This window comes from Notechis scutatus, chromosome 2 (assembly GCF_049901735.1).
Source record: "Notechis scutatus isolate UNSWTSFEM ecotype Mainland chromosome 2, rNotScu1.2, whole genome shotgun sequence".
Lineage (NCBI taxonomy): Eukaryota > Metazoa > Chordata > Lepidosauria > Squamata > Elapidae > Notechis > Notechis scutatus.
The window spans coordinates 250,858,989-251,090,721 of record NC_142010.1 but is presented as its reverse complement, the minus strand read 5'-3'; the positions used below and the strand labels follow the sequence as shown (position 1 = coordinate 251,090,721).

Genomic DNA, 231,733 nt, shown 5'->3' with positions numbered 1-231,733 from the left:
AAAGCTGGAGTTAAAAATAGAATCATGATCGACATAGTCTTTCATTCACATATTCTTTTCTGAATTCGGAAAATATATGCCAATAGCATCCATGTTAAGAGGAAACAATGGATATCAGTTTTAACCAGCCGCATCACAGTTGCACAATGCAAGCCTTGCTTTTTTCCCCTATATGTGCCACAATATTGCATGCATGTCCCAGATGGATAGAGTTTGCAATACAGCATTAGGTAAAGGTTCCCCTTGCACATATGTGCTAATAGTTTCCAGCTCTAGGGGGTGGTGCTCATCTCCGTTATAAAGCCAAAGAGCCAGCGCTGTCCGAAGATGTCTCCGTGGTCATGTGGCCGGCATGACTAAATGCCAAAGGCGCACAGAACGCTGTTCCCTTCCCGCCAAAGTGGTCCCTATTTTTCTACTTGCATTTTTATGTGCTTTCAAACTGCTAACTTAGCAGAAGCTGGGACAAGTAACGGGAGCTCACTCCGTTATGTGGCGCTAGGGATTCGAACTGCCAAACTGCCGACCTTTTTGATCGACAGGCTCAGCATCTTAGCCACTGAGTTACTGGTTTTTGTTACAATGCCAAAAGAAGCAAGATCCTATGGATGCTTTTAACTTAAGCAAACATCGCCATTCTGTGTTCCTGCAAGTTTCTCATGCAGCAGTTATTAACCACAATGCAAATGGGCTACTGAAATAATCCAGAGTTTCTACCCACAGTCTTGCCAGATTCATGGTGTTGATCTTTCGTCCTAAGATTCCCTGGACCTATTTTTAGATTGCAAAACTTAACCTGTCAAACCTGCTCTTTGTAAAGAGCTCTGCGCACAGATGGTGTGTGTAAATAAGTCACTATTATTCATCATCCACATGATTTTTCTCTGCTGGGTAACTAACTGGAGAAAAAGGGCAGATTGCTTTGAGAAATAAAAATAAGCTTCCCAGGAGGGTAAGCTTGAATCCTTAGAAGTCGAATCCTTAAAGGCATTTTAAACATCAGAATATCAAGTTCCAGTGGCTTCGTCTCCTAGAAGCCTGGCTGAACTGGACCACCTTTGATTTTCCATTGTTGGAAGATGCGAAAACTGCCCCTATTCCTTGACTTAGCCAGGAAGGGAGTGAAGAGGAAGGGAGGAAGGAAAAGAAGGTAGGGAAAAAAGGAAGGAAGGGAAAGGGAGGGAGGAGCGGGAGGGAAGGAAGAAGGAAGAAAGAAGGAGGGAGGGAGGGAGGGAAGGGAAGGAAGGAAGGAAGAAAGGAAAAGAAGATAGGTAAAGAAGGAAGGAAGGGGAGAGGGAGGGAGGGAGGGAGGGAAGGAGGAAGGAAGAAAGAAGGAGGGAGGGAAGGGAGGGAAGGAAGGAAGGAAGGAAGGAAGGAAGGAAGGAAGGAAGGAAGGAAGGAAGGAAGGAAGGAAGGAAGGAAGGAGAGAGATTTTATCAGGGCTGTACAAACCTTGTGGGGACAGCCAGTGAAAGAACCTGATGATTTATCATATATCCCGAAATCACTGCTGCAATTATAATTTCATTTACAGATAGTCCTCGACTTACAACAGTTCCTTTAGTGACCGTTCAAAATTACTACGGCACTGAAAAAAGCAGCTTTCAACCATTGCAGCCTCCTCCGTGGCCACATGATTAAAATTCACATGTTCGACAACTGGTCTATATTTATGACGCTTGTATTGTCCCGGGGTCACGTGATCACCTGTTGTGACCTTCTGCGAAGCAAAGTCCATGGGGAAGCCAGATTCACTTAACAACCATGTAACTAACTTAAAAACTGCAGTGATTTGTTTAACAACGATGGCAAGAAAGGTTGTACAATGGGGCAAAACTCACTTAACCAATGTCTCGCTTAACAAACAGACATTTTGGGCTCAATTGTGGTTGTAAGTTGAGGACTATGTGTCATTGGAGAATCCATGCTACACATTTGACAGTATCTCTGTCTTTGTCTTGTGGGGAATCTTCTCCTAAAAGACCATATGGATTTATGGATATCTGGGTATATTTATAGGAATTATTCATGACAAAATGAAACTGTCTGTGCAAAGTGATGCTTTGATAGCTTCTGAAAAATGATGCTTATTTCTCAATCAATCTGGCTTCTCTTGACCTTCCCCAGCATAATGGACCATGAATTCAGAGTGCAAGAATACAAGCAATCATAGCGGATGGGATGAAGCACAATGCCATCATAGAAACTGGGTCCTCATTGCACAAATTACATAAGGACAGTTTTTTCTCGAACGCCATCACTCTGCTAAACAAATAATTCCCTCAACATTGTCAAACTGTTTACTAAGTCTGCATTACTATTACTATTAATCCTCCCTTCCTTTCACCCTTATCCTCCCACTTATGACTATATGACCATAACTTTTTTACTTATATCCTAATTATTTTTATTGACTGTTTCCTAGTATGATTCGACTGTTTATTGTACCCTATGACTATTATTAAGTGTTGTACCTGATGATTCTTGACTCTTGACGAATATATCTTTTCTTTTATGTACACTGAGAGCATTTGCACCAAGACAAATTCCTTGTGTGTCCAATCACACTTGGCCAATAAAGAATTCTATTCTATTCTAGAAAAAAAAATTACAGAGGTGTATCATTTGTGCTGGTATCACGATGCACACAATGTCTCTGCCCCACAGCAGACATTTAGGCAGGCAATGGGTTTCCTCATTTTATTTGCATTCTTATTTGTCTTGGTGCAAAATAAATCAAAGGTGCTTATTTCCTTCCCTTTCCCTTTTGCTTCCCCCCACCCCTTCGCTTTCTCCACTGAGCTCAAACAAGAAACCAAAGGTCCATCCCATAAGGAATTAATGGAGAGAGACAGCAGCTGTTCCCAGGAAAGCAATTCATCCCAACCAATTGGCTAACCCAAATAATAGGAGAGTTTCGATGGCTCTGAGAAGCGGTTCACCAGTTTCAGTAGAGATTGTTACCTTCCAGATTTGTGACAAAGGGAAATCCGACACGATGTGATATTTATCAATGCAGTAATAGTATGAGATCCTTAGCTAAGTACTCTTTCTTGGACTCTGGTTGGGGGGGGGCAGGTGGGCAAAAGTTTGACAGCACAGGACCCTGAACCCACACACTGGATGGGGTACATTTTCTTGCAAGTTGAAGGCTGAGGTTCAAAGCCGGAGAAGCCAAAGCTTCAAAGTTGGAGAAGAGTTCCAATAGAAAAATATATATATTTGTAGCTCAAGGTTGAACTGTGAAGTCCTTGGTGCTTTCGGAGCTTGGCGGTTTGCTTGGAGATGTTTGATTACCCAACTAGGTAACATCATCAGTGGTAGTGAGTGTGGAGTTTCCTCCTGGTTTATATACAGTAGTTTGCTCTTCTAGTATTGGTGAGGATGTGATTTTCTCCTTAGTGGTTCCTTGATTAGCATATTGTTTTCTGCTTGTTCATTTGTCTGGTGTTAATCCCAGTTTATAGGCTGCTGGACAGGATGTGTTCTGATCTTTTTTGTTCTCTGCAAAAATCTGGCTGACCCTTTGATGGCAACAAAGAGTTGTAGAAAACATTCCACATTCTGTATCTAGTGAGCACCTGGAATTTTGCACCTTTGATCTGGTAGGCTAAACATTTGTCTCCCTGTGGTTACAGAAACTGAATTTTTCACAATAGAATAGAATAGATAGAATAGAGTCTTTTATTGGCCAAGTGGGATTGGACACACAAGGAATTTGTCTTTGGTGCATAAGCTCTCAGTGTACATAAAAAGAAAAGATACATTCATCAAGACTCATAAGGTACCAACACTTAATGATAGTCATAGAGTACAAGTAAGCAATCAAATGATACTAGGAAACAATCAATATAAAGCATAAGGATACAAGCAATGAAGCTATAGTCATACAGTCACAAGTGGGAGGAAATGGGTGATAGGAATGATGAGAAGATTAATAGTAACAGTAATGCAGATTTAGTAAATAGTTGGACAGTGTTGAGGGAATTATTTGTTTAGCAGAGTGATGTTGTTCGGGAAAAAACTGTCCTTGAGTCTGGTTATTCTGGTGTGCAGTCAGAGGTGGTATTCAGCAAGTTCAAGTGACCAGTTTTGGAGAACCAGTAGCAGAAATTTTAAGTAGTTTGGAGAACTGGCAAATACCACCTCTGACTGGAGATTTTACAGTATCCTTTCCCTGCCACATCCACCAAACCACGCCCACAGAACCGGTAGTAAAAAAAAAATGAATCCCACCACTGTGTGCAGTGCTCTATAGTGTCATTTTGAGGGTAGGAGTTGAAACTTATGTCAGATGTGAGGGGCCTGTAAATATTTTACAGATGAATCATTGTCCTCTCTTCTCTTTTCAGGTTTTGAAAATTTTCAGGAGCTTCAAAAATGGAGGGAGAGAGAGGGAATCCCTTTTCATGAGGGATAGCCCAGAAATGAAAAGAATGCAGTAATGTTTCTGTCAGGATTCCGGCAGTTACTCCAATTAAATCATGAGTCTCGAGCCAAACTTCAAAAACTTCAAAGGATTTATTAGGAGTTAACATTTCGGCATGACCTGGATAAAGCCAATTCTGAGACATGTAATTCTCTGTCACTTGGTTTCCCACCCCACCCCTCTGGGTGTATCATACATCATGTTCTCCAACAAAACACCTTCATAGCCAAAGAGTCATCAATCATGTTCTCCAGATGGAGATTTGCACGGCAGAAACTTCAGTTGCTTAGTTATAATCTTTGCAAGGTAATAATGGCCTTAAATGCAAGCTACTCAATGCAAGAAGCCTTGTGAATAAAATACCTGAATTTCTCCTCTTACTAAATATGGCTAAATTCAACATCCTATTTGTCTGTGAAACATGGCTCAATGCATCTCTCCCTGACTCCATTACCACAGTAAGAGACTATCATGTTTACTGATCAGATCGTGAAATTCGTAGAGGAGGAGGTGTTGCTATCTTCTATAAAAAGTCCTTACATCTAAAAAACATCCAAGTTACCCAGGAGCTTGCTCTTCCTGAGACCATCATCTGTGAACTATCCTTAAATACCACATTTCTATTCTTACTATGTTACAGAGCACCTGATTATGACATTGAACATGCAAACAAGCTAAATTCACGACTAACATGGGCAACATTCTGCCCACACACTTTTATCTTTCTCGGTGACTTCAATCTACCTCATATTAACTGGACCCTAAACAAATGTACAACTGAACCCATACATGCAACCTTCTACAATGCTGTTACAAATCTGGGACTGGAACAGCTAGTAACCAACAATACTAGACTTAACAACTTCTCAACTTCTCAACTTCTGCAATAGTTTGAATTTAATTTACGGAATACAAACTAAAGAACCCTTTTCCAACAGTGACCACAATATGATTGACTTTTGTCTCAACATACGCCCACACAAAAATAATCACAATGACGTAATCCCCAATTATAGCTTCAAAAAAGGCAACTATGATCTTATAGGCAATGATCTCTTATCCCTTGATTGGCAATCTCTATTCACTGGATGCAATACTGTTGAAGACCATTACAACATATTTTTACTTGAAGTCAAAAGAGTCATCAAACTATATGTACCAATAACAACTCCCAAAACAAAAACAAAAACAGATTACCCATAACAATAAGGAAACTTCAATCCAAAAAGAGATCACTCTGATGGAAAAACAAATCTGGTCACGTCGCCAACTTCAAAAGCCAATACAAAAATTTATGCCACCAAATAAAGACTGAATGCACCAATTATCACATCAAACAAGAGGAAAACCTTCTACGCACCAATTCCACCCACGCTTTTTTACAATTTTGTAAACAACAAACTAAAAGACTCAAGGTCCATCCCACCCCTGATAGGAACTAATGGTAAAGACTGCAATGACGACACCATTAAAGCCAACCTCTTTAACACATTCTTTGGCTCAGTATTTGTAAACAGCAATGGATCATGCCCAGTATTTCCTAGCCGAACCACAGAAAACTACAATGATCTAATACATATCGATTTTACAGAAGACAATGTTGAAAAAGCACTACACAATCTAAAACCATCTCTATCTATTGGACCGGATGGAATATGTGGCTACTTCTTAAAAAAGCTATCCACTGCCATAGCAGAACCTCTAAGCATAATCTTTGAAAAATCTTTCAGGACCAGCTCCTTGCCTAACCTATGGTCACAAGCCACGGTCATCCCCATCTTCAAAAAGGGAGACCCTAGCCTAGTTGAAAATTATAAACCAATCTCCTTATGCTGCGTCACCTGTAAAGTCATGGAATCAATTATTAACCAATCCATTATCCTCCACTTAGAGACAAACAACCTACCCTCTAATAAACAATTTGGTTTCAGAAAAAAACTATCCTGTAATCTGCAACTCTTACACTGCAAAAACAGATGGACTACACAACTCAATCAGGGCAAAACAATAGACGCAATCTACATAGACTTCTGTAAAGCCCTTGATTCAGTGGTACATGACAAACTACTCCTAAAATTAAAATCTTATAGTATCTCTTGACACCTGCATAACTGGATAGAAGCATTCCTATCAAACAGACAACAAATGGTCAAAATTGGGAGTGTCCTATCAAATTCTGTACCTGTCAATAGTGGTGTCCCCCAAGGCAGTGTTCTAGGACCAACTCTCTTCATACTCTACATAAATGACCTCTGTGATCATATTAAGAGCAACTGTGTTCTCTTTGCTGATGATGTAAAGCTGTTCAATACCACAGACAATACTGCTACCCTTCAAAAAGACCTTGAGTATGTATCAGAGTGGTCAAACAAATGGCAACTTCAAATCTCAACAAATAAATGCTCTGTCTTACATATTGGCAAAAAAGCCCAGAAAATAAAATACAAGCTGAATAGTCAAGACCTTGTTGATGATCCAAGCTCTGTAAAGGACCTTGGAATACTCATCTCTAATGATCTAAGTGCTAGAGCCCACTGTAACTACATAGCCAAAAAGGCATTAAGAGTTGTTAACCTAATCCTACATAGCTACATAGTAACTAGAGCATACAAAACATTTGCCAGACCAGTACTCGAATACAGCTCATCAGTCTGGAACCCACATTACGTATCTAATATTAGCACAGTTGAGAAAGTCCAGAAATATTTCACAAGAAGAGTTCTCCACTCCTCTACTCGTTATAGAATACCTTATGCCATCAGACTTGAAATTCTAGACCTAGAAAACCTTGAATTACGCCATCTTCGGTCTGATCTAAGTATGGCATATAAAATCATACATTGCAATGTCCTACCAATCAATGAATACTTCAGCTTCAACCATAACAACACAAGAGCACACAATAGATACAAACTCAAGGTTAATAGCACCAAACTTGATTGCAGGAAATACGACTTCAGCAACAAAGTGGTCAATGTCTGGAATACTCTACCTGACTCTGTGGTTCCTTCCCCAAACCCCAAAAACTTTAACCTTAGACTGTCTACTATTGACCTCACCCCTTTCCTAAGAGTTCTGCAGGGGGCGTGCATAAGCGCACCAACGTGCCTACCGTCCTGTCCTATTGTTTCTTTTATTTTTCTTATATGTACCCATTTCATGTATTCATATCTATGTATATACTTATACCTATTATCTTGTAAGCAATTGACAAATAAAAATAAATAAATAAATAAAAATAAAAGGAATACACTTTTGGTTCCAAACTGCTGCACTGCTCTTTCAAATTCCTTTCTCTCTCTCCCCTCCCTTTCTGTTTCTGGCAACTCTAAAACAGGCATATAAATGTTTTATGAGTTGACAGTTTTTTAATGGCTAGGTTCACGTTATAACAAGTGATTATATATTTTAATTGCAAGTGGCTGGCTTTGTATATCATGATACGGTATAAGACACGATTCATAAATCCTAAAATGGCTTGGTTCACATTCACACAATCTACCATGTCTCAGTCAAACAATTCACATTATGGCCTGGATTCAGTGGTGTTCTGGAGGGAAGGGTGTCCAACATTCACACTGGGGTTGGGATGTTATTGCCAGTGTGCAAATAACAGGGCTTATGTACTTGTGTCAGACATCAAGCTGCAATGACATCATTGTATCATTGGTGCCACAATATCACCACACAGATGCCATTTGGATGTCTTTGTGGCTTCTAAGAGTTGCTCTTTCTACAATTCTGCCAATTATTCCATTTTTTAAAAAAGATACAAGAAATCACCTCCTTACTATAGCTTGTAGCAAAAGGACTCATATAGACTGGGTGAAACCAGGCTCAATAGCAGTAACTGTGAGAGGGATCTTCGAGTCTTAGTGGACAACCAGCGAAATATGAGCCAGCAGTGTGCAGCGGCAGCCAAAAAAGCTAATGCAATCCTAAGTTGCATTAACAGAGGGATACAATCAAGATCAAGTGGGGTACTAATACCACTCTATAAAGCCATAGTAAGACCACACCTAGACTACTGCATCCAGTTTTGGTCCCCACATTATAAAAAAAAGATGTTGAGACTCTAGAAAAAGTACAGAGAAGAGCAACCAGGATGATTAGGAGACTAAAACAGGAACTGGGTTTGGCTAGTCTAGTAAAGAGAAGGACCAGGAGAGACAGGATAGCGGTCTTCCAATATTTGAGGGGCTGCCACAGGGAGGAAGGGGTCAAGCTATTTTCTAAAGCGCCTGTAGGCCAGACAAGGAATAATGGATAGAAACTGAACAAGGAGATATTTAACCTGGAAACAAGGAGAAACTTTCTGACAGTGAGAACAATCAACCAATGGAACAGCTTGCCCTCAGAAGTTGTGGGAGCGCCATCACTTGAGACTTTCAAGAAGAGATTGGACTCCCATCTGTCAGAAAATGGTGTAGGGTCTCCCGCTTGGGCGGGAGGTTGGACTAGATGACCTATAAGGTCCCTTCCAACTCTGATTATCTGTTATCTGTTATCTGATGGGCAGAAGAAAATGAGATGTCTCAGCATTTTGGTGAAAATAAACATTTCCTGTAGCTGGGTTGCTAATATCTCCTTTTCCCGCATACAATGCTTAGCATATCGGCATAAGATGCTCTCAGTGCCAGTTGCAGCTGCGAAAGTAGGTGAAGTCGAAGATGCTCCTAGATTAATTCTGTAATTCTTGCACAGAAATAACTCTTAAATAAAATGTTTCATTGCAGAGAATGTGAGTTGTGCAGGCCTGATCCAGTTTGATTGTTGAGGTTCTTTGTCTGCTGCTTGCTTTGTATTTCAGAGTTCTCCCTCACCCATTTCTCCTCTCCCTCACCCATTTTTCTCTATGGCCTACTTGTGTTCTGCCGAGACCTCATTTTTACGCAACGGTTCCCTGCCAGACTCCAATATATAACCCTTTGGGACGGTTGAGCCTCAGATCATGACAAGCTATCAGCAATTATTGAAAACCACTTTCCCTTTTTGGCTGCTTCTGGTAAGAAACTAGGCTGGGGTAATCCAGTACCTCCCTCTCTCTCCTCTCCTTCCCCCTCCCCCGGTCTCCTTCACCTTCTCTCCCTCTCTCTCTCCTTCTCCCTCTCTCTGTCTTTCTCCCTCTCCTTCTCTCTCCTTCTCTCTCCTTCTCCTCCCTTTCCTTCCCCCTCCCTCTCTCCTTCTCCCTTTCTCCCTCTCCCTCTCCTTCTCCCTCTCTCTCCCTCTCCTTCTCCCTCTCCCTCTCTCCTTCTCCTTCTTTCCATCTCTCTCTCCCTCTCCTCCCTCTCCTTCTCTCTCCCTCTCTCTTCTCTCCTTCTCTCTCTTCCTCTCTCCTTCTCCTTCTCTCTCTCCCTCTCTCCTTCTCTCTCTCTCTCCTCCCTCTCCTTCTCTCTCTCCCTCTCTCCTTCTCCCTCTCTCTCCCTCTCCTTCTCTCCTCTCTCCCTCTCCTCTCCTTCTCTCCTCTCCTTCTCCCCCTCTCTCTCCTTATCTCTCTCTCCTTCTCCCCTCTCTCTCCTTCTCTCTCCCTCTCCTTCTCCCTCTCTCCTCTCTCTCTCCCTCTCCTTCTCTCCTTCTCCCTCTCTCCGTCTTTCTCCCTCTCCTTCTCTCTCCTTCTCTCTCCTTCTCTCCTCTTCTCCTCCCTTTCCTTCCCCCTCCCTCTCTCCTTCTCCCTCTCCCTCTCTCCTTCTCCCTCTTTCCATCTCTCTCTCCCTCTCCTCCCTCTCCTTCTCTCTCCCTCTCCTTCTTTCTCTCCCTCTCTCCTTCTCTCTCTCCCTCTCTCTCTCTCTCTCCCTCTCTCCTTTCTCCCCCTCTCCCTCTCTTACTCCCTCTCCTTCTCTCTCCCTCTCCTCTCCTTCTCTCCCTCTCCTTCTCTCCCCCCTCTCTCCTTATCTCTCTCTCTCTTCTCCCCTCTCTCTCCCTCTCTCTCCTCTCCTCTTCTCCCCCTCTCTCTCTCTCTCTCCCTCTCCTTCCCCCTTCTCCTTCTCTCTCTCCTCTCCTTCTCCCTCTCTCTCTCCCTCTCCTTCTCTCCCTCTCCCTCTCTCCGTCTTTCTCCCTCCTTCTCTCTCCTTCTCTCTCCTTCTCCTCCCTTCCTTCCCCCTCCCTCTCTCCTTCTCCCTCTCCCTCTCTCCTTCTCCCTCTTTCCATCTCTCTCTCCTCTCCTCCTCTCCTTCTCTCTCCCGCTCCTTCTCTCTCTCCCTCTCTCCTTCTCCTTCTCTCTCTCCCTCTCTCCTTCTCTCTCTCCCTCTCTCTTTCTCCCCCTCTCCCTCTCTTACTCCTCTCCTTCTCTCTCCCTCTCCCTCTCCTTCTCTCCCTCTCCTTCTCCCCCTCTCTCCTTATCTCCCTCTCCTTCTCCCCCTCTCTCCTTCTCTCTCTCCCTCTCCTTCTCTCCCCTCTCCTTTTCTCTCTCCCTCTCCCTCCCTCTCTCCCTCCCTCTCTCCCTCTCCTTCTCCCTCCTTCTCTCTCCCTCTCTCCCTCTCTCCTTTTACTTCTCTCCTTCTCCCTCTCTCCTTCTCTCTCCTCTCCTTCTCTCTCCCTCTCTCCCTCTCTCCCTCCTTCTCCCTCTCTCTCTCATTCTCTCTCCCTCTCCTTCTCTCTCCCTCTCCTTCTCTCTCCCTCTCTCCTTCTCCCTCTCTCCCTCTCTTACTCCCTCTCCCTTCTCTCTCCCTCCTTCCTCTCCCTCTCTCCTCTCTCTCTCTCCCTCTCTCCTTCTCCCTCTCTCCCTCTCTTACTCCCTCTCCTCTCTCCTTCTCTTTCTCTCTCTCATCTCTCCTCCTCCCTCTCTCCCTCTGCCTCTCCCTCCCTCTCCTTCTCTCTCTCTCCTCTCTCCTTCTCCCTCTCTCCTTCTCCTCTCTCCCTCTCCTTCTCTCTCCTCTCCTCTCTCCTCTCCTCTCTCTCTCTCTCTCTCTCTCTCTCTCTCTCTCTCTCCTCTCTCTCCTTCTCCCTCTCTCCCTCTCTTACTCCCTCTCCTTCTCTCTCTCTCTCTCTCTCTCCTTCTCTCCTCTCTCTCTCTCTCTCTCTCTCTCTCTCCCTCTCTTACTCCCTCTCCTCTCTCCCTCTCTTTCTCTCTCTCATCTCTTCTCCTCCCTCTCTCCCTCCCTCTCCTTCTCTCTCTCTCCTCTTTCCTTCTCCCTCTCTCCTTCTCCCTCTCTCTCTCTTCTCTCTCCCTCTCTCTCTCCTTCTCTCTCCCTCTCTCCCTCTCCCTCTTACTCCCTCTCCTTCTCTCTCTCTCTCTCTCTCCTTCTCTCTCTCTCCCTCTCTCCTTTTCCCTCTGTCCTTCTCCCTCTCTCTCCCTCTCTCCCTCTCTCCATCTCTTACTCCCTCTCCTTCTCCCTCTCTCCTTCTCCCTCTCTCTCCCTCTCCTTCTCTCCCTCTCCTTCTCCTTCTCCCTCTCCTTCTCCCTTTCGCTCTCCTCATCCCTCTCTCTCCGTGTGTGTGTGGGGGGTATGCTATATGTCACCTGCACAGCTGGCATCTGTTTGAATAGTTTTGTTTGAATAGCTTTGTCACAGAGGTCTGGAGTCCGATGGCCGAATGGTCAGAATAGCTGGTCATCCTTTCTTTCTTTTTCTTTCTTCTTTCTTTTGGGAGCCAGCATCTGTCCCCTTTGCTATCAGTTGCAAACAAACAAAAGAGCTCTTTCCTTATCTAGTTCAACATAGAGCCTTGGCGCATTTGGAAAAGTTTTGCAACGATGCGCTCCTGGAATGCAGCAGGGGTCCTGTGGGTCCCTGAACCTTTTCCTGCTTTGATGCTTCACTTTGCAGAGTCTTCTGAGGCATCAGCAGATGGCGGGGCCTACATATGGCGTCCAAACAAAAAGCATCTGAATAATCACAACTTATGTATTAGACTCTGACATCTCTGGGAAGTCTGCTGTGTGCACATCTGCAGAGAGAACACAACCTGGTGCCCTCCAGATCCGTTGGGTTGGGATTTTCTGAATCCCTGAGGTTGCCCATCCTGGCTTGCTTCTGCTGAACTATATGTTGTGCTATATAGGCCGGAGTCTGATTCCCCATGTTGAAAAGCAGGACACAGCGTTCAATAGGAACAACGTAAGACTCATTCATTCATTCATTCATTCAGTCAGTCAGTCAGTCAGTCAGTCAGTCAGTCAGTCATTCCAGAAGAGAATATAAAACATAGAATAAGAGAATTGCAAGGGACTTGGAGGTCTTCTAAACTAGTGGTGGGTTTCAATTTTTTTTTACTCCTGGTTCTGTGGGCGTGGCTTGGTGGGCGTGGCAGGGGAAGGATACTGTAAAATCTCCAGTCAGAGGTGGGATTTGCTGGTTCTCTGAACTACTCAAAATTTCCACTACCAGTTCTCTAGCACTGGTCAGAACCTGCTGAAGACCACCTCTGTTCTAGACCAACCCCCATGCTCGAGCAGCCATTTCACATAAATGATTGTCCAGCCTCTTTTTGAAAGGCTCCAGTGATGGAGCACCCACAATTTCTGAAGGCAAATTGTTCCATTGGTTTCACTGTTAGCAATTTTCTCCTTAGTTCTAGATTGCTTCTCTCCTTGGTTAGTTTCCATCCATGGTTTCTCATCTTGCCTTGTGGTGCTTTGGAAAACAGTTTGATCCCCTTGTCTTTGTAAGAGCTGCTCAAATATTGGAACACTGCTGTCATGTCTCTTTTATCCCAAAGGTGCTTTTTCCAAGAGGCAACTGGATTTTCTGGATTTTCTTTGAAGATGTTTTGCGTCTCATCCAAGAAGGTTCTTCAGCTCTGACTGGATGGTGGGGAATGGAATGGAATGGAGGTGAAGAATCTTCTGGGATGAGAAGCGAAACTTCAAAGAAAATGCAGAAAATCCAGTTGCCTCTTGGAAAAAGCACCTTTGGGACAACCATGAGCTGGATGACTGAGAATCTCCAAAGACATGTCTCTTCTAGTCCTTCTTTTCATTAGGCACTAGACATACCTAATTCCTGCTACTGTTCTTCATATGTTTTAGCCTACAGTCCTCTAGTCCAGTGATCCCCAACCTTTTTGACGCCGCGGCCCGGTACCGGCATCAGCTGGGCGCCGCGGCCCGGTACGGCATCAACTGGGCGCCGCCATCTTTTTGACGAAAAAGTGCTTCCGGTGACCTCACCAGAAGCACTTTTTCGCCAAAAGATGGCGGCGCAGCGCTCCGGTGAGCTTTTTCAGGTAGAAATGGCTTTCTACCCGGAAAAGCTCACCGAGGCGCTGGCGCTGCCATCTTTTTGATGAAAAGTGCTTCCGTGAGCTTTCTACCCGGAAAAGCTCACCGGAAGCACTTTTTACCAAAAAGATGGCGGCGCCCAGCAACCAGCGGCCCGGTAAGACTTGTTCCGCGGACCGGTACCAGTCCGCGGACCGGCGGTTGGGGACCCCTGCTCTAGTCATTTTTGTTGCTCTTCTCTGAACTCTTTCCAAAGTCTCAATATCTTTTTTATATTGTGGTGACCAAGAACAGTCTTCCTTCCTCTCCATCCTCCTCTTATTTTGCTCTACAGAGAATTTAAACAATTGTTAGGTCACTTAATGAAAGAGGAACTAGGAAGATAGGAAGAAAGAATAAAAAAAGAGGAAATGAGAAGGAAATTGAAGAAAGAAACATGCCACCAATTCTTTGTGGGAGGAGCCATAAACTGGTTTGGAGGGTCCACAGATCTAATTTAGTAGAAGAGTTCTTAGTTATGGACCCCATTTAAGGGTTACTTCACCTCTAGTTTTTTTGAAATCAGGAGAGGTCCAAGTCCAGAAGTCTCACTTGAATGCCCTCCACCAATAATCTACATCGGTAAGATTTTTTTTTCTCCATTGTTTTTGCCCAATTGTCCAGCAACTAGGAATCCATTCTTAAAACTCTGAAATATGGAAGTGTGTGACAGAGCCCAGTTAATGAATGGCAACATACAACAAATCTGTTTTCTGCATTGGATAAAGCTGTTTACAAAAGCTTATGCCCTTATAAAGAGTTAGTTTTTGAAGGTGATATCTGATTTCACATCTGTTCTGCGATATGAAAACAATGGTTGCTATTTTCTGCCTTGGGGGAAAAAATGACTACTTGAGATTTCACATAAAGTACTAAATTAGATTTCAGACAGGGTCCTCTCTGCATATGATAAAGGTTCCCCATTTCCCCCCGAAAATAAGAGTGTATCTACCATATCTCCATTGAAATCCCCATGGTAGTCTTTCACTAGTAATAAGAAGGGAACTACCGTATATGCCGGCGTATAAGACGACCCGGCGTATAAGACGACCCCCAACATTTCCACTCAAAATATAGTTTGTTATATACTCGCCCTCTTCCGCACGCCTTCCACTTTTGCACTTTTTTTTTTTTGAGGCACTTTTGTCTACCGTGGAAACGAATCCCGTGAAGCCGAAAGGAGCAGCCAGCCTTCTCCAAGCTCCCAAGGAAACGAGGCTCGCACCGCCCGGGCTCCACTGAGGTATCCGGCTGGGGCTGTCAGGAGTTGTTACCGCTGGCGCGGCTCCACGCGGCTCCAGTCCGCGTTGCTCTCGGGAAGGAAAGGCAAAAGGAAGAGCGCTGGCGGCGCTTGCAATGGCAGCAGAGGCTCCTGGTTTTGCCTTTCCCTTCCCGAGGCAACGCGGGACTGGAGCTGCGCGAGCCGCGCCAGTGGTAACAACTCCTGACAGCCCCAGCCGGATACCTCAGCGGAGCTTGGGCGGTGCGAGCCTCGTTCCTTGGGAGCTGGGAGAAGGCTGGCTGCTCCTTTTGGCTTCACGGGATTCATTTCCACGGTGCGCAAAGTGCCTCAGCCGCGGGCAGCCGCAGTGCTTCCCAATTACTATTTGCCGGCGTATAAGACGACCCGGCATATAAGACGACCCCCAATTGGAGGCATCTTTTTCAGGGCAAAAAAGTCGTCTTATACGCCGGCAAATACGGTAAACATATTGAGTCTAATTGGACTGGCCAAAGTTCTACCAAAGGAAGTTTTTGAGATGCCAACTTTGGTAGTGGCGGTTGTTATTTTTTTCTCATGTAAAATATCAGGAGAAGGGGACACAAAGAATGAGATGAGATAGAAAAAGTCCCATTCTTTCTCTGTCCTCAAGATGTCCTTCTTTAAGGATGAAGGAAGTTCTTTAAGGAAATCATCTTACCACAACTACCACCAATACCAAAACAAACATTTCTGCTGGAATGGTTGCTTTTCATGGGTTCTTCTTGTAGACCAACTTTCCTTGTATTTCTGATCCTGGTTGTTCATCCTTGCCAACTTTTGCAATTGATCCTTTCTATAAATAAACCATGATGTACTCTCAATATTCCTGATTTTATTCCTGGCCACAGAAGTGGCCTATTCACATAAACCCACAGATACACAACATATTTATTTATTTATCTGTTAGATCCCCATCCCAGAAAGTCTCTAGGAACTCAAGGCTGCATACATGTCCTTCCCTCCTCCAGTTTTCCCCAACAACAATTACCTCAATATTACTTCCATACCCTGACAGTCTTCCATCTCGTCATCCAACAGAACTTTAATGTGACTATTGCTGCATAACATGGTGTAATTTCCCTTGGCCGACAGTTTTAATATTCAGCAATAGGCCTGGATTTCAACCATCCAGATGTGCTGATGCTCCAGTTCCCTTTATCTCCAATATAACCAGCTCAGGATTCCAAAATATGTATTGAGAGCTTGTCCAAATTGCTCCATTTTTAAATGGAAATATATTTAGATAGGTCTTTAAATAAATAAATATTGCATATGGATTTCTATGGTTGAAAAAAAAAAATCACTGATTGAAAAGGTACAGCAGTGACGTTTAGGGGAAAACATGACAAATTGGAATGTGGAAGAAAATAACCAAGATGGCAACATGCCATTCATGATAAGTTGGGGAGATTGAACCTGGAGAAGATATGAGTTTAAATTACTAGGGGGAAAAAATGATTGGACATCAGGAAGCATTTGTAATGGTAAGAGCTTTTCAACAATGGAGCGGAGTGTCTTGAGAGGTGAGGGACTCTTCTGATCAAGGTATTTAAAGAGAGGCTGGAGGGACATCTGTAATGAAAGCTGTAGAAATGAATTCCTGCAGCTGGCAGGGGGTTAAAGTGGATGGTCTCTACTATGATGATGAAACGTGCAACCAAATTGCCAAGCTTTGAGCTCAGACCAGCAGCCTAAATATTTTCCAACCTTTACATTCTGTGGTTCCAACTGACGTGTATAATTCTTCCTCTTCCTTACAGTGGTTTCTCTTGTTGCTAAGATTAATCCTCCCAGTCAGGAAAATTACCCCTCACAAGCCAGAAACATCAGAGAAAAATGGGGAAGAAAAATTAGAGTGGGAGAGAGTTTGGTGTAGTGTAGAATTCTCTAAAATTCATGTAGTGTAGTGTAGAATTCTATAAAGAATTCTAGTGGTTAAAGCATCTGGCTAGAAACTGGAAGACTGTGAGTTCAAGTCTTGCCCTAGGCATGAAGACAGCTGGGTGACTTTATACCAGTCACTTTCTCCCAACCCCAGGAAAAAGGCAAGGACAAACTACTTCTCAAAATGTTGCCAAGAAAACGGCAGAGACATGTCCAGGCACTTGCCAGGTATCCACAATGACTCAAAGATAACAAAGCAAATACCCCCTCACCCAATATTACCGACACTTCAAAGTTCTAGAACTAAAATACAATTTTCTAATAACAAGCCTGGGTTGTTGGGTTGATTCCATCCTGAGATGCTAACGCAGTGGTTCATTTAATATAGTGTGGTCATACTTCACAAGGCCAAAGAGATCATATAGAAAAACAATTAAAAATCCACATTGTATCCCTTGTCAAGGCAGAAAATATTGCCTCTCATCTATGTTTAATTCTCGTGTAGTTGCCATCCAGGACACCCAGATGCTTCCCAATGCTTCCACTGAGGTATTGGTCCAAGACACTTAAAACCAGTAGGCCTCCTCTCTTAGGGCTCATTTACACATTCTTCTCCTCCTGGCTTGTCAAAGATGCTTTGCTCACCATTCTTTATTATCTCAACTTTGGCAACTTGAAGTTGAGTGAACTTTAAGTTGCAAAGTTGAGAAACAGTGCTTTAAGGACGTGTCCTCAGGAGGCTACCTTCAGCTGATCCCCAGTGCATACCTGGGGCAGTGTAACTTCATTTTTAGTTAATGTCATATTGATCAGATACTTTCTGTCTCCCAATCCCAACTTGCTGAGTGCACAATTTCTAGCATTTTGGCAGCAATGATGGTTGTGACATAGCAACTGCCCAGTTCCTATTGGCTGCTGCGAACACCTCCTCCTGTCTGTTTGTTGGGGCCTACTTTCTGATGACTGAGTTGGGCAAGATCTTTATTAATATTTATTCCTCGTCCTAGTGGAACAATGCTAAACCTTTTTTAAAACTGGCATTCAGTACTCTTGTGAGAGACCATTTAGAGCAGGGGTCGCCAAACTTTTGGACCTCAGGGACCACCAAACTCATAATTTTATATCCCGCGGACCAGAGACCCTGGGAAAATCCCAAAAAAAGTCTGCGGGAAAATTCCCCACCCCATTTTCCTACCAATCGATCATTCTTTATTTGGGATTGCAAGATACCAGCTCCAGCTCTGTTCTCAGGGGGAGAGAGAGAGAAAGACTTTTAGCTTAATGCAAGGAAAGCAGCAGAAACAGCAGAAGTCTTTCTTTCTCTCCCCCAAACTCTGCCAGAAATGAGTCTTTGTGAGACTTGTCATGCCGGCGCAGTCTCTTGGAGCAGGATGCCTTGCAGGGTCCCAAAGACTCATTTCTGGTGGAGTTTGGGGGAAGAGAAAGACTTTTGCTGGTTTCCTTGCATGCAGCCAAAAGCAGAAGAAAGAAGCAGAAAGAAGCAGCCCAGTGGCCAGGTCAGGCACATGGGGCGAGTTCCCCCACTCTACCCTTTCCCCCCCCACAACCTCATGCTGTTCGCAATGCAAGCGATGCAAGCCTTGTGTTCCCACAGGCCATGAGGGTGGCACAGCCTTGTGTTCCCGTGCTGCCTGAATTAATTGCTTTGTGGGGTGCTTTGGGGGTGACATTTCTCTGCGGACCACCAAATTTTTCTCGTGGACCACCAGTGGTCCCCAGCCCAGTGGTGACCACTGACTTAGTGGCCCAATTCTAAATAGGCCACCGGGCCATGGCCTATTTAGAATTGGGCCACGCAAGTGGCTGGCCAGAGTGCACGCACACACAGCTCAACTTGCACAAGCAGAGGGCCAGTGGGCACTCACATGTGTGCATGCTGGTCTGCCACTTGTGCAAATCGAGCTGCACACATGGGTGCTGGCCCATGTACTTGTACAAGGAGTGCGTGAGTACCGGCCCGCCGCTCCCTCTCCAGCTGGACTGCCAAGCCACAAAGGTTGGAGGCGGCTGGTTTAATGAGAGAACTAGATTTCTCTTTAAAAAAAAACAAAAAACAGGAATGGCAGAGAATAGCGGCAAGACTGCTGTGCATTTTAACAAGTCAACTATTAAGATTGCTGTTCCTTGTTGTTTGCATTGTTTTCTGTAAGAGTTGCATGGGATATCTCAGCAATCTTGTTGACCTTTATGGTGACCTGTGGGTCTATATACAGGTAGTCCTTGACTTTCAACCATTCATTTAGTGACTGTTCAAAGTTACAAGGGTACTGAAAAATGGGACTTATGACTATTTTTCCCACTTATGACCATTGCATTCCCATGGTCACTCAAAATTCGGGACTTGGCAACTGGAGTGAATTTATGACAGTTGCATTGTCCTGGGGTCATGTGATCACCCTTTCTAACTTTCCCATCTGGTTTCCAATAAGCAAAGTCAATGGGAGAAGCCACATTTGTTTAATGACTGCATGATTCACTTAATGACTGCATGAGTCACTTAACAACTGTAACAAAAATGTCATAAAGTAAAACTAGAATGGAAACTATGAGAAATAATTCTAAGAGGAGGACTAGACCTAACAATGATTTACATCTGGATATTTTTTTAAAAATGCTTTATGTATAGTCTATATTTTTTTTCAGCAAGTGGAATAAGAATAATAAGGCCCCTTTCTACTGTCAGCGAAAAGGTTGCCAGAATGGCTAGAAGTAAAATTTGTGCTCTAATGCACCTGATGTCAGGATTTCGGCATTTACCCCAATTAAATCATGAGGCTCGAGCCACACTCCCAAAACCTGAAAGGATTTATTAGAAGTTAACATGCCGTCATTAGCCTGGGCCTAGTCAACTCATAAAACATTTTGTATACACCTTTTATAGTTGTCACCTGAAGGATTCCACTAATCTTCTCGGCTTCCATCTCAGAACATGAAACACCTGCAATTGTTATCTTTTACCTGTACATATTTTATGTACAGGTATTTGAAGACTCAGCTTACCTTCCTTGGAAGTACTTCTGTATTGCCTCACTTTATCTTTTATTTTTTTTATTTCTTCCCTCAAGTTATTCTAAAACTGTCCTAAGCAAAGAGTGGGAATATTATTGTCACTGTTGTTGCTATTGCTTGTGTGTCTGTCCATATGTCTAACTAGCAGCCCTCATTTATGTACAGGGCTGAGAACCATCCCACAAGGATCAATATTTTAATGTGACTTATCAGAGCGGTTTGTTTATTTAAAAGTCCTGGATCCCATAAAGGCCAGGCAGAGCTGAGTTTTTCGAAACAGACACTTTGAACTCCTGCCGTAATACTGTAAATGTACAGCCACCTATATGAGAGACAGACGACACTCACTTGTTTTTGGAGAGAAAATGTGTTAAGGCCATAAACCTTTAACAGTGGATGAAAATCATAGGATCGTACAGCGTTATGTGGAATGGTGAGTGATTTCAATGGGTTTGTTTCCTTCAAAAGGACTTGCAGGCTAAACAATTTGCTCTCCTCTGTTAGTGAAGAGTAGCAAAATAATATTGAGATATTTATCGAATTGTCCTATATGGTTTTATAGGGTTGCTTATTGTCCTGATACTAATTGCTTTAGGGGGTTACACAAACAAGCAGTAGAGGAAGGAAGGAAGGAAGGAAGGAAGGAAGGAAGGAAGGAAGGAAGGAAGGAAGGAAGGAAGGAAGGAAGGAAGGAAGGAAGGAAATATTCTCAGCCCAATTTCTCAGTGGACCTTTTGTCAATAAAAACGTGATTAAAGAGAGAAACAAAATTAATTCCATAGACCAGATACCAGGGAGGTGAACTCTTGCAAGATCACAAATTTTCCTCCATAGATGAAAAATCTCAAATTGGAATTTCCCATGTATGAAAGAAAAAGGAGGAATTTGTATGAAGTCCCAGCAACTGTTCCCTCCCTTCCTGCTGGCTGCCAATGTTATGGTAGAACTAAACCCTGATTGCCTCATTTCTCGCTATAGAAAAAACAAACAGTTGTGCTATTAACAAGCAATTTAACTGATTAGTCATTGTCAGAATTAAAGGGATGATTATAATAGGCATATTTTGATATTTTCATTGCAGGCTACAGTATAAATGATAACAAGAAGCTTTTTCATATATTTCTTTCTGTGCAGTCCAAAGATAGCAATGTATTTCATTGGTATTTTGTCTCCAATGGATTGAGCAGAAAATTTTATTCTGCATTCACATCATTCTTTCAACCAAAATTCCACCAGAGGGAAATCAAGAACCTGATGAAAAGATTCTTTTGATGTCCAGAAATGACCAGCAATAATTTGCAGACTTCTACTCTAAACTTATATATAACCCTTTCTTTCTCCAGCTGCACATCTTGCAACCACACAATTCTGAAATAACGATAAATCAACAAAACATGTTTTTAATCCTTCATTTATTGCTTGCTTTCCTTTGAATAACCGATTTCCACACTAGGGGAAAGAATTGAGAAAATCTCATATTTTTTTTTTAAAAAAAGCTTAGTTTCATTGCTGGTTCGGCCTTCTGCCCCCTCCTTCCCAAACATTTTAATATTTTCATTGAGATAATTTACTATGATATAGCAGCAACAAGGTGTAGTTTCATTTAGTTCATTTTATCAATTTAACAGAGGAACAAATAATATATTTTCTCACTGCACTATGGCTGATTAATGTACATTCTTCCTATTTTCCATAATCCAAGATATCTGGGGACAGCAGGCTCCAGCAAATGGATCTAATCCCTGCTGATCTCTAAAGTGGATTCTGTAATTCTTGTCCTTAATTTGTACCTTTCTTTAGACCTCTATTTAATATCTCTGTGCATCCACTTTGTCGCTTATTGATAGACATTTAATTGGTTCTTTTTTTTCTTAAAATCTCAAAAAAGAATTAAACGGCTAACAGAAAATACTTCTTCAATAAGTGACAAAGTGGATACACAGCGATATTAAATAGAGCCGATACATTTCACTTTAGCTATCCTCTATCTAAATTTGCTTGTCCAGCCTTTTCTACTTTCATATTTCACAGGTTCTGTTTATGTATTTTTAGAACACAATGGCTTCTGAGATGGCATCACACTACAAATGATAACATCGGCCATTCTTGGAGAATCTGCAGGATAGTTTATTAGCTATTATTCAGCTGGACTTCTCCCACACATTTTCTAATGAAACATTTTTGAGGTCCCACTTTAATCTTCTGTCTTAAGACCTCTGGGAAATTTAAGAGGTACCCAATTTTGGGAATAGTTCTTGTGAACATAAAATGAGTAATTCTGTTTATCTCTTGCATTCATCTCATAAGAACATAAGGAAAGTGCTATGAGATCTGGCAAATGGCCAATCCACAGTGCCAGACAATGGCCAACCAGATGTGTCCAGGGGAGACATCTTCCAATATTTGAGGGGCTGCAACAGAGAGGAAGAGGTCACGCTATTTTCTAAAGCAGCAGCAGTAGGCCAGACAAGGAATAATGGATGGAAACTAAACAAGGAGAGATTCAACCTGGAAATAAGGAGAAATTTTCTGACAGTGAGAACAATCAACCATTTGAACAGCTTGCCCTTGGAAGTTGTGGGAGCGCCATCATTTGAGACTTTCAAGAAGAGATTGGACTCCCATCTGTCAGAAATGGTGTAGGGTCTCTTATTGGGTGGGAGTTGGACTAGATGACCTACAAGGTATCTTCCAACTCTGATTATCTGTTATCTATTATCAGCCTTATTTTGAAAATGCCATAAATAAACAGCATCACTTCCTCTGGTAACAGGTTAGGTCTATGACGTTTTTCCCCGTTATTCCTGTGCTTCATCTTATTCAGACGGCCAAGCTAGAACCTCTACATGTGCTCACATACAAGCACACACATACATGATTCAAGTGCACAGATCTTTGTGTTTGGCTTCTCCTTGACTCCAAAAGAACTACAGATATTGTGCCAGTTCAGAGAAATGTAACAAATGACCCAGGTGGAAAAGATTCATATAGTGCTGAACCTGGATTTGGTGACTGCCTATATAAAAGTCAGCTTAACACCCATACTCTCAAAAGCTAAACTATACTTGCTATGACTTTCTACCAGCTCATACGGTCCTTTTTATGGTCTAGGATCCTAAAGGAGAAAAAGGAGACTTAATTTCTTTCTAAATAATTATTGAGACTTGGGCTATCTGCAGCAATAACTGCCTAATTCTAACTTGTCTGTTCCAAAGAGAACTTCCTTTCCCAAACTTACTTATCTACCTCTTTTTTTATGTGAAGAAACTAGACGTGTGCATTGGGCAACATGTCTAAAAACCAGGCAGATTTTTATCACGTGGTTGATTTTTATCACATCTTGGCTTTTTTTGACCCTGAGGCTCCATGGACACTCCTGCTTGTGTACACAGTGTACCCTACTTTCCACAGGTGGGTTATAAAAGATCTGCTGCCTAGCTCAGCACTACTCATATCTTTCAAGCATGGTGATTTACTACTTATCCTCCTTGCTGACTAGACTGGCTGGTAAGATAGATTATCTTTTCTTGTACGGGAGGTGAATGGGTGGGTTTTAGGATATGGTGGGAATGCTGATTGGTTGATCTCCTACCCAACACATCTCCATTCAATGTAATAATGAGTGATCAAAATTGCAGAGGCCACATGAACACCATTTTCCCAGAAAGGGGAAAGAATAATGAAGTTTATATAATACATGGTTTGGTGTTGAATGAAGCTGTTGCTTTTCCACAACATGAAACATTGACACAAGCCTATTTAGAACACAAAACTGGATAAGTCCTGTGTCATGTGATTGAGGGGGGACTGTAGTAATGCTGTAAATTGGAAATGAGAAAAAGAGCCTCATTCCTTATTTTTGTAAATACATTTTGGCCATTGGGAATAAGTAAGAAAGAGGCTCCAAGTACTGTCAGTCCAAAGGCACTGAACAGGTTTTCCATCAGATCCTCCTTTTAGATTAGATTAACAGAGTTAGAAGGGACTTTGTAGGCAATCTAGTCCAACTCCCCTCCCACCCAAGCAGGAGACCCTACACCATTTCTGACAGATGGCAGTCCAGTCTGTTCTTGAAAGCCTCCAGTGATGACTCTCTCACAACTTCCAAGGGCAAGCTGTTCAACTGGTTGATTGTTATCACTGTCAGAAAATTTCTTCTTATTTCTAGGTTGAATCTCTCCAGTTTCCATCCATTATTCCTTGTCTGGCCTTCAGGTGCCTTGGAAAATAGCTTGACCCCTTCCTCTCTGTGGCATCCCCTCAAATATTGGAACACTGCTATCATGTCTCCCCTGGTCGTTCTCTTCCCGAGACTAGCCATGCCTAATTCCTGTAACCGTTTTTCATAGGTTTTAGTCTCCAGTCCCCTAATCATCCTGGTTGCTCTTCTCTGCACCTTTTTCTAGAGTCTCAACATCTTTTTTATAATGTGATGACCAAAACTGGATGCAGTATTCTAGGCTGGTCTTATTAAGGCTTTATAGAATGATTCTTACTAGAAAGAAAAGTGCTGAGAAAAAAAAATGGGAGAAAAATTGGAAAATCTTGAATACGGCTGGAGGATTGCACCTTCTTAACTGGAAGCTGATTCTGACTGAAAACTGATTTTTTTCCCCTGTTAATTAATTAGTACAGCCCCCTTGGATGCTATGTTCTTTAAATGCTTTGCGCATAAATTCCAGGAAGCAAGGATCTTGTTGATTGGGAATTATGGAGATTGACCGAACTCAACGGAAGGTACTAAGTAGGGGAGGTAGAGAAGGCTGGATTGATACACCTTGCTTTCCCATTTTTGACTCCAGGTTTTAAATGCCAGCCAGGGGCTAAAAAAAAAAAAAAAAAAGCCAGGAACGTGACTAGTTCTTCACCAGAACACACACACAAAACACCTGGCTGAACATTACACCAGATTTTTCACTGAATCTAACATTACATGTTAGTGGTGGCTCTTCAAGTTGTTTGCAACTCATTTCTTTTTACCTGGATATCCTGGGAATTTAATCTGGTACCTTCAGCATTCAGAGTAAATGTTCTTTTTTTTACTGAGTTTTGTCAGTAATTTCACTATAAGTTATTGCTAAGTTTGCAGACAAAAGCTCGTATGCATACATGCAAACCAATGGTTGTTTGGGGTGAAACATTATTAGGGCATTCTCCTCTGAGTCAGTTGAATGTCTTTATTAATTCAGTCTTTGATTCTCAACCAAACTATCTTCAATTATCTTGATTTTTCTTTCAGAAGCATTCAATCAAACGTGGCAGGCAGGGAGAAGAAAGACTTTCCACTTTATTGAAAGCCAAGCTTTCAACAATAGCGAGATAACATTACCTTTCAGTTCCCTGATAAATTCCCTATTTTATTTCTCAAAAGATTAACAAAACATCTCCTGGGTTTTCTTCCTGAAGAAAAGGATAAAAAGTGGACCTTTACTAAAAGGAAATGCCGATTCCTAGTGAAAACTAATTATTTTCGAAATGGCCTCTCCTCACAATAGCGCTTTAATCAGCCTGGTTAAAGACTGTTCTATATTTTATTTTATTTTCCAAAGGACTATTGAAATTCGAATGAAAAGCAAAATAAGTGTTGCAGATGGAAAAAGCAAAAAGAAAACTGCTCCATCTTCAAGTGGGATTTTTTAAAAAGAAAGTAAAAGTAAAAAGGATACTAAAGATTTTATCTTCAGTTTTTTAAAAAACCCTTTCTTCTTCTGTTTGCAGAGCATGTGGGTCAAGAGAATTGAGGATTACCCATTCAAAGCAAAAATCCTGGAAGTTTCCTTAAATGCACCTTCGCTTTTATTGATTATATATGCTTACTGGGTTGATATTAAGGTCGGAGACTAAACAAAACTCCAAAACAATAATGAAAGAGAGAAAGAAGGTAATGCTCATTAATTAAGTTGTGTGTGTGTGTGTGTGTGTGTGTGTGTGTGTGTGTGTGTCTTTGAGTTCAGTATTTTCACAAGTGGCTTCACAATGCCTGCTTTCTAGGGCTAAGAGAGCACCTGGCCCAAGTTCACCAACTGATTTCTCGTTCCTACCCAAAGTGGGACTAGAATTCACAGACTCCTAGTTTCTACTCCAGTGCCATAGCCATTACACCAAACTGGTTCTCTAGGTAGTAAATATATACCTTTAAACTTATACTGTAATTCTGTTTCCAAAAGCTATACTCCCTGGTATTACACTTCTCTTCAAACCCAAAATAGTAGTTAGACTGGACGTTGTTACTCTTGTTTCTCAACCTTGACAATATTAAGAGGTGTGAACTTCAACTCCCAGAATCCCCCAGCCAGCTATGCATGTCTTAAAGTTCCAAAGATTGAGAGATAGTTGTTCAAGCATCATCCAATCATCATTAGGTTGCTATATAATAACTCGGTGATGGCTAGCGATTGGGAAGGAAAAAATAACTATTTTTATAAGAGACTTAAAAGTCTTTATAGACTGTTATTTTGCTGAAAATGGACACAAATGAATTGGTGCTTTCAGAATGTACTGATTAAAAAAAGTTACTTGTGGGAAGAAGGTATGTAATTTGGGAGGGTGGAAAGGGTAATAACCATTTTTTTTGTAACAGCTGCAAAGATCAGAAGTCACTTCTTTATTTTTCTTTGTCTTTTTTTCCCCCTTTCTTTGACTTTGACTTTTCCATTTTTCCCTTTTTATTCTTTTTCTAATTTCCAATTATCTCTTGATGTTACCACTAAAAGCTATAGTATAAAAATCTCTGTCAATAAAAATTGAATGCCCCTAGGAGATCCAGTTTTAGTAATAGCCAAGATTCTACTTCTCTGACTTCTTAAATGTAGTTGAATCTGATTATAGGCACTCCTGCTGAAACACTATTAAGCCACCTCTATTTCATGAGATTTCCCTTTTGTTCTGCAGTAGAGTCATTTCTGCACCAGCAATTTACAGAGATTTTTTAGTGCTATTGTTATAACAAAATAATGCTGGGATGATGCTAGGAACATACTACAGGTAGTCCTTAACTTACCACTGCAGTTCAAGCCAAAATTTCCATTGTTAAACAAGACAGTTGTTAAAGTGAATTGCACCCCATTTAATGAGTATACGCTTATACTTATTATCTTGTAAACAATTGACAAATCAAATAAATAAAAATAAATAAATAAAATAAATGAGCCTGCAATATAATCCATGTGACTCTGAAGGACTGCATTAATTTAAATTAGTTGAGTTCACTCTTACCCTCTCCTTGTCTATCCTAAATTGTAGTTCCACCATGGCCGACTCCATTTTTCTTCCAAGAAATGAAAGTCTCAGAAGTTCTCACCATTGCCAGTTTCTCCTCCCAGGGCTACTCTGATACAGATAATCAGAGTTGGAAGGGACCTTGTAGGTCATCTAGTCCAACCCCCCACCCAAGTGGGAGACCCTACACCATTTCTGACAAATGGAAGTCCAAACTCTTTTTGAAAGTCTCAACTGATGACGCTCCCACAACTTCCGAGGGCAATTTCTGTTCCATTGGTTGATTATTCTCACTGCCAGAAAGTTCCTCCTTATTTCCAGGTTGAATCTCTCCTTGATCAGTTTCCATCCATTATTCCTTGTCTGGCCTTTGGGTGCTTTAGAAAATAGCTTGACCCCTTCCTCTCTGTGGCAGCCCCTCAAATATTGGAACACTGCTATCATGTCTCCCCTGGTCCTTCTCTTTACTAGACTAGCCAAGCCTAGTTCCTGAAACCGTTTGTTGTATGTTTTAGCCTCCAGTCCCCTAATCATCCTGGTTGCTCTTCTCTGTACTTCTCTGTATCTTTTTTATAATGTGGTGACCGAAACTGGAGGCAGTACTCTAGGTGTGGTCTTACTAAGTCTTTATAGAGTGATATTAGTACTTCCCTTGATCTTGACTGTATCCCTCTGTTAATACAACTTAGGATTGCATTAGCTTTTTTGGCTGCTGCTGCATTCTGCTGGCTCATATTTAGCTGGTTGTCCACTAAGACTCCAAGTTCCCTCTCACAGTTATTGCTATTGAGCCTGATTTCACCCAGTCTATATGTGTACTTTTGGTTTTTCTTGCCTAAGTGTAGGACTTTACTTTTCTCTATATTGAATTTCATTTTATTAGATATGCCCAGTGTTCTAGTCTGTCAAGATCCATCTGGATCTTGAGCCTATCTTCTTGGGTGTTAGCTATTCCTACCAGCTTAATATCATCTGCAAATTTGGTAAGTTCCCCTTCTATTCCCTCATCTAAGTCGTTAATGAAGATATTGAAGAGTACTGGGCCTAAGACGGAACCTTGTGGCACCCCACTGCTTACTTCCCACCATGTAGACTTAGACCCATTAAGGACTACTCATTGAATACGGTTTGCCAGCCAGTTGCGAATCCATCTAGTGGTATATGCAATCACTTTGGTTCCCCTTTTGTTTCTAACATAGCCAAAGAACTCGTTTGTAGTTTTTCTAGGTACCTCTTGCAAGCTTCAAATCATTCAGAATACTTGGCCTTCTATCATTGTCCTTACTGTTTCTGGAGTCTGCCTCAAATTCCTCTTTGGTTATGTTTTTGTCCTTCCATTTCTTATATGTGTCCCTTTTCCACAACAACATTTAGGGAGCTCTCCATGTATCAATAAATTTCTTCCATTTTTTCCCTTTTTGTTGGAATTATTTATAATAGCCTCCTCAACATCGCATTTCACGGGACCTCGGATTTCTCCTTCAAGATTTAAAGACCTTGCATAGACTTCTTTTCCATCAGGGTTCTTCAAAATCTCTTGTTCTGAGGTCTAGCATGTAGCTCCAAAACTTCTTAGAATATAGTGAGTTTTAAGTTGCTATGTTCTAGTGATTTAATGAGTAAGTTGAAAAGTGCAATAGAAAAGTTGACAAAGAAAGTTGACTAAGCAGAAATTTTGACAAGCATACCATAATTTTTTTCTTCAACAGCTACAAAGTGACTTTGATCAGAACAGACACAGAAGCCCATTCAGTACCAGGCAAATCTTAAGTCATTGAAGAGTTTGTTTGTTTATTTGTTTGTTTGTTAAATGTATTTGCTGCCTATCTTGCTGTGGGTCTATTCTAGGTGGCTTTACAACAATAAAAAGGAAGAAATGAAAAGAGTGTAAACAAAAACAGAAGTAAAATAATTTACCAACATTGCCACTGATGTTAAGTTTATAATTTATTCCAAACCGCTCTCTTTTAAAAATTGGTGTTGTTTCTGTTGATAATATTTTTCCCCACTTGTCTTTATTCCATTTTTGATCATTGGCCCTTTTTCTTTTCATTACAGGTCCTTTTGACTGTTATGAATATTTCATTCCTCTGAGATTTCTCTCCTGCTGGAGCTTTGGAGTGTGACAATGGTGTTTGTATTCAATCTGTCAAACGCCATTATCACACTAAATAGCTACTGTTAGATAAATCATCAGGTGCAGGAAAAAAGGAGGAGGAGGAGGAGGTGTTGATGGTAACAGAGGAAGATAAGAATATTTGAGAAATGCATTATCTGAGAGAATACCACAATAGCATGTCAAGACAACTCTGCTTTTCATTGCCAAAATGTCAAGGGATAAATACATACCACTGTCTCTCTTTTTCTTCCCTCCCTCTCCAATCCAAATGACATTATTAAGTATTTATTCCATTTATTAATAAGTTAATAGTTATGGTCATTTTAGCCTGAAGCAGTACCTCTATTGTTGCATTTATCTTAGATAAATAAGCAGGATCATGGAAGCATAATTCTTTTGGGGACTCAACTGCAAGCAGCTCAGCTGTGAATACATTAATCATTTCGCCAAATGTTAAAGAAAATAGCAGCCAACTTCTCACATTGTCTGAAATTAGGCAGAAAAGTAGCCAAGATCTATTGCCATAACTGCAAAATAAACATTCCACAATCTTGTGGCCTATTTCTTTGAAATAAAATTTGGGCTGCAACTGGGCATGTTAATATTCAATCTCTAATTAAATCACTGTTGACTGTACTGTTCCAATCTGATTTGGAAATTTCATCAAAAGCATCACTGACATCACCACCTCATATAAAGGCAAAATGTTTACTAAATCTCTAACAATAGATCACTGTACTTTTTTATCAGTTGGTTGCACTCTATGTAATCAAGTTTACTCTATGTAATCAAGTTTATGTATGTATTTACTAGGTTTTTATGCTGGTATAATCATAGCTGTCTCTGAACAATGCTATCAAAACCAGTTTTTCTATTAATCTATTCTTCTGCTCAAGGGGGAACCCAGTTCTGGCTTACCAATTCATTTGGTATAATAAAAGTGTTTATAAATATGTGTGTTCCATATTTACAGCTTCTACTTTTAAAGAAGTTCTTCAAGCGTCTTAGGCTTGCATTTAAAAATCTATTGTGTAACCCGAACTTCAGATATATATCCATTCATTCATTCCAAAATACCTCTCAAGTCTTTCAATTACCCTGCTCAAATATATCATCCTGTACTTTATAGCAAGAACCATTTGGTAACCACAGGTACATGACAGAAACCATTTTAATGCAAAGGATCGTGATATAGACAACTAACAAGCATCTAGACAATTATATGCAAGTTCTCTGTTGGAAGAAGAATCTTTCATTTCTATCTGAGCAAATAATTAAAACATCTCTGTGAATCAGCAAGGGTTTTTTGTCTCTTCCTGCCTCTCTGATCTAGGTTAAACCTCTGGATTTCTAAAAAGAATCATATTAGGAGATTACTCATTACCTAGTTCTCAGGACCAGGAAATCCCAAACTTCTTAATCATTAAAAAACAACAATGAAAACAGTAAAAAATGCAAAAAATCCTGGTGCTCCTCAATATAACAATCACTGCATATCCACAACTATATTGGGTTCAGCCACATGCTACCCAACTCCTGGAGGAAAAGCCAAGTCTTCTTGACTTTTTGGAAAGCTAGAAGATTAGGAACTGGCTGGATCTCAGGGAAGAACAAGGCCAGTTACTGAGAAGATTTTGAATCAACCTTTCTGAGTTGTCTCAAAGATGCTTTTATTTAAAAAGCAATTGGATTTTCCAGTTTTTCTTTGAAGACCTTTCACTTGTCATCCAAGAAGCTTCTTCAACCTCAAATCTTTGGGACAACCATGATCTGCATGACTGAGAATCTCCATAGACAACTATTCTGAGATCAATACATCTTTGGGCTATTCCACAAAATGGCTGCTTTGAGAGCTCATCCAACCATTCATAAAATGGCTGCCATGGAATCAGCATGCTTATCTGCCTTCTGTCTCCAGTCCCTTTTCCATCCTATAGGATGCTCCCTATCTAAAGGATCTAGCTAAATATCCTTTAAATAAAGGATTAATAGAAGGATAAAGAATATCTAGCCAGATTCTTCTGAAGTAGATAGAAGTAGATTCTATAGAATATATTGGGTTGGAGCTGCCAATCCTTTATTTTTATTTTATTTTTTAAAAGAAAGCTCAGGGGGTTTATGTGGGAGGAGAGATTGGAGATTTGAATTCAATATAAGCCCTTGTTAGAGGATAAGTGTAAGCAGACTACCCAAAGCTCTCTGAGCAATTAAATAGCAGAACATCCCATTAAAAAGAAACTCTGCTTATGTTTGAGGTTTTAGGATTTAGTTAGTTATCAATGAATGAATGAATGCTAATTTTATAATGCTAATATAATAAAAGATTGTGAAGTTTTTGCTATAAAAGCTGAAGAGGACAAAAGAGCCTTACTTATAATTGAACTATACATTATCTTGGAGAGAGGTAAGTAAAAGGGAAGAATAGAATAGAATAGAATAGAATAGAATAGAATAGAATAGAATAGAATAGAATAGAATAGAATAGAATAGAATAGAATAGAATAGAATAGAATAGAATAGAATAGAGAGACTTGGAAGGGACCTTAGTGGTCTTCTAGTCCAACCCCCTTCTCAGACAGGAAACCCTATATTATTTCAGACGAATGGTTGTCTAATCTCTTCTTAAAAACTTCCAGTGTTGGAGAATTCATAACTTCTGAAGGCAGTTATGAATTTTCCAACACTGGAAGTTTTTAAGAAGTGCCATTCTACTGATTAATTGTTCTGTAAGGAAATTCCTCCTCAGTTCTAGGTTGCTCCTCTCCTGGATTAGTTTCCACCCATTGCTTCTTGTCCTGCCCTCAGGTGCTTTGGAGAATAGCTTGACTCCCTCTTCTTTGTGGCAGCCCCTCAGATATTGGAACACTGCTATCATTTCTCCCCTGGTCCTTCTTTTCATCAAACTAGACATACCTAATTCCAGCAACCATTCTTTATATGTTTTAGCTTCTTTGTCTTTATATGTTTTAGAGTTCTTTGTCTTTTACACATAGTAAAATGTTTTGTCAATGAAAAGGCAGGAGAGGCAGACATAGGAACAGCACATAGGAGCCCTTCCCCTCATCTATTTTTTGCTATTTGTTTCAGTGGTTCTGGCATCCCAGAGATGCATCAAGAAGCTGCCATCTCTGGACAGAGGAATTCTAGGAAATAAAGCTAAGGTCCATGAATGGTGCTTCACTTTAGATTGCATCAGATTCCTCTTTTTATTGACTTCTTTTTAATTTAAAGGACAGGTGGTGAACCTGGTGGGTACTAAGGTGGGAGGTTTGTCTTTGTGACAAATCAGCCATACAACAGGTGCATCGAGATGAATCCCATCTACAGGTAGGTCTCGATCTGTAACAATTCATTTAGTGACCATTCGAAGTCGCAATGGCACTGAAAAAAGCAACTTATGACCATTTTTCATACTTGTGACCATTGTGGCATCCCCGTGGTCATGTGATCCAAATTCGGATGCTTGGCAACTGGCATGTATTTATGACGGTTGCAGTTTCCCAAGGTCACATGATCACCTTTTGACAAGCAAAGTCAATGGGGAAGCCAGATTCATTTAATAACCGTGGAAAGAAAGGTTGTAAAATGGGGTTAAACTCACTTAACAACTGTCTTGCTTAGCAATGGAAATTCTGGGCTCAGAAATGGTTGTAAATGAAGGGGTACCTGTAACTATTTAGAACGGGGGTCTCCAACCTTGGCCACTTTAAGCCTGGAGGACTTCAACTCCCAGAATGGCTAGCTGGCTGGGGAATTCTGGGAGTTGAAGTCCTCCAGGCTTAAAGTGGCCAAGGTTGGAGACCCCTGATTTAAAAGATACAAGCAAACGCCTAAGATGGAAACAGACCAAAACAATCCCCTCCAGCAGACTTTGCTAAGGACCCCAATTAGGATAGCCGTATGAGCCTTTGTAGGGGCTCCTCAAATGACGCCCAGTTAGATATGATTCTTGACTTCTTGACGAATGTCTCTTTTCTTTTATGTACACGGAGAGCGTTTGCACCGAGACAAATTCCTTGTGTGTCCGATCCCACTTGGCCAATAAAGAATTCTATCTGTCTATCTTCTAGACCATCCCTTCTCTATGACATTGTGGGAAGTCACCACCCCCTTCCGAGAAAAATGAAATATTTTGAGGAATATTTTTAAAAAGGAAAGATAAAATATTTCCCCTAAAAGAGAAATAAAAAAATCTTAAGGAAGACAGAAACTCAGAGCTTCAGCTCCCAGCCCCCAGCAGATATTTTGTGCCCATTAAAAAAAAACTGGAGCAGCCTATCTACAAAACAAAAGACCTTCAGCTCCAAGATGATGGACATAATAGGATTATCCTTCAGGACATAATAGGATTAACCCAATGCCATTTAGCAGAAGGCACATTGCTCACTACATTGCACAATCTCCTAAGGGTATTTCAGACATTGCATCACCCCAGAGCAGACCAAACTTCAACGAAACTTAGCTCAGACAAATTTCTAGGATGTGTACTTCGCCTATAAATCCAGCTATGACCCCTGGATAACTCCTACACGGCCCCATGGGAGTCTAACAGCTGCCAATAGAATACATGTTCTTGCACAGGAAGCTCAAGTGCAAAGCCCAAGAGAAGGTATAAACTCCTCCCACTCTCAACTCCATGTGGTCAGCTGCACCAGAATTCATGTGGTTCTGCTTCATCATTAAACCATCTTTTCCAAGCAGTCTCCATGTTTCCAGTGTCTTTCTCCCAGATTGGCAGACTGCCACGCCCACCAAGCCACGCCTACAGAACAGGTAGTAAAAACATTTGAATTCCGCCACTGGTTTGAAGTCTTGAGAAGTGGAGTAGTATATAAACCAAAATAATAATAATAAAAATAATACATGGACAATACCGAGTTGTATATTGTCAAATCAAGTCAGACAAGAAATGCCATTCAAGTCTTGAACCAAGGCCAGGAAGTTGTGAGAGACAGGCTAGGGGAAAACAAGCTCAGAGAGCTTCTAGCAAGACAGACAGGTCTTTGGTTCCAGATAAGGTTACACTCCTATGAAATGACAGGTCTCTGAGTTGGAAATCCTCCCAGATTTGCAACTTCTGTGGAAAATGAAGTGAGGACTGTGATCTAGGGAGGTTATTGTTCTGCATCTGTTGGTATGCCAAATATGGTATGCCTGGTGTAGGAAGAATAGTGAAGCACACTATTTCCACACAGTTACATTACAAAGCATTCTGTCTTCGTTTTTTTTTTAAATTTAAGATAACTGTCATGCCCCTGGTGGAGACTGACTCTGAGGGAGAGGAGGAATAGCCGACAGGGAGTGGAAGTGTGGCTCCAGAGGTTGTGGAGGAGGCTGGGTGTTAGATCTGGAGGAGTGGGCGCAATAACGGAGACGAGGCATCTATAGTGACTCAACTCAACTCTTTAATAGTGACTTCAGAACAGAACAACAACTTGGGCAGCAGCAGCTCTTTTATAGAGCTGGCTGCTGTCACAACAACCAATGAAATTGAATTAACCGCTCTAAAAGCGTCCAATCAGAGACGGCCCGCTGTCAACCAATCAGGTCAGCCAGAGGCGGCCAATCATGATTCGCTTATCCGCGGGCCCATCAGAAGTGCAGGATTACGAGCCTGCTGCTGAAGTAAAGCTAGTATGGTTATTGATGAATGAGTTTGCTTAGTTCGTAACACCCCTCCCCCCTAGGTTCCATCTGAGGGGTGGGGTGACGTATTCTCACAAGTAGGCAGGCCGTTTCACCTGTCTATTCGATTTTCACTGTTCCACCGGTTTCTGCTCTGACGCTGGCTCCGGTGGGCTGTTTGTAGAACCGGGTGGCGAAGACGGTTCCACTACTCCGCTCGGGGACTCAGGGCTGTCCTCTCTGCTGTCATCCAAGTTCCCTGGACTTGCTTCTATGGCCGGGCTGTTTTGTGGCGAAGCAATCACCCGGCTCGGTCCTCCTCCAGAAGGTGAGTATCCCATGGTTGGTTGTACAGACTGCTGTGCTTCAATTATTGGGTCATCTGCTATTTCTATTTCGGCCCCCTTGATTTCCCTCCCCCCAGTTTGAGATTCAGGGGTTGAGATAGGGTTAGGTGCCAATCGGGAACGAAGTTGGTCTATATGGCGCTTCCATAATTTCCCATCGCTAGTTTGTAGACGGTAAGATCTAGGGCCCGTAAGTTGAGTTATAGTAGCGGGGACCCACAATGGATCACCCGAGAAGTTTTTCGCAAAGACTAAGTCGCCTACCTTGAATGCACGACACTTGCTGCTGGAACCGCAAGGTTTTTCTGGCGTGTAGGTTGGGTGTAGGCGATCGAGGTGTGAGCGAAGTTTCCGGCCCATCAGAAGTTCGGCCGGGTTCTGTTTGTGATGTTGTGCGGGGTGATGTGTTGGAGGAGAAGCATTCTGGTTACTTTGTCGTCAATGTCTCCATGTTCCATCTTGTGCAAGGTCTTTTTATGAATTGGACCATTCGCTCAGCCCTGCCATTGGCCGCAGGGTGAGCCAGCGGTTAAGGCATGGCGGATGCCCCGGTCGGCTAGGTACTGTTCAAATGCTAGGGCAGTGAATTGGGGACCGTTATCCGAGACTAAAACGTCAGGCAATCCGTGCGTAGCGAATAGTCTATTTAATTTTTTAACGACGGCTTCTGTGGTGGTGCTCTTCATTTTGTGGACCTCGAGCCAGTTGGAATAGGCATCCACAGTTATGAGAAAAGTGTGTCCCTTGGTGGGTCCCGCAAAGTCAATGTGGATGCGGGACCAGGGACCACGAGGTGCATCCCATTCAGTTGGAGGTGCCTTCGGTGGGGCAGCGCGGATCTCCTGGCACTTGTTGCATGTGGCCACCCAGGCTTCTATCTGTTTATCAATACCTGGCCACCACGCCTAACTTCTTGCCAATGCCTTCATTCGCACGATGCCTGGATGACCATCGTGCAACAGTTTTAGAACTGTATGTTGTAATTTTTCTGGGATGACGACTCTGTCTCCCCACAAGATGCAGCCCTTCTGGGAGAACAGTTCTGTCTGTCGGTGTTTGAAAGGCGCGAAGTTGTCATTGGGTTCGTTGTCAGGCCAACCTCGTTCCACCCAGCTGAGGACTCGAGCGAATACAGGATCCTTTTTTGTTTCCGCGGCGATGTCTCATGCAGTCAGGGGTGGTGCAGGGAGAGTTTCGATTTGGAGTGCAGTTAAAGTTGGAGCTGGATTGTCGATGGCTTCCGGTAGCGGAGAACGACTCAAGGCGTCAGCGTGGGGAATGGCATTCCCCGGGCGGTGTTGCAGTTGATAATCGTATGTGGCTAGAAACTCTGACCAACGGGTCATTCTGGGTGATAAGATGTGGGGAGTTGGTTTGTCTCCCGCTAAAATGCCAAGCAATGGCTTGTGATCGGTTATTATGGTAAACGGTCTGCCATATACATATTCATGGAAACGTTTAATAGCGGATACAATAGCAAGAGCCTCTTTATCGAGTTGGCTATAGTTTCTTTCAGTCTTTGATAAAGTTCGTGAAAAGAAAGCAATAGGTGCCTCATTACCGTTTGGTAGGACATGGCTTAAGATGGCTCCCACCCCAAACGGTGAAGCATCGCAGGTGACAGTTAACGGCAAAGTCTCGTTATACTGCATTAATACAGCATCTGAGGTTAAGAGATCTTTTACTTGCTGGAATGCTCATTCTTTCCGATGTCCCCAGACCCAGGAAGCCTTCTTGTCGAGTAGTCTATGTAGGGGCTCAGCTACAGTCGGCTTCTGGGGCAAGAAGATGTTATAAAAGTTAATGAGTCTCAGGAAGGCTTGGAGATCTGTTTTATTCCTGGGTCTTGGGGCATTTTTTATTGCAGTTACTTTTTTTCAGTAGGATGGATTCCCTTTTTGTCAAGAAGGTACCCCAGGAATTCAACCCTCTCAGTACAAAGTTGACACTTGTCTTTTTTTACTTTCAACCCGGCATTTTTGAATTTCTGGAGAACCGTTCTGAGTCGTTTCTCTAATACGTCTCTAGTGGGGGCAGCTATCAATACGTCATCGAAATAAGGCACGACTCCTTTTATGCCTTGTAGCAGTCTCTCCATCAGGCTTTGGAAAATGCCTGGTGCTACACTCACTCCGAACTGGAGTCTATTACATTTAAACGCACCTCTGTGCGTGACTATAGTCTGGGCCTCAGCAGTTTCTGCATCTACGGGTAGTTGCTGGTATGCCTGGGCGAGGTCCAATTTTGCAAATATTTTTCCGCCGCCCAGGGAGTGAAGAAGATGTTGGACCACAGGTACCGGGTAAGCGCTCTGCTGAAGCGTGTGATTTAGGGTGGCCCGGTAATCCCCACAAATTCTTATCGATCCATCAGGCTTTATGGGTGTTACAATCGGGGTTTCCCAACGGGCGTGATCGATCGGTTCCAACACCCCCTGAGCTATTAATTTGTCCAATTGTTCATCAATCTTTGGCTTGAGTGCAAAAGGCACTCGATGAGGCTTAAGGCGGATGGGCGCAACATCGGGGCTGAGGCTAAACGATATGGGGGATCACTTGTACTTGCCTAGCTTCTCGGTGAACACGTCCTGGAACTCCTGGACGAGGGCCGCTTCCCAGTTGCTGCTTCCGGTCTGGTGAATGCCAGCTAGTTCAATTCCCAGTGGAGTGAACCACTGTAACCCCAACAAGCTGGGCCGGTCTCGATCGACGATGGTAATAGACAGAGTTGCGGTGTGGTCCTTGAAGGACACCTGGACATGGCGGGAACCGGCAACGGGAATCCTGTTTCCCTGGTAGTCCCTTAATATGATTTTTTGGGTGCTGAGGTCCTGGCGACGGATGTCAGGGATCAGCTGTTTGAAGGTTTTCCATGAGACCATTGATAGGGACGATCCCGAGTCTACTTCCATTACGCATGGACGATTCTCAATGGCGACCTTCACTCGGATCTTTCTTGCATCCAAGGATGATGCGTGACCAATGGTAATGGTTTGATGTGCCTCTTCCCGCCTAGCTGATGCAGCAGGCGCTCGATTTCTGTAGTGATAGTGGTTCCATTGGTGATTCAGACGGTCCCGATTTACAGGTGGGCTGCCCGTTGTTCTTCGGATTGGACTTGACCCTCGCTTGCTTCTGCAGACCTTTGCGATGTGGCCCCTCTTTCCACAGGAACGGCAGAGTGCGTCGAGGAATTTGCAGTCAGATCGCGGGTGATTGGCCCCGCAAGCGGCGCATTGACGCGCAGGTTTCTGGCTCTTCTGGTCTTGCTGGTCGCGCTCTGACCTGAGTCGGTTGACCTCCTCTTTCTCACTATCAGACGAGGATTCGAGGTCTTCATGGTGAGTCGTTGTTGAGTGCCTCTCGGAAAAAAGCGTAGTGTCACTGGCGAGTTGGCGGAGCGGTGCGTTGGTGCGGCGCATTCGAGCAGCCGACTTCCTGGTTGCTTCTGCTGCAGTAGCGTCGGCGATGACATCTGCGAGGTCGATGTCCCCTTTAGCCATGATCTTGCTCTGTGCCGCGTGGTCATCTAATCCCAGAACTATTCGGTCTTTCATGGCTTCCTCGAGGTTTGCAAAACCACAGAGGCCTCCCAGGTTCCGGAGGTCCGTGATGAAGTCTCCAACGCTCTCGTTTTTCCGTTGGTCCCTCTGGTAAAATTCGTGTCTTCGGATAAGTGTTGGCACCGCGGGTGCATAATGGGCCCGGAGGATCGGTGCGAGGGTATCCCAATCCATTGTCTTAACTTCCGCTGTTTTAGCAAGTGCCTTAGCCATTTTAAAAACAGCAGGCCCACAATGGGTCAGGAAGACCGCTCGTTTCTTGCCAGGCGCAGCGTCCTTCAGATTGTTGGTCTCCAGGAACATCTGGAACCTGTCTATATACGAGTCCCAGTCTTCGTTAGCCGGGTCAAATGGAGCGGGTGGTATGGCGCCGCTGGTCATCTTGCCGTTGTTGGCGTGCTCTTAGCCACGAGCACTCAGCGAGTGCTCAGTCAGCTCTATCGTCTCTGCATCCCATCCTCGTCGCCAGTGTTAGATCTGGAGGAGTGGGCGCAATAACGGAGACAAGGCATCTATAGTGACTCAACTCAACTCTTTAATAGTGACTTCAGAACAGAACAACAACTTGGGCAGCAGCAGCTCTTTTATAGAGCTGGCTGTTGTTACAACAACCAATGAAATTGAATTAACCGCTCTAAAAGCGTCCAATCAGAGACAGCCCGCTGTCAGCCAATCAGGTCAGCCAGAGGCGGCCAATCACGATTCGCTTATCCGCGGGCCCATCAGAAGTGCAGGATTACGAGCCTGCTGCTGAAGTAAAGCTAGTATGGTTATTGATGAATGAGTTTGCTTAGTTCGTAACACTGGGGAAGGGCAGAGGCCGGCTGAGCAGTCAGAGGAGGACCCAGGCCTATCCCCTATGCATCCTAGTGCACGCAGGGAGGAGAGGATAAGGGAGAGACGTGGTCTACTTGGGAGGAGAGGGCCTTGATCCTCTTTATGGGCTGAAGCTATGACAACTGAATAAGAGTTTGGACCTGCGTACTGGCAAATGTTGGAAATAAAGCATGTAAATATCTCTAGTTTATAGTTCCTCTCTGAGTTTGGTGTCCTTCCCAGTGTGTGTTATCTGTGGACATCTTCCAGCCTTTATCTTGCCTGGTTTGTGTTGCTTTTTTCCTTCATGTAACTGTTTGTGTGGGAGTGTTTTTATCTTCTGTCAAAGATATTCGGAGCTTGGAAGCAAAGTGAAGGAATAAAAGGGGCTTCACCAGTTTTCTGTGACTGTGTTTGTTTTGTATCCCACCCTGGGTCATCACAATAACTCAGAAACCAAAGGTGGCACAAAGTTTAGTGGGAAGATCAGATTGCTACCAGAGCAAACCTTCCAGGCCGGAGTAACATCAATCACTGATTGTCCCTAAGGTTCCAAGTTCAATTCAATGTGTTATCACAATTCTTACAAAATATGGTGCACCATTAATTTATTATATCAGAGCTGGCCCTGTCTGACAAGATTTTGCAAGAACTCTATGAACATCTAAGAAGGTCTCCTGAAGTTCCTGCTGCCATGAAAGTGAACCAGGCCTGGTCCAGGAGGCAGTACTGAGTGAGGACCCCACTTAAGAGAATATATGCATTCATCCCCTGTACTTTAACCAGGATCAGATCTGGTCAGCATATGGACAAAAAAACCAACAGGAAGTTCTAGGCCCTACAATGCAATAGAAAGTTAGGGGAAAATACAGGGGTGGGGGGCATATCATTGAAGTTTCAGTTTTTGGAAGCTGGTTTCAACCATTCTTGCTTAATATTTGTTTAAAAACAACTGTACCCTTGACAGTTTTACAGTGAATTTTTAAATTATTTTGTGTTGTTGTTATTATTGCTATTCAGTTGTCCCAAAGGACAGCATTATGCCAAGTTTACTTCCAGGAGCAAAAGATACCACTGAATTCAAGCATCCTATCCTATTGTTGCTCTTCTCCTCTTCAAGAACTACAAAGCAAGTTCCAGCCAGTCCTCTGTGAGTCACTGAAATTCAAGAATGCATCTCTCTGCTTTACTTCTTACTTGTTTAGAATGGCTAGATGATTGACATTCATCCCCAGCTACAGTACTATCTACAAAGAAGTGAGTCCACAATAAATTATTAATTCAGCAGGTAACAGGCAGATTCACTTAGGTAAAGGTTTCCCCTGTCCAGTCAGATCCAACTCTAGGGAGTAGTCTCATCTCCGTTTCTGTGATGACCTGGGGCGTGGCACAAAGGTAACACAGCCAGATAACAGGTATGAGTCCCTTTATTTGCCCCAACGTCCCATTTACTCTCCGGCCTGGAGAAAAGCTCTCCCACGAACCTGCAGCAACCTCTGGCTGTAGATACTCCAGTCCAAACGCTGTAAGCAGACTGACTGCAATCAATCACTCCAGCAGGGCAAGATAAAGAGTCCAAGAAGAATCATGGCAATAATTCCAGCAAGGCAAGATAAGCGCACAGAAGCACGGCAATAATTCAAACAGTCAGGAGGAAGCCAGGAATGCAGGTCCCAGCTCTCAACACTAGATGAATTCAGCAAACACCCCTCCCAACTGCCTCTCCTTTAAACGCCCTCCCCAGGTGTGCCTTGTGAAGGGAATTGGGGCCCTTTCCTTCCTCATAAGCCATGCCATCCACGTTGCTCTCTTCTGCGTTCTTCCCTGAGCGCTCTAGGATGAGGAAGGGTGGGCCTTGGTCTTCCTCTGAACTCCCTCTCCCTTGTTCTCCCTCTTCCCTGCTCTGCCCAGCCTGACTTTGCCCTTCCCCAGTTTCCTCCACAGCAATGGAGCCACTCTCCCGCTCCCTGTCAGGTGTTTGTCTTCCCCCTCAGATTCAAACTCCAGCAGGACCATGACAATTTCCTAGCCATGAGAGCCAGTTGTCAGAAGACACTTCTGTGGCCATCACTATACGCTGAGGTGCATGGAACATTATTAGCAACAGCACCTAGACTTATATACCACTTCACAGTGCTTTACGAACCTCTCTAAGTGGTTTACAGGTGTTATATTCTGGGCATGGGCGCAAGGAACGGAGACGAGGCAGTGAACGGTGAACTTCAACTCTTTATTAACGATCAGGAACAGAGCAAAAACCCTGGGCAGCAGCAGCTCTTTTATAGGGCTGGCTGTTGTCCCATTAACCAATGACTTACGTTAAAATGTTTAAATTGTACCCAATGAGAGACGTTCCGCTAATAGCCAATCAGGTTGCTCCGTAAGGACCAATCCCAGCTCGCTATTCACGGGCCAATCAAAAGTGCAGGATTACGAACCTGCTTTTCTAGCAAGGTTGTCAAGCTTTATTAAATACGTTTATGTTAGTTCATAACACCCCTCCCCCTTAGGTTCCGTTTGAGGGGTGTGGTGATATAATCGCGTAGATATGCAGGTCGTTTCACCTGCCTGTTTGATTTTCGCTGTTCCACCGGTTTCTGTCTGCAGTCTGATTCCGGTGGAGCGCTTCTAAGGTTTTCTGGTACGGTTGGTTCCGTTTCGGTGCAGGAGGACTCGGCGCAGCTGCCATTGTTGTTATCCCAGTCTCCTAGGGTTACTTCTGGGTTCCGTGGGCTTGCCTCCCTCGTGGTATTTCCCCACGGCGAGGCTACCCCGCTTCCTGATTCTTCTTCAGTTGGCGCGCTTCTTTGGGTTGGTTGCTCGGTTTCCCTGATTACATCATCATCTATTTCATTTTTGGCCCCCTCGATATCCCCTCCCCCCTCAGTTTGCGAATTAGGGGAGTCGCGGGAAATGGGTGGCAATCTGGATCGAAGCTGATCTATATGGCGTTTCCATACTCTCCCGTCATTAGTCTGTAGGTGGTAGGATCTGGGGCCAGTGGGTTGGGTAATGGTTGCAGGGACCCACAATGGGTCGCTGGAAAAGTTCTTAGCAAACACCGAGTTGCCTACCTTGAATTCGCGGCACTTCCCGCTAGACCCGAAGGCTTTTTCTGGTGAATAAGAAGGATGTAGACGGTCGAGGTGGGAGCGAAGTTTCCGCCCCATTAACAGTTCGGCAGGAGTTTTATTCGTGACTCTGTGTGGGGTGATGTGTTGAAGAAGCAGGATTCAGTTCAGCTTGTCGTCGATGTCCCCATAATCCATTTTTTGTAGTGTTTTTTTGACAAATTGGACCATTCGCTCCGCCCTTCCGTTAGCCGCAGGGTGTGCCGGCGAGGTTAGCGCATGGCAGATGCCCCGGTCTGCTAGGTACTGTTCAAATGCCAGGGCAGTGAACTGGGGCCCGTTATCAGAAACTAAAACGTCTGGTAACCCATGCGTTGCGAATAATTTGTTCAGTTTGTTAATGACTGACTCAGTTGTGGTTGTCTTCATTTTATGTATTTCTAGCCAGTTGGAATAGGCATCCACTGTTAGTAGAAAAGTGTGTCCTTTGGTGGGTCCCGCAAAATCAATGTGGATGCAGGACCACGGACCCCGAGGGTTTCCCACTTGGTTGGCGTCGCTTTAGGTGGGGCGTTGCTGACGTCTTGGCACTTCCGACACGTAGTTACCCAGGCTTCGATCTGTTTGTCGATGCCCGGCCACCACGCGTAGCTCCGTGCGAGCGCCTTCATGCGCACGATGCCGGATGTCCATCGTGCAGTACTTCTAAAACTGTCTGTTGTAGCCTCTCTGGGACGACGACTCTATCTCCCCAGAGAATGCAGCCCTTCTGAGAGAAAAGTTCTGTCTGCCGGTTTTGAACGGCGCGAAGTTGTCGTGGAGTTGGTCGACTGGCCACCCTCGTTCGACCCAGCTGAGAACTCGTGCTAGGACAGGATCCTGTTTTGTCTCGATGGCGATGTCTCTCACCGTTAGCGGCGGCGAGTGCAGCGTTTCAATTTGGAGCGTCGTGAGGGTTGGAGCTGGGTCGTCGGCGGCTTCCGGAAGTGGGAACGGCTTAAAGCGTCAGCGTGGGGAATGGCTTTCCCGGGCGATGTTGCAGTAGATAATTGTAGGCAGCTAGGAACTCTGACCAGCGAGTCATTCTTGGCGATAATATATAGGGGATTGGCTTGTCTCCGCTATAATACCAAGCAATGGCTTGTGATCCGTAATTATAGTAAATGCTCGTCCATACACGTATTCATGAAAACGCTTCACAGACGATACAACAGCAAGAGCCTCTTTATCGAGTTGGCTATAGTTCCTTTCGCCCTTGATAATGTTCGTGAGAAAAACACAATAGGTGCTTCCTTTCCGTTTGGTAATACATGACTTAAAACTGCTCCTACTCCAAAGCGGTGAAGCGTCGCATGTAATAGTCAAAGGTAAAGTCTCGTTATACTGCATCAATACAGCGTCGGAGGTTAGTAAGTCTTTCACTTGTCGGAAAGCGCGTTCCTCTCGATGTCCCCAGACCCAGGTTGCTCTTTTGTCGAGAAGTCTGTGTAGGGGCTCAGCTACGGTCGCCTTCTGGGGCAAGATGTTGTAAAAGTTAATGAGCCCCAGAAAGGCTTGGAGGTCTGTTCTATTCTTAGGTGTTGGGGCATTTTTAATTGCTTTTAGCTTGTTATCAGAGGGATGGATTCCTTGACTATCGAGAAGGTATCCAAGGAATTCCACCCTCTCAGTACACAGTTGACATTTATTTTTTTAACCTTCAGGCCGGCGTCTTTGAATTTCTGGAGAACCATTCTGAGATGCTTTTCTAAAACTTCCCTATTCGGGCGACAATTAAAACATCATCAAAATATGGCACGACTCCTTTTATGCCTTGTAAAAGTCTCTCCATCAGACTTTGAAAAATTCCCGGGCTCACGCTCACTCCGAATTGGAGTCTATTGCACTTAAAGGCGCCTCTGTGCGTAATGATAGTTTGTGCTTCCGCAGTTTCCGCATCTACGGGTAACTGTTGGTATGCCTGCGCTAAATCCAATTTTGCGAATATTTTCCCGCCACCCAGAGAGTGGAGAAGGTGTTGAACCACCGGCACTGGGTAAGCACTCTGCTGAAGTGTGTGGTTCAGGGTGGCCCGATAATCCCCACAAATTCTTAACGATCCATCCGGTTTGATGGGTGTTACTATTGGGGTTTCCCAATGGGCATGGTCGGTTGGTTCTAAAACACCCTGGGCTATTAATTTATCGAGCTGCTCGTCGATCTTTGGTTTGAGTGTAAAAGGCACCCGACGAGGCTTAAGGCGGATGGGAGCTACTTCAGGATTAAGGCTAAGCGATATTGGGGTCCCCTTGTACTTGCCTAGCTCTTCTGAAAAAACGTCCTGGAATTCTCGGACGAGAGACTCCTCCCAGTCGTCGCTCTCGGCTCAGTGAACGCCGGCTACCTCGATCCCGGCGGGTGAACCATTGTAGGCCTAACAAACTAGGCGGTCATGATCGGCGACGGTCAGCGGTAGTGATGCGGTACAATTTTGAAGGAGACTTGGACTTGGCTGGAGCCAACGACTGGGATTCTGTTGCCCTGGTAATCTTTGAGTATGATTCTTTGGGGCTGAGATCCTGACGACGGATGGCGAATTAGTTGTTGGAGGGTCTTCCAGGATACTATTGAGAGAGACGACCCTGAGTCGACTTCCATTATGCAAGGTTGGTTCTCAATGGCGACCCTTACTCGGATCTAACTCGCATCTAGGGACGATGCGTGGCCGATGGTAATAGTCTGGTGTGTTTCTTCCCGTCTAGTTGAAGTGGCAAGTGCTTTATTTCTGTAGTAGTGGTTGTTCCATTAGTGGTTCTGGTGATCTCGGCTCACAGGAGGATTTCCTGTAGACTGGCGGTAGTTATTTTCCCTCCGATTGGGCTGGAACCTCGCTTGCTTCTACAGACCTTTGCGATGTGGCCTCTCTTTCCACAGGAACGGCAGAGTGCGTCGAGGAATTTGCAATCAGATCGTGGGTGGTTTGCCCCACAACCCGCGCATTGACACGGGAATCGTTGGTTTCGTTGGTCTCGTTCTGACCGGAGTCGGTTGACCTCTTCCTCATCACTTTCTGATGGGGATTCTAGGTCCTCATGGTGCGCCGTTGTTGAGTGCCTCTCTGGATGAGGCGAGGTATCATTTGCGAGTTGACGGAGCGGTGCGTTGGTGCGGCGCATTCGAGCGGCCAACTTCCTGGTTGCTTCTGCTGCAGTAGCGTCTGCGATGGCATCTGCAAGATCAATGTCCCCTTTGGCCATGATCTTGCTCTGCGTCGTGTGGTCATCTAATCCCAGAACTATGCGGTCTCGCAAGGCTTCTTCAAGGTTTGAAAACCCACAGAGGCCACCCAAGTTCCGGACGTCAGCGATGAAGTCTGCAAGGCTTTCGCTTTCCGTTGGTCCCTCTGGTAAAACTCATGTCTACGGACAAGCATTGGCACTGCGGGTGCATAGTGGGCGCAGGGTGTCCCAATCCATCGTTTTCACCTCAGCCGGTTTTGCAAGTGCTTTCGCCATCTTAAAGGCGGCAGGCCCGCAATGGGTCAGGAACACTGCTCGCTTTTGCCGGTCGTAGCGTCCTTTAAGTTGTTGGTCTCCAGTAACATCTGGAACCTGTCCATATACGAGTCCCAGTCTTCGTTTGCCGGGTCAAATGGAGCGGGTGGTATGGCACCGCTGGACATATTGCCGTTGTAGGTGCGCCTTCAGCCACGTGCTCTGTTTGTTGCTCTGTAAGTGTTCAGTCAGCTCTGATGTCTCCAAATCCCATCCTCGCCAGTGTTATATTCTGGGCATGGGCACAGGAACGGAGGCGAGGCAGTGAACGGTGAACTTCAACTCTTTATTAACGATCAGGAACAGAGCAAAAACCTGGGCAGCAGCAGCTCTTTTATAGGGCTGGCTGCTGTCCCATTAACCAATGACTTACGTTAAAAGCGTTTAAATTGTACCCAATGAGAGACGTTCCGCTAATAGCCAATCAGGTTGCTCCGTAAGGACCAATCCCAGCTCGCTATTCACGGGCCAATCAAAAGTGCAGGATTACGAGCCTGCTTTTCTAGCAAGGTTGTCAAGCTTTATTAAATACGTTTATGTTAGTTCATAACAACAGGGTTAGTATATTGTCCCCAACAATCTGGATCCTCATTTTACCAACCTCAGAAGGATGCAAAAAGATGGAAGGCTAAGTCAACCTTGAGCTGGTGAGAATAGAAATGCTGAATTGTTGGCAGCTGGCAGTCAGCAAAAGTAGCCTGCAGTACTGCCTTCTAACTATTGCACCACAAGGCTCTTCTCAACAATGTGACACCTATTTATCTACATGCATTTGCATACTTTCACACTGCTAGGGAGGCAGGAGCTGGAGCAAGGAACAGGAGCTCCCCCCGTTGTGTGGCACTTGGGACTTGAACCCGGGTTGTCAACTTTCCAGCTAACAAGCCTTTAACCCCCTGAGCCATTGCACCCAGGGATTGATTTACCAATGCCTAACATGGGTTTAGGGTTTTTTTTTTTTATCAAGAGCTGTAAGTCTCTCTAATTGCAAGAAGTTACATAACTCTGATAGTGTACGGAGAAGGGTGAACTCTCTAAAACCTTAAATCACTCTAGCTCAGGAAAATTTAGAGTGGTTTTTTTCCCCCTTTCAATAGGCTTTTCAAGCAAAGCTAATAAGATACTTCAAGAATATATTGCCCTAGCAACCAAATAAAGCATGGTGAATCTATTAAAAAGCTGAAAAAGAAAAGGAAAAGGAAAGCTGGTTTTGCTGATATATGCTCTCAAATATCTGTACCACTACAACTACCCAAGAATTCTCCTCCTGTCCTAAATCTCTGTTTTTGAATCAAAGCTAGGCATTAATCTCTGTGCTTGAAAAATCAATTCCAGACAACCTTTGCAATGCAAGCTTCGGAATTCCACCAAGAGTCTAGGGGATTCAATTTCAACCGCATGAATGATTTGAAAGAGACAAAGTCTACATCTACTCATAAACTCATAACTATAATTCTGCACATATCTGTACATGCAAGCCACTATGTTGCAGTGCTGGAAAGTGCTGGAGTAGGAGCAAAAAGGTTCTAGCCCTCCCATTAGGAACCAAAGAAGCCTGAGTAACTTTGCGCCAGCCACTCTCTTTCAACTCAGACTGGAAAGTCCATCGACATCTACATTTTGACTACATCTACCTCCATAGTCTCATATCCACATATACATATACATTTATCTAGCACCTGTATTGGACCAGAAGATTAAAATCCATGACCTTCAGTGGATTGATTTAGGCTGACTGTAGTAATAACAACAATTTAAAAGGGAAAACGTTTCCCTTGTCCAGTCATGTCTGATTCTAGGGGTTGGTGCTCATTTCGATTTCTTAAGTAAGGGAACCAACATTGTCTGAAGATGCTTCTGTGGTCATGTGGCCAGCATGACTATATGTCAAAGGCACACAGAATGCTGTTACTTTCCTACTGAAGTTGTACCTACTTGCATTTTCATGCTTTCAAACTGCTAGGTGGGCAGGAGCTGGAGCAGGAACAGGAGCTCCCTCCATTGCATGGTGCTGGGGTTTCAAACTGCCGACCTTCTGGTAAACAAGTCCAGCATCTTAACTGCTATGTCATCAGACCCGTTTAGGCCACTACACCCCCTTGATTTGATTGATCTTAATTTGATTCATTGAATATCCACAACATATAATCACAAATAGTTGATTGATTGAATAACAACAATATGTAACCACAAATAGTTGATTGATTGAATAACAACAATAGATAACCTTCATCTCCATTCACAAATAGGGAAGCCCCATTCAAACTAATGGAAGTTGTTTCTAGATGACAGTGATATTTAGTTTGGCCCATATAGCCTGTATTCACGTTACATGAAGTTAAAATAGATTTGAAATATCTCATCTGGTGGCCATTTTGGATTAGGACATAATAAACCATAAACCTTGAGCAAAGGCAACATAAGGTGAAATAATGACTTGTACAAAAACTAGCCTTTGCAATTGTACAAATCCAACCATCAGTTTCACACCAAACAGATGAGCCTAGGTCTTAGTTACAAAAGATTAATTTGAAACAAGCTAAACTCACTTGAAACCCAATCACACTGTGGTTTTAGTGAGTTTGCAACACCAAAAACTGAATGACAAATTTTAAGCCAACATGTAAAAGTGAGGAAGGCCCTGAGAAACGGCTGCTCCTACTTCAAAAATCAAAGGAAGCTCTTTTGAGAAATTCTCCACTCAGGTGAAAAGAATAGTAAGCAGAGCTGGTTTGCTTTCTTTTGCTAATTGTCCCTCAAGAGAGTCCTTTGCTCTGACAGTATTGCTCTTAAGACATTTCCATGGGGGATCAAAAGCAAAAAGAATGGGAAAAAAACATTTTGCATGGCATTCTAAAAGGGATAATTGGTCTTAGTGAACATCCAGCAGAGAGTATAATAAGAATGGCGCACAGAAGCAAATACTATATTTAAGCATTTAAATATGCTTAAATACCTTATGGGAACATTTGCTAGTTGATTTTTTTTTTTTTTTTTTTAGAATTTGGAATTTGAGCTTGCCTGAAATATGCAGGTGAACCAATTTATGGGGTTTGCAGCCCATCTCGGTATATCAGGGGTGTCAAACTCGTGTCATCACGGTGTCGTTAAGTGATGTATTATGACTTTTTTCCCCTTTGCTAAACCGGGCGTGGGCATGGCCAGCACGTGAGGCATCTGGCCTGCGGCCCACGAGTTTGACAGCCCTGCTGTAGATGAAAACAAATAGTAAAGTTGGTGTTTGATTTACAACTCTTCGTGTAGTGACCAGCTAAAGCAGGAGTGTCCAACTCACGGCATCATCACGTGACGTATCGTGACTTTCTCCCACTCTGCTAAAATGGGTGTGAGTGTGGCCAATGCATGCCACATCCAGCCTGTGAGATGCAAGTTTGACACCCCTGATCTAAAGTTACAACACTGGGAGGAGTGACTAATGAGCAGTCCTCAACTTACAATCCTCTCAGCATCCTCGTGGATATGTGATCAAAATTTAGATGCTTGGCAACTGGAATGTATTTACATTGATTGGAGCATCCAGGGGTCATGTGATCAAAATTTGCAACACCATTTGCAACTGCCAGGGCTCATGGAGTTATAGGATCCTAACATTCAATACTGATAGCCCTCGACTTACAACAGTTCATTTAGTGACCGTTCAAAGTCACAGTAGCACTGACAAAAACGTGACTGTTGCTTCACAGTTGCTGCATCCCCATGGTCACATGATCATTGCAGTGTCCTGTGGTCACGTGATCTCCTTTTAGCACCTTCTGACAAGCAAAGTCAATGTGGATGCCAGATTCAGGGAGTTCACAGGGGTTCAGGAGAGCCCCTAGCTAAAATTCTGTGCAGTTTGTGGGAACCCCCAAATCCCACTCTTGCCTGGCCCTGCTCTGCTCTGCCCTGCCCACCCCTCCATGCCCCTCCCAGGAATCCCCATGCAGTCTGTTTTGGATGTAGGTAAGTGCAGGGGGCGCACGGAGGCTCGGGGAAGGTGACCAACAGGCCTCCCGGAAGTTGAGGAAAGGTGGAAATGAGCCCATTTCCAACTTCCAGAGAGCCTCCGGAGACCAGGGAAGCTGTTTTCACCCTCCCAGAGGCTCGAGGAAAGCCTCCGGAGCCTGGGGAGGGCAAAAACTCCCCACCACCACCACCATGGTGCAGGAGGCTGACTAGGCCACACCCACCATGGCCACGCCCATCCAGCAACCAGGCAGAGAACCCATTGCTAAAATTTTTGAAGCCTACTCCTGGTCAGATTTACTTAGCAACCTTGTTACTAACTTATCATCTGCAGTGATTCACTTAGCAACTGTGGCAAGAAAAGGTCATAAAAAGGGGCAAAACTTAATTACACAAATATCTCACTGAACAATAGAAATTTTGAACTCGATTGTGGTCATAAGTCGAGGTCTACCTGTGCTACAAAAATCCATTTTAATCAATCGCCAGATGAAAAAAAATATATAGCTGAAAGTATTTCGCATTTTATATGTCAGAAGTAAAATGGTAGGATGTAAATGCATTTAGGATCAGGGGGTCCTGCTGGAGGGGGGGGTGAAAACACTAAATATTAGTATTTTCAGTTGCATAGACTGGTAGTCAGTGCAGTTTCTGCAAACAAAGGGGTAACACGACAGTAACAAGACTATTTTATAAGCATGCAGGCCTCTGAGCTTTGCATAAATTGACATTTCCAGATAGTTATCAAGGCCTGCCCCAGGTAGATGAAATTACAGTAATTCATGTCAAACAGGGTTTCTCAACCTTAGCAACTTTAAGATGGATGGACTTCAACTCCCAGAATCCCCCAGCCAGCCATGGGGGATTCTGGGACTTGAAGTCCATACATCTTAAAGTTGCCCAAGGTTGAGAAAAACTGACATAGGAGATGACAAGAATCTGAGGGAATGAACCGAAACAGAGATGAAATGCTTTACAGAAGAGGTATCAAACAGGCGGCCTGTGGGGCGGAAATGCTTCAGGCGCAGGCCACACCCACCCCAGCTCCGCGAAGGAAAAAACGTGATATGTCACATGATGGCAACATGACGCCATGATTTTGACACCTGTGTTTTACAGGCTTTTGAGGAGTTAATACATCCAAGCACTTTGTTAAAAGCATGAAACATGTTTTAGTACTTGTGGTAAAAAACCATCTTAACATTTAACCATTGTTTAAAAGCAAATGGGTTTTTTCCCCTGAAAGCAAAATACTGCCCTGCCCCAGAATGTCACAGCATTCCTTCAAACAGCCATCTCAAATCTGTCTTGTTGAACTCAAATAACACCCAAAGTTGACATTTATTAAAAGTTCCTGGCAGCTGCAAGGGGTTTTGGATTAAAGCTGCAATTTAGACTTCTTTGTTCTTTTTAGTTGCATTTCCAATCAGCCAAGCTCATATTTCAAAGGCTAAATGCATTTTCTTATTACTGTTCTTGCACTTGTTGAAAGGTGTCAAAATGCCTTTCTTCCGAGGATTCGATTTTCCCGCTGGGAGAGCTCCGGCGCAAGGATACGGACAACTGCTTAAAAGCTGGATCTTTTTATTTTTCAGGAAGGCGAGAGATAGCGAGAAGTCTGCGTTCCTGGGCTAGCTACCTTCGTATGGTAAGTCCCTGGTTTTTATACCCTTTTCTCCTTTTTGTGTGTGAGTGCTTGTATTTGTATTTTAATATTTCAAATCCTGTCGGGGTTTGTCTTTATTCCCGCCGGAGGGCAAACTCCGTGGGGTGCGGAAGGCGAACTTTGCGGGGTGGTTTGATTGTATTATCGGTTTCTTCCTAATCTCTTTTAGCTTTACAATGGTTTCTTATATTTGTTTTGTGGCAATCTCCTGTCTGTCTCCTTTGTAATTTATATATATTTTTGTGTCTTTTGTCTGTTTGTTTTGCTGATTTGGCATGTCCTGTGTTTGTAAGGGTTTTCTTTTCTTATTTGTCTAGTTTTCTTAATTACTTGGGCTTTTGTCTAAAGGGCTTCTTTAATACCTTTTATTTGATTCCTTTTCCTATGTAAGTTTGTTTTATAGCTGGCCTGATGTTCCCTTTGGGCTTTTCCTGCTTGAGTGACACCACTGTCTTCGTGAAGTTCCCTTTCCACACACTATTGAAAACCACGCTGAAATTACATTTTGTGTTTATGTGTGCAATAGGCATCCGCATACCATTTTCTACTGTGAACATGGAGCATGCCAAACTATTAAAATGATAAAATAGGGAATAATACAAAGCAATTATTGCATAAAATATATCAAAGCTAAATTAAAAATCCAGTTTCACCAAAATTAAAGCAGTTTGAAAACAGACAAGATATCTCAAGAAAAGGAAGGAAGGAAGGAAGGAAGGAAGGAAGGAAGGAAGGAAGGAAGGAAGGAAGGAAGGAAGGAAGAAATCTTTGCAGGACTGTTTGGTGCCAAAGCTCCAGTAAGTTGCTTTAAATTTAACTTACCACTTCATGGCTCAAGAATTTATTGCTTCTACAATTTTTCTTTATTATTATTTAATGCAAGGGTCTTCAAACTTGGCAAGTTTAAGACTTGTGGACTTCAACTCCCAGAATTCCTGAGCTAACATGACTGGAGGAGGAATTCTGGGAGTTGAAGTCCACAAGTCTGAAAGCTGTCAAGTTTGAAGATCCCCCGCGCGCGCGTGCGCGTGCGCGCACACACACACACACACACACACACACACATTAGGACAGTGTTTCTCAAAATTGGCAGTGTTAAGGTGTGTTGACTTCAACTCTTAGAGTTCCCAGCTGAAAAAGTCTGCATTAGAATTAGTCTACTCAGAATTTAAGAAATTGTTAGCCAACTGCTCCTCTGGTGAAGCATAATAATGGCCCATTCAGGAAAAACGTCTCACTAAATGTTCCTAAGAAAATCTCACATCTGCAGTCTGGAGCCAAGGCTGTCTAACTGAATTTAGCTGATCTTTTTTTAAAGTAGATCTTAGACAACATTTATTAATGAATGTAAAAGTAGTCTTTAAATTACAGCCATAATGGAGTCTGTCCTTTTCAGTCATAATTTGTAACAATCATAAAATAAAACAGTTATGTGACTGACCTGATTTTACAATCTTTTTTTCAGTGGTTGTTAAGTAAACCCATGGTTTGCTATGGGTGCAATTTTGCACCGAAAACCAGAAGCAACCACCAATTTTCTGCAAAATATTCATAAAATGTGGTCATGTCCCTGCGGAATGCTGCAAATGGTTGTAAATGAAGTCCATTTGCTATGGTGCCCGAAGTGAGTCACTTGATTGCAAGGGGGCGCCCCAACCATCAGAAGTTCAGATCTACTGTAACTCATAATCCCCTTTTTTGGATTGGTAATAAGTACGATTCAGCAACTGGTTGTAAGTTGACAGCAAACTGGTCGTAGGCCAACTTAAGACCAGCAACTGGTCATAAATCAATCAATCCTTCCTTCCTTCCTTCCTTCCTTCCTTCCTTCCTTCCTTCCTTCCTACCTTCCAAGAGTGGGATGCAAATATTTTTACTACCAGTTCTGTGGGCATGGCTAAGTGGGCATGACCATGTGACTGGGTGGGCATGGCTTTTTTTGCAGCACACACACACGCACCCCGCGCTCCATTTTTTTTTTTTACCTCCTAGACCTCAGGGAAGCCTTGTGGGTGAGGCAGTAAGACAGTAAGAAGGATCCTGGCACAGCTGATCATTGGAACAGCTGATTGTCGGGAGGGGGAAAAAAAGAAATATCAGTTTGGCTGAACCTGTAGCTGTTTTTTTTACTATTGGTTCGGGCGAACTGTAACATCTTTTTACTACCGGTTCGCTTGAACCGGGCCAAACTGGTAGAATACGACCACTGCTACTTTCCTACATTTATGTATTTATAAGTACTCTATCAGTGTTTTCATAACTCTCAGTATCAAAACTCTGAGCCATGTACTAAAACTCAAATCTCAAACTTACAGTATGAACAAGGACATCAATAAGAAGTCATAATAATAAACAACAATAAGCGGAAGTCATAATAAAGCATAATTATCCTAAAGCATAGTTTTCCTTTCTAAAAATGGTTAATGGCTGGGAGACTGAGCGATCAAACATGTCTCCAGGGATGCCATCTTCCACAGAGCCACAAATGAGGTGAGTTGCATTCGGCCCCATGCCGCTCCTGCGTTCACACAGGGATGATGACCTCTCTTGAAGACCTTGTAAGATCAGCTCTCTCATCTTGGAAAAGGCCATCTCTAGGGTAACCTGGCACTGTACCATGTAAAGCTTTAGAGGTAATAAACAGAACTCTAAAGAGGGCCTGGAAGTCCAGTGTGATGATCAAGAACAGGTGTTTTTCTGCAGTGATGGGATCCACCTACCTGCCAGCCTACTGTTGCATTCTGAACCAGTTGTATCTTCTGAGTTATTTGACGTATTTCAGCACAGGTAGTCCTCGGCATACAAACACAATTGAGCCCAACATTTCTATTGCTAAGTGAGACATTTGTTAAGTGACATTTGGATGATTTTTCAACCTTTCTTGCTACAGTTAAGAGCATCACTGCAGTTGTTAAGTTAGCAACGGGTTTGTTAAGGGAATCTGGCTTCTCCATTGTTTGTCACAAAGTCACAAAAAGGGATTACATGACCCTGGGATACCGCAACTGTCATATATATGAACCAGTTGCCAAGGGTCATCAGTACTATGGTCATCGGTACGCGGTCGTAAGTTCACTTTTTTCATTGCTGTTGTAACTTCAGTCACTAAATGAACTGTTGTAAGTTGAGGACTACCTGAAGTCCAGCAGAGTAGTGATTAAGGATGTGACTCTCTGTGGCCAGCCCTTCTGGAAGTAAAAAATAGAAGTGTTGATCCATGCATAGACCCAATTTGTATAAAATGTTATATTTGCATTAAATGTTACAGTTTAATAAATAAATATTCTTATATTATTTTGTTCAAAAAGAATATGACTTTTCCTATAGCACTAAGATTGCAGTTTTAAATAACTATCCTTAATTCTCGGTAAACATCCAAACTTACAAGAAACATCCAAACCTACAAGAAACTTTTTGGTATGGTACATAAAGAGCAAATCTTTCCCAGATACTTTTCAAAGCAGCAAGCAGACCACAAAAGAGTTTTAAACCAGAATCTTTTTTTAAAAAAAAATCATGACTCTTTCTGATATGTCATGATGTACTTATGAGACTGATGAGCTCCTGAACAGTTTTTTTTTCATTATTATTCCATTTAAATAATGGATGCAATGCTGCCAATTGTCATGGCAACTGATTGCAGCACTTGCTGATAATGACACTTGTTCAACATTTGATTAATGAATCAAATGTAGTGAGAGCCCATGTTCTGCAAATGATCTTTTTCCAAAGGAAACTTTCCTTAGATTTTGGCATCACCAAAGGATCTCGATAAATTCAGGCAGTTACACCGTGAGCGCTGGATCCACAACATGGTGTCTACAGGTACTACCATGCCCAATATTATTTTCCATGCTCTAGGACAGTGGTGACTAACCTTTTTTGGGCTCCCGTGCCAATAATTGCATGCACGCTTGTCTGCTCGTGCTCACGTGCCATCACCCATAAGGCAATATGCGCAGCCCCCCCATGTATCCTGCGCATGCACGTGCAACCCGTGCAACTCGCGCTACGTGCTTCTGTGCATGCACAACCTCCCTGCATGCATGACCCACTCTGTGTGCATGCATGTGTACGTGACCCCCCACACACATGCTGCACACTTCTATGCATGCACATCTCCTGTGCGCTGCCGCACCCCCACGCATGCGCACCAGGTACCCGACAATCAGTGGGCAGGTGGGCAGGTGGGCGGGTGGCACACGCGCATGCACAGTAGACCTTTTCTGGGCAAGCGCTCACGTGCTGGCAGTAATAGCTCTGCATGCTACTTCCGGCATGTGTGCCATAGGTTCGCTGCCATGGCTCTAGGAGATTTTATTTGAATTAAATTGATTCCTTTGAGTCATGCTCAATTCTTGGCAGGTCACTGGACATATTTGTTACTTTCTTTGGCAACAATTCAGAAGTAGTTTGTCATTGTCTTCTTCCAAGCTGTTCCTGATCTAGTCTACAGCCCAATTATCATCCAGGCCTGACCTGTTTAGCTTCCAGCTCAAACAAGACCAACCAGATATTGATATTTGCTGTGAATTTTAATGAAGAAGCCATAAATGGAAAGTTAGTGTCCTTCAAAGCAAAGTGTTGTAATGGTATGTGCAAAAGACCTTGGGAGACAAGATGAAGAGGTGGTGTCTAGGGAACAATCAGTTAAGAGACAATGTCGCCAACAGCTGGGTACTGGATAAGGCAAAAGTCTGAGAAGAAATTCTCCCTAGTTTCTTGAGCTGTAAAGGAGATGGTAGGAGAATTGCATTTTCAGCCTTACAAGATTCTGTTAATGTGGCTTTTACATTAAAATAGAGATCATGTTTCCTGTCTGGTCTACCTGATAAGGCTGACAGTTATTCTCAGGGTCAATGCTACCTTCAAAAAAAAGTGCCTAGGGGATTATTTTTCACCGAAAGTAAACTGAAAATGGCTAAGGATAAGTTGTAGATGTTATCTAAGGGAAAGACATATATGTCATAATGCTTTACTTAGAATTGTGCACCATCTTTCCAAGAAAAAAAGACAAAACTAAGATTGTATTTTGGGATTCTGGGATAGAGGTGGTAACTTCATGTCTTGTGAATAGATAGGGGAAGAAAGCGAGAATAAAACTTAAACTGTTACAAGATACAAGAATAAGAGGAGGATTTGCTTTGCTCAATTGGGAATTATATTACCAGGCGACGAGTTTGATGTGGGTAAAGGAGTGGATATCACTAAGGAATACTAGACTTTTGAATTTAGAAGGACATGACTTGCTGTTAGGGTGGCATGCCTTCCTCTGTTATAAGGGAACTAAAACGTAGGGGTATTTTAGAAGACATTATATTCGAGAAGCATTGTTTTTAAACTGGGAGAAGATAAAAAAGCAATAGTATCTAAAAATTCCACTGTGGTTATCTACTATTGAAGTTTTTTCCTATCCAATAATATATAAAAAGGAACAAACAGTTAGATATGGTGAGATATTAAATGAAAAGGGTGAACTTAAATCTATGCAAGCATTGGAAGAACAAAGTGTAAAAATGAATTGGTTTTGATATTTGCAAATACAATCTAGATTTGATAAAGATGTTAAAACAAAAGGTATCTATGATAAGTTGACTGACTTAGATAAAATTTTGACAGATACTGATGAAAAAGTAATTTAAAAACTTTATGGACATTTGCTGGAGTTTAAATTAGAGGAAGAACAAGTTAAAGAAACAATGATTGCGTGGGGGAAAAATTTTGGTCTCAAAATTATAAAATGACAATGCAAACTGCATATAAAGAAAATTTGTATAAGATGTTTTACAGGTGGCACTTACCCCCAACGAAAATTGCGAGAATGTTCAAGAATAAATCGGATAAATATTGGAAATGTCATCAGATACCTGGTTCATATTACCATATGTGGTGGACATGCTCAGATGCAAAAAGATATTGGACTATAATCCACACAAGGTTGGAAAAAATGATAAAACAACACATAGACTTTAAACCTGAGATATTCTTATTGGGAATTATACTGGAAATATACAGTAAAGAATTGAAATATTTGATTGTAAATGTTTTAACAGCAGCTAGAATTGTATTTGCTAAGAATTGGAAAAATGAAAAAATACCTATGCAGGAGGAAATTATTAAGAAAATCATGGACTGTGCCGAAATGAGTAAATTGACATTTGAAATTAGAGAACAAGAAGACAAACAATTTAATATGATATGGGATTTATTTTATCAATGGTTAGATAAAAAGACATGGTAAAGAAATAGATTAGGAAGCTTCACAATAAAAGTTAATAGATTGATATAGAATACAATATAAAATATATAACCATTGGATGAATGTATAAGATTAAACTATAATGAAATTTAGAATATCTCGTATAGAATGATGGAAAAATAGTTTAGTCAAATTAATGATTAATAATTGATATTACATAAGCACGTTAGATTGATAAGGTGAGAATTTATACAACTTGTGAGTAATGGTAAAAAAAAGGATAGCACAAAAGATTGTAACCAACTGACACACTGTATGTATATAATTGAAAGATGGTGTTATGTTTTTATGTTTTGTTTGTATGTTTGTCGTAAAAAATAAAAACTTTACAAAAAAAAAATGAATTGTGCACCATCTTTCCAAGAAAAAAAGACAAAACTAAGATGGTATTTTGGAATTCTGGGATAGAGGTGGTAACTTCATGTCTTGTGAATAGATAGAATCATAAACATGGCAATGGCTTTGTAAGAATTTCATGTCCACATTCTCCAGCTTCTAGTGTGCCCTCTTACAAAGTTGGGAACTCTTGGTATACGTGATACCTAGAATATTGAATGCATTTTTGTGCAAATAGCAGTGAATGTTGTGAATGTCATTTAATTAATTGGTAGGGAAGAGATAACAACACTGAGTGGAACTGTGAATATTTTTGAGACACAACAACACAGAGTTGCACCAATGGGACACAATCCAGAAATCTCAGGAGGGTAGTGTAGATTGGAAAACCAAATAAAAATACATCAAGAAGGAGAATATTTCATAACTTTTATATGTTAACAAGAAGAGTACACAGATACAGACATGTAAGTATCAGGAGTCAAGCTCGACTTGAGAAAGTCACTATAATTTAATGGATATTTTTGATACTATGGAGAACTTTCTTAGTGTGGATGTGTCTGGTTCATGTACCTCAATCATTCATCAAATGGAGCAACATTTTAAATACCTGGTTCAAGATTAATCATTACTGGAAATTAAATAGTGAGCAATATACAAAGTATCACCATTCACATTTTTGAAAAGGGTTTGAATTGCTTAGAGTGATTTGAATCAGAAATCTGTCCATTTAGGCACTCTGCAAAAGGCATCAGTTGCAGTCAGGAATTATTGTAGATCCAGAGACAATTTCTTTGTCAGTATTGTAAATTTCTCCATATAACATAATTGACATCCCTATTTTAACTGAATCATTTTACTGCAGGCACATTTTCACTCAATCATAACTAGGATCTGTGCTTCAGTTGCTTTGAGGAAAGATTTCTTCTTATTTCCACATTTTTGTATGATTATAAGAAGAAATCATGCATCGTGCCTCTTAATATAAGATTTTGCAAGTCAAGTTCCCTTATATGATGCATTTTGAGCACCTTAGTTTTTAATATATACATTTTAATTTGTACATTTTTAAGACTGCCCATTGCAACACAGCATTCAAAAATTATAGGCATGTATTATATAATCATGTCCCAACTAGCTAATTATTTTCTTGCATCTTTTAAATTACTCATAATTGCAGTCCTCAGACTCGTTATATTTTGTGACTTACTTAGCTATTCAAAACCAAAAGGAGGAAAAAGCCCACAAAAACAAACATTTCATGTATTAATAAAATCTAGTCTTACATACATATACTTTTTATAATTGTATAATGACATTATCAACATTTAAATATTTTAACAATAGAAAAATAGTTAATTAAACATATAACTTATAAAGGCAGTCTACATTTCTAAGATTATTCCAGTCCGATTGCTGGTTATACAGCCTTTGTTCAGGTTTAGAAACATAAAGGAATTTGTTAGGCCACTGATGGGGAGGGAACCAAAAGAATCAAGATGGCAGCTAAATCTCTCCAGTTAAAGCCCTGCCCCTTTTTTTATCTGTGATGCATATAAAAAAAGGGGGGGCTGTAATTACCCAGTCATGGATGCCATTTTAACTTTTTTGATCTCCATCTACAGATATTCTGAGACATTGCGGTGCCTTTCCCGCAATGTTAAGATATGGGGAGTTCAACTCCCAGAATTCCTTAGCCCACACGAAATAACACATTTTAAAGTTGTTGAGACTGAGAAACATGGAGCCATTGTATAATTACCGGGAAGGGGTATTTTTCTAACCTTCTTGCATCAACCATTTTGTGTTCATCAAAGCAAGCGATGTCCATTGTGGTTCACCTCCTGTTAATTGAAAAGTACATAAGCATCTACAAAAGCCAATCAACCATCCAATAGAAAATTAAAAGGTGCTTTAGATATCTTTTAGTGTGTGCTTTATAGTACCACAAATCAAATGAATCAGTGTTGCTTTTAGAATACCATTATATTCAACAATTACTTGAATTCATCTGTTTTGTCCTGCACGCATACTTGTTCAATGTTGAAATAATTATCATTTTAAACCTGCAGACATACAGATATTAAAACAGCTTTCCATTGACATGTGTTTCTCTGCACATCTTTATACTTCTGAATAGCTGATTTAGTACATTCTAATAATTGTTATAGCTACAGTTGTAGCTACAGCTACAGTTGATAAGTTCAGATAGGTTTATTACCCTACATTCACAAATGAAATATTTTACTATGTCTTACTTAAGACTTTTCTGAAACTAATCAATATGATGATTGAATCTAGTTTAATATTTCTTTTACAAAAAACAACTGCTTTAAATATCAGAATGACTGATTGAATTTAATAATGAATTCGTTATCAAAGGCCATTAAATTAATGTATGCAGAGGAAACAGAAAATATTGGTAGTCTTGCCTCATATAAAGTGAAATCCTAATTAATTGGACGAAAGAATTTACAGTAACAAGTATTACTGTGCAAACCATTAAGAAAGAACAAAAACAGAGATGGTTAATATCAAAGATATACTGTATTTAACAGATGTAGTAAAATGATTTAGTCTCTTTTGAAAACAATTTAGTCTCTTTTGAGATCTGGGAAGAGTCAAAATGATGCGATATTTCTACGCTGATGTAGAAATTTTCTTTGAACTAGGAATCTCCTTCTCATCCTGAAATATGGAAACTCCATGTTTTACAGCATGTCTAGCAAGGCAAGGAGGATGTTGGTTTCATATGTTGGTTGTCAGCATCTTAGAAGTTTCTGGTTTATGACACAAAACAGGATATCAGATTGAATGGAATTTCTGTTGGGTCTAATGGGATCTCAAAGTAGTTGTTTTTTTCTAAATGGCAATTGAATTTTCTTGGTGTTTTCTTTGAAAACATTTCACTTCTCATCCAAGAAGCTTCTTCAGTTCAGAGAACTGAAATTTCAAGATTTCAAAAGAAAATATTAAGAAAGCCCAGCTGCCTTTTGGGGAAAAAAATACCCTTGGGACAACCATGATCTGGATGATTGAGAATCTCCATAGTCAGATCTAATGGGATTTACAGTATAGTTACTGCAGACATACTTTCTTCTGTGCAGCTGTTCCTACAGCTGTTGTTCTTTTTCTCTTTTCTTCATTTACATACTTGCCAGCAATGAGACAGGACGTGTCTGGACCTACTAAGTCTTACTATGCTACATTAAAGCTAGTCACAGCATCTGCAGGCACCAGGACTTGTATCCTAGGAAGTCAGGGATATGAAGTTACAAATGACAGATCCTGGAAGGTTACTCTAGCTGCCATCTGAGGTCACTGCCAATACTAGGACTCTATAAAATAACATGATCGTGGTCATGAGTTCCATGCAGCTCTCAGATCACCTGAAGATTACCACTCTGTGTTTTATAAATACAATAATTACATATTTGACATAGCTCTCAATTCCAAGTAGTGCAAAAATCAAACAAAATGCATATGAACTCCAGAGTTGTATTCCTCTTCTACATACATTTTCTTGCAATCTTTTATGTTACTCAGTGAGGCAAGCATTTAGAAAAAGCAGTAGCCGAAGATACAGCAAATCTACAAGAAGAAAAACGTGGAATATATTTATCACAAGTGTTCTGGAACACACTACATGTATGTCTCTGGTTTCGTAGCAGCTGACTTATATGGAAGGAATCCATTAAATTCAATTTTCCCCAAGTTTAGCACCTCCACCAAGAGAGGTGGTGTAAATCTTCTCTGGTCTATTTATGCAATCCACCCACATGCTGCAAAGGTTGCTTGGAAGAAGGGCCATCGTTGGCACATTGCAGAAAAATAACAAAACAAAATCAAAATAGATTTCCAAAGATGTCCTGTGGCAAAGATAAAAGTCATAAATATTTCCTTGGGGAAAAACTACAATCTCATGTTTTTTTGGAAGTCTGCGCATTGACCAATCTTTTCTTTGCCATAGTTGGATTGGATTGCACCTTGATTCGGGAGACTGCAGGCTTCTTCTGTTTCAGACCACTGTTTTGAAGGGGTTTCAGTCCTAACATCTCACAGTATTTGTTGCACAGGTGGAGAGCCTTAAACTGATCGATAAATGAGATGGAGCAATTGCCTTTGAAACCTTTGTACCTGCAAAAGGAGAGACAAGAATAAATGGATTTAAATCCTCTAGCTTCTTGTATTTTTTAAATAAATAATTCCCACTAAAATGCTTAATCTTCCTAGATTGAAATGACAAAAATGTGTGTTCTCTGTATTCGTCCACATAAGCCATTGCTGGTATCACCCTAGTGGAAAAGAATGCCATCAACTTTATCCTCAAGAAAATGGTGTTGTGTCATTGCAAGTACAATGAGTGTTGTCCTCTTATTGGGGCTACAACAGAGGTGGGCAATTACTTTTCCTAAGGGGGGGGTGTCACATGAGAAGCTTGGACTGTTGTGGGGAGCCAAACCAATAGGGTGGTGAAGTTGCAGAGGCCTCCACGAATACACGTACATACATTGGGGGGAAAATAGCACCCACCTTCAAAATAAAAAACAATTACTACCAACCTGCCTTTCATCGATAATGCACGAGTCAAAAAGAGGGCTGTGAAAATATTTACAGATCTCTCACATCCCGGACATAAACTGTTTCAACTCCTACCCTCAAAACGACGCTATAGAGCACTGCACACAGAACAACTAGACATAGGGACAGTTTTTCCCCAAACGCCATCACTCTGCTAAACAAATAATTCCCTCAACACTGTCCAACTATTTACAAAGTCTGCACTACTATTACTATTGACCTTCTCATCACTCCTTATCACCCATCCCCTCCCACTTGTGACTGTATGACTGTAATTTTGTCACTTGTATCCTTACAATCTATATTGACTGTTTCCTAGTATGATTTGATTGCTTATTGTACCCCATGACTATCATTAAGTGTTGTACCTTATGATTCTTGACTCTTCATGAATGTATCTTTTCTTTTATGTATACTGAGAGCATTTGCACCAAGACAATTTCTTTGTGTATCTAATCACACTTGGCCAATAAAGAATTCTATTCTATTCTATTCTATTCTATTCTATTCTATTCTATTCTATTCTATTCTATTCTATTCTATTCTATTCTATTCTATTCTATTCTATTCTATTCTATTCTATTCTATTCTATTCTATTCTATTCTAAAATCAATTCACACGGGCAAAACAGGACAGCCAAAGGGCTGAATGTAAAAGAAAAAATCAGCAATACATTTGACAAAGCGACTAACCAAAGGCAGTTGTTTCCTATTTTATCATTGTCTACAGTAAATGATGATGTGTCTAAAATCTGGTTGCAGAGAAACCAATCATTGCTAATATGGTGGGCTTTTTAGGGTGTATGTGTGCGTATGGTGTGTTTGTGTGTTATAAGGCCTGCTTTTCATTTCCTTCTTATCCTTGAGTTTCCTTAAGTTTCCTTGCTTTTATGTACGGCTGCATATAAGCTGGTTGTTCGAAGTTGGTCTGTAATTCATAAAAATATAAATATTGAAAATATGCCACTCTTTAAAAATGCAACATCAACCTTTTGGGAGTATTGTTTTTCAGTACAAGTAGTCCAGAGGTGATATTCAGCAGGTTCTAACCAGTTCTGGAGAACCGGTAGCGGAAATTTTGAGTAGTTTGGAGAACTGGCAAATACCACTTCTGACTGGAGATTTTACAATATCCTTCCCCACCACGACCACCAAGCCACGTCCACAGAACCAGTAATAAAAAAATTTGAATCCCACCACTGAAGTAGTCCCCAACTTACAACAGTTCATTTAGTGACCATTCAAAGTTACAACGCCCCTGAAAAAAATGACTTATGACCAGGGGTGGGATTCAAAAATCCTAGCAACCGGTTTGTTGGGTGGGCGTGGCCTACCGGAATGTCCTGTTTTCAGTTTCTGGGGCTCCAGATCCTGGGGGATGCCATTTTCACCCTCCCAAGGGTCCAGAGGCTTCCCGTGGGCCTCTGGGAGGGCAAAAACAGCATCTCCTGGGCTCTGGAGGCCCACTGGAAGCCGGAAACAGGCCCATTTCACGACTTCCGGTTTTCCTGGGAGGGCCATTTTTCGCCTTCCCAAGGGTCCAGAGAACTCCCCTGGGCTCTGGAGGCCCTCTGGAAGCTGGAAACAGGACTGCTTCTGGACTTCCAGAAATCTCTTTTTCCCCCACCTTCCAGAGCTTCCGCGCAGACCCTGCACTTACCTCCATCGAAAACAGGCCACATGGAGACTCCTGGGAGAAGTGGGGTGGGATGGGTAGGGCCAGCCGGTCGGTTGAAATAGTGGTTCGGCAAATGAGATGTAACTTTAACATCTGGTTCGCCTGAACCAGTCCAAACCGGTAGAATCCCATCCCTGCTTATGACCATTTTTCACACTTATGACCATTGCAGCATCCCTATGACCATGTGATCAAAATTCAGATGCTTGGCAGCTTTTTCATATTCATGATGGTTGCAGTATCCCAAGGTTGTGTGTGTGATCACCCTTTTGTGACTTTCTGACAAGTAAAGTCAGTGGCGAAGCCAGATTCATTTAACAACTATATTACTAATTTAAGAACTTCAGTGATTTACTTACTTAACAACTGTGGCAAGAAAAGTCATAAAAAGGGGCAAAACTCACTTAACAAATGTCTCGTTTGGCAACAGAAATTTTGGGCTCAATTTGGTGGTACCTGTATTGGTGTAAAATTCCAGAGTTCAGCATTATTCTTCCAAGCCACACTAACCAACTTACATATATAACTAACAGTGGCATCTCATTTTTATCTTGGTTAATTTTTCACTCAACCATTTCCCTTTTCCAAAAGAAGAAGTCTTTATTCAAGTATTGTGGTGAATGTTGTAAAAAACAAAAACAATAACCCTAAACCATCCAGGATTTGTGAAGAAAAAATATGGCCACTCACGTTTTTCCAAGATGAAGCTAAATCGTACTGAAATTGGGAAATCTTTTTTTGTTTGCTCTTTCCCCCCCCTTTTTCGCACACCTTCCAGGAGTGGACTTCAAAAATTTTAGCAAAGGGTTCTCTGCCCGCTTGCTGGGTGGGCGTGGCCATGGTGGGTGTGGCCTAGTCAGCCTCCTGCACCATGGTGGGGGGGGCGTTTTTGCCCTCCCCGGGCTCCGGAGGCTTTCCTCGAGCCTCTGTGAGGGTGAAAACAGCTTTCCTGGTCTCCGGAGGCTCTCTGGAAGTCGGAAACAGGCTCATTTCTGTCCTTCCCAAACTTCCGGGAGGCTTGTTTGTCACCCACTCCGAGCCTCTATGCGTGCCCTGCCCTTGCCCTGCATCCAAAATGGGCCATGTGGGGACTCCTGGGCGGGGCAGGGCGGGGCGGAGTGGGTGGGGCCAGCCAGGAGTGGGATTTGGGGGTTCTCCAAACTGCACAAAAACCTGGTTTTTGAAGCATGTGTAGTAAAAAGAAGATAAAGGGTCAAGAATATTAAGATTAAAGAATGTGAATTGAACTTCAAAGTGATTGACTGACCACCAACATAAAAGAAATGGCTTGAGGTAGTTTGGAGAGAATGAAGGAGGTTGAAACGAAGGGGAAGATGGAAAGAGATGATGAAATTTTGGAAAAAAGAGACGTGAGAAATTTGAAGAACAAAAGACAGTGTGAAGTAGTTGGTCATCTATGGAGATGGCTGAAGCAAGGCTTGCTATAATAGACCATTATGAAGAAGTATATTAACTAATTGACACACATTTGAGGACTCGTTCCAGAATACAACATAAAGAATAAATTACAGGAAAGCAGATTCTCAATGAGCATTAAGAAAAAACCTTCCAAATGGTAAATAATTCAATATTGGAACCAGTACTACAGAGAAATGGTAGCCTTCCCTTCACTTGATGTGTTGGACATTCATCAGTCAAGAGCTTCCTAGTTTTCTGCACTAAGCAGTGAGTTAGATACGGTGATCTACATGAGCTATTTTGAAATGACCTGTCTCTTACATAACTTTCACATCTGGCCTGTTTTCAGTTGGCCCTTGCAAAGAATCCATCTGTTTAGACTTAGCAGAGTGAACTTCATTGGTTATTCGGTTAACATTTCCCAACACTTGGGAAGACTCGGTGCTCAGTGTTTTAACTACTTTTTGTTGAAAAGGGGAGAACGTATGCCCTCTGCTGGAAAGAAACTTCTGTTTGGCAAGCTGTTAATTTTTCCTGCTACAAAGAGAAAAGATGCTTTAATTCACTGTTCATCAGTATTGAATTATTTCCAATTGAATTAAACCTTTAACTTCCAGGATCTTCAGCAATGGCCAATTCTGAAAGCCGAAGTCCTCAGATCGGAAAGCTGGGAAATACACTTCTACTAAATCCATTTGAGTTCAAAAGATAACATTCGAACGAGGCATTTCCATTTATATTAGAAACATTCCAATAAACTATACCAGTCCTCAAAGCAATTTAAAAAGCACCCACAGATAACAGGTGAAATAGACTAAATCTAAATTTAAATTAACAAAAGCAAATATTTTACTCCTGCAAATGAATTGCAGGAGTCTATGTCTGTTGGCCCAGGAGGAAAGGAAAAAAATATGTACATCAATGGCATAAAAATATTTGCATTCAACAACCACCAACAAAGAATTGACAGCTGGCAGTCAATGAACTGTTAATAAGAACACTTCCAAACACATCTTTCTTTATAACAGTAGGCATTGATTGCATGGAGAAGATACCTATAATGCTTCCAGTTCAGGGCTTTCAAACTTGCAGCCCGTGGGTCGGAAGCGTCACATGCTGGCCACACCCATGCCCAGTTTAGCAAAAGGGGGAGAAATCCAAATGCATCACGTGACCCCATCGTAACAATGTGAGTTTGACACCCCTGTTCTAGTTCATTAGCTGGAATGCTTTGATTCTCTGAGGTAGCCTTCTAAATGTGTTAACTACAACTCCGAATATACCTCACAATTAGCAATGCTAATGGTCTCTGACTGCTTGATTTGTAGGTCAACAATGGACATAGGTTTCCCAACAATATTTTAGATCGGGGTCCCCAACTCCCTGTCTGTGGACCAGAACTGGGCCGGGGCATGCCAGAAATAGGGCCATGCAAACAAGTTAAGCCAACCTGTGGGATGCAGGCAGCACACAAAACCAGGCCCACCTCTTTCCACGGAAGGTTGAGGGCCACTGCTCTAGATAGTTCTAAAAGTAAAGTCCAAATCCTTTTACGTAAGTAACAACCGTTGCTTGATTAGCACAACATACAAAACAAAGACACATCTAAACTCTATTTCCACACCTTGCTTAAATGTATTAATAAGCTCAATGTCTATGGAGATTCTCAGTCATCCAGGTCATAGTTGTCCCAAAGATGCTTTTTCAAGAGGCCACTGGACTTTTCTTGTTCTGTCAGATCTGAAGAAGTGTCTTGGATGAGAAACAAAATGTCTTCAAAGAAAAACAAGAAAGTCCAGTTGCCTCTTTAAAAAAGCACTTTTGGGACTATTAATGAGCTCAAAAAGATGCCACAACAGTCATAAGTGTGAAAAATGGTTATAAGTCACTTTTTTCAGTGCCACTGTAACTTTGAATGGCTACTAAATGAACTATTTTAAGTTGAGAGCTAAATGCATAGACAGATAGATTATACAGAATAGATGAAAGATAGACAGACACACACACAGACAGACAAGTAGATGATAGATAGATAGATAGATAGATAGATAGATAGATAGATAGATAGATAGATAGATAGATAGATAGATAGATAGATAGATAGATAGATGGATGGATGGATGGATGGATGACGAAGGGATGGATGATGGATGGATGGATGGACGGATGGATGATAGGTAGGTAGATAGGCAGACAGATAATAGGTGTTTGTGTGTGAGAGAGAGAGAAAGAGAGAGAGGGAGAGAGAAAGAGAGAGAGAGAGATTTGAGAGGAAAAAAATGAGCCAACAAAAGTTTGCTTCTACAATCATTTTCTGCATTCCCAGAATACTCCTGTTTGTTTAGGAAGAGATTAATAGCCTCTGGTTAATGCTGGGAATGACATACAGAATATTAATTAGAGTAATTTTCTATGATATGCTTATTGGAAATGTATAACATCAGAGAAAGGAAAATAAATATTCATGCATTATTCATAATGCCTTTGGTATGTCTGTGAATAATATGGTAAGATATTATATATAGTTCTTTAAAGATACCAGCATGGAAATGAGTCAAGGCATTTCCAGGTATCCATGGTGAAACAGCACGTTCTATGGGTTTCAGAGCTGTGTCATATGTTTCACTTTGTCATTGTGGCTTTCTGAACTCCATCAAGGACACCGGTGATTTATCAGTGCTGCTATGGTTAAGATGATGAACTAGGAATGGAGAAGTCATAAAATTGTAAGGTTGGAAGGGACCATGGAGGTCTTCTAATCCAACCCACTGCCCAAGGCAGGAATTCTTGTACCGTCTTGGACAAATGGTTGTCCAATCTTTTCTTGAAAACCTCCAATAATGGAGCATCCACAAAGCTGCTCCACTGCTTGACTGGACCTGATTTTTTGGGGGGCAATTTTTGCAGCAGCTGTTAAACAAATACTACGGTTGTTACCTAAGCACAGTGGTCATTAAGCAAATGTGGTGGTTGTTAAATAAATCAAGTTTCCTCAATGGGAATGGCTTTCTTTTTAAATTTTGCCAGAAACTGGAAGTAAATTGTAGAAACCAACCAACCAAAAATAAAAATCACACATTACAGTCCTGTGACCTCTAAAGGTGAGCCAGTTGCCAAGTGCCCAAAATATGATCATGTGACCACGGGTGTGTGTGGCCATTGTAACTTTGAAATGGGTCAGCAGTAGCTCTTGGAGGTGAGGGTCTTCAAAGGACCATTAAGCGTGTTCTTTCAGTTTCCATCCAGCAAGGATGAGTTTCTTGTGACTTCTCTACAACATCCTTTGAACCTTCCTTCTGGTTGTTTGAAAGGCAATATTACTGCCATTGCATATCGTTTAAAAAAATATTCCTATCTTCTATGTCCTGAAATTAGTTTTGTCCTTTAAATCAGTGATCCCCAACCTTTTTTACGCCGCGGCCCGGTATCCCCAACCTTTTTTATGGCGCGGCCCAGTACCGACATCAGCTGGGCACCGCCATCTTGTTTTGATGAAAAAGTGCTTCCGGTGAGCTTTCTACCCGGAAAAGCTCACCGGAAGCACTTTTTCATCAAAACAAGATGGCGGCGCCCAGCAAGCCAGCGGCCCGGTAGGACTTGTTCCACGGACCGGTACCGTTTCGCGGACCGCTGGTTGGGGACCCCTGCTTTAAATCTTCCCTGTTTTCTTATCACAGTTTGTAAGGCTGCTGCTCAGTGGTGGGATTCATTTTTTTTTTTACTGCTGGTTCTGTGGGTGTGGCTTGGTGGGCGTGGCAGGGGAAGGATACTGTAAAATCTCCAGTCAGAGGTGGCATTTGCCGGTTAAACGAATTATTCAAAATTTCCACTACTGGTTCTCCAGAACTGGTCAGAACCTGCTGAATACCACCTCTGCTGCTACTGAATCTACAATTATACAGTAATGGCAGAGACCTCGATGTAAGTTTCCATTTGATAAAATAGTTGATGAAATTGTTTAGCAAGTACACAAAACAATCTTTACAGTCAGAGGGAAAAAAATCAACTATTTTTTCCCTTGAACATTTCTGACTATCAAAATTGATCAAGAAGCCTGCTTTAATACCCCAATTTTCAAAAAAATATCTGTTTTTCATTACAATTATCATTTATCAACTAATTAAAACAAATCTGAACAGCTGTGTAGATGTGAAATGTTATTCACTCTGTAAATTTACCCCCAAAATAATGTATAATAAATATAAGACTTCAGAAACTATGATTAAATTGAAGGTTGAATGCATTTTCCCACATCCCCATCATGGTGTGTGTTCAGATTTTCAATGCACCAAGAAAACATTGCCACAATTTAAGTTTAGCCATGATTTAGGCCTATATTGATCAAGTGCTGGATATGTAAGGAACCCATAATCTGATGGTCAGAAAGATATTCGCTTATTTTCAATGAATTCAAAAAGTGTTTTGGTGGATTTAAGTTCAGACTGTTTTGTACATTCATCCCATTACAGCTTATGACCAGAGGTGGTATTCAGCGGGTTCTGACCAGTTCTGGAGAACTGGTAGCAGAAAATTTGAGTAGTTCGGAGAACCAGCAAATACTACCTCTGACTGGCCATCTATTCTCTGCCTCCCATGTCCCAGCTGATCGGCTCGGTCTTCTTTTGTTGCCCTGCACAGGAGAACGGAGCTGGGAAGCAGATTAGTGGAGTGGGGAGGAGATTTTGCAATATTCTTCCCCGCCACAAGGCCACACCCACCAAGCCACACCACGCCCACCAAGCCACGCCCACAGAACCGGTAGTAAAAAAAAAAATGAATCCCACCACTGCTTATGACCAAGTGTTTGGGTCTGTGCTGGGCTTCACATTATACATATGTTCTTGATTTTTGCATGCTTCTAAGCATTGTAGAATTCATTCTTGGATTATGAATTGAGTCGAATAATAAAACGAATTATTTTGGTTCTCTTTTTCATTGTCTTCCAAGGAAGCCTGCCAATTAAGTTACTTATCATTTCAATTAGCAGAAACATGAATCTATAAGAGAAATACAAACTCTCTTTGTGATGTGTGTATCATTACCCCCTTCCAGAAGATTTAACTTTCACCATCCATCCCATTGCCATTTTATCAACTGGTAGTTGATAGGAAAAGCTGGCTGAGATTTTGCCTGCTATTAAGAGCTGGGATAAGAAATGGATGCTGTAACCTTTCATTTTGCAGTCTGCACACCATCACAAGACTGATGCCCAACTCACAAAGCAGACCTGGGAGAAATGTGCTTTTTTTTTTTCACTCACCCTTTGGCCGGTGTTGCTATGCCAACGTCAGTTAGTTTCATTCCTACACCTGAAAAAAACAAATAGCAAGCCAGCATTACCACAAAGTAGATCAGGTAAAGAAACATTTAATACATCAATGTCATTTTAGTGGTTTTGCTACTGAACACAGATGCTATCCATCTCTTTTTATATATGATATATCAGTTGTCTAAAATATTTAATTTCTCCAGGGCAAGCAATTTGTTTTGCTCTCAGTTTAGTGCTTGGCAGAAAAAAAAAAAGCATGGAAGATGCATTACTTGGGGCGAAAAACAGAAGCCATATAAGTTATAGTTTTGGAGACTGGTGTACATCTACCTTGTTCTATACGTCCTGTCCTGGATTTTATAGAGGTGTTTTATGATTTGTGATGGCTGGATGCACTGAATAGTTTCCTTGCAATCTTATTTATAACTTTGGGAGCAAATCCATGTCTATTTGAAGACTACTGTCATGTTTTATTTACTCAATATCTTTTATTTAAGGTCCTACTGTCTAGAGCTGCTACTGAACCCAGTTTCCATGCAGTGTTGGCACTTCTCCTACAGCTTTGGCCTCCAACCTTTGCTGCTTCTGGGATCCAAGCAGGTCCTTGACTAACTTATTTTTGCCAAAACTGTATGATAGCTATCTCCATTGCCCTTATCTTTATGTTCATGCATATATTGGTTTTTCAATATGTGCTCAAAGTAGTGTCAGCTTTGGAAGGCATATTTTATTTAGAAGCTCAAAGCTGCCACATTTTAGTGCCTGGGAATTTGAGAGGGGGGATTTCATAGAGTGGTAGAAAGTTAGACTCAACAACATTCTTCTCATAAAGTTAAGGATAAGTTAACCTGCACCTGGGAAGGAGTGTCTGAAGGAATGTTGGGATGATGGTTGGTTGGGCCATGTGATGTATTGATGGGTGCAGGGGATGGGTTTGTGAATTTCAATTGGGAAGGGAAAACCAGGTACTCTCAGATTTGGGTTTTCCTAGATGTGCCAATATGACTTTTTCAATAAATCCTTACTTTGTTTCGAGTGCTGAATGAAAAGGGGAGTTTTATTGGAACGCTGACAAGTAGCTTAAGACAAGAAAATGATGAAGTGGTTAGTCTCAAAAGCATAGCCCTCTCACAGTGCCATGACTATGTCCTAAAGTCTCCAAAATACCAGAATGAAGGACAGAAAGTATGAGACCACTGCAGACAAGAGAGGCAAGGTGGAGAAGCAAGGAATGGATAAGCAGAAGAAAAAACTAGGGCAGGTTGGTTCCACAGCCCACCAACAAGACATAGCAGTCGCGCTACCGCTTGTTTCACAATAGGTAAGAAAGGAATTAACAAAGGACTATCTTGAATTTAATGCGTTATATTAAGCCACTCTAGGAATCTATCCCAAACTCATTCGCAGAATTTATTTCCATGTAAGCATGTATAACACTCCAGTGTGGTTTATTGCACACTATTTACAAGCTGCCCTGAGGAAACAGTTTGGAAGTGCAGGATCCCATTTCTAACAAACAAACAAACAATTGGCACATTTAAACTTGTTAGGTTCTTGGTTAGGTTCTTAGGTATTCTTGAAGACATTTCATTACCAGGCTAGGAAACATTATCAGTGGGTGGAAGAGAGGAATTTACTGGTTGTTTAAGTAGCCCTGCCGGTTTCAGTTGGGATGTATGTTTTTTTTTCTTGGTGATTTTATGATCACAACATTGATTCCTCTCCAATTCTTTATCTGATTCTTTGGGTTTTAGTTGCTAAAGAGGATGCATTCTAGATTTATTTGTGAGAAATATCTGCAAGAAAACAACTGTCTGGCATAAGGAAACCAAAAACAACATGATGAATTACTCAAATTACTTTCTTTATTGCTGTTTGCCTGTAGACAGGAATCTTGCCAGACTGTGTAATATATATATATATATATATATATATATATATATATATATATATATATATATATATATATATATATATATATATATATATATATATATATATATATATATATATATATATATATATATTTGTTTTCTGAGGTTCTCGCGGTATTTGTATGTGGATCTTTGTTATTCGGGTTTTCTCGCGTAAGATTCAAAGTATCTCATACGCGTTTCGATGAAGTCTCATTCATCATCTTCAGGCTTGTTTCTTGGCTCTGTGCTTCTCACTCTGAGAAGCAGAGCAAGCGAACAAGCCTGAAGATGATGAATGAGACTTCATCAGCGTTGCCTCAGATACTTTGAATCTTACGTGAGAAACCCGAATAACAAAGATCCATATATATATATATATATATATGGTGTTCGGCTTGGTTCGGGTATTTTCCCACGTCATTGTAGTTCTTTTAAAGTTGTAGCAACGTTTCAGCAGAATCTCATCTGCCATCATCAGGCTTCTGTATTGTGTCCGTCTGTGGGTCAGACTTTTACAGTGGTTTCAGATTTAAATTTGGGGCAGCCTATTGCTGTGCCAGAATGGTTTTTCTTCATCCTGATTGGTTGGGAGTCTTGGTCTGTGTTTATTGGTCTCGGAGTTTGCTGTGTTCTGCTTGATGGGTGTCTCTGATATCTTCTGTTGTTTTTGGCTCTTTTTGTATCTTGATTGGCTGGCAGCATTGTGTTACTTTAATGGAGGCCTTTAGTGCAGCTTTGGCTTCGGGTAAATGGACGGCTATCATTAGTTAGGAAGCTGGGTTTCATCTGGGTGCCTGGTTGGGGTGTGTTTGAGCTGGAGGTATCAGGGGGATCTGTTTGTGCCCAGGTGTTTGCCTGGCTTGTGCTGTGGATATTTTTTGTTTGTGAGTGCAGGCTTCCAAATGATTGACAGCCTGGTGGAATCATCTCTTCTGTTCATGCTTTCTGGTTTTTTTCAATCTCTATGGCTTCTCTGATGACTCTGTGGCTAGGGTTTTCCATAGTGGCCAGGGTTTTGGTGCCATTGAAGTTGATGCTATGACCTGTAGCTTCCATGTGTTGGACTAGTGAGGAAGTGTGTTCCAGCTTTTTGACTGCATTTTTGTGTTCATCCAGGCGGGTGCTTATTCTTCTATTGGTCTGTCCAATGTATGTGGCCGGGCATGATGCACAGGGGACTTCGTATATGCCTTGGTTTTCCAGGTCAATTTTATCTTTGGGGTTGCTAAGGATGGCTGCTATTTTTCTGTCTGTTTTGAAGGCAGTCCTGATGTGATGTCTGTGTAGTACCTTACTAATTTTGTCTGTAGTACCTCTTATGTAGGGCAGGACAGCTGTTCCATAGGTCTGTTCATCTTCTGGGTCTCTATTATGTTTCAGTGTGTTTTTGTGGATCAAGCTGGTGATTTTGCTTTTGTGGAAGCCGCTTGGCTGTCAGTACTTTAGTCAGGGTGCATAGTTCAGCCTTAATGTGTGTCTTGTCTGCCAGGCGTTTGGTTCTGGTAATTAGTGTTTTAGCCACGGAGTTTATCTGTGCTGGGTGGTGGTGGGGATTGGGGCGTTGAGGTAGCGGTTGGTGTGTGTTTTCTTCTGGTATATGGTGTGTCCTAGTGTGCCATCTGTTTTTGTAGATTAGTACATCTAGGAATGGTAGTTGTTTGTTTGTTTCTGTTTCCATGGTGAACTTGATTTTGGGGTGTGCGCTGTTTAGGTGTGTTAGGAAATTGTTTAGGTTTTCTTGTCCATGGGGCCAAATCACGAATGTGTCATCGATGTATCTTAACCATAGTTTGGGTTTGAGGATGGCATTGGCCAGGGCTCTGGATTCGAATTCTTCCATGAACAGGTTAGCAATGACAGGTGACAGTGGTGATCCCATGGGGGCTCCTTCTATTTGTTTGTATCTTTGTCCTTTGTATATGAAATATGTGTTGGTTAAGCAGTGTTCTGTTAGTTCCATGAGGTGTTTGGCTGGTTGGTATTTATTTTTGATGATTTCAAGGGTCTCTTTTATCGGGACTTGAGTGAATAGGGAAACCACGTCAAAACTTACAAGCAGATCTTCTTGCTCCACGTGTAGATCTTTGATCATTTCCAAGAAGTGGTATGAGTTTTGTACATGTGAAGCTGCTGTTTCAGCATGGGGCTGTAGCTGCTTTGCTAGGTATTTGGCTAGGTTTTGTAGTGGTGCTCCTCTGGAGCTGACTATGGGTCTGAGAGGTATGCCTTCTTTGTGTATTTTTGGGAGGCCGTATAGTTTGGGGCATCTGGAAGATTTCTCTCTGGGTATAATCGTGTGTTGGATCTCTTTGCTTATGTGGCTGGTTATAATTTAATCTGAAACCACTGTAAAAGTCTGACCCACAGACGGACACAATACAGAAGCCTGATGATGGCAGATGAGATTCTGCTGAAACGTTGCTACAACTTTAAAAGAACTACAATGACGTGGGAAAATACCCGAACCAAGCCGAACACCATACATGTAAGTACCACTGAAAACTTAAGAATATATATATATATATATATATATATATATATATATATATATATATATATATATATATATATATATATATATATAGCAAAAGACCACTCATGCATCATCACAAAATCTCCAGAACTATAAAGCCTACAAACTTGAAATTTGGCACTCCTCAGCATCAGAGTGTGTTAATAATAATATACAAAATACTAATGCTCTGATGGTCGTTTTGAAAAATTCTTTCTTAGTGATCATCAGAGCATTAGTATTTTGTATATTATTATTAACACGCTCTGATGCTGAGGAGTTCTACTCCCCCACCTGAAAAGAAATCTGTTCCAAATGCAAAACACAAGCAGAGGAGAGGAGTTTCAGTTTCATAGCAGCAACCAGCTTTAGTCCAGAACAGTTGAGCTAAGCCACGCCCAGGCTCCTTGCTGTCTCCTTCTTGCTCACACAGTAAATACTGCTTCACTTTCCAAACAGCCCTCAACTCTCTCACACACGGACAGGATGCTAGCCCGGTGAATACCAATGAATGCTGATAGGCAGAGGCAGAATTTTTTTCTTTATTTCCTTCCCCCAAAACTAAGCCCGATCACATAGTTTTGTAGCAAAGCGCGGGTGTCCAGCTAGTTATCCAATAAATGCTGTGAAGAATTAGAGAGCATATTTTCCGGGTCTTTTTCTGCATAACAATAACTCAACGTTGATTTGTCTCTTCACTCCTTCATCCTACAACTCAGCACCAGATTCCACGACAAAATAACCCAGCTCCGAGGAGACTAAGAACTTGACATTCAACTCTGAGCTACACATCTTCTCTGCCACTGAAAACATTTAAACCTCTTGATAGACTTCCACCTTCATGATAAGTGATGCTAGAGTAAACAGAAGACTCATTCCCACATCTCCTAAACCAGGATCATCCAAAGCACAGAGAATGGTGGATGCTGTATCTCTCCCACTTCAATATATTGGTTACACATAACTGTTCTGACCCATGCCCCTTTCCAACAAATCAAACACAATCCAAAGGGAACAGAAACCTTGTAATGCTTTTACAAAACAATTAGCTGTGATAAACACAAGCCTTGCCAAACTGTACGAAACTTGTCAAAAGATAACAGACAAGAAATAATCTGAAAAATAAGAATCTTCAAATACAAACTCAGGATACTGAAATGTCCATGAGGCTGTAGTTTCAAAACGTCTTTGCCTTCTGCAAAGAAGGTTAGTTTCATAGCTGGCTTTTATCTTCTTGAAGGGGGGGGCATTCCCTTGCAGCCTTACTCCCGAGTTGCCCGTGCTGTTGTAACTGCTCTTTCCTATGAGCAATCCTGCGTGCATGCACACTTGGCACAGGCTCCTCGGGAACCTCCTCATCACTGCTGCCAGCCCCCACAATCTCTGAAGGCAGATGGTCCTGGCCCCTCATCTGAGTCCTCACTCTCCTCAGCTGCCCGCACCTGCAGCCAGCTAACCACAACAATAACAATAACACTTATGCACACCCCCTACAGACCTCTTAGGAAAGGGGTGAGGTCAATAGTAGACAGTCTAAGGTTAAAGTTTTTGGGGTTTGGGGAAGAAACTACAGAGTCGGGTAGAGTATTCCAGACATTGACCACCATCTTAATTAGAAATGGCCGGTGGAAAGTCGTATATATTTCCTGCTAAAATCATGAGTAAAACTAATATTCCATGACAGTGTTCAAGGTTAACTAAATTGAGTTCACAATGCTATCATATTAGTGTTTGATCCTTTGTGGATGTTGAATGGCCGCATTTGTTATATTGGTTTGCACTAACACATCAGAGCAGTCCAAATGAGCTTCATGACTATAAAAAATGTTTTTTGGCCTAATAGCATCTATTTATTTATTTTTTATTTATTTATTTTTGTCAATTGCTTACAATAGGTATAAGTAAAAACATAGTTATTAATACATGGATTCATATAAGAAAAATAAAAATATATAAAAGAAACAATAGGACAGGGACGGTAGGCACGTTGGTGCATTGCACGCCTACAGACCTCTTAGGAAAGGGGTGAGGTCAATAGTAGACAGTCTAAGGTTAAAGTTTTTGGGGTTTGGGAAAAAACCACAGAGTCAGGTAGAGCATTTCAGACATTGACCACTCTGTTGCTGAAGTCGTATTTCCTGCAATCAAGTTTGGTGCAGTTAACCTTGAGTTTGTATCTATTGTTTGCTCTTTTGTTTTTATGGTTGAAGCTGAAGTATTCATTGATTGGTAGGACATTGCAATGTATGATTTTATATACTATACTTAGATCGGACCGAAGGCGGTGTAGTTCTAGGTTTTCTAGGTCTAGAATTTCGAGTCTGGTGGCATAAGGTATTCTGCAACGAGTAGAGGAGTGGAGAACTCTTCTTGTGAAATATTTCTGTACTTTCTCAACTGTGCTAATATCAGATACGTAATGTGGGTTCCAGACTGATGAGCTGTATTTGAGTATTGGTCTAGCAAATGTTTTGTATGCTCTAGTTATTAGTGTAATATTATCAGAGAAAAAGCTACGTAAGATTAGGTTAACAACTCTTAACGATTTTTTGGCTATGTAGTTACAGTGGGCTCTATTTCCCCATGTTTTCACAAAACTCCATCTCTTGTGACCTGGTAAGGTTGTGTGTGTGCGGGTGTGTGTGTGTGTTCACAGCTTATGTTACCATGGGCTGCTTTTGTCCCACTACAGACCACCAACCATTTCTGAAGGGCAAATAGAATATGGGATGAGATCTTCTACTGGTACTTAGTGCATCAAGAAGACAGGCCCTAACCTGTCTTTTCCTGCTATATCAAAACAAATGTTTTCTGATTTGTTGGCTCAGTGGGTGTTATCCAGTTTGGCCCTGTCCTAACTTTCATTGTAACCAAGACCTCCATGCCAGCTGGTTACTATGCTTAGAGCAGGGGTCCCCCACCCCTGGGCCACATGAGTGGTGGGGAAGCACATGCCTGCATGAAGCTTCACTTGCGTGAGTGGAGGGTACACATACCTGCCGCTCGAACAAATGGAGTTGTACACATGCACATGCACCTGCCTCCCTCCCCACTCCTCTCTTTCTCTCTCACACACACACACCCAACCCCAGGCCACCAAGTGTTCTGTCCCAAACCCTTTTCCAATAAGACAAACAATAACCAAAGGGAACAGAAACCTTTTAATGAGTCTTACGAATCCCCAGTTAAAAGGCTGCTGCAAACTAATTAACTTTGATAACAAAAACCTTGCCAAAACTGTGCAAGACTGCTAAGAATCACAGATAAGAAATATTTTACAACACAAGAGTCTTCAAATACCAAATTAAGATACTGGAATGTCCACGAGGCTGAGTTTCAAAACGTCTTTGCTTTCTGCAAAGAACGTTCGCTTCACAGCTGGCTTTTATCTTCTTGAAGGAGGGGTCATTCCCTTGCAGCCTTACTTCCGAGTTGCCTGTGCTGTTGTAGCTGCTCTTTCCTGCGAGCAATCCTGCACGCATGCGCACTTGGCACAGGCTCCTTGGGACCTCTTCATCGCTGCTGCCATCCCCCACAATCTCTGAAGGCAGCGTCCACTCCCTAATGGTCCTGGCCCCTCATCTGAGTCCTCGCTCTCCTCAGCCATCCGCACCTGCTGCCAGCTAACCACAACACCAAGTTAGAAAAGTTGGGGATTGCTGCTTTAAAGGAACTCCCTGTCCTGCCCTCTATGGCTCCTTTTTCTCCCACCAGTTCATCACTGGAACAGTTGAAAACTATTTTTAAGAGGTTCTCTGATGAAATAGGTAAAGAATTCTGCCACTTTCCCTTTATCGGGAGGAAAACTGGTAACCTCTGCTATTGTCTATATTTCCTGACCAGTAGAGCCAGGAATTCACCAATCAGGACTGTGGTAAATGTGGTCCAACAAACAACCTGACATTCAGAAAGGGATTTCCAGGTGATTTATATATAGGAGACGAGCAGCTTAAGGGTACATGAAGAAGTCAAATGTCTCATTAGGTGGGAGAACTTGGCTGACCTTGTCTGAGCTGTGAAGCTAAGCAGGTCAATTATGGATACTACTTGGATGGGTTTTCCATGTTTGTAAGCTAAGAATGTACTATTGATAACCTCTCTCCATACAATTGTCAAGAAAAGGTCAAGGAGGTGTCCCTGGGGTCACTGGGAATGAAATTCAATGCAAAAGAGTGTTCTTACATGTTATTAAATTGTTGATAGCACCTATGTTGCTCACAAGAGCTGTTGTTGTTATTAATAATATTATTAATATTTTTGTTGTTATTACTATTATTGCTATCAAATATTTTGCTCTTTATACATATGTTCAGCTTCAAAATGTAAAACAAATATATCATTATTTTTTGTAAAGAAGACTTCAGACATTCACAAAAAACCTGACTCTGTCTTAGACTTGTGAACGGGATCCTCAAGCCTGACAATCATGGGACATATTTATAATAAAACCTGAATCCAAAAAATGAAGATTAAGAGAAGTGGCAATTTTAATAGATGTACTGAAGATGTTCACAATCATGCATACCAGTTTGAAGGACTATGGAAAATAGTGGGAACTGCTAATTCATGGAGGGTCAATATGGCAACCTTGACCACTCTGTGTATATGAAGCCACAGGTGAAGCCTTCAATCGTATAATTGTGGCTGCCATGTTGACTGTTTTTACTTCTACAGCCAATTGGTGAATGGCCCTGGTAGGAACTGAATGCCAACTGTCCAGGTTCCATTATGGCAGTCTTTCTCCAACTTGGCAGTTTTAAGACATCTGGACTTCAACTCCCAGATCTGCAATCATCAGTTGAGAATCTGGGTACAGCCAGACACTCACTATTTTTCTGTGGGCCTGTTTGTGGATACATCCAGGGGTGGGATTCTGCTGGTTCGGACCAGTTTGGGCAAACCCCTAGCTCAGATGATCAGCTGGCTCTGAACCAGTTCGCTCCAACGATCTTGTGGGCCTGCCTGCCTGCCTGCCTCTTTGGGGAACTCCCTCCATTTTATTTTCGGGCTTAGTGACTGCCTTAAATGCTGACATCATCATTTGGCTCTTCTGTCGGGTGTTTGTTTCCCCAAATAGATTAGGACTTTATGAAAGGTTGTTTTGTACCATGTAGGAGTTCATATTTCTGGCAGGTCATATACCTGGCAATGTCAAGGCTGTGACAAATCCACCCCCATTCAAATCATAAGTCTCTAGCCACATCTCTCAGAGTAAAAAAAATTGATTTATTAGGAGTGACCATGTTGGCGTTACTTGGATGCAGCTGACTCTAAGACACATCATTCATTTCACCCTTGACCCTGGTCTTCCTCCCACCCCCTGGTTGTATATTCTCCAATGGGACACATCCATAGACAAGAGTCATCAATCATGCTCTCCAGTAATAATCTTGAGCGCCAACAGCTTCGGCTGCCTAGCAATTATCTGAAGCATTTAAGGAATGCACTACTTTCCCCACTCTCTTTCTGCTGGCAACTAAAAAAACAAAGAAGTATTTTTTAGTTAACAGGTAAGACACACTGCAGTATATCTGCTCAGCTGATTCACATGGCAGAGCGGATTGCCATGCCTCAGCTGTGTTCCTTCCCCGAAGTAACATCAAAGGTAAGTAATTTTGAAATCTGTGCATGCAAAGTGCGTGATTAGCGAACCGGCTGTTATATCAGCAGCATCCCACCACTGGATATACCAGCCATAATACTACATTTACCACTAACCACAATATAACAGCAAGATTCTCACCTTGCATATCTGTTACAAGCAAGCTGCCACTGGTTTTTTCGTACACCCAGTGCTGAAACGTGCAACATTTCTGGCCAGCTTCTGAGTCTTTTCTCATGAAATTTATTTCTTTCCCATCCTTAACAGAATATTTCACGAATTCTCCAATGAGTTCCTCTTCCACTGTTGCATAAGGGATGTTATTCTGGGGCCGATGAATAAGGAAAATAGGAATGATTCTGAAAGCAGAACCAGTAAAAAAGAAACATACAGAGTGAAAACTTACAGTCTCAGGAAGAATTTTAGAAAATGTATTTTGAGGACTTACTAAGTTAAAATGTGGGGTATATTCAGTGCTTTAATGGAGAAAACATGCTTCCTTGACTTCATGTGCCCTATCTGACATAGCCAGTAATCAGCATAAAACATCTGTATAGTGAACACCCCTTTATACCAAATGCTTGGCTATTAAGCAGGGAAGGAGGTATTGAGTAGAACAGGGCATACAAAGAGGAGAGGGAGGAGGAGGCAAGAGGGAAGGGAAAGGGGAGGGGAAATGGGAGGAAAAAGGGGAGGGGAGGGAAAGGGGAGGGGAGAGGAAAGGAGAGGAAGGGAAGGGAAGGGAATGGGAGGGAATTAGAAACTGTCTCCTGACACTGAATCATGTATGTTTTCACCTCGCTATACATCATTGGTTTCTTCTGGATGGTTTGAGATGTTGAACATTAGGATCTTGGCAAGCAGTACCTTATATTTGAAAGGTATTAATTCATTTATGAGAAAAGTGGAAAAGGGTCATAGCACTGGTAAGCCTGGGACATCAAGGAGCCAATACTGTAAAAACTGTTTATCAGTAGCAAATTTCGTTAGCCCTTGTATGTTGTGTGTACATATAGCAAATACTTCAAATGTATAAATGTAGTTACAGTGATGTGTACACACTGTAAGACCCCCTAAGACAATTCTATCATTAGTCCCCAGTTCAAGCACAATGTGTTTTGATGAGCTGCTTACATTTTTCTTTTAATTTTTCCCGATATACAGTATTAATTCTGTTTTTAACTCCACATTTTCAGTTTGTTTGAACTATTTTTTAAAAAACTGCAGCTTTACAGAGCAAAGACACTTGATCAATCGAAGTAGTCTGGATTATAAAAGGATCAAATATTTTTTTTTAAGTATGCTTGGGATTTTAAAATAAAACAGCCTAATTTGCAATAATTGAACTAACATACAAATCAAAACACAATTATCCTTTAGCTCTCCATCATCTTATAGATTTCTGTGTGTGGGATGATGATAAATTGAAAGAAAGAGTATACATTAAAAAAAATAGATATCCCAAAAGGCCTATATTAAAACAAACTACTTCTAAAATGTACACATTGGAAAAAATATGTATGTGTGTATGTTTTCAATCATTTGTGTATGTTTTCAATCATTTAAAAACGTAGAGAAATGCACTTGGCAGATTTTTTAGTACTGTCAAAGAAGATTGAGATTTGTAAAAAGTTATTTTTAGATTTATTTGTATTTTAATGTTTCAAATTTCAATAAAGGTTTAAAAAATTAAAAAAAAACTTAAGATAGATACACTTGGCTTTTTTTTTTTATCAAATGGCCAAGAAATAAACCTGTCTGTTAAAAACTGTGGATGCTAATGGAAACGAATGAGGAAGCTTAATCATCCCCAAGGTTTCTCTTTTTTTAAAGTAGTGTTTTATGGAACAGAGCAGTCAAAGTGAAAGGCATGGGAATAATTATAGAGGAATAACAGAGTGAATGGCATGTCTGCAGCTGTCCTTGAATCTCAGAAGGATCTGGAAAACCTCTACTCACCATCCAGTCAGAGCTGAAGAAGCTTCTTGGATGAGAAGCAAAATGTCTTCAAAGATAAACCAAAAAGTCCAGTTGCTGCTTTTGGGACAACCATGTCCTGGATAACTGAGAATCTCCATAGACTAGTATTTTTTTTTTACCAAATGTTCTAAAAATTCCATTTCTTGATTAAAGTTGCAGGGCTTAATAATTGGGAAGTTTAGGAAGTTAAAGGCCTCCTACATTTTCTGAATTCACCAAACATGAACACGCCACCAACAAAACAAAACAAAACCAATTTGTTCAGTCAAGGCTGTTGAGGGAGGGAGGAATAAATTGTGCGTGTATAAATTTTCCCAACTTTTATCAATAAATTCTCCAAAATAACTGCTTAAGAATAAACACAGGATCTTTGTGGAGAGCAGCTAAAGTGTTAATTTCAGCATCCTCCCTTATCTAACACCAAAGCGTCTTCTAAATGACATCCATCATGCAATGACTCTATTTATTTTTTCCAGGAAGTTGTAAAAGTCAACTCACTCAGGTACTTCTCCAAAGCCTTCAAGAGGTTGTGTTTCGGCAGCATAGATTTTGGCATATTCTCTTGCTGTGTTCTGAACATAACATTCCTAGGTGGAAGAAAATCCATTGAAAGAAAGACTTTATTTTTATTATATTTTTTTAAATTTGTATGCCACCCATTTCTCTATCAAGTGACTTGAGTGGCTTACTATACCATAAATAACAGAATAGGATTAAAACGTTAAAACATCAAACATTTAAAGCTAAAACATTACAATTACTATTAAAACAGATAACAGTTAACATTTAGAATTGGAAGGATCTTGTAGGTCCAATCCTTCACCCAAGCAGGAGACCCTACACCATTTCTGACAGATGGCAGTCCAGTCTCTTCTTGAAAGCTTCCAGTCATGAAGTTCCCACAATTCTGAAGGCAACTTCTGTTCCATCGGTTGATTGTTCTCACTGTCAGAAAAATCTCTCCTTATTTCTAGGTTGAATCTCCCTTTGATCAGTTTCCATTCATTACTCCTTGTCTGGCCTTCAGGTGTCTTGGAAAATAGCTTGACCCTCTCTTCTCTGTGACAGCCCCTCAAATATTGCAACAGTGTTATCACGTCTCTCGTGGTCCTTCTCTTCACTAAACTAGTCATGCCCAGTTCCTGCAATCGTTCATTGTATGTTTTAGCCTCCAGTCCCCTAATCATCGGTTGTTCTTCTCTGCACACTTTCTAGAGTCTCAAGATCTAATACATAAAAAAGACAATGCATAGACAAGGTGGAGGTGAGATCTTTACAGCCACCTCCAAAATCTTAAAGGAAGTCAACCCTGACTGCTCTTTGGAAGGGTAGATACTGAAGCTGAAGCTCCAGTACTTTGGCCACTTAATGAGAAGAGAGTACTCATTCAATGGGAGAAGGAGATGGCAGAGGATGGGATGGTTAAATATCCCAAAGGTGCTTTTTTTTTTTTCCCCAAGACGCAATTGGATTTTCTGGTTTGTCTTTGAAAATTTTTCACTTCTCATCCAAGAAGCTTCTTTAACTCTAACTGGAAGAAGCCAGAGCAGAAGAAGCTTCTTGGATGAGAAGCGAAACATCTTCAAAGATAAATCAGAAAGTCCAGTTGCCTTTTGAAAAAAAAAAAACACCTTTGGGACAACCATGACCTGGATGACTGAGAATCTCTATAGACCAGGGGTCCCCAAACTTTGCAACTTTCAGACTTGTGGACTTCAACTCCCATAATTCCTCAGCCAGCTGGGGAATTATGGGAGTTGAAGTCCACAAGTCTGAAAGTTGTCAAGTTTGGAGACCTCTGCTGCAGACAGATGGTTAGATAGTATTATCAAGGCAGTAAGCATGGATTTGGAGGCAGTGGAGAATGGGGGAAAGGGCTGTGCCATAGTCCATGAGGTCCTGAAGAGTCAGACATGACTTTGCGACTGAACAACACCACCTCTAAAATTGGACGCCTCCATTGGGCCCCCAGCTAAGAGCAAAGAGTTAATTAGTTTCATGTATATTTGAACACCCGCTTGTTTATGGAGTAGTGCTATCCACAGAGAGTCAAAACAGGCAAGATGGAGGTCCCAGCATAAGTGAATCACCACCTCTTTGTACATATATGAGAGGAATATGTACAAAGGACATGTACAAATAGTTTTTCCCCCATGCCATCACTCTGCTAAACAACTAATTCCCACAACACTGTCGAACTATTTAGTAAAACTGTATTAATATTCTTCTTCTCATTTTTCCTGTTACCTATCTCCTTTTCTACTTATGACTATCATTTTGTATCTTTATGATTTATATTGTTTTATTTAGTTTCCTAGTATGATTTGATTGCTTATTTAGTATCCTATGATTATCACTAAGTATTGTACCTGACGATTTATGATGAATGTATTTTTATGATGACTATGATCATGATTTTTCACTTATAGCTTTTATGGACGAGAGCTTATGCACCAAAGGCAAATTCCTTGTGTGTCCAATCACACTTGGCCAATAAAGAATTCTATTCTATTCTATTCTATTCTATTCTATTCTGTTCTGTTCTGTTCTGTTCTATTCTATTCTATTCTATTCTATTCTATTCTATTCTATTCTATTCTATTCTATTCTAAAAGGGGCTCAGTTACTATCACAATGTTGTGACCACCCATCTTGCTTGTTTTGACCTCTCTCCCCCAGGGATATCAATATTGTGATCATCTCAATTATAAGAGGCTCCTGCCTGCACTTACCTGTAGTGCCAATTTGTAATTCTTTTCCACAAGTTCATCGTTATTCTTGGTCCCATACACAATGGCATTGTGCACTTTCAAAACACAGGGGTGACCTGGGCTGAGTGGAGGCACCAAGCCTTGCAACACCTTGCTTCGGAAAGCTTTTCGATGCACCCCTTCCCCGAAATGTAATTCTTCTGTGGTAATCCTTCCGTGCAGACTTTTACTCAAGTAGCTGTCACAGATGAAGTCTTCTTTGAACATCAACTGTAAGAATTCTATTTCTTCCAGGCCTGTGAAATGAGTAAGTACGTGTATGAATCCAAAGAAAGGAAAGGTAGTGTGTTTGTATTGATGGAAGGCAAATGAAGGAGGAAAAAAGATTGTCATACAGCCTTTCTATTATGGGTCTACATTTTTATTTATTTTTTGTATTAGCACTAAAGCATAATTACAACAAACTAGAATGATCTGTATTGGCTTTGTTGCTATCACTAAACCTTCTGCTTCATCTCTGTCTGAATGCAGAATAACAGAGTAAGGACCTTGGAGGTCTACTAATCGAATCCCCTACTCAGGCAGGAAACCCTATATCATTTCAAACAAATGGATATCCAATCTCTTCTTTTTTAATATAAATTTTATTTGCGTTTTCACAAAAACATAATACAAATAAAACATCTTTTTTTGAGAATACCATGATCCCGGGTTATTACTTCATACAGACACAAACTCAATAACATATTCATTTTTGTGTTCTATTCCATATCTTATTACTGTTTTAACATTTTCTCCATAATTTTTCCCCTCCCTTGGTTTTCTCAACTTTATTTTTAATTATCTCATATTTAAATTCAATTATATATCTTTTTCTAAATTTCAATGTCTTTCCAATCATTATATTTATACTTTTGTCTGTCCTGTTTCAATTTCATATTATCTTTTCTCATTAAACAAAATTTCCCTTGTAGTTACTAATTGGAGTATGACATCTTTATGTCTTTTAATTTTATCCATTCAACTCTTTTTTAAACTTCAATTTATGCCTTTAAAATTATAACATTCAATATAGTATATAACTTCCAATTGGATTCTGCTTGGTACATTCTTAAAATACACACTATGTTCTTAAAAAATTATATATATATATGACAATAGTAAATAAAAAACTAATTGCATTCCAATTCAATTCTATCGTTACTATTAGTTAGAATCTTAACATCTTTAACATTTCTTTTCAATTGAATATCATACTTCCTTGTGAACACTTATAAACTTTCCATAATTAATTCTTTTTTTCCCATATTTCTTTTCACTTATATTTTTATAAATTAATAATAATTAAAATGTTCCCATCCTTTCCTAATTTCATTCTCTCATTCACTTTATTTCATTTATTTGTTAACAAACATTCCACTGCATTACAATAAGTATTTTATCCATCATTTTAATCATACATTGTTTCATATTTTCTAAAATTATTTTTATTTCTAATATAATCTTATGTACCTTTGCAGAATCCCTTTTTCAATTAAATTTTCACCCATTATCTCTAAATAGGCTTATACTTTCAATCCTTATACCTTTTCCCTGTTTCTCTATATCTTGTTTCTGTCTTTTATAACTTCTTTTCCTTTCCTTCTTCCCCCTCTTCTTCTCCCCCCCCTTTTGCCCCCTTGTCTCTCTACTTCTAATTCTCTCTTCTGTGATCCTCCATCTTCTGTTGCTTCCTAATATTGTAATTATTTTTCAAACTATTCTTTTTTTGGTTGTTTTTTCAAATCTTTTCACTCTCTTTCCCCCCTTTCCTTCCCCCCCCCCCCCACATAAAATTACTTGATCGTTAAAGATGGCTTCTTCTTTGTCCCAACCTTCACGTTCTACAAACGTTTCTTGTTGTTTCTCATAGTTCCAGATCTCCATTTCTAAAAATTGAAATACGAAGCCAAAAGAATCTCTTCCTTCTTGTGCATCTTCTTTCTGTTTTTTAAGTTCCATTTTCAGTTATTCTGAAAGTGATGCCATTTTAAACACTTTTAAACAACCAACCGATTAAATCCAATAGCCAAAATTCCAAAAATCACCAAGTAATCCAAATAATCCAAAGCTGTTTCTTCTTGCTTCTTTTTTCCACTTTCTCTTCCTGGGGTTCTATTATTTTGTTACAAAGTTTCAGTTAGAATGTATCTTTTAGGAATCTTGTTAAAGTTTCACTGTAAGTTCCTTTTAGTTCCAGGCAGTTTCTTCCATTTTTCCAGATCCCGCCCTTTTATTCTTTTTCTCTCCTTTCCTGCTTTTAAAGGTTTTTGAGTATCTTTATTATCCCTTTGACATTTTATTTTCAGCTCAAATGCCTATTGATGTCAAAGTGGACTTTTGTCAATTTCTTACTTAAATCTCTTAGCTGTCAGTATAAGGAAGGGAAGAAAAAAAAGTCAAATCCTTTCCCTTCCCTCTCTCCTTTGCTGCTTCAAACTCTTCTTTGGGAACAATGTTATTTTTTATAGTTCAAATTCCAGGGTACCTTACATTGTTGCTTTTTCAGTTTAACCTGGTCAACCAAAACTTTCTCTTCTTATCTTCCTCCTGCACATTCTTTTCTGGTCGAGTTCTTCTTTGAGGTGGCCATTTCTGACCACCGCTGCAACCGCCTTTGGGAAAGGGAGTAATGGCCAGCTGAGAAGGAGAGATGCGGCTCTTCTCAACCCTGCTGGTGGTCTCCCCCCTCTTCACCACTTCTATGGGATGGCTTAGCCCCAAATCCAGCTGGCTCGGGGTACTCCAGTGGCGAGCACGGATCAAAATCCACGATCGCGGATTTCAGTCCATCGCCGAAGGAGCTCAAACCGAAGTCGGATATCCAATCTCTTCTTAAAAACTTCCAGTGTTGGAACACCAACAACTTCTGGAGGCAAGTTGTTCCACTGATTAATTGTTCTAACTGTCAGGAAATTTCTCCTTGTTTCTCTCCTTGAATAGTCTCCATCCATTGCTTCTTGCCCTGCCTTTAACTGCTTTAGAGAAGAGCTTGACTCCCTCTTCTTTGTGGCAACCCTTTAGATGTTGGAACACTGCTATCATGTCAACCCTAGTCCTTCTTTTCATTTCTTCTCTCCCTCCCTCTCTCTCTCTCACACACACATGTTCCTTTAATATTGCAATGTAGGTCAGAGCTACCCATCTTTTTTTTCCCTGGCACCAGAGGTGGTATTCAGCATGTTCTGACCATTTCTGGAGAACCAATAGAAGAAATTTTGAGTAGTTTGGAGAACTGGCAAATACCATCTCTGACTGGAGATTTTACAGTATCCTTCCCCTGCCATGCCCACCAAGCCATGCCCACCCAGTAGTAAAAAAAAAATTAATCCCATCACTGCCTGGCACTACGTATATAGAGATAGTACTCATGTAGTGACTGCTTTCTTTAGCAATCATTCACAGTTGCGATGTTGGTGAAAAGGTAACTTTAAGACCACTCCTTGTATTTATGACTGTCACAGGTCAATGAAGTAAATCAGGGCTGTCAAACTCCTGGCCCATGGGCCAGATGCATCATGTGCTGGCCACACCCATGCCCTGTTTAGCAAAGGGGGGAAAGTCCCGATATGTCACGTGATGCCACCATGATGACGTGTTTGACATCCCTGAAGTAAATGAAAGATCCAGCAAGATCGTAAGCACAGTTGCAGTTACACTTAGCAACTAGGCTTAATTGCGAAATGGCCAGTCACAATTGTGGTCACTAAACAAGTACTACCTGTATAAATAAATCTGTCCCTCTGTTAGATGGGCAAAGATTCTAACCTTCCCTATAGCTGTCTTTCCATGCAGTTCTTCCTTCTCAGTCTTTTCTTCCTTCTCAGTCTCCCCTGCCCTCTAGAGTTCAGAATAAACTGGACCCTGTATTATTAGGCTTCGATTAACAGCTTAAGGACCAAACACCATAAAGTGTCAAAGCAACCAATCCAGAAGAAAAAATCAAAGGGAAAATACATTGAAAGGGAACTTCAACAAGCTAATATGAGTTTTCAAATTGTTCTTCCTGTTGCTGATTCTCATGCTTCTTGAAAATGCATAGTTGAAGCTTGAAACATTTGTGGTTTCTGATAACTGAAAAAGGTCTAAAAAAAAACTCCTAATAACTAGAGCCCACCCTTAAGGATTGTTCATATGATTTTGTTATTAGTTTTCTATTGTGGCAGCATATTCTTCTTCTTGTACTTCTGTTGCTTAGCTGACTATATGTACCAATAGAAATAGGTATGTTATTCAGGCTGAATCTAATACAGAAGACCACTGAAATTGATGGAACTTATTTCTGAATTGGGATGCACTGTGATTAGCAGGAATATATGGGCATGGAAACTATCTGTAAACATGTTGACAATTATGTAGAAAGGAAATCTGTTAAGCTTTTCATTTTCAATGTCAAAACAAAACTTGATGGATAGATAATTATAACATACAAAAATTGATAACTACAATTTACAATATAATTAATTAGCTGAAATGAACTGAGATTGACCTATGGAGTCCTTAATAAATTAGTCTACCATAAAATTTGTTCTGGGATTAGGGTAGTTCTTACTTCTCCTTATCATTTTATGTTGCATTATTCCAACAGAATAAGTCACACCACAAATCTCACAATAAAGTAATAGAAATAATGAAGCCTTCCATCAGGTGAGTTAAAGAAAAAACTGTCTATTTCACTCATATTATCCCCAAGATGAGAAAAAAAATACAATAGATTTCTTATTATATTTCCTAGATCTATTTATTATATATATTTTATCCATAGCTCTTTTCAATACTCTTTTGATTTAATTTGCAATAAGTTAACTTTTCAGAGGTATCTCTGGAGTGTCAAAAAAAACCAAACACGATAGCAGTACAGCCATGGAATCAAAGCTCCACTATTTTATTATATGCCATATGTGTGCAACACATGTTTTAAAAAGGGTTGGGGCTTTGATTGCATGGTCATAGTCATCAAGTTGACTTTTTGACCTCTCATAGGGACATCCCTTACCCTTCTCCAACCTGGATGTTGGATTTCAACTCCTTTATCTCCAAGTATCCATGGTCAATACTGGAGAAATTGAAGAGAATTGTAATCCACTCTATCAGAAGGACATGTGGGTGGGATGCAGACATGGAGAGATCATCAGAAGAACTTGGTTTCTATTTCTATTCCTGTAGGAGAATCACGTCTTTCATGCATCCTAAGAAACTAGCTATGCATTAATTACATTGCTGTTCTGGTCAACAGATATAGCTTTCTGGACAGTTTGTAGATAAATGAATTCACCAGATAAGTGTGTGGAAACATTTACTATGTTAAGAAGAATACCAATTTCTAGTTTCTCATATGTTATGATACCACCTCTTATGTATACATGGGTGGCAACCTGCATAGTTCTTTTTGGAAGGACCCAAGAATCGTCTCTGAACATCCCTCTGAAATGTGATAGAGCACTGGCCAAAATTCCTCATATTTTGAATCAAGGATGACTAGAAAGTTGTAGACTAAGTCTTCTCCAAAAGACATATAATTTCTACTCCCTATGACTCCTTGCTTCCGAGAACTTAAAAGGGACCATAATCAACAGTGATTATTACTTGCAACTATCTCGTTGTGCTAGAAGAGTTATCTTCTCTTTAACTTACATACTATTGCTACACCAAATTCCCTTTTAAGAGCACTCAACATGGATCACATCTCAAGACTGAAAGTACACGAGGAAACATTTGCAGTTAGTAAATGAAAAGCCATGCACCTGTTTTAAAAGGAATGGAACAATTAATCCTGCTTCTTAAGGAGTCAGGACAAGTCACCATTCGGTTGATTGAATGAGCAAAAGTTGAGTAACACGTTATGTACGGCATTGACAAAATTTGTTGGCCAAAGCGTTATCTATGTTTAGCACAGACACTGCAGTCCACATACTGATGTGATTAAAGAATCAGGAACATATGAGGAAAACTTTTCATAAGGTAATTCTTTGCTTTTTTCTTCGGACAGACAGAAAGTCTGTAGAGATTCTCAGTCATCCAGATCATGATTGTACCAAAGGTGTTTTTTCAGGAGGCAACTGGACTTTCTCATTTTTCCTTTTGAAGACATTTCACTTCTCATCCAATAAGCTTCTTCAGTTCTGGCAGGATAGTGGAGAAGGGAAGGATTTATATCCCTTGCAGAAAGCCGGTCATTTGCATCCTTTTAGGGGGTAGTTGAAGCACTAGGAGGTTTATCTGTGTCCTCGGGGTCAACAGAGTCATGCTCGTGGTTCCTGTACCCTGCCATTTTTTTCTTTGGAAATCCATTCCTACTCCTACACCATTCAAAGGATGTTCATCCCAAATTGTATAGCTAAAAGTCTATACAGGTTCTCAGTCATCCAAGTCACGGTTGTCCCAAAGGTGCTTTTTCAGGAGGCAACTGGACTTTCTTGTTTTTTCTTTGAAGACATTTCACTTCTCATCGAAGAAACTTCTTCAGCTCTGACAGGATAGTGGGAAACCTCCCAGTGCTCCAATGACCCTCCAAAAGGATGCAAATGACCAGCTGTCTGCAAGGAATATAAATCCTTCCACCCCCTACTATCCTGTCAGAACTGAAGAAGCTTCTTGGATAAGAAGTGAAATGTCTTCAAAAGAAAAAAATAAGAAAGTCCAGTTGCCTCCTGAAAAAGCACCTTTGGGACAGACAGAAAGATTAAAATGCAATCCATCCGTTTTTGAACTATTGGTACATTTTAACCATATTTTGTGGAAACCCACCCCCCAGGACTCAAAAGTTGGTGGGCAAAGAGCTATCTTTCTCACCCCTGCTATTGTAGAAAGTCATGGTTGTTTGCTCACCAGAGGATCAAGCCAACCTCAAGGATCAAGCCAAAATGTGTACATGTAAAGTAACTAGACTCAACATAGAACCTGAGTCGCAAGCCTTAATTCATGTTCATTCAGGGCCATCTCCTCCTCCTTGTCCTTCTCTTCCTCCTTCAAAAGGCAAGTTTGCTGTTTTAAGTTGGTAAATATTTTATATCTCACATTGCTGGAAAACCCATAATTTAGTTTGGGAGAGAGCCACTATACGCAAATCAATGATTATAAAATTTTTCTCTTCAATTTCAGGAGGAGCCTGAAGTTCAGGTTTCCTTTTTTTCAGTGAAGTGTCTAAAAGGCTCTTCATTCATGGTCATAGTAAAAAGGGTTTTCTGATGTTGTAAGCTAAACTAACAGCTGATTTCAGGTGAATGTGGCATTATCCTTTAGTCTTAATCAGGGGTCTCCAAACTTGGCAACTTTAAGACTTGTGGACTGCAACTCCCAGAATTTTCTAGCTGGTTAGAGAATTCTGGGAGTTGAAGTCCACAAGTCTTAAAGTTGCCAAGTTTGAGACCTCTGGTCTTAATTACGAAAAAACTCTTTTCATAAAATGCTCTTTTTCTTTTTAAGAATGAAGCCAAACAGTACAATTAGAGATCTCATCTTTAGAATCAATTGGCTCAGTGTTGACAGGCAGATCCTCAGCAAATGCCCACATGGATCTTAACTTATTCCATACCATTTTTCTTGTTCCAGAAATAATTATCATATATTTTGGAGTGAAACATTGAAGCATCCCAGGTTCAATTTGTCAAGAATCACACAAAACAAACAATTTGAATATAATTTAGCATAATTCTGCAAGAGTTTGTACAGAAAATCAAACAAACACAGTTTTACCTTCAGCATCCTGAAGACTGGACAGATGTTCCAAAACTGTAGAAAGATGAAAAGAAAGATATTCAGAATGTAGGCTATACGTTGTTAATTGCAGTTGTGTTTTATGTCTTCTAAGGAAGAATTCATCATATGTTACCTTCAGAGGTCAGGTTAAATTCTGAAATGGCTTTTCCATGTATATTCTTCAGGCAGCAATGATACAGGCCTTGGTCTTTTTTCCCAGCTTGAACTATTGCCAGAGACACTGGAAGGTCATCTCTTGCACTAGAAAATACGTCAACGTTTGAAAATTCATATTTTCAAAAAGCCAAAACACCACTTCCTTAATTTTTCAGAGGTGCATGTGTTTTAGGTCGGCGGTCCCCAATCTTTGAAGCTTGGCAGCTCAGCTGGGGGGGAGGGGAACTGGGCCATGTGAGCATTGGCGTAGCTTGTCAACTTGTAAAGCATTCCTATGCCTATTTCCGAATTGCCATAAGCAGTGGGGGAGACATGAAGGAGCAATTAAAACCAGACGTGCATTCCACACTTATCTTACAAAGATTGTTAGCCTAAGCTACCGGATCTTCTGCCCATGAAAATCCTTCATTGGGGAATGTGATTGATGACACACAGCCCATGAAGAATCTGATTTATGACACGCCCAGGGGGAGGGTGGAAACAGGGTCACAGGTGACTGTAAATTACGTGTGGCAGAGTTGGCTTCATATGGATCAGTGACAACATGTTACTCCTAATAAATCTTTTGGATTCTTTTGTAGCTTGGCTCGAGGTTCATCATTTAATTAGGGCAATCGCCAGAACCCTGACACAGTGTTTGTGTGAGTGGTGGGCTAGGGCACACACACACAGCGCTTGCACAAGCAGTGGACTGGTGTGAGCAGCGGGCCAGTGCACAAGAATACCTGCTGGTCCTCTGCTCCTGCAAGTTGAGCTGCGCGTATGCGCTTGTGCACTTCAGCCAGCCACTCACACGGCCCAATTCCAAATAGGCCATAGCCTGGTAGTGGTCAAATGGCCCTGGGGTTGGGAATCCCTGTTTTAAATCATTAAAAGTGTCTTCCTTCCCCTTTATTTGATTAATAGGTAGTCCTTGACTTCCGACTAGTCGTTTAGCAACTGTTCAAAGTTATGATGGACTGTGAAAAAGGAACCGTATGACCTGGATTTGAAGCTCTGACATCTGCCAACACCCCTGCTGTCATTTTACCACATGTTGGGTGCTCCATAACCAGCCTGCATTTATGGTTGTTTGCACTGCCCCAAGTCATGTGATCACAATTTATGATTTTTGCCAAAAAACTGGTATTTACCAAACCCCAATAGTTCCACATTTAATTTGAATACGGCCAGCTTAACACACCAGTTAGTTCTCTAAAAACCACTCTATTAACTGTATTTTTTCTATTTTTGTACAAATCAGGTATTCTATGAAGAACGGTTGCAGGAACTGGCTATGTCTAGTTTGATGAAAAGATAACATAACATTACAAGAGCACACAATAGATACAAACTCAAGGTAAACCACACCAAACTTGATTGCAGGAAATACGACTTCAGCAACAGAGTGGTCAATGTCTGGAATACTCTACCTGACTCTATGGTTTCTTCCCCAAACCCCCAAAACTTTAACCTTAGACTGTCTACTATTGACCTCATCCCTTTCCTAAGAGGTCTGTAGGGGGTGTGCATAAGTGCACCAACGTGCCTACCGTCCCTGTCCTATTGTTTCTTTTTATTTTTCTTATATGTATCCATTTCATGTATTCATAACTATGTTTATACTTATACCTGTTATCTTATAATCACTTGACAAAATAAATAAAAAATAAATAAGGACTAGGGGTGACATGATAGCAGTCTTCTAATATCTCAGGGGCTGCCACAAAGAAGAGGGAGTCAAGCTATTCTCTAAAGTGCCTGAGGGCAGGACAAGAAGCAATGGGTGGAAACTAATCAAGGAGAGAAGCAACCTAGAACTAAGGAGACATTTCCTGACAGGAAGAACAATTAATCAGTGGAACAACTTGCCTCCAGAAGTTGTGTGGGCTCCATCAGTGGAGGTTTTTAAAAAGAGACTGGACAGCCATTTCTCCAGAATGGTCTCCTATTTGAGAAGGAGGTTGGACTAGATAGAAGATTTTCAAGGTCCCTTACAACTCTATTATTCTATTCTGTTCTATAAACCATAACATGATTATTAACTTCTTTTGGATTAAATGTTATCTGCCTATGGAGAACCAGTCTGAGACTTAAAAATGACGTATGGATGAACAGATACGGTAATATGGTTGGCATTAGAATTTGTAAACCAGGTATATTTAGGTTAATAAATATTGAAAATATAAGGCAGTGTGCCTTATATCTTCTTGTCCTAACCACTACCAGGAGCCTCAGTGGCGCAGTGGTTAGAGTGCAGTACTGCAAGCTACTCCTACTGCAATTTGGCAGATCAAGTCCCACTGGCTCAAGGTTGACTCAGCCTTCCATCCTTCTGAGGTGGGTAAAATGAGGACCCAAATTGTTGGGGGCAATATGCTGACCCTGTAAATGGCTTTGAGAGGGCTGTAAAGCACTATAAAGCAGTATATAAATCTAAGTACAATTGCAATTCTGCAATTTATAATCTGTAACCACAGATGTCCCTATCCACTAGTGGTTTCACAAGAGAAAAACAACTATCTTTACAACCTCAACATGCATAAGAACTATAAGTAAAACATATACCCCTCCCACATCCTTCCTTTCCCAAAAGCTTTGCAAAGCATGTTAATATGTCTTACCTTCTGTGAACTCGAGCAAGAAGCTTAGAATCTTTTGTCCAGGTAATGGTGGAATCTGAATGAATTTCTCCAAACTGGCAACATAATTTGATATTTCCAGAGAAATCAGGAAATAAATCTGCATGGATTTTCCTCAGTAGTTTGGGTGCTGAATATTTTTTTAAAAAATGATGAGTTATTTGGGATGAACATATGTACAGTAGCATTTTAGTGTTAATTTGCATATTATATATAGATCAGTCCTTGAGTCATTTCAGTTGACTATATTGCTTTGGGTATATATATTTATTCCTTAACAATATATTGAATCTAGAGAAAACATTAATATTTTAGAGCAGGGGTATCAAACTCGCGTCATCATGGCAGCATCACGTGATGTATCGGGACATTTTCCTCTTCATTAATCCGGGTGTAGGCGTTGCCAGCGTGTGACACATCCGGCCTGCGGGCTGTGAGTTTGACAACCCTGTTTTAGAGTGTTCTCTTTAATTCAGAAAAAATAAAATCTGGCATGTCACCCTTCAGCAACCTTGTCTACTCTCTTGCTGCCCAAACTATAACTTGTGAAGTATGACAGGAACTGTGTCCAACACAGCTAGAGGATACCACAATGTGAAGAAAATTGACCTAGATCAGTGTTTCTCAAATTGTGAACTTTAAGGGGTTTGGACTTCAACTGCCAGAATTCTGGGAGGTTGGCTGCCATGGCTGGCTGGGGAATTTGGGAGTTGAAGTCCACACATCATAAAGTTCATAAGGTTGGGAAACACTGACCTAGGATATAGATAAGACTGCTAAAATTGTTCCCTTTAAGACTATTAAGGTTCACAGACAGAAGAATAAGTTCAAAATGCAATGAAGCTGTGGTCTCTGCAGACTAAGGAACCTAACACTGTCATTAAATCAATTTAAATCTCATTTAAATCTGAGCCCCATACTTGTATTTTTTAATCAAAAAAGAACATGTTTATACAACTAGGTGGAGATTCTAGTTACTGCATAACTGATCTGTGGAGAACTGTTTTGCTGCGATAATGAAAGCATACAGTACGTGGGATAGTTGATCAACCAATGGCAACTCCTACATCAAAGGTGACCCATAGATTTTTAAGGATAAATCCTAGAGTTCCTCCACAAATAGCCACTGAGTTGTAATTTTAACATGACAAATGGAAGGAGGCACTTAATACAAAGGAACAAAAGGGTATACATGTGTTCTGAATTCCAAGTTTCTAATTTAAAATGCCCATTATGAGTTTAGATTAGTCCTCCACATGCTCAACAGCTATTTTAATTATTTGGGGAGTATTTTGATCTCGAAGCAAAGTATTCCAAACTAGGGGAGGAAAGCTATTTTAAATTCAAGTCACTTCCACAACAAGGCTGTTTTGCCCTTGAAACAACTTTTTTCAAATTTCAGACAAGGTGTGCTGAATTTAAAATGCTTTGCATTTCGCTAATGAGGACAAATCATATTAACTGAGGTAATAAATTCAAGTTAATTAGTTAAAAAAAACAGCTCATTTTGGAGTGCAGCTTATGCTCCACTGCTAAAGGGCCCTTGGTGCCCCAAAAATTGCATCTCAGTGTTTCACTGATTAAATAATTTGGGATTTGGAACAGTTCATACCTTAGAGAGTAGAGTATAGAATATCAAGGAGACAAACTCAGAATTTGTATTTGGCATCTTTACTTACAAACATTTTCAGGAAGCAACAACGTCTGCCAGATATCTAGGGGAATTGTCACAGGGAACTACTGTTGATAAAAAGAATACTGACAAAAAAAACCCCACATCTCATTTTCTAGACATACCTTTGTTGTCCGTTTTGCATAGCATTTTCTGTTCTTCTCTCTTCTCCTCCCTTGAAGTTAAACTGACCTCTGTTCTCCAGCTAGCATCATTACAGATATTTTCCTTTGGTTCAAGACATGGTTTCTTGGGCACCTTAGACATCATGTTGTTTGTTGTTTCATGCCCGTTCTTCATGGTATCCGCACTTTTGTGAGGTGACAATGGCTTGGAGACTTCAGAAGCTTCTAGTGATATTGCCCTCTCATTTTCTAATGCAGAGTTACCTCCTTCATTTGTTCCTAATGTGCATGGCTGAGTTTGGATCAGGGGTAGTGCTTTTTCAGAATGACAGTGGTCCTCAGAAGCACAAGGCAAGGGCCTCTCTGAAATCCGCATTCCACGCTCAGATGAATTTTGTCTCTCACCATCTGTGAAGGTTCTGCTTTGATTGGGGTCAGTGGTTGTAACTGTACATCCGCTCTCTAATCTTCCAACCAGAACAACAGCTTGCTCATTGCAAAATTCCATGAATGGAGGCATACAGTCTGAGTATTCATGCCAAGAGCACATTGATTCTGAATCAAGGAGTGCCCTCATGTAAGGCTCCACTTCGACTTCCTCCAGGTCATCTTCAACCAGCTTTTCAGTTTCCTTGGTGTCCATTTCATCTGGCATAATTTTGCTCTGACTTTGTCTTTCCATTTTTTGATACTCACCCTGACTCACCATAAGAGGATGCCCCTGTTCTGAATCAAGCAGAACTCTCACATAAGGCTCTATTTCAGCCTCCTCAACATCAGGTGCCACAAGCTTGTCCTTTTCTTTCTTGGACTGTATTACTTCTTCATTTTGGTTTTCTTCTGTCCCTTTGTACTTATCTTTCCGTGATGTCATTGCCTTTGCATCCATGCTGCTGTCTATTTGAGACTGGATGGATTCAGTTTGCCCAACATGTTCAGATAACGCCAGTATATCTGCATTGCAACTTTCTGATGCTCTTTTTAGGTTACTTATATCCTGACCCTGCAATGTTAAATTCCCTATCCCATCATTCTGGGTCTTTTGGCGTATGCCATAATCCTCACTGCTGGTAATTGTTGAAGACTGCACAGTGTTTGAACCTGCTGATGCATTCATTTCAAATGGAGAGCACGCCAGATCCAAGCCCAAGCTTTTCATGCTGTCATCCAAATGTTTTGCAGGAGCAGAATTCTTCTCCGATACTAATTGTTGGGAATTGTGTGGTGGCAACTTTGAGACATGTAGGGACTCCAGGGGAGTTGGTTTCAGACTTGCAACACAGTCTGTGTGGTTTTGGCTCACATTGGTTTTAACATTTTTGTTAATTTCTAACAGTACCTCAGTGAAAAATCTAACTTTGTATGATGCTGTGAATATTGGCCTCAATGCATCTCTCTCTTCGTTTTCTTGGCTTGTTGTCTCTAATGCTTGCCAATCATTTTTAGGCTCAGTAGCTATGAGTGAATTAGACTCTGGAATGTGGTAGATGTAATTCTCTGCATCAGGTACAGCCTTAAAATCTCTATTGTTACTCTTATTGTGATAAATACCAAAACTCCTGTCTCTTTTTGCATTCATTTCTGACCTACTTTCTTTTCCCTGATTTTCTTGCTTGGCACTTCTATTGATTGCCGTAACAGAAATTTGTTTTCTACTTAATAATGGAGCCATAATTTTCCCACAGAAATTTTGAGATGAATCCTCTTTCAATGGACAATCATTTATTCTTGACTGAATTACAGGACTTTGATGTTCTTTCAAAGGTACCTCATTAGCTTGCTTTACTATGTGGCCACTTTCCCAATTAACCTTCTGTTCAGTATAAGAGAGCTGGCCAAAATTATTAGGAAGCTGTTTTAATAAAAATTCTTGGCTTGGTTCTAAAGGGTCGTCTGGAGCGTCTATAAATCTATATGTAGGTTCTTGTTCACAGCACTGGAAAGCCTTTTCAGTCAAAACTGTGTCTTCATGATAAACAGACTTCTGGATGGATCCATGGTTAACATGCTGGGCTTCACACTGCTTATCTGGGTATTTTCTCTTTTGGAGTTCGCTCCTTATAAAGTAAACAGATGGCTTTTCTCTTTTATGTTGAAAAACGGAGCATAGATCTATGGAATCTGGTTCCACAGGTAGCGTCATGGAATTGACCTTGGATGTATGGCTATATGCTCCATCTGTTTTTAGTAAGCTAAAATCAGTAAGGCCTTTCATCTCTGTTGTCAATTCTGAGACATGCTGATTATCTTCGGTTAAATTTTCTGGCACATGCTGCCTACCACTTACATCTGCAGTAATGTTCAGTCCTCTGACCCCCTTGGCACTAGCAGTCTCAGCTGCTACCCTCTTAACCTCCCTGCTGGTGCAACTGAAATCATCATCCCAGTCATCATTCTCATACAGAAGTCTCTTGGAGAGCTCACACATTGTTGATACACCAGCATCTCGGTCCTTAAGTTCTGTAGATTCCAGGATGCTCTGGAAATTTTCTTTGGATGGATGTCGAGTCCTAGGAATGTCATGGAGTATTTTTATTCTGTTGAGCTCAAGGGGTTTTCCTGCACGTGCCTCTTCCATTTGTACATCAAGCATGGACACCGGAATATCACATAAGGCATCAAGGCAATCATAGCTTGCCCTGTTATCCACCATTGGGAGATGAGGAATTTGATTCCAGCCTGGCTTCTGCTCTTCAACCTCATGAGTTTCACCCTTTCCATCAAGAGCTACAGAGTTTTCCAAAGTCGTGTTATCCGTCTGAAACCCAGTTTTCCCGTGGATCTTTGGCAAAGCAGAATTTTTAGCAGCCCCATGAGAAGGTGTAAGAATAAGTATCTCATCCACTGTAGGATCTGTTATAAATAGTTCTTCATCATTGCTGATTGACGCTGATGTTTCAGCATCGATTTCTTGCTGCTCTGTCTAGAAAAAACAGAATAAAAACAAAGAATGAAGGAGGCACATAAAAAATTCAGCATTAGGCTAACTGACAAGAAAGCCAATAACAGAAAAAAAAAATTATAATGCTGAATCATAAAGGTACATTGCTCTACTTACCTTCAGGAATGACCCATGAGTTTATTGTATAAGAAAATTCTTGAAGTTAGGTAAGGCATTAAAGGCTTGGTGCAAAACCTATCAAAATTTAGCAGTGTTTATCTTATACCCTGTTGTATTGAAACTCTGCAACTTTTTAGTACATTCAAACAAAAGTTAAGCACTTTAGCAATCTTTTCCAAATAGAATAAATTTAACCCTGTGAAGAAGCTTTTCTTTATAATCAATAGGACTATGAGCATGTTTAACTCTGACTAACTCTTTCCCAGACTTTTATTATTTTAGTCCAAGCCATGCTGAATGTAAGAAATATTTTGAATATACAGTAATATTGAAGCAAATATTTGAGTGAATCTTTTTTGAATAATTGTCGCATCTACATGCACATAAGAACCCGTGGAGCAGTAAATAGATTCATTCAATCTAGTCTAGCCAGCCTTGGCTGATCTTGAAAAAATAAGTGAAGTTGGACTCAATGCGCAATTCATCAAGAAGTATTAGGGCTTAGATTAAAATTCAAAAGTTGAGGAACCATCTCAAGAGAAGAGAATCGCAAACCATGCAATTGTTGCTAAGAAAACTACATGAACGTGTTTATGAACTCAATGGGCCACTTGAATTCCACTCAAAGAAGTCTTCTTGACCAGAAGTTGGTCACGAACAACAGGATATTTTATTTAATTATCATTTCATTTTCAAGGACAACCTACTCCAGAGCAACTCTAGGCTGCCTTCAGATAATAAAAGATATAAAGTAAACCAAAGGAACTCAACTACCATTCTAGCTTAAGGTATGGGAGGATAACTAGGTCTCAGTTTAGAAAAAGTCAAAAGAGTGGGAGCAGTATAAATTTCTAGGGGTATATTATTCTATGGGGCAGGAGATCTCACTGAAATGGTACACTTCCGAGGTCCCACAAGATGCTTAATTGATAGGATCTGGTATGATCTGCTTAATTGATAGGATCTGGTATGTGTCTACTCTAGCTGATCTCACCTGATAGGCCTAAAGGCAGGGAGACAGGTGGTCCCTCGTGAATACAGTCCTGTGCCATGAAGGTCTTTAGATGCCAACATTTTGAAAGCCCGTTGGCAACCGATGCAGCTCATAAAACAGTGAGGACACAGACATACCATGATGCACCCATCAATGCCTATGGCACTTCATTCTAAGACAGCTGTGGCTTTTCAATAGTCTCTAGAGCAGGGCTGTCAAACTCGCAGCATCATGGTGGCATCACATGATGTATCGGGACTTTCCCCCCTTCACAAAACTGGCTGTGGGCGTGGCCAATGCATGATGCATCCAGCCTGGGGGCCACGAGTTTGATAGCTCTGCTCTACAGTAATTCAACATAGAGCACATTTTAGTAATCCATTTGAGAGGGAGCTCACCATGAGTGATGTCTGAAGATTTTCCCAGATTCCAGAAATAAAATGGTTAGCCTAGTTAATCAAAATAGTCCTCATGTTCTTTCTGTGTGCCATAGATTTATTCATACCCAGCTTAATCCTGGTTGCTTTCATTCTGGCCATCAAGAAAACCTTAAACCTTTCCAGCAAATTTTCAGGGAAAGAAGAGTTCTATGCTATGCGCATCATGTTCTATTTTCTATATTTTATTTTGTTTCACATAGGCTAAGTTTGAAATCTATCAGTACAAACTGATTAGACTTTGATTAAAATAAAGAGGATTCTTAATTTCCTATTTACTTCTGAAAACATTTCTCTAATTTAGAAATACATTCCAAAAACAGAAGGTGTAGCCTCAGGTTATTTATTCAATTATATTTCATTAAATGATGATGCCCTCATTTAAAAATTATTTAATTTAGTGCAGTTTATTAAGTACATAGTCTAATAGATTTTATCTTCCTTTATCTTTTATTTGTATCTCTTCCTCTCTCACACACACAAACACATAATCACCATTTCAATTTTACTTAATGCAAAAGTTTTTATGTGAAAGTCTATGGAGATTCTCTCAGAGTATATTCATGAACTGGAATAGAGCATGGTAACAAAGTCAGCCAATGAACAGGCATAGCAACTAAATCAGCCAATGAGAACAGTTTGGAAACTGAAACTAGAAGTAGCCTAGGCGTGGCTCTATAGTAAGCTCTGCAACTCTGCAGCTATGTTAAGCTCTGAGTCTGTCTATTGAAATGAAACTGCTTCTCTCCTCTGCTTGCTTGCTGAACTAAAGTGAAACTGATGTCTGTTTCTGAGCTACTGAAGTTATTTGTAACTGCTTCTGTTTGAGTTTGCTCCATGTTGGAGAAATCTACAACTGGTTTGTAAAATCTACTTATTATGTTTATAAAGACGTTAAATGAAGCATCAGCCATCTGTGTTTATTTTTCTGGCGCTGAATTAATGCTGCAAAGCTCTGAATAGATTCTCAATCATCCAGGTCATGATTGTCCCAAAGTTGATTTTTCAAAAGTGCTCAGAGCTGAAGAAGCTTCTCAGATGAGGAGCAAAATGTCTTCAAAGAAAAAAACAGAAACCCCAGTTGCCTCTTGAAAAAGCACTTTGGGGATTTTTATGTGAAAAAGCTATGTGCTGTATATATAATGATCTTCTCTCAAGACAACATATTTTGACAACATATTCTCTTCACTTTATAATCCACAAAATAGTACGCCATAATAAAAACTTTCTTTAAGATGCCGCACGATTCTTATTTTTTTGCAACAACACAGGTTAATTAGCTCTCTACAGTCAAAGTTCAACGTTAACTTTCTGCAAAAGTCACCTTCATTTCTGGTTGCTTAATGAGACGTCTACTTAAATTTTGCTTAACCTTTTAGTAAATATTTGGAATCTTGCTAACATCATCTGATCAGTCTGCCTACTCTGCTGGGGGTGGCAGAGTGAGAAACAAAAATGGGCAGCTGACCCTTGTACAAACTCAATTCCCCACTGAGCACCGAGCATGCTTGATACGATTTGCAAGCATATTGTACAGGGGCACATTTATATTTCACCCCTTCACTCTGGGTCAATCTTTTCTAATCCAGCAATTTCCTTTATTTTCCTTTATGTAGGTTGTACATTATTTCAAGTTCTCTGAACTACGACATAAAAGCATCTATTTGCAAAGTAGCCTCTGCAAGACATTATGGCAAAAAGTTGGCCAGGTTAAAATTGGCTTTGACTTACTGTAAAATTAAATGCCTTCAAAATTACGCTGCACCGATCAGTGGTGTGTTTCAAATATTTTTTACCACCGGTTTGGTGGGCGTGGCTTGGTAGGCGCGCTTTGCACACGCGGACACACTTTGCACGCCTGCGCGTGCCAAACACGCACTTTGCGCAGGCGCAGAGGCGTTTTGAGTCGCCTCCTGCAATCCTGCAACTCTTCCCTGATGCTTCAGCAGCTGCCGTGCAGCGATTGCTTGTGCCGTGCAAAGTAGCTGCGCTTCAAAAGCAGGACATAAAGGTTGATATGGGAGCCCAGGTAGGCGGATGTGCCAAACACACAGAGTCGGAGAGAACTGTTTCGGCTGCTCTGCTTTCTCATCGCCGCTACCAGCTTGGCTGAACCGGGCCAAACCGGTAGAAATACCACCACTGGCACCGATCATATTTAGTTACCAAGATTAATTCAAATATATGTAATCATTTTCTACTTAATCAAAAATTACAATTGTCAGGCTCTTTGACATCTGCCTGAACCAAAACTAACACTTTTCCATACATGACTCTTAAGAATCTCTTATATCAAGAAAAAGAGATAGAGCTGCAAGAATTCCAGCAACTTAATTATTTCTCATCTGAAAATCAATATATGCCTACACAGGTACTCTTCCACTTATGACCACAATTAACAGATAACAGATAATCAGAGTTGGAAGGGACCTTGTAGGTCATCTAGTCCAACCCCCCCACCCAAGTGGGAGACCCTACACCATTTCTGACAAATGGCAGTCCAATCTCTTCTTGAAAGTCTCAAATGAGCCCAACATTTCTGTTGCTAAGTGAGAAAAGTTGTTAAGTGAATTTTGGCCCATTTTACGACCTTTCTTACCACATTTGTTAAGTGAATCATAGCAGTTGTTAAGTGAGGCACAGGGTTGTTAAGGGAATCCTTGGCTTCTCCATTGACTTTGCATGTCCAAAGGTCGCCAAATGGCGATCACATGATCCTGGGACACGGCAACCATCATAAATGTGAGTCAGTTGTCAAGCATCTGAATTTTGATGCTGCAGTGGTCTTAAGTGTGAAAAATTGCATTTTTTTCAGTGTCGTTCTTTCTGCTGACAACTCTAAAAGATGAGAGTAATATTTTTAAGTTGACACTAACTTTGAACAGTCACTAAACAAACTGTGGTAAGTCAAGGACTACCTGTACAGATTTCTTTGAATCCCTAAAATGCATTGTGCTTTTTAAAGGAATATGTACAGTTCACTTGAAAAAGAACTAAGTAGAACTTATCTCTGATTTATTCCTTTTTTCCAATTCCGTCCACATTTCTATGCTGCTACAGCTTTATAAATAAAACACTAGCAACTCATCTGCAATTCCTCTTCTGGCTAGCTATTTCTGTGTGATTACAAAAAAAAAAAAAAAGGAATCAAAAGACCTTTATACTTCGGCATAGTCAGAGTCCAGGAGAAAAACAGCCTATCCCGTTACCTCTTAATCATGTTTGAAACCTGCCCTTGTGAATGTTTGTGACGTGACCTTCATCATCCTTGAAACTCGTTGAAAACTCAACAGTGCTCATCCTGAGTTAATTTTGGAGAGCTATCTATCGGGAACTTGAATTGCTCACTGTAACAACTTCTTCTCGTCAGAGCAATAAAAAAAAAAGAAGCGCAGAGAAGAATCTGTAGGGCAGGGGTGTCCAACCTTGGCAATTTTAAGACTGAACTTGTAGGTTCTCCCAGGCTTGTGGACTTCAACTCCCAGAGTTCCTCAGCCAGCTTTGCTGGCTGAGGAACTCTGGGAGTTGAAGTCCACAAGTCTTAAAATTGCCAAGGTTGGACACCCCTGCTGTAGGGCTTGTTGAAAGTGTGGGAAACCCAGCCCTACCCCATCTCTGAAGAATGAAATATTTTGAGGAATATATTTTTTTTTAAAAAAAGGCAGGATAAAATATTTCCCTTAAAAGAGAAATAAAAAATGTTAAGGGAGACTCAGAGCTCCAACTCCCTGCTCCCAAGTAGATACTGAGCTGGGCTAGCTTTTAGAAATGCAGATTTGGTAATCCATTACTCCCCGCAGCAAAGTCTGAACAAAAGCAGAGGTGTGATAGGATTAGCCCTCACTCAAGATCCAAACTAGGACAAAGCCATTAAGCCATAATATGGATTGCCCCTTTCAGAACGCAAGCCTCTTCAGTGGACCATCTCAGTTGCACCACCCCTAGCAAACTTCAACCAAATTTAGCTCAGACAAACACCTAGGATTTGTACTTTAGAGCCGGCTATGACCCCTGTTAGGGATAACATTGGTTACCTAACTTAGTTTGGGTAAAATAATATATACAAACTATGTTAGTGAGTTTAAGTGTATGTATCACTTTAAACTGTAAACCAAGTATTTTGGGTGTGGTTGTAAAATCACCATAAGAGGGAGCAAGAGAGCTCACTGTTTCCCGGCTTTTACTGGAATGCTGACAATGATGGATTGATGGTGATAACTGCGTGTTTGCTGAGAGAAGAAAAGGGGTTTGATTTTTCTTCATATCTCTGACTGCAAAAGAGATATATCACTGGACTGATTGATTATAAGTTTAATGAACTCTTTTTCAACACTGGACTTTGCAAACTGATTAACCCTTGGACTGACTGAACTTAGTGTATGACATATGGACCGTTTGACTATGCTATAACTCTTGCTGGAATAAAAACTATTTAACTTGCACAGTGTATCTGTCTTACTGAGTGTAAGCTACTACAACGTTTTGTCTCACATATCTGCCTGCCTGCTAGACTGCCGTTGCACGTTCTGCTAGGGTGTATATCCCTAACAACCCCTGCATAACCCCTACATGGCCCCATGGGAATCTGACAACAGCCAATAGAATGCATGTTCTTGCACAGGAACAGGAAGCTCAAGTGCAAATCCCAAGAGAGGGTATAGATACCCCTGACTCTCCATTCTATGTGGCCAGCTATCCAGAATCACACTTGCTTGGTGGTTCTGCTTCATCCATAAATGGACCCTCTTTCCAATCAGCCTCCAGCCTCCATGTTGTCTTCAGTGCCTTTCTCCTGGCTTGGAACTGGACTTGGATATTTCTTCCAACAAAAGAATGCTAAAACATGACGGGTAGCCCTCGACTTACAACAGCTAGTTTAGTGACCATTTAAAGTTGCAGCGGCATTGAAAAATATGACTTATGACCGCTTTTCACAGTTATGATCTTTGCAGCATCCCCGTGGTCACGTCATCAAAATTCAGACAGTTAACAACTGGTTCATATTTATGACGGTGACAGTGTCCTGGGGTTATGGGATCACACTTGTATGACCTTCTGAGGAGCAAGGTCAATAGGGAAGCCGGATTCACTTAACAACTGGGTTACTAACTGATCAACGATTCTCGGAACAACTGTGGCAAGATAGGTCGTAAAATGGAGCAAAACTCACTTAACAAATGTCTTAACCATAGAAATATTTTGGGCTCAATTGTGGTTGTAAGTTGAGGATTTCCTGTATTGTGGAAGGTTTTTTTAATGTCCTTGGAACATGAGGCCAAGTTCATTTTCCTGCCCTTTGTCCCATTTTATTTTCTCTAATATTATAGTGCAACAATCAGCTTTGCAATATAATCTGATTAAATACGGTGGGGACAAGTGGAGGCCATGGAGAGGGAAGGCAAAGATTGGGGTGGGGTGGAACGGAACAGAACAGAATAAAGCTTTAAATGTATACTCATCCGCATACATTGAAATGAAATCCCATTGCATTCAGCTCTCAAAGGATATCCATTATGGATATACCCACATATGACACAGAGAAACATCACAGTCCAGTTCGAATGTATACATAAGTACTCTACTCCCATTGTATTCAACTTATTACATCCATATATTAATTAGCAGTTCGAAAGTATGCAAATGTGAGTAGATAAATAGGAACCACTTTGATGGGAAGGTAACAGCGTTCCATGCACCTGTGGTGTATAGCCATGATGGCCATGTGACCGGGAAAATGTCTTTGGACCACAACCTTGGCTAAGAAACAGAGATGAACACCGTGCCTTACAGTCGGACACGACTAGACAGGGTCACCTTTAGCTTTATTAACTGGTTCTAACTCTGATCAGCCAATTCTTCAAGATCACCTAAAGTCTTAGCTTCTCTTTTCTGAAATGTTGAAGTTTCTGTGGGTCTCCTATCCTCAGTGGTGCGATTCAACCGGTGTAACTCTGCATTTTAAAAAGCCCATTTTAAAGTCTTATACTTACCTTCTACTGCAGGACAAAGTGACTAAAATAGATGAGGTACGGCAAACCGCTCTGCGCGTGAATCAGTTGTGCTAAAAAACCAAAAAATAAAGCACAGGAAAGAGCAGGAGCAGGTGGGTGTGGCCAAACGTTCATCACAACTACCGGTTCACTTGAACCAGTCCAAACCGGTAGAATCCCACCACTGCCTATCCTCCATGCCTAATCAGAACCATTTCTATTTATTTTATGAACATTAAGGGAGGCTTTAGTTTAGCTTTACTGAAAAGCAGATTCCAACACCCTCCATAAAATTTGATTGTGAGCATGTGTGAAGTCTTAATAAAATTTGGATTAGTTTTCATTTTCTCATTTATTTTTCCAATTAGAACGAATTACCTGGAATCTAAGATGATACACAGTGCAGTATTTTTTTAATTCTTTCCATTTTCACTAGTATCCATTTCCACTGGATCTGATATTTCCATGGGTGGGTTTATTGTTGTATTTATTTATATTTAATTTATATGTATACTTGTTCATTTATTAATATATTGTTAATTTATTATTTATTTATGTATTAAAACATTTATTTGCACATTGCAATGCATTTATTAGGAGATGAGTTTTCTTGGGTTTAGAAATTGGTTAGATCATTGTATTTGTTTCTATTTAAAATATTTCCCTTCAATAGTTTAAAGCACCAGCTGTAATATCCAAATATAAATACAGCATGATGGCTGAAATTCAAGAATGACATTAATAGGAGTATCTGATACCAGCTGGTAGGTCAACATACATTGGTGTAGTTAACTTACTAAGGGTGTAGAAGGGCAGCAGGTTGAAAAAGGTAAGCAGCCATATAAAGTGAAGGCACTATAACTAGAATTAATTTCTGATGACGTTGACTCGTAGAAATTCTTATTTCCTAAGCTGGAAGGAATTCATATTAGAGAACAGCTGGTTCCACAGCTGGCAAAATCGAAGAGACTAAAGGAAGGGGGAGGGGAAGGAAGGAAAGGGACCATGCAGCCCTCCAAAGCTCTGTTTTTGCTGGCAGAGGGTTGCAGGAGGCCATCGCAGCCAAAAACAGAGTTTGGGAGACCATTTTTACTGGCAGAGTGCTCAGGCCACCACAGGCATCCCTGACATGAGTGACGTCAAGCTGACCACACCTGCCACGCCACGCCCACCCCTGCCCCCTGAGGTCAAACACAACCATGATGTGGCCTTCAATGAAATCAAATTTGACACCCCTGATCTATATCCATCTCCATCCATCCATCTATCCATCCATCCATCCATGTTTGTCTGTCTGTCTCTGTCTGTCTGTCTGTCTATCTATGCGTACCTACCTACCTACCTATGTACCTACTACTATCTACCTATCTTCTGAAGATAAGACTGCCTTTTCAATGAGTTCACAAGTACCCAAATTCTTTCTGGCACAAGGAGGCCAGATTATTTGTCAGAGTACCTCTCTCTGAATATATCAACCTGTGGCATGGGATAGGTGGGTGCCTCACGTTCTTTCCTTTATGTACTGTCATCCATTGGGACTTTGGGCCCACCCTTTCTCTGTAGAATCCCCTACCCTGGGAAATGCCGTTCCCCCTGAGACCTGGCAGGCCCCCAGCCTTCTAGTCTTGTGGAAGGTCTTCCCACAAGCATTGGGAAGAGTAAGGCTAAACCCCAGTAAGGTGGAATGTTAACGTGCAGGGCTGTTTTTCTCAACCTCAGCAACTTTGAGCCGGTCAGGACTGAACTTCTGGCTGTGGTCACAGCTTACTTGCAATGCTGCATTTTAACCGCTGTGCCATCACGGATCTTAAAATTTTTCTGACAGTGAGAATTTTTGTAGTTGAACTCCACACAGTTTAAAGATGCTAGAGTTACGTAACACTGATGTAGAGGCATGATATTGTTAAGTCACCTGGAGTTTTGATTGTGGTTTAATAACTTTTTAATGTTTGTATTATTTCCTCGTGAAGGAAGATTGTGGTACGCAAGATGGATATCTGTAAACGTCTTTTAAAAAAATAAATAAAATCATTTTTAAAAATGTATCATTTTTATTTGAAATAAACGGTGATTAAGTCTATCATGGGTCGTAAGGAAACCCAAGACTTTTATGTAGAAAAACAATTAGATGATCATCCTTGACAATTTCTCTTAACAGCATGAGGGTTTCTTATTAGTATCTATTTAGGAAATCCATCCATGTCATTAATCTTACAAATAATGTCTAAACGCAGACTCACAGTAGGTTGCTGTGAGACTGTAAATTAAAGGGAATATTCTTTCACTTCTGGTATGAATGTGATAAAGTTTTAAATTTTGGGAAGAAGTTTTTTAATAAAAGGTCATACGTAACTGAACAAAAAACTGAATTCGCTTCAAAATTAGGGTTGCTACTCTGAACAAAAAACTGATGGTCTAACAAAAAAAAAAAACCCACCACCTTACTAAATTCCTATTTTCTGCGTGTATATTACTTATCTCAATAGCAGAAGCATCTATATAATACCTGAATGGATTAATGGTGTGATGATGTCTGGTATAAAGCTTTGTTTTAGAAAAACACTGGGGGGAAAAGCCATTGTACAACAAAGCAAAGTAGTGAATACTTGTTATGACTTATAAGTTTTGTGGGCAAACTGGCTGTGGGTGGGCATGACTCATCAGAAGAAGAGAAAAAGATGCAGATGGACAGATGACTGTTGACTGAAGGGAGAAGATGGAGGCAGCAGTCTCATTGGCCAAGCCTAATCTACAGGGCCTAAAGCAGGGGTCTCCAAACTTGAGTTGACACTTGTGGACTTCAACTCCCAGAATTCCTCAGCCAGCCATGTTGAGAATTGAAGTCCACAAGTCTTAAAGTTGCCAAGTCTGCTCTAAAACCAGGGGTGGAGGGAGAGGACCCACCTCCTCACTTGCTGTGGGAGATGCTGCCAGTTTGATCTAAAAAGAAAAAAGAGAAAAAATATGGAGAGACCACAAGTCTGTAGAGATTTTCAGTCATCCAAGTCATGGTTGTCCCAAAGGTGCTTTTTCAGGAAGCAACTGGACTTTCTTGTTTTTTTCTTTTGAAGACATTTCGCTTCTCATCCAAGAAGCTTCTTCAGCTCTGACAGGATGGTGGAGAATGGACAACCATGACCTGGATAACTGAGAATCTCTACAGACTTTTAGCTATACAACTTGGGATTAACACCCTTTGGATGGTGTGGAAGAGGGAATGGGTTTCCAGAGAAAAATGGCAGGCTACAGGAACCAGGAGCATGACTCAGGTGGCCCTGAGGACACAGATAAACCTCCCAGTGCTTCAACGACCCTCTAAAGGATGCAAATGACCAGCTGTCTGCAAGGAATATAAATCTTTCCATTCCCCACTATCCTGTCAGAGCTGAAGAAGCTTCTTGGATGAGAAGCAAAACGTCTTCACAAGAAAAAACAAGGAAGTCCAGTTGCCTCCTGAAAAAGCACCTTTGGGACTAGGGAGAGACACATTTCTACACTTGACGCCGGGCCAAACCTTTGAAGAGACTGTGCAGGAATTTGGCGTGTGGAGAGAGACATCATTGTGAAGTGTTGGGCCATTGGAGCGGGCAATAACATTTTCCTGACCCCAGAGGGAGAAGAGAGGTGAAGGCATCTGCCGGAGGCTTCCTCGGGAGAGGAGAAGAGAAGCAAAGGCACAAATGTGCTTCAGCCTAAAGCAAACAGGGTCAGAAAGAGGCAGCAACCTGCAGGGGGATGTCTGAAGACCCTTAAGGAAGCCTCACTCTGGGAAGGTGGAGCAGAAGACCCAGTGGGAGATGCAACATTTGAGGTCTATGCAGAGGGACAATCCTCAAGTCCCCCCCACACACACAAAAAACCCCATACCATGATGAAGAAAAATTGTAAGTGCACACCAAAGTAACTCAGCCAATTCCCTTCGTATCTCTTTCCTAGTGAAATGCTGAGGAGGAACAGAATCTGGGGAAGTTAGTAAGTAATGGAGTGGATGGTTGCTAAAAAAAACAGCTCTTGGGGGAAAAAACTAGAGAAATTAAGTTTCAAGACACAGGAGGGAACCTAGACAATTGAATCATCGGGCTGGAAGAAGACCTTGAAGATCTAGTCCAAACCCCAACAGTTCCAACAATTTCAGTATAATTATTGTCCAATCCATGTATGAAAAGCTATTTATGAAAAGCTATTTCACTGATTAATTGTTTTCACTGTCAGAAGGTTTTCGGAGCCATGGTGGTGGCAACGGTTAAAATGCAACACTGCAGGCAAACTCTGCCCACAGCCAGGAATACGATCCTGACAGGCTCAAGGTTGACTCAGCCTTCCATCTTTTTGACGTCAATCAAATCATGTCCCAGATTGTTGGGAACAATATACTGACATTGTGAACTGCTCAGAGAGTGCTGCAAAGCGCTACAGAGAGGAATGTAAGTCTAAGTGCTATTGCTATTTCTCCTTACTTCTAGGCTGGTTTTTTTGTTAACAAGCATCCACTCATTAGTTCTTGTCTTGCTTATTCGGTTGCTTTGTAGCAGGGGTCACCAACCATGGCAATTTTAAGACTTGTGGACTTCAACTCCCAGAGTTCCTCAGCCAGCAAAGCTGGCTGAGGAACTCTGGGAATTAAAGTCCACAAATCTTAAAGTTGCCAAGGTTGGAGACCCCTGCTTTGGAGAGTAAATCAATGCCCTCGTCCCTGTGACAGCCACTGGAGGAAGAAACTTTCTACTCAGATGTTTGGGACATATCGTTCTGTTTTTAATTCCTGTAGATATTCTTGTACACGGTAACAGAAACAAAATGTCCGCCAGAGCTGGACCACCAATACAGGAAGACAAATGACATCACCCAAAGGCAGGACAAGAAGCAAAGGATAGAAATTAACCAAGGAGAGACCCAACCTAGCACTAAGGAAAAAATTCCTGAAGAGAGAAAAATTAATCTGTGGAATGTTCTGCCTCCAGAAGTTGTGGATGCTCCAGTATTGGAGGTTTTAAAACAGATTGAACAACCATTTGACTGAAATGGTGTAGGGTTTCCTGCTTGAGCAGAAGGTTGGACTAGAAGATCTCCAAGGTCTCTTCCAACTCCGTTATTCCAACCTGCTTGATTCTGTCCATCTGTCTAATACAATCAGACATACTGTACATAATTCTCCCCGCATCTGTGACTATGGAAAAAGTGCCAAGTTTTGAACTACCTCACCAACAATGGACAATCCTGAATAGGATTTGCACCTCACACAGCATCTGCCGGCATTCTCTGTATAAATGGGTCATAGTATCCTCCCCTCAGTGTCCCACATCAAACTGAGATCTCATCATGATTGGCTGTAAGCTGAAGGCATATATCGGTCCAGGGTCTGGTTTATTTTCACATAAATGCTGCTGCAGTTCAATGGAGTTGTGGTTCGCCGGCAGCAGGTGCGGACGGCTGAGGTCTCGGAGATCGAGGTGTCAGGTGAGGGGCCTGCGTGTGAGGCAGGGATGGGGCTAGGACCATCAGGGAGTGGAATGCTGCCTTCGGCGATTGTGGAGGCTGGCAGCAGTGATGAAGAGGTCCCCGAGAAGCCTGTGCCCAGTGTGCGTGCATGCAGGCTGCTCGAAGGAAAGAGCAGCTGCAGCTGCAGCAGCACGGGTGACTCGGGAGTAAGGCCGCAAGGTAATGGCCCCTCCCTTAAGAGATAAAAGCCAGCTGAGAAACCAGAGTTCTTTGCAGGAAGCAAATAAGTTTTTGCACTCACGCCTTGTGGACGTTCGGATTATCTCGGTTGGTGTTTGGAGACTCTTTGTGTTTGAAATATTTCTTAGTAACTTTATCTAGTGTTCTTGGCAGTCTTGCACAACCTTGGCAAGGCTTGTTCTTATCAGAGATAATTAATTTGAAACAGCCTTTTAACCGTGAAGGAATGAAATTAGTAAAGAATCATTAATGTTACCTCTGTTTCGTGTTTGTTTCCTTGGAACAAGGTTTGGGTCAGAACAAATGTTTGGATGGCATAGACTGGGGTGTCAAACTCGATTTCATTGAGGGCCACATCAGGTTTGTGTTTGACTTTGGGGGCCAGAGTGGGCCAGCTCGATGTCACTCATGTTGGGGGCACCAAGAGCTCTGCCAGCAAAAACGGGCTCCCAAGCTCCGTTTTTGGATGTGACGCAGGGGTGAAATTCAACCACCTCGCACCATCTCAGGAGAGGTGTTAGGGATGGTTTGAATCGGTTGCCCCCCCCCCCCCACGCATGCCTGCCTTCTTCCTTTTAGAGACTGAGTCCCACCAAGCCACACCCACCAAACCACACCCACAGAGCCAGTAGGGAAAAAAATTGAATTTCACCCCTGATGTGATGCCTCCTGCAACCATCTGCCAACAAAAATGCTCCATTTTCGCTGGCAGAAACACCACAGGCCGATCCTTCACTGTTTCCAGGTGGCCCCGTGGGCCAGATCTAAGCACCCTGTGTGCAGAATCTGGCCCCCAAGCCTTGAGTTTGACACCCCTGGCGTAGACATTGATATCTGAATACCGATCTTTTCAACATTCATATTTCATAGTGTTTTTAACCTTAGTGAAATGCTCATATATATTGCAAGTCCATGTATGATATGCAGGAGTGGGATTCAATTTTTTTAACAACCGGTTCTGTGGACGTGGCTTAGTTGGTGGGCGTGGCTTGATGGTCATGTGACTGGCTGGGCATGGCCAACTCAACATCACTCACATCAAGGCACGCATCTCCTCACCTGGCCTCTTGTGACTGTGGGGATGCTGCAACAGTCGTAAGTGTGAAAAATGGTCATAAGTCACTTTTTTCAATACCACTGTAACTTTGAATGGTCACTCCACACAAGCAAAGTACCAGCAAAGGAGGGGAAAATAACTCCAGAGAGGTTCCTGGGACAGGAAGTCTAGTCCTGCCAAGAATGTAATAAGGGTTAACGGAGAGGCAGTTTCTGTAAGCAACACCAGAATGTTTCCTTCCTGCCTTCCTTACAGGATTAGGCCAGTAATTTCTTCTAACAATTGGTTCTCCAAACTGCTTAAAATGTTAACAACCATTCTAGCGAATAGGTGTGAACTGGTAGAATCCCACCCCTGATGATATGCCATATCCTGAATAAATAAATAAACCAATGCATTTAAATAAATAAAGCCTCTATGGCCCCTGTCCCTATGAAAACAACCGTTATGCTTAAAGACACACACACACATGGCTGGAAAAAGTGCCATTCTGACATATTGTGACAACTGTTCTGCAAGAAATGGTGGCAGTTTTGTAGTTTATATGAGAAAAAAGCATACTGAAATAAAAAATTATGAGCAAATTAAAATGTCCCAACATTTTTAATTAAAAATGAAATCATGTTTGGTAAAAAATAAATAAAACCAAACTGGTTATTACTCCATAAACAACTATCTTACACACGTACCAATTAAATTATTGTTAAGGGAAGCAGAAGTTCAGAAATATATGTATTTTTTCAGTGAAAGTTAAATAGGCTGCAAGCTTGCACACATTTTCATATTTTTATTATTTGAAGCTCCAGGATTGTGAGACCAGCTGCTGCCTGCAGTGACTGGACTCTTCTGACATATCAAAGGATATCTGGGGATGTCTCTGAAATGAGCTTACAAAAAGATTCAGGAACAGAGCAAAGATAGCTTGCCAAGAACAAATGGCTTGTTTTATTTTAAAAGTGGAGTAAAAATAAATGTCATTGATTTGCCTGGCAATATTCTTCATCAAAGTTGGTCATTCATAAAGCAAAACAAACGCTTTATGGATTTTCCATTTGGCAGCTGTTTGTTCAGCTGGTAAAAAGGATTAATTAGCTTCATTTTATTTCTTGTAGATAGGGGTCCTGGCATTTGGCCCAAGAAATATCTTATTCGCTCTTCTTTTCTTTTTATAACCCACATTCTCCATCTCTTTGACCTTCAGCTACGTCTCTTCCCATTCCATTCTTCATACAGCCCTAGGATATTGATTATCTACAGTACTTGACTATCTGAAAAATTCTGATTGAGTAATTAATTCTCCAGTTTCCCACCTTTGCAGCATTAACTGAGAAAATCAAAGCTACCTCACACAGAATTATTGCTAGTCAATCACGGTTTAGGATCATGGGCAAACTCTGGGTTTAATGGGTCATGAGAACCAAGGCAATTGGGTGAGCCAGTTTGGTGTTGTAAGGAAGATGTGGTGAAGAAACCAGGAGAGTGAGTTTTAGAGGAAGAGTGGCTTTGTGCCTTTCAGAAGGGTTGTTATTGTGGGGGAAATAGAAGAAAGGAGTATTAAGTATTTCGCTGCCTTGAGCTAACATCTATCTATTATCCATCTATCCATCCACCCACCCACCCATCATCCATCCATCATCTATCTTCTCTCTGTCTCTCTCTATATGTATCTCTATCTCTTTCTCTCTCCCTCCCTCCCTCCCTCCACCTACCTACCTACATACCTACATACCTACCTATCATCTATCTTCTCTCTCTCTCTCTCCCTCTCTCCCTCCCTCCCCTTGACTCCTGGCAACTGCCTGGATAAATCAATTCTTGGCAACATTTTCAGAAGTGGTTTCTCATTATTTGCTTTCTAGAAGACAGATGGCCTTTTATTATTTATTCTCAAATGAACATTAATTTATTTACTGCATTTGCCGTGTCTTGAGAGATCAAGACAGCATGCCTATGGGACTCACTCTAATTTTATGCCCAGAAGAACTAGCTTGTATGGTAGATAAAGCTGAAAGTGATTCGTCCAGAGTCATTCAATAAACCGTCTGGACTATGCTAATATAGTTATGATGGGAGATTTTAATGGAATTGTAGACAATAAATTGGACTATACAGCACAGAAAATAACAAAGCAAAACAGAAAGACTCTCCCTAAATCTTTTTTCACAATGATAGATGAAATAAATTTAAAAGATACGTGGAGAGAAAGAAATGCTAAGACTAAACAATACACCTTCTACTCAAACAGACATTTATCATGGTCCAGAATAGATATGATATGGATGTCAACAGAATTGTTAGCTAATATCCAAGAATATTGAAACAAGTACTTGGGCAGACCACAATCCAATGACAATTAAATGGAAAGGACAAAGAAGAAGATCTAGATGGACGTTAAATAATACTATATTAAAGGAAAAAGACTTCATACAGAGGATGGAGAAAGAACTGGCTTTTTTCTTTAGAGAAAATAAAAAAGAAGACACATCAATGCAGAATGTATGGGATACAATGAAGGCATATGCCAGAGGCTTGATAATAGACTATACAAGGAAAAGAAATACACAAAAAGACTAGCCTCTAAGACATTAGAGGATGAGTATAAAGGACTTGAAAAAGAGCTACAGAAAATGCCACAGAAAAATGACATCAGGTTAAAAATGGATATAATTAAACATAAAATGGGACTAATGGAAAAAGAAGAACTAGCACAGAAAATCAGAGGTGCAAAACTGGACTATTTTGAAGATGCAAATAAACCAGGTAGATGGTTAGCATATAAATTGAGAAAGGAGAAAGAATCAAGGAAAATACTGCAATTAATAGATGATCAAGGCCAAGTTTGCTATGGAAGTAAAGAGAAGAAGGAAATTATACAAGACTATTATGGGAAACTATACACACAAGAGAATATTGATGAGGATAGAGTTAAACAGTACTTACAGAATGCTAATCTACCCCAGATACCAAAAGAGATTGAAACAATGTTAGAAAGCAATATAACAATGATGGAGTTAACTGAAGCACTTAAGAAGCAAAATAATGGAAAGGCACCAGGCCCAGATGGACTTCCAGCAGAATTTTATAAAACACTACAAAAATTGTTGAACCTTCCATTGCTAGAAGTTATGAATGAAGTTATGTTAAAGAAGAAGATACCTAAATCATGGTTAGAAGCTTATATTACACTTATCCCAAAAGAGGAGGCCGATCCATTACAAATCAAGAACTATAGACCTATTTCCTTACTAAACACAGATTATAAAATTTTTGCTTCAATATTGGCAGAAAGACTTAAAAAATACCTAAATAATTTTATCCATTCTGATCAAAATGGATTTCTGCCAAAGAGACAAATAAAAGACAATATGAGAGTAATCTTGGACACTTTGGAATATTACGAGGCACACCCTGAAAAACAAATGGCTTTGATATTTTTAGATGCACAGAAGACATTTAATAATGTGAATTGGCGATTCATGTTATTACAGCTGGAAGAGATGGGCTTTGGTAAAAAATTTATTCAAGCAATAGAAGCTATATATCATAACCAAACGGCAAAGGTAATGATAGAGGGAGAACTGACAGACTCTATTGATATAAGAAAAGGAACAAGACAAGGGTGCCCACTGTCATCATTGTTGTTTGTGTTAACCTTGGAAGTGTTAAACAGAAATATTAGAGAAGAAAAGGATATAAAAGGGATGCAAATCAAAAGGAAGAATTTAAGTTGCAAGCATTCACAGATGATCTGGTTTTCATTTTAGAAGACTCACTAGAAACAGCATCAAAATTGATAGAAAAGATAGAGGTATATGGAAAGTTGGCTGGTTTGAAAATGAATAAAGACAAAACAAAGATTTTGACAAAGAATATGCTATCAAGACAAAAGGAAGAACTGGCGAATGTATTGAAAATTCAGGTCACGAATAAGATCAAGTACTTGGGGATACATTTGACAGCAAGATGTAGAACACTAAAAGAAAACAACTATATTAAACTTAAGCAGCAGATAGCACTAGATTTGGCGAAATGGCAAAACTTACAACTGTCATTAATAGGGAGAATATCAATAATCAAGATGAATATATTACCCAGAATTTTATATTTGTTCCAAACAATTCCAGTTAGGCTTGAAAAGGATTATTTTGAAGATTTAAATAAAATTGTGTTGAAATATATATGGCAAGGTAAGAAAGCGAGAATAAAGTTAAAACTTTTGCAAGATGCCAGAATAAGAGGAGGATTTGGTTTGCCTAATTGGGAGTTGCATTACCAAGCTACAAATTTGATGTGGGTTAAGGAATGGATAACATTAAGAAATACTAGATTGTTGACATTAGAAGGACATGACCTGTTGTTGGGGTGGCATGCTTTTTTATGGTATAAAGGAATTAAAACACAGGGGTACTTTAGAACAGTGATCCCCAACCTTTCTTATGCCGCGGCCCGGTATCCCCAACCTTTTTTATGGCGCGGCCCGGTACCGGCATTAGCTGGGCGCCGCCATCTTTTTTTGATGAAAAAGTGCTTCCAGTGAGCTTTTCCAGGTAGAAAGCTCACCGGAAGCACTTTTTCATCAAAAAGATGGCGGTGAACTTCCGTGTGCTTTTCGGGTAGAAATGGCTTTCTACCGGAAAAGCTCACCGAGCGTAGCGCCGCCATCTTTTGATGAAAAAAGCTTCCCGGTGAGCTTTCTACCTGGAAAAGCTCACTGAAAGCACTTTTTCATCAAAAAAAGATGGCGGCGCCCAGCAAACCAGTGACCCGGTAGGACTTGTTCCACGGACCGGTACCGGTCCGCGGACCGGTGGTTGGGGACCCCTGCTTTAGAAGACATTATATATGGGAGTCTCTGTGGTTAAATTGGGAGAAGACTAAAAGGCAATGTTATTTGAAAATTCCAGTCTGGTTATCGACTATTGAAGCATTTTCCTACCCCATAATATATAAAAAGGAACAAACAGTTAGATATGGTGAAATATTGAATGAAAAGGGTGAATTTACATCTATGCAAAAAATAGAGGAACAAGGTATAAAGATGAATTGGTTTTCATATGCGCAAATACATTCAAGGTATGACAAAGATTCTAAAACAGAAGGTTTCTATGATAAACTGACTGATTTAGATAAGATTTTGACAGGTACTGATGAAAAGGTGATTTAAAAATTGTATGGATATTTATTAGAAATTAAACTAGAAGAAGAACAAGTTAAAGAAACTATGATTGCTTGGGGGAAGAATTTTGGATATGGGATTGATCTAGAGAAATTGTGGTCTCAAAATTCTAAAATGACAATGTCAACAGCATATAAAGAAAATTTGTATAAGATGTTTTACAGGTGGCATTTTCCCGCAACAAGAATAGCAAGAATGTTCAAGAACAAATCTGAAAAATGTTGGAAATGTCATCAGATACCTGGCTCATATTACCATATGTGGTGGACTTGTGCAGATGCCAAAAAATATTGGACTAAAATCCACACGTGGTTGGAAAAAATGACAAAAAAGCATATAGACTTGAAACCAGAGATATTTCTATTTTTTACCTGAAATATATAGTAAAGAATTGAAATATCTGATTGTAAATGTATTAACAGCAGCTAGGATTGTATTTGCCAAAAACTGGAAAAATGAGAAAATACCATCACAGGAAGAAATTATTAAGAAAATATTGGAATGTGCTGAAAAGAGTAGATTGACATTTGAAATCAGAGAACAAGATGATAAATAATTTTATAAAATTTGGGATCTACTCTATCAATGGTTAGACAATAAAACATGGTAATGAAATATGTAGATCTTTAGAAAATAATAAATATATAGAGATGTATTTTTTCTTATTATATCTACAAAATGATTGTAGGATAGATTTGACATGATAATATGAATTGTCATAAAACAAATTAAGTAAAATATGGATTATCTCGCAAAACATGAATGAATAATAGTATAGTCAAATGATTGATTAACAATGATATTAATGTATTTAATATTTGATTGACAATATGAGAATATATACAATGTAATTGTAATTGAAGACTACGAAATGGAAGCACAAAAAATTTGTAAACCAACCGACACACTGTATGTATATATACGGAAGATGGCTTGATGTTTTTATGTTTTGTTTGTCTATGTTTGTCTTAAAAAACAATATTTTTTTTTTAAAAAAGGTATGTGGGACTTCAACTCCCAGAATTCTCCATCCAGAAGACCTGACTATGCCTCTCTTTTTGCCTGCAAAGAGTTTGCAACTGTTTGCAGGCAAGCTGTTTAGGTTATTGCGATTTTGTTGCTCTGTGCCAATGCCTGGTTGCCTGTCTTGGCTTGTAAACTGCAAAAACCCGAAGTAAAGTCTCGGAACTGAATTCCTTGCTTTGTGTGCCTGTTTGACTTGAGACAATGCAATATTACACATTCAGAACATCTGCACCATCTTCTGTTACTTGGAAAATGCAGCTGCCCTCCTATTCATCAAGAGGTTGTTACCAAGAGAAGGAAGAAAGTCGGAGAGACAAATTGGCTCCTAAAAGTGAAATAATGCAGTTGCTGAGATTTATGTCACCTAATCCCTTCTCCTTTTCAAAACTGTGATTAGAGAAGCTTCTGTGAAAATTTAGGAATGCTCAGTTGTCACGATGTTGACATCTGGCTTGTCAGGAAATGAGATGATTTCAGCCCTAAAGGGCTGGGAGGCTGGGGAAAATGAGAAATTAGGTTGAACTCAGTCTAGGGAGCCACACATTGGCTGTTACTTGTTTCTTGTTACTTTGCCACCAGAAGGCATCTCTTGTCTTCAATAGATTCTAGCAGGATACGTAATCTGACTGAATAATCCACTACAATATGCCCCCTGCAGTCTGTCTACCCTGTTCTTATAAAACAGCACAGAGAATATTAAAAGAATACTAGAATTACAGAATTGAAAGGGACCATGGAGGTCTTCTAGTCCAACCTGCTTCTCAAGCTGGAAACCCTGTCCCATTTCAGACAAATGGTTGTCCATTCTCTTCTTAAAAATCTCCAGAGTTGGAGCGGCCACAACTTTTAGAGGAGAAGTCATTCCACTGATTAATTATTTTAACTGTCAGGAAATTTCTCCTTAGTTCTAGGTTGCTTCTCTCTTTGATTAGTTTCCACCCATTGTTTTGTGTTTGGCGCACAAACACAAAGAAATGAGGCGGAGGCGAAAATAAAGCCAAGAGGCTTTATTGTTAAATTATATCTCAGCCACGGCTTGCCACAAGCTTGCGGCAGTGGCTGAGAGAGAGAGACAGCTGATTCCGTTTGATAGCTGCTTTTATACGGAGCTGTCAAACGGCTCAGCCAATCAGCGGCTTCTCCGGCTCCTGCTTAAACGTCAGATCGGAGTGAAGACTTGCTGGTTGTAACACATCGCTTCTTGTTCTGCCTTCAGCTGCTTTGGAGAATAGCTTGACTCCCTCTTCTTTGTGGCAGCCCCTGAGATATCGAAAGACTGCTATTATTTAGACCAGAGGTGTCAAACTCGATTTCACTGAGGGCCGCCACTGTTTGACCTTGGGAGGGAGGGCAGGGGGTGTGTGGCCAAGGGGGCAGGGCCAGCTCAACATCATTCGTATCAGGGGTGCCCGTGGCAGCCTGAGCATTCTGCCAGCGAAAACAGACTCCCAAGCTCCGTTTTCGGCTGATATGGCGTCCTGCAGACCTCTGCCAGCGAAAACGGAGCTCCGTTTTCGCTGGCAGAGGCACCGCAGGCTGCTCCTTCACTGTTTCCAGGGTGGCTCCATGGGCCAGATCCAAGCACCCCGGGGGGATGGATTTGGCTCACAGGCCTTGAGTTTGACACCTCTACTGTAAAAGAATACAAATGACCAGCTATCTGCAAGGAATATAAATCCTTCCATTCCCCATCATCCAGCCAGAGCTGAAGAAACTTCTTGGATGAGAAGCGACACATCTTCAAATCCAGATGCCTTTTGAAAAAGCACCATTGGGCCCATCCTGTTCATCTCCTGTACATTCTTTTGCCTCTTTGTTGCACCGTCTGTGGCCTCTGATTTCACCTTGGGAATTGTGCTTTTTATCCGCTCCAGGTATCTAGGCAACAGCCTCCCCTGTGAATTCTTTAACAACTGCCAGCAGCCTCCCCTCAAAAAAAAGATGACATTTTTAACAAGGATTTATTTTTTTTTTTTTGCCATTAAGGAAGCCTTTCAGATCTGACACTTTCCGCATTAAGGTGGATACACTCAATTTCAGTGACAACAGATGAACGATTGGCAGGTTGGTTGAATTCCAGATATATCCTGGGGAAGATGTTTCTATGTGGTTTCTAAATACTGACACTCGTTTGTCAGCACATACATTCCAAACATGCAAAACAATCAACCCCATATTTTTCATCCTACACTCTTGCCTCCATTTTTCACTCAGAAATCTGAAGAACCATGTGGTCACTGAACAAGGACCATGTGTAAGCAACATATTGTTGTATTCTTGTTCCTTTGCAATTATATTGAGAGCAGACTGACTTTTTGATTTGTTGGGAGTTAAAACCCACCCCTCTCCTAGAGGAGTGAAATATTTTAGAATATATTGAAAAGGTAGAATATTTCCCCTAAAAGAGAAGTAGAAACTCAGTGAGGCAGAAATTCACCTTTGTTAATAGGCCATTAACCAAGGGAAGTACTAATACCACTCTATAAAGCCTTAGTAAGACCACACCTAGAGTACTGCATCCAGTTTTGGTCACCACATTATAAAAAAGATGTTGAGACTCTAGAAAAAGTTCAGAGAAGAGCAATGAGGATGATTAGGGGATTGGAGGCTAAAACATACAACGAACGGTTGCAGGAACTGGGCTTGGCTAGTCTAGTAAAGAGAAGGACCAGGGGAGACATGATAGCAGTCTTCCAATATTTGAGGGGCTGCCACAGGGAGGAAGGGGTCAAGCTATTTTCTAAAGCGCCTGTAGGCCAGACAAGGAATAATGGATAGAAACTGAACAAGGAGATATTTAACCTGGAAACAAGGAGAAACTTTCTGACAGTGGGAACAATCAACCAATGGAACACTTTGCTCTCGGAAATTGTGGGAACGCCATCACTTGAGACTTTCAAGAAGAGATTGGACTGCCATTTGTCAGAAATGGTGTAGGGCAGGGGTGGGCAAACTTTTTGGCTTGGGGGCCGCATTGACTTTTAAAATTTGACAGACGGGCGGGTCAGCACAAGATTTTTGGGAATCACCCCCCACCCTTTCCCCCTTCTCCTCCTTCCCCTCCCCGGAGGCCCCTGAGTCAGGAGTTGCTACCGCCGGCGCGCTCTGCGCGGCTCCAGTCCCGCGTTGCCTCGGGAAGGAAAGGCAAAAAGGAAGAGCCGCGGCGGTGCTTTGCAACAGCAGCAAGCGGCACCGGAGGCTCAGGCTCAGCGGCTCCTGGTTTTGCCTTTTCCTTCCCAAGGCAACGCGGACTGGAGCCGCGCGAGCTGCGCCGGCGGTAGCAACTCCTGAGCGGAGCCCGGGCGGAACTGCCTGTTGCTGCTGCCGGAGCACCGCTGGGTCGCCTCCTCAAGCAGCCCGCCCGCCCGCCCGCCGGGCTTCCCCTCCGCCGTGCGGCTCGGGCCAGGCGCGAGCGCCCACGAGTTAAAAGGAAGCCGAAAGTTGCTGGGAAGTTGCTCGGATTTCCGGGGCTTCAGGCTTAAACTTTGCACAGGCAAAGTTTGCAGGCGGGAGCGTATTCCCGCCGAGGAGCGGGAAGGGTTCCGCCCGGCGGGCGGGCGGGCGGGCTGCTTGGAGGAGGCGACCCGGCGGTGCTCCAGGTTTCCCTCCACCGCGCGGCTCGGGCCAGGCGCGAGCGCCCACGAGGAAAAAGGAAGCCGCAAGTTGCTGGGAAGTTGCTCGGGTGCTGGGAACAGGCTTTTAAAGTGCCGCCGAGCAGGACCGCCGAGCCGGGAAACGGGGCACCAAGACAGGGCAAGGCTCCACCAGCAGCGGCCTAGCTTTAGGTGGCTCCAAGCAGCCCGCTCCAAGCAGCCTGCCCACCTCGGCCGGAAGACGCTCCCGCCTGCAAACTTTGCCTTTGCAAAGTTTAAGCCTGGAAGCCCCGGAAAAAAAAGGGGATCAGCGGGGACTCACCTTCGGAGAGGTCGCACTCGAAGGTGATTTCGAACTCCCAGCCGAGGCCTTTGCAAAGTTCTTTTCTTTCCTACCCCGAGAGCGTTCCCGCACTGTTTTGCAGCTTTGGGGGCCACGCGGCGCAAGGCAATACGCCACGCCCAGCGATTTTTTTTCAGGGGCGGGCCGGATTGGACAAACCAACGGGCCGGATGTGGCCCGCGGGGCATAGTTTGCCCACCCCTGGTGTAGGGTCTCCCGCTTGGGTGGAGGGGTTGGACTAGATGACCTACAAGGTACCTTCCAACTCTGATTATCTGTTATTCTACATAACAAAGATCTACCTCCTTCAAGAAGAGCCATAATAGAAACTGCCCAAAGCCCTTTCATTACATCATCATCCAGCAAGCCTGGGACTCAAAAGACAACCTACCAAGTTACTCCTGCATGGCCCCATGGGAGTCTGACAACCAATCAAAACACAAGCTGAAATTCAAATCCCAACAGAGGGCATAAAACCCAGGGACTCTCAGCATCCCTTCCCTCTCCCAGGAGCTCCAAGGCATGTGATCCTGTTCATCAATAAACCTTCTTTCCAACCAACTTCCATGATTCCAGTGTCTTTTTCCCCACTTGGAATTGAACCCAGAAGAATATTTCTTCCAACATATTTCATTTTCCAAAGATTGGGACGTAGGGTGGGATGAAAATAAACAGGAGTTAAAGATATGAAAATACAGTTAAATGATATCCTACCAATTTGGAAATTATGGACCTTAAAACTTGTCATATATAGGAAAGCAGCCAAAAAGTTGTTTGTGGATAGAAGATATTATCTATGCCTTTTAAATATGATCTAATTTCTAAAACATGGCTCAGTCAGCTGGTGGCAGCAACAGCAGCTGGAAGCTCACTTCAGCCATAGCGGGGGAACCATTTTCTGCTTTTATTCTCGCTACGCTTGTGTGTTAACTGCAAATTGGATTGCAAAAATGTAGACGACCAGTAGATGGCACCAAAGAGATACAGATAGTCCCAAAGATGCTTTTTCAAGAGGCAACTGGTATTTCTATTTTTTCTTAAAGATTTTCACTTCTCATCCAAGATGCTTCTTCAACTCTTCTTCATCTGAAGAACCTTCTTGGATGAGAAGCGAAATGTCTTCAAAAGAAAAAAGAAGAAAGTCCAGTTGCCTCTTGGAAAAGCACCTTTGGGATAACCATGGCCCGAATGACTGAGAATCTCCATAGACAAAGAGATACAGAAAACTTTAATTATCTTGTTTGTTAATTGTTTATATTAATTGACCATTTCTCAAAGATTGTCCTCAACCTGCAGTAGGTCACTTAGCAACCATTCAAAGATACATGGATCCTCCAAAAAGGATTTTATGATCCAGTTACGAAGTTCTGCCATCTCCCCACAGGTCACATGACCACATTTTATCCATTTAGTAACCAGCCTGCATTTATGGTCCTTTGCAGTTCACTGGAGTCACATGACCATGATTTAGGACAGTTGTGACCGAAGCCGTGTGTACTTTTGGTTTCCAGAAAAAAACAGCCAATACCCATCAATGGATTTGCGTAACAACTACCACAAAAACGGTCGTAAAAACAGCCCTCTTGACTGCATGGTGACCTTCTTTATGACTGTCACGACTTATTACTGTAATTGCCAGGCCAAGTTACAGTCATAACTTAAGGTCTACCTGTATGGCTAGCATGCTGTCCTAATAGGAATGGAGAAATAATGAGGAGGACGTTCAGATGGATTTATCAAAAACATTACAACATCATTCTGTAATATAGCAATAGCACTTAGACTTATATACCGCTTCACAGTGCTTTTACAGCCCTCTCTAAACGATTTTACAGAGTCAGCCTATTGCCCCCAACAATCTGGGTCCTCCTTTTACCCACCTCGGAAGGATGGAAGGCTGAGTCAACCTTGAGCCTGGTGGGATTTGAACTGCCAAATTGTAGGTAGCTGGCAGTCAGCAGAAGTAGCCTGCAGTACTGCACTCTAACCACTGCGCCACCAAGGCTCTTTATACACTTGGTCTATCTTTGTCTTGTTTTTGAAATGTATTGGGTCAAAGTTACACAAACTTTGGCTCAGCCTTTGTTCAGGATTGCTTAGCAAAGTGTCAAACCTTTTCTAGGACCCCTGTATATAACGTTTATTGATTGCATACTAAATAAAATTGAAAGTGACTTGGTTGCTTTAAGTGAGCTGGTTTTGGGTGTAACAAGTAAGAGTAGAAGAGGAAACAGGAAAGAGGAGAATTTTGAAAACTCCTTTAATGCTGCATATGTAATAAACAGATTGTATCTTTCTTCTAAATGTGGTGGCAGTGTTACAAAGCTGAAATGCAATAGAAAATAATTTATTATAGATGCAACAAATGTTGAAATTCTAATCCAATTTCATTCTGAAATTTTATATGTAACTTCACCAAACCATACATTCCTCCAAAATATTGGTAAGGTTTTGGGTTTTTGTTTGTTTTTGTTTTTTTTTTTTTTTTTTTTTGTATGGGGAATTAGTTAATTTGGGTGGGGGGGTTGGGTTTGGTGATATAAATTTTTTTTTTTTAAGAGTTTTGTGGGGGTTTGGTTTTTCAGACTACAATTTCATACATGGACTGTACTATGTCCAAAATTTGGATTTTAGAGTTTATAATTTAATTTGACATATAATATACATTTTACTTACATTATTTTATTAATGTATCATTTTCTGTCAATAGTTTTTCACTTTTCCTCTTATTGATCCCCAACTGTGTTAATCGGTATTTCTAAAGTTCCACAGAGACATGTTTTGATTAGAAATTAGGTAAGAAATGTCCTGTAGCATTTTAAGCTTCTAATGATGCAACAGAATATATGTATTTTAAATTTGTTGATTCTATTGCTTATAGCAATAGCGCTAGATTTACTGTATATACCACTTTACAGTGCTTTACAGCCCTCTCTAAGCGGTTTAAAGAGTCAGCCTATTGTCCCCAACCATCTGGGTCCTCATTGTACCTACCTCGGAAGGATGGAAGGATGAGTCAACCTTGAGTCTGGTGAGATTTGAACTGCCAAATTACAGGCAGCCGACAATCAGCAGAAGTAGCCTGCAGTACTGCATTCTAACCACTGAGCCACCATGGCTCTTATATTAGGTTTTTTATTCTCTAGACTAGACGAATTGTTTTTTTTTTTTTTTACTTGTATTCATATTATCCTTTTTTAAATAAAAAATACAACATAGAACAAATGTAACACAGAACATGGAAAATAAGGGGGAAAGCCACTACTTCACAGTGGCTTTTCAAATATTAATTTCTGGATTTTTTTTGTGTTGAAACTTTTGCCCACGATACTTAGGAAATAAAGTTCCTTATTTGTTTGTTTATTCAGTTTCTGTAGCTACCCTTCTCAGTCAATGACCTTGGACGGCTTACAGTTCAAAAGGTTATAATTCATAACTTTAAAAAGTTATGAATTAATAGTAAGAATATATAAATGTATATAAACCAATGCACCCCACTTTTTACTCTTGCAAATGGATGGTTCAAATCTGAGTATTTAATTTTAGTATTCTCCTATGACATGAGGAGGAACTCTGAGAGATGATTTTCACCACATGCTATATGCATATGACAAAATGACTTGGTCCAGATCTGAAAATAACTTGTGCCAAACACTAACCATTTTTAAAATAACTACAAGGGTACATCAAATTACACAGCTATCAAAAGGCCAATTAAAATTCCATTCCGTTCAAATTAAACCTTCAGTTCTCCCATTGGAAATGGATAACGATAAGCCTGGCTGGATATAAAAGCAGTTTCACATCATGCATGACTCAGATGTACAACTGTTAACCAGAGGAAAGGGTGTTTTGGTTTTCCCTCTCTCTTTTTCATTGCAGCCAGAGGGAAATTTCACAGTATGAATTTGCAGGTAATTCTGATAATCACAATACCGTCTCCAGCTTCTTTGATCAGTTGTTCCTAAAGTAAAAGCACATCTGCTTTTGAAGTAAAGCCCTGGAATGTCTCCCAAGACAAATATATAAAGAAGAACAAGAAATAGGTTTTGGATTTAGAGCAAGCAAAGCTGGAGAAAGATGAAACTGCTTGCAACACCAAAAAAAAAAAAAAATCCCATATTGATCCTTGTTGGTTTTCTGTTTGGTGCTTTTTTTAAAGTTTATCTATTTGCAGCTTTACAATGAGAAACTGCTGGAGATTGCTTATTGAAAAATCTTCCACTGTTGTGGTCCTTTGCTTTCTGAAGACAGACAACCTCATGTGTGGGGAAAATGTAGTGTGGACTTAGCTTGGTGCAAATACAATCAAGATATGAGAAAGATAGTAAGGCATATGGCTTTTATAAGGAATGAACAGCATTTGACCCAATGTTATTAGCAACAGATGAAAAGTTAATAAAGAAAATATATAGCTTTTTCTTAAGTCTAAAAATGGAAGATGAACAGGTGAAAGAAACAATGATAGTATGGGCAAAAAAAACGTTGGATGTACTATAGAATTAGACAAATGGCAAAAATTTTGGAACAGAAATTATAAATTGACAATGGCAACTGCATATAAGGAAAATTTATATAAAAGGTTTTATCGGTGGCATTTACCACTGGCCAGACTGGCAAAGATGTTTAAAAACAGGTCCACCAAATGTTGGAAATGTAACCAGGGCATATATTATCATACGTGGTAGACATGTGCAAAGGCAAAAAAATATTGGACGAAAATACATACGTGGTTAGAAAAAATGTTAAAGCAACACGTAGACTATAAGCCAGAAATATTTCTGTTAGGCATAATACCAGAAGAATATGATAAAGGGGATATATATTTAATATTACACGTCTTGACAGTAGCAAGAATTGTATATGTACAACCCTGGAAAAACAAGGAAATACCCATAGAAGAAGATGTAATTAAAAAAAAATACTAGATTGTGCAGAAATGGATAGGTTGACATTAAATGAGACACTGGTGGAGATTGCTTATTGAAAAACCTTCCATTGTTGTGGTCCTTTGCTTTCTGAACACAGGTAACCTCATGTGTTGGGCAAACTCTTCGAACTGATGCAATGGAAGAGAACAAACAAGTTTCCATTATGGTACATAAAAACCTTACTTGGTTGTTTTCTCCTTCTTCTGCCTTGAAATTCTGCCTGCTGACAGATTGCATCAACCTTTCACCAACACCACTGACCTTTTGGCAAGTAGAAGAAATGTCAATTTATCATAGTAGGCCTGTCACCAAAATGACTCTGAACTGGTGACGTGGAAGGGTTTGTATGCTTTCTACTCACCCTCTGAGCAATGGAAAAAGGTTGTGATTCTGAAGCATGCTGGTTTCAAAAGGACTATCCAATGACCTGGCTTCTAGGGCCCGTGAGCAACTGATGTGCTTTTAAAGAGTCCAAAACATTTCTGTTTTTAGAAATAGAGGGATAAAGTTGGGCGTTGGATAGCTTATGTAATATTTCTGGATTTAGCGTAGGATTAACGTAGAATCAACAATGGTTGACAACAAATATGCCATTGTTATTTAAGCATATGCTCAAATCTGAAGAGCTGCAGAAAGTGACAGCATCTGGTTGACCTTATCTAGGTTCAAAAGTGAAACCTGGGCCACACTGGATGGGAGGCCATCAGGAAATGTCAGGGATGTAGGCTAGGTTGGGAATAGAAGTAGGCAACACAAATCACTTCTACATGCTGGGAAGCTATCCTTGATGTCACTGGGACTCAGCCTGAAAATTTCACCCATACCTAAACATGTTAAAGATGGAGAGACAATATATCAAGAAAGCTAAAAGTTCAGTTTGTTGTTTTTTTCCAACAGAAGTTGGTTTTATTTATTCCATTCTAATTTTTTCAGTGTTAGTTACTGAAAGATGTTCCACTATAGGAGTGTCATTTATTCAGGCAATAGAATAAGGCATATACACACACACCTAAAGACAGTCTTAAAGAGGAAATGTATTTTTTAAAATTTAATTTAATTTAAAAGTTTAATTTAAAACAGAGAACCTGTTTGGTGTAGTGGTTAAGGTACTAATCTAGAAACCAGGAGACTATAAATTCTAGTTCTGTTTTAGGCATGAAAGCTGACTAATGACTTTGGGCTAGTCCCTCTTTCTTAGCCAAGCTCACCTTACAGTTTTGGGGAAAAACTGGGGAAAATAGGAAATAGGAGTATTACGTATGTTCACTGTCTTTGGACAAAATCACCATCAGTTAATTGCAAAGGGCAGCTTTGCTTGAAACATCTTACATACTGCAATGATGCCTCTAACACCCTCAAACAACATTTGCCTATCGACTCGATATTGTCTATCATAATAATTATAAAACAATAGAGGCAGAGGCTAATCTCAAGTCAAACAAACTGTCAAAGAAGAAACGGATGCATGGACTGATTATATAAAAGATAGTCAAGAACAAGTACTGAAGTTAAGGTTAAAGATTAGAACTTACTGAAGGTGCAGGTAACAAAAGATAAATATCAAAATAATGTAATAAAAACACAAACAGAATGCTGGCAAGGAGAAGTTTTACATGGTCAAGTTCTACAAAAATATGGAGAAACTGGATAAAAATAAAACCTGGCAATGGCTTAGAACTGGAATATTAAAAAAAGAAAAGGAAGGCTTAATTTTTCCTGTTCTGTTCATGAGCAATCTATTTGAACTAATCAGCACCAGAACTGAAAAAAATCATCAAATGAATCAAAGTGCAAATTGTAGAAAGAAGCAGAAGAAACAGTAGATCATATATTAAGCTCATGCAAGAAGATCACACAAACTGATTATAAACAATGCCATAACACAGTCACAAAAATGAGTCTGGAAACATCTCTAAAAATTAGCTTGTGCTACCGTAGTAATGAAAAAATTGGTTGGAACATATTGTTGAAAAAGTAGTTGAAAATGAGCAGATTAAAATATTCTGGGTTTTCCAAAGACAAATAGGAAAAAAAGAAAGTGTGGATAACTGATGTGGCAGCACCAGGGGATAGTACTGTAGAAAAGAAAAGAAAGAATTTGAGAAGGTCACAAATTATTAAGATCTGAAAATTAAAATCAAAATATTATGGTATAAATTAGCAATGGTGGTCCTAATAATTTATGGTGTAATTTTTGGGATCTGCAGATATACTACATTAATATACTATCACATCCTAGGTTTTTGGGAAGAAGTCAATGCGAAAGAAGGTCAACACCAGCTAAAGAACTAACAGTTGTGATTTTACATTCTTGTGTATAATAATAATGATTTCCAGGGTCTTTTCATATCAACTTTTCTTGTACAGTCACAACATTTCAAACAAAGTGTATGCAAGATCCAAATGTCAAAATTTTCCAGATCAATTATAATTTCATGGCGGACTTAATTCTCTTGTTCTCACTCTCCCGTCACCTTAAAAAAAAAGAGTAGCAAGGAATGTAGAAAGTAAAGTTTGTTAAGTTGAAGCAGACTTGGCACTCTGGCTGGTCCAAATGTGAGAGTGGAAAAAAACAGATGGAAGAATGTGTGCTACCAGATGGAAAGAGAAGGTGGAAACTGTTCAACACCACCACTCTTCACGCACCCTCCCAATACACTCTTGTTCCTGTTTTTGTACGATTTCTCTTTCATTTTCCGTCTCTCTGCCTTTAAAAAAACCCACCATGAATGAAGTTGAAGAGGATATTTTTCTGGTTGTTTTTTTTTTTTTGCTGAGCTTGCAAAAACAACAACAACAACAGCAACAACAACAACAACAACAACAACAACATGCATGTAGAATATGATTGCTGGTCCCAGCTACTATTTACCTTATTTCTTTCATTGCTAAATTGCAATAACACCTTTCTGTGCATGGCAATATTATACTTAAGATAGATCAGTAGCCTAAAAAGCCTTAGCTTAGCTAAGTCATTCAAGAATTGCTTAAAGGCACAAGAAAACTTAGGAATGAGAAATCATAGTTCTGAGAATCAGAATGAAGCTGGAAGGGACCTTGGAGATCTTCTAGTCCATCCCCCTTCTCAAGCAGGAGATCCTACTACAATTCTAAAATTCTTGAGAAAGAAGTAAAATATATAATCCAGGTAATCCCAAAACTGCAAGCAACCTCTTTTCTCTAAACTCTCCCTAATTCCAAAGCAATAAGGAGTTCATTCTGTCCAGAGTTGAGAAGCTGCCCAGTAGGAAAAAAAACACTGCTTCAATAAAGGACATTGAATAGATTCAATATCAGATTTCTCTTTCCAGCTGTCTACTGGTCCCCTTAGTACCACTTGCTATTATCCGGACCTTCCCTGCCTGCCTTCTTTCTATAATTAGGACAGCAGCTATGGTTTATCTGGGCCATTTTTCAAAACCAGATTTCCTCAACAGCAGTAGCCGTCAATCAGCAACTTGAATGGCTCGCATTCTTTCAGGACATGTCGGAATCAAGTACATTGAAGTCACTGGAGTTGCATCTTCTCATAAAGATAGGTTACAGAAATTAACATTTTCTTACCTTTGGCGTAGCCTTTTCCTCTGCTGCTTGGCTTCCTTTTGACGGACCAGTAATCCATTTGCCTAGCAATCGGTCCCTTTGTTGGCTTCCTTGACCATGAAATAAAGCATCTTTGTTTGCAACATTGGTTAACCCCAAGGTGGTCTTTCTTTGTCTGTGAAGCGACGTGGCTGAACCTAGATGATTTGTGTCCATCTGAGTTGTATGAAGTTTGGAGTTGCGAAGGGGATTCAGAGGTAGCGCCTTTAAAGGATCTTCTGAAGAACGGGGCATACTGGGCTTCCCTCGTATCGTTTTCTTTCCCACCTGAATTACTCGCTGAGACTTGATTTCCCCCAAGGAGTTTTTGCATTTTGCTGTATCTTCTTTACCTGCCGCTGCTGAAGAAACATCTAAGTGGCGTGAAGGTGATTTCATTGCTGAAGTTCCATCTTCTATGCCTTGTGATCTGAGAGAAGCAACGTGACAACCTGAGCAACTGTGGCTACAGTTTTCTTCTCCTGTTCTGGAGTAATTATTTTTGATCACCGGTTGTTTCTGCTTTTCTTTCTTTTTCATACCGGGATCCAGACTCTGCTGTTGTCCAACGGTAAGAGTCATTCCTGTTTGCAAAGTTGATGGTCTGCACGTCGTCACATTGCTCCTGACAGCTACCTCTTTGGACTTTGATGGATGTCTACTGAAGCCAATGGTGGTCTCCATAGGCATAGTGTTATCTGATACTTGAAACAGGCGAGGCATTTCATTGAGGAAGTAAGAACACCCATCACAATCGGTACTCGGAATTACCTCATCCACCTCGTCATCACTTTCCAACAGAAACTTCAGCTTTGCTTCCCAGTCCTCATAGATCTCCTCCGTGATCACATCAGAAGATTCAGTATCTTCAAGGAAATCATTCTGAAAACCCTCAGTGGCTTCAACAAACTTTCCATCCAGGTGAGGCTGAGTGCCACTATCCACAGTAAAAAAGGAATTATCTGCTAACTTATCTTCTAGAGGAACCCTGGTTTGACTCTCAGACGGTGTGTCCTTTTCCAAAACTTTGCTGAGGCTATTCTTCACACATGTCTTGGCATATTCGGTTGTTTGACAAGCAGTTAAGACTTTAGCATTAAAGCAACAGCTGTCCGTGCACTCAGAAATCTGACTTGCTAGGGTGGAATCTACTTGTGAGCTGTCAAATCCATCTACCTTGCCTTCAACAGAATCCCAACATTCTTCACCAGCATCATAAATAAAAAGACCAGAGACACTTTGGATTGTGCTCAGAATAAAATTGTCATTTCTCTTCAGAAGCGGTCCATTGTTAATTTCCATTTTTTTTCCTTCCTTCAAGCAATTAGCATTTTTTGTAGTGGTTTTCTATTGTAGGAAAAATCTCACGTTTACAGAAGACAGTTGTTCCTATGATTTTCTTCATTCACAGTCCAATGGATTCTGGTTCTGGGAAATTTAATCAGAAGAATCATGGGTTAATCACGAGCGTTTGATAAGAACTAAAGCTTTTATAATTTTTTGCACCTTTATTTCAGTTTTCTATATGATGACTATTGCCAAGCTAGATTTGATATTCTTTAGATTCTCTTGAAGTCAGTTTAGGAAAGCTGAAGAACCGTTTCTTTTTTTAGCCAAACACACAAGCTCGATGCTTGCAAACGTCTAGATTTTAAAACACCATAGAACATTAAAGGTTAACCTTTACTATTAAATTTAAAGGCCCTCCAACTCCATCTATGTAATACTAATATCAAACACTTAATATACATTCATTTAACAGAGGCATATTTTAACGTAGGACTGAAGTGTTCTAAATAAGAAGCATTAAATGCCTATCAAATGACAGAAGTTCGACCATTTAATATAAAACAGTATTCTGAGATCTAGAATTTAATTTATGACGTAAATCGAATACCAAAGGAGGGAGAATAAATCAAGTAAGCCTGATGTTCTTTAGAGCAGAGATGACTCCAGGATTACCTGCAGAGGTTTCATGTGGTTATAAAAGTGAAGACCAGGCCTGGTGGTTCTTCCCAAGGCTTAGGCCAGTATTTTGTTTCACAGGGCAGCTGACCAAAAATCTCTGGACAACTCACAAGCAGGAGATAGATAGAGGCATACCCCTTTTCTGCCATGATTGCCCTGCGGCTACTATTTGAAGGCCAGTTTTCTCTAATACAGGAGTAGCATTGCATCTTTAAGACCAATAATGAATGAATGAATGAATTCTTTATTGGCCATGTGTGATTAGACACCCAAGGAATTTGTCTTTGGTGCATATGCTCTCTGTGTACATAAAAAGAAAAGATACATTCATCAGGAATCATAAAGTACAACACTTTATGATAGTCACAGGGTGCAAATAAGTTTACAATGTCCGCCTATTGCCCCCAACAATCTGGGTCCTTGTGTGATGATCTGGAGTGTATCAAAAATATAACCAAAACCAAAACATAAATAAAGGTCCTTTAATGCCTTCAACTTGGCTTCACTGTTCAATTGTTCACGGTTGGAGATTAAACTATTTTCAAAATAACATTCCAATCGAAAGAAATACAGTTCAAATTCAAAGAGCAGATAACGAAGCAAAAACCAAAAACAAACCGCACTGAAGAAAAGTTCCACGACAGACCCAAGATAATTAATTACAAACTTGAAGAAGATAACCAGGTACAGTCCGCTGGAAGAACGCCAACCAAGATAAACCTCATCCAGGAAAAAACACTTTGTGTCTTAGTTTGCTAGCACGCAGGTCCCAACTCTTATGTAGTTCTCACACCTGCAACCCATGAAGAGATCATGGCCCTCTCCTCTTGAGTAGACCACATTTTTCCCTGATCCTCTCGTCCCTGCGTGCCCTAGGAGGGATAGGGGATGGGCCTGGGTCGTCCTCTGACTGCTCAGCTGGCCTCTGCCCTTCCCCAACCTCCTCCACAACCTCTGGAGCCACACTTCCACTCCCTGTTGGCCGTCCCTCCTCTCCCTCAGAGTCAGTCTCCACCAGGGGCATGACACCTCATTTTACTGACCTCGGAAGAATGGAAGTCTGAGTCAACCTTGAGCCCCATCAGGATCAAACTCGAGGCTGTGGCCAGTTCTAGAGAACCGGTAGCAGAAATTTTGAGTAGTTCAGAGAACCGGCAAATCCCACCTCTGACTGGAGATTTTACACTATCCTTCCCCTGCCACGCCCACCAAGCCAAGCCCACAGAACCAGTAGTAAAAAAATTTGAATCCCACCCCTGGCTCCAGTGGTCAGTTAGACTGCTGTCCTAATGCACAATTTGTTGGAATAAATACCACTGAAAGACTTGAAGAACTAGAAAAATACAGTGAGGAGTTAACAAAGATATTGAGGAGTTTGGAGATTAAATTCTATGAACAATGGGTACAGGAACTGGCTATATTTAGCCTAAAGGAGAAATGGGGGAGGGGAGACATGTTAATCGGTCTTCAGATAACTGAATGGGAAGAATAAAGTTATGGAAAAGCTCCTGAGGATAGAACAGCAGGTAAAACCTTTACTAAGGGAGATCCAAATAAGGAGAATTTTCTGACTGTGTAAGCTATTAAAACTGTGGAATGGCCTGCTTCCTGGAGTCATGGATACTCTGTCTCTGGAAGTTTTCAAGCCAAAGTTGGACAGCTATTTGACTGGGATGATAAGAGGAGTTCTCCTTGGGCAGGAGATTGGACTAGAACCACGATGGTGAACCTATGGAATGCATGCCAGAGGTGGCATGTAGAGCCCTCTCTGTGGGCATATGTCCCGTCGCCAGCTGTTCTTCTGGTTTCTGGAACGCACATGCGCACCAGTCAGCTGGTCTTTTGCTGGTGACGGAGCACCGGAAAAAGGCCAAAAAACAGGCCCCTTTTGGGGCTGTTTTCAGGCCTTTTTCCAGGCCGTTTCCAGCAGAGGTGATATTCAGCAGGTTCTGGCCAGTTCTAGAGAACCGGTAGCAGAAATTTTGAGTAGTTCAGAGAACTGGCAAATCCCACCTCTGACTGGAGATTTTACACTATCCTTCCCCTGCCACGCCCACAAGCCACGCCCACAGAACCAGTAGTAAAAAAAAATTGAATCCCACCACTGGTTTCCAGGCCATTTTTCGGGCTGAAAAACGGCCTGAAAATGGCCCTGAAAACAGCCACAAAGCAGCTGGAAAACAGCCAAAAACGACCCCCAAAATAACCTGAAAACAGCCGCCAAAATGGCCAAAAAACAGGCATGCATGCACCAGCCAGCTAGTTTTTGGGTTTCTGGTGCTCGGAATTCACACATGCCCACATGTTCTGGTTTGGGCCGTCGGTTCTAAAAAGGTTCGCCATCACTGGACTAGAAGATTTCCAAGGTTTCTTCCAACCCTATGTTCTAGGGAGGATTGCTTCAGAATAAACTTCAGATTTATAGGATCATATTGTCAATATTGGTGTTTTATAGACAAGTTTCCAGTTTTAGGTTCATTTCTTAGAAATGCTCGAAAAACATAGAAAGTGGCAATAAGATACTTAGGTCATAAACTGATTATCTCCTTGAATTTCATATATGGAAATATCTTCCTGGGGTATTTTTTAAACTGATCCCTTGCTTATTCTTAAATTAAATTATCCGTGGTTTCAATTTGCCTGGGAACACAAGAAAAGAGAAAAACTGCTTTTCCATATTTACAGGGAAACATTTTTAAACATTAGCTTTTTCCTGAGCAACAACACAATTCAATTCAAGTTTTATTACCTGAGGATATCAGAGAATGGGTTTTATATTCAGGCTGTCCTCAGCTGGAAATAAAGAACAGAAAATGATCAGAGCAGTTGCAAATCTACACATTCCATTGTGAATAAATCTGGGACATTTAATGTATATTTGAATAATCACCACCTATCCATAGATGTGGGAAGCATTCACAAGTTATGCTGACCTACTGAATGTTCACTAATGAGTGTGCTAAAAGTCCTGTCTATGGTCTATTTCCCAGGTGATATGACAGTTATAGAAAATAAGGAAGTTTATATTGGTGGAGATATGCAGAAACTACACGTAGGATTTGTTTAAACAAAACAACACTATTGGGACTAGCAGCTCTATCGTTAGCCAAAGTAGTCACTAAGTGGAAAATCACCTGGCCATGATTGTGCTTTTCTCTCCCCCCACTCCCCTCTGGAATGGTCACTCCAGTGCTGAGGTAATTAGCAAGAAGGGAATTAATGTTTATATTTACTTTCATTGGAGAGAAAGGGATTTTTAAGAGAGTAAGCAGACACTCAATGGGAATACACATTGGAAAGAATGCAGTGGCATAATTTCAAACAGTTGCTGAATGAGTGATCATTAACCAAGGACTTATGTCAGAGGAAATCAAAATCAAGTTGAATGCAATAGGGATGGCTGTTTAAGAAGACTGCCTGGTTAAATGACAAGAAGGTCAAGAATGAATGTGTATTGAAATATGGGTGGCCTGTATGAAATACAGTACTTACTGTATATATTTATCTAAAAACTGATACGGCCATAACTCTAACACATGAACTCTGGATGGATGGGTAAACATATGAGTTGAGGGAACTCATCTTTATACTTGTAAAGTGTAGTGCTCTACAAATTGTACAAATCCAAATAACTATGCTGTAATCTATACATATAAAAACAAAATACCACTCACACATCATCACAAAATCTCCAGAACCGTAAAGCCTACAAACTTGAAATTTGGCACATATGTTTCTCTTGGCTTCTAGGGGCTCACTAAGAAAGGATTTTTCAAAATGACCATCAGAGCATTAGTATTTCATATATTGTTATTAACACGCTCTGATGCTAAGGAGTTCTACTCCCCCTCCCCACCTGAAAAGAAATCTGTTCCAAATGCAAAACAGAAGCAGAGGAGAGGAGTTTCAGTTTTAGTTTCACAGCACCAAGCAGCTTTAGTACAGAACAGATGAGCTAAGCCACGCCCAGGCTCCTTGCTGTCTCCTTCTTGCTCACACAGCAAATACTGCCTCAGTTTCCAAATATCCTTCCTCTCTCACACACTGATAGGACACTAGCCGGATGGATGCTGGTAGGCAGAGGCAGAATTTTTTTCTCCTTATTTTCCTCCCCAAAAACTAAGGCCAACCACATGGTTTCGTAGTGAAGCATGGGTATCGAGCTAGTTTATTTTATAAACTACAGTGTATAAGGGTTTAGCATAATATTTGGACTCAGTCTGTTTATAAGCATTGGGTTTAGACATTGAACTAAGCCATGATTTATGGTTTAGTTGGCATACAATGCTAAACCACAAAGCATTGTTTAAAAACTAAGTCTAGAATTTTGGTTAGAATTTTATGTGAACCCAGCTGAAGTAAAAGAGGGAAAGAAAATCTATGGGATCGGCAGTATTAAAAAATAGTGTCGATTTACCAGACTTGAATACAAAATAGTTGCAAGCACGTGTAAAACTGCCACAGTGGGTGGCAGCGCCAATCCAAACTTAAGTGACCTCAAAAAATGCTCAGTAGAGTTATAGGCTAGACTAGTAAAAACAATTTAAAATTCAAGAGAAGGAAATATAAATTACTTCCAAACCATTAGCAGCAAAAATATGGAGGTGTCTATTTATTAATTCACAGGAGTGCAATGCAATTCAATGGCGATTCTGCTTCTTTTATGAACATTCATGATAAAACTATTTCTTAGGGCCATTATGTTATATACATTCCAAAATTCTTCTGCAAAGTCTTCAAGTCATTAATTCTACAAAAGTCTTTTGATTAAAGAACTCAAATAAGTCTTTGAACATGACCCGAGAGACCCTTGCCAGCTACCTCAGTACAGAGCATAACATGTCCATCTTTTGACAAAGACAAAGAGGCATAATGACTAAACAAGGAGTTATCCTCATGGGAAGATGCATGGCCCTCTCATCATCCTATGTCACAGCAATCTTAACCCCCCCATGAAACTTTTTTTGCTGTCTCTTGTTAGCCAGGAAATAAAATGAGAATGGGAAAGAACCTAGACTTCTCTAAAATCTTAATAAAGTTATTTCATCTGCCTAGACTACCCTGCAAGTAGCACAGGACTAATAATTCACTAGCCAAGCAATTTTATATTTAAATTTTACATATTTCACTTGGGACGAACACAAGCGGTAGTAAAAGTCGGTTTCTTGCACAGCTTAACCTTCAATAAGGGAAGAGCGGTGGCTCAGTGGCTAAGATGCTGAGCTTGTCAATCAGGAAAGGTCGGCAGTTCGGCGGTTCGAATCCCCAGCACCGCATAACGGAGTGAGCTCCCGTTACTTGTCCCAGCTTCTGCCAACCTAGCAGTTCGAAAGCATGTAAAAAATGTGTGGAAAAATAGGGACCCCTTTGGTGGGAAGGTAACAGCGTTCCGTGCACCTTCGGCGTTTAGTCATGCTGGCCACATGACCACGGAGACTTCTTCGGACAGTGCTGGCTCTTCCGCTTTAAAAATGGAGATGAGCACTGCCCCCTAGAGCTGGAAATGACTAGCACGTATGTACGGGGGGAACCTTTACCTAACCTTCAATCAATCGATCAATCATTCAATCTGGACACAATTCTAAGTCAAACTATTTCTCTTTCTATTGCACCGAGACATCGCTTGTTTGGTTGCAGATGAATTGACTTTGATGGCAGGGATCAGATCTTTCGCCTTGCTTCAGTGCCAGCCTGCCATTGAGTCTGGGTGGGGAGGGAAGCCATTTGGGAGGGGGAAAGAGGGAATTCCAAAATACAGGTAGTTCGTTTAGTGACCGCTTGAAGTTACGGCGGCACTGAAAAAAAGTGACTTAGGACTGTTTTCATACTTATGACCATTGCAGCATCTCCATGGTCACATGATCAAAATTCAGATGCTTGGCCAATGACTCATATTTATGACTCTTGCAGTGTCCCGGTGTCGTGCGATCAGCTTTTGTGACCTTCTGACAAGCAAAATCAACGGGGAAGCCAGATTCAACTTAACAACGTTATTACTAATTTAACAACCAGTCATTCACTTAACAACTGTGTCAAGAAAGGTCATAAAACAGGGCAAAACACACTTAACAAACGTCTCATTTAACAACATAAATTTGGGGCTCAATTGTGGTCATAAGTCAAGGACTATCTGAAGTTTTTGCCGGCCAGAAACAACATCTCAAGAACACTTGGCCAGAGAGAAGAATGCAGCTGCATTGCAAGGACTACTGTTCCGAAAATATCTGGTTTGAATATGATTGGATACAGGGGAACCAATGGGAGGGCAGATGTGGGAAACAGGGGTATTTCACTGGGGAATTTTTGTGGGAACCTCAGAGTTGGCTTTGCTTCATTGTACATACCTTGACTTTACTAAAACTATATCTCACTCTTAACAGATAATCAGAGTTGGAAGGGACCTTGAAGATCATCTAGTCCAACCCCCCGCCCAAGCGGGAGATCCAACACCATTTCTGACAGATGGGAGTCCAATCTCTTCTTGAAAGTCTCAAGTGATGGTGCTCCCACAACTTCCGAGGGCAACTTCTGTTTCATTGGTTGATTGTTCTCCCTGTCAGAAAGTTCCCACTTATTTCTAGGTTAAATCTCTCCTTGTTCAGTTTCCATCCATTATTCCTTGTCTGGCCCACAGGTGCTTTGGAAAATAGCTTGACCCCTTCCTCTCTGTGGCAGCCCCTCAAATATTGGAAAACCACTATCATGTCTCCCCTGGTCCTTCTCTTCACTAGACTAGCCAAGCCCAGTTCCTGTAACCGTTCATTGTATGTTTTAGCCTACAGTCCCCTAATCATCCTGGTTGCTCTTCTCTGTACTTTGAGTCTCAACATCTTTTTTATAATGTGGTGAACAAAACTGGATGCATTAAAATGGAGTCCTGGGTCATTCTTGCCTAGGGTTCAAGTCGAGGCAGGACTGATAATTATCCCTTAAACTGGTAATTATCCCTTAAAATAGTATTTGACATGTATAATTTAAACCCAGCAGAGCTTCAAACACAATGGCCCAGCCATCATCTGAACATTTTGTGGACGTGCTCAGGAGGGCAAACTGCTGCTTTGTAAACAAAAGTGAGTGATACAACAATGATCCTAAAATAAAGAGAAAAGCAACCTAGAACTAAGAAGAAATTTCCTGACAGCAAGAACAATTAATCAGTGGAACAACTTGCCTCCAGAAGTTGTGAATTTTCCAACATTGGAGGTTCATAAGAAGATATTGAACAACCATTTGACTGAAATGGTATAGGGTTTCCTAGCTAAGCAGAGGGTTGGACTAAAAGACCTCCAAGGTTCCTTCCAACTCTTCTCTTCTCTTCACAAGGGGATGTTAATGTGTCCGTCATGCCCCATTGGAGTCTGAATCCGAGGAGGAAGGTGAGCAGCTAACAGGGACCGGGGGGGGGGGGAGTGGCTCTGTTGCCTGTGAAGAAGGGCAAAATCAGGCTGGGCAGAGCAGGAAAGAGGTAGAACAGTGGAGAAGGGGTTCAGAGGAAGACTAAGGCCCACCCCCTCTTCATCCTAGGGCATGCAGGGAAGAACAGAGAAGAGAGCAACATAGGTTGCATGGCTTATGAGGGAGGAAAGGGCCTTGATTCCCTTCACAAGGCACACCTGGGAATGGAGTTTAAAGGAGAGGCAGATGGGAGGGATGGTTGTCGGGAACAAACATTGAATTTATCATGTGTTGGCTGTTGTTATCCGAATTCCTGGCATCCTCCCAACTGGTTTGATTTACTGCCTTGTTATTTCATTTCTGGAACTCTGCCAGATTTATTACCTTATTTTGCCTTGTTGGATTTATAGTTTAAAGTTTTCAGTTTACTGCATTTGGACTGGAATATCTGCAGCCAAAGGCTGGTGCAGGTTCGTGGGAGAGTTTTTCTCCAGACCGGAAGGTAACCAGGTCATTGTGGGGAAAGTTGGAGCTAATAAAGGAACTCATTTTTATTCTCTGGCTATGTTGCCTTTATGCCATGCTCTGGGGTCATCACAGTGTCAGTCCTTAATTTATTTCCCTTGAAACTCAGTCCCATTGAGCAAAATCATTAAAGGTAGTTAATCATATTGGAGTTAACCTCATATTGGAAGTTGTTCTTGACTTCACATGAGTGGTTTCCAAATTTACAGGGTGGTGTAATCATGGTTCTGGAACATAAGAGAGGAAATCCCCCTTGAAAGCAATAGAAAGCAATGTGGAACACGATACTGCATGTATACTACACTACGCTATATATAGAACATAATAGAAAACAGGTCATCCATTAATTTTAAAAGGATGGGTGTGTTCTCTTTCAGTCTTACTGTGTGGTGTTTCCCCAGCTCTCTGACTTCTGTATTAATACTTTGCAATTTTTTAAAGTATTTTGATGACAAAGTACTTAATCCTTGGAATATTGGGGGTGGATCCCTGTAGGAGTGGATTGATGGGAAATAGGGTTTAAAGCAGAGGTGGTATTCAGCAGATTCTCACCAGTTCTGGAGAACCAGTAGTAGAAATGTTGAGTAGTTCGGAGAACCGGCAAATAACATCTCTGACTGGCCCCGCCCCCATCTATTCTCTGCCTCCCATTGAGTCCCAGCTGATTGGCTGGGTCTTCTTTGGTTGCCCTGCACAGGAGAACGGAGCTGGAAAGCAGGTTAGTGGGGTGGGGAGGGAATGGGGATTTTGCAGTATCCTTTCCCTGCCACCCAGCCACACCATGCCCACCAAGCCATGCCCTACAGAACCAGTAGTTTAAAATTTTTGAATCCCACCACTGGTTTAAAGGGAGGGAGGGGAGAATCAGTCTCATAACCCTGCCCCAAATCCTAGCTCTAAAGATTGCAACTAATTTTCCCTATCTGTTGACCACAGCTGTTTGGAGAAAGGCAACTTCACAACCTTACCATTCTTGGTGGTTATTAGCTAGTTGGCTAAGATTAGGTTTTGCAGCTATTAGGCTGGTTGTCAATGCATGGAATTGAAATTCAAGACTGATATTACACCAGACTTATTGTCTAACCAATAATACAGGTGACTTATATTAGTGACCATCCGAAGTTACAACAGCACTGAAAAAAGGGACTTATGATCATTTTTCACACTTGTGACCGCGGCAGCATCCCCATGGGTCATGCGATCAAAATTCAGATGCTTGGCAACTGACTCGCATTTATGACCCTTGCAGTATCCTGGAATCATGTGATCTGCTTCTGCAACCTTCTGACAAGCGAAGTCAATATGGGGAAACCAGCTTCACTTAACAACCGAGTTCTTTACTTATCCACTGCAGTGATTCAGTTAAGCAACGTGGTGAGAAAAGTCATAAAATGGGGCAAAACTCACTAGTTGTTTTTTGGGGGAGAGGGGAAAGCACCTTTGAGATGGGCCACAAATGTCATCCAGAACACTGACAGCATTTCAAGAAATAGATAAAGCTGGTACTAGTTGTGTTCATCTGCTGATTTGCACGTTTTGCTGAAAAGAACTATTGCAAACTGTATTGTGCGAGAATAAATAATTATTATGCAAACAATATTGGAAAGGATAACTCCATTCCTTTTTATTCCTTGCCTTTTGTTTACTCCATTTGCTCCACCGTTATCTTCTTAGAGATGAACCAATGGGTAAATTATGGGCACACATGTAATTATTCCACTTTGAATGAAACAAGCTTTTATATATTTGATTGCCAAAGTGTTTCCTTCCCTTTCTTCCCCTGCCACGGAGAAACGGCAGTCAAAACATCTGCTCACTTAAATTGCAAGTATTTTCCTTTGAAGAGGCATTTGTTATTGATGCTTTTCGAATTCCTGTAAGTACATTTGCAATGCTAAGGCTCCCACAAATGTTTCCCCAGTGTTACTTGTTGAATGTATCTACCCTGTACATGGGTTTGTTCTTTTTTAACTGCTAGGGAACAAGTTGTTCCAATAGAAGAGAACATAGCTAGCTCGGGGTTAAACTGTTGATGTTTGCTGAGCTTGGTTGTTTGCCTGTAGCTATTTCATTACCCAACTAGGTAACATCATGGAAGTGTATGAGTGTGGGGTTTATATGTAGTAGCTAGGTGGTTTTGCCATTTTGGTGGATTCCTCCTTGGTGGTTCTTTGATTATAGTTTTCTGCCTGATGGTTCATCTGGTGTTAATCCCTGCTTATCTAAATATTGTTCACTGGAGTAGATCTTGACTCTTGATGAATGTATCTTTTTTTTTATGCACACTGAGAGCATTTACACCAAGACAAATTCCTCGTGTGTCCAATCACACTTGGCCAATAAAAGAATTCTAATTCTAATCTGTTGTATAGGTCTCGAATTATGACCACAATTGAGCCCAAATTTTATGTTGCTAAGACAGACGGTTTTTAAGTGCCTTTCACCCCATTTTACAACCTATCTTGCCACAGTTGTTAACTGAATTGCAGTTGTTAAACGGGTTGTCAAGCCCGAAATTGACATATGTGTAGCCATTTTAGTTAGGCTTAGTATATATCCTTTTTCTTACTTTCTCTGTGGCAGTCATGGGGGGAAGGGTTTTGGGCTTGCCACAATCCTAAGGGGGGGAAGAGTGGAGATAGAGAGAGTTGTTTAGGCTAGGTGATTCTTCTTCCCGTGGGAAAACGAGATGTCCGTGCTTAGGCCCCTTAAGGTGGAGATTTATGACATCAAGCAACGTTGGATTACTTCTATTAGAGAATGTGACTTTTGGGGGTTGTTTCTAACTTGTAAACTTGTGGGGTAATTCCGGGTTGTGTCAGATCAAGAATTACCATGGACTTTGCCAATTTGATGCTTTCCTAAATAAAAGAATTGGCTTTGGAAGATGGACTTTGTTCTTTTCTTTTTAAATGGATTTCATCACTTGGAATCCTGACACAGGCTGTTGTAAGTCGAGGAATATCTGTAGACTTTTTGTTTCCCTAGTAGGTTTTTTTTAAATTGAATTGTTGGAAGTTAAAACCCATCTCTCTCCTAGGAAATTGAAATATTTTAGGATATACTAAAAAGGCAGAATATTTCCCCTAAAAAAAAAAAAGTAGAAACTCAGAGAGGCCCCCCTTTGCTAATGGGCCATTACTCTGGCCTAGGCCAGTCTATTTTACATAACGAAGATCTACTCCAGGTAGAGCTATAATAGGAATTGCCTAAAGCCTTTTCATTACATCATCATCCTGCAAGGCTCAACCAAGCCTCGAACTCAGGACAGCCTACAGAGTTGCCCCTGCATGGCCCCATGGGAGTCTGACAACCAATCAGGATAGAAGCTCAAATTCAAATCCCAACAGAGGGCATAAAACCCAGGGATTCTCAGCATCTTGGCCCTTCTCTTTTTTCTTCACCCAACATCTTGAAGCATGTGGTCGTCCTTTTCACTTTGGAGCTCCAAGCCATGCGGCCCTGCTGTCCACCATTTAACCATCTTTCCAAACAGCCTCCACGTTGCCAGTGTCTTTTTCCCCACTTGGAACTGAACCCAGAAGGATATTTCTTCCAACCGAATAATGTATAAGGGTAGTTTATCTCTACGTTACCTAGTTGTGTAATGAAGTATCTGCAAGCAAACATCCAAACTCAGAGAGCATCAAGAACCCTTCAGAATAAGTTGCATTAGATATCATCTATTTTGGACCATTACAAGATACTCTGTGAGTACTTGACAACTGAGTCATACCATTCTGCTTGATTCACTGCTATTCAAGCTTATTCTGGACTCAAAATGTTCTCTTAAAGCTTTTCTATAGATTCCATCTTTCTAAGAAAGAAAGTTTGGAAATGCAGCAGATTTCCTTGCTTCCAATAGGATGCAAATTAATGTTTCCTAATGGGTGGGTTTTGTTAAAGCTTTTTGCTATAGCCTGCCTGTCTATTAGCCTTTTGCATTAAGCTTATTGTACTTTGACATCCATTGGGGTTAAAAGGAAAAGCTTTCCCTTCAAGGAACAAATGGCTAAAGCAGGCTTGTCCAACCCGCCTCGTAATGCGGCCCAACGCCCACCCCAACCTTCATGAAAGATCCAGCGAGGAGCAGGAGAGGCAGGCGCGAGGCGGGGCGAGGTGAGCAACAGAAAAGGCGGGCAGCCGCAGCCCAAAAGTCCCGCCCCGCCACCTCCTGCTGTTGCCGCCGCTGCCACCACTGCTGCTTCTGCCCCCGCCGCCGCCGCTGCTTCTGCCCCCGCCGCCGCCACCGCCGCTGCTGCTTCTGCCGCCGCTGCTGCTTCTGCCCCCGCCGCTGCTGCTGCATTTGCAGGAGGAGAGGTAGACATGAGGTGGGGCGAGGTGAGCAACAGAAAAGGCGGGCAGCCGCAGCCCAAAAGTCCCGCCCCGCCACCTCCTGCTGTTGCCGCCGCTGCCGCCACCGCTGCTGCTTCTGCCCCCGCCGCCGGTGCTTCTGCCCCCGCCGCCACTGCTGCCGCTGCTTCTGCCCCAGCCGCCACCGCTGCTGCTTCTGCCCCCGCCGCCGCTGCCGCCGCTGCATTTGCAGGAGGAGAGGTAGGCGCGAGGCGGCGAGCTTTCTTCCCCCGCAAAATTTGGCCGGAAAATTAATAAAAATAAATAATTTGCAGGAGGAGAGGTAGGCACGAGGCAGGCGAGCTTTCTTCCCCCCCCCCCCGCAAAATTTGGCCGGAAAATTATAAAATAAAAATAAATAATTTTTAATAAATAATTAATAATAAATAATAAAAATAATTTTATTTTATTTTATTTTATGTGCGGCCTAAACCAAATTTTCATCTTCTAATGTGGCCCAGGGAAGGTAAAAGGTTGGACACCCCTGGGCTAAAGCAACCTGGGCTTTTATGGGTAGAAAACAGAAGATCTATATTAAAGATTATAGGTAATTATTATCTAACCCATAATGGAATTTGTTTGGACTCACTATGCTGGGTTAATCCAATTATCGTGATTGACCCATAATGGGAACAATGGCTAGTTCACATAACATGCTTAATCAAGTCACTTTAACACCAAGTATTTACATTTTTATGAGATACAACAGGTAGTTCTCGACTTACGCCCGCAATTGAGCCCAAAATTTATGTTGCTAAGTGAGACAGTATTAAGTGAATTTTGCCTGATTTTATGACCTTTCTTGCCACAGTTGTTGAGTGGATCATTGCAGTTAAGTTAGTAAGATGGTTGTTAAATGAATCTGGCTTCCCCATTGACTTTGCTTGTCAGAAGGTCGCAAAAGTTGTTCACATTCATTCAGATTCAGAGTAACAGAGTTGGAAGGGACCTTGTAGGTCATCTAGTCCAACCCCCCACCCAAGCGGGAGATCCAACACCATTTCTGACAGATGGCAGTCCAGTCTCTTCTTGAAAGAGTCCAGGGATGAAGCTCCCACAACTTCCAAAGGCAATTCTGTTCCATTGGTTGACTGTTCTCACTGTCAGAAAATTTCTCCTTATTTCCAGGTTGAATCTCTCCTTGAACAGTTTCCATCCATTATTTCTTGTCTGGCTTACAGGCGCTTTAGACAATAGCTTGACCCCTTCCTCTCTGTGGCAGCCCCTCAAATATTGGCAGACTGCTATCATGTCTCCCCTGGTCCTTCTCTTCACTAGACTAGCCATGCCCAGTTCTGTAACTGTTCTTCATATGTTTCAACCCCCTAATCATCTTGGTTGTTCTTCTCTGCACTCTTTCTAGAGTCTCAGCATCTTTTTTAATAGTGTGCTGCTGACCAAAACATGACCCTGGGAAGCTGCAACCATTATAAATGTGAGTCAGTTGCCAAGCATCTCAATTTTGATCACGTGACTATGGGGATATTGCAATAATCCCAAGTGTGAAAAAGTCCCTTTTTTCAGTACCATTGTAACTCTGAATGGTCACTAGATGAATTGTCACGTGATCAACATTCAGATGCTTGGCAATGAGCTCATTTTTAGGACAGATGCAGTGTCATATAATCCCCTTTTGCGACCTCCTGACAAGCAATGGGGAAGCCAAGAGCCAGAATCACTTCACAACCGTGTTACTAACTTAACAACTGTAATGATTCACTTAACAACTATGGCAAGAAAGGTCATAAAATGGGGCAAAGCTCACTTAACAGCTGTCCCATGTAGCAACAGAAATGTTGGGCTGTAAGTTGAGTCTTACAGTGTGACAGTCTATGTCACGTCGTAAGAAGAAAGGGAAGGGGTGAGCAGCTTTAGAAGGCTGGACCTTGGTCACATGATAATGATTTTCTGACTGCCCCAATGCAGACAACCTTGCCAGCCAATCAGAAGGCATGGCCAAAAAGACAAGCTAGTGAGGATGCTCTCAAATATCCTATGAGGCATTTTGGAAACCAAAGGTACTTTTGCCTTTTTCACTGGGCAAGTAAGCCCTCTGTTGTGTGCGATTGTGAGTGTGCAGGTTTAGGAATATCCTAAGGCAGTAGTTATGGCATCATCTTTTAAAAGGTCAAGGTTCAGCGGTTAAGATGCTGAGCTTGTTGATCAGAAAGGTTGGCAGTTCGGCGGTTCGAATCCCTAGCACCGTGTCACGGAGTGAGCTCCCATTATTTGTCCGAGCTTCTGCCAACCTAGCAGTTTGAAAGCATGTAAAAAATGCAAGTAGAAAAATAGGGACCACTTTGGTGGGAAGGTAACAGTGTTCCATATGCCTTCGGCGTTCAGTCATGCCGGCCACATGACCACAGAGACGTCTTTGGACAGCGCTGGCTCTTCGGCTTTGTAACAGAGATAAGCACCGTCCCCTAGAGCTGGAAATGATGAGCATGTATGTGCAAGGGGAACCTTTATCTTTTTAAATAGGGTCTAGGACAGGGGTGTTAAATGCAAGGCCTATGGGCCGGATCTGGCCCACAGGGTGCTTAGATCTGGCCCGTGGAGTCACCCTGGAAACAGCAGAGGACCGACACACAGTGCCTCTGCCAGTGAAAATGGAGCTCGTGTGGGCCACCCATGGCCCTCCCGAGCTCCATTTACCCTGGCAAAGAGTTTCAGGAGGCCTTTGCAGCCGAAATTGAGCTTGGGAGCCTGTTTTCACTGGCAGAGCACTTGGGCCACCACAGGTGCCCCGACACGAGTGATGTCAAGATGGCCACGCCCACCCCAACCCCCCAAAGTCAAACCCAGCCCTGATGTGGCCCTCAATGAAATCAAATTTGACATCCCTGGTCTAAGATAACTCACCATGGCTAGCTTGCCAAGGCTATCTCGCCATAGCCAACTTGCCACAGATTAAGAGTTTATACTAATATCAACAAAGGGTGGAATAGAATCATTAAAGAAATGATGCCAAAGGAGGGACAAAATGAAATGTGAGTGACAAAAATTAAAATATTTTTTACTTATTTTAAATAATTAAATAGAATTGTTGAATTGTCCCACAGTGAATTGTCCCATGGGGAGTTGGCCATCGTAACTTGGCCACGGCAAGTTAGGTCAATGTTTGGTCAATGTTTGGAATACTCTACCTGACTCTGTGGTTTCTTCCCCAAACCCCAAAAACTTTAACCTTAGACTGTCTTCTATTGACCTCACCCACTTCCTAAGAGGCCTGTAGGGGGCGTGCATAAGTGCACCAATGTGCCTACCGTTCCTGTCCTATTGTTTTTTTTTATTTTTCTTATAAGTATCTATCTCATGTATTCAAAACTATATTTATTCTTATACCTGTATCTTGTAAGCGACTGACAAATCAAATAAACACTAAAAATACTAAAATACTAGGTGCGTCGAATTGTCCCATTCTGTCCTAAATAGAATCTAGAAACTTTCCTGTGAATCTTGCTAGAGATCAGCACTGTACTTTGCAGCACTTAATTTTAAACCTTCCCATTAATTTTCATGGTTTTTTTTTTTAAAAAAAATTAAAAGTCTGATAAAGCAGAGGGCCCAAAAGGAAGGTTATCTGAGGGACCGTCTCTTGCCAGTCACATCTACCTGACCCATCAGAGCAGGGAGGCAGGGAATACTGTGGGTGCCATCCCTGAGGGAGGTACACGTGGTGGGACCCAGAAGAACGGCCTTCTCCATGGTGGCTCCCTCTCTCTGGAACATCATCCCCATAGAGATTAGAATGGCCCCCACTCTAACACTCTTACGGAAGACGCTGAAGACGTGGTTCTGTCATTGGACCTGGGGAACCCAGAGTGGGATGGAGCCCATTAAATCGCTCGTGTGATCTGCTGCTGCTGGGGTGGAGGGGGTGGGAGTTGGGGGGTGATTTTATTTATTTATTTCCAGATTTTGTACTTTGTTAATTTATTTTATTTATTTTAGTTAATTTATTTGATTCTTTTTGTTAGTTTTTATTGTTTTTTTATTTATTTTAAATATGGTTTTACATTCTGTCAGCCGCCTCGAGTCGCCATGGGTGAATAGGCGGCAATATAAATTCAATAAACAAGTAAATAATAAATAAATATGTGTGCACCACGTTATTGACTTCCAATATAACATGTAGCTAGGCTGAAAGCTAAATCAAACTCATGCGATGTGGAATTTAAACAGGTACAGGAAAAGTTTTTTTTAAAAATGCATGGAGAAGACAACGCTAAAGATGACGAATGCCCTGCGACCACATCACCATGGGAGGGGTCTTCTAAAGCGAGGCTATTTTCTTCCCTTCTTTCAAAATGCAAATACTGTTACCCAAAGAACGCCAAATTTCTCTGCTCGGTTCTTTTTAAACAAGAGAATGACTAACAGCCTGGTTAAAAGGGTAGGGTGGGGTAGGGTGAATAATAGTAACCAAGAACTGGGGTCGGATGTAAAAAGACCGAAGGGCTGTAATAACACAGCCATGTAAATGTAATGGCTTTGATCCGTGGAGGTAGCGCAGAGGGAAGTTAAAGTCTCCTGTGCTTTCTGAAACCTGGGAAACTCAAAAGAGAAGAGCATTAAAAGCAGGCCTGCTGGTTGGGTTTTGCAGCCACCTGTTATTTTAATCAAGGCCTGGCAGCTGCAACCAATCATTCAAGCCTTCTTTATGTGCTCATTCACACTGGTGGGGGTTAGTTTGTGTGTGTGTGTGTGTGTTCTTTATCTTTTCACTCTGGTGTGTTTAAAGAAAGGAAGGGAGGGGAGCCTTTTCTGCTTCAAATGCCCTTGCACAGCTATTCAAAAGGACAGGCATCCATTGTTCTTTGAATGCCCTTTGGACATGGCTCGGTCATTCTTTTAGCAGCCTGCAAAATAAGGTAACATTATATGAGCGTATACACACCTCCTATGACAGATGTTTCTGTAATATTATCTGCAATGTGTGGAGAAGCCGGCGTCACCGAGCAGCGCCATCTAGTGGATGGATCCACAGATCACACACAGCTGTCACAGCTTGTAAGCTCAGCGGGAGGTGTGAATTCAATCAACCATAGTTTGTTCAACTACTAACATGATTAAGCAAAGCATGATTTACTGTGATGTACAAGCCCAGCCCAGCCCATAACACCTGTGGTGAGATTTGACCCTCAAATGCTTTGGCAGATTGTTTAGTTTTTCAAAAATTATATTCTCAGATCCAAGGTTACGGCTTCTAATGTAACTAAAAAATAAAATTAAATGATCGTTGGACAGTTAAGAATCAATTAGCTGCAATTAATATTTGTTCGGAATAGAAATGGATTCATCAGCCTTTCTGAAATGTCTGAATGGAGAATTATATAGGGAAGTCATTTGTCCCATTTCTGGAAATTAAGGGAAATTATTTATCTTTGAAGATACATGAATGCATGCATGTATTGCTGTACTGCTATTACAAGAACCGTGATGGCACAGTGGATAGAATGCAGTAACACTGCTCATTGCCAGGAGTTCGATTCTGACAGGCTCAAGGCTGACTCAGTCTTCCATCCTTCTGAGGTTGGTAAAATGAGGGCCCAGATTGTTGGGGGCAATATACTGACTCTGTAAACTGCTTAGAGAGGGCTGCAAAGCACTGTGAAGGGTATATAAGTCTAAATGCTATTGCTATTGTTATTGCAAGGGTGCCTGATGGTTTAGAAAAGCTGAACGTGAAATCAGGAGGAGTGGGGTCAAAAGATCAAAATGGCACCCACAACTGTTGGAATGAAGCCCCGCCCCCTTTCTACATGTCTGTCATGCCCTTGTTGGAGTCTGACTCTGAGGGGGAGATTGAGGAGCTGACAAGGAGTGAAAGTGTGGCTCTGTGAAAGAAGTGGGGGAAGGGCACAGTCCAGCTGGCCATTCAGAGGAATACCCAGGGCCACCCCCTCTTCATTCTAGGGCACGCAGGGAGGAACGGAGAAGGGAGCAACCTGGCTTATGGGAGAGAAAAAGGCCCTGATCCCTTTCATTAGTTGCAGCTGGCAGAACAGGATATAAGTGGGGCATTTTAAAAGCTCTTTGCTGGAAGCAAAGTGTGCTTTATCTTGGTCAAGGCTTATCTGGGTTTTGGCATCTTCCCAACTGTGGTTGCTGCGTTATTTTGTGGAAGTCTGCAATTTATCATCCTGGCCTGCCGTGTTAATGACTCCAGTGTGGTTTGTGTTGGTTTTTTTTAAATTTCTATTTATTTTTACTTTTGGTTCGGATTGAATTTAGTCTCTTCGTAGACTGCTTTTGGAAAAGTTTGATGTCGAGAATAATTGGACATTGAGGCCAAGTTGGAGGCATTAAAGGGAATTTATTCTACTTTTGTGACTGTGTTATTGTTTTGTCACGCCCCAGGTCATCACAATGTCTCATGTGTAGGATGCACATAAAAAGGGACGAGACTTTTGATCACAGCTATTACAGTATCTTGGCTTCCTTGAGCCTTTGCTGACACCTTTGCATAAAACCATTAAAGCAAACCTCACCTCCCCATAAATCCATCTCTCCTCACTCTTCATTACAGCAGTGTAATTAAAAGCTCAGCAGGACAGTTCTGTTTTCACAGCCTTTTGATAAATTGTTATTGAGGATGCTAGTCAAATCTCTGGAGGTAAGATATTCCCTTGGTGGTGGTGGTGGTGGATTTTCAGCATCCCCATTCTGGCTGAATAGTCCAGATGGGTCAGTTCCCCTTGAAGTAGCCAGTTTTAAAAGTGTTTGACAAGTTTTAGGAAAATCAGGATTCCATCCAGGGGTGGGCTTCAAAAATTTTTTTAGCAGAGGGTTCTCTGCCTGGTTGCTGGGTGAGCGTAGCCATGGTGGGCGTGGCCTAGTTGGCCTCCTGCATCATGGCGCGGGGGGTGCCTTTCCTGGGCTCCGGTGGCTTTCTTCAAGTCTCTGGGAGGGCGAAAACAGCCTCCCCGGGCTCCAGAGGCTCTCTGGAAGCCGGAAATAGGCCCATTTCCGGCCTTCCCAAACTTCTGGGAGGCCTGTTTTTCACCCTCCCCGAGCCTCTGTGCACACTCTGCACTTATCTGCATCCAAAACAGGCCCCGTGGGGACTCCTGGGAGTGGCTGGGTGGGCGGGGCAGGGCCAACCAGGAGTGGGATTTGGGGGTTCTCCGAACTGTGCAAAATCTTAGCTTGGGGTTCTCCCGAACCCCTGCAAACCTCCAGCATCCCACCCCTGATCCCTTCCCTCACTTAACGGCTCATGACATTTTCCAACATCACCAGGCATATTGAATTAAAGCATGCTATCTTATTACTCAATCCTAAAGGAAATCAACGCTGGAGGACAGGGGTTCACTATGGTCCATGGGGGGGGGGGGAGATGTCGCAAAGAGCTGGAGACGACTGAGCAACTGAGGTGGGGATCCATACCACGTCAGGAAAACGGAGATCTAATCTAATCTTGGAAGGAAAAGATCGAAGGGACAGCTTGAGTAACTGAAGAATAAGAGGGAAGTTTATTACAGAACACATCGAACCAATAAATGATATATAGAAACTGTTGGTGACAGTTGAAGAACCTAGAGTCCTGATGCAAAAAAAAAAACCTTAAATAAATAAACCAAGCACATATTTAAATGCTGCTTTCTGAAAGAAGGATGGTACTATCCTAACTGTACTTTTTAAAGTTATTAAACTTTAAAAGCATTACAATAAATATTTTTGAAAAGCATTGGTTATTTGCAACTATACACACACAGACACACACACAGTTGCAAATACCAACATATATTATATAGGGGGAGGGAGAGGGACAGAGAGACAGACATATAGATAAGATAGACAGACAGACAGACAGACAGACAGATAGATAGATAGATCTGTACACACACAAACACAAACACATGTACAGAGACACCACATATATACTTATAGATAACATATACGAGAGCCAGTTTATTATAGTGGTTAAAGTTAGAAACTGTGAGAACAATAGTTCTAATCTTGCCTTGGGTGACCTGGGGCCTCTTTGTCTCAGACCTAGGAAGGAAGCGGTGGCAAACCACCCCTGAAACTCTTGCCAAGAATACTGCAAGCATTAGTCCAGGCAGGCACCATGAGTCAACACTGAGTGGAAGGCAGAGAATAACTTAAATAGAAGAAATACTGGATGTGTGTAATTTAATTTAAGGGGAGCTAATGAAATCTCAGTCAGGCACAGAGACATGCTGATCCCATCCTAGTCTATTTTTAAATCTGCATCTTGTAACTATATACGATACATTCGACATGTGCGGATTCTTTTCAGCCTACATTTTTCATAGATGCAATGTATATCCAGAAATATATTAACAAAATCTCGTTAAATCTAGGTATCTTACATGATGACACATACAAAAGGCGAAGGATGTTTTCAAGGTTATTAATACATGGCGATAGTTATTGAAATTGTAACTGTTTCCATAAGGTCAAAAGAGGACATTGATTTTGGTTTTGTCCCCCTAAATTACTTTCATCTGGCATTTGAGGAAAGATTTGTACTGATACTGTTTTTGGATATTTTGGAACGTCCTGAAACACTCTGAAGATATTTCAAAACCCCAAAGGAAAACCTAAGATCATTTACTATAGATTATATAATTAATAACAAGGGTGATTAACTATAGTATAGTTTAACATGAGAGAAGAAGGGGGGGGGGAAACCCAGCCCTTCAAACTTCATTGTAACTAAACAGAGAATCCCATTCAGCTATACAACAAACCCACAACCTTTCTACTAAACGAAATGGTAAATGAACGCACAAGCTTACTTTGGAACGTTGTTGGTAGAAGGGCATCTGTGGCTCGTTCTTTTGCTGTAGTACTCCTGTTTGACAAGTTGTAAATAATTCTCACTTGTAGCCAAGAAGGCTGAAAGTATCAGTGTTGTTTTGCTGGGTAGGATCATATCACTCTGTATGTCCGTAGACTATTTAATCACAACACAACAGGTGATCCATCCCAAGGATCTTGGGACCTTGATAGGATTCGTTTAAGTCCAACACCTTTTGTTATTCAATTTGATTTGATTTTTAAAAAAAAAAAACATTGTTGTTTTTTTAAAAGAAGAAAGTCTGTTAGGCTTTATTAATTTTTTGACTCAAGTAATAATAATCTATCTATATAAAAGCAAAATACCACTCATGCATCATCACAAAATCTCCAGAACCGTAAAACCTATAAAGTTGAAATTTGCCATGTATGTTCCTCTTGGCTTCTAAGTGCTAAGAAAGGATTTTTTGAAATGACCATCAGAGCATTAGTGTTTCATACATTATAATTAACACGCTCTGATGCTAAGGAGTTCTACTCCTTCTCCCCAACTGAAATCTGTTCCAAATGCAAAACACAAGCAGAGGAGTTTCAGTTTCAGAGCAGCAACCAGCTTTAGTACAGAACAGTTGAGCTAAGCCATGCCCAGGATCCTTGCTGTCTCCTTCTTGCTCACACAGCAAATACTGCTTCAGTTTCCAAACAGCCCTCAACTGTCTCACACACTGACAGGACACTTGCCAAATGCATACTGATGGATGCTGGTAGGCAGAGGCAGAATTTTTCCCCTTATTTTCCTCCCCAAAAACTAAGCCCAACCACATACGACCTTTGTAGTATCCTCATGATCATGTGATCAAAATTCAGATGTTTGGCAATTGGTTCAAACTTATGACCATTGATGTGTTCCCAAGCTCATGTCATCACCTTTTGCAACCTTCTGACAAGCAAAGGCAATGGGGAAGCCAGGTTTACTAAACAACCGGGTTTATCAGCTAATTTATCAGCTGCATTGATTCACTTAATAACTATGGCAAGAAAGGTTGTAAAATGGGGCAAAACTCACTTAACAAATATCTCACTTAATAACAGAAATTTTGGGTTCAATTGTGGTCATAAGTAGAGGACTATCTGTCCTTTGGGGAAGTTTGACCTTGAAATGGAGTGTTTGTTTTTCCACAATAAGAAAATGGTGTCTTGAGGTTCTGTAACCTTTTCTCCCAATCTTTCTCCCTGATGCTGTTATTAGCTTTCTTGGAACACGGCTGAAGGAATTCCTTCTACCTCATTCAATAAGGATACCTAGAAGGGCCTATTTTACGAGAAGGAATGTTTAAAATTAATTCTGAAACACATTGGCTTAGTTATTCAGGAGAAATGAAAATAGCCTGCTACAATCAAGCAACACTTTTTATATGAATGCGTAATCGATAGAACAGCCTCGCCAAAGGCCTACATATTTAAAAATCAGATTTTAATAGCCTACAGATTTCTAGAACTAGTATAAACAATATGTAAACATTTATTGCCCAACCAATCTTGCAATGAAGTTACATAAACGATTTTCAAGTTATGGAAACTTCAGTGGGTTCGCTGCAAAGCTAATTTGAGCTTCTAACCGAGATGGCTATTGTGCAATTTTCCTCATTAAAAGAACTTTAAAGGTATATATGAACCAGCTGATACTGTCTTCCATTCGCATCCTTTCCCTAAGCTCCCCCTTGGTTCTTCAGACTTTACTCTTAACATGTAGACAGGAAAAAAAATCCATTAAAAAGAGAAAACTAGAAAAAGCGTGCTATGCCTTTTATCTGTGGAAATGGGAATTGTCCATCTGGAGTTACTCTGAGTGCCATTTTCCAAAAGATACCTTGCTGTGCAGAAAAAGAGCTCTTTTATACAAAAAAAAAGCTCCATCAATCGATACAATCACATTTAAAAGATTTTATTTTCTGCCTCAGCTTAAATATAACAAAGGAATATATCATTGGTCTAAGAACAATAAGTCATGCACTGGTAAAGAATAGAATGGGAAAAGAAAAGAGAAGAGAAGAGAAGAGAAGAGAAGAGAAGAGAAGACAGAATAGTGAATAGAGAAGAGAATAGAGAATAGAATAGAATAGAATAGAATAGAATAGAATAGAATAGAATAGAATAAGAAGACAAGAGAGAAGAGAGAAGAGAAGAGAGAATAGTGAATATAGAAGAGAAGAGAAGAGAAGAAGAGAAGAGAAGAGAAGAGAAGAGAAGAGAAGAGAATAAAATAGAATAGACTGGAATGGAATGGAATAGGAATAGGAATAGGAATAGGAATAGGAATAGGAATAGGAATAGAATAGAAGGGACCTTGGAGATCTTCTAGTCCAGGGGTGTCAAACTCGATTTCATTGAGGGCCGCATCAGGGTTGTGTTTGACCTCGGGGGGCCAAGGTGAGTGTGGTCAGCTCAACGTCACTCATTTTAAGGGCGCCTGTGGTGACCCCAGCATTCTGCCAGCAAAAACGGGCTCCCAAGCTCTGTTTTCGGCTGCAATGGCCTTCTGCAACCCTCTTCCAGTGAAAACAGAGCTCAGGAGGGTCTTGCACATGGCCTTCCCAAGCTCCATTTTTACTGGCAGAGACACCGCGTGCCAGTCCCTCGCTGTTTCCAGGGTGTCCCTGCGGAGCAGTGGAGCAAAGCACCCTGCCAGCTGGATCTGCCCCCCGGGGCCTTGAGTTTGACACCCCTGTTCTAGTTCAACCCTCTACTCAGGCAGGAAACCTTATATCATTTCAGACAAATTGTTGTCCGAACTCTTCTTAAAAAGCACCCGAGGACAGGACAAGAAGCAATGGGTGGAAATGAATCAAGGAGAGAGGCAACCTAGAACTAAAAAGAAATTTCCTGACAGTTAACAGGTAACAGATCATCAGAGTTGGAAGGGACCTTGTAGGTCATCTAGTCCAACCCCCCTGCCCAAGCAGGAGACCCTACACCATTTCTGACAAATGGCAGCCCATTCTCTTCTTGAAGGTCTCAAGTGATGAAGCTCCCACAACTTCCGAGGGCAATTTCTGTTCCATTGGTTGATTATTTTCACTGCCAGAAAGTTTCTCCTTATTTCCAGGTTGAATGTCTCCTTGATCAGTTTCCATCCATTATTCCTTGTCTGGCCTTTGGGTGCTTTAGAAAATAGCTTGACCCCTTCCTCTCTCTGGCAACCCCTCAGGTATTGGAAGACCGCTATCATGTCTCCCCTGGTCCTTCTGTTCACTGGACTAGCCATGCCCAGTTCCTGTTCTTCATATATAGTTAGAACAATTAGTCAGTGGAACGACTTGCCTCCAGAAGTTGTAAATGCTCCAGCACTGGAAGTTTTTAAGAAGAGATTGGATTGCCCACAGAAGACTGAGAACAGCAGATTGGAAAAGGGAGAAACGAAAAAGATCACAGAATGGAACATTCTTGAAATGGGATGGCTCAGGCTAAAGATTCCAGGTTCTGTCCAAACTGAAAAAAAAAACATGTTGCAAGTTCCACTTTAAAGAAATAATTACAAAAACAGTCTCTGAGCAAGTCCATCTTGGAGAACAAAAATATATCCAGACTCAAAAGATATGGTCTCCCTCAACTTCGGGTTCATTCCTAGCAATTATCTGCCCGTCCTTGTATTGCTTTCTTAGCGGTAGTCCCAAAGTTCATGAACCACTTCATAAATGCATGGCCCAATATAGGAGAACAAAGCCGGACTAGATTCAGCAGTCCATCTGCATTTAAAAGAGAATGGTCATTCTTCTGAAGGCAGCAAAGTCCACATTTTGGACAGAAAGGACCTCTGGTTTGAAAGAAGGGTCAAAGAGGCCATCTTTGTCAATATTGAACAGCCCTCTCTCAACAGAGGAGGAGGAATACAACATCATCTACCTCCAATCTACAACACAGTCTTTTCAACAGTTCCAAGAAGGCTCCACACCCATTTGCACCACTTAGGGCAGTGATCCCCAACCTTTTTTATGCCGCGGCCCAGTACCGGCATCAGCTGGGCGCCGCGGCCTGGTACCGGCATCAGCTGGGCGCCGCCATCTTTTTTTGATGAAAAGTGCTTCCGGTGACCTCACGGAAGCACTTTTCATCAAAAGATGGCGGCTAGCGCTTCGATGAGCTTTTCCGGGTAGAAATGGCTTTCTACCTGGAAAAGCTCACCGGAAGCGCTAACGCCGCCATCTTTTTTATGAAAAAGTGCTTCGGTGAGCTTTCTACCGGAAAAGCTCACCGGAAGCACTTTCATCAAAAAGATGGCGGCGCCCAGCAACCAGCGGCCCGGTAGGACTTGTTCCGTGGACCGGTACCGGTCCGCGGACCGGTGGTTGGGGACCCCTGACTTAGGGGACCCTGAGGACACAGATAAACCTCCAGATGGCCTTAAAAGAATGCAAATGACCAGCTGCCGGTAAAACCTTCCATTCCTCACCATCTAGTCAGAGCTGAAGAAACTTCTTGGATGAGGATGAGAAGTGAAATGTCTTCAAAGAAAAACAAGGAAGTCCAGTTAAATATTATTTAACATGGGACCTACTGTACAAATGACTAGAAAACAGATGCAGTGATTAGTAACTCTATAATGGAAAAAGATTAACAAAATAGTACATCCATCCATCCATCCATACCTGCTATAAGTAATATTACCAATGGATTGTACTTGACTACAGATTAAATTCTATAGTGATTAGAGATGAAGACTACATGGTATAACTATGTGAATACTGTGGGATCTATGATTCTTTGTTCTTTGTGTACGTGCTAGGACAACGGAACCTTGCGGAGGTTGGCTGGAACACGGAGCAAGGAACAAGGACAAATTGTTGTCATTTCTAAACCAGAACTGTAACAAGCTTGAACTTTGCAGCCTTGTACGCTTTATGTGAATAATTAGTGCATGTTGTGTGGTGTAATGTGTTCGTGATAGGACGTTAACAAAAATTGCTTCTAATAAAAGAGGGCTTCGAAGTTCGCTCTGGGCTCTCATCCCGGGACAACCTTGCGTTGTGTCTTCTTTCCATGAGAGACCACCACAAATACGGTTATAATTATGATGTAAAATAATATGTATATTCAAAAGAAATTACATTGTATAATTATGAGAAAAATCAGGATGTATAAAACTATGTATAGTTAAATGAGATTTGAAACAGTAGTACACTGGCGTTGCAGAAATGGAAACTTGATGTATAATAAATGAAAATGTATAATAATACTTTAAAATGAAATAGAAGGAAATAGAAGCTACATTACGGGCTTCTTGGATATTAGTAAACTTTTGGTGTCCTTCTGCATGTAATGATTTCAAAAATAGTACTTAAGGTCTGGGAAATCACTCAGAGGTCTCCAGGATTGGGGAGGTGATGTGTCCTATAAAACTTATTAAATAATACATATAGTAAAATATAAAATACAGTTAAGCCATTAAAAAAAAAAGTCCAGCTGCCTCTTGAAAAAGCACCTTTGGGACAACCATGTCTTGGAGGACTGAGAATCTCCAAGCCATTTCTTAGTGGTAGTAAAGAAATGGCTTTCCACTTCCCTATTCCCAGTGTAATTTATGACTAATTTATTCCTTTTAGGGGATTCAGCAAAGGTTCCCCCTGCCATCACCAGTAAAAGCTTCCTTCTAGGCTACCGTGACTCCCAGCTATCTCCCAGTCTACCTGGATGGTCAAAGGACAAAGTGATCTGGTCTTGCTGAGAGCTTAATGACAGTTTAAAAATACAAAAGAAGAATATAAAATAATAGAATCCTTAAAACAGGGAAAGTCCTCTTTTAATTCCTAGAGGGACCAACAACAAAGGCAGTAAGTTCTACAGGAAAGTTCATAAGAAAAGGCCCAAGATAATGTTTTTGACACCAGGTCAGCCAGAAATTCATCAAATTATGTAGAAATAAGCCACCCAAGAGGGGACACGGCGGCTCAGTGGCTAAGATGCTGAGCTTGTCGATCAGAAAGGTCGCCAGTTTGGCAGTTCGAATCCCTAGTGCCACATAATGGAGTGAGCTCCTGTCACCTGTCTCAGCTTCTGCCAACCTAGCAATTTGAAAGCATGTAAACATGCAAGTAGGAAAATAGGGACCACTTTGGTGGGAAGGTAACAGCGTTTTGTGTGCCTTTGGCATTTAGTCATGCAGCCACATGACCAAAGAGACGTCTTCACACAGCGCTGGCTCTCCGGCTTTGTAATGGAGATGAGCACCACCCCCTAGAGTCATAAACGACCAGCACATGTAGGTGCGAGAGGAACTTTTACCTTTACCTTTAAGCCACCCAAAGTACCTACTGTACTGTCTAAGCCCCTTCTCTCTTTAACAGCTTCCTTGCTAAATGGACAAACTGCAGATATTGCATCGGGAAACTCCAGACAATAATAGGATTAAGAAGGTTTTTGCTATCTTGTACTAAATGCAACAAAAGTAATCTATCCAAAAGGACAAATGTAATCAACCCAATGTAAACTAACTAACGTTTTGAAAGAAGTCACATAGTTTTGACATATTGTAAACAACCAAGAAACCTTCTGTATAAACGTCTAACTTTGATTTTCAGGGTTCCTGATCTGGACCTCTGTCCCAAGCCTGAAGAAGTTCTCTATTTCTGCAGAAATAAACAGCTGGAATTTCCCTTCCCTCCTCCTCCCAGAGGGATTTATTGGCCACTCAGGCCAGAAAACAGAAGCCAGTTGTGGCTCCGGCACTGCCTTCACCTGGGAGGCTTCCCAGCGTGGTCTGCAACCTTGGTGATTTCCGAGTGGTCTCCCATCCAAGTAATAATAACCAAGCCTAGCTTCGGAAAAGGGAAAAGGTCGCCTGTCCCCCCAACTTTCCAGTTTCTTCTGAGGCGCGGCGGGGCTCCCACGCAACCCCAGGGCACCCCCCGCCGCCGCCGCCGCCCTTGGGCTTCCTGCTACCAGGGAGATTCCCCGCCTGCGCCTCTTCCTCCGCCTCGCCTCCGACCCCGCCTCTGAAGCGGCGACGGCCCTTCCCCCTTTCCTTTCGCTTTCCCTGCCTGCCAGAGCCGTCCGGGTGTGTGCCGGACCTCGGCCGCCGGGCTTCGCTCCTGCCGGGATGGCGATGGCGGCGGCGGCAGCACCGCCGACTGTCCCGGTGCTCATCCACCGGCTGGCGGAGCGCCTGCTGAGGAGTCTCAGCCACCTATTGGATCGCGCACCTCCGGGCAAGGGCTGGCGGGATTTGGCGCAGCTCGCGGGGAGCCGCGTCGGGCTCCGGCTGAGGTGAGAGAGCTCGGCAGGGAGAGGGAGGAAGGGCGGATTGCCCGGGAGGCGGACGGAAAGAGGGATCCCCGAAGCCGCCGTGAAGGGAGACCGGATCCTTCGAGGATCTCAGGGCTTTCCTTTCTCGCTGAGGGGAGCGCGTCGTCTGGCCGCTGGGAGGCAAAAAGGAGGCGCGCCTGGACACAGGTGATCCTCGACTTACAACAGTTCGTTTAGGGACCGTTCAAAGTTCCAAAACCAGTAACTCAGGACCCAGTTTTCACACTTAAGGACCACTGTAGCATTCCCAATGTTATGAGTTAGGTCAGGTGATCAAAATTCAGCCGCTTGGCAACTGACCTCATAGTTATGATGGTTGCAGTGCCCCGGGGGGCTCACGTGATCCCCCCTTTTGTGACCTCCTGACAAGCAGGTTCAGTGGGGAAGCTAGATTCACTTAGCGACGGTTTGATTTAATTTAACAGCTGCGGCGAGAAAAGTCACGGAATGGAATAAATGTTTCACTTAAATGTTTCGCTTAACAAATGTTTCGCTTCACGACAGAAATTTTGGGCTTGATTGCAGTCGTAAGTCGAGGACTGCCTGCATTCGGGTCATGGCCGCAGGATGGCGCCACTGTCAAATTCAGAGGCTTCCGAAGATCCTGGAATAAAGACCAAAGCAGCTAGTTCTCCTGGCTGTGTCTTGTCTCCTGGGTCTGGATGGAAGGCCACTCAGACAGCCAGGGGCTAGAAACAGAAGCGCCAGGCTCCATCTGTGTTGAGGGCCTCCTACAGAGAACTTCTGATGGTCCCAAAGATAATGATTTCCACATCCTTGTTCTGTATAGGCTTCAAGTTAACTTTGACACGACTTCCTCTTCCTTGGTGAGAAGTCAAGGAGTCACTGTAGGCGGTTTCCAAAACAGTCAACAAGCGCAGTCCAGGAAAGAATCAATCATGGGTGCTCAGACTAGGACTAGGGGTGACATGATAGCAGTATTCTAATACTTGAGGGGCTGCCACAAAGAAGAGGGGATCGATTTATTTTCCAAAGCACCAGAAGGCAGGACAAGAAACGATGGATGGAAACTAATCAAGGAGAGAAGCAACCTGAAATTAATGAGAAACTTCCTAACAGTGAGAATAATCAACCAGTGGAACAGCTTTGCCTTCAGAAGTTGTGGGTACTTCATCACGGGAGGCTTTTAAAAAGAGTCTGGACAGCTACTTAATGTGTAGGATCTCCTGCTCAAGCAAGGGGTTGGACTAGAAGATCTCCAAGGTCCCTTCCAGCTCTATTCTGATTGAACTGAGACTTGCCTGTATGCAAGACAGTTTGGTTTATATATTGGTCAGTTTGATTAACATGCTAGTCTAAGAGCCAAGAGATCAAGTTCTAGTTCCACCTTAGGCATGAAAGCTGACTGGGTGACTTTTGTGCCCGTCTTGCACTCTCAGTCCAGACCACCTCACAGGGTTGTTGTTGTGGGGAAAGTAGTAGGAGGAAGATGTATGTTCACCGATGCGGGTTACTTATAAAGTAATAAAGGCAGGATAGGTAAAGGTAAAGGTTTACCTCACAAATACATGCTGGTCATTTCTGGTTCTAGGTGGCGGTGCTCATCTCTGTTACACAAAGCCGAAGAACCAGCACTGTCCGAAGACGTCTCCGTGGTCATGTAGCCGGCATGACTAAACGCCGAAGGCGCACGGAACGTTTGTTACCTTCCCATCAAAGTGGTCCCTATTTTTCTACTTGCATTTTTACGTGCTTTTGAACTGCTAGGTTGGCAGAAGCTGGGACAAGTAACGGGAGCTCACTCCGTTACACGGTGCTAGGGATTCAAACTGCTGACCTTTCTGATCAAGAAGCTCAGCATCTTAGCCCCTGAACCTTGACCTTTTAAAAGATGATGCCATAACTACTGCCTTACATTCTGTAGCGAGCCATCTGGAGAACCCCGGAAACTATATCAGGATGCTTTTTATTAATACTATTCTGCCGAGCATCCTTATCGAAAAGCTGACTGACTTGGATTTTCCCTCTTCCATCTGCAACTGGATCAAAGACTTCCTGAGGGAAACAGCCGCAAACAGTGAGGGTTGGGTCTGTCACATCCACCTCCCTGAAGCTTAGCACTGGCTCCCCACAGGGCTGTGTGCTCAGTCCCTGTACACACATGTACACACATGATTGTGTATTGTCTGACCCATCCACTGTGATCATTAAGTTTGCAGATGATACCACCATATTGGATCTCATCACAGGTGGAGACGAAATAGCATACAGGGGGAAGGTTCAGAAATTATCCTCATGGTGCCTAGAAAACAACCTGCATCTGAACATCAGCAAGACAAAGGAGATAGTGTTAGACTTCCGGAAAAAGAGAAAGGAACCTGCTCCACTTTACATCAAGCAGGGCAGTGTGGAGAGAGTTTCCTCCTTTAAATTCCTTCAGTGAAGATCTTACCTGGAAAATCAACACAACTCAGGTAGCCAGAAAGGCCCAATAGGGACTCCATTTCCTTAGGGTCTTGTGAAAGAACAAAATGGAACAATGACTGATGATCTCCTTTTACCGGTCCACTATAGAATGCATCCTCTCACGTTGCATTATGGTGTGGTATGCTGGCTCGACAGCTGGCTCGACAGATAGAAAGACACTACAGAGGGTGATGAGCACAGCACAAAACATCGTGGGCTGTCCCCTGATACCACTAAATCAGGGGTCTCCAACCTTGGCAACTTTAAGCTTGGAGGACTTCAACTCCCAGAATTCTACAGGCAGCAAAGTTGGCTGGGGAATTCTGGGAGTTGAAATCCACCAGGCTTAAAGTTGCTAAGGTTGAAGACCCCTGCACTAGATGACATCGCTAGGGCTCGCTGCCTTAGAAGAGTGAGGAAAATCCTCAGGGACGACTCACACCCTACTCAGCCCTTCTTCACTCTCCTATCATCAGGTAGGAGATATAGAAGCATAGCCAGCCACACCAACAGGCTGAAGAACAGTTTCAACCTGTGGGCTGTCAGACTTCTGAATGGAAAATAACCTCATGTCAACATAGTATGATAGACTTGTGGGGACGGCGCATTGTGCAATAAGTTCACATGGTGAAATAAGATTGTGTGTTTGTCAGTAAGATTCACTGGGTTGGGGATTTTTTTTTTTTTTTTTTTGTCTTCAGTGTGAGTTGTGTTGGGGAAGGGTGCACAAAGGAAGGCTCAGCCAATCTCATTGTACATATGTTGTATTCTGACAATAAAGGTTGATTTGATTTGATTAAAGACAAAAATAATCTAAGATCATTTCCCAATGGGATCGCCTGAGATCCCTTGTTTGGAGGACATGGCTACTATTGAAAGAGTTTTTCAAGTGATAGCCTAAAAACTGTCTACCTATTTAAACCATCATTTAGCTATTGCTTCCAGTTTTATTCTGTGTTTGCTTTTATTTATGTGTTTATCACACTAATTGATGATATAGTATTACACTTTATGTTCGCTATTGCCCAGAGATCCTTGTCTATTGAAATGCAATGAGAGAAATCATTCACTTGAGGATTTTCAAATTTTGCACCTAACCTCCTAAATTAACATGCCTGTGTGATCTAATGGGTTTTTTTAAGAATAGCATAGCATAGCATGGCATGGCAGAGCATGGCAGAGCATGGCATAGAATTCTTTATTGGCAAGTGTGATTGGACACACAAGGAATTTGTCTTTGGTGGATATTCTCTCAATGTACGTAAGAAAAAATAAAATACATTCATCAAGAATCATAAGATACAACACTTAGTGATTTTCCTGGTGTTTTTTTTCTAGCCTCCCTTAGATCATTGCAGGAAATTTTGCCTTAGCACTGGATTCATCATTTGGAGGAGTTAATTGGGTTGGGCAAGGAGAGGAGGAAGCAACTCCCTATAGATTTGTTCCCTGAGTATTATGTAAGGCCAACTTGATCTTTCTTGCCTAGGGTATTCTCTCAGGGAGCTAGCGTTGCAATTTTACTCTAGACCAGTCTTTTCTCAAATTTAGGCAACTTTAAGATGTGTGGAGTTCAACTTCCAGAATTCCCCAGCCAGAATTCTGAGAGTTGAAGTTCATACATCTTACAATTGCCAAGTCTGAGAAACGCTGATCTAGATCTCACGCTTATTTAACTGTATGTACAGAAAGACTTATTATTGCTCTTGTTGTTTGTTGTCATTCTTTGCAGTTCTCTTGAGTTGGAGCATTGTTCTCTGCAAGTTCTGGCTCCTGAAGGAAGTCCCAGCTGGAGTCTCCTTCAGCTAATGGGTGAAAGAGGCTGTACTGTTTCGGAGTTGACAGAATTGCTGCAGTCCTTGCAACACACCGAGGCGCTTCAGTTGCTCAATCCAAGTGGGTTTTAAGTTCTCAGCCTAGGCCACCTCTTAATAATCATATTACTACAAGTTGCATCTTGCACTTAAAACATGAAATTATATTGGCTTCCATCAGCGGTGGGAATAAGTTTTTTTTACTACCAGTTCTGTGGGCATGGCTTGGTGGGCATAGTGTGGCTTGGTGGGTGTGGCTTGATGGGCGTGGCAGGGGAAAAATCTCAACCCCACCAACCTGCTTCCCAGCTCTGTTCTCCTGTGCAGGGCAACAAAAGAAGGCCCAGCCGATCAGCTGGGACTTGGGAGGCAGAGAATAGATGGGGACGGGGCCAGTCAGAGGTGGTATTTACTGGTTCTCTGAACTACTCAAAACTTCCTCTAACAGTCCTCCAGAACTGGTCAGAACCTGCTGAATACCACCTCTGGCTTTCATCTAACAACTAAGCGAACCCAAATGACTTTGCAGCCTATCAGGGAAGGAAGAAATGATGACAACCTTTCTGTTACTTGGACAGGCAGTGGTCAACTTATGACCAGTCAGTGAGGAACAAGTCAGAATTACAATGGACCCCCCAAAAAAGGACTTATGATGTGGATTCAAAGTTCTGACATGCAACCACTCACTCCTGCAGTCACATGACTGCATTTTGGACACTTGGCAACCAGTGTACCCTTATAGCTGTTTGCAGGGTCCTGCAATCCATGACTGTGATAATTTTTTCCCCTGAAACCAGCACTTATTTCCAATTTCCAGAAAAAAATGCCCCATGGCAAACAGTGAATTCGCCTAACTACCACTGCATTTGATTTATGACTGCCACAATAAAAGTGATAAAAGTGGGGATACTTCATGATCGTCATGACTTGTGACCAAAATTGCAGACTGAATTACGGTCATAAGTTGAGGACATCTTCCAGTTTAGGGTACAGCTGTTTAAGCCTTGCCTCCCTGTTAGAAAGAGCCTTCGGGATACTTCCAATGAAGAGTCAAATTGCTTTTTGTGAGTTAAATGTCACATGCATGTAACGTGATGTACTAGAACCTCTGGTCATGACCATAATTCATTGCATAAATTTAGTCACAACCCGATTTGGTCATGACCCGAACCTAATTTTGGAAATTTGGCGCTTACCAAAAAAAATGGCGCAGAAGGGGAAATCGGCCGCGAAACAAAAAATAATTTGTGAATATTTTGGTCAGAACCCGATTTGGTCATGATCAGAAGCATTCATGATCAGAAGTTCTACTGTAATCCACAGTGAATCTACATAGACAAGTGGTTCATTTATAAGTTGCTAATAACATCAATTCTGAAGACCATAGATTGTAAAAAAATTTAAAAGTTCATTTTATTTATCATGCTAAATAATGGAGCACCTACTTTATCCCACAGTCAATTTCCAAATGATATAAATATAGTTCAAAAGAATGGAAACGTCAATAAATGCATAGTTGAGTAGATGCACGTAGTACAGGGGTGTCAAGCTCGCGATGGCTTCACGTAACATATCACAATGTTTTTTCCCCTTCACTAAACTGGGCATGGGTGTGGCCAGCATGTGACGTATCCGGCCCGTGGGCCTAGAGTTTGACAACTTCCTTTCCAAATGTAACAATTACAGAACACTATATGAACATACATTTCAATGAAGTGTTCTTCTCATTGCATCTCAAACAATATGATGCTTTTTCTATATAAACACGGTGGAGTCTAATGTGTCTAATGAAATATTATTTGTATTGAATGAAATGTTATCTAAGATACCTGGAGTTTTTGATAATGATGTTAACACCACTTGCATTGTTGCTTGATTATCTTTTCTAGGATTTTCCCAGCTATTGATGTTAAGCTGTAGTTTCCTGGATCCACTTTCCCCCACCTTTTTGAAGACTGGAATGACATCAATTCTTTTCCAGTACTCTTACAGTTCCCCTCTGCTCCAGGATCTCTGAAAGATTTTGTTCCGTGGTTCTGACATCACATCTTCCATCTCTTTCAGATTTTCTTATCCCTTTACTGTTATAGTGTGTTTTCAATTTGTTCTGTATTCTGTCTTGATTTTTTTTTTTTTTTGGATGATTAGACAGCCTTACAAACCCAACAAACAAGTAAATAAGCAGGCAAGCAAACTTCAGTGTGTTTATATAATTAGCATCCTTTGTGTTAAATATAGATTACTCTTATTTTTCCGTAGCTATAAAGATCGTCGTAGAACCAGAATCCCAAGCTGTTTTCTCTGGCCAGATGGTGAAACTAAACTGCTGGGCAACAGGATATCCTCTCCTATATTATCAGTGGTTTAAAGAGAAAAAAATGGTAAATAAATGTACTAGAATGTAACTGGTAGCTTCTAAAATGTAGAAAATTTTGGATCGTATTGAATGCAATGTTCTTTTTAAAATGCTTTTATTAAGACTTTTCGGTAGAATAAAAGTATGGAAAGTATTAAAAAGTATAGAAAATTAAACATAAAAGAAAAAGAAAAAAGAAGACAAGGAAAAGAAAAAAGGAAAAAAAAAGAAAGCATAGAATTGTGATTTTTTTAAACCTTCTTTTCAACAAGTATTTGCCATTTTAATTTTTCCCTCCCTTTTTAAGCCTTTTTTGTTCCCAAACCTGGGAACAAAATTGCAGTGGAATTGCAAGCGGGCCTTGTCTTGCGTCAGGTTTGAACCTTCTCAAGTTATAAGTCCTTGAGGCTAAAGCGAGGTACAATTCTACTTGTCTCTCCCTCAAGTTATCCCTTGGTGAATTGTCCCGCAGAGAGTTGACTGCGGCAAGTTGGCCATGGTGAGTTGGCCATGGAGAGTTGGCCATGGAGATTTGTCCCATTCTGGGTGTGGTGGGAGGCTTGGCCTCTCTCTCCCTCATCCAGGCCCTCTCTACAATGGTCCACTTAACGATCACAACTGGGAGAGCCTGGATTGCACTTTTCGAGCAAAGTAGCCCCATGGTGTCTTGCTTAATGACTGCTTCACTCAGTGACTTGAGATTTCAGGCCCAGTTGTGGTTGTAAGTAGAGGACTCTGTATCTTATTTATTATTTGGGCGGGATGGATGGCAAACTAACGAATAAGAAAATTTTAAAAAATATTTTTTATTCTATTTATATTGTTTATCCCACCTCTGTTTTCTGAGGGGAATGGTTCATACCGTATGCAGAAGTGTTTCCGGATTTTAACTTCATGATCACATCTCCATTGTGCACTGGGCAGAATTGTAACTTGAGAAAAACACCTCAGCTTCCCTAGGTGTCATGAGGATAAAGGGAGAGGGAGGATGAAAGCATATTGAGACCTGCTACAGGTAGTCCTCAACTTACAACAGTTCATTTAGTGACCGTTCAAAGTTACAACAGCTGTGGAAAAAAAGTGACTTACGGCCGTTTTTCACAGTTACAACCTTTCCAGCATCCCCATGATCATGGGATCAACATTCAGATGATTGGCATCTGATTCATATTTATGACTGTTGCTATGTCCCAAGGTCATGTGATCACCTGTTGCGACTTTCTGATGAGCAGTCAGTGGAAAAGCCAGAGTCACTTAACAGCTGGGTTACTAACTTATCAATTGCAGTGATTCACTTAACAACTGAGGCAAAGAAGGTCATAAAATGGGGTAAAATTCACTTAACAAATGCCTCACTTCACAACAGAAATTTTGGGCTCAATTGCAGTCGTAAGTCGAGGACTACCTGCACTATATTTACATCAATAAAAATAATACTGCATGACTTTAGTCTCCTGGTCTATATGAAGGGGTTTATTTTATTTAAACCAATTTATTCGGCCATCCATCTCACACAAGGTGTCAAGGGTTGACATCATGATATTGTGCTGGCCACCAGCCTACTTCCCAAGGTCTTATTTTTAAGTTATTTTGAAAACTTAAGTGGGATAAAATGTATGGTAAAACCACCCAATTTCTTACAGCCAACGTACCATTTTTTCAGTGCCTATGATTTTTAAAAGAAATGTGTTTTTCATATTTGAGGAATAGTAATCTCATAGGGAAAATCAGCATATGGCAGGGATCTTGGCAGCACTCATACAAATGTTGAATGGGTGTTTATAGTGTGCAACTAAAATATGAATATAACTGGTTTCTTTTTGGACAAAACATTTCTATGACATTAAGCAGTGTTGAATGAAGACCTGTGGATACTTAAATGATTTCATTACTGGTAAACCCTGGCATTTGGTAGAACTTGAAATTTCACTATTGTTGACGTTTAAGTACCCTTCGTGTAATACTTTGATTTTATTTTTATCTGGGTGAATATAGTATGAAATTTTCCCATTCTCAACAGTACACTTCACATCCAAAGTAGTTATTGAATTAATTGAATTAACAGTATGTGGTGTGCATGGAAATATATTAGGTTGCAGTTCTAAGTATTCAATCTATGTAGGTGGTAGTTTGACTTGCAACCAATCAAAGTTCCAACAGGCCTACCTGAGTGTTAGTTCCAACTCAGATTTGAAGTTCCAATAATCAGCAGCTCCCTCCCCACTGTCTCATGACCTTACTGTGGGTGCTTGGAAATGGGCTGGAAAAAAAATTAATTAATTTTTTTTAATTTTTAATATAATAATTCCATCTTTAATTGAACAGGAAATGGGCTGAATTTATGGCTGTTTGCAGTGTCCCATTGTCATGTCAGGTCTGGCTTTTTCTGCAGAGAATTTGTGGCCTCACTTGTTAATCTATGTCTTTTGGTGTATAACTGGTTTTGTTGATTTTAGCGGTCTTACTGTTATTTGCTTGATTTCTTTTGCCTTACATTGCCCTACAAATTATTTATGCTTTGTAAACTGCCTAGAGTTGCTGTTGCGACTTCTAAACTGCTTAGAGTTACTGTTGTAACTGTTGTAAAGTAGTGGAATGAATGAATGAATGAATGAATGAATGAATGAATGAATGAGTCAATCAATCAGTCGGTCAATCAATGAATCAATCAATGAAAAATCAACACAATCTCAATAATGCCTTAGAATAGGGGTCTTCAAACTTGATAGCTTTAAGACTTGTAGACTTCAACTCCCAGAATTTCTCTTCCAGTCATGTTTGCTCAGGAATTCTGGGAGTTGAAGCCCACAATTTTTAAACTTGCCAAATTTGAAGACCCTTGCTTTAGAAGCTCCTCTTTGTGTTCTTAGTCTTGGTCCTAAATTGGAGAGACCATCAATTAACTCCCTGCTCATCTACAAGTTTATCAGGCAGCCTTTGCCTCACTTCTTAATCCAGTTTAACGATATTGTTGTATTGATAATATTTATGCTGACTTTCTTGCAGAAAGATTATTAGATAACATAACAATATAATTGTTAGATAAGATAGAATAAGAGTACGTTGGATTGAGATAGATGGGTGTAGAAATTGAATCAATCAATCAATAAAATTTTAAAATCTTGAGGATTTGACATTTCATTTTTCTTAGTTAATGTTTCAGACAGCGAATGAATATGCCTGATCTCCAAACTGATCTTTGATGAAACACTATTCTATTGGTTTAAAATAATGCTCAACATAGAACAATGGCTGAATTCACCAATCACTCTAAGTTTAAACCAACAATTAGCAAAACCAGTTTTTGTGTGTAATATAGCTAAACACTATTTTATTATACCTTCCAATAGCTTCCCTATTGTGGCAATGTATGCAATATGTTTTAATTTTTAATTTAATTTAATTTTAATTCAGGTTCCAAATGGGAATTCTCCAGAACTGATATTCAGTCAAGTGACTGCAGAAGATGCGGGATTATACATATGTCGAGTGAACAGCGATTCCTCCTATGAATTCAGCCAATGGGCACAGCTGGATGTTTGTGATAGCCAAAGAGATTCTGATGGTGGGTTAGAAACTTTTTACATGATAGAAATGGCAAGAAGGTGTAAATAGGAGGCGTACTGATTTTCTACTTCCATTTTAAAGTTGTAACAATGATGTTTTTAGATCTCTGCAGTTCTTTCTCTTGGCATAGGGATGATTTTGAAGTCATAGAATCTCTGATTATGGAATGTTCTCCTTTGTCTGTGGCTGCAGCTTCAGGAAACGCAATTCTTAAATCTCTGTCATGTTAGGTTCCAACTGCAATAGATTTCTAAAAACTTTTAATGAGTCCATGCTGGTGTATTTTACCATAACAGTGGAGTTAAAGGCATTTGTCATCTGTCCTGGAGATAATGCTTTACAGCTTTTATGTACTTTTAGCAGGGGCACAAGTTCATGAAAGACTTGCTAAAGCCTAAAATGTATTATTTCTTGGTATTTACCTGGAAATCTTTCATTGCTTGTTTCCTAGGGACTTTTAAAGTATTCCTAGACTACATTTTATTAAGAAGTATCTTAACGCAGTATAAACATGCACATTAAAGCAATTTAGTTAATTATGGATTTAACTTTCTGAAAAAACACATGTTTTAGATCATATTAAAAACCATTTAATGCTGAATGAAGCAGGAAAGTCTTTATCTCTCACTGGAAATTGAGAAATAAATGGCTTCTCTGTTGGCTTCAAGAAAGCATTTAAATCCATTTAAAACTTTGTTGATAAGATCTACATCCTGAATTGAGCCCAATAACACTTGGAGCCACTCCAAAAGGTATAATATGTTTATTGCTTTCCAATAAAAGAGAATATTTACATTTATAAATGTAGAATATTTACATTTAGGCAAGAAAAATCAAATGCACAGGTACAGTGTATTTGGTACCTTGCTCAATAGTAGTAATTGTGAGAGGGATCTCGGAGTCCTAGTAGAGAACCATTTAAATATGAGCCAGCAGTGTGCAGCAGCTGCCAAAAAAAGCCAACATAGTTCTAGGCTGCATAAACAGAGGGACAGAATCAAGATCGCTGAAGTGTTAATACTCCTTTATAATGCCTTGGTAAGGCCACGCTTGGAATACTGCATTCAGTTTTGGTCACCACAATTTTAAAAAGATGTTGAGACTCTAGAAAGAGTGCAGAGAAGAGCAACAAAGATGATTAGGAGACTGGAGGCTAAAACAAGAAGAGGGAGTCAAGCTATTCTCCAAAGCACCTGAGGGCAGGACAAGAAGCAATTGACGGAAACTAATCAAGGAGAGAAGCAACTTAGAACTAAGGAGAATTTTTTTTACAGAACAATTAATCAGTGGAACAACTTGCCTCCAGCATTTGTGAATGATCCAACACTGGAAGTTTTTCAAAAGATGCTGGATAACCATTTGTCTGAAGTGGTGTAGGGTTTCCTGCGTTCCTTGGATAGATGACCTCCAAGGTCCCTTCCAACTCTTTTATTCTGTTGTTTGTAGCTCAGGATTGAATTGTGGAGTCCTTGGCACTCTCTGAACTTGCTTGTTTGCTTGAAGATGTTATTTTACTCAGATAGGTAACATCTTACCTAGAAAATGAGCATATCCCTGTTTATACAGGTAGTCCTCAACTTATGGTCACAAGTGAGCCCAAAATGTATGTTGCTTAGTGAGAAATTTGTTAGTGAGCTTTGCCCCATTTTATGACTTTCTTGCCACATTTGTTAAGTGAATCACTGCAGTTGTTGAATTAATAACACCGTTGTTAAGTGAATCTGGCTTCCCCATTGCCTTTACTTGCCAGGTGGTCACAAAAGGGGATCATGTGACCACAGGACACTGCAACCATCATATATATGAAACAGTTATCAAGCATCTGAATGTATGGTCATAAGTGTGAAAAACAGTCGTAAGTTACTTTTTTCAATGCCGTTGTAACTTCGGAGGTCCTTTAAATGAACTGTTGTAAGTTGAGGACTATCTGTCCTGCCTGTGTTGTTGGGGGTTGGTTTTTTTCTCTTTGGTAAGTCCTCAATTAGGATTTTGTTTTCTGCTTGATCTGTTTTTTTTCTCTTAACCATCTACTCTAGCTATACTTTCTAGATTAAATGCAATTTCTGATCACTCTTGCAAGACAATATCATTTGATTGCTAATCGTAATATTAAAATGATACATCACTAAAATATTATCCTCAGATACTGTATATCTTGGTGGACAATCACTTAAGTAATTGCTTGTCCAAAAAAATAATATACTTCAGCTCTTTTTACAGTACTTTACCACTCTAGTAAGGTTATTTCTCATTAAAAAGGGATATTTAATTAAGTATGGCAGTAGTTACTATCAGGTTTATATGTAAGTTTTATGGTGCATGAAATGGGAGCGAAGCCGTATTTATAATTTATTTGTATCATACATAATATACTATTTCTGCAATGAATTAGCATCTACCCATTAATATGGGTAGATGGTAATATTCCTACAGGAATATTTGTTGCTTTAATACATGAAAACATATTTACTACTGAGAAGTTCTCAGAACACGAACATGGCAAATAGCAATAGCACTCAGACTTATATACCACTTCACGGTGCTTTACAATCTTCCCTAAGTGGTTTACAGAGTCAGCCTCTTGCCCCCAACAATCTGGGTCCTCATTTTACCCACCTTCGGAAGGATGGAAGGCTGAGTCAACCTTGAGCCTGGTGAGATTCGAATTGCCAAATTGCAGGCAGCTGGCAATTAGTAGAAGTAGCTGCAGAACTGCACTCTAACCACTGCGCCACCGTGGCTCTTAATTTAATATGGCTCTTAATTTAATATGAATTAAAAAAACACCTAAGCAACTACTATATTGAGTTATAACTGTAATTTAGCGCACAATTGTAAAGCAGGTCATCATTAACTGGACCCCAATTTTACTATCTTCTTTTGCGGTAGATTCTAAGCAAATATGGCAAGGAACGCAGTTGCTCACGTGGTTAGGATGCTGGGCTGATGATTGGCAAGCTCACATTTGAGACCCAGTCACTCCCACGTGGCGGGGTGAGCTCCCATCACTGGGTCCATCTGCTGACCCAGAAGTTTGAAAGCGGGAGACTGTGAGTAGATAGATAGGTACCACTTTGGTGGGACATGAAAGGAGCCTTCTATTGGGCACCCCCTGGTCAATGATGATGTCATTGGCGAATCCCTTCAACCCGGAAGTGCTTCGGTGCTCCTGACATAACTGTAGTAGTACTAGCAAATGTGACAGTCATAAAGTGAACGTAGCTTTGTTAAGCAAAGCCATTGTTCACTGTAGGGTGTTTTTTTGCTGGAAATTGGAAGTAAATGCCTGTTTCTGGCAAAAACACCATAAAATCAGGGTGCCAAAAACAGCTGTGAACATAAGGTGGTTACCAAACGTCCAAAATGTAGTCATGTGACCATGGGAAAGAAGACATCCACATCTCAAAACCAGGTTGTAATTACTTCTTGGGAGGAACCGTACTAACTTTGAATAGTCATTAAGCAACCAGTTATAAGTTGAGGACTATCTGTAGCAACTTTTTAAACTTAGTATTTTGAATTTTCTCTCTAAAGTAGGGGTGGGGAACGATGCCCCCTTGACCAGGGGTCTCCAATCTTGGGCCCTTGAAGCCTGGCGGACTTCGACTCCCAGAATTCCCCAGCCAGGCTTCAAGGGCCCAAGGTTGGAGACCCCTGCCCTTGACGACCTGTGGACTTTGACTCCCAAAATTCGTTGGCTGGCTCAGGAATTCTGGGAGTCGAGTCCGCCAGGCTTCAAGGGCCCAAGGTTGGAGACCCCTGCCCTTGATGACCTGTGGACTTTGACTCCCAAAATTCGTTGGCTGGCTCAGGAATTCTGAGAGTCGAAGTCCAGAGGTCATCAAGAGGCCATTGTTCCCCCCTGCCACCCACCCTGAAAGAACAAACCCAAACTGTTTATTGCTTTCTTCTCAAAACCATCCACTTCCTTGAAATTAGTTGCAGCAAATAAATGAGGAAGTCACTGGGGAGGGCCCAGTTGCGGGCAAAGAAATTACCGTTCTTGGCTGACTTGCTTCTGCTCTGCAAATCTGGCCTCATCTCTGTGGCTTTGCTGAAAAGATTTTTTTTTATCTCACAAATGTTTAAACAATCTTCAATTCAAGGGAGCTACCTCAAGTCGCCCGAAAAGAAAATACACATCTACCTGCATCCACAGTCTCAGAACTTGACGGTTGGACAAACGTTAATTCTTCAGTGTGAAGCCACGGGAGATCCCCCGCCACAGTACCAGTGGTGCAAAGAAGAATTCCCACTTCCCAATGGAGAGGAAAAGGCCTACGTGGTGAGTCTTTTTCAGAGGTGATATTCAGCACGTTCTGACCAGCTCTGGAGAACCGGTAGCGGAAATGTTGAGAAGTTGGGAGAACCGGAAAATCCCACCTCTGACTGCCCCCCCCCGCCCCCATCTATTCTCTGCCTCCCGAGTCCCAGCTGATTGGCTGGGTCTTCTTTTGAGAATGTAGCTGGAAAGCGGGTTAGTGGGGGTGGGGAGGGAATGGGGATTTTGCAGTATCCTACCCCTGTCACACCCACCAAGCCACGCCCACCAAGCCACACCTACAGAACCGGTAGTAAAAAAATTGAATCCCACCACTGGACTCTTCCCCCGCCAGCTAGACTGATGAGGAATTGATGACACGTTTTACATTCAAAGCCTCCTTGGAATAAACTCTTCGAGAGTAACTCTGAAATTCAGTAAATAAAATAACATGTTCATTAACCCCCTAACGTTTTGCCATCAGCATGCTGATAATAGGTGCGTGGTTCTTGGTGGAATATTGCACTCTGAAGTGAGTTTAATTGCTTGTATCCTGTATCCCAAAGTATTTACTGGCTGAGAGGCTAAACCCAAGGCTTTTTAATTATTTAGCCTGACTGCAAAGTTGATGCAGGACTAGGCATGAGCCTTAATGCAATGACCTCCATTAAGTTAGTATTAGTTTTATGAAATGCTTAGAATAGAATAGAATAGAATAGAATAGAATAGAATAGAATAGAATAGAATAGAATAGAACAGAACAGAACAGAACAGAACAGAACAGAACAGAACAGAATAGAATAGAATAGAAAAATGCTGCAGAATTTGGTAGATTTCCCAGTTATAAAAGATCTTTGGTGCTCTCTGAGTACAATACATTACAACACAACACAACACAATACAACACAATACAATACAATTCTTTATTGGCCAAGTGTGAGGAGACACACAAGGAATTTGTCTCCGGTGCATAAGCTCACAGTGTATATATAAATTGCAAGTAATAGGTCATAGGTCGTAATCATAATTACAATCATTAATCATGTTACAAACAATTGAATAGCTTTATTCTTGGACATTAATTAATTAATCTATTCTTTATTATATATTGTATTGTATTGTATTGTATTGCATTGCATTGCATTGCATTGCATTGCATTGCATTGCATTGCATTGCATTGTATTGTATTGTAATGTATTACTCTGGACCACTTCAAGCAATTTCAACCAAACTTGGTACACAGATGACTTACTCTCTGGAAACAAATACTGCAGGGGTAAGATACCCCTAACACCCCTCGGGGGGGGGGGGGTGTGCCTTAAAATGGCTTCTACTGTACAGCACAGTGGATTTGCCATGGTAATAGTTTCACAGTACTCCACAAGGGGCTCCCTCTTGTGGAGGAATAGAAGAATTGCGATGCTGCATGAGAGACAGTACAACAGCATGAGTCCCAACTACAGGATTTTCCTATCTAATACTGGATTGGGATAAATAAATACCTGGGCAATGCTGGGTTATTGGCTAGTGCTGACTATAGAAGGTTATTACAGGCAATCCTTGACTTACTGCCGTTTTTTTTAGTGACCATTCTAAGTTACAATGGCATTTAAAGTGACTTATGACCATTTTTCACACTTATGACCGTTGCAGCATTCCCATGGTCTTGTGATTAAAATTCAGACACTTGGCAATTGACTCATATTTGGTTGCAGTCTCTTCGGGTCAAAATCAGATTCACTTAACAACTGTGATAAAAAGTTGTAAAATGAAGCACAATTCACTTAACAATTGTCTTGGTTAGCAATAGAAATTTTGGGCTCAGTTCTGGTTATATATCGAGGGCTACCTGTAAGAACTTTTTTTTCTTTGTGAGGAAGGGTTTTTTAAAATTAGCCTTTTGTCTGCTGTTTGAAAGGTTTCTCGTCTCAGTGAATTAGGCTGCAGAATTTAACAGATTTAACAGATAATCAGAGTTGGAAGGGACCTTGTAGGTCATCTAGTCCAACCCCCCGCCCAAGCAGGAGACCCTACACCATTTCTGACAAATGGCAGTCCAATCTCTTCTTGAAAGTCTCAAGTAATGTCGCTCCCACAACTTCTGAGGGCAAGCTGTTCCATTGGTTGATTGTTCTCACTGTCAGAAAGTTCCTCCTTATTTCCAGGTTGAATCTCTCCTTGTTCAGTTTCCATCCATTATTCCTTGTCTGGTGCTTTAGAAAATAGCTTGACCCCTTCCTCCCTGTGGCAGCCCCTCAAATATTGGAAGACTGCTATCATGTCTCCCCTGGTCCTTCTCTTTACTAGACTAGCCAAGCCCAGTTCCTGCAACCGTTCTTCATTGTATGTTTTAGCCTCCAGTCCCCTAATCATCCTGGTTGCTCTTCTCTGCACTTTTTCTAGAGTCTCAACATCTTTTTTATAATGTAGTGACCAAAACTGGATGCAGGTTTGGTCTTACTAAGGCTTTATAGAGTGGTATTAGTACTTCCCTTGGTTAATGGCCTATTAACAAAGGTGAATTTCTGCCTCACTGAGTTTCTACTTCTGCTTTAGAAAATAGCTTGACCCCTTTGTAGCTTCAGATTCAGGCTGCCGGAATGCAAACTTTATTGAAATGTATTTGATAGTATTACTGGAATAAAAAGAATGAACTTTGGTGAATGCCTTACTGGTAAATGTGTGGTACTCTTGAAGGTATCCTGCGTGGACATTGAACATCAAGGAACATATTGGTGTCGAGTATACAATAATCAAGAAAATGAAGAAAGCAGAAAAGTGAAAGTAACTATAGGTAAGAAGTCTAATAGTAAATTTAATGAAGCAGTAAAGTGGCATGTAGTTCAGTTTGGAATATCAACACAAGAAATTGCTAATGGGATCGGTTATAATTAACATGGCAGTATTACAGGACTTGTTTTCTGTAGATCTTAAAAAAATATTCCATAAAATAATTAAAGTCTGAGCTTGGTTATGTTCTTAGTTGTTGATGCTGGACACCAATACTGTTGCCATTCTTGTAACAGTCATACTTATTTTACGGAGGTTTTTTTCACCTTCAGAAAATCTTGTTCAAACTATGTGTTCCTCTGAATGTCATTTCTAGAAGAGATAAGATTGCCACCATCATAGGATAAACTTTATGCCCCAGGGAGGGAAATGATAAGATTTCTGTGCTGTTTATCAAATTTCTAAGCCTGTTACCATATTCACTTGATTTCCTGATGTTTATTCATGCTGCGTGGGAAAGGGATATCTAGATATATATAAAAGTGAAATACCATTCACGCATCATTACAAAATCTCCAGAATCGTAAAGCCTACAAACTTGAAATTTGGCATGTATTTTCCTCTTGGCTTCTAGGTGCTCACTAAGAAAGGATTTTTCAAAATGACCATCAGAGCATTAGTATTTCATATATTATTATTAAGACGCTCTGATGCTAAGGAGTTCTACTCCCCCTCCCCACCTGAAAAGAAATCTGTTCCAAATGCAAAACACAAGCAGAGGAGAGGAGTTTCACAGCAGCAACCACCTTTAGTACAGAACAGTTGAGTTAAGCCATGCGGACCTCCTTGCTGTCCCCTTCTTGCTCACGCAGCAAATACTGCTTCAGTTTCCAAACAGCCCTCAACTCTCTCACACACTGTCAGGACGCTAGCCAGATGAATACTGATGGATGCTGGTAGGCAGAGGCAGAATTTTTTTTTCTTATTTTCCTCCCCAAAACCTAAGCCCGATCACATAGTATCTTAGTGAAGCACGGGTATAGAGCTAGTATACCAAATATATAATGTTATTTACTATTTGCATTCTGCTGGGGTATATAACTAGGATACACATAACGTTTGAAGATTCTCAATTATCCAGGTCACAGTTGTTCCAATGGTGCTTTTCCAAAAGGCAACTTGGTTTCACTTCTCATCCAAGAAGCTTGGATGAGAACAGAACTGAAAAAGCTTCTTGGATGAGAAGCGAAAAGTTTTCAAGGAAAAACCAAGACAGTCCAGCTGTCTTTTGGAAAAGCACCTTTGGGACAGGATACCCATACATTTTCATTTTAATATTTTTTTTTTTACTTTTTAATGTGTATTATGCACCATGAAGCAAAATACTGTGTGTAGTATAACACATATGTATATAATGTGTATATTAAATGTATATGATTAATTTTAAGACAGGCTACGACAGGTTCATTTCCATTTTTAGTTTCTAATTGTATGAGACTGGATTTCTAGTAGGCAGACAATCAAAACCTGCTATAGAATTGAGATTATATTGTCCTTCTGTAAAACCCTGCATGTAGTTTGCATTATGAACAGTTTACTGTTCTGTTAAGACCCTTTAAGTTTATAATATGCTGTGGTCACTATTGGTTGAAAGCCTCAATAGTCTGTGTCCAGTGTTGATCGCTCTTCAAGGTGTATCAGCTCTTCAAGGTATACCAGACTAGGAAACCAATGCCATGTAGATTGGTTCTAATTTTATTGTAAAGCTATAGTAATAGAATCTTGCAAGTCTGAATACATTTCCCCTTCTCTCCCTTCTTCATGTGAATTAGGGAGGAGCCTTTGTGAAATATTTACTCATTATTTTCTTGATCCTGGCTGATGCCTTCTTATCTGCCTGTTGCACTGATAGCAATTCTTCCTCCTGTTATTATACTCCACATGCCCTCTACAATATCTATCTCAGGCGTGTCAAACTTACGGTGTCACTGTGTCATCATGTGACCTTTAGTGACTTTTTCCCCCTTCGCTAAACCGGGGGTGGGCATGGCCAGACAGTGATGCATCCGGCCCGCGGGGCGTGAATTTTACACTCATGTTCTATGTGATTTGCAGAGAAAGTGATTTGCTTAAGCTCCCTTTAGATCCCTGAACAGTGAGTGGCAGAAGAATAACTGACTTTGCCTCCCATTATAAATATGAGGTTGGCTCCATGATTTTAGAAAAATAAAAATATACAGTAAAGAAGATATTTTAAATGCCTCCAATGTTTCATTATGTATGCCCTTTATGAATTCGTTGCAAAAAAAACCACCCCTCCAAGTTTGGAATTTTAAATATCCTCATAAGAATAATGCACCTGTCTTTATTAGATCCTCAGGCAAAAAAAAATAGACCCAGTTTTCTCTCAGTTTGACAGACACACATTTAAGTATGAATTATGCAGTAATTCTGAACTTGTTAGAAATGCAAATATAACTTACCTCCTATGTGTATTCTTGCCTGTCACGAATAAAATCAGAAGCTTCACTGTAGCATTCTTTTCTCTTGAAACTCAAGGTGGAAAATCTATTGCAGTAGAATGCACGGAAGGTAATGTTAATCAAATACCATACAGCTTTCTGATAAAACCTAAAATACTGACAATTGGGTGATTCTGGGATCTGTAACTAGAATGGAATGTTGTGCTGTATTAGTCTATGAATGCCAGTGTGATGCCATATACTTGCATGAGTTGTTCAATCCTTCTTTACATCTTTTACTAATTATACCAAGTTAGTCCTTTTCTTTGTCACTAACTTTGTAAGCATTGAAGAGAGCAATAGTTTAATGTTTTCTTTCTGCTTTTAATTTTAATTTTTGGTTAACTCATAAATCCCTTTTCATATACTTATTTAAACTGTATGTTCATTTGTCTTTGTTCCCTTTCAGAAGAATTAAATGACCTGGTAAGACCTGGTAAGCATATTATATGGGATAACATAAAAACTGCAGATCTTTCTTCATGTATGCTCATGTACTGTATATTGCATTGGATAATATATATAAAATCTTTAGGATCTTTGCTCATTAATAGAAATTTGCTTCTATTAATACTGTTACCAATGGTGCTCATTGTTTTTTTCAACTTTTAAACATATCATTGAATTTATAATCAACGTTTACAGGATATGTCTTTATTCAGGCTGTGCAATAGTTTTAAATGTTTCCTTGACCTGCTATAAAAACTAAAAGTAGATACTGGGTGGAAAGCCCATGCTACAAGATTAGTTTAATAAGTTGGTTTATTCATGTGGTAGACTGAATCATATCTATTTTGACCTCCTAAGCTTATTGTGAGAATGCTCCTCCAGTAGCTAAAGACTTGAATTGTTGAGTGGCTATGCTTAGGTGGATACCTGTTCGTTCTTTAACCATGGGGCATCAGAAATATGTATCAGCTATTAATGTATATCAGCTATTGTATTATTCAGGGGTCCCCAACCACCGGTCTCCGGACCGGTACCGGTCCGTGGATCATTTTTTACCGGGCCGCAAAGCTTGGGCGCCGCCATCTTGTTTCGACAGTGCTTCCGGGTTTTCGGTTGCTTCCGGGTTTTCAGTTGGAAAGCGGCGTTTGGGTGCTCGCGCCTTAGTTTCATCGAAGGGGGGGGCGGCTTCGAACGAAGAGCCGTCCTGATGGCGGTGGAGTCTCACGTTACTCAGGTACCGGTCCGTGGAAGAATAAATAATCATGAAACCGGTCCCTGGTTCGAAAAAGGTTGGGGGCCACTGGTATTATTTATATATGATAAGATAATCCAGATACTAAGTGAAGATAGTATGAAATGAATCACGTGATTGAGATGCTAAAACTAGCACAGATATATAATCAAGTGCTTGCTAAATCCAAGGAATTATCAAATGATACTTCCTTTAAGAATTATGCTAAGCACTTTGTTCCCTCTCTAAAAATCATGTCAGCTCTCTTACATATTTGAATTTTGACAAGTATTGCTATGGGTTCTGAACCACTTTCTTTGCATCATATGTCTTTGTGAGTGTGTATTTGTCATTAACATTGTAAGTTGCACAGTAATAATAATAGAACAACGAAAAACAAAAACGTGTATCCGGCAAAGAAGCTGATTTTCAGTTTCCAGTGGCCAAGAATCTTTTACTAGCTCAAAAGCAGGAATTAAAATCCCTGAAAGCTACATTAGGTTTATATAATGAGCTTAGAAAGCTATTTCTGATTTATATACTGAGTTCTCTTTGGGTAGCACTGTTGGAATATTTTCATAACTGAAAAGATGAAAGTAAATGATCTTGCAAGGAGTTTCCTTAGTTTAGCAACACTTGGGAACAGTAGGGCTGTAGTGTCCAATTTTTAATTCCTTGAAGCATAATTCTGCTTTCATCATTCTAGAAATAGAAGTGTAAAAAATTCCAAGATTTTGAAATTATTGGGAATATTTCTTTCCACCATTAAATAAAAATATCAAAAGAGGGCTTCACAAATTATGTTGGAAACAGATTGTGGCTAGAATGCAGTATTGCAAGCTAACTCTGCCCACAGCCAGGAGTTCGATTCTCACCATTTGAAGCCTTCCCTCCTTCCGAGGTGGGTAAAATGAGGACCCAGATTGTTGGGGGACAATAGGCTGACTCTAAACCGCTTAGAGAGGGCTGTAAAGCACTGTGAAGCAGTAATATCAGTAAGTGCTATTGCTATTATGGGGCCTTTATTTGACTGTTTGCATTGAATGGCCTGATAAATGGAACATTTATGGTTTTTCTGAACAGATTTTATTTTACCCACGTTTCATGAAATTCCCAAAATTATTCAATTATTTAATATAATGGATTAATTACATTAAAATATAATTCTAGAAGATCGCTAAAAAAAAAACCAGACAGCTACTTCTAACAAGCCCAGAAAATTATAATTACTTCAGTAGGGAAGATTGGAATTTTATTTTTGTAACCTGCATTCAGGTAATCCTCGACTTACAACCATTTGTTTAACAACCATTCAAAGTTACAACAGCACCCCCCCAAAAAAAATTTCTTATGAGTGATCGTCGTATTTATGATCATCGCAGCATCTCCATGGTCACATGATCAAAATGTGAGTGCTTGGCAACCAGCCTGTATTTACAATACTTGCAGCATCCAAGAATCATGTGATTGCCATTTACAATCTTCACAGCTGGCTTTTGGCAAGCAAAATCAATGGGGGAAGCCAGATTTGCTTACGAATCATGTGATTCACTTAATTAATGAAGCATTTTTCTTTAAAAAGACTGGCAAAAAAGGACGTGTAATGGGGCATGACCAGAGGTGGTTTTTCAGCAGGTTCTGACCGGTAGCGGAAGAGAACCGGTAGTGGAAATTTTGAGTAGTTTGGAATACCACCTCTGACTGGCCCCACCCCCATCTATTCTCTGCCTCTCGAGTCCCAGCTGATTAGCTGGGTCTTCTTTTGTTGCCCTGCACAGGAGAATGGAGCTGGAAAGCAGGTTAGTGGGATGGGGAGAGAATGGAGATTTTACAGTATCCTTCCCCTACCATGCCGACCATGCCACGCCCACCACTGGGCATGACTCACTTAAAAATCACCCAGCTTAGCAACAGAAATTCTGGTCCCAATTTTGATTTTGTAAGTTGTGGACTGCCTGTAATCCATATCCAATAATCTTATGAATTTTACAACACAGATCAGTCTAGTAGTGCTCAGTTTTAAAAGTCACCTAAGTGGAATTCCAACAGGAAATAAAACTGGATAACTCCAGGGAATAGGATGTAAAAAATTAAAAACACGAAACATTTCCCTTGTTAAGTGTTAAGAGCTGAGGAACATTTGAGGACCCAGATTCTTGGGGGGCAATATGCTGACTCTATAAACCGCTTAGAGAGTGCTGTAAAGCATTGTGAAGCGGTATGTAAGTCTAAGCGCTATTGCTATTATTTGTAAATTTTATTGACATTAGCAAGTCCAAAACTTTTTTTTCATTCTTTCTTTACAAAACAGATCTTGAACAACCACCTGAAAGACAGTTTGGTAAGTAGTATTATATATTTTTTTCCAGCCAGGCAAATATTTATTTATTTTATTAAAATACCACCTATCACACTAATACAGCAGCTCCAAGCCGCTATTATACAGAGATGATGCATATCTAAGGTAGTGTTTCCCAACCCTAGCAATTTTAAGATATGAATGGCTATGAATTCTGGGAGTTGAAGTTCACATATTTTAAAGATGCCATGGTTGAGAAACACTGATTCAAGACAAAAGTCTTCCTCAGCCTGTTTTTGATATACAGAAGTTCTCCCGTTCTCTAACAAATTCACTTCTCAATACCAGATTACTCATTTATCCAAGAAAAAAAAAACACCAAAAAAACAACAACAACAGAGCAATATGGTTCTGGCCAAGTTTACAAAAAGAAAAATCAGTATTTTCAATATTTAACCATTAATTAAATGAATTCTGTAAATTAAAAAAAGAAAATCCTGCATTTGTAGTTTGTGATTGATGTCTGATGGAATCTGTATATTCTACTCATGTTATATATTATCTAATCCAAATCACCTTATTTCATGTTTTATGGTACCATAGTAATCTTCATAATTCCATGATTTGGACTCTTACCTCCCAGTTTTATCTCTGCTTAGCTGTAAGCAGATAAGGAAACAAATTCTATTCTAGGTATACAAATTTAGATATGTAGATTTATACTTCCTTATTATTTATTTAGATTTAGATTCTGTCTTTCTTCCAGGAATTTAAGATAGCTTACAGGAGTGTTATGTCTCACCTGTGCCAACGAGGTGAGAAGTCCAAATTTCCAAATGAATATAAACAAGCAAACAAGTCCAGTAATGACAGGGTTAAATTCCTTGAGCCGGGAAAGTTCTTGGCAGTCTCACACAAGCTGTCTGCCAAGTCCGATAATAAAGCAAGAACATAAATCACAAGCTATTGCCACACACAGAATCTTTCGAAGCTTCTCTCACAAATTAACACGTTGTCCCGAACAAGTTCTCAGAGCAAACACATCCACTTTTATTCTCTGTGGGGGGTGTCAGTCCCTCATCTCAGTCTCTGATTCGTCCTTTCTTTTTACGTTGCAACTTGCACTTTTGCCTGCACCGTTGCCTCGCATCAAGCCAGCATTCCTCAGCTTGATCCTCAGTCAGAGGCTCTGATACGCTCTCCTGATTATCTGCCGACACCTGAGGCACAATCAGGGAGGAAGGTCCTGCCGAGGAGGAAAGTCCTGGGGAAGAAGGCAATTCCAAATCCTCTAACAAAGCAGGCTCAAACCTCAGAGCCAAATCCTCCTCTTCCTCATTGTCCAAGTTCTCGACCTCTGACAAAGCAGGCTCAAACCTCCGAGCCACAACACAGGAGTATCTCTCCATAGCAGCATAATGGAAGAACTCTCATGCAAGTTAAATTTTCTTTACACAAAGTTGACAGATCCAGAAGGATATACTGTGGGAGAAAGACTGATGGTACAAATTCTAAATTTGCAGGAGCAAATACCATCACTGACTACATTGGTTTAATAATAATTGCAGCAGCCCATTAAATTAAAACTTTTATTTTAATTTAACTTAAATTTCAAAAATCACATTAAAATCTAAACCATACATGTTCCTTTATAGGTAATACCTTCATCATTGCTGAAGAATTATTAAAGTCTAAAAATAGTTCATTTTTTTTTAAAAAATGCTTTCTTTTAACTTCAGAACTCCTAATAGTTAAATTAAGTAATTAATTCAGACAAGCTTAATTTCTTGCTTTATTCTTTGTTTGAAATTTGGCCTTCCAGAGAAGGTGTTTAAGCTCATTCTGGGAAAGGTTCCATTAGAATTTGATTCTTTGCTTGGCAAAGAACATTGTTTATACAAGGGATTTATTTAAGTATAGACATGAACAACAAAAGGTCAGTGTATTTCCTTAGCACAATAAAATGCAAAGTATTTGTATGGTGCTACATAGAGATCCTCAGTGCAATGGAAACTAGCTGGGCTATTGCAATTATATGAAACAAATGCAATGATGGAATTTGCTTCTGCAAATTCAGAATTTGTACCATCAGTCTTTCTTCTACTGTTGTACCAATTTGTATGTGTCAAGTTTGTGTAAAGAAAAATTAAGTCAAATGAGAGTTCTTTCATTGTGCTGCTTTGGAGAGATATCCCTGTAAGCTACTTTAAATTCCTGAAAGAAAGGAGGATTATAAATCTAAATAAATAATAAGGAAGGATTAAAATCTACATATTTTAATAGCACATGTGATTTAAAAGTGATGTTCCCACCATTACTATAAAAACTGTTCAAGAAAGCTGAGATTATTCAAAGATGAGTCAAGAATCTGGAATTCCTATTCACAATTTTCATGAATAAAGAGATTGCAAAGCAAGATGCAAAATTCCCAACCGGAAGTACAATTCATGTTGTTTGTTGTTTGTATTACATCTGGCAGTTTACAACCTGTTTTGCTAATGTATGCTTTCTCTTTGGATGAAATCCAAAATAGGTCCGTATTAATTCCCTCTCTGTTGTATTAACCGCCCCAAACAATTGAACTCTTGAGAGTGTGCAGTCATTTCTAACTCTGTCTCCATGAAACGCCTGCCATTGAAATAAACCTTGATAGATTGTGTTTCATCTATAAACTATGTGTTCAATCACTACAGCTGCAAAGATAAACAGTAAATATAAGTCCAAGGGAAAGAAATTGGTTTGCAATGGTTTCAGAAAAACGATTAATTTTTATTATATCAAAATCACTTTTTAATGCTTTGGTAAGGCCACACTAGGAATTCTTCAGCCAGTTTTGGTCACTCAATATAAAAAAAAAAGATGTTGAGATTCTAGAAAGAGTACAGACAAGAGCAACAAAGATGATTAGGAGACTAAAACATAAAAATGGTTGCTGGAATTGAGTATGTCTAGTTTAATGAAAAGAAGGACTAGGGGTGACATGATAGCAGTCTTCCAATATCTCAGGGGCTGCCACAAAAAAGAGGGAGTCAAACTATTCTCCAAAGCACCCGAAGGCAGGACAACAAGAAGCAATGGATGGAAACTAATTAAGGAGAGAACCAAACTAGAACTAAGGAGAAAATTTTCCTGATAGTTAGAATAATTAATCAGTGGAATGACTTGCCTCCAGAAGTTGTAAATGCTCCATCACTGGAAGTTTTTAAGAAGAGATTGGATAACCATTTGTCTGAAATGGGATAGGGTTTCCTGCCTGAGTAGGGGGTTGGACTGGAAGACCTCTAAGGTCCCTTTCAACTCTGTTGTTCTGTTAAAACAAGGCAGGAAGTTGAACTTGAATCAAACCTTGGACTAATGTTTGCCCTTGCTTCTGCAGTTGATATTAACTTGCTTTGCCTCCTTCTCCCTAAGTAGGCTTCATTACACATTTTTTAATGAGGAGTTACTTATATATAAGATACCATGAAGTCTGCCTATGAGTTGTCATGCATGTTAATTTCCTTGCATGCATAACGATGGAAAAACTATTTAGAAACTTGCTTTGTTTTCTCCCTTTGTAGCAGTAGATAAAGTGGCACTACTGATGGGGAACATGAGCTACTATAACCATCCCAAGCTCAAGGCTCCATTAGTTGACGTTTATGAGCTGACCAACTTGCTGAGGCAGTTGGACTTCAAAGTGGTCTCCTTGCTGGATCTGACGGAACCTGAGATGAGGAATGCAGTGGATGAATTCTTACTGCTCCTGGACAAAGGTGTCTATGGTAAGAGTTTGTGATTTGGTGGCCAGTCAAGACAAGCTTCACTTTGATTGCCAGAATGTATCTTTCACAGTTACCTTATTTGGTTGAATCTGAATTTCTGCAGTGAGGAGGGAATTGGACTGGATAGCATAAACAGCTTTTTCTAGCACGGTGATACTCTGATTCTAATAAAGTAAACAAAAAACATCACTTTATAAAATACATAAGAAATTTATGTTACATTGGTTGTAAGTCCAGGACTACCCGAAACATACAGGTAGCCCTCGACTTATGATCATAATGGAGCCCAGAATTTCTGTGGCAAGTCATGATGTTGTAAGTCAAGGAAATTGTGTGACCAGTTTTAATTTTATGACTTTTTTATGGTAGATGCTAATGCCATGGTTCTTAAGTAAATAAAGTGGCCATTAACCACACATGGTTGTTGTTAATCGAATCATAATGGAGCCCAGAATTGTCCCAGGGGTGTTTTTGGGGGGGAGAAACCAACCAAAAATATCATAAATCACAGTCACATGGCCATGGAATGGTGCAAATTTTTTAATAATCAGTTCTCTGGGTAGGCATGGCCAGTTGGTCATGTGACTGGATGGATAATGTCACTCATCACACCCAGCCCTGCCTCCTGGCCATTTGCCTCAAAGGAACAGGTAGGATTCAGCTGGTTGGGGCTAATCCAATCACTGGCTAGTCCCACCCCTGCCCATTTTTGGCCTGTTTTTCCCAAAAAACAGTCGATAATGGCCTGAAAAACAGGGGGGAGGGGCCAGCCAGTGGTCCAATTTGCCAGTTATCCGAACCCCGCAGAATCAGAACAAGGGGTTCGGGCGAACCGGTCTGAACCTGCAGCAGCCCACCTCTGGTGGAACCAGCTATTGGAACCAGTTGTCAAACCCCCAAAATGAGGTCATGTGACCATGGGGTTGTGTGCAGCCATTGGAACTCAAGAACCAGGTTGACAGTAATATTTGGGAGGATCTGTCACAACTTGGAACAGTTGCCAAGTGACTGATTGTTAAATGAGGTCTACCTGTATACAGTAGAGAATCTGTAGATAATGCCACCTTCATTAAATTGGCACTGAATATGGCTGAAGTTCAACGTGTGAAACTTCCATTCAGCAAGTGGCTTGGACAATCCTCTTATTGCATATTCCAGGAATATTCCTGTCCAAAATTTATAGCAAGGATGTATCCCGGGCCTTCCTCTAGGCACAAATGCAGACTGCGGCTACATTCCCTGTACAGATGAGAGGCCATTTAATCTGTGTCTCTATCTGGTTGATGAATTATAAATGAAGGCAAATATATGTGTCCCTGGATAATGTTCCAGGATCCAATCTGGGTTGGTCACTGAGGTTTAGTCTTCCGAGCTTTCAGGCTTTGTGCCGGAGTCCATCCTCAGGGAGCTTAATGAGCCTGAAAGCTTGGAAGACTAAACCTCTGGTCTCAGTGACTGACCCAGATTGGATCCTGGTTTATAATTTTTTTCTGACCTGACCCTTTTATTGTGAGCCTGTCTCTTAACTTTTAATCATAATGAGCCATGGTGGCACAGCGGTTAAGAGTGCTGCTCTGCAGGTTACCTCTGCTGACTGCCGGCTGACTGCAATTTGATAGTTCGAATCCCACCAGGCTCAAGGTTGACTCAGCCTTCCATCCTTCCGAGGTGGGTGAAATGAGGAGCCAGATTGTTGGGGGCAATAGGTTGAGTCTGTAAAACTGCTTAGAGAGGGCTGTAAAGCACTGTGAAGTGGTATATATAAGTCCAGGCGCTATTGCTAAATAGCATGAAGCTTTATTATTGTTTACTTTCTTAAATTACTTCTTTTTTAAAGTAACTATTATCTTCAATTTATATTTTAGTATTTGCAAAGTCCTTCTTACATTGATTTTATGTGATGGTGTGGCCATTACATTTTGTCCGGATCCTTTCTGAAGCCCCCAAGACTCTTTCAGTCAGTGTTAACTTTTTTGATCATTTCCAAAGTAGATCTGCCACATTGGGCGCCTCGGTGTTCACTGAATTTCAAGTAGTCCTTTAGATCTTGTCAAGATGCTTGCTCTTCATCTTAAGTAACTATGCTTGGGCACTGAATTTTAAACTGATTCATGCTTAGAATCTAAATAATGCTACTAGGAAGCACCTAAGAAATCTGCCTTAAAACATGACAATGGAGTTCAACATATTTATCAGTTATAAACTTTGAAAAGCCCATTTATAAATAAATACATTTTATTCATAATGCCTTGGTAAGGCCAGACTTGGAATACTGGATCCAGTTTTGGTCGCCACACTGTAAAAAAGATGTTGAGCCTCTAGAAAGACTGCAGAGAAGAGCAACAAAGATGATTAGAGGACTGGAGGCTAAAACATATAAAGAACAGTTGCTGGAACTGAGTATGTCTACTCTAGTCTGATGGGGAAAAAAAGACTAGGGGTGACGTGATAGCAGTCTTCCAATATCTCAGGGGCTGCCACAAAGAAGAGGGAGTCAAGCTATTCTCCAAAGCACCTGAGGGCAGGACAAGAAGCAATGGGTGGAAACTAATCAAGGACAGAAGCAATTTAGAGCTAAGGAGAAATTTCCTGACAGAACAATTAACCAGTGGAACAATTTGTCTCCAGAGGTTGTGACAGTCCCAACCCTGGAAGTTTTAAAGAAGAGATTGGATAACCATTTGTCTGAAGTGGTGTAGGGTTTCCTGCCTAAGCACTTTAGATTAGCGACTACAACTCCCAGAACTCCGGGAATGAAGTCCGCTAGTCAAGTTGCCAAGGGACTCTGGTAGGTCCTGTTAAGGGGTTAGATTGCCCCAGTCCTTCCAACTCTTATCCAATGTGTTTCTAATTAAATACATTTTGATTTGACTTTGATCTTCCCACCATGCGGTCTAGTGTTTTCAAGTTGGAATGCGGCCTTCAGGCTGTACATTTTTTCCTATTCATTTTGAGTATGCATGTGAAAACGTCTTTTGCTGAATCTGTTTAATTAAGCATGGTGTCCTCTACCCAGTGCGCCTCTCTCTCATGTTCTTTTTGTCATCGCTCCATCTTTTAAATGAAGAGGCTGTGGGCAAATCACCTCTTACGGGCCTACTACTTTTTCGAACTGATTGAAAAATGCCCGTCTCTGAAATCTCACCAGTGTTTTATTTTTCACAGTTGTCATGACAAATGCTCTTCACCAGGCCAGGATAGGAAGAGCCCAGCTCCTAATAGTATACAAATATAGTCATGCGTTGATTCATGTTGGACGTGTCTCCACAATGGATGCTAGCACACAATGTGGAGAGGTTATATACGCAGCTTTCCCATAGATCAGATGCTTAATGCTTGATTCACTTAGTTCCTCCCGATCAGACGTTCAGAATGCCTTTCGCTCTTCATGTGGCTGAGCCAACAATCGCTCTGACAAGAAGATTTATTGTAATAGCACTCACAGCGTTTCAGACCATAGCATTCTTGGACAATCCTTTTTAGCCGTGGCTTGTCAGGAACATTCAGATCCCTTGCGGCTCTCAATGGGATGTTGCAGTTGCTTGGACGATCAGGCTCATGCATGCTTGTTGTTGTGCTTTGTTGGCAGCAGGTGCGGATGACTGAGGTCTCTGAGAGTGAGGACTCGGATGAGAGGCCTGCGTGTGATGTAGGGATGGGGCCAGGGCTATCGGAGAGCAGGGTGCTACCTTCGGAGCTTGTGGAGTCTGGTAGCAGTGATGAAGAGAACCCCGGGGTGCCTGTGCTCAGTGCACATGCGCGCAGGGCTGCTCGAAGGAAAGAGCAGCTGAAGCAGCACGGGAGACTCGGGAGTAAGGCTGGAAGGTGATGGCCCCTCCCATAAGGGATAAAAGCCAGCCTTCGGGGTTGGCTTCTTTGCAGGAAGCAAAGAAGTTCTTTCAACTTCAAGTTCTCATGGAAATCCTGTCTGTTCTGGTTCGTGTTTGAAGATTTTTGGTTTGGAATATTTCTCTGCAGTTAATCTTGTATTCTTGGCAGCCTTTCATAACCTTGAAACCTTGCTCTTATCTGGGACAATTAGTTTTAATTACTCTTTGCTGTGAATGAACAGAATTCACAGAGATACATTTAAAAGGTTTGCTTTTTGTGTTTATTTGCTTTGAATGAGGCTTGGGTCAGAACACTTGAATCCATTAACTTGGTGTCCCTGGTGTGTTTTTATTTATTTATTTTTAGATCGAATTTGTATACCCACCCAACTCACACATAGGTAACTACAGATGGCTTACAAAATTTTTTAAAATCCATGGCATAATAACATTCATTTTAAAAAATCCATCCCCCACTTCCTGTGACAGCAACAACACAATGAAATCAGCCACTTGATCAGGTCCCTCTCCATTCGTAGGCCCCAGGCCCTTTTTAAGACTTTTCAGAAAAGCAATAGGATAGGGGCCAACCATACCTCAGGGGGAATGAAGCTCCATAAAGAAGGGGCCACCACCGAGAAGGTCCATTTTCATGGCCCCACTAGATGGCAATCCCTAATCAATGAAACCCATAGCACGCCCTGTCTTCCTGTCCTGGTGGGCCAGGTAGATGTAAGACAATATTTTAATATTGTAATCAAATATTTTGAAAGTTCTAGGTCACAACCTAGGAAAATCCAAACCCGGCAGAAAGAGAAACATATTTGTTATCATGGGCTCTTCAGAGGCCATATCATGATGTTATCTAGAGATTATTTAACAAAAAATGTTTTGCACAACCGAATATTAAGTAAACTTCTCCAAAACCCATGAAATTTTATACAGGTTATAGCTATATATATATATATATATATATATATATATATATATATATATATATATATATATATATATATATATATATATATATATATATATATATATATAATATATATAAAAATACTATTTTTATATAAAATAGTAAAATAGTACTATTTTTATATAAAATAGTAAAAATACTATTTTTATATATATATATATAAAAATATAAAAATATATATATATATAAAAATATATATATATATATATATAAAAATATATATATATAAAAATACTTTATATATATATAAAAGACTCAGTAGCTTTCTCTTCCATTTATTCAAGTTACATTGTTTAGGAAAAAAAAGTAAAAATACAACACCGCTTCCTTTCGAGAAGCATTTTTGTCAAAATAAGTTTGACTCTTGGGCACTTAACAGATATTTGCAGGCAGATTTCTTAACCACAATACGGAAGTGATTTGCTTCCGCATTGTATTTTTCTGTATTTTTCTGACTTATTATTTGTTTAATTGAGTGTCTCAAAGGTGCTTTTTCAGGAGGCAACTGGACTTCCTTGTTTTTTCGCCTCTCATCCAAGAAGCTTCTTCAGCTCTGACAGGATAGTGGGGAATGGAAGGATTTATATTCCTTGCAGACAGCTGGTCATTTGCATCCTTTTAGAGGGTCGTAGGAGCACTACTCAGGTGACCCTGAGAACACAGATAAACCTGCAAATGCTTCAAGGACCCTCTAAAAGAATGCAAATGACCAGCTGTCTGCAAGGAATATAAATCCTTCCATTCCCCACTATCCTGTTAGAGCTGAAGAATCTTCTTGGATGAGAGGCGAAAAAACAAGGAAGTCCAGTTGCCTTCTGAAAAAGCACCTTTGGGACAACCATGGCCTGGATGACTGAGAACCTCTACAGACTTTTGTTTAATTGAATGAATATTCCTTGCGCTCTGAAAGGAATCAAGGGAAAATAGCAATAGCACTTAGACTTATATACCGCTTTACAGTGCTTTACAGCCCTCTCTAAGCCGTTTATAGAGTCAGTCTATTGCCCCCAACAGTCTGGTTCCTCATTTTACTCACCTCGGAAGGATGGAAGGCTGAGTCAACCTTAAGCCTGGTGGGATTTGAACTGCCAAATTGTAGGCAGCTGGCAGCCAGCAGAAGTAGCCTGCTATACTGCACTCTCACATATGTGCCACAGAGGCTCCCTATGATGGTGTTAGAGCAGCAGTGATATCTGGGCATTATGGGCACTGAGGTTCAATGCAAAACATCCTTAAACTCATGCAACCCTATGTTGGGGTATGAAGGCTGCATTAAATTTCCTTTATAACCAGTTGAAATAGGTCCTTATCCTAATATCTCAACCTAGATTCCTTGTTTGTTAGCAGGGAAATTAAATAAATTGTGTTGCTTAGCAATCTTGCTTAGTACAATTCTTAAATGTGTTTTGGTTTTCTCCCGCCAGGTCTATTATATTATGCTGGGCATGGCTATGAAAATTATGGTAATAGTTTTATGGTTCCTATTGATGCTCCAAATCCCTATCGAGCTGCAAACTGTCTATGTGTACAAAACATCCTCAAACTGATGCAAGAAAAAGATACTGGCCTCAATGTATTTTTACTGGATATGTGCAGAAAGCGGTATGATATTGCTTTCATCCATTAAGAATTCAATCCCGATAATTCAGGGCCCAAGATACATAGCTGTATGAATGCTACAGAAAGAAGCCTGTTAAATCAGCTAGCTAAATACGTGTTTCACAATTTTCCAATTCTTGGGAAATTATTTTTTTTTAACTTTGTTTTCAAAACAAATACAGAATAATACAGAATAAAAAGAAGGGGGCCTTGATGCACTCTGCACTTGACACAAGGACCTCTTCATTTCAACCCTGAGCTACAAATAGTCTCCTTTAAAGAAATATTTCCTGGGCAGTTTTCAAGAAGAGATTGGACAAGTATTTATCTGGAATGGTACAAGTCTTCTGCTCAAGCAAGGAGTTGGACTAGAAGACCTCCAAGTTCCCTTCTAACCCAGTTATTCTATGTTAAGTTCTGAAGACCAGTGCTGTTCAGTCAACTATACAGAGAGCAGTCAGATCAAGGATAATATGACTCCACCTATGAATGCCACAATAACAGTGGCATTCCAAATTAGTTGAAGTTTCTGAACCGTGCCTTCAAGGACATTGTGGATACTGTGGTAAACTAGACATGAGTGGTTGCACCAAGCTGTCTAGGACACCAGTTCAATAAAAATAGATTGTAGCAGTATTTTAACCAGACAATGAAATGGTGAGGTAGCTGGCTATTCAACCAGCTGCTGTCTGATATATAGAAGAATGATAAATGCATAATGGAAAAGGATTTATAAGGGTGTAGAAGTGAAGCAAGCACTAAGTGAGACGAAAATCTCTTTCTTAAATAAAATTGGAATTATCCTATTGCTTCCAAAAGCCAGTCTTCTAGTATTTTCAGCATAGTATAACTAATCCGGAGGCATTTTTGTTTAATTATGTGATTGTCCAAGATATTTGTAAATCTCTTTTCTTCATTGGCTCAAAGAGAGTTTTGGGTCTTTGCTATATATATATCAACACATCCAAAGATTGTAGCATATATCAAATGGCTTAAAAGACTGAATTTTAGATTCCAGTCCTGTTCTTCAAGACTTGCCTTCATTTTCTCCTTTAATTAAAAAAAACCAGCATGAATTGTTTACCAAGCTGATAGAAGCACTTCACACTTTTGCCTAAGTATCCATTGGCAGATTCTTCCAAGGGAGTGAAAGAAAAAGATTTAGAAAAAAAAAATAACAATATGCAGGAGTCATAAAAAACATTAATTGTTCTATTCTTGTTGGAATATTCTATTCTGATTCTATTCTTTTTTGATCATTCTGATTCTTGTGTTTATTGAAGGAACGAATATGACAATACCGTTCTCGTCTTGGATGCCCTGAAAGTTACAGCTAACATTGTTTTTGGATATGCCACGTAAGAATAGCTATTAAAGTATTTATTTTTTAGAAGTATGGTAACTTATTTTAATTTCTAACTAATAATAATCTCTATTATTTTGAGTGTTATATGGATAAGATTCTGACCATGTTAGAGGTTAAAATCTGTTTTATTCATTTATTCATTTATTTAAGCCAGAGGTCTACAAACTTTCACTGTTTAAATCAGAGGTCTCCAAACTTGTGGACTTTCACAGTTTAAATCAGAGGTCTCCAAACTTGTGGACTTCAACTCCCAGAATTCTCCAGCCAGCATAGCTGGCATAGCTGGCTGGAGAATTCTGGGAGTGGAAGTCCACAAGTCTTAAAGTTGCCAGGTTTGGAGACCTCTGACTTAAACTGTGAATGGGCATCAAGAGATGTTTTATTCCTCTGTTACTGAGTCATGGACATGATTTTCAATATTATAAAATATTGAAATATTAAACCCATAAGTCTCATCTCTTCCTTGCAAAAGAAAAAACTGGCTATACTTGTTGATCTGAATGTTAGCATCTTCTTAGCCACATGATGAAAAACTTGCTTTTAAGACTGAGGAGACTGCATTTAGTTCAGTGTGAGACATCTTACTACCTAAATTGTTTTCCCCCTGTGGTGAAGAAAAGAACACAATAAGTCTCGGCTACGCTGAGAAATCCCCTGAATTCTAAATAGCAGCTATTATTCTTCTCTGAGGGAAGAAAAATGGAGGGACATTTCTTAAGGCCACATAATGTATCCATGACAAGAGCTGGGCTTGAATCCAGATGAGGTCCTGTTTATAGAAATTGTTGGTTCTCAGAACCTGGAGGACTGTTTTTTTCAGACTTGGCTGCTATGTCCTCTGACACCATGGTTGCTCATTTGTCTTATGAGCCAATATATAGGTGGGAAGGGCCATCATTGGCTTCCACCTCAGGAAGAAATACTGTTATCTGTAGATAGGTTTTTGCAGAGACTTTTTCCCAGTGTGCCAAATGGTCACTGTGAAGAATGAAGCTGGCCTGCACAGTCTGTCCATCTGTCCATTCATCCATCCATCCATCCTGTTCTGACCAAGGCTTCCTGAGACATAAACAAACACGTGTTAGTCCCAAAAACCTTTTGTTTTATTTCAACGGCTGTGAATTATAGTCATTCACAGCACGTAATGAGTCTCAAACAGTTTGTAAATAGTCCCACAGAAGTCTGCCAAAGTCCTTTGGGATAAGTCTGATAAGTACACACCTTATCTTTCTTGAAATGCTGCCAACGACTAAATTGCCAATTAGTTGTACAAACAGAGCACAAATTCAACATGGAGCTTCAGGCTTCAAACTGACTAGTACAAACAAAGCTGCTTCCTGAAAAGGTTCATGTCCCTTTGCTCCTCCTTTATGTCTTATAGGAAGGCCAATCACCTCCAAGCCTTACTCCCGAGTCGCCCTTTTTGTCTTAACTGTTCTTGTCTTCTTGCAGCTCTGTGCATGCGCTCAGGCTTCCCCTGTTCCTCTGCCTCGCTGCTGTCAGATTCTAGAGGCTCTGGAGTCAGCACATAACTCCCAGATGGCCCGGGCCCCATCTCTGTATTGGATGCAGAGCCCTCATCCAAGTCCTCCCCAGACTTTTGGGCTGGCCCATGTTCCTCCCCACTGTCAAACTCTGCTACCAGCTCTGCAGGCTGCTGGTGGATCACAACACATCCATTGAAAGAGTCCATTTGATGCCCTGTGGCTTGTTGACACATTAAATTCTTTTCACTCTGTCTGATCAATTTGAACAATTAGAAATATTCCTGCTGCACCATCCAAAGCAACTCTACCTCAGAAGTTTAACCTTAGTAGTTTAGATGCTGCATGATACAGATGCCTGTCCATCTACGGTGCTAACATACTGTCTACATATTGTCAAGGTGCCAAGGGGCAGAAGCTTTTGAAATTCAGCAGTCTGGATTGGCCAATGGGATTTTCATGAAGTTTTTGAAGGAACGCTTATTGGAGGACAAGAAAATTACTGTGCTGCTGGATGGTGTGGCGGAAGGTGAGAAAAACCTACCAGAAATAAAGAGGGATGTTGATGGATTAATTGTACAATAGTCCTTGCTTAACAATTGCATGTCCAGTGACAATTTTAAAGACATGACAGCCCTGAGCTGTAACTTATGACCTGTTCTATTATTGTAGCTGTTGCAGTGGTCATGGGGTTACAATTCAGGTGTGTGGCAACTGGATTGCAATTATGACATCACATCATCCCATGGTCACGTGATTGCCATTTGCAAACTTCACCGCTGACTTCGGACATGCTAAGTCAATGGGGAAGCTGGTGAAAAGTCTTAAATACTAACCATATGACAGGGATGTCAAACTCAAGGCCTGCGGGGTGCTTAGATCTGGCCCGTGGGCTGCCTTGGAAACAGTGAAGGTGTGGCCCAGGTGCCTCTGCCAGTGAAAATGGAGCTGGCCATGACAGCCGCCTGTGCACGGTTGAGCTCCGTTTTCGCTGGCAGAGGGCTGCAGGAGGCCTCCCCAAGCTCTGTTTTCTCTGGCAGAGAGCTATACAAGGCCGCCACGGCCGACAACGGAGCCTTGATGAGTGACACATCTCCCTGGCCACACCTCCCCGCCCCCCCCGAAGTCAAACACAACCCTGATGTAGCCCTCAAATGAAACCGAGTTTGACACCCCTGCCATATGACATGTTTAACAACCATATGAGATTCACCTCACCAGTCAGAAATACCAAAAATGCCATTGTAAGATGGCGCAGTCATATGACATCATACTTTATGATGTCACTTAGTGACTTGAGTTGTCTGTCGTTAAGTGAGGACTACCCATATTTTATATACTCTACTTACAAGGAAAATTATAAGCAAGGGTTTTATTGGCAATGTTTTGTGGACCAGAAACAAACCCACTATTGATGTACAAGAGTGCACTCCAGGAAATTACTGTATATTTCAGTTTTGATCAGTTCATAAATTCTTCCCTATATCTGAATTACTAGTTACAATTGTCACACATAAGAGCAATTCTTTCGCATAGCTTAGCTTGATGTTTCATTATTTGGTTCTACAACAAGAGATTAAGTTTGGGAAAAGCTAGGGAATCAGCAGGTATGCCTCATTTATATAAGTTTACTTGTTTCTTTATCAACCTGGAGGGTTGTCGATCAAATGGATTTTTGCCATATTGGAATACAGATACACATTTTAAACAAGCATTTGGAAGCCTTTGAGTAAAACAGCCTGGGGGAACGGTGCAATTTCGGTGGAAACATTATTGGCAGAGAAAGAATTAGTGAAGCGTGCATCTGTCATTTTTCTATTCAAAACCATCCCTTTTTGCAGCTTTTGTAAACAAAAATGAAGCCTGTTGGAGAATTTGCTGCCAGCATTATGAAAAATGTTTAATGTGCCTTCATTTATTTGAAGTTGATTTTTTTTTGGCAGAGTAAGAGAGGATTGGAGAAGGAAATACCTCTAACTTTGCTCTTTTATATAGTTTCTGCAGCTGGTCACAACTATTGTTTTATAGTCTGCTGTATTTTGGTGCCATTTTTTTACTAGAATTAATTTCTCTGATAATCCCAGAAAATTAAGGAGTTGGGTACTAAATGTATTGGTACTAGATAGGGGATTAAATAGGAAGCTATGCAGCTGTCAGTTATTCCTTTGACAATTAATTTCCTGGGAACTCCAAACCTGCCTACTAAACAGATAATAGAAAAAAGAATACCAGAACAAGGCAACATGACACATTCACAAACACAGGCATCAGAAATTATCAGTTCAGTGTTTACCATTATAAAGAGAAAAGCTGCCTTCAACGCATACCCCAGTCTTAGAAAAGCCCTGCCATTCAGAATAGAATAGAATAGAATAGAATAGAATAGAATAGAATAGAATAGAATAGAATAGAATAGAATAGAATAGAATAGAATTCTTTATTGGCCAAGTATGATTGGACACACAAGGAATTTGTCTTTGGTGTATATGCTCTCAGTGTACATAAGAAAACATAAAATACATTCATCAAGAATCATCAGATACAACACTTAGTAATAGTCAGGTTACTAAAAGAAATCAAATCATACATAGCTTACTAACATACAATCAAAATATACTAGGAAAACAAATAAAACAATATAAATTGTAAAGATATAAGCAACACAGTTATAGTCATAAGTGGGAAGAGATAGGTAGTAGGAAGGATGAGAATAATAATAATACAGTCTTACTAAGTAATTTGACAGTGTTGTGGGAATTAGTTGATTAGCAGAGTGGTGGCATTCAGGGAAAAACTGTCCTTGTGTCTAGTTGTTCTGGTGTGCAGTGCCCTATAGCATTGTTTTGAAGGTATAAGTTGAAACAATTTATGTCCAGGATGTGAGGGGTCTGTAGATATTTTCACAGCCCTCTTTTGATTCGTGCAGTATACCAGTCCTCAATGGAAGGCAGGTTGGTAGCAACTGTTTTTTTTTATCTTGCAGGCCTAATTACTCTCTGAAGTCTGTGTCTGTCTTGTTTGGTTGCAGAGCCAAACCAGACAGTTATAGAGGTGCAGATGACAGACTCAATAATTCCTTTGTAGAACTGAATCAATAGAAAAGAAAGGGCTCAGCCATGAGTAGACAAAATGGCAATGAAGTTCAGTTGAGGTTCCTTGAGACTTTCTGAACTTGGTTGTTTTCTATGAAACATTTCATTACCCAAACTAGGTAGCATCATCAGCAACATGAAGATGTCACCTCGTTTGGGTAATGAAATATCTGCAAAAAAAACCCAACCAAGCTCAGAGAGCACCAAGGACCCCTCATTTCAACCCTGAGCTACAAATATTCTCCTTTAGAATAGAATAGAATAGAATAGAATAGAATAGAATAGAATAGAATAGAATTCTTTATTGGCCAAGTGTGATTGGACACACAAAGAATTTGTCTTGGTGCATATGATCTCAGTGTACATAAAAGAAAAGATACATTCATCAAGAGTCAAGAATCATAAGGTACAACACTTAATAATGGTCATAGGGTACAATAAGCAATCAAATCATACTAGGAAACAGTCAATATAGATCATAAGGATACAAGCAACAAAGTTACAGCCATACAGTCACAAGTGGGAGGGGATGGGTGATAAGGAGTGATGAGAAGGTTAATAGTAATAGTAGTCCAGACTTTGTAAATAAGTGCAGATGAGTTCGCAGCCCTGCTGAATCCAAACACCATCCAGTGGGGTATCTCTGTCTCTTTCTTTCTTAGCAGCTTTTGGATTCAGAGGGTTGGAAATTATTGAGAATTATCCTCCACTGGGCCTAATGTTAGGCCCACAGAGTGGGTCTCTTTCCTAATCTGGTTGGACTTTGGATCTTATGTAAATTTCTTCCACCGGATTCTTGGGAATTTCTCTTTGCAGAAATGCCTCGTGGCTCATCCTTTATATCTAAATCATAAAGCAAATATTTTAATGAATCCAATGTGCTTATAAGAGGCTGCTTTGATCCAGTCTCCGGTCATATTCAAAGTCCTATCCTGGAACAGAAAGAAGGACTTCCTTTGGTAGTCTCCACATTGTATGGAGATACAGGTAGTCCTCAACTTGCAAGCAGTGACTGTTTGAAGTTACAACAGCACTGAAAAAAGTGACTTATGACCAATTTCTGCACTTAACAACCAACCATTGCAGCATCCCCATCAGAGGTGGTGTTCAGCAGATTCTGATCAGTCCTGGAGAACCGGTAGCTGAAATTTTGAGTAGTTCAGAGAACCAGCAAATCCCACCTCTGACTGGCCCTGCCTTCATCCCTTCTCTGCCTCCCAAGTCCCAGCTGATCGGCTGGGTCTTCTTTTGTTGCCCTGCACAGGAGAACAGAGCTGGAAAGCAGGTTAGTGGGGTGGGGAGGGAATGAGGATTTTGCAGTAACCTTCCCCTGCCACGCCCACCAAGCCACCACCCCCAGAACTGGTAGTAAAAATGTTGAATCCCACCACTGATCCCCATGACCATGTAAAATTTGGGTGCTTGGCAACAATTTATTGCACAAGATTATGGGATCCCCATTTGTGAGCTTCCAGCAAGCAAAGTCAGTGGGGAGAGCCAGATTCACTTCATGACAGAATGATTCACTTTACAGCTGTGGCAAGAAAAGTTGCAAAATGGGACAAAACTCACTGAACAACTGCCTTGCTTAGCAGCAGAAATATTGGGCTTAATTGTGGTCGTAAGTTGAGGATGACTGGTATGTCTAGCTCTCTTCTGACCTTCAAGAAAAAGTTGGAAAGTCCATTTTAAACAGGGATTTGATGTCTTAAGCTGTATGCTGGGACCCTCATCTATTTGATTTGATTGCTTATTATACGCTATGACTATTATTAAGTGTTGTACCTTATGATTCTTTTTTTTTTTTGAAACAAATTGTATTAATTTTCAAAAGACCAACAAAACATAAAACATAGAAACATAAAACCTCCTTTCTGAAAGCTACTTATAGGTTTTGAGAAAGCAACTAAACATTGTTTTATACAAGATAGTTCCAAATTATCATTTAAGCACATACATATCTTTTCCAAATTTCTCGTTGTACCTTATGATTCTTGATGAATGTGTCTTTTCTTTTATGTACACAGAGAGCCTATGCACCAAGACAAATTCCTTGTGTGTCCAATCCCACTTAGCCAATAAAAAAGAATTCTACTTCTATTAAATTGTCTGAACTGAGGCAACTGGGATACCTATTTCATATTGTTTCATTATAATGTGTATTACCTAGAATCTTAAGGTTAGCAGTATAGAAATTAATTAGCAGTTTATGAAAATTATTGTACCAAATAAATATTTTTCAGAGGGAAGAAAGAGCATGATAATTATTAATCAAAATAAGCATGTGGGGTTTTTTTTTCTTTTATTTTTAGATATGGGAAAGTGTCATCTTACCAAAGGCAAGCAAGCTTTGGAGATTCGCAGCAGCTTATCTGAAAAAAGAGCGTTAACTGATCCTATTCAGCAAACTGTAACCTCAGCAGAAGCTTTGGCACGGAATCTACAGTGGGCGAAAGCGCATGGTACAGTACATGAGAAAGCCATGACCTTGGACCAGTCTCTCTCAGTCCAACTCACCTCACAGGGTTGTTGTTGTTGTTGGGAAAATGAGACAATGGTTTATTAGATACGTTTGCTGCCACGAGTTATTTGTAAGCATAATAAAAGCAGGATACAAATTAAGTAACTAACTCTGTAGCCCTTATGTCCCTGAAATACATACTTTAAGAATTAGGTTATTTGTTTCAAATTTGTTTCAAAGCTTCTCACAGTACAGAGGTCAGAACAGATAGAGGAAAAGAGCAAAGGAAATGAAATATACTGTATGTCACTATTTCCTTGCTTAATTTACTTTGCCAGTATTATCCCGTAACTAAGGAGCTGGCAATTGTTTTATTGCCTCCATCCACCCAAACTTTCTTGGTTATACCCAGTCCTCCCCCGTGTACACCTCTGAATTTTGGCTTCCTGTCCATTTGGGATGGAAAAACTGCAACAAAGTTTTTATTAATCTTTAATAAAGATTTTATAAAAATAATCCCCCACCTCTGCGATACTTGTATTTAAGTCCTTGACTTAAGGCCACAAGGGAGCCTGCCCCTTATAGCTGCAAGTCATCACGGTCGTAAAGCAGGTCACCCATTGACCAGCCTGATTTATGACCTTTTTTGCAGAGACCATTAAGCAAATCACCACAGTTGTTAAACAAAACCATTCTCTATGGGGCATTTTACCAAAACCTGGAATTAAATGCCAATTTTCAGCAAAAATGTAAATCATGATTACATCACCGCAGGATGCTGCAGTTGGCCCTAAATACAGGCCAAGCTCCTGAAATGCAGTCATGTGACTGCAGGGGGAGGGGGGAGCATTGGAACTTTGGACCCTGGGCACAAAATGGGGAAGTTTGTCATACTTTCAAATGGTTGCTAAGAGACCAATTGTAAGTTGAGTACTACCTGTATTTGGTCCCTCTCCAATGTTACACCTGCCCTAAACTATTAAATATAGTTCCTAGCTATGGTTTTCCCACTTTTCTTAATTATTTTCAGATTTGCTAATTATCACTTGTTATTCCTACAAGGCAACACTTAACAGATAACAGATAATCAGAGTTGGAAGGGATCTTGTAGGCCATCTAGTCCAACCCCCTACCCAAGCGGGGGACCCTACACCATTTCTGACAAATGGCAGCCCAATCTCTTCTTGAAAGTCTCAAGTGATGGCACTCCCACAACTTCCGAGGGCAACTTCTGTTCCATGGGTTGATTGTTCTCACGGTCAGAAAGTTTCTCCTTATTTCCAGGTTAAATCTCTCTTGTTCAGTTTCCATCCATTATTCCATGTCTGGCCTTCGGGTGCTTTAGAGACCCTCAAGGGCAGGGATTGAGCAACTATGGCCTCTTCACAGTCTGTGGACTTCAACTCCCAGAATTGCTGGCTCAGGAATTCTGGGAGTTGAAGTCCACAGGTCATAAAGGCGCCATAGTTGTTCATTTCTGCTGAAGGGAATGACAGGTTGATTTAGGATGCTGTTAAGTAAACGAAAAACAAGGTGGGTTTTTTTTCAATATGGGCCCATATTTTAGGAGGAAAAAAGAACAGTGGATTACAGGGCAAGGTACAAAAATAGCATCTTCCAGCGGTTGGAAACCACTTCCCTATATCTGCAACTGTGGAACTACTAAAATAAACTTCTGAAATTCTGGGAAGATCATGTTTGCAGAGCTGTTTCTGAAGAGAAACAGGTATGGATCACCGCCTTCCAAAATGTGCTTATTTCCAGAACTTTCTGAAAGTATGTACCTTCAGTTTCAATGCGGGGTTCGGATTCAGCTTGGTTTTGCTGCAGAATTCTCCAACGTCATGATCATCTACACCAGAATCGTAAAGAAGCCGCCTGAAATAACCGTTTGCAACGCTTACGTCACTGATTTTCCTCTTGTAAGTTAGTCTCAGAAGATGGCACATTTATTGCTTGGAAGGCTATGTGTACAAAACAGAAACAGCATGCTTTAAACGTGAAACACAACTTGGCATGATATAAAGCGGGGCTCTCCAAATTTGGCAACTTTAAGGCTTGCGGACTTCGACTCCCAGAATTCCACAGCCAGCCATGCTGTGAAGTCTTAAAGTTGCCAAGTTTGTTGAGCCCTGATATATAGGATAGAAATGGAGGGGGGGAGTTCAAAAATCTAACCACCTCCTCATTATCATTTTATTGTTTTAAATGTTCACAGGAATTGGATGTGGATCCTAAAGAGGCCAATAAAGGAACTCCTGAGGAAACTGGCAGCTATTTGCTTTCAAAAGATTTGCCGAAGCACTGCCTCTACACTAGAATAAGTTCACTACAGAAGCTAAAGGTAATTACTTGCATGCAAATTTGGTTTGCTTTCTTATATTTCTACATTCTCTGAGTAGCAGCAATGCCATTCAATTACTGTTTAGAGTTTACACCCACAAAGATTATCCTATGCTTGCAACTTTAAAAGCAGAGTATGTATGTTGAAGGAGTGGCAGGGTGGCCTAGAGGTGAAGATGCTTACCTACCACTCAGAAGATTGAGAGTTCAATCCTAGGCAGTGACAGATGTTTCTCTATCAGGGTGCAAAGAGAAAATAGTTGCTGTGAAGTCCGCATAGGTGTCATGAAGGGCATCCATCCAGTAAATGCTCAGTTCCATTCTGTCATCCCAACTCCATACCAATAACAGGGATTATAGATCATGAAATGAAAAAAAGGTGGGGTATTGAAGGCTACCAAACTGCAAATGTTTCATGTTTCATTCATTGAATGTGGGTCAATGGTCCCTAGAAAAGTAAAACAAATGGTACAGGGAAGTTGCTGGAAAAAAAATAGTAGGAGATACTGGCATCTGTAACAAGTCTTAAATAGGGCTTGAGAAATGATTTGGGAATGAAGTATAATTTGAGAAACAGGTAGTCCTCAGCGTAGAACCATTAGCTTAGCACCATTCAAAGTTACAATAGCACTTTAAAATATTATTTATGATGGTCCGTGTACTGAAACTGTTGCAGTCCCCACAATCACATGGTCATGATTCAGGCACTTGACAACCAACAGATATTTACTATAGTTGTAGTGTCCTGGTTGCCTTTCTCAACCTTTCTAACCAGCTTCCAACAAAATCAGTAGGGAAAGCTGGTTTCGCTTAACAATTGTGGCAAATAAGTTTCACCTAACAATTGTGGCAAAGAAGTCATAAAATCAGGTGTGGTCATGTAATGACTCACTTAATGACTTCTTTGCCTAAGGACAGAAGTTCTTATTGCAGTTGTGGTCATAAGTCAAGAACTCCCTGTACTATTTTGAATAAAGAAATTGACCACTGAAACTGCAGTGTGAATTTAGCAGAAAAAAAGAATGTAATTTGATTTGCAAATCACCCGAATGGCTGGTGGTCCAGCACAAATTTCCCTGTATGAGACTACTGGAGTTTGAAATTGTGTACTCCAAAGGGGCCTCATTTTGGAGAAAACTGATCTACCTTGAGTCACACTGGATGGGGAAAAATATATTTAGCTCTTGCTTTGATTTTCCATGGAATGTCTACCTCTCAAGCCAAATTATTTCTGTGAAATTCCTTTGTATGGTTAATTCCTTCATTCTCTAGTGGAGAGCAAGCCAGGATAAGACCTTCATATCTATCTCTGATAACTAGCGCAGGGCTTTCCAAACCTGGCAACTTTAAGACTTGTGGACTTTTAACCCCCAGAGTTGAGGAATTCTGGGAGTCGAAGTCCACAAGTCTTAAAAGTTGCAAGGTTTGGAGACCCCTGATCTAGCATAACATGGTGATGGCAGAACATTAGAAGTTAGTGTCAGAGTTCCAAGTAATACACCCAAACAGAACTCTGAGGCAATCAGTTTCCTCCAAAAATACATTTATTGGATATATCATATTGGCACAAGCTGGTGAAAACCGACTCTAAAGGTTCCTGTGGTTTTCACCTAATTAAAAGTAAAAGTTTTCCCCCTTTCCCAAGCAATCTGTCACATGGTCCAATCAAGGTGCTGTCCGGTTGCTTGGAAACGTCACTCCTCCTCTCTTCAGCTACCTGTGGGAATGTCCTTAGTTCACAAGGGAAACTATTTCGCTTTGACTACTACCCCCGCTATCTCTATTCCCCCCTCCCTATCCCTCAGCACCATTATGATAGCACTAAAGCCTCCAAGTTGGCCTCGCTCAGGCTAGCTTCAGGGTTGACAGTTAGATGACCAGTATCCTTTTTTAAATGTCTCCATCTTGTGAATTTCATGATAGGAATACAGGGATCGTTTGGTTGCAACCGTTACCGTTGGGTTGAATGCCTGGCAGTAAAAGGCTATCATTATTATATTTACTTATGATTTATATTGACTGTTTCCTAGTATGTTTTGATTGCTTATTGTACCCTATGACTATCATTAAGTGTCGTACCTTATGATTCTCGGTTCTTGACGGATGTATCTTTTCTTTTACGTATACTGAGAGTATTTACACCAAGACACATTCCTTGTGTGTCCAATCACACTTGGCCAATAAAGTATTCTATCTATCTATCTTATTAATGTCTCTCTTTTTAATTAATTTTTTTTAATATAATAATTCCATCTTCAATTAAACAGTGTGTCGTCCGAGTACAATATCTTTGTAAAGTAATAATCAAAATTTGCAACAATATTCATTACATTAGCATTAATTCTCTCTTTCAATCACAGGAAGATTTAACATTCACCGTTTGCCTGCATTATGAATACATGGGACTGGAGGACCCGGTGGATGAAAGAAAGGAGGTTAACATCGGCAAGCCACTGGTTGCCAGATTGCGCATTTACCAAGGATTTGGAAAGTGCAGCTGCTTCCAGAACTGTTCTTTGCCTAACAGCGCTTCTTCCACCCAGTCACTGGCCCCAGAAGCATCTGGATTCTGCCCATCTCACCTGAATCAGCCGCATTCTTACACAGGCTTTGTCCAGTCAAGTCCTCTCATAGAAAGCCTGAGGCAGCCGCCAAGATGCCACTGCAGGATGGTGCCAGACAGATTAGTTGCATGGCAATCAAAATGGCCGCATTCATACGATTCAGACCTGAGCAATATTCCTGTGGAGACCACAGATGAACTGGAATCTGACTTCTCTGGAAGTTTAAAACTATCTCATGAGCCTTAGCCAACTTTATATTGTAGGTGGGAACAGCATTTTCAATGGCCTTGCCCTGGGATGAAATTCTGAGGCCTGGTGACATCTTGGTCTGGATCCATGCGTAAGGCTTACAGTAGTTGGCTGAGGGAGAAAAAGGTTTAGAAATGTCTTCAGACAACTGGAAATAAAAGTTGCAACATTCCCAGATGTTATCCCTTGTGAGGGGAAAGACGAAAAAGAATTTGGTAAAGGCAAACTAGGTTTCTGTGGAAAAGGACTCCCTAATAACCCAGCATGTTGATTGTCAGAATAAGCAGAAGTCTTTAAGATACAGAAATTTTAATGTGCTGACTGAGAGACTTAACGGGAGTTATGATACGAGGCTTCCACTTCACCAGGCAACGAGGAGGAGAATAGCAAATAGGCCAGAAAATCAGGCGATCCCGATGGACAGAACAGGCATACGTGTAAGCAACGTTTTGGGAGGAAGAAGACAACCTGGCTTGTTGTGGAGTCTGAAAAGGAGCCATCGCAGAATGATCTTATAATACAAAAAAGTGTTTATTAAAGGAAGTTAAGGGATACCGAGCACCAACTTCCTTTGCTCTCGATTCTGGCTAAGGCAGTCAGACTGTGCAGGCCACTGAAATGGTGGCGGCAGTTGAGTAAGAAAATTGGTAAGATAAGATGTGCCGCCACGCTTCTACCCTTCTGCAAGAGCCAGAAGACCTTGCTCTGCTGGTGGGCCTGGGGTCCAAATGGCGGCTGCTGGATTGGTGGCAGACTCCCCCTCCCTCCCCCCTGCCTTTGTTCTCTGCTATCTACCTATCCATCTTTCTTTTTTGATAATCTTATAGTTGTACAGGTGTCAGGGCTCCAGCTGTTACCCCCACATAAATTATGAGTCTCTAGACGAACTTCCAAAACTTAAAGAAGATTTAACATGGCGGCGCTGCCTGGGTGTAGCTGACTCTGAGAAACATCATTCATCGTCACCCTTGACCCTGGTTTTCCCCCCACCCCCCTGGGTGTATCATAATTCATATTCTCCAATGGGACACATCCATAGCCAAGAGTCATCAGTCATGCCCTCCAGTTAGAATATTGCGTGGCAGAAACTTCAGTCACCTAGAAACTCTTTGAAAACATGTATGGAATGCAAGCTGCTGCGTTGCTCTGCCCTCCCTTTCTGTTGGCAACTCTAAAAAGACCATAGAAATATTTTATGAGTTGACAACAGGTAGTTCTCAACTTCCGACCACAATTGAGGCCAAAATTTCTGTTGCTAAGTAAGACAGTTGTTAAGTGGATTTTACCACCTTTCTTGGCACACTTGGTTAAGTGATTCATTGCAGTTTGTAAGTTAGCAACAGTTGTTAAGTGAATCTGGCTTCCCCATTGAGTTTGCCGATCAGAAGGTTGCAAAAGGTGATCACATGACCCCAAGACACAGCAACCGTCATAAATATGAGCCAGTTGCCAAGCATCTGAATTTTGGTCACGTGACTATGGGGATGCTACAATGGTTGTGTGAAAAACAGTCATAAGTCACTTTTTTTCAGTGCCATAATAGCTTCGAACATTCACTGAAAGAACTACCAAAAAGTCACCTGTAGGCTACTTGTATTTATCGTGGTGTTCTCTTTCATTGTTTATTTTATTGTTTCAATATCTTCTGTTCACACTCTACATTTCTTCTTTTTTATTGTTGTAAGCCTTTTAGAATAGGCCAGGGGTGGGATTCAAATTATTTAACAATTGGTTCTGTAGGTGTGGCTTAGGTGGTGGGCGTGGCTTGGTGGTCATGTGACTGGGCAGACATGGCTTGGTGGTCATGTTATTGGCTGGGTGTGGCCAACTCAATATCACTCACATCGAGGCACGCATCTCCTCGCCTGGCCTCTCATGACTGTGGGAGTACTGCAACAGTCGTTGTAAGTGTGAAAAATGATCATAAGTCACTTCTTTCAGTGCCATTGTAACTTTGAATGGTCACTCCACACAAGCAAAGTACCAGCAAAGGAGGGGGGAAAAACTCCAGAGACGTTCCTGAGACAGGAAGTCTAGTGCTGTCAAGAATGTAATAAGGGTTAACGGAGAGGCAGTTTCTATAAGCAGCACCAGAATGTTTCCTTCCTGCCTTCCTTACAGGATTAGGCCAGTAATTTCTTCTAACAACCAGTTCTCCAAACTGCTTAAACTGGTTAACTGGTTCTAGAGAATATGTGCGAACTGGTAGAATCCCACCCTGGAATAGGCCCATGGTCAAATAGGCAGCATATAAATTTAACAAATAAGTAAATACATAGGCTACTGGTGCAATGAGATAGGCTAACTCGCAATTGTAGAAAGGTAGAAGAAGCAATGTGCATCTGGCTTGCTCTTTTTTTAAAAAAAAAGGTGCATCATCAAGTCAGTGTCAAATGTTATTAGATTTACACCCCGCCTTTCATTCAGAAACTAAGGTGACATACAGACCATTTTCCTGCAACAGCCCTGTGAGGTAGGCCCGGCTGAGAGAGAGGAAAGCTAGTTCCACGTCCCTGAGTGAGTTTCCATGGCTGAACCCTGACAATATCTTAACCCTTTATACCATATTGGCTGTACCCCAAAAGAAAATGGTATAATCATCTAAACACCGATTCTTTCATTTCCTGGGTGTACCTCATTGCGCTAAGCCATTGTTTGTTTTAAACATGGTCTGTTCAATAAAGTCACAATGGCCATTAGGCAGGGGTGGGATTCAAAAATCCTAGCAACCGGCTCGCTGCTGGGTGGGTGTGGCCAAGACAGGCATGGCCTCTCGGAACTTCTGGGAGGGCCGTTTTTCACCTTCCCCAAGGTCCGGAGGCTTCCCTCAGGCCTCTGGGAGAGCAAAAATGGCCTCCCCCAGGCTCAGGAGGCCCTCTGGAAGCCAGAAACAGGCCCGTTTTTCACCCTGCCAGAGCTTCCGCACGGACCCTGCACTTACCTACATCCAAAATGGGCCGTGTGGGGACTCCTGGGAGGGGAAAGGTGGTCAGTTCAGCTACCAGTTTGGCGAACCAGATGTAAATTTAACATCCACTTCATCTGAATCCCACCCCTGACATTAGGGTTTATAATCATGGCTTACAAAACCCATTTTGAGCTTGTGCATTTATGTTTATCCCAAAGGTGTTTTTTCATAAGGCAACTGGACTTTGTTTTCCTTGAAGACGTTTCACTTCTCATTCAAAAAGCTTCTTCAGTTCTGAGTGCCTCCCAGTTCTGAAAGGAACACCTTTGGGACAACCGTGACCTGGATGACTGATAATCTCCATAGACATGTAGCTATGATTGTGTGTATCAAGTTGGTGCCGCCACATAGTGATAACGTAGTTGGATCTATTCCTAGCAGTGCAGCCATCCCTTACTCCTTCCAGCTGGCTGCTGATTATGGTCTTCTTTCTTTCCTTCCTTCCTTCCTTTCCACCTTTCTCAGCATTATAGATTTCTTAAGAGAACTCGGTCTTTGCATAATGTATCTGAAGTATGGATAATTTGAACCTGGTCATTTCTGCCTTTGGTGAGAATTCTGAATTAGTTGATGAGCCATTTGTTTGTTTTCTTGGCTGGCCACAGTATTTCAAGGCATCTTCTCCAAAGTCTTCCCATGATTGCTCCAGAACTAGTTCTTCCAGTATCCCAAACAACCAAAATATTCTAGGTTTTGTTTCTGCTGTACCCCGTGTCTCCCAAAATTGTTCACCAAAAATTCCAGAACATATGGCCTCTCCCAGGACAAAGCAAATATTCCATGCTTAATCTTAATTCTATTTCAGATATCAGGTCAACTTCAGTTATTTAAGCAGCTTCATCCATATCTCATTTATAGTATTTACTAATAATTATTGGCCTGTCCCCCAAAAAGATTTGGAAATATCCAGTAAAGAAATGAATTTTTGTTCAGGCTTTTTCTTGTGTTTTCTTAACATTCTTAATTTAAGATATTCCCCAAAATCCAAATATAACAATTTCGAAGAATTTCTTGACTTGGGTTTTGATTTCCTCTCCATGCACACATTTATCCTTTCCAAGACAATAGAATGTTGCAAAGAAATTGTGTAAAGGTTTTTGAGATTCTTTCTGTGCTTTTATCTGTTCAAAAACAGGTTGAAACGAGACTAAATTTTGTCTGGCAGAATAAACTAGCAAAATAAAGATCAAGCTAAAAAATTAAATTAGATCTGGTTGCGGGTTGCAGAACGGAATCTTCTGTGGGTGGGTGGGGAGATGGAATCTTTTTGCATCTTAATGGGAGAAGCAGATGGGGAGCAGTTTGAAATGTTGCCAAGATCCAGAATGGAGTATGCACACATGGAGATAATCACAAACACAACACCAGGAGAGAGCAGAAACACACAGAAGCAACACATGCATCTACACGGGCAAGTCCCTCAAATCAGAGGTGGTATTCAGCAGGTTCTGACCAGTTTAGTGGGAATTTTGAGTAAAATTAGGAGAACTGGCAAATACCACCTCTGACTGGCCCCGCTTCCATCTCTTCTCTGCCTCCCAAGTCCCAGCTGATCGGCTGGGCCTTCTTTTGTTTCAAAATGCGCACTCACCTGGTTTAGTCATGCTGGCCACATGACCACAGAGATGTCTTCGGACAGCGCTGGCTTTGTAATACAGATGAGCACCCGCCCCCCCAGAACCAGAAATGACCAAGCATGTATGTGCAAGGGGAACCTTTACCTTATAATACCATTATACTGGAAGTTGTCAGTTTAGGAACATCTTCCAGTCATCTATTACTTCTCCATTTTTTTAGTGTGCGTAATTCCTTGATCTTTGAAATACAATCCTGTTTTCTAAAATCTTCGTGATGCTCCCTGTGGAGTTGTAATGAGTAGAAAAATTTTGCAAAATTTATAACGAAGCTCAGCTTCAGTCCACAAGGCCATCTGCTGATTGTGATGTGCTTCATCAGGCCAATGTCCTCTGGTGCGATATTTTGTGCCACAGAGGAGCCAATTAGATGCATGCAGAAGCTCACAGCCACGGCCAGACCAAAACACTGATGGTCATTTATCTGAAGCAGAGATTGTGCCAGAACAACTGAATTGCCAGCATCTGGCATTCTTCATTTGAATTTGGCATATGATTGCCACCAACTTAAGGTATTTATTTATTAAATTTATGTAGCTACCCATTTCACATATATGAGACTGAGTGACATACACAATTAAAATAACAACAACAAAACCATTAAAAACAAAAATCATTAAAATATAGTTAAAACAGCTGAAGTGTAATAAAACAATACTGTGATGACCCGGGGCATGGCACAGAAGCAACGAAGTCACAAAAGTAAGTAAAGTCCCTTTAATACCTCTAACTTGGCCCCCAATGTCCAGTTATCTTCGGCTGGAGAAAAAACTCTCCTAAGAACAATCTTTAAAAGGAAGAAATTCAGTCCGAACCCAAAGTACATATAAATTATAAATAAAAAACCCCACAAACCATGCTGCAGCAATTAACGAGATGGCAGGATAAGGAATTGCAGACTTCCAAAAGATAACGAAACACACACAGTTGGGAGGATGCCAGAACCCAGATAAGCCTTGACAAACAAAGATAATGCATGCTTTGCTTCCAGCAACTTTGCTGTGCGTAGTTTGCCTTTTTAAACAGTTTTCCCAGCTGCAGCTAATGAAGGGGATCAGGGCCCTTTCCTCCCCCATAAACCATGTAACTCACGTTCCCTTCTCCGTTCCTCCCTGTGGGCCCTAGGACGAAGAGGGGGTGGCCCTGGATGGCTTCCTCTGAATGCCCAGCCAGACCGTGCCCTTCCCCAGTTTCTTCCACAGCCACCGGAGCCACACTCCCACTCCCTGTCAGCTGCTCGACCTCCCCTCCAGAATCAGATTCCAACAGGGGCATGACAAATACAGGAAGGTGCCTTTCATAACCTATAGATTGGATGTCTATTTTGCAGGCTCCATATTCCATGTGATCCCCAGGCCCAATGACAAAACCAGGTTTTGAGGGCCTTCAAGAAAGTCATTGGAGTCGGAGCCAATCCCCCTTTGGAGGGATGAAATTCCAAAGACTGTGCCAAGTAGAAAAGGTTCTCTTCCTGCATCCTGCTAGACCAAGTACCCCCTCCTGCTGGGTCTCATGGGATATAATGGGAAGTAGATATAACTGAGAAGAAGCAGTCCCTCAAACAACCTGGCCCCCATTAGCACCTTAATGGCCATAACCAGCACCAATAATTAATTCTGGAACCAGACTGGGAACCAGTGCAGCTTGCTGAGCAGAGGTGTAACATGCAGTTCAAGGGGCACGCATAACTGCCTGGGCCACCACATTTTGCACTGACGCTTCCAGAAACTTCTCAATGGCAGCCCCATGTAGAGCACATCACAGTGGTCCATTTGAGAGATGACCTAGACATGAGTGACTGAGAATAGAGCTTGCCAATCCAGGAACAGGCATCACTGGCACACAACACAAAAGTGACCTAATTTGTCCTAGTCATGATTACCATTGGCTCCTTGTGCCCAGGAAGACCCATGGATCATACACAGGGTCTTTTGGGAGCAATGCCATCCCATAAAGCACTAAAAATGGTATATATTCCTAGATCCAGAAGATGCTCCAAACCCTAAGCCTCTTAAATCTGGCCAGGGCTGAACAGCTAAAAGTGACTGAAGGTAATATGAGCTTCCAACTATCATAGAGGACAAGTTGAGAACACTTGTGACGCAGCATCACACAAAAATAGAGACCCTGTCTTTCTAGCATAAAGTTCATAAGCATTAGCATGAGATCAGCTGAATCTAATTCCAATATGTGATCTGCTGTGAAATTTCCAAGAACTTTCAGTTTTCTACATTTAATTTTAAATCAGGTATCCAACCTTGGCAACTTTAAGACTTGTGGACTTCCAACTCCCAAAATTCCCCATGGCTGGTTGGAGAATTCTGGGAGTTGAAATCTACAAGTCTTAAAGTTGCCAAGGTTCGACACCCCTGATTTTAAATGCCCTCTATCTTTTTTATGATCTTGTGGGACTAAGTCGCTATTGCTTTTGAAGTCTGGGTATATTTTGATTAGTTCATCATATGCTATCAAGTCAGTATTGACTCTTAGTGACCATGTCAAAGATTCTACTTAAGAATGAGTTAATACGTGAATGTTATTTTACATAACTCACATTAGACAAATATAGAAAATGACAGTGCACTGGTTTTTGACACAACACTGACTCCCTTTTTCATGAAATTTAATTTTTCCTACTGTATTAACACAGCAAAAAGGCTAGGGTGCTCTAAACATTTCTTTAGAAAGATAAGAAAATTTGAAATAGATGTTAAATCTTACCATTTCTCTTCCCCTTGGGAAAATTTGTAAGCTATAAGGATTTTAGTTTTAAAATTAAAAATGTATTTTTAATACATCCAAGTTGGATGTATTTAATCTGTAGAAGAATATCACCACTACTTGAACTGATCTTGCTATGGGTAGATTCACTTAATTATTTCACATGTATGCCCTGCCTTTCTACCCATAGGGAACTCAAAACAGCTAATATCAAAACAGAAAAGGAATTGCTGAAGTGTGAGGAAGAGGGGAAAGTTTCAAGATCTTAAAAATAGTCTTCTTGGCTGCTCCTGTAATTTTCTTGCTGTTCCCATCACAGTAAAAGCTTGGTAAGTGTTTGAGGTGATCGCATAACAACATGCTTGCAGCGAGGAGGTCAGTCTGGGTCATTGATGATTTTGAAGTAAAACCGAGACAGAACATTTCCCCTGCAGCTTTTTCTTACTGGTTTTCAATCTGATGAAGGGAATATGTTTTTCCATTTTCTTGCAAAAGAGAAAAGCCATTTTGGTGAAATTCCCTTAGGGTGGGAAATTGGAGCTTTCTTTTAGTTGTGAAGTGGTGGATATGAATTCAGGTAGTCCTCGACTTACAATCATAACTGAGCTTGCAATTACGGTTGTAAGCAGGGGTGGGATTCAACAACCGGTTCTGTGGGCATGGCTTAGTTGGTGGGCGTGGCTTGGTGGTCATATTATTGGCTGGGCGTGGCCAACTCAATATCACTCACGTTGAGGCACGCATCTCCACCCCTGGCCTCTCATGACTGTGGGGATGCTGCAACAGTTGTAAGTGTGAAAAAGAGTCATAAGTCATTTTTTTCAGTACCAAACTTTGAATGGTCACTCCACACAAGCAAAGTACCAGCAAAGGAGGAAAAAAAACTCCAGAGAAGTTCCTGAGACAGGAAGTCTAGTCCTGCCAAGAATGTTATAAGGGTTAACAGAGAGGCAGTTTCTGTAAGCAACACCAGAATGTTTCCTTTCTGCCTTCCTTACAGGATTAGGCCAGTAATTTCTTCTAACAACCGGTTCTCCAAGCTGCTTAGAATGTTAACAACTGGTTCTAGCGAATAGGTGCAAACCTGTAGAATCCCACCCTTAGTTGTAAGAGGTAACAGTCATTAAGCGGGTTGCCACATGACCACACACGATTTTATGACTTCGTTTGTTTGCCAGATGATGGTTATAAAGCAAATACCATGATCATTAAGCAAACCCATTGTTTGCTATGGACCATTTTTTGGGTCAGAAATCAGAAGTAAATGTCAAGTTCCAGCAAAAACAGTCATCTATTAGTGCACTGCAAACAGTCTTAAATGTGACTGCAGGGGGTGGAAGCACCGTTGCAATTTCAGTTCCAGATCCTAAGTTCCTTTTCCAGGGTCTATCATGACTTCAAATGGTTGCTAAATAAACAAACATGTCAAGGAATTTATGTATCCTGTTTTTCCTCTCTGTATCAGTCTCCATCCTCTCTGGCTTCACGCAATTCCATTAAATCCCAAGGAAACTCTCGAAACTCCAGGGGAAAAAAATGTCTCCCCATGGATACGTTTTGCAATGAAGTTCTCAGACTTATAGGAGTCCTGCCTTTTGGAATGTGGCACTTTTGCCCTCTCAACAGATTGAATCACTGGGACTCAACTTCGAAGGACTATGTTAGAGATATTAAATTTAGTAGCTTGAACAGTAAAATGTACAATGGGTCAGAACACGGAGTTGACGTTGATTGGTTTCAGGGGTGGGATTCAAATTTCTTGACAACCGGTTCTGTGGGCATGGCCTAATTTGTGGGTGTGGCTTGATGGTCATGTGACTGGGTAGGTGTGGCTTGCTAACTGGGGGTGGCTTGGTGGTCACATGACTGGCTGGGCATGGCTTGTATGTAAACATTGTAAATATTTATGTAAATATTGATTTTTTTATTTAAAAAAAAGAACAACTTTTACCTAAAATCAGGCAAAGCCCATTGAGTTGCTTGCAAAATCACAGATTCACTCATAGATCTACCTTTCTACTATCTGCTGCCTGAGTCGGCACTGAAAAATAGAAGCTTCAGTCCTAAGGAAGGTTCAGCTCTACTCTCAGGCCACTTGTACCCCAGCCCCAACCCCCTGAATACCACCCCTGACTGGGCCTCAGGGAAGCCTCCTGGGTGAAGGCAAAGCAGTACAACAACGATTCAGATTAGCTAGAAAGCAAGAAATCCGATAGGAGGGAAGGGGAGAGGCCAGCCAGTGGCGTGATTTTCCGGTTCTCCGAACTGCACAGAATCGTAACAACTGGTTCTATAGAACTAGTCTGAACTGGTAGAATCCTACTGCTGATTGGTTTGGCAGTGCTGGCTCGTGCATGAGGCAATCTATGCTATGATGGGTTGCTATAAAGGGAGAGTTTTCCCTTTTTTTCACGCCTTTTTCTTCTGTGTCTTCTGTGTGCTGTTTTAAAAATTACTCCTATGATGTAACTATGTAGCTGACTTTCTCGTCTGCTGTAAATATTAATGTAAAATATATTTATTTATATAAAAATACAAGTTCCTGTCAGTGTTTCTGACTTCATGTGGACAGCTGCTATGCAATTCCCTGACAGACTATTTGGGTCCACAATTGATTCTGGTACCACTATTGTTCTAGCCTTCTGTAGACTTCTTGGCCCTAACAATACTTTCTAATACTTTCTGTTAATAGCAATAGCACTTTTATATACCGCTCCATAGTGTTTGACAGCACTCTCTGAGCCATTTCCAATGCCAGCCTATTGCCCCCAACAATCTGGGCCCTCATTTTACCGACCTAGGAAGGAGGGAAGGCTGAGTCAACCTTGAGCCCATCAGGATCAAACTACAGGCTGTGGACAGAGTTAGCCTGCAGTACTGCATTCTAGCCACTGCACTGCCAGGGCTGTTTAATTTAATCCCAATAGTCTTGATTAACCAATGAAGTGTTTTAAAGAAAAATTAAGGTGTGCGTGTTGCACTCTTCTTTGGTTTATCTGCTAATCTCAGTCAACAGTCCTGACTCCCTGACCTCTTGCAACTGTACTCCAGGAACACCACTGTCTCCTTTCTCTTTATTTTTAAAAATGTAATATTCCTGAAGTATTATTCTTTACATGACTGATACATTCAGTCACATTTCAGAAAGCCCCGAGGGAGCCATACTGGTGGGAATGCTGCTAAGGGCTATTTACCTGCTAAATTGTCATTATCTAATCCTAGAAAGGTAAACTTGTGACTGGATGCCTCCCCAGAATAGTATAAAGATGTGGTTGATTGGCAGTTTTGCATTCTACGGGTGACTGGTAGGGCACTGAGAAGGTTGTCTAACATTTCTAGTTCTCCATCCACCTATGTAGAATTTAATCTTTCGATATCCCATTGATTTCAGTGAGGTGTGTGCTGAAGTATCAGAAAACTGTGTGGTTTTTCCCCCAAACCCCAAAAACTTTAACCTTAGACTGCCCACTATTGACCTCACCCCCTTTCCTAAAAGGCCTGTAGGGGGCGTGCATAAGCGCACCAACGTGCCTACCGTCCCTGTCCTATTGTTTCTTTTATAATTATTTTTTTTCTTATATGTATCCATGTATTCATAACTATGTTTTTACTTATACCTATTATCTTGTAAGCGACTGACAAATAAAAAGGGAAAAAATAAATAAATAAAACAAAACAAGCCTAATGCTTGTTATCAAGTCTCTAGATTTGATATTTGCAGGAATTAAATATTTGCATTGAAAGTCTGAAATGTTTACAATCCTTAATTAAGGGAGCAAAGTTTAAATAACTGTAACTTTCGATATTTTGGGCAAGTTTATCAGTATCTATGAATGAGAATAATAGAAGGAGAATGGACACATTTCAGTTTTGGAAGCATGACGTCATTCCTGTAATTTCAGTTCCATTAGGTGATGAATGCATTCCCAAACTATTCCACTAGAGGTCACACATTTCACATCAGTTATACCAGAAAGCACATTCCTGTTCAACTTATCTTAGCCCTATACTATTGAGTTGTTCCAACACTTATGACAGGGGGGGAAATGAAGATAGGTATTGGATCCAGAATCCAAGAGCAATTAAGAATGGAACAAAACTGTAGGAAGTTAGCACCCATCCCTCTCCTAGAAAATTGAAATATCCTAGGAAATATTAAAAAGGCAGAATATTTCCTCTAAAAAGAGTAAAAACTCAGAAGCAGAAACTTACCTCAGAAGCAGAAACTCACCCCCACCTTTGATAATGGGGTGGGCCATTAAGGCCTGGGCCAGAATACTTTACATAACAAAGATCTCCAGGTAAAATTATAGCAATTGCCCAAAGCCCTTTCAGCGCATCATCATCCAGCAAGGCTCAACCAAGCCTGGAACTCAGGACAACCTACAAGAGTTGCCCTTGCATGGCCACATGGGAGTCTGACAACCAATCAGAATATAAGCTCCAATCCAAATCCTAACAAAGGTTATAAAACCCAGGCACTCTCAGCATCTCAGCCCTTCTTGACCTTCTCTTCTCACCTTGAAGCATATGATCATCCTTTTCACTTTGGAGCTTCAAGCCATGTGGTCCTGTCTATCACTAAACCATCTTTCCAAATAGCCTCCATGTTTCCAGTGTCTTTTTCCCCACTTGAAACAGAACCCAGAAGGATATTTCTTCCAACATAGCTTAATACATTTTGTCCTCCTTGGTAATAGTTCTTAATGGTTTATATGATCAAATCTACTCCAAATTATGCTTTAAGGGAAAATTGGTTTTACAGGTATATAACACTGTCAATAATTACCCAGATGAACCAATTGCCTGACAATGAACATTAGAAATTCTATAACAAAATGACTATTTTAATATACTGCTCAAAAAAATAAAGGGAACACAAAAATAAGACATCCTAGATCTGAATGAATGAAATATTCTGTTAAATACTTTGTTCATTACATAGTTGAACAACACAAAATCACACAAAAATTATCAATGGCAACCCATGGAGGTCTGGATTTGGTTACACTCAAAATTAAAGTGGAAAAAACACTACAGGCTGATCCAACTTTGATGTAATGTCCTTCAAACAAGTTAAATGAGGCTCAGTAGTGTGTGTGCCTCCACGTGCCTGTATGACCTCCCTACAATGCCTGGGCATGCTCCTGATGAGGTGGCGGGTGGTCTCCTGAGGGATCTCCTCCCACACCTGGACTAAAGCATCCCCCAACTCCTGGACAGTCTGTGCACGTGGCGTTGGTGAATGGAGCAAGACATGATGTCCCAGATGTGCCAGATCCATCCATAGCATCAATGCCTTCGTCTTGCAGGAACTGCTGACACACTCCAGCCACATGAGGTCTAGCATTGTCATGCATTAGGAGGAACCCAGGGCCAACCGCACCAGCATATGGTCTCACAAGGGGTTTGAGGATCTCATCTCGGTACCTAATGGCAGTCAGGCTACCTCTGGCAAGCACATGGAAGGCTGTGCGGGCCCCTAAAGAAATGCCACCACACACCATTCCTGACCCACTGCCAAACCAGCCATGCTGGAGGATGTTGCAGGCAGCAGAACGTTCTCCACGGCGTCTCCAGACCCTGTCACGTCTGTCACATTTGCTCAGTGTGAACCTGCTTTCATCTGTGAAGAGCACAGGGTGCCAGTGGCGAATTTGCCAATCTCGGTATTATCTGGCAAATGCCAAACATCCTGCACGGTGTTGGGCTGTAAGCACAACCCCCACCTGTGGATGTCGGGCCCTCATACCACCCTCATGGAGTCTGTTTCTGACCGTTTGAGCAGCCACATGCACATTTGTGGCCCGCTGGAGGTCATTTTGCAGGGCTCTGGCAGTGCTCCTCCTGTCCTTCCTTGCACAAAGGCGGAAATAGTGGTCCTGATGCTGGGTTGTTGCCCTCCTACGGCCTCCTCCACGTCTCCTGATGTACTGGCCTATCTCCTGGTAGCACCTCCATGCTCTGGACACTACGCTGACAGACACAGCAAACCTTCTTGCCACAGCTCGCATTGATGTGCCATCCTGGATGAGCTGCACTACCTGAGCCACTTGTGTGGGTTGTAGACTCCATCTCATGCTACCACTAGAGTGAAAGCACCACCAGCATTCAAAAGTGACCAAACCATCAGCCAGAAAGCATAGGAACGGAGAAGTGGTCTGTGGTCACCACCTGCAGAACCACTCCTTTATTGGGGATGTCTTGCTACCTGCCTATGCTTTCCACCTGTTGTCTATTCCATTTGCACAACACCATGTGAAATTGATTGTCAATCAGTGTTGCTACCTAAGTGGACAGTTTGATTTCACAGAAGTGTGATTGACTTGGAGTTCCATTGTGTTGTTTAAGTGTTCCCTTTATTTTTTTGAGCAGTGTATATGTAAAAAGACTCAACAGCACAAGAAAGAAATGCATGAAAATATTCATAAAATCCTAAAAATAAAATCTGAACAGACATCTCAATTTTTGGGGGAGCCATGGTGGCATAATGGTTAGAATGTAGTATTGCAGGCTAATTCTGCAGTTTGATTCTCACCGGCTCAAGGTTGATTCAGCCTTCCATCCTTCTGGGGTCAGCAAAATAAGGATCCAGGTTGTTGGGCCAATAGGCTGCCTCTATACACCGCTTAGAAAGGGCTGTAAAGCATTATGAGGTGGTATATAAGTCTAAGTGCTATTGCTATTTTTTACTCGCTATTATTCCAAATAAAAAAATAGATTAAAAACAATCACATTTTACTAAGACATATACTGACAGCTGCAAACACAAAGTTTGGGCCCACACTGGGAAAGTGTAAAGTTGCTGACAATACCAATTGCACAATTTTAAACCAAAATGGGAGAACATGAAGCAACCCTCATATTAACAGTATATATTAAGCAGGAATGATTTATTTCTATATTATAGCACACATTTCATAGCTAGACAAATTTAGGTATTTGGAATATGGTTTTAGGAAAGATGTGGCCAAAGATAGACAGTAGTGAAAACTTTCAGTATAAAATATTAATATTTTTAATATCTATGTTGTGATCAGCAAATGTGTGACTGGAAAGTTTTTCCACGTGTCTATTTACGCTCAGAATTTGTTTCTTTTTTTTATTCTTCTACCACAATCTAATACAGACTTCTCTCCTTTCTATTTCATTATTTTAACAATAAAATACATTTTTTAGAAAATTATTATGCCACCTTTGGTCTCATATTATTCATCACTTGGGTGTATCTTTCATGTCTTCTTGGTGTTGCTATTCACAGCTGATATCACAGATGGCTTTTTTTTTTTTGTTAAATCCTGTAATGGTCTACCATATGCCTAACATTTGGTTTATGTTCTCGTTTGGCCACTCTTACAGATCTTCAACCTCATAATGTATTATATCACATAATACGAACATTTTGCTGTTGAAGGTTCAAAAAAGGAGAAGGTCTCAGGCCTACTGAACGAATACCCTCCTTTCATTCTCTGTAGGTTATCTGAAATGTCTTTCTCTCTAGGATATCCAAAATGGCTTTTTGGTCCAATAGAATTCTAATGAATTCAGGCAGAGCCAAGTTGGACTGAGATGGAGTTAGTACATCCATCCTTGTGCTCCTTGAGCAAAGGTATCCTCCTCAGCTCTCTGTAGTGGTTAGAATTCTGTGGTGTTTTTATTCCTTCTTTCAGGGTGTTGGTTGTGTACAGCTTGGTCCTTGTAGGCCTTTATGGGGTGGCTACACTAGCTCATCCCTATATTCAACATTTACCTGAATTCATCTACTTGGGATTTGTGGTTCAGTTATCTCTTTTGACATCCAAGTGAGGCTGTCAAAGACATGTTCCAATACCTGGAAGCTGTCTGGATCTTGATGGGGAGGTAAGGTAAAGGTAAAGATTCCCCTCGCATATACGTGCTAGTCATTTCCAGCTCTAGGGGACGGTGTTCATCTCTGTTACAAAGCTGAAGAGCCAGCACTGTCCGAAGAAATCTCCGTGGTCATGTGGCCGCCATGACTAAATGCTGAAGGCACACAGTTACACTGTTACCTTCCCACCAAAGTGGTCCCTATTTTTCTACTTGCATTTTTTACATGCTTTCAAACTGCTAAGTTGGCAGAAGCTGGGACAAGTAACCGGAGCTCACTCCGTTACATGGCGCTAGGGATTTAAACTGCCAAACTGCCGACCTTTCTGATCGACAAGCTCAGCGTCTTAGCCACTGAGGTGCCATTTCCCCTTGATGGGGAGGAACCGTCCCCAAATCAGTGATATGATGATTGAATGGCTGGGGGTTTTAGGGCCACCTACTTATAGAAATATGTATTCCCTTTGCCTTTCAATAGGGTTGGTCCCAAATGTGCATTTTTTTTCCAAAAGGCAACTGGATTGTGAGCAGAGTAGAACAGACCAGAATAACAGGTTTGGAAGGGACCTTGGGTGTCTTCTAGTCTAACTCCCTGGTCAGGCAGGAAACCCTGTATCATTTCAGACAAATGGTTGTCCAATCTCTTCTTTAAAACATCCAGAGTTGGAGCATTCAAAACTTCTGGAGGCCAGTTCTTCCACTGATTAACTGCCAGGAAATTTCATTTTAGTTCTAGGTTGCTTCTTTCCTTGATTAGTTTGCTTCTTGTCTTTGTTTTGGATAATTGAAAATCTCCATTGACACTGAGGATGCGATGGATGATTGAAAATCTCCACAGACATTTTGGTAGGGTTGCACTTCCCCCTTCAAAGGTGGCCCACAATTTGAGAGTCTTTATGGATTCATACTTGGAGGAGGTGGTAGCTGTGCTCATGAAGGCCTTTGCACAACTTCACTTATCAGGAAAATACTTTGGGTCTTGCCTAGTTATCTGGCTCAACTACTGCAATGCACTCTAAATGAGGCTTGACCTTGAAGGCCACTTGGAAGATTCAGGTGATGCAATCTTCCAAGTGGAAGATCCAGAATGCAACAGACAATTATGGACATATCTCAGTACCCATTACTTAGCACTCTGACACTCTACACTTAAGAGAGTCAATTCTCAAAGAGAGTAGCCAGGTTATTAAAACAAAAATATATAGCAACCTGGATATGAAGTTAAATGTCACTAATATTCCTTGAAGTCACCATGCAGGTGAGCACACAGGTCCTGAATAACTGATGACAGGATAATTTGGGAAAGGCAAGCATTGACTTTCTTGATAATCTGTATGGGTCACTACCTTATCAGACACAGGTGCAACATATAATGCCGTGATGAGCAGCATATGTTTAATATATATTGAGAGTAAAGTAAAGCCACCGATCTAGCAGTACAAAGGAAAAGGTGAAGACAAACATTTTACAGATTTCTTAAGCAGAGAAGCTGGACTAGACCAGCTGTTCATTGTGTGTGTATTTAATATCCACTGAGTCTGAATCACAGAATATTAAAATATGACCCAGGAGTACAAACAATTGTGTTTTTCTTCTGAAATGAAAAGGGGGAAAAATATCAAATGGTACAAAGAGAAGAAAATTAATGCTTTCATGGCCAACACAGCCCTCGTCTAAAATATCTTATCTGAATACCAGCTTTGTCTCGCTTTGTCTGTTCCACTGAGCAATAGTTTCTACATCCCTCGACTGGGATGGGGAAAACCAAACTGCCATTCTTGACCATAGAAAAAGAGCCTAAATTTGCATAAAATCTGCATATGTTCACAGATGCAAAAAATAGGCAGAAATGCTAAGAATAAATAATTACTGTAATTAACCTTATTATAGTGGGAAGATTATGACTAGACACCATCTGCTCTCTGCTGATGCTTAAATCCTAAATGCTGATGAGCAGCTTCAAGGCTATGGGAGTCCCATCTTGGGTTTAGATGAGTAGCCCTTCCAACAGAGAACTATCTTCTGATATCTGTCAATGAAGATCTGTGGTTTATGGCCAGGGGTGGGATTCTACAGGTTCGCACCTATTCTCTAGAACCTGTTGTTAACATACTAAGCAGTTTGGAGAACCGGTTGTTAGAAGAAATTACTGGCCTAATCCTGTAAGGAAGGCAGGAAGGAAACATTCTGGTGTTGCTTACAGAAACTGCCTCTCCGTTAACCCTTATTACATTCTTGGCAGGACTAGACTTCCTGTCTCAGGAACTTCTCTGCAGTTTTTTCTCCTCCTTTGCTGGTACTTTGCTTGTGTGGAGTGACCATTCAAAGTTACAATGGCATTAAAAAAAGTGACTTATGACCATTTTTCACACTTACGACTGTTGCAGCATCCCCACAGTCATGAGAGGCCAGGCGAGGAGATGCGTGCCTCGATGTGAGTGATATTGAGTTGGCCACGCCCAGCCAATAACATGACCACCAAGCCATGTCTACCCGGTCACATGACTACCAAGCCAAGCCCACCAACTAAGCCACGTCCACAGAACCGGTTTTTAAAAAATTTGAATCCCACCCCTGTTTATGGCAGTTATTTCATACTCTTCCCGCCACTAAGTTGGAGCTTTTTCCTTGTGGGGGACGTTTAATCCCACAGCCCACAGAGGCTAAATACATTTAAAAACAAGTGAAAGTTGAAGGTTTTGGACCCTGACTAAGGACACCCACGTTTAAGTCCAACTTCAGCTAGCTTTGGGCTACTTCCATTCTCTCAAATCAATATACAACAGAGGGTTGTATTCAGGGGGTGAAATGGAGATCCCCATATAAATCATCTTGAGCTCCTTGGGTATAAATCTAAATAACAATGATTGCAGAGATTATGGGTGAGCAATAGTTGGTGTTTTTTATAAGTATATAATAAATCTGTTCTAGTAAAAGTAACTATAGAGCTGATGCAGTGGTTAGAATGCAGTATTGCAAGCTAACTCATTGCTCCCTGCCAGGAGTTCAATTCTAACTCAGCCTTCCATCCTTCCGAAGTTGGTAAAATGAGGAGCCAGATTGTTGGGGGCAATATGCCGATTCTGTAAACCCCTTAGAGAGGGCTGAAAAGCACTACGGAGCAGTATGTTAAGTCCAAGTGCTATCGCTATATGGTATCACTTTAAAAAATGGGGCACACCAAGTTGCAGGTTTGAGAAAGATCGCAGCTTCTCACTCAAAAAATTGAACATCATTGATGATGGTTGGGTGGTGTCAGACATTTTGGGTCTTTGGCTCCATAGAAAGGATCCATAGCTCCTAAACTGATAGTGCCAATATTATGCAAAATCAAGAAAAGAAAAAAAAAAAGGAAAGAATTAGGTAATCCACTGAAGGTTCCTAGCTCAGAAATTCGTACAAATCCAGAAGTTGGCACTTGGTGACTTCTAAGAAATTGTCTCCTCTGGGCTTAGCCATCTCATAAAATATTTAGAGGATAAAATGTAATGATCCTATACAACCCACTGACTTATTCCATGTAAGAAGCCAGTGTCTGACATGAACTGATCATGGCTTAGGAACACTGTAGTCTGTAAATTTGCAGAGGTGGGCAAATTTACGTTTATAATATTTTGTTAAAAGTAAAATAGATAAATATTCATCATATTAATAGTTTTCCAAGATCAGGGCTTAGGAATTCAGAGCATCTACATGTCCAAATACCATCTTTGTGTTTCCCTTCTCATCTCACCAAATATGAGAGAGTCTATGTGAGTAGGTAAAATTGAAGTCACATACATAACTGTAAGACAGATACAGTGAATAAAGTTAACTTTTTACCAGATATTAATTTAATAAGTTACTAGTTAATCTGCCAGTTGGCTAGAACCAATATGTACAGATAACTGAAAGTTAGGAGTATCTCTCAGTTTTGGCCAAGCCCCAAATTTCAGGGTAGGAAAAATGAATATAAATATAATTTGCTCTGTTCTGAAACTGAAAAACCACAATTTTTTAGTATCAATTACAACATCTTAGGACTGAAGGTGTCATTCTGTCTCGTTATCCCGTCTTAGAGCCTAGCAACTGTATGACATTATTTATTAACTGTTAATTGACCATTTTTCACACTTAACAACTGTTGTAGTATGCCCTGTGGTCGTGTGATCAAAATTCAGATTGCTTGGCAACAATGGTGGCGATGAGCTTCTGCTTCTGAGTTTGTACTTCTCTTTTTGGGAGAAATATTCTGCCTTTTTAATATTTCCTAGGATATTTCATTTTTCTAGGAGAGGGGTGGGTGCTAACTTCCTACAGTTGTTAAGCTAATCATGGCAGTTGTTAAGTTAGTAACACGTTTGTTAAGTGAATCTGGCTTCCCCATTGACTTTGCTTGTCAGAAGGTCGCAAAAGGTGACCATAGACCCCGCCATAAATATGAGTCAGTGGCCAAGCGTCTGAATTTTGATCACATGGCCCTGGGGATACTGCAATGGTTGTAAGTGTGGGGAAATGGTCCTAAGTCACTTTTTTCAGTGCCGTTGTAACGTCAAACTGTCACTAAATGAATTGTTGTAAGTCGAGGACGACCTGTACAGTGGGTTTCTTGCCTGCATGGAATTAATCTTTTAAAAAATATCTGTGTAAATGGGTAATGAACATGATTTAAAGCATCTTCTCTTTTTATTTAAGAGTTTTGCCAAAACTAAGACAGATTTAACATGAAGGGATTTCAATACTGGCAACTGAGCTAACATTGAGGCAAGGCAAGGATAAAGAGAAAGTGTGTGGTTGATTGCAAACACCCTTAAAGAGGAAACCTCACTCACATCACCTCAGTCTGATTTATTTTGCCCAGTATCTGTCTGCCTCTTATTCTACAACCCCCCCCCACCTTCTTGTGGGGGAGAAATAAACACATTTCCAAATTCACTTAGTTGGAAGTAATGTCCATCTGGGTTCAGTTGCAAGTGGGGGGGAAAAGACATTGGAAACACGGAGGCTGTTTGGAAAGATGGTTTAATGGTGGACAGGATCGCATGCCTCGGAGTTCCTGAGCGAAAAAGGGAAGAAATGTTGAGAGTCCCTGGGTTTTATGCCCTCTTGGAATTTGAATTGGAGCTTGTATTCTGATTGGTTGTCAGATTCCCATGGGGCCATGCAAGGGCAATTCTGTAGGCTGTCCTG

General features: G+C 41.0%; 2 protein-coding genes and 1 long non-coding RNA gene across 9 annotated transcripts; 2 read left to right on the top strand and 1 right to left on the bottom strand.

The window, feature by feature from the left end:
• Nucleotides 1–20,056: 20,056 nt before the first annotated feature.
• Nucleotides 20,057–28,952, top strand: LOC113411315 (uncharacterized). Its single transcript, XR_003370764.2, has 3 exons — nucleotides 20,057–20,239; nucleotides 25,525–25,687; nucleotides 28,734–28,952. It is a non-coding gene; the product is annotated as an uncharacterized LOC113411315 (long non-coding RNA).
• A 28,972-nt stretch (nucleotides 28,953–57,924) lies between these two features.
• On the bottom strand, nucleotides 57,925–157,323 carry ALPK2 (alpha kinase 2). 6 transcript variants are annotated; one of them, XM_087958557.1, is made up of 12 exons: nucleotides 157,206–157,323; nucleotides 138,911–138,954; nucleotides 134,176–135,621; nucleotides 98,325–101,247; nucleotides 96,510–96,657; nucleotides 93,863–93,990; nucleotides 93,727–93,762; nucleotides 86,014–86,288; nucleotides 83,780–83,868; nucleotides 81,443–81,660; nucleotides 71,263–71,311; nucleotides 57,925–62,461 (listed from the first exon to the last, which is right to left on the bottom strand). In XM_087958557.1, the coding sequence occupies exons 3-12, from the start codon at nucleotides 135,493–135,495 to the stop codon at nucleotides 62,245–62,247; spliced, it is 5,403 nt and encodes a 1,800-aa protein (XP_087814683.1). In that variant the 5' UTR covers nucleotides 135,496–135,621; nucleotides 138,911–138,954; nucleotides 157,206–157,323; the 3' UTR covers nucleotides 57,925–62,244. The 6 variants fall into 6 exon arrangements, with proteins under 6 accessions (XP_087814683.1, XP_087814681.1, XP_087814686.1 ...); XM_087958555.1 differs by lacking the exon at nucleotides 138,911–138,954 and adding an exon at nucleotides 156,404–156,522 and having other exon boundaries at nucleotides 157,206–157,304; XM_087958560.1 differs by lacking the exons at nucleotides 81,443–81,660; nucleotides 138,911–138,954 and adding an exon at nucleotides 156,404–156,522 and having other exon boundaries at nucleotides 157,206–157,304.
• A 6,873-nt stretch (nucleotides 157,324–164,196) lies between these two features.
• MALT1 (MALT1 paracaspase) lies at nucleotides 164,197–215,565 on the top strand. Of its 2 annotated transcripts, XM_026666364.2 has the most exons (17): nucleotides 164,197–164,466; nucleotides 168,665–168,828; nucleotides 171,006–171,127; nucleotides 174,517–174,667; nucleotides 178,776–178,954; nucleotides 181,629–181,725; nucleotides 184,221–184,253; nucleotides 184,593–184,619; nucleotides 187,675–187,704; nucleotides 191,223–191,426; nucleotides 197,660–197,837; nucleotides 199,118–199,192; nucleotides 201,086–201,213; nucleotides 206,089–206,238; nucleotides 208,002–208,159; nucleotides 208,456–208,581; nucleotides 210,941–215,565. In XM_026666364.2, exons 1-17 carry the CDS (start codon nucleotides 164,300–164,302, stop codon nucleotides 211,388–211,390), a joined length of 2,439 nt encoding a protein of 812 aa, XP_026522149.2. In that variant the 5' UTR covers nucleotides 164,197–164,299; the 3' UTR covers nucleotides 211,391–215,565. The 2 variants fall into 2 exon arrangements, with proteins under 2 accessions (XP_026522149.2, XP_026522151.2); XM_026666366.2 differs by lacking the exon at nucleotides 184,221–184,253.
• Nucleotides 215,566–231,733: the final 16,168 nt, after the last annotated feature.

Excerpts from the sequence above, each read along its gene's own strand:
- ALPK2 (XM_087958557.1), bottom strand. The coding sequence starts at position 135,495 with ATGGAAATTAACAATGGACCGCTTCTGAAGAGAAATGACAATTTTATT. Across the intron at positions 86,289-93,726 it reads CAGTCTTCAGGATGCTGAAG|GCCTGGAAGAAATAGAATTC; the intron begins GTAAAACTGTGT and ends CTCATTTCACAG. Across the intron at positions 71,312-81,442 it reads GCTTGTAACAGATATGCAAG|GTGTAGGAATGAAACTAACT; the intron begins GTGAGAATCTTG and ends TGTTTTTTTCAG.
- MALT1 (XM_026666364.2), top strand. The coding sequence starts at position 164,300 with ATGGCGATGGCGGCGGCGGCAGCACCGCCGACTGTCCCGGTGCTCATC. Across the intron at positions 184,620-187,674 it reads AAATGACCTGGTAAGACCTG|ATCTTGAACAACCACCTGAA; the intron begins GTAAGCATATTA and ends TTTACAAAACAG. Across the intron at positions 201,214-206,088 it reads GCTGGATGGTGTGGCGGAAG|ATATGGGAAAGTGTCATCTT; the intron begins GTGAGAAAAACC and ends TTTTATTTTTAG.